This window comes from Artibeus jamaicensis, unplaced genomic scaffold (assembly GCF_021234435.1).
Source record: "Artibeus jamaicensis isolate MK-2021 breed Jamaican fruit bat unplaced genomic scaffold, CSHL_Jam_final contig_1998, whole genome shotgun sequence".
Classification (NCBI taxonomy): Eukaryota; Metazoa; Chordata; class Mammalia; order Chiroptera; family Phyllostomidae; genus Artibeus; species Artibeus jamaicensis.
In genome coordinates this window covers 347,020-598,845 of record NW_026521407.1, presented here as the reverse complement: position 1 = coordinate 598,845, position 251,826 = coordinate 347,020, and the positions used below count along the sequence as shown (strand labels likewise).

Sequence of the window (251,826 nt, the reverse complement as noted above, 5' to 3'; positions counted from 1 at the left end):
GGGCACTGGGACAGATGGCCTTTAGGCTGCAGCCCACTAGGTAAGAAAACCCATCCTCACCTCTTCACTCCAAAGAAGCTGGGTGCATCAGGGTTTCCCCACACCACCCCCACCTCCTGGGAAAATGGGGGCAAGTTGGGGAGTTGGGGGAAGGAGGCTGGAAGGGAAGCTGGCGGCTCTGAGCTTCTCCATGCAGCCCTCAGGGCCGGGTGCCTGGGCAGGAGGAGGGGGCAGAGCAGCTGCTGGCGATTTATTAAGCAGTCACGGAAAAATTGGTTTATAAATTAACAGCTGTTTTAACTTTAGGGCCTCTTCTTCAGGGAATGGAAGCAGCCGACTGGACCGGGATTGGAGTGCGTGTGAGGCTGGTGGAGGGGGTGGGAGGCGGCAGGCTCCGGCAGCTGGCATTCTTCGGGGGGCAGCCTCAGCTGGCACCTCGGGGGGCACCAGGCAGTGGCCAGAGCAGGGGGTCTCCAGGTGCCCGGGGCTGAGGCTGCCCCCCTCCGGGCTTCTGGCTTGGTTGCTCTTCTCAACAACTTCCCACCTGGGGGCGCCAAAGGACGCGGATGCCGCTGTACTCATGTCTGCCACCAGAGGGCAGCCTCGGCACATCGATTTCTCCTCCCCTCACCCTTCTATGAACCCCAGATGGATGCAAACTAAACTGGGTGAGAGAGAAACCTGGTCCAGTGCTGAGCAAAGGAGGTCGGTTCAGTATATGGAAGCGACCTTCCACTTCCCTCTCCCAAATGTATTAAAGGCAACCGCAGAGTGACAGGTCTGGGGTCAGACTGTCTGCGATTGAACCCAAGCCCTGGTCAAAAAAGTTCTGAGCTTCACTTGCCTCACCTGTAAACTGGGGTGATATTAATGAGGATTGCATGAGGTGAAGGTTTTGTCCAGAAAGCATCCAGTCACGTACTATGAAAAATAGCCAGTTATTGAAGAAGATACAAGATGCAAGAAACACTGTATCTAGGACAATGACGCCTCAGTCCCCTTCAACATAGGCACCTTGGGACTTCACAGTTTTCCCAGTAATGTTTGGAATCTTCAGATCAGCCTCTAGTTCTCACACTGCCAGTCCCTGGTCTTTGTGGATGGCATTCAACACGTTCAACATTCTCAGGAGTTCTGCTTGTGGCAGGCCTTCCAGAATGTGGATCGCTTTCAACAAATTCTCCACCATCTTTGAAGTATTTGCTCCACACTTTTGTTTGTGCTGCAGTCATTGCATCGTCCCCAGAAGCCTTCTGAATCATCCAAATAGTTTCCACAGAGGAGTGCTCAAGCTTAATGCAAAATCTGATGCAGATTTGTTGTTCTACTCGCTCCATCGTTTTGAATGCGACGGCCACACAGTACACATGTCACTCAGCATCTACCACATCCACTGATTAGTACAGTGAAGTCCTCATTGTTCACACATGCACATTCCAGCACATTCTCCTTGGCTGTCAGGTCACACTGATGTCACGTAAAACTGTTCTCATTATATTAACAATAGATGGACTTTTTCTGGATAGACCTCATATATAAAAAGGTCCCAGCCCAGTGCCCAGCAGAGTAAATGCTCCGAATTATCTCATCCTTAGTCAATTTCTCGGACTTATGTATTCGTCCATTTATTCATTTCTCAATCCATCCCCTCTAGTCTAGTCTCCTGTATTCGGGACACTATGGGATGCCAGCGATGATGCAGAGACAAGTGGTAGGAAGGCTACGTCTCAAAATCGTGTGCTAAAACTAAGGATACACCCAGTGAGGGGCAAGGGGAGGCTGATTTGCATGGGGCAAAAGAGCACATTTTTGTGTGATGGACGTGGTCTATGCTCAATTGTGGTGGTGCTCTCTCACATGCTACACAATTTTCATGAACTCATAGCAATGTGTATTTAAAATCTCATTGCGTGTAAATTCTAATTCAATAAAGTTGATTTTTTTTTAAAGCACCCAATGGGAATTTACTGAATGAGCAAAGGGCTGCACAGTGGATGAATGGATGAGTGTGTGAATGAACGTCGCAGATGATTGCCCTCCTGTCCTGGTGCCGCCACTGTCCCTGCTGAGAGTGCCCCCACCCACTTCTCCCCAGAGGCGGGACTTGGAATGCTCCCCTCACCACCCCTGTCCCCATCACCACCACCAGGGCCAGGGAAAGGCGCCCCAGTGTGACCAGCTAGGGCTCCCCAGCTTCTCTAAGTTTGCTTCCTGGGCTTCCTGCTACCAACCCGGCCAGCTCAGCTCTACTCAGTGGTGCCAAGGTCATGGATGCGATGCCTGACTACGGACGTCCAGTGCCAGCCATGCGGCCGCCCAAACCCTAGCCGACTCCGCCACCTGCTGGCCCTTTGTGAGCTGTGCCCCTGGAGCACTGAGTAGCCAGAACTTTCCTTGAAGCTTGCCAAGAGTCTTGCAGTCCACCGGGGCTTTCGTGTGTATGTGTTTGTGCAATCAAGTTGGCTCTGACTCCTGGTGACCCTGTGCATGAGTGACGTCCACAATGTACTGTTTTCGACAGCCCCGCTCTTCCCCCGTACACTCACATCTGTGGGGTTGTTTTTTATGGAGTCAATACATCTCATATTTGGTCTTCCTCTTTTCCTGCTGCACTCTGTTAATTTCCTATTGAATTGTCACAGCTACATATGAGGTGGGCTGCAAAACGCAGGGCAGCTGAGGCCCAGAGAGGCTAAGAAATTAATCTAAAGTCAAACAGTAAGTTACAGACCTAAGATTCTTCCCCAGGTCAGCCCAGCTCCCCAGTTTATATTCTCTCCATGAAACCGTATCTTGCTTCGGGGGAAGGATGGAATATTCCCAATCATCTACTCTCCCCACCTCCCAGAGAGAGAGAGGGCAAAGGCCTCACTTCACCCTCCCTAATTCACCTTCCAGATGCAGGAATGCAGTTCCTCTTGTATGCCGGGCACTGTGGCAAGCACTGGTCAGTGATGTGAGGAGAAATTGTGTGCTCAAAATAGTGTGCTCAGACCTACGGTACATGAATAGACACCCTGTGATAAACATTTTTTTGTCAGTCCAAGTAGAAAGACCCATAGTTCAATTGGAGTTATGTCAAACAAGGTCTTGAATTTGTTCCTTGGACCCAATCGCTGTGCTGCTAACTCAAGAATAATACCGGAAGAGTGGCATATTATTTTTACATCTCATTTGCATATGATTAATTCTAAGTCAAAGAACATGGAGGTCACCCTGGCCCCTTGCTTCCGGGGCCCCTCTGGGATGTGCCTGACCCCGACTGCCTCCCCTGCTGGCCCCCCATCCTCGCCAGCCCCTCCCCACTCCTTGCCCCTGCCCACACTCCCTCCACTCACAGGAGTCCTGTTCCCTTCCTCCTCTGTCACCCACACAGCCCCCGCCACTTAGCCGCCCACTCGAAAAACTTTTCCCTAAGTTCCTGAGAAGTTGCGTAGGATCCAGGAGAGAAAAATCAAAGTAATAAAACCTCGTTTAATTCCTAACGGAGGGCAGAGCTGTGAGCTGCAATTATCTTAATGCTGAGCTATTTTTATTCTCTCTCCATCTCCGTCTCCTGCCTCTTAGCCGGTCGTGACGCTGTCTTTCTCCCTTTGTCTCTCCGTCTCTCACACGTGTGTTCTCTCTCTTTGGTTTTCCCTACCTCCCCCCTTCCTCTCTCTCTCACCTCCTGTCCCTGTCGTCTTCCTTCCCTTCCACCTCCTTCCTGTCCGTCCCTTGTATCTGTACCTCTGCTGGTCAGTTTTGCCCACCCCTCCTAACCTCAGGATTTAGCAGTCAGAGCTGGGGGTGCCAGAGAGGCTGAGGGAAGAGGGTGAAGACCTCACCCTCCACCCCAAATAGTCCATCTTCCAGGCCTGGCTGCAGGGGAAGAGTCTCCCTTCCCAGCTGCCCCAGCCTGGTCAGGGGCAGCTTCCCAGATTCAGGGCTTCCCAGCGCTCCAACCCATTGGGCAGAACCTCCGTAAACAAGTCCTCCCTGGCCAAATGAGCCCCAACCATTGTGGTCCCAGGGCCATCTCATCTCCCAGGGGCTCCACTCTGCACCTGGTGGTGATGCTGCCTTGTCCCTGACCTCTGGTTACCCGCCCAGCTGTCCGCTGTCCCCTTCATCCCACCCCAGGACCCTCCCGCCCTGCAGCACCGGAAGCTACACCCTCACCTCAGCCCAGGGGCCGCTCAGATGACAGACTGGGCAGCGCCTCTCCCCTGCTCCTTTTGACTTTCAGAACCTCCTTATTTACCCTCCTGAGGCACCGCCAGACTGGTCTTTGCCACTCCCTACCACACCCCATCTGGAAGAGGGGTCTGGGCCAAGTAAGGGGCTGCCCACACCGTGGGCCAGCAGCCTGGCACCCAGCTATTTCCTGACAAGCATATAAGTCAACAAACATTGCGGGACTTGAGCCAGGCCCGGGGTTGGGGGGCGTGGAGCTGAGAAGCCAGGGCTTTGGGCTGCAGTGAGCACAGCTCTGCCCTCCTGCCACCCTCTTCCTCACCCCAGAGCGAACACAGACTCTGGGACCCGGCATTGTGGCCCTGACCCCATTTCCACGGGACTCCTCTGTCCTTCTGCTGCCTCCCCCTGCTCTGCCAAGGACCCGGCATGCTGGGGCCGGAGTGGAAAAGTTGTTGGAGGTCGGGGAGAGCTCCTGGCTGATCCAGGCCTGAGCGTGACCAGGAGAGAATACAGCCAACACACACAGAGCCCCGGGAAGACACACACACACACACACACACACACACACACACACATGCACTCGCACCCGGTCACTGCCACAGAGAAGGATCCAGACCCTTTCCTACAGCCCCCAGAGGGCAATGTGGGCTCCTGTGAAGAGACCCAGGGCCTGGGCAGATACACGGGGACAAGCCAATCCACAGGGCCAAGCCAACCCACAGGGCCAGAGCCCCTCCTTTTGCCCCTCCATAGAGGCACAAACACCTCTGCAGAGAGAGAGGCTCACACCTTATCGAGGAGCACACTCTGCTCCCCTCAGCCCTGCTCCTGAATGTGGATGCGCCAAACCCACACCTGTGATGGTACGTGTACTGGGACAGGCAGCCCCCCCCCCGCCCCCCGAACCCGTCTGCCCCGCGGGGTTCTGTCTCCCTCCCCTCAGATCCGGGGAGAAAGGCAAGGGACACGGGAGTCCAGGGCACATGTTCCTGTGCACCTTGCCCAGGACTACGACCTTCTCCCCCTCCGCTGCACAGGCTGGAGCTGTGGGTGCAGCATTCCTGCCCCCCCCCCCCCGCGAGCTGGCACACCCATGCCCATCACCTTGACAGCCTCTGACAGCCTCCCCCACACCCACACCCTCCCTCATACACACACAGTCCTCCCACACCCTGCCACTCACGCTGCATCCGTGACACTGACACACTTACTCACAGACTAACATGCACTCTTACCACACCGACGCCCCCCCCCAACTCCCCAGCCATAGGCACCGCAGGGCCGCTGGCACTCACACTCACACACACACACACACACACACACACCCCGCCTTGATGACTGACACGTGTCCTCCCACGCGCAGCCCGCTCTCTCGCACGCACTCGCTTTCCAGGACACCCCCATTCACAGCGTGACATGCTGGTGGCACTCTCTTCACGACCTCATAGGTCTCCCCGTGATATTTCGAGTACCCGGCCGGGAAGGGGTTAACGCCAGAGTCCCTCGGCCCCTCGCCCCCGCCCCCGGAGCCTCCCCACGTCGTCCCCCCGCTGGACTCTATCAATAATGCAGCTTCAAGTTCTGGGGCGTCGGTAGGGGGCCCCCAGCCCGCTCCCCGGGCCCGGCTCACACTCCCACCCTTCGCCCCGCCCCCGGGAGAACGCGTTTCTCGGTGCTCATTGGCCGCCTGCCCCCTGAGCCCGCCCACCCGGCCCCCGGGCGCCAGTCCCAGGTGAGGGGCCGGGCTGGGGACCCCGCGGCCGGGGCCAGAGGGCTGAGTGCAGGCGGCCGGGAGACAGTCCGAGACGGAGAGCGACGCGAAGGGGCCGAGGAGCGGCTCGCAGAGCGAGGGGAGGACGCGGCGGCAGGAACACGCCGACCAGCGAGCCGGGGAGCCCACGGGTGGGAACGCGAGGGGACCGAGGCGCGGACCGCGCGCGGCGGGCGGGCCCGGGGGCGGGCCGGGCGGCGGCGACCCCATCCTCCCGCGTGTCCCCCTCCCCGCGCGCGGTATTTTTACCGGCGCGCGCGCAGCCCTCGCGCTCCTCGCCTCTCGCACCCGCGGCGCCCGGAGCAGCGCGGGCGAGCTGAGCCGGGAGCGCAGCCCGGGACCCCGAGTCGCGCGGCCCAGCCCCACCGACCACCCCGCCCGCCATGGACCCCAAGGATCGCAAGAAGATCCAGTTCTCCGTGCCCGCGCCCCCCAGCCAGCTGGACCCCCGCCAGGTGGAGATGGTAAGGGGGCCGCGTCCCACCCCCCGCAGCTCCGCACGCGCCCGGTGCTCCCGGCGCCGCGGGGTCGGCGCTGGCCTGCGGGACGCGGCCGACGGGGAGTCCCGGGCTGTCTGACCCGGCAGCGCCTGAAGTTCGCTGGAGACTTGCGCAACTTTTTCCCGGGGCCTCGGTCCTGATCGCCGCGGCGGAGCGTCGGGGCGGGCCAGTCCGGGCCGCACGGGGAGGGCGAACTACCCTCCGGACCCAGCACGTGTCCTTCCCTCGGCTGCCACCGGGACCGCTGTGCCCCGGGCCGGGCGGCGCCGGTCAGATGTGAGAAACCCCATCCCCTGACCCGCTGTATAGAGCGGGGACCCCCGGCTCCTCCGCCCCACGACCCCATCCCTCTAATGCCGCCCCGGGCGGGGGTCGCCACAACCTTGTTCTGACCTCCTCCTGATGAGGCCCCAGGCCGAGCCACAACATCACAGGACCGGGTCGGGGGTGACCCGTCATCGCAGAGGCCAGACCTGCTCACGGGGGCGACTGAGGTCTCTGGGGGAGCCTTCCTGGTGGCTGAGAGGCCCCGAAAGTTGGGGAGGAGGTGGACGGAGGGAAGAGGGCCCCGCCCCCCACAACCTAGACCCATCCACTTGTTGCTGCGTCTCAGTGGACTCCCAGCTGAGCGATGAGAGCGCGGCCAAGTCTTTGGGGTGGCGCTGGGGTCCACGGCCGGAGCCGCCTCTGGTCTGACCCGCTGTGTCGGAGCCTGCCAGGGGGAGGTGGCAGTTTCAGCTGAAATCACCTGGTTCTCTTGGTGCATTTCCCTGGAGCTCAGAGGGGACCTAATTAACCGACAGCTGGTTTGATTGCTGAGCTTGGGGGGGGGGGTAGTGACTGGGAGTGCTCTGTGCCCCCTCCACCCCACACCCTTACTATTCAGCTTGGCTTGCACACCAAGCAGGGCAACTTGGCATTTTTTTTAAAATGAGGGCTGGGCTTAGAGTTCCACAGCCTGAGAGAGACTGCTAGGGGGGCCCAGACCCAGGCCCCCAGAGATGCCCTCCTGGGCCCTTTGTGGGCCTGCTGCTCGGGGCCCACGGCTCAGCCGCACCTGAGCACCAGTGCGAGGCTGGAGGTGGCTGCAGTGCCCCCGCTCGGCCTCTGCAGCTGGATCCAGTTTCTTTGGAGCCCTTGAGCTGACCTTAGGTGGGCAGGGCCACGTGGGCACCGTGGCCCATGGGAACCTTCCACAGTCAGCTTCAGCTCTCGAGGTCTGATGTCTTCAAAAACCAGGAGAGGAAGGGCCTTGGTAGGGGACGACAGAAAGGGAGGTGCTGGCTGTGGATTAGCCATGGAGTAGGATGGGCGTGGGCTGGAGCGAGGTGGCCTTCAGCACCTTGCTGAAACTCTCTGAGCCTTGGGGGCTCACCTGAGTGAAGTGAGGGTATTGGGAGAGCTACCGAGTTCCTTTGAGCTCCGACAGTCTTTGATTCACAGGTTCCCTGGAGACTCTAGAGCACTGTGTGTTCCCTGCTGCCTGGGGGGGGGGTACTGCTGTGGGGGGCTGCAGGTGTCTGGCCCCCCTCCCACCTCTCCACCTTGTTCTTCATCCCCTTAGATCCGGCGCAGGAGACCAACCCCTGCTATGCTGTTCCGGCTCTCTGAGCACTCCTCACCAGGTGGGCCCTTCCCTGCCCCTGCCCCTGCCCAGCCCCAGCCCCACCCTAACTGCGATGGCTTCATGGGGCGCTTGCCAAAGTCCCCTGAGTAGAAGATGGAGCAGAAGGGGGGCAGGGAGCGGGTAAAGTCTGGGAGCCCAATGCTCCCTGAGTACATTATTAATGGGCACCTCCCAACACTAGGAAGGAAGGAAGGAAGGAAGGGGCACACTTTCCCTTTTCCTGGAGGTTGACCATCTGGGGAAAGTAATTCGGACTCTCTTTCTCCCTCCCCCCTCTCTCTCCCTCCTTTCCGTTCCTCCTCCCTTGGATTCGCTGACGGCCTTCCTCAGAGGAAGAGGCCTCCCCCCACCAGGTGAGTTTCCAGGGGCAACTGGAAGGAGGAATGCGGTGGGTTGTCTGGGATTACTTCCCAACCAACACAGGGTGCCACCCAGGAGGACACATTAGCATATCAATCGCACCTCTGGGGAGAGTGCCTGGTGTCAGGATGTCACAGGCAGATCCTTCTCTGCTCTTGTCTTTGCCCAGACCGGGGTGAGGCCTCTAGGACCTTGGGCCCCTGCCCTGTGCCAGGCCACAGTAACGGGGTGGCTTGGGGCCAAGGGGCGGCCACACCCAGCCCGGTCTGCCCAGGCTGCTCCGGTGGGATGGGGGGGGCCTGCAGTGAGCCCATTTAACCTGGCGTCTTCCCTGGCAGAGAGCCTCAGGAGAGGGGCACCACCTCAAGTCGAAGAGACCCAACCCCTGTGCCTACACACCCCCCTCGCTGAAAGGTACTATCCCTCACCCAACAGTCTGGCTGTCCCTCTGACCCCTGGCCCTGGGCTGACATTGGGGGAGGGAGGTGAAGTCTTGAGCTTTTGTCAGTGGGCAGGCTTGTCCTGTACCCCCTAACCCCTGCTTAGAGGCCGGTTGGGTCCTCCTGAGACCTTGCGAAAACGGAGGTGTCTGGAGGCTGGGGAGGGTGACCGGCCTGAGCCGGCAAGTGGGCATCGACTCGAGAGACTAGCTCTGCATGGCCCCTGCAAGTACAGCCAGAACACCTCCCACTCCCCAAAAGGCACCTTCTTAGGCTGCACCCCTTCCTCCCCTCTCCCACTGGCATAACACTTGCACAGGTCTGCACGCCGGGCGCTTCTTCCTGCTTTTCCTTTCTGTGCGCCATGCCTCACTGGTGGGCACTGGGCAAGGTAAGGGAGTGAGATTTGGTCCCTCCCATCTCGGGGCCCTTGCCTCGAAGGGTCAGGGAGAGTTACAGAAGAGAGGATGTTTAAGTCTGGATTTGAACGATGCAGGTGAGGCCTGGACAGAGCATTCCAGGGAGAGGGAAGAAGGTGTGCAGGGGGAGGAAGTACGGAATCACAGGGTCTTTAGGGCCAGCCTGCAGACTTGGCTGGAAGCGGGGCGCTGCGGAGGTGCACTTGGCAGAGGAGATGGCTGAGTGGAGGACGGAGTGGGTCTCTTCCTGACTAAGCCTTAGGAAGCCTTTCCACGCTTACTGCAACATCCTCACCTTGACATCCTCACCTTGACATCCTCACCTTGATATCGCCTGAGGCTCTTCCTGCCTGGCCAGCCCCCCCTTCCCACAGAGAGAGGGCGGGAGACCAGAAGGGTGTGCTGAGAGCTCCTTCCTGGTGGGTTTAATGAGTTCCCAGCTCCAGCCAAAATCAACAGGTGCACCTGGCAGCCTGCTTGCCAGGGTTGGGAGCAGAGAGGACAGGCTGGGAGGAGAGGAGAGATGGGAAGGGGCCCTTCCTCTGCTCCCAGGACAGGACGGTGAAGGGACAGCAAACAGGCCGTGTGGTTCAGCACCTGGAAGGGCTTCCCACCTGCAGGGATGTGGGGAAGGCCCAGCCCTGAAGCAGGCATGGGGCGGGATAGGAATGGCATCCTCTCTAAAGGGAATATAAGAAATCCCTCCTTATCCTGGGTTGTGGGGGCACAAGTGGACGTGAGGAAAAACCATCTCTTGGGCTCTCGACTGTGAGCATGGGGCAGAGGCCAGGTGAGGAGCACAGGGCCAAGGCTTTCTGGGCACCCTGCAGTGGCCAGAAATGTGCCCCACCCCTACTGCCCCTTTGAGCTGAGCATTAGCAGAGTCTGAGTGGGGAGAAGCAGGTGGGGGGGCTGGGACAGGTGTGGCAATTGGGTTGGGGCTGTGCTGGGGGGGACCTTTGAGTTTAACAAGGGAGAGGGGGGTTGGAGGAGTTTAGTTGGAGGGAGAGAAAGGAGACAGCAGGGAGGGGGAGGGGGAGACCCCGAAGAGCCCTGAGAGAGAGGCACGCGGCACTGCGCACGCACGCAGGAGCTCAGGCAGGAGCTCACGGGCGCCAGCACAGGCCCTGTGCACCCCTATTGTTGTCACTGTGGCTCACGAACTGAGCTGAGCGCTCCTCCTCCAGCTGGGGGAGAAGGAGGCTGCTGGAGCTGCCGCCCCCTCTCCTCCCTTCTCCCCTCCCTCCAACCCTCAGAGGACCTTTCTGTACCTGAAGGGCACAACTTTGTAGGCTTTGACCCCTTTCTGGGCAAGGGAAGGCACCTGGCAGGATCAAGGTCTGCAGGGGAGAAACCGAGGGCCCCTGGGGGAAGGCGGATGACATTGAGTCTTGGCTGAGGGGTCTCTCCAAGGCAGAGCTCTCATACTTGGCTCAAGGTGAAGTTTCGCAGTGTCCCCAAGGCCAGGGCAGGGCCATTTATTGTGCTTTTATTGCCTGGGTAGCTTGCCCAGAGCCAGCGGGAGGCACTGGGCTGGGAGCTCAGGGCGGGGCGGGGCAGCGGGCACAAACAATGCACCCTCTGTGCCTGTCCCCGAGTTGGCAGGAGCTCGGTTCCCTGCTCTCTGCACCGGAGGTTTCCAGCCTGGATCTACCTCTCTGGGCTTTCTGAGAGGTGGGGCTGCCTGCAGACCACGATGGAGCTACAGAAACCCCAGCCCTAAGCTTGCCAGCATCTTGTCTGTGGGCTGTGAGTTTTGTGACCCAAATGCTCTAAAATCCCGCCAGCTCCTAGCTCTTCTGCTGCCTCTGCCTCAGCCACTCCTCACAGTGTCCCCTCAGCCCCTGCCATTCTCCCACAATCCCCCAGCCCTGGCCCCTTTCTCCAAACCACCTGGTCCTTTCCATCTTTTGGAAATTTCTCTCCAGCTGCCCACACAGTTCCCTTCCTAGGCCCTATCCCAGCAGGCCTTGGTGGTGTTGGGGGGGTGGGTGGTGTTTGCTGCTTTCTAGGTCACCACAGAGGGAGCTGGAAGCTTGGGGATGTGGGTCAAGATTGTGGGGGCCGTGTTGAGCATGCCACATCCCTAGGCACAGACTTCACTGGCTGCAGACTATTACGTCCTCCATCTCAGAACTGTTCCAACCTCCTAGAGACTGGGGCAGAGGTGCATGGGGTGGCATCAGTGACGGGGCAGTGCCAGGAGGTGTCAACCAAGCCCAGCAATAGGGGTGGGCAGGATTGGGGTGAGCAGTGAGCCCTAAACAGGCTGGGTACTCCCCCAGAAATTGACAGGCACAGAGCCCCTGGGCTCTGGCCTAGGGGCTCTGTGCCTTCTGTCCGGGGCTGTAGCTGGTGGACACTATGTCCAGTACCAGGTCCTTGGAGAAGCAGGCTTCCCAGCCATGGAATGTTAAGCTGCTGTTGTGCTCGCCTGGTCTTGTCCGGCTTGGTGCCCTAGGGCCTGCTGCCAGCCTCTGGGGGGCCAGCATCTCTGGACAGATTAGGAGCCAAATATGATCAAGAGTCTACCTCCCACTGCTTCAGCCCTGGTCTGGCCTGTAGCCTTCAGCTCTTGAACTAGATGCCTGAGAAGATTAACTCTGCCTTCAGCCCAAGGAAGGAGGCTGGGGCCTGGGCCACAGGCCTCTCCAGCTACAGGGGCTGCTTCTTGGGCCTGGCTGACCCCGTCTTGGGTGCTCCTTTGGCAGCTGTGCAGCGCATTGCCGAGTCTCACCTGCAGTCCATCGGCAACCTGAGCGAGAACCAGGGCTCAGAGGAGGAGGATGAGCTTGGGGAGCTTCGGGAGCTGGGCTACCCAAGAGAGGAAGAAGAGGAGGATGATGACGACGAAGAGGAGGAGGAGGAGGAGGAGGACAGCCAGGCTGAGATCCTGAAGGGCAGCAGGGGGTCTGGTAAGCTGAAGGGGCTTTTATGAAGCCTGGGTCCAGCCACCATGGGTCAAGTAGAGTCCTCCTCAAGTGTCCTGGGACGTCCCCTCCCAGTTCAGTTTCTCACACATGTGAACTGTGATCATAGTACGAAGACCCCCCCATCCTCTCATGCCAGGGGATGCCTCACAGCTTTATCTAACACTGGGGCTGCTCCCATCCCTGACTCATTGCCTCCCCCAATTAGGTTTCTCCTAATAATTCCTCTCTTCCCTAAGAATTTTGTGTCAGGACCCAAGAAAGGACTCCCATTCATGGCGGTGAGAGGGTGCAAGGAGATGCAGGGGTAGAGGACCAAGAGTGTCTAATGTCCTCGTCACCTGCATTTCTGAACCTAGGATATGGTCTCTGTTGGGAGGCTGAGGCTGATAAGTCCTCTCTCCAGGACCCTTGGGCCTGTTTCCCCTATTTCCTAGGCTGAGGTGAGAGGGTGCCCTCTAGCGTCTAGACGGAGAATCTAGGATTCAAGAACCAATCTGGTCCTCAGCACCTCCAACCCCACCTACCTGGGAAGGGCCTGGGAGGGAGGACCTCAGAGCCAGAGGCTCCAGGTCCAACAATCTCCACGAAGGGTCCCAAGGCCCAGAGGATTTCTAGGCAGGAAGATCTCAGACCCTCGTGGCTGTGGGTCCCATGCCTAGCCATGGAAGGCCGCACCACATCTATTCCTCCTAACTTTAGGAGGAATACAAAACTTTATGGTCCCACTATTTAAGGGATTGAAACCAGTTGACTGACCCTGCTTGATGCATCAGTCTTTACACCCAAACAGAATGGCTTGGGCCTCCTCACTGCCTCTCTGGCCATCAGGGCATCAGCCGTGGGAGCAAAAGCTCTCACTGGAGGAGTTGTCAATGCCCACTAAGACCCCCCCAGAACAGGTGGAGAGGAGATGACAGGAGACTGTTCCCTTGGGGTGGGGGTGGAGCAGCGGGGCAGTGAGTGGATTAAATGGCAAGACTACCAAAGAGCTATATCTATTGCCACTACTCCCAGAGTGGCTCCTGGGTGCCCGAGCTGGGCTTGGGAGGGTGCTAACTATTATCTTACTTAAGGTAACCTACACAGTTTCCCTCTTACTACCCCCTTCGGAAGAAGTTACAAACTGAATTATCTAAGTCACATGGCTAGTCATTGGCAGAGCTGTCCTAGTCCAGCGCTCTCTCCACTGGAGATGGATGGAGTATACCATGATGGATGGATACTCAGAGTCTGTGGCTTCATCTTTTTTTCCCCTGTCCCAAGCTGGGCAGAAGACAACTTGCGGCCAGGGTCTGGAGGGGCCCTGGGAGCGCCCACCCCCTCTGGATGAGCCCCAGAAAGATGGAAGCTCTGAGGACCAAGTGGAAGACCCCACACTAAGTGGTGAGGCTTGGGGGTGGGGTACAGGGAGATGGAGCTGAGATCTTGGGAGGGATACTCAGGCCCTGGATCCCTCTGCTTGTTTTGCAGAGCCCGAGAAGGACCCACAGCACCCTGCACACACTGTGCCTGGCACATAGGCACTCAGCCCTGTATCTCCCATAAGGAAGTGGAGGGGACATCGTTGTTTCCCAGAAACCCACTCAGTCCCCATCCTAATTTTCTACCCTTCCCCTCACTTGCTAGAGCTGTGGCTTTTGACTTCTAGACAACTAAAACTGGTCTTTGCTTGTTTGCCCACCTTTGGCTGATGCCCAGAGTCCTGGGCACTTGCTGCCTGATACCTACCTCTGCCCGTCGTTCCCCTATTCACCCAGTGGGAGGCAGGACATGAGAGAGCTTGCTTGGAAAATCTAGTACTCAAAGGACAAAGATTCGTTCTTCACAATTCTACTCCCAGACCCCCTCCCTTGGGCACAGGAAAGCCCCAGGGCAGGCCCCTAAGAGGAGGAAAGCGGGTACAGAGAACCTGTAGGTGCCCTAGATCCTTCTCCATCCCCCACCTCCTAGGGGGGATTCCCAGTCTCTACCCGTCCTACTGGCTTCTACTAGGGCTGAGGATTCAGGTGTCCCTCTCTGCAGTTTTTACACTTTGGGAATCTTCCCCTATCACCCCTGCTCCCCAACCTGGGTGCCTAGAAGATGGACTGGCAGAGGATGCTTCATTGCATTTTGTTTGTGCTTTGGTGCCAGGAATGCCACCTAGTATACATCCTTAGAGGGGTTACATGTTGAGGGGAGCCAGGTCCTTCCTGTCCTCCAGCTGCTCTGCTACCTTCCCCTTTTCCTTGACTCGACCTGAACTGCTCCTGTGCTGTAATAAATCTTTGTAAATAACTGTGCTGAGACTCCTTTTTTCAGGGAAAATGAAAGGGAGGAGGAAGTAACAGGTTCCTCCTTCCCAACCCCCATGTTGAATGAAGGCCTGGTTGGTGGTCATTCAAGGGTCAAGGCCTCCACTCTAGGGTCCGATTCTCTGGTCCAGGAGTCTTTCCTGCAGAAAACAAGCTCGGGATACCCTTGGGAAGGACCGTGAAAGTCCTAGATCCTGCTGGGGAGAGCTGAAAGCAGCTGGGAGGAAAGAGAATAGAAGTGCTTCCAGAGTAATCATGGATTCCTCCAAATCCTGTCCTTCCCATCCCACCCCCCCGCCCGGCCACCACAGGCCTCCTCTCACGAAGTTCCCTTTTGATCCCCTATGCCAGGCTTATGTGGCCCAATAAAGTCGAAGCCCCGGAGCTTCTTTCCCATTCCCCCCACGCTTACGAAGCCTGCCTGGAAGTCTAACTTAAGCGGGAGCCCCCATTTCCGGCCTTCGGGGCTGTAGGGCTTGGGGGCGGGGGCGGAGGCTGAGGCGAAGGGGTGGGGCTTACTTCCCAAAGCACGTCCCCGTTCGCTTTCTGGGGCGGACTCAGCGGCGGAAGTGGGGCCGCCGTAAGATCCCCTTCCGCTCGGAGGCGCTGCCAGGGCCCCGGAGCAGACTGCGGCTGGGGCAGAAGACTCCGGCCCGTGGGTGACATGCAGCAGGTGGGTCCAGCAGAGGTCACCAGGACCGGGTAGTGCTACGAGGGTTGTGTTTTGCTAGCGGACCCCGCCTTCTCGGCCGGTGTCCGTACTTGGTTCCGTCCGACCCTTCCCACACCCACCGCGTCCCAGGTTCCGCCCCCTTCTTCTGCTCCGCTTCTCTCTTTTACGCTCGGAATAGGGGGGTCTCTGACCCTCCGCGGCCCGCCCACCCGGGAGGGCGTCCCGAGTTGCCTTCTTGAGCCTGCACGTTCACTGTGAGGGGACAGGCGAGGGGGACGATATCTGGGTATTAAGGGACAGGAGTTGGGCGTAGGGAAAGGTCAGGGTTTCCTAATGAGGAAAATACGAGTTTCGGTAGGTCTGCGTCTCATTGACATCCGGTCTCCCTCAACTTCCTTTAGAATGACTTTCTAGTTGACATAAAAAGGGCCCTTTAAAGAAGTTCTTAGAGGTGCATAACACCAGCGACACTCATTCCTAACTGACATAATTGACATCTGCCCTCCTATTTTTTTTTGGGGGGGGGAGGTCCTCCGCGTCAGCTTCTTCTTATTTTCTATCTACTGCTCTAACAGTAGAAGTATTGTTTCACGTTTTATTCTGCTCCAGCCCCTCACTCTGTACACTGGATGGTCTCATCTACTCCCTGGGCTTCAGCTTTACATCATTTAAATACCCAAAATGCGTCCAGCTCCACAACTTAAGCGCAGCCCCTGCCTGGAGCCCCAGACTTGCCTATCCAGCTACCTACCAATTGGACAGGTCCACTTCCACTGGAGTTCTCCGTGTTTGAACTTGAATAGGTCTTTTCCCCTATAGACTCATTCTGTCCTTGCCACGCCCCATCCCAGAGAAGAACCTGGGCATTATCTCAGTTTCTCTTCTCCCTCAATTCCCACATCGAAAGGAAGACCTAGCCCAACTAACTTCCTTCTTTTCTATTACCACCACCTTAGTTGTGTTTCTCACCAGATGATTGCAGATGCTTCCCGCAACTTCTGATCCTGGCTGCCTGCACTCAGTCTCCAAACTGTAACTCTTGTGCCTGCACTCAGTCTCCAAACTGTAACTCTTGTGATCCTTTTATTTTTTTTTAAGATTTCATTTATTTTTCTTTAGAGCAGAAGGGAAGGAGGAGAGAGGGAGAGAAATGCCAATGTATGATTGCCTCTCGTGTATCCCCTGCTGGGAAATGGCCTGCAACCGAGGCATGTGCCCTGACTGGGAATCAAACCCCGATGGTGTGGTTCACAGGCCCGTGCTCAATCCACTGAGCTATACCAGCCAGGGCTCTTGTGATCCTTTTAAAACTCAAGTCTCATAGTGTTGCTGCCTTGCTTAAAACACTTTGATGGCTTTCCATGACCTGTGGGAAAGGCTGAGTTCTAGCGCAGTTTACAGAGCTCTCTCTGATCCGAGTCTCCCATGGGCACCCTAAGGTGCAGTCCTATGGCACAGTAGGAAGCACTTGCCCACGCTTCACTATTTTGTTTCTATACCTTTGCACACACCAGCTCCTCTACCTAGAAAGGCCCTTCTCTTATCTGCCAGGCTACCTTCCACTTGTCCTTCAGAGTGCTCTGCTCAGGTTGTACTGGCTCTGGATCACCTTTCCCCCAACCCCCAAGGCTAACTATTACTCTTCTATGTCCCTGTGGCACCCTGTCCATAATAACACAGTGGTTGAAAATGCAGACTCCTGAATCAGGCTTTCTGGGTTCTGACACTGTTTTGTGACCTTGATGAAGTCAGCGCCTCAGTTTCCTAATTCGTCAAACAAAGATAGTCATGTGCTACCTTATAGAATTATTGTGAGGGTTAAGTGAAATAATGTGTACGTAGGGCTTAAAACAGTGAGCACATGAGTGCTCAATAAATAAATGTTATTTATTCTTGTCCATATAAGAACAATATAGAGCAGTGGTTTTAACTTTTAATTTCATGAGCTGCTTAAGGACGGCTGAGGTGGTTTACTTATTCTGTCCCAGACAGAGCCTTAAAGCCTGGCTTTTTGTCAGCAAGTAAAATCCTGTGGTGGGGGGCACCGGCTGCAGGATCTGGATTTATTGAGTGAGAATTTAAAAATGAAAAAGAGCCCTGGCTTGTTTGGATTGAGTACTGGCCTATGAACCAAAAGGCCCTTGGTTTGATTCCCAGTCAGGGTATATGCCTGGGTTGCAGGCCAGGTCCCCAGTTGGGAATGCATAGAGGTAACCACACATTGATGTTTCTCTCCCTCTCTCCCTCCCTTCCCCTCTCTCTAAAAATAAATAAATAAGATCTTAAAAAAAAAGAGTGAAAAAGACCCAGACAGACCTGATGTCTGCTCAGTAAATGAATTTGGGAATGGATAAATGTTACATGACAAGCATTAATTCTGGAGAACTCTGGGCACCCAAGGCAGAGGAAGCCTGAGGATGGCTTCCCAGAATTGCTGACAATTAATGAGGGGCCTTAGTGCAAGAGGATGAGTTTGCCAGAGGGAGGTGGAAACCGGTGGACTTAGAGAATGGAGAGCTAGATTCTCAGAACTGAGCTCTTGTTGGGGGGAGGGGCCTGAGGTGGGCAGGAGGGCAGAGGCAGCCTCCACTGCTGAGATTGGGGATTCCTTTCCTCACTTGGCTGAGAAAGTGCCCCTTGGCTTAGGATCCTGCAGGGACCATGCCCTGGGGTGGTCCAGAAGCCCGGTACCAGGTGTTTAGGGGCAAGCCCCCTTGGGTGGGGTCAGCCTGTGGACTGAGTATGTGCAGAGGCTGGGCATTTGCTCATGCTGTTTTGTCTGTCTGGAATGCTCCTCCTCCTCCTTCCTCCAGGGATCCATGCATAGAATCTTCGAAGCCTAAGTCAGATGGCTCCTCCTCTGCGCGGCTTCCCCAGCCTCATGTACTCCATCCTGGGTCTGATGCTCCTTTCTCTCGGAGCCCACAGTCCTTTTTGTTCGCTCCTCACTGACAGCATTGCTAGCACCGTTTATTGTTTATCTGTCAGCCTCCCTTACCAGACCGGGAGCTGCGGAGTGTCACCAGGGACTAGCACAGTGTTTGGCCCATTGTAGGCTCCAGCATATGGGTGCTGCATTGAACTGGGCTCTCTTCTAGGGGAGGAAGTTACATGAGGGGGGACCCAAAGAAAAACAGGAATTATCTTCTGGAGGGCAGGCTCCTTGTAGTACAGATTTCCCCCATTAGGTGAGTGTTCTAGGAACCCATCTATAGCAATGTACCAGCTGGTGGTGTTGTGAGAGGCTGCATTCAGCCTCAGTGAATTTTTTAAAATACTCTCTCAGTGCATTTGCCTGTTTCACGATGGGTGATTTACAAGTGCACCTGCCCATACTGCAGTGAGTGTTCAGCAGTTTTTTGTTGTTATTTTTTAAGATTTTATTTATTTATCTTTAGAGGGGAAGGGAAGGAGAGAGGGAGACAAATACCAATGTCTGGTTGCCTCTTGTGTATCCCCCACTGGGAACTGGCCTGCAGCACAGGCATGTGCCCTGACTGGGAATCGGACCACAATCCTTTGGTTCTCAGGCCCGTGTTCAGTCCACTGAGCCACACCAGCCAGGGCTGTTCAGCAGTTTTTTTACCAAAAACGGCATGACCCTGGTGCTTTACCCTCTTTATTCACCTGATCTCAACCCAAGCAACTTTTTATTTTCTTTCCCCGTATGAAAAAAGTCCTTAAAGGGATATGTTTTGCTGATGTGGAAGAGATTTAAAAAAAACAACAACAACAGCAGAAGCACTAAAAGGCATCAAAATTGATGAGTTCAAAAACTGTTTTGAGCAGTGGGAAAAATGTCTCAATAAGTGTTTTATATCAAATGGAGAGTAATTTGAAGGTGACTGAAGTTTAAACATGTTAGGATACACAATTTTTTATAAATAAATTTTGTTTGTGGGGATCCCCCCCTCATAAGGGCAATAAATGGTATTGGAAAAAATACAATAACCCCGGCTGGTGTAGCTCAGTGGATTGAGTGCAGGCCTGTGAACCAGATGATCGCGGTTTGCTTCCCAGTCAGGGCACATTCATGGGTTGCAGGCCAGTTTCCAGCAGGGGATGCATGAAAGGCAACCATACATTGATGTTTCTCTCCCTCTCTCCTTCCCTTCCCCTCTAAAGATAAATAAATAAAATCTTAAAAAAAACAATAAAAATAAATTAAAAAATAGAAATAGATTGAGGTCTCCCACATCTAGACTTGTGCAGCTGAAACCAAAAATCCTGTACGTTTGACAGCTTATATTTGTTCGTTCCACTGAGTGGCAGAGAGTATTGGCTCCATTTTACAGATGAAGAAGCTGAGATTTGACAGGTAAGGTCAAAGTCACTTAGCATCCACTTCAGAATTGTCTCCTGACTGCAGGTCCATAGCTGTGCCCTGAAACCGCCTCAGAGTCCTAGTCCCCAAGGGGCAGCTGCCACGTCAGTGGGATAAGGGACAAGGAGCCCATCCCAGCTGACCAATTGTGTGTGCCAGTCGTGCACTTTTTCTGGCTGGGAAGTGGCAGATCCTGGCTTTCGTCCTGTGGGGGCTGGTGCTGGGAGGAGTCTGAGCGGAACCACCCCTAAAGCTACAGGGGACCTTCCCTTGAGTGGGCTGATGGGACTGAGATCTTTCCAGGAAGATGACTGGCCCTTTCCAGACTGACCTTGAGAACGTGATTTCATCAGCCCCAGGTTTTACTCAACAGCACGAAGGGGCGGGGCAGGGCCTGACTCACCAGCCCCTGAGTAGGCCAGGGCCATAAAATCACCGAGCTGGGGGCATCCTGACATTTAACAGGGCCTGGCGTGTGGAGTGGGTAGGAGGGCCGAGTGGATCTCGGTCTGTTAGGGTTTTCCAGTGACCTGTACCATCAGGACTCCCAGGCTGGGGAGGGGAGGGCGTGCTGATGAATGTAGTTTCTGTTTTGGCTTGACTCTTCTCTTTCCATTTCCCCAAAGGGAAGGAGAAGTGGAGCGTGGCCTCGGCCTCGCAGTCCTACTTGTCACTGCTGCCATGTCTTCTCTTTGAACTCCTACTTGTCCAGGAAACTTCCCGAACCCTCTGTGAGTGGGGCAGAGTAGGGCCAGTCAGCCGACTGTGGCAAGGCTGCTGGCGTGGGCCGCTGAGCCTGGAATTACAGGAGAACCTTGTATGTGCCATCCTGGGTCAGCTGCCTGAGACCAGAGCCCATCCTTCCATCCAGCAGCCCGATGGCACACTCAGTTCGGGCAAAGTGCCGTGTACTGGACTTGCTTGGCCTAGGGCCCTGCCTCTAACACTGTAGCCATGGCCCCTGACAGTAGTAATAGCTACTGTTAATCAGGCATAGGTATTTGTGTGTTATTTCTAATCCTTTTAATAGCTCTGTGCAGTGGGCACTGTACCGTTCCCATTGTATAGATGAGAAGACTGAGGTTCAGAGAGTGATTTGGTCAAGAGCACACAGCCTGCTAAAGAATGGCCTTGGGTCTTTGACTTGTGTCCTTTCCCCTGTTCCAGGGTGGGCATTATGGATCCATAGACCAATAAACTTCCTGGACATGTACATGGCCAGGCAGTGTGACCTGGGTCTCGGGCTCCAAGAGAGATGACTTGGAGGCTCTAAGCTACGTGTAAAGGAAGTGCTGAGCTGGAGTACTGAGATCTGGGGTTGGGGAAGCCTGGAGGGCAAGGGAGAACATTGCCCAGGAGGCAACATCTGAACTGTTCTTTTGGGTCAGAATTATTCCCCAGGGGGAGGAGGTCGGTCCAGAATGAGGGAGTGGGGGCGGGGTGGGGGGAGGAGTAGAGGTGCAGAAGGAAGACCAGCCATGCAGTGTCTTGGGAGCATTCAGTGGTCAGGAACGTTCTGGGGGAGGGACGGACTCCCCCCTAGCAAGAGAGGAGTACTGGGGTCTTGCTGAATCCTTCCTCCTTGACCTTTGCCCTCCAAGGAGTCTGACCTCCACTCCTCTCCCTGCAAGTCCAGGCTCGGGGGAGGGGAGGGAACAGCCAGCCTGCCAGGTAGTGGAGGGCAGGGCAAGACGCCATCAGAGGGCAGAATCCAGCTCCAGGTGAGGTGGTCTGGACCTGGCAGGGTGTGGCAGAGTGTGCGTGTGCGTGTGCCCAGGTAGGGAAGGGTGTAAGCGGTCCTTCAGCACGTTTCCTGAAAACCTGCCATGAGCCTGGTGCCGTTCTGCGTGGTGGGCACGCAGCCGTGGGCAGAGCTCTGGGATTCCCTGCTCTCGTGACGTTTGTGTTCCAGTGGGAGAAGACAGTCAATAAGCACAGACCGCTAGTCACACGTGTCTGGGGTGGTACATGCTGTGGAGAGAGAATAAGCAGGGTAAGTGGTTGAAGGGCGGGGCTAAGTAGGGAGTTCAGGGAAGGCCTCTCCGAGGGACATTTACAGAGACCTGAATGGGGGAAGGCAACTTTGCAGGGTCCTGGGGGAGGAGCTCTAGACAGAGGGCAGTAGATACAAGGTCCCTGGGGTGGGAGCTTGATGTGGCCAAGGAGCCAAGGTGGACTCGTGTGGCTGCAGCAGGAGGTTCAAAGATAAGAGGGGCGTGGAGGCCAGGGTGGGTGCGCTGGCCTTTCCACTGGGTGAGCTGGAAGCCATGGGAGGCTTGGGGCACTGGGGAGGTACGGTCTGCCTTTTCCCAGATTTCTCTGGTTGCCTCGTTCAGAATAGACTCCGGACGGGGGCAGGAGGTAGGGAGCCGTGGAGGGTGAGAGAGGAGGCCTCAGGCAGGGCGTGGTGGTGGTGATGGTGATCAGGGGCAGGTGCTGGCTGGGTTTTGAAAGAAGAGCCAACAGGATTTGCTGACGGTTTGGATGTGGAGGATAGGACCCTGGGCTCTTCACGGGCTCTGGCTGGGTTCCCATTAGCCTCTTCGGGGTCTTAACACCCGCTCCCTCCCTGGCCAGCAGATGCTCTGCAGGCAGCAGCTACACTTGGGTTTGGGGGTCGCAGTCCAGCCCAGAGGGAAGCCTGCGTACTGCTGGGGTCAGCTCTGCCCCATCCTGGCTGGGAGAGTGGCGGGCCCCTCCTCGTCTGCACGGCCCCTGGTTGGGGGTGTGGGGGGTGTAAAGCAGCGGGTGTCTGCAGGCCGCCGCACAGGCCGGGCCCGTGCGTTTGTTTCTTCTACGTGGACCTCTGCTCCCTCCCTGAACCAGCGCCTCCTCGGGCAGGACCCAGCCACCACTGACCTCTTCCACACCCAGAGCCTCTGCCCATCCGTGGCTTCGCCCTTACCCTGGGCACAGGGGCAGCTGGACCCAGAAAGCTCCAGCGCAGGCCTGAGGCCGTCACTCAGAGACAGCCAGAGCTCAAGACTGTCTTCCTCCCCCAGAGAAGAGGCAGGGATGTCACGCCAGCTACCCCTTCCTCGGCGATCACCCTGGGTCGGGGACTGTGCTCGGCCATTGTGTTGAAGCCATCGGTCCTTCTGATACCTGTAAGGAGTCAGTGCTGCTGCCACCCCCAGTTTACAGGGGAGAAGACGGAGGCACAAGAAATTCAGTTGCTAGTAAGATGGGAGTCCAGGGTTTGAACGTTCTGGCTTGGAGTCTAATTTTTTCTCGGCCTCACCAATTCCCCCTGATTTGTGCTGAGTTGGGGGCCTCAGGAGGAAGCCCCTGAGGCAGTTTGGGGTGCAGAGCAGGGAGGTGGGAGGTGTCGAGGGCCTGTGTGCACTGTCCCCTCACTCCAGGAGAAGGTTTGAAGGAGCCGTACTGCCCCAGTGTGGGTTGTTTCTGGACAGAGATGAGACTTGTGCCCTGCCCCAGGGCCATGGAGCACGGCTTCGGGGCCCGGCCCTGCGGAGGAGGCTGGGGTGCGAAGGGCGAGGAGACTCAGAGGAGACTCGGTGGCCCGTGTCCGATAACCGCTCACTCGCGTGCCAGGCACTGTGTGCTTCCCGTGCGTTGCTCTCTCTTCCGACGGCCCAGACAGCACGGGGTCCAGACAGGTGTCCCCAGCTTCCTGATGTAGCTTCTGAGGCTCGCACAGTGAGTAAGAGGCATTGTTCAGATTGTTGACCTTGGCCAGTTCCTGGCCAAGAGCTACAGGCGACTGGGTGTCATGCTACAGAGCGGTGACTCGAGCTTGTAGCCTGGGGGTGACCGAGGCCTGGCACGGACCCCTTCTGTGCCCCTGACACATAAGAGCTGTGGAAATTGAGACCTGGGGGGTTGGGCAGGAGCTGGGAACTAAGTGGGGCCAGGCACCAGTGGTCACGGATCAGTCCTGGCACTTCCTGAGAGCCTGTGCGGGGGGCCAGGACAGCCCCCCACTTCCTGCCCCCACCCACCACGTGGGGATTCACCTTTGCCTCCTAGACTTTGGCCTCTTTTTTTTTTTTTTTTTGAGATTTTATTTATTCATTTTTAGAGGGAGGGGAAGAGAAGAAGAGAAACATCAATGTGTGGTTGCTTCCCACGTGTCCCGTACTAGGGACCTGACCCACAACCCAGGCATGCGCCCTGACTGGGTATCGAACCGGCGACCCCATGGTTCGCATCCCGTGCTCAATCCACTGAGCCACACCAGTGTCTTGGCCCTATTGATACAGAGGTGAGGGAGCCCGACCTGAAGGCACAGAGAGCTCGCTCTGGGCCGCCCAGCAGCTGAGTTACAGAGCTCAGGTTTTGCTTTTTGGCGTGATTTTTATCACACGTCACTATAGTGTAATAAGCCCCCCCCCCACATTTAATGTCCCTTTTACCTAAACAGCCTTGCCAGCCACATGTGCTGTCTCAAAGCACCTGCTGTTTTAGATGCCAGCCCTGGAGGGAGCAATTATTGTTGCTTTTTTTATTGGGGTAAAATAAACATTTACTATTTTAACCATCTCGAAACGTACAGTTCTGTGGCATTGAGTACAGCAGATCCTCAAATAAACATTGTGGTTCAGCGTCGTTTCATTGCGACGTGGCCGTAGGAACTTAACTCTTGTTTGTGTCAGTTAGCCTGCAGTAAAGTGAGTTTCATTATGCTCAGTTTCGCTTAAAGCACAGAACCCGTCAAGGATGCTAAGTGGGGACTTAGTGTATTTTGTTGTTGCCTTTATTATTTTTTATTATCATTTTATTTGTTTTTTTAAGATTTTATTTTTTTATTTTTTAGAGAGGGTGAGGGAGGGAGAGAAACATCAACGTGCGGCTGCCTCTTGTGCGCCCCCTACTGGTTACCTGGCCCACAACCCAGGCATGTGCCCTGACTGGGAATTGAACCGGAGACCCTTTGATTCACAGGCCAGCGCTCAACCATTGAGCCACATCGGCCATGGCAATTGTTGCGTTTATTTAATGTGACTGTAGAAATTAAATCTCAAGAGTAGTGATACTTGCCCCAGATCACACAGCTGTTAAGGGCTGACTGAGACTTGAACCCTGATTCAGAGTCTAGTTCTCTTCCCGGGGTAGCAGCTGCCTGCTGCTGTGAATCCTGGACCCCGCCCGAAGCTCCCACTGCAGCTGGCGGTGCGTGAGGTTCCTGGGGGCTGGGAGAGGGTGTCGGGCCCTTTGCTTAGCTTCCCGCTGTTCCCAGACCTGATTCGCCTCTTCCTCCCCACTCCGCTTTCCCTTTCAGTCTAGGATGATAAAACCTCCAATTTATTTCCTGCTCCCTCCTTCCTCCTCTCCCTAAGCCTTAGCAGCGTAGCTTCTGCAAACACGTCAAGTCTGCCCCCAGCCCGGATGGACTGCTTCACGACACACATTCCATCCCCCTCCCAACACCTCTGAAGGCACACCTGGCCGGCCGGTGCAGCAGGCAGTGGGCTGGAGGGAGGTGTGCTCTCGGGGCCGGGGGAGGGGGGTGGCCCCGCTGTCTCCAGCCTCACAGCACTCGGGCCTGCCTTATCAGGAGGGTGGGCAGGGTGGCCCGGGGCCAGGCCTAGCTGTTCTGAAGTGCTTTCGGGAACTGCTAAGGGCAGTTCCAGGCCAAAACAGCTTTCACCTCTCAGACCGACAGGTGGTCTAAGGGCGCCGGGAGGCCTTTTGATGTCATCTAAGTGAGCGTGCGACCCCAGTGTTTACGGAAAGTCTGAAAGTCTGAGCGGCTGGGCTCTCTGTGACCACCTGCTGGGCCAGGCCCGGAATGGTCCTGTTTTTATCTGGTTTATATAGTGAGGTTACAAGTAATGTTTTCTTTTCATTCTTAGTTTCTCTTGCTTAAAAAAAGGGGGTTTTAAAAAACCACTGACTATTTTCCTTGGTGAGAAGGACTTGCCCCGAAGTCACCCGAGATCAGTGGCTGCCCGGACACGAGGGCTGAGGCCTTAGCTCCCGACTGGTGCTCATTTGCTACCAGCTCTGGCTTGTTTGGACTCTGAGCTGCTTTCCTGGGGGAAGGAGATACAGAAAGCCCTCCCCCGACTCTGGCCGGCCCCTCCGCCTCTGTGTTTGGCTCCCGCTCCCCCTGGCGGCTGCAGCTCCCAGGCTTCCCAACACCTCTGCTCTCAGCCCCTGTCTGTGTCTCTCGCTCCATCAGGGATGTCTGGGTGTGAGTGTCAGTGCTGTTGCCACTCTGAGTGTGTTTCACACCCGAGCTGCTGCCACCCAAGTCCTGTCCCCAGGGAGAGAGGGAGAGAGCCAGTGGGAAAGAGAGACAGACACAGGAGCAGACTGGGAGTAGGGAAGCTGGAGAGCTCTGCAGTGAGACGGGCGAGCGGGGGAGAGAGGCAGGACGAGGCGGACAGAGAGGACAAGGAGAGAGGAACACGAGAGAAACTGGAGGAAGGGGAGAGGCTGGTCTGATGGGGGTGGAGAAGACTGAGAGGCGAGAGAGAGATGGGGAGGAGCACGCAGAGGGACGACAGCACGTGGGCAAGGAGGGGGCGACAAAGACACAGGAAAGATAGAGAGGTGGTTTTCGAGAAACACAGGAAGGGGGAGAGTTGGAGACAGGTCTGGCAGAAGACAAGAGGGCTATTAGAGACCAGGAAATGTCGCCTGCCCTTGAGCTGCAGCCCTGTCACAGAGAGCGATGTGCCGAGCCTGCAGTCTGGCGCCAGGTTCAGCTGATGGATGGGGGGGGTCCCGTTGCCAGCGGCCTGTCACGTCCCTCCTCTGACGGCCTCCTTCAGAGTTGGGCTCAGCTTTTCTTCAGTGCCCTCCAGATGAGCTAGTGATGGGGACCCCGGGAGTGTGGCATTGGGGGGCAGCCTTGGACCGGTGCCTGTGCAGAGGCAGAGGGCTGGGTGAGCTGCCTTGCTGGCCACAAACTAGGGGCCTGTTGTGGACCCAGTAGGTGGAAGGGACTGTGGCAGGTGGTAGACACTGCAGAGTTTGGAGGAGACAGCAAACCAGGGGCAGACTGGGTGGATCTCGCCTTCCCAGGGTCAGGGACAAACATCGAGGGCTCCTCTTCCGCTGCCCCCAAAACTGTCTCCTGGTGCTGGCTGGCGAGAGGACTCAGGGAGACCCTTGATCGTGTCCTGGAAGTTGAGGCCCCACCACACTGAGTCCGCCCCTCTCTGGCTCTGGGCTGAACCTTTCCCCCACCCAGGAGACAGGGCCTGTTGGGGCGCCTTGCAGCAAATCAGTGGAGCCAAAATCTTAGGCCTGGGGACCACAAGGGCTGTGCCCCAGGGAGGGAGTGCCCCGGGGCCCCTTTGCTCTCTGGCATTCACGAGAATTTTAGCTTCATAGTTACTCAGGCGGTTAAGTCCATCCAGCTCTCTCAGCCTCAGGAGTCTTACCCTGTGGAATAGGAAGAACCATGCTGCCCTGTGTGGGCATGAGTCAAGGCCATGGCCACAGTATCCTATGGGCAGTGGAGCTCTGGGCCAGCCTTGGGTAGTGGCCGGTTCCTACTCTCTTTAGGGTGCCCTGGTCCTCTCTGCTGCGTGGCATGTTGCTGAGGGCCAAGAGACCCTCTGGATCATCCATTTATTCAGTAATCAATTATTAAGCACTTAACTAGGAGTCAGGCATGGTGCTAGGCCCTCGAGACAGCAGCGCCCAAGTCAGGTAAGGGCCCTGCACCCATGGAGTTTGCAGAACAATAAATAAGATCATTTCATAGTGAAGAGTCTGCTGAAGAACATGTATACATGACACTGAGACTGGGGACTGGTGGGTCGGAGGCTCTGAGGAGAGGGCTTTTTTTTTTTTTTTTTTTTAATTGATTTTAGAGGATGGAAGGGACAGAGAGAAAGAGAGAAAAACTTTGATTCGTTCCACTTTTATGTGCAGTCATTGGTTGCCGCTTGTAGGTACCCCGACCAGGGATGGAACCTGCAACCTTGGCATTGAAGCTCTAACCAACTGAGCTACCCAGTCAGGGTGGGAGGGCTTTTCAGTTGTTATTTGGAGGGGCTGGGAACAACATTCCACGCAGCAGCAGGAGCTGCAGGAAAGAGCTGTGTCCAAGGTCCCCGAGGTAGGACCAGGCTGCTGCATAAGGGACCTGGAAGAAGGCCAGGGTGGCGGTGAGATGGGGAGGCCCCTGAAATGAGCCTGGCAGAACTGCACCCCCAGGGCCTGGGCCGCAAGGGCCCGTGAGGTGGGCACTGTTATTCCAGGACTGGCCGGAGCCTCGGGCGGGCTGTCGGTGGGGAATGCTCGCTCTGGCAGTTGTGTGGGGCAGGGGCCGTCGCGGGGTGAGAGAGGCCACCTGGGGACGCCCGCTAGGAGCACGTTGTTGGAGTGTCCAGTTGAGGGACATGGCTGTCGGGCCTCAGGAGGATGGTGGGAGTGGAGCTAGAGAGAAGGGACCAAGATGTCCACCCACTGTCCCAGCTGTCCCAGCACAGGGCACTGGGAGACTCTGCTCCAGGAAGTCCCTCCCAGTTGCCATGGATGGGGGGGAGTGGTGGGTAGGGCTGGCTACAGGGAGGGAATGTGGCTTTGTGCTGGGAAAACAAAGAACAGAGCTGGGGGCCGTCTTCTCCTGGGGGTGGGGGCAGGCAAGAGGCTGCTGACCAGAGCAGAGGCTGAACCACAGGGCTGGGCTTGGCAGGAGCGGGCTGCGCGTCCAGGCACTGGGGAGGACCCCAGGGCCCCCCAAACTGGGCTTTGCAGGGGATGGTGAGGAAAGAAGACAGTGGGAGGGATGCTCAGAACCCTCCAGCCGGGCACTCCGGCCACTGGAGGGAACTGGGCTGTGAGGTTGGGAGGGGTGGGGCAGATGCATTTGGCAGTGAATGGGGTCTCGGGGAGGAGGGGCGCTGTGTGTGGAGGAACGAAGGGGGTTAACCGGACCTTTAGGACCCTCACATGCTTGAGGTGACCCAGCCACCCCGCCTCTGCCCCCAGCTGTGCCGCTGAGGCCCCGCCCTCCCCGCCTTGAGGTGGGGGCCCACCAGGATGAACAAGGCGTCCAGGGATCTGGCCTGTGACTTGGAGCGCAGCCTGCCGGCCGTGGCCTCCCTCAGCTCCTCGCTGTCCCACAAGCAGAGCCTCTCGTCACACTTCCTCCTGCCACCTCCCGAGAAGCGCCAGGCCATCTCCGATGTCCGCCGTACCTTCTGTCTCTTTGTCACCTTCGACCTGCTGTTCGTCTCCCTGCTCTGGATCATTGAGCTGAACGTGAGTGGGCTCAGGGAGGCCATGGGCCAAGCTGTATCGAGGGGGACACCTGGGCCTCAGTCACTCCATCTGCCACGTGGGAGGGTAACAGGAAGCCAGGGCAAAATGGCTCAGAGGGGTTGAGCCACTTGTCTCAGGTCTCTCAGCAGGGTTGGAGGCAGGCTATGAACCTGCTTCTGGATCCAGAGTTTACACTCGATTTCTGTGAAAGGGGGAGAGGCCCAACCAGCTCTGGCTGAACTGTTGAAATCCTTGTCTTCTTTCTGCCCTACATTGTTCTCTGGCTTCATTCATTCATTCAGCTGACATTTTTTTGAGCCACTACTATATCCCAGGTTCTGTGCTAAAAGCAGAGGGCACAGTGGAAAAACTTCCAGTTCTCAGTGTCCCCCAGCTCTCCCTGTCCGTTTTGGGCACTCCTCCAGTGGATGCGCCCCTCCCAGTGCGGCCTCAGGGGCTGGGGAGATGACCTGCCTCCAGCGCAGGGCTGGCAGCCCTCTCCCGTGCGGCACTGGGCCAGCTGGTGGTAGGGCTCCGTCTCCGGGTGCTGCCGGGGCAGAGTGGGACCTGACCACCAGGGCAGGAGCCAGGGGAGCAGGGCAGCCACACTCGGCGCCATCCCAGCCCCTCCTTTGCGTCAGCTGCGACCTCAGCAAGGGACTCGGCCTTTCCAAGCCTCCCTTCGTTTTCCTTCTATGAAGCGGGTCAGCGATCTGGAGGGCAGACGCCCTTCCTCCAGATCTCAAGCTCAGGTGACAGGAAAACGATGACTCTGTTGAAAGAAGCGAGGAGGTTAGAGGAGGGGCAGGCCTAGGGGTGAAGAGGTAAGTCTGATTCTGGACACGCTGAGCTGGAGGGCAGCTGGGGTCCCGCAGGCCACTGTCTTTTGTGCGCAGCAATGGGTCAGCACCTTCCTCGAGGTACAGAGAGCCACAGCCATGGGGGACTTCAGGGACCATCTCACCGATGAAAACGCTGGGGCCCGAGAGGTTCGGAGCAGTCCAGAGAGCTTCCAGAGTCTTAGGCTTCTTCCTTGGAAGGGTCCTAGCCAGCGTCAAAGGAAGCGCCCACTCTTACCAACATTGTTCATTCAGTGCGTATTTCCTTGCAGAAGAGAATTGAAAATATTTTGATAATTTTATTTTTGAAATTATCTGGCTGCGTTGGCTGTGATAACTCCGAAGTCACCCTGCATATTTGGGAATTCTTGCAAAGTGAGAAAACCTAACCTCCAAATTGTCTTTAGATGTAATGAAAATCTTCAGAATGTTGGACTTGGCACTTAGTAGAGATAATGTAATGTTTCACTTGGTAGACACTTAAAGTTGTATCAGCGTTCAGTTTCTGTAGCTTTATTTCCGTAGTTTGGAGCCCACATGGTTTTAGTTCTCTTGACAGCCTGGGCGTGGCCTGGTGGCTGCGAGGGCCCCCTCGGGTTGTAAGGCCTCGCCGCCGGTGCACTGGCAGCTCGGGGACTGGAGCCCGGCTGTGGTGAGTCCTGGCGCAGTCGCTGCAGGCAGGTGCCTGGGCAGAGGGCGAGTGCTCTGTGAAGAGGAGGGTGGAGGAAGGCCGTCAGGGACAGTGACTGGTAGGGGTGGGAGGAGCTGGGGTGCCCAAGAAGAAGTGTCTGAGGAGGGAGGGGTGGGCCTGCGTGGGGTTGGTGTCAGGCCAGGGTGGGGGGGCGCAGAACTTTGCGGGGCTCAGGATGGTCTTAAGGCTTAGGCACGTGGCTGGGATGTGCCGGGGGTCCTAGCATCAGTGGCCAGAGAGGGTGCAGCGGGGCGGGGGGGGGGGGGAGCCGTCCAGACTCCTAGCTCCCTGTCTCAGCATCAGAAGCACCAGGATGCTTTGTAAAGACGCCTGATGCTCAGCTTGCCCTAAGACTCATGAGACTCAGTGGTCTGAATATCTGTATCTTTAACCAGCCCCCCCCCACCTCTGATCATCTGCCAGAGATTATAAGCCCCAGTCTGGGTAGTTGTGAAGGGTCTTCCCCCTCAGGCTGTCGCCTTGCTGTCGGCCTCCACCCGGGTACCCTCTCTACCTAGCCAGGGTCTCCAGGGTCCCACTGAAAGTGCATGGGCCCTGGCAGAGCCCTGGCAGGGACAGGTCATGAAGAGCCTGCCTGCTCTCCTCGCCATCCTCTCCAGCAGCGTGATGGATTTTGCCCATTAAACACAAACCTAATCAATTGATTTGCCACCTGGGGCTCCGTCTGACACCACTGCCTACCCCGGGCCCTCATCACCCCAGATGGCTGGTTGACTGGGAAGATGGAGCACGGAAGTGTGGGGGGAGATGAGATTATGTGAGGCAGGCTCCCAGCACCCTGTCTGCCAGCCCTACCTGCTGGCGTAGGGCCCGGTCCCCGCCCTGCACGGCCCTGAGGCCCTGCCAGCGCGGCCCTGCCTGTGGTCATCGATGCTGGAGCCCTGCTTGCCTGGGCTGCTTGGATCCTGGGAGGGTGGTGTTGGTGCTGGGGTCCCAGGCCTCTGGCTGAACTCCCCTGGTGCCCCGAGACCCCCTTTGGGTGGTGGCTTAGCGTCCACAGCCTCTCTGCCAGGCCCCACCCTGCCTCTGCCTCCTCCCTGTTCCGGGAGGTGAGGGGCAGTCCAGGGACTGGGCTCTGCCTGTAGAGCCGATCGTATCCTCCTCTTCCAGACGAACACGGGTATTCGGAAGAACTTGGAGCAGGAGATCATCCACTACAACTTCAAAACTTCCTTCTTTGACATCTTTGTGAGTGACCGTGGGGTCCTGGGAGCAGAGGGAGCAGGACGTGACCCTGGCCAGACTGCCTTCGGCAGCACATGTCTCCACCTGGCCGGGCAGCCCTCGGTTTTGAAACAGGTTCCTAAGTGAGGTCCCACCAGCAGAGAGCCCCCAGTGGGAGGGGGGAGACAAAGCCCGGGTCCCAGATGGTCACATCCAAACCGTCCCCAAACTCAGCTGCTCTCTCTCGGGACAGGCACACCCGCATGGAGGGAGCCTGGGGTAGCAGGTCTGGAGGGGGAGGGGAGCCTTCCGCAGGGGTGGGGACCGTGGCTTGCCCGTGACAGCCTCCCCACCGCCCCCAGGCCCTGGCCTTCTTCCGCTTCTCTGGGCTGCTCCTGGGCTACGCGGTGCTGCGGCTCCAGCACTGGTGGGTGATTGCGGTAAGACGCCACGCGCCTGGCAGCCGGGGACCCTGGTGGGGCTGGTGCAAGGGGTCGGCTGTAGGAGGACTCACTCCCCAGCGTCTGTTTTCCCTTTCTCCTTCCTCCCTTCTCCTGGGCAGGTCACCACGCTGGTGTCCAGTGCCTTCCTCATTGTCAAGGTCATCCTCTCTGAGGTCAGTAGCTCAGGGACTGGGTGGTCCGGTGGGCATCTGGCCTGAGGGATGGGCTTCTCCTAAGAAGGGACCGTTGCTCTGATTCTGGGTGTCTGGGTTGGGGGAGGGGCATCCTCTCCTTTGATATTCCAAGTAGTCTTCTTCACTGGTTCCCCCTACGAGCCCCTCTGCGAGTCCAAGGACAGGACGTCCCTCCTCCAGCCTCACCTCAGTTTGTCCTGCCGCAGGACTCATTCATTCCTCTCAGCGGCGTGTGCTGCAGAGGGTCCTCGGGCTGCTAGTGCCTGAGCGGGGTCCATGCCAGAGTTGGTAGCCCCAGGCCGGGGCTCTGCTTTAGTTTGGGGTGCCCCCCTGCCGTGGAGCTCAGCCCCCTCTCTCCACAGCTGCTCAACAAAGGGGCATTTGGCTACTTGCTCCCCATCGTCTCCTTCGTCCTCGCCTGGTTGGAGACCTGGTTCCTTGACTTCAAAGTCCTGCCCCAGGAGGCCGAGGAGGAGCGATGTGAGTGTGTGTGTGGGGGGGGGGCAGGGGGCAGCGAGGGGCACCCCAGCCCGGAGGGAGGACGATTCTGGGCATGAGAGCCAGTTCTCAGCTGCCTTGCCAACCTGAGTAGCTTCCAGGAGCCCAAGAGTGAGCCGGGCGGGGGTGGGGGGGTGGGGGCGCCACAGGCTGCCTGACTGTCCTTGGTCTGGAACAACGGCTGCCCGTGTCTCCTCTCCCAGGGCGTCTTGCTGCCCAGGCCGCTGTCGCCCAAGGGCCCCTACTGTTCTCTGGAGCTCTGTCCGAGGGCCAGTTCTATTCACCCCCAGAATCCTTTGCAGGTGAGGGCTGGTGTTTGGGGGAAGTTCCTTCAGGGAGGGAGGGGCTTTGTGAGACGCAGGGTCTGTTCCCTCTGTTCCTTCCGCGGTCTCCCTGGGGAAAGCCAGCAGTCCCCGCACACACTCCTCTCCCCACGTCCCGCGTTTGTGTCGGACCCGTGACCTCCCCACGCTCTCCCCCCACCTCTTTCCACTGTCACCTCGTGTGTTCTCTGCAGGGTCTGACAATGAATCGGATGAAGAACTTGTTGGGAAGAAAAGCTTCTCTGCCCAGGTACTGGGCCGCCCGCCCCACCCTACCTTTGGAGCGGCCCCCCCCCCCCCGCAAGGGCCAGTGCTGAGAGGGTGGGCCCCAGCAGCTGGAATGCCTGTCAGTGCCATTTTGAGTGTCAGCCCCTGGTCTGCTGGGCCCACTGTCCTGCCTCTGGCCGGGGAACCTGTGCGGGGTCGCTGCAGCCGCAGCGCCCGGCTTCAGCGCCCCTGAGGGCACGACCGGGTGGGGCTTCCATGAGAGCTGTGCCGAGTGTCTAGAGAAAGGACAGCCAGGAGCACAGTGCGGTGCCAGCCCCGGGCCGACCCCTCACTGCCTCCGTCCCCGGCCAGGAGCGGGAGTATATCCGCCAGGGGAGGGAGGCCATGGCCGTGGTGGACCAGATCTTGGCCCAGGAGGAGAACTGGAAATTCGAGAAGAATAATGTAAGAAACCTCTCTCTCACCTGACCCGCCCACGTGTGTTGGGAGTTTTGACTCCTTTTCTGAGGCCAGAGAAATAAGCCTGAGGATTACAGGGCTTGGAACCATATCCCTGCCCCAGGAGAGGGGGCTGGGCCCTGGGGGAGGCCTCTCGGCAGGAGGTCAGGCTGGACTGGATCTTTCCACGGCCCCTCCTCCTTGCTCCCCCCCAGCCCCCACCACCCTCATCTCCCTGCTGCTCTGCTTCCTAGGCTTTGCTTTGAAGGGAAAGCCAGGCATCTACCCTGTGTTTGGTGTTTCGTTTCATTAAGATCAAAACAACATTATCTGAAAAGATGGCAGAGAGCTCGGAAAACAGGGAACCGTTCCCGGCCCTTTCTCTGGCCAGTTCCCCCGACAGCCCTTGTCGGCCTGCAGACACGGCCCTTCGTGGTTGTAGCCACAGCTGCGCGCCTCTGTACTTTAACTTGATAGCAAAAGCCTTTCTCTCCTGGTTGTTGGACATTTGTCAGAACCAGTGTTTTTAACAGCTGCTCCAGTGCCCCCAGACTCCTTCATTTTTCTGCCCCGAGCTGTTTAAAAACCTAAAGTACCTGTGACCCATTCCTGAGCTACCAGCCCACGCCCCATGCCCTCCCCCCCGCCCACCTCCCTGCCACCCTCTGTCCCTCCCACAGGAATATGGGGACACTGTGTATACCATTGAGGTTCCCTTTCACGGCAAGACATTCATCCTGAAGGTGAGTGAGGGGAGTGGGTGTCCTGGAGCCTCCTGCCCCATCTGGGACTTAACATAGGGGCCGAGGGGTCCTCTGTCAGGATTCTCCCCGCCAAGAGGGACAGGCGGTGGGCCGGAGCACAGTGGGCCCCCCAGCGCTCTGCCTGCCCTGCCCCAGGCCTTCCTGCCGTGTCCTGCGGAGCTGGTGTACCAGGAAGTGATCCTGCAGCCCGAGAGGATGGTGCTGTGGAACAAGACAGTGACCGCCTGCCAGGTGAGCCTAGCCAGGGGACCGGGCCATCTCTCAGGACAGAGACCGAGTGACGTGGCAGGTCAGGGCAGTGATGCCCTAGCATGACCACTTACCCCAGGGGACCTGAGTCACATCACTGAGGTCTTCTGTGCCTCAGGTTCCCCATCTGTAAAATGGGGTGACGGCACCAGTGTCTCCCAGAGGGGTAGGGAAAATGGACAGGGCACCTGGCTGGGGCCCCACGAATGGGAGTGGCTGTTAGTGAAGGGACCCGAGCATAGCGCAGGCTGGGCTGCGGGTTTCCCGGGGGCTCGGTTCTCCCGGGGTAGGCTGCGCTCACGTCTGCGCTAACGGCCCGCAGATCCTGCATCGGGTGGAAGACAACACCCTCGTTTCCTACGATGTGTCTGCAGGGGCTGCGGGCGGTGTGGTCTCCCCACGGTGAGTAGCACCGTACCCTTCTCTCAGGCAGCCTTCCTGCCCCCTCGTCTTGGGCCTGGCACCCCCTGGACCTAACCCTCCCCCCTCCCAGGGACTTTGTGAATGTCCGGCGCATCGAGCGACGCAAAGACAAATACCTGTCATCGGGCATCGCCACCACCCACTGTGCCAAGCCCCCAACGCACAAATACGTCAGGTGAGCCTGGCCTTGCCCAGGGTCATCCCAGCCAGCCCTTCCCCAGGTGGTGCTGAGGACAGGGCAGGGTACAGTATGTGCAGCTGAGGCCCTTCTCCTGCTGAGGCCACCTTCCTGTCCCCTGTCCCACTGGGCTTTGCCCTTCCCGCCCCCTAATCCTGCTAATCGGCTGCTCTGTGTGCCGAAGGCTGGGGGAATAATGTCTGGACCCATGCCACCCACTCTGGAGGGCAGCCCCAGGGGTAGACTGGGGGTAGAGCCAGCCCCCAGTGACCCGATCAGGAGACTCGAGTCCCTTGCCCCTCCTCCCCCCGCCCTGTCCCGCTACCTTGCCTTTCTCCTGGAGCGCTCGAAAGTCCTGCCAGAGGAAGAGGAATTATATTCTTCCTGCCGCCTTTTCCAGGCTCCCTGCCGTTCTCCATCTGTCTGATCCTAGGCTTCAGTGCCGCAGGCGGCCTCCTCCCAGATACCCCGCCCTTTCCCTTCCTTCCTGGGGTTTGCAGAGAGCTCTGTTCTTTGGGTATCAGGCTGGGGTTCTGGTCTCGGCACCATCACACTTGCTGGGTGACAGACAAGCTCATTTCTGCTCCAGGTGCCAACTTCCTTATCTACAGAGTGGGCTTCAGAATGCCCAGCGAAGTTGTGGGCAGTTAAATGAGTCAGGATGTGAACCACACAGCCTCCCGAAAGCTCCCGAGAGGCCGCCCCCTCCTGGAGGCCGCCAGCACTGCACTGCCCCCTGAGCTGGGCAGGCGGGAGAAGTGCCTGCCGGCCCTGCCCCTCTCAGCTGGAGTTGACCTAGACTCTCTGGACAGAGGAGTTGAGGGCTGGGAGGGTGGTGAGCCCCGGGTGTGTGTGCAAGTGCTGCACAGGTGTCAACTCCCCAGGGAGTATTTGAGCCTCCGTGGTGGGGGTGGGGGTGCGGGTGCAAACTGCAGCCACAGGCCCTGCTCAGGCAGGGGGCAGTCACTAGACCAGTAGCTCCCTTCTCTTTCCCACCATATCCAAGATGGACCAGGAGTGCGGGGCGGGGGGGGGGGGGGCGCGAGTCAGGCTCCAGCGTCACTCCAGCGGTGCCCCTCTCTCTGCAGGGGAGAGAACGGTCCTGGGGGCTTCATAGTGCTCAAGTCAGCCAGTAGCCCCCGCGTCTGCACCTTCATCTGGATCCTTAATACAGATCTCAAGGTGAGGGTGCTGAGGCCGCAGGGCAGGCTCGGGGTGGTGTTGGGGGCCCCCACCCTGTGCAGAGCCTCCCCTACTCTCCACCTCCTTTCTCGCCCTCAAATTTGGGGCAGGATCCACATGGTCTTGGTGCCCTCAGTTACCAGAGGGCTTGTGCCTCTCCTTTCATACCTCTGATGCCTGAGGCCCTGAGGAGGGGCAGCCAGCTGCCAGCCCAGCCCCTCCCGGGTCTGTTTGTGTGGCCGATGCCAAGGCCTGGGCACAGCATGTTCCTTCTGCCAGAGGTGGGGGAGAGGGTGTCCCCGGCTGCACTGCAGAGCTGCACCTGCACCGTGGCCCGGTGTGCTCCCGTCGGGCACCCCTTGTTGAGGGAGGAGCCCCTGCTGAGGGCAAGCCCTCCTGGAGCTAACTGCCGCCTCCCCCAGGGCCGCCTGCCCCGGTACCTCATCCACCAGAGCCTCGCGGCCACCATGTTCGAGTTTGCCTTCCACCTTCGGCAGCGCGTCGGAGAAATGGGAGCCCGAGCATGAAGATGCCCCCTCGCCACCCTGCAGGCCAGGGTTCTGGTGCCACAGCCACCAGAGCCAGAGGAGGGGGGGGGCTGCCCACAGAGGACCTGCCTCCCGCAGCAGGAGGAAGAAGTTTCCCCCCACGGCAGCCCCCTGGCCGCAGGCTGCCAGGCTGCACTGTGTCCGGAGCGACGGCCCTGAGCAGGTTGTGGGCTCTGCTGCTGGGGCAAGTGGGGTCCGCCCTGCGTGTGTGCAGCGCGTCCCCGCCTCCTGGGAGAGGAGACCCGCTGGCCCCTGCTGAGCCAGGGGCGGGGTCTGGAACTCGAACCTCAGACTTGATGAGGGAGGCCAGGGCCCTGGGCAGGACAGAGGCCAGACAGCCTGTCACCGGTGTTCCGGTGCAGGAGCCCCTTCGTTTGCCTGCTCACTGGTCATGGTTTTTGGGGATTATTTAAAGGGTCTGGGACCGTTGTCCACGTGTACTTGTCGGGGAGCGGGCGGCAGGTGGGCATGGAGGATGCTGGCCGCGAACCTCTGCCTCTCCCAGCTTCTCTGCCTCCCCTTGGGGCCTCCTTGGGCACTTTTGTAATTTGAGCCAATTAATAACATGAACTCAAAAGAAAAAAAGCAACTCCTCCAGCCTGGCCTCTTGAGGGAAGGAGCCGGAGCATCTCACAGGTGGGGCAGGAGTGAGCCACCACCCTCCACCGAGGCCAAGTACCTGACCTGTCCTCACACCCCAGAGCCAGTGGGGACTCGGTTCCTGCCCCCACCCACCCTCCCAGCACACACACACTTTCCTGAATGGTTCCACCGGGCAGATGACTGGTTAGAGAGAAATGCTCCACCCTGCACCCGGCTTCTTGTGAGGGAGGGCCAGGTCAAGGTCTCCGGGCCAGGATCTGGGAGGAGGTAGGGGAGACCCAGCAGAGCCCACAGCAGGCCTGGGCTGTTCCTGGGGTGCCGGGTCCGACCCGGGGCCTGAAGGTGGGGTCTCAGCTTCCTGGTCACTGAGGCTTCCCGGGGATCTGCCCCACGCACATAGCCCCGCTGCCCTGCCGCGCTCACTGGGGGCAGCATGGAGTCTGGCGAGGCCAGGGCTCCCAGAGGAGCCGGCTTGCCTGGGTTGGGGGATGCATCGTGCTCCTGGCTGGCCTGTGACCCTGGGCAAATCTGTGTCTCAGCCCCCAATTCTTAACTTTTTGTGAAAATGGGACTCATTATGTCACAGGGCTGTTACAAGGTTAAAAGGTAATCAAGACTCAGGTGTAGAGCCTTAGTACTCAAGAGTGTGCAGTTCTGCCCCAGGCGGGTGCCAGCTGTCTCCACAAGGTCCCCATCTCAGCCCCTGTCACTGCCTCTCCTGGCGCCCTTTGCTTCTCCACTCAGCATTTCACATTCCTTCTCCCCTCTGCCCACCTCACTGTGTCAGCTTCTTGCACCAAAATTGCTGCTCTTAGGTGCTGGGCTGTCCCGGCAGCCGCCCTGCTCCCCGTGTACCAGGGCCAGGCCCCGCCCAGGCCAGTCGGAGCTGCCGGGCCCCAGAGCTCTGGTCAGGCCATCATGACCGGAAAGTGGGGAAATGAAGCCCATGCCTACTTCACAGCTGGTATGGGCCAGGGCCAGATCTGCTGCTGACTGTCACTCATCAGAGCCCCCAGGTTGTCACCTCACCCCACTTGGGGTGTCGGGAGCAGAGCTGGAGGCCACTCCCACACGTACTGGCTGGACTCGGAAGACCACTTCTCTGACCACTGGCCCCAGGGAAGGGAACAGCCAACAAAGGTCCGCACCGGGCTCCCAGGTGTGGGATGAAGTCCAGGATCCCTGCTTGAGTGGGGGTGGCCATGGAGAGCCAGGCCTTTCTATGCAAGTACCTGAGAATGTTGTGCTGTCCCTTCCTGCAGAGGGGACAGTCCAGGGGTGTGCCCTTGAATCCGGGCAGAGGAGAGCAGTGGGATGGGGGGAACTGACCGCCTGGTGCAGAGCCCAGAGGGGCCTCAGATCCTACACTTCCCTGCTCGGTTTACAGACAAGCCACTGTCCTCCCTGGGGGCTGGGCGGGGGGGACGGAGAACAGGTGGCAGGGTGGCAGGAGGCTGGGCATGTGCCTGGTCTCGGACAGTGTCTGAGGAGTGTCAGATGCTCGGAGGTGTCGCTCTGAAGCCCCCAGCCCCCAGCAGAGGGTCTGGATCTCTTCAGAAGCTGGCCACCTACTCGGGGCCGGCAGGAGTCCAGGTATCCCAGCCCCCACCCTGGGCCCAAAGGCCCCCATCAGAGCCTTGGCCCTGCTTATAGCATCTGACGCCAGAGGGGCTGAAAATAGCCCCTGGGGGAGGGGGTGGGGGCTATTTAAAGGGCTCCAGGAGGAGCAAGCGCCGAGGGAGCGAGGCTGACCATGGCCACTTCAGAGCTGAGCTGCCAGGTGTCTGAGGAGAACCGTGAGCGCCGAGAGGCCTTCTGGGCCGAGTGGAAGGATCTGACGCTGTCCACGAGGCCCGAGGAGGGGTGAGTGTGGCCAGCCGGGGGGCGCTGCTCCCCTCCTTTACAGCACCCTCCCTGAGCCTGGGGAGGCCAGAGCACAAGGTTTCTGGGAGTGGGGGGGTGAGGCGGGGTCACCCCTCCTGCACCCGGGGGGTCCCCTGCCTAGCCAGTGACCTGAGGGCAGCGGCTCTCAGGAGCTCAGTGTCCCCTCCCCTGTCCCCCCAGTTGCTCCCTGCATGAGGAGGATGCCTGGCGGCATGAGACCTACCACCAGCAGGGGCAGTGCCAGGCGCTGGTGCAGCGCTCCCCCTGGCTGCTGATGCGCATGGGCATCCTGGGCCGAGGGCTGCAGGAGTACCTGCTGCCTTACCAGAGGGTGCTGCCGCTGCCCATCTTCACCCCCACGAAGGTGGGCGCCGCCAAGGAAGAGCGCGAGGATACCCCCGTCCAGCTGCGGGAGCTGCTGGCGCTGGAGACAGCCCTGGGCGGCCAGTGTGTGGAACGCCAGGACGTGGCGGAGATCACCAAGCAGCTGCCCCCTGTGGTGTCAGTCAGCAAGCCTGGCACCCTTCGTCGTACTCTGTCCCGCTCCATGTCGCAGGAAGCACAGAGAGGCTGAGAGGGACGGACTCGGGCTCCACTGTGCCCACGCCGGGCCGGGCCCTTCCTGGCTAGGACCATGCAGGGGAGCTGCTGGCCCTGGATGCTTTGTAGTTTGCCCAGAGTTGGGGGCTAGGCACAGAGGGAGCCGGAGGCCAGGATGCCTGGGTCCCCCGAGTTCCTAAAGGAAGAGGAGCGGAGACAGTGGGCACTAAGTGTGGAGAGCTAGGGGCCAGCACTGCTGAACACCCCCAGCCTGTGGAGAAGGGTCAGAGGGTGCTGGTGAGAGAGAGGTGCCTGAGAGGGGTGACGCAGCTTGGAGGAGGCCAAGAGAAGGTGTCAGGAGGTCTGGATGCTTTGGGAAGAGGGAGGGGAACATGCAGAGGCAGGTGGGGCCCCCAGCACCCTGTTAGCGCTGCAATAAATGCTCAATGGCCTTCCGGTTTCCTGTCTCCTTGTGGTTGGGGGGGGGCCTGTGCACTGGGGTCACCCCCTCCCTGTGCCTGCTTCTGGGAACAGGCCCTGCTTCTGGGTTAAATATGGCAGAGCAAGTGGGCGCACTCCACGTTTGGGGGGAACAGAGCTGCAAACAGGGCGGTCTGTCCAGTTCCCCTTGGGCAGCCTGACTCAGCGTGCAGGCCTGCCCTCCGGGCCCAGGCCCCTGGCGCTGGGCAGTGCCCAGGAGGCCAGCTGGCGCCCAGGGTTTGTTTAGATGGTCCCTGGGAGAACATGGAGGGAGCTGGCGCTAAGACTGTCCTTGGCGGTGCCTCTGTGTGCGATGGGGTGGGTGACCCCAGGGCCGACCTGCCTCTCAGGTCCAAATCCAGACAAAAGCCTTCCTTGGCTGCTGCAGGTGCCCCACCCTTCCCTCCCCCGGAGCAGAGGGTGGGTCCCCAGGGTGGGGCGGGGGCCAGGTTCCTGTCCGTGACCCCTGCAGCTGTCATGGTGACTCAGGTCCCAACCTGGCTGCCTAGCCCGACAGGGAGACACTTAGGACAAGGTGGGTGGGTGGCGGGCAGAGGTGCCGGGGCCCATCTCGGCGGGGGACCCGTAGCACGAGAGCCCCAAACCAGGGAGCCGCATGAATGTTCACGAGGTTCCGACAAAAACCTCCCAGAGGACCAGCAGACGGGGCCCTGCCCTTTATCGCTCGCGTTCCGGGCGGGGTGGGGGGGACCCACGGCCAAGTCAGTGCGGGGGAGCGTGCGCCCGCCCCAGTCCCAGGCCTCGCCGTCCGGAGGGTCCCAGACAAAGGCAGCAGCGGTCCAGGGCGCACGAACCCGCGCCGGCCCGAGGCTCCGTGACATCAGTGCGCACCGCGTAGAAGGAAAAGGTCGCGAAGCAGTCACGGGGCCCGCAGCAGCTCCCGAAGGGAGATAAGGAGGGAGCTCCCGTCAGCCGATTCCCAAAACAACTCGCATTCCTTCTGGCCGCGCGGCCAGCCCCCGTCACGGGGGTGGGGGCGGGAGAGCCGCGCCGACCCGCAGTAGCCTGCCCGGGGCGCAGGGGCACTGGGCTGACCCGAGGGGTCCCACTCGGGAGGACCAAAGAACCCGCCCTGCAACACCCCCTCCCGCTGGGAGGAGGGGCGGGGACGTGGCATCTCCACAGCCCGGGATCTGGAAGCCAAGCCGGACCCGCAGGCCCGGCCCGCGCCCCGCCCCCAGGGGGCTGAAGTGGGGTCAGAAACCCAAGGCCGCTCGGCCCCCAAGTCCCTGGGCGCCCGAAAACTGAGGCCGCAACCCCTCGGGCCCTGGCAGCCGGGAGGATGGCCCTGCGTTCTCCGGTCCTCACCTGGGACCCGTGTCCCCGACGTGGCCGGGAAGTCCCCAGCCTTCCGCCCCCGCGGGCCCCAGATAAGCGCCTGGAAGCCCTCAGGGCGGGCAGGGAAGGTCCCGCTGTCCACCCACTAAGTGCATTAGCCCCGCGCACGTTCCCTATCGTCGCAGCCATCGGACGGGTGTGGCGAGATCCGCTCTGGAGCCTCAGGGCGAAAGTGGCCAGAACGCGCTGTCCTCTCCGCAGCGGGGCGGGCGGGGGGCGCTGGGAGACGCAAGCGGGGCAGGAGAGCACGAGAAAAGAAGCTCGGGGAGGGCGGAGAAGGGGCGTCGGGGGGACCCCACTGAGGGAAGGGGTGGATGCTGGACAGCGTGTCCCGGAGAAGAGGAGCCGGGCGTGGGCGCCGGGCCGTGGGCACCGGGAACGGACGGTGCTGGTTCGAACCCGGGCACAGAGAAGGGACGGCAGGCGGGCGACAGGGGCGCACGGCCGCGGGAGCTGGAGCAGAACCGTGCGGGGGCCGCGGGCTGGCGGGGTCGGGGATCTAAGGGCTGTGCGGGCCGGAGGCTCAGGTGCAGGACCTGGAACGGGCGGCGAGAGGCACAGGCTGGAGGGGGCAGCAGGAGCAAAGGCGAGCGGGGGTGGGGGCGGATGTTCCAGCGGCGGCCGCCGCCCACACCCCGTGCGTCGCGGCGGGGACGGTGAAGCAGATGGATGGGGCGGGGGCCACGCGGCGCGCGTGGCCCGGGGCGGCTCTGCGCCGAGGCGCCGCCCCCGCAGCGGAGGAGCCGGGGGCGGGGGTCCAGCCGCAGATAAACGGGCGGGGAGGCCGGCGGGGCACAGGCTGGGTAGCGGCGGCGTCATGAGCACCTGGGGCCCGAGTCCCGCGGCGGCGGCGGCCCAGGACGCGCACCCGGACCTGGCGGCGATCGCCTCGGCCTACCAGCGGTTCGAGCCCCGCGCCTACCTGCTCAACAACTACGCGCCCCCGCGGGGGGACCTGAGCGACCCTGACGGCGTCGGGCCTTGGAAGCTGCGCTGCCTGGCGCAGACCTTCGCCACCGGTGAGTGCGGGGAAACTGAGGCACAGGCGACAAGAAGTCATCGGGGAGCCGAAGGGGCGCATGAGGAAGCCAGACGGGGACCGAGGAGCAGGTGGTTAAGAGGTAGAACTGGAGGCCGGAGAGGCGCCATGTCCCTCCGACGAGGGGAGAAGGAGAGAGACCCGCGGACGGGGCTGGGAGGGGCGGGCGCTCGGAACCGGGGGCCCGGAGCGCAGGGCTGGAATCCAGAGAGACGCGGAGGAGGAACCGCTGGCGGGGATCGGAGATGCGGGGCTGGGCGAGGCAGCTGGGGCTCCCCGACGTGGCCCTCACGGGCGGGCGGTTTTACGGGAAGTGGGACCTGGGTCTCAAAGGGTTACATTCCTTTCCCGAGGTGTTTGCAGATGTTGAAACCGGGACTCCAGACCCAGTGCTTTTCCAGACGGAGACGCGGGGGGTGGGGTGGGGGGGGGTGATGGAGGCCAGGGGCCGCCGGGACAGGCCTGGCACTGGGGCCCTCCTCTCTGCCCGGCCCAGGAGAGGTGTCTGGACGCAGCCTCATCGACATCGGCTCAGGCCCCACCGTATACCAGCTGCTCAGCGCCTGCGCCCACTTCGAGGACATCACCATGACCGACTTCCTGGAGGTGAACCGCCAGGAGCTGGGGCTCTGGCTGCGGGGAGAGCCTGGGAGTTTCGACTGGAGCGTGTACAGCCGGCACGTCTGCCTCATTGAGGGCAAGGGGTACGGCTAGGGGGTGAGGGCCTGGCGGGGGTCTTCCCGTGCTGTGGCTGATGGGGGAGGCAGCAGGGGACTGAGCCTGGGGCAGTCTGAGCCCTGGCCCCGACGCCCCTTCTGTCGCTGCACAGTGAGTCCTGGCAGGAGAAGGAGAACCAGCTGCGAGCCAAGGTGAAGCGGGTCCTGCCCATCGACGTCCACCAGCCCCAGCCCCTGGGCGTTGGGGGCCTGGCGCCCCTGCCCGCCGATGCCCTGGTCTCTACCTTCTGCCTGGAGGCAGTGAGCCCTGACTTTGCCAGCTTCCAGCGGGCTCTGGACCACATCACCACACTGCTGAGGCCTGGGGGGCACCTCCTCCTCATCGGGGCCCTGGAGGAGTCGTGGTACCTGGCCGGAGAGGCCAGGCTGCTGGTGGTGCCCGTGCATGAGGAGGAGGTGAGGAAGGCCCTGGTGTGCAGCGGCTATGAGGTGCGGGACCTGCGCACCTACACCATGCCCGCCCGACTCCGAACGGGCGTGGATGACGTCAGAGGCATCTTCTTTGCCTGGGCTCAGAAGAAGGTCGGGGTGTGAGGCCCTCGGCCGCCCAGATTCTCTGTGACCCGAGGTGGTGTCTAATAAAGAAATGTCGCAGCTGCTGCGTGTCTGTGCTGTCTAGGGCTCTACTGGGAAGCAACAAGGGCCCAGAGCTCTCCCTGGTGTTGCAGGGGTGCGGGAGGCACCAACCCTAGCGCCCCCTTTTTTTCCAGAAGCTTCCTTGAAGATAGGTTTCTGTATGAGTCCTTTTCTCCAAACTAAGGACGCCCAAATCAGAGAGACGTCAGTTAGCACCTGCTGTGGGCCAGGCACCTACTAGGTCCACCTGTCCGAATACTCAGCAGCAGGTCCTGTTTTCCTGTTTGCAGGTGAAGCTCAGAAAGGTTCAGAGTGGTGGGGGCCGGGGCTGGTGAGGAACGCTGAGGTGGAAATGGCAGGGGCGGGGCTACAGTCCAGGCTCAAAGGGAGTTCTGGGCAGTGAGGGAGGAAGAACAAGAACCACCTCCCCCCAAACTGGACTGGAGCTGCGCCCAGCTCTGTTGTGGCTCCGTATCTGGTCCTTGCCCCCCCCCACACACACCTACGGAGAGATCCCCGCCTGTCTGCCCTTCCCAGCGTCCCCCAGCCCCCCTTACTCACACAAATGAGATGTGCACGAGGGTAGGTGATGCTGAAAACTGGTTTATTAAGAATGTCCTTTGCTACCCTCCAACCTTAAAATAGTTCTCAGGATCAAAACGGATTAACATGGGCCACCCCAGTCCCTGCCACTGGAATCCTAGCATAGTGTCCCTGCTCTCAGCGAGGGACGAGGTGGCAGGGAAAGGAGCGAGAAGTCTGACCAACCCCCTGCCCCAAGCAGAGGCTGCCTTTGGATGGAGTTTCCAGAGCTCCATATTCTGTCCTTGTGTGGCAGGAATGGGCAGAGACTGCCAGTAGTGAGCAGAGGTCACCTTTACTGGGGTGCGGGCACAGCGTGGCCCCTGCCAGCTACAGCTGTTTCCCCTCCTCTCTCAGGCTCCCTGTCCCCTCCCCAAGGTCCAGGCTGGGCACTGGGGGCGGGGAGGAGACAGGGAGACTGGAGGGGCCAGAGGATCCCCACTTCTTTCCTCCTTCTGCCTCCCCGAGGGCTGGCTCTGGAGGGTGATCTTGAGTTGTGTGTGGGGGCCCTGTGTGGTTTGGAAGGGGGGGGACAACAGACAAGCACACAGACACGCATCCAGCCCAGACGCCCAGATCCCCAGCCAGATGTCGGGGGCATCCTGGCTCCTGCCTGCCCGGGGTTCTGTGCAGCGTTGGTGCTCAGTATCCAGTTGTTGACAGTGACTTGATTCCCTTATCCTGCTCCGACCTCCTCTCACAGTGGGGCACACTCACCTGCACTCACACTCATCTCATACTTACCCTACGTATATTCCCCTAACCCCCACTAAGCGTCTGCCCCCCGCCCCCGCATGCACTTTAACAACACTCACACTCTCCCCCCACGCTCCACACCACACCAGGCCAGGGCTCACTCGCTCTGTCTCACTCAGCACCCCACACGCCCCTGGCCTGTGCCCACCACCACGTCTCCTGCAAACTCAGTCTGGCCCACACCCCCTCACACATTGTGTGCAGGCTCCCAGCTAGGTTCTGGCCCCAAAGGGGGAGTGTGTGAGGCTTTCCTGGGGGTCTGGTCACAGCACCAGTCAGGGTGACACTGCTCCGCAATCCCAACAGCTTGGTCCCTTCAGATCCCATGGGAGGAATGAGATCTGCCTTAAAACAGGGCAGCCAAGGAGCAAGAGTCTAGTGCCACCTAGTGGTCCCTGGAGGAGGGCATGGGGTTAACAGGAGGGACCCCACTATACCCAGGAAGGCCTGGTACTTGGTCGGTCTCCCAGCTACATGGAGGGCTCTGGCAACCACCCAGGCAGTGGGTGGGGGGCGGGTGAGGAGGTGACTGACAGAGAAGAGGGGGCAGTGATCCTCTCTGTGGACCTAACACAGCTCCAGCCCAGTTCAGTCCAGGAGCCAGAGGGACTGCCCATCCTCTAGCCCCAGAACCCCAGAGGCCAGGCCCGAACAGATGCAAGGCCTGTGAGGGCCACGTGGGGGTGAGCAAGGTGGTGGGCAAAGTACATGATTCTGGGCCCACACCTGTTGTGTCTAAGTTCAGAAAATAAATCCTCTCGAGGACTGAGGAGAAGAGGAGCCTGCAGGGAGGGTGCAGAATCGCCAGCAGGGCAGACCCACTGCCAGGGCCTTCAGTCCAACTTGAATATGGCCTTTGACTGCTTCAGCAGATACAAGCTGTCCTCTTCCAGGAAGCTGCAAGTGAAAAAGAAGCGGGCTGAAGCCTAGCTGTGAGCGCGCCCCCTGGTGGCAGGGTGGGGTGAGTGCAGGCGAGCCGGCAGCGGGCGGGACAGCGGAGAGCGCAGTCTCCCCTATAGATGGGTTGAGGAAGGGCACAAGGAAGGTGAGCCCTGGGCAGGGAGTAGCACCCACCTGAAAAAGAGGACGTGGACGGGGATGGTGCTGATGTGCCAGATGGCGTGGGCATCCAGGACCCAGAAGAGAGGCGGGAAGTCCAGCAGTTCGAGCAGGGACAGCCCCTGCAGCAGCAGGACCACCACCATGCACTTGCGCACGTGAGGCAGCCGCTGCTGGTTCCACAGGCACCAGGCCAGCCACCACACCAAGTTCACCAGGCCTGGGTGGGCGGGGCGGGGCGGGGCGAGCTCACTCCCTGCCCCTCCGTCTCCCCCACCCCACCCTGCCCCTATGCCCAGGCTCTTTGACCCCTGGGCCACCTCAGACTTCCCCTCCAGCCTCCCCCCACCTCCTACCCCAAATCTTTCCCTTTCCCCACCCAAGGACCTTTCCAGAACCTCCTTCTCCAGAAACAGCACCAACAGCCTCCCACCTCCACCCCAAACCAGCGGCTCTTCAGCTATTCCAGCCCGCCGGGATCCCGGTCCTGCCTCACCAATTGCCACATTGGCAGCCAGGTTGTAGCCATAGTCAAAGCGGACGAGGCCCAGGTAGGAGACATGCGCGGTCAGCAGGAGCAGCAGGAGAGCCCCGAAGGCACTGGCCACAGCCGGGTGCTGCAGCCCCACAGTCCTGCCCGGCCGTGCAGAGCTGCTCAGGTTGGGGTGGCCCATCCCCAACAGCATCCCCTGGGGCACCCCCTCACCCAGACATCAGTGCTTGGAGGCCACTGCCCTCTCCCCCCCCACAACGGGCGGCTGGGCAGGCCTCCAACCCCACCCCCTCCACCTCAGGCCTGGGGTCAAGCACTACAGCTCCTTGGGAAGAACCAGGGCCCCAAGTTCTACCCCAGGTGGCTGGGCAACCCCTTTCTGCCCCGGGGCTGACTGGGCCCCTGCAGCCGCCGAGGCTGCTCACCTGACGCAGCACAGGTAGACGGAGTGTAGGATGACGGTGGAAGCACAGAAGTAGTCCATTTTCTGAGGACAGGGAGAGTCGGATGAGGGGCCAGCGAGAGGGCAGCAGGAGGTGGGCGAGCATTCGTGGGGGGCAGGACCCAGAGAGGACCCACCAGGGACGGGGACCCGCTGGGGATGAGGGGCTGGGCAGAGGCTCAGCCCGAGTCCGAGGCCTGTGGTCAGTGGGATCGGTGTCTCCTGCTTCTTCTGCCTATTGCTGTTTCGCTTCTAAATTTAACGGGCTGAACCCTGTATTCACATAACACAGTTTTTTACAAACTGTGCCCAAGGAGCGAAGCGTTCGAGTGATGGGGAGGACGCCTGCCAAGAGTCCTGTGCACCCAAACCTGCCCCAGAGCTCAGAGCGCAGCCTGGAGCCCCGCGGCTGTGGCTCCGGTCCTGACCCCGCCCCTTCCGTGGCTGCGGGAGCCTGAGCAAGTGATTTCACCTTCCCAGGGCTCAGCGGCCTCATCTGTTAGGAGAGCCAACCGCCCTGGCAGGTACCTCCCCTGGTTCCAATACACCACAGCTGCGGGTTTGATCCCTGGTCAAGGCATGTACAAAAAACAACCAATGAATGTAGAAGTGGGACAACAAATAGGTCTTTCTATCTCACCCCTCTCTAAAATCAATTTAAAAATTAAAATAAAATCTTAAGAAAAAGAAAGCTCTGGCTGGTGTGGCTCAGTTGGCTGGAGTCCCGCTCCGTGGACCAAAAGGTTTCAGATTCGATTCCGGTCGGGGTGCACACCCAGGCTGTGGGCTCTCTCCCCTGTTGGGGTGCGTGTGAGAAGGCAACCAAGTAATGTTTCTCTCGCATCTAAGTTTCAGTCTCTCTCTCTCTTCCCGCCCCCTACACCACCCTTCCTCTCTTTAAAAGCAATGAAAAATGTCCTTGGATGAGGATTAAAAAAAGAAGAAGAGCCAATAACCACCACACCCACCTCACAAGGGTGAGGCGAGGCTCAAGGGCACTAACAGGGTCACAAGGCCCAGAGCAGAGTGGGTGCTCCCGGACGGGGTCAGCAGGGGACCCGAGAGCAGGCTCCGCCCCTCCCCTCTGCGGGGCCGGGCGCTGGGGGGGCGGGGCGCGCTCACCTCGGTGAGGTCCGTGTCCCTGGTGTGGAAGACCGTGGACCAGAACCAAGCATTGAGGGAGACCTGAGGAGGAAGGCAGCTGGTGAGTGAGGCGCCCCAAGGCGAGAAAGACCCCCCCAGAGGCCTCACACCTGCTCACTTTTGGGAAGGGGCAGAGAAACGAGCTTCCCCTCCCTCCTGGAGCCCACTAAACAAACCCGTGTGTGCCACCCCCACCTGGCCCAGCTCCCTCAGGCCCAACTTCCCACTCCCCACCCCCAAGGGGGTGGGGGTCTTAAAGCCGCCACAGGTTTCTGGCCTGGGAACCAGTTCTGGCAAAGTGGAGCTCTCCCAGGTTACTCAACCCTAAGACAACAGCCCCTGGGGGGCCTCGCCTCCTTCCCCAACTGGCAGGTGAGGACAGCTCCACCCGGCCAGGGGAGCCAGTGACCTCAGCCTCTGGGGGCGGGAATGAAGTGGGTGGGGTGGAGGGGCTCGAGCCAGCTTGGGGTGTGTCTAGAGCAAGCAAGAGAGGGAGTTGAAGCAGATCCCACGGGGGCCAAGTCTCAGAGGAGGAGGAGGCTTGCCAGCCGAGCCCTGCTTCCTCCTGGCTGGGCCGGCCCAACCCGCTGGGCCAGTGGCTGCTACGTGGAGCAGGGCTGGAGGGGGCTGTGGTGGGCACGAACCCAGGGGAGTAGCTGCTGCCTTCTCCCTGGAAACTAACTGCAAGGAGAGAGCACACCCTGTCTTATAAATGAGCCTGGATCTTGTGGGAGTCGGTGCTGGCACTTGTTTCAGGGACTGCCCTTATCCACACAGAGTCCCCAGTTACTGAAAGAAGGGTGGGCTGGGGCAGAGATACTCCCAGGGGCCGGGAGGAAGGCCCGGGAGCCGGAGACAACCACTTAAAGGAAGAAAGAGTCAGCCCAAGTGCCCTGGGGGTAGGGAGGGATGCGCTAGGGTAGGACTACCCCACCAGAGATTGGGAAGGCCAGGAGAGGCTCACTGGAGTCCAGTACACCAGGAGCGCTGGCCAGGCAGAGGACCGAGGGCGCAGGGTAAGAAGCCGCACTCCACCAGGTGCTGCAGCAGGAAGCCCAGCCAGCAGGATGCGTTCCCTCACGCGGGCGCTCCTGAGACATCGGGGAGGGGGCGGCAGGGCTCTCCTCGCAAAGCCAGTCAGCCCTGAAGAGTCTCTGGAGCCCCCTCCTACCAGCCTGTCTGGCCTGAGTCTCGCTGTCTCTGAGCTCCCCCCCCCACCCCCCGCCCCGCCGAGACAAACCGGGGACCAGCCCAGATGCTCCTTCATCCCTTTCCAGCCCTGACGGCAGGTGGTTATTCTGGGTCAGCCGGTCCCATCCCGCCCCATCCCTTGTGCTCCCAGAGTTGGGAACGGAGGCTTGGTCTGGAAGCTAAGAAATGGAACAGAACTGGGAGGCTCCCTGGACGGTGCCCCCAGAGTCAGCGCGGGAAGAGCGGCGGGCTCAGGGATGGAGACCCCCGTGGGCCAGTGGGCCAGGTCTCCTAGGCAGGCCAGGGCCAGGGCCACCCTCGTGGAGAATGGCCCTGAAGTCAGCATGAGTGCGAGGGGGGTGGAGGGGCAGGCAGAGGGGTGGATGCCAGCCAGGCCTCCTTGTCATCAGGCAGGGAGGGGGAGGTGACACAAAGACCGAGCTAAGTGGCGGCTGGAGCCCTGGAAGCAGGGTGGTTGTACAGGGCCAGGGCTTAGCTGTAGGGCACAGGGGCGGGGGCTGCTTGGTGTCCGGTTCAACGGCCTCTGCACCCCAAAAAGTCCCCTCTCCACTGGGCAGTATCCCATTATTGGGGGACTCCTCTTCTGACCCTCTCCTCAGGCCCTGGAGACAGGAGAATGTAGCCCTGGCTGGTGTGGTTCAGTGGATTGGGTACCAGCCTGCAGGCCAAAGGGTCGCTGGTTGGATTCCCAGTCAGGGCACCGGCCTGGGTTGCAAGCCAGGTCCTAGTTGGAGAGGATGCAAGAGGCAACTGATCGATGTATCTCACACATCTGTGTTTCTCTGCCTCTCTTCCCCCCCTTCACCTCTCTCTACATAAATAAATAAAACCTTAAGTTTAAAAAAAAGAACATAGGCCCAGGGCCAGACTGCCAGCGCTCACAGTCCAGCTCTGCATGCCCTGTGTGTCCCTGGGCAGGTTATTTAGCCTCGCTGCGCCTCGGTTTTCTCATCTGTGAAATGTAAATAATCATGGTGTTGCTGAGGACGTCAGGAGAAATACAGGTACAGCCTGTGCCCAGGACACGGTGAAAGAGTAGGTGGCGTTTTTCCCCACCTTGCTGACCGGCATGGGACCCTCCCGCCTCTCCACAGACCAGAGAGGCCAAGTCTGACGCCCTCTCTCCCTAAGGGCCAGGGAAGCCTGTGGGGGGAAGAGGTGGTCTCCCCACAGCTGCCCAGGCCCATCCCACAGTCCTGGGCTGGGGACAGAATGTCCAGAGCCTTTACGAAGAGAGGGACCCTTGGCCGAAGTCCTGACTTAGCCCCTGATTAGCTGTTTGCTTTTCGGCAAATAACAGCACCTCTGCGCCTCATCCGCACACCTGCTGCTCCTATAAAACAGGGTCATAGCAGAGCTCACTGCTCCCTGTGCAGGCACCTGGTGGGTGGAGCCAGATGTGGGCTCCGCCCCCACCCCTCCCACCATCACACTGGTAAATATTCCTGTTTTGTTGAAGCTGCCACTGGGCCCCTTATCCTGACGACTTGCTCCCCCCTCCCCCCCAGGGCAGAGGAGCCCCCTGTTTACATTTGTTAGGCAATAGCGAGTTAAGAGAACTGTTTCTATGTACTGTATATTTTACGCTTGTTTACACCTCTAAGTGTTATAACTGATATTTTGAAAAACAAATGAAGAGGAAATGCCCTGTTAAATAAAATTAACTGGCACCAAGAAAAAGAAAATAGCAGTCGCTGGCGGAGAGGGTGGTGAGGACGGGACCTGCGGAAGGCCTGGCACAAAGAAGCCACTCGACGGAGGCTTGCAGTGACTGCCACCTGCTGTGCAGTAGGTGCCACCCACGTCATTTTCCTTCATCATGTCCAACAGGCCGACCCCACACCACTTCCCTTTACCTGGCCCCACCTTCCCCTTCCTCAGGGGTCCCAATGTTACAGGTCAAACTGTGGGTCTCTCAACCCCAGAACACAGAGGCCTAGGCTGTAGGAAGAGCCCCCTGCTCCGCCCCCCCGCTCCTGAGCTACCATCCAGCAGGGTGCACTGAAGAGAGGCTGGTTCCCTTGGCTCCATTTGGGATCAAGACTCAAGTGAAGTGGACAGAGGGACATGGAAGGAAGGGAAAGCCCCTCAAATGCAAATGTCTGGCAGCTCCTGGGCTCCTTGGCCAAGCGGGAGCAGAATGGGGAGGCAGATGGGGTAAGTGGCCAATCACACGGACCAGGAGGACCTTGGGCTTGCCCAGCAGGCGCCAAGAATGTCTTGTAAACACTGAAGACAGGGGGGCCACGGGCAGGGTGCCAGTGAGGGTGGAAATGCAGGGGACAGGGGAGGCGGGTGGAGGGAGAGCAGGAGGCTGCTTGTGTGTTGGAAAATAAGAAAATTGAGACAAAAATATCACAGCCGTGAAACTCATTGGATGCCAAGTGAGCCCGATCTGTCAGGAATCCGACCCCTGTGCTAAGCCCCAGTGCTCGGGGCTGTCACTGACACCGTGGCGGTGGGGACAAGTGGGTCTTTAAATAGCTCAGTGTCTCAGAAGTGGGGGAGGCAGAATGTTAAATATGACGCCTGCTGCCATGCTGGCCCCCCCCCCCCAGGCCATGGTGTCTCACCCCCTGCCTCACGCAGGGCAGGCCCGCCCGGGCTCGCTGCTGAGAGGGATGGGGGAAGAGCCCGCCCGGTGCAGATGGGAGGCGGTGGGCTTTCTACACCCTCCCAAAGGATTCTTGGGTTCCCTGCCTTTGCCTGCTTCACTGGCTCTTGTCTAAATACTGGGAAGTCCTACCTGCAGTCTAACCATCATCCTGCTGCAGCTTTAAATGATCTCTTCTTGAAGTGTCCTCAGCAGAGGAAGAGGACAGTCAGCCCCCACCCCCACAAATCACCTGGCTGAGACAGTTGGGGCTTTTCTGGCACCCCCAGGCTCTCCCCTCATCCTGAGGGTCTTTCCTTGCTGGATGAGCAGGCAGGGAACTGGTGCGGCCTCCTAGCTTTGGCAGAGAGTGGGGGCCCCCAGTTCCATGGTGTACAGCACTTTGGCAGGGTCCCCCAAAGCCTGGCTGTGGCCCTGCCTGAGCTCAGGCCTAAAGGTCGAAGTTCTATCAGTCCTGCTGGGAGTAGGGTCTTTTCATTTCCCAAAAAGAAAGAGGGAGACAACCACTCCACCTCAGACCTAACCTGGAGCAGGTGAGAGGCCTCCCTACCCCACCCCAACAGAAATCAGGAGCCCTGCCACCTCAGAAGACGCAGCCTGGCACAAAGTCCACTGCCCCACCCTCCATACAGACGGAATCCCTCCCTTCTGCAGACACACAGGACAAAAGGTCAAGTGTAAAATCCAAACATGATCCTCAAAGGCAGTGTGGATGCCGATACTCTGTCCCTCAAGGGCCTAGGGGTGGCAAGAGGGGGTTCCTTGTCCCAGAATGTCACACCCTGTAGGGGCCCTAAAGACACAGGCCCCAGATATCTGCCTCTCCCAACCTGACAGCTACCGCTCTGTCCCCGAGGGTGCGAGGATGCCTCTGGGAAGTGTGACACCCCACCAGGAAGGAAGCTGTGTGGCTGATGGCAGTGAGATGCCAGGATCAGGGTGATGCAGACGGGAGCCATGAAGTGACCACTGGCTGCTGGCATGTGGCAGGGAGACAAAGGCTGGGACCCTCGGAGGCCCCTCAGACCCTTGGGTCTGTCCCGGGAGGCTCCAAGCCGAGTTCAGGCCACGCTGTCCTGTGCTCTCAGTTAGGGACGAGGGCCAGGGGCAGTGACAGCGTTGGGCCTGGACAAAGAGTGTCCCTGAAGGAGCCCCAAGGAAAAGAGGACCGCTGTACCCTCCTCAATTTCCCTGCCTGTCCTGCCTTCTCAGCCAGGACCGTAACTCTTTTTCTGCGAGAGGCCTACACAGGAAGTGGTGGCTCCAGCCCACTCAGGCCTGGGACAGCCTCCTGTGTGCTGATGCCAGGCCCTGCCCGTACAACAGTCCCCGTCCCTCAGCCTGGCCCCCGGGCTCCTCTCTGCTCCGTCTTCCCACCCCTGCTCCCATTCACACGGCCACACAGTGGCCGGGCTGGCCATCAAGGTTCTACACTCTCCAGCGCCCGTACCTTTGTACCTTTTTCCCACTGCACCCCCAGCTTGGAATGCTGGGGCCAAATGTCCTCCCCCACATGTGCACCTGTCTAAGGCGGCCCAGGCCTGCAGGCCTCTGCTCCTCCGTGGGTGTCCCTGACAGGCTTCTCCACGTGGTCTCCCCAGGCTGTCTACCCAAGCCCTCCTCGGCTCTGCCTGCCCTCTGCCTCCCAGCCTGTGCCTCCCACTGGACTCAGCCAACATTTGTCCCGGCCCGGGAGACAGCCTGGGAGAGGGGCTTAGTGCTGGGGCCCCGGAGTCAGACAACCCTGAAGCTAACCTGTCTCCACTGTTCGCGAACTGGATGGCTGTTGACTTTGGCCAAAGTTTTTCCTTACAGCGTTAGGAGGGTTAAGTGAGAAAATGTGGGTAGAAGTACTTAGGGCAATGCTCATCACGTGACTTTCCTTCCATAATTCCTGACAATTATTATTAATCTTGGTTGAATGGACAGTGTTGAGGAGGATCAGCGTCTCCCAGAGGCTGCACGGCCTCCTTCCCGCCCTCCTCCTGGGGCTCAGCCTGGGCTTCCCAGTGTCCCCACGCCATCAGCCCTAACGTCCTCAGCCCTCATCTTCCTTGACTGTCCGGGAGAATTCAGAAGAACGGCCCACTCTCTCCTTCCTGTCCTCGTCCTGGGACCCCCCATCACACGACGTGCTAGTTCTCTGCCTGCCCTCTCCTGTCTCCATTGCCGGCTCATCCCCCTCTATTTAGCCGTTATGTTTTGGGGTTCCTCAGGCCTCTGTCCTGGTCCCTTCCCTTCTCGCTGGTGGTCTCACCCACACACATCGATTCTAGCACTGTCTCATAAGCGAAAACACAGGAGGCACCCCTGATTCCTGCCCTCATCTAACTCACCACTGACGCTGGTCAGCACAGCCAGGGTAACGGGAGTGTGGATCCCAGAGCCCCTCCCAAGACCCCTGCCACCTCTCTAGCTACCGTGCCCTGTGCTAAAGCTGCTGGCTAGCTCCTGCATCCTCTCCCGACCCTTCGATCTGTTCTCTGCACAGCAGCCAGAATGAGCTTCCCAAATAACATATTCATGAAACTCCTTCTCTCCGACCCTCTTCGCTTCCTGATACTTTGTAAGTCAAGACCGGAAGTGCCTCAGTGTATCCCCAGGCTCTCCATGGGCTGGCCCTGGCCACTGTCCACCTGCCTGGCAGTCTCACACCCCGTTCCCTGGCTTCCTGCATGGCAGGCCTCCTGGCCATCTAGGTCCTCATATAACCTGAGCTCACTCCTGCCTGTTCAGACATTCTGAGTCTCGATAGATGACTCCTCCCATTCTCCCCGAATTTACCTAGTGAACATTCACCCCCCACTCTGACCTTCCCTTGCATGCCCCTCTTCCTCAGGGAAGCCTTCCCTGATTGCCTGCACTGGTCTGGTCCCCCGTCCCACCTACAACACCTTTCTTCCACTGTACTTTTACATTCAATTGTATGATTAGGCCCATCTGTTTTTATATACTTTTGGATCTCCAGCAACCAACTAAGTACCTGGCACACAGTAGGTGCTCAGGACATGAAAGAATGTCTGCTTTGATGTCAGGAAGGTGAGTGCGACTTGTTTCCCTAAGGCTTACAGAGGTAGCTCCAATCTAAAGATCTCCATAGCGACCCTTTCCTCTCACACCCTCCCCAGGGTTATTACAGTGCAGATCTGTACTCAGTGCCTAGCCCGGGATGCTGGCTCTTCCAACCAGCCACACTGTGAAGCTCAGACCCCTCTCTGGTTACTCAGATGGAACGTATTTCTGCCCCCCTGGACGGTCTGAGACCAGGCTGAACTCCAGGTGGAGTGCGGTGGATGCTACTGCTTCCCGGCCTGGGCTGTGGTTGAGATTGCTTCACAGTCTCCAATCCAACAGGGGCCTTGGAAAGACCCGTGGTTTCAGCACGCTGCCTACCACCCACCGCCCTTCTGTCTGTAACTTCCCCTGTCAGGGCTTTCAGTGACTTCCTCCTTGAGGACGAGAACAGCGTTTCTTTCCTCTCTTCCTCCCTCCCAAACAGCCTGGCCTAGGACTCTGCTAGGGAGGGAAGGTCCCATTCGGCACCTTCCCTTTTGTCTTCCCAGGCCCAACCACCCTGCAACTGCCACTTTAGCCCCGGGAAACAGAGGGGAAGCTCAGCGGGTGGAAGCCCTGTAGGGTGAGAGTGGCGACCTAAGAGTTCCTCTGTCCTAGACGAGGAGTGGAGCAGGAATCCTGCCAGGTTACCTACCCAGGCGAAGGCCACGCAGGTGGGGTACATGGGAGAGGAGGCCGGCACGAAGGCGCGGTAGCGGCAGAGCATCACCAGGCTGGCCAGGCCATTGAGGAAAGAGGCCGCGGCAGAAGCCGGCTCTTGGAAGAACAGGAACCGGGAGAAGGGCCACTGGAAAAGGAACACATCATGGGGGGCCTGAGGGGTAAGCAACCCCCAGCTAGCCCAACCTATCTTTCCTTGACTTGCTGCATCAATAGGTCCTCAGCATGTTCCTCCGCTTGGGACCTGGCCAAGCTCTGGTTCAGACCCTCTTTGAGTCAGTGAGCTCCTGGTCCAGGCACTGGCTGAGGGTCACCCCTCTATCCTGGCCAGCACTCACCCCTGTGAGACTGGTCTCTGGGAAGGCCAGGGCGGCCAGTGTAGATGGCTCAGAACGGCCTGGTGGAAACAGTGCTACCATCTGGAAGATGGAGGCCTTATTTCCTCTCTACCACTGACCGCAGCCCTCTGAGCGAGCCTCAGCTTACTCTGTGATACATACATTGTGGAGAATAATTCTTGCCGACAGGGGGCTGGAACAAGATCATTATTGGATCCAAAGGCACCAGCAACCTGTGTCTCGCTAGTCAATCGGAAGGGTATTACTATTTTAACCCAGACTCCTACTGAAGCAGCATCTTCCCCGATGCTGTGGTGGGCCGGGGAATTTCTCCTTGTGGCAAGGTGGGCATGCAACACCCCTGAGAAGCCCAGCGCCACTCCCGAGGAGACCCTAGATCCTGCTCCAAATCCAGAGGCAGGACGCATTGGTCTCATCTGATTCCCATAAGAAAACGAGCAGATTTTGAGAAGAGCAGGCACCCCAATACAGCCGCATTACTCCACACTTCAGACTGTGGGTCCAACTAGGACATACCTTACTCCCACCACACCGCCACTGTCCGCCTGCCCTGACCCTCCAACTCACCTTGCCATGGAACTGAGGCACTTCATGACCTTCCTGGAGGTAGATGCCGACGGTGACCCACATACACTCATACTTACAGTCATCCTGACAGGTCCAGCCTGAAACAGATAAAGTGGCCTAGTGACCTGCCCAGGAGGGAGGCACAGAGAGAGCTTGAATGGGGCCCAAACTCGAGTGCAGGCCAAGAGGGCCTGCAGGTCGAAGAGAACCAGAAGAAATCTCAAAAGTCTAGTTTCCCACTTGGATGGGTAAAAGATGGTGGGATGTACACACATGAGAAAGGGGTGTGTGTGTGTTCTAAGGGGTGGAGGTGTACGGTGAACAAATCTGAGATGTTTCTTCTCTTCTCCTTTCACCCAAGAGGAGGGTCTTGGCAGCTGATGGCCTCATTTATGGACACATGGGTTTATATTTGTCCTTCCTGACACGGGATTTGTCCTCCCTCACCAGGGAGGGACACTGCTGCCTTACCCCCCTCCTATAAAAATAAAGTCTGCATTCTTCAGTCTGACTTTTAAGGCCCCAAATCGTCTTTCCAATTTTATTTCCCCAAATCGTCTTTCCAATTTTATTTCCCAATACTCCTTTTCATGCACGCTGCTCCCCGGGGAAACCAAGCCTCTGGATCTGCCCGCAGCTGCCCAGGGCCTCCACTCTGTCCCATCTGTCTAGATGGGAAAGGGGTGGTTCGGCTTGCAGTCATAGAGGCCAGAACTGGAAGCTCTACAATACTACTTTCTGGCTCTGTGATTTTGGGCAGGCCGAGTTTTGCATCTGTAAAATCGAAATCTACCGCAAAGTGACACCGGTCACACAGAAGGTAACCACTAGGACACAGGTCCAAATTGAACGTATCTATCCAGAAGCTCTTCTCAAAATGTTCTAAGGTGATTGCTGTCCCCAAGCCCACAAAGCTATAAACGATTCCTTTCTCCCCTACATGATCCCATGGCCTAATCTACGGATCCTTTAGGGCTCGAATCATTCTCCACCTTGAACTAGAGAAGGTTCGTGCACCCATGGGAACTGTGAGCCCCGAAGGGCAGGACCCTGGGACCCTGCTCTGATTTCAGTGTCATTCCACGAAACCGTACCCGGAAATAGTAAATGAATAACCGTTTGAATGAATAAATAAAAAGTAAATGAAAGTCTCTGGGAAACTAACACTGGCTGATGGCCTTTCATTTCCCTGGGGCTCCACTCACACTCACAATGGATCCTGGGTAAGAAACTAAGTAAGATTTAGAGACTGACAGCAGAGGGGTATTTGGGGGCGAAAGAGGAGGGGTAAAGATCAGGGGGCGTGGTTCAAAGGGCGGGACTTACCTGCTAAACTCATGTAGATTGGCTGGCGGGACCGGAAGTGCTTCAGAGCGTCCCCCGAGCAGTTCCGCTTCTCGCAGCGGAGTACGCAGTCGCGGTAGACCGGCTCGCGGTCGCCCTGGGAACCGCTGGCCAGTGCTGCAGCTCCGGCCAGAAGCACGAGCCGCGCCGTCTGCCCGGCCATCCTTTCCCTTTACCCTCCGCCGGCGGAGAAGCTTGGGAGTCTTCACATCCGGAGTAACCGGAAGTGTCTTGGTTTTCTACCTTCTCCGCTGACGTCTACTTAGTTTAAATAAAAAGTGCCCGGATTTTCCTGGGCGTCTGCCCCGCCCCTTGTTTTACTGTCATCCCCAGATAGAGAGGCGACAGGGTTAAGGGAAAGAGGACGCCAGGTGGATTAAGGCGCAAAGTAAAGTGGTCTTTTTAACAGCCGTCTTGTGTCTTCCCCAGGGTCTCTGTTTGAGGTAGGGCTATTTTTCTGTCACTGGCCCTGTTAGATATGCACCTGGAACTGTCAACTCCTCTCCATCTCCTCTGCCACCACCACCCTGGTTAAAGGCATCATCTGTCGCCGAGACAGCCACAGCAGCCTCTTAACGAGTCTCCCTGCCTTTTCTTTCACTCCCTCCAGTCTGCGCTCCATTTCCCAAAATTCAGATTTGACCATGTCACTTTCCTTGTTAAAATTCATTTCCGGGTCTCCATACCTCAGGATAAAATAATTCCGCAAGCCTTGCACGATTTGGCCCTGCTCACTAGTCTGTGTCACTCTCCTGCCCAGACCTACCTGGAGGGGCCATGTCTCTCTGGCCTTCTGGCTTTGTCCCATCTGTATCACTCTTACTGTCACCCTGTCTCATTCTTCCAGTCTCGGTTTAAACATCACTTTGGAGGGCGGTAACACCTGGAGAGTGATATAACACACAGTGGTCTGTTTTTCCCCAGTGGGGTGGGGACCCCTGCTCTCATGTTTACCACTCTGCTTCTAACACTAATACATGATTTGGCTCCTGGTAGGCACTAAGAATTTTTTTTTTAATGAATGCCAAGTTTTTAAACTGGGTGCCAAGTCCTGGGTTGTCCAATCAACCCTGCATCTGAATCAAACCAGCATGATTCAGACCGTGCTGAAAATAGGAGACGTGTAATATTTTCAGGAAAATTAAGAGGATGACCTTTAGGAATGGGGTGCTGGCTTTAGCATTCCCCCTGTACCACCAGCACACACATGCACATCTCGCTGAAGCGTGGAAGCCTTGTAGTTAGATGTGTAATTAGAGTGTGTGGATTAATGACTGTCTTGCCTCCTCCCCCACTCTCTTCACTCCTGGTCAACATTTTCTTTTTATCAACTTCTCTTTTTCTTTTCTTTTCTTTTATTTATTTATCTTTAGAGGGGAAGGGAAGGAGAGAGGGAGAGAAAAATCAATGTATGGTTGCTTCTCGTGCATCCCCTGCTGAGAACTGGCCTGCAACCTAGGCATGTGCCCTGACTGGGAATTGAACCTCGTGATCTTTTGGTTCACAGGCCCATGCTCAATCCACTGAGCTACACCAACCAGGGCTAAACTTTTTATTTTTATTTATTTTGTTCGAGTACAGTTGTCTTCTCAACTTTTTCTTTTAATAGGGAGGCGAAATGAGCAGGAAGTAAAATTGGATTCCGTTCATTTACACGTTAGGCAACATTTCCTGGGCCCTTAGCTCTAGCTCCATTCCAGGCAAGGCACAACTCCAGGCGGCACCGTCCATATCGTATTTTCTGTGACTTGTTCCTCTTCCAGTTGAGCATCAGATTAACAGTGTCCCCTGGTTGTCAGCGATGGGGAAGCTGAAAGAAAACATCCTCCCAGACCCTCCAGGAGCTGATCAGAAACAATCAGGTACTAACACAACTTTGCAACTGCTAGATCGGTCTGTGTATAATGCATTATTCCACTTTGTCTTTATTATAGCTCTGGGGTGAATATTTGTTTGAGGAAATACAGGATTAAAGAGAATGAGATCCTCACAAAGCAGGGTGCTCCCTTTGAGAGAATTCCAAGTGAGCTACAAGGCTCTCTTAAAACACTTTTAAGTTTCCAATTTCGGAGACCTCATTCTATATTATATAAAATACACTAATATAACATGGCAACACCCCACATTAAATAAACCTTATTGCCCTGGCCAGGTAGTTCAGTTGGTTGGAACATCAACCCAACAGGCCAAGGTCTCAGGTTGTCGGGGCACATGAAAGAGACAACCAGTGGATGCACGAATGGGGGCATCAGCAAGCAGACGTTCCTCTCTCTCTGTCTAAAAGTCAGTGAATGAAAATAAATAAATAAATAAATAAATAAATAAATAAAATTGATAAATAACTGCGTAGAGTTGGGTTGCTGTTAATAGTTGGCCAGATGGCCCAGTTGGTTGGAGCGTTGTCCCGTCCACCAAGAGGCTGCAGGTGTGGCCCCGGTCGGGGAACATATGGCAGGCAAGCAATCAGTGTTTCTCCCTCCCCCCGCCCCACTGCCTCTCATCCTAAAATCAATAAGCGTGTCCTCGGGTGAGGGTTAAAAAAACCTGTTAACTGCTATATTTTATGTACATTTAATAAAATACGAATATTCACATTTTAAAAATATTTTGGAGCTAACATTAAAAATTAGTTGAGGTCTCAAACATTTCATAGATCCTTGGAAATTCATGCCTGTGTGGCTGATGGAGAAAATCCAAGGGTCAGGTGGAGGGAGAGAGAGGAGGCTTCTGTCCTATTGTCCTGGTGGGGAATGGGGTGTTGTTTTTCTAGGACATCTCTTGCGGTTTTTCCATCTCAACACATCGTCTCTAGGCAATTACTTGGGGCCTCTCCCTCCCCCAACGTCTCAATCTAGGACCCTCTTCTTTACTGAGCACCCGCTTTGCTTAATCTGCTTCCTAACTTGTATTTGGTCTCCTCCGTGAGTCAGTCTGCAAAGGTATCGATTGATTCCTTCAGCTCCGGTTTTTTGAGCCCTATTGGGTGCGAGCCACTGCGCTAGGAAAAAGGACAATGAATCAGAAATGGTTCACCACGTGCAAGGCTCTGGTGCGAGATGGAGATGAACGAGGCACCATCCTTCTCATCGTCGGAGAAGGGAGACGGGCCACAAACAAGCATCAGACAAAAGACTAAGATAATTTCACTGCTAATGTAGGATAATTTAGCACTATCAGACTATAAATTATACACACCCCTTAATCCAGCAATTTGCACAAACCCTCTACCCAGCAATTTTTCTCCTAGGTGTACCTATGCAAGTACGAAATGGTGTAAGCACAAAGCTAGGTATGGCAACGTTGTTGTTTTCTTTTATTTTTTTCCCAGCACTTTTTTATTTTACTTATTTTTCAAGTACAGTTTTCTATTTCTCCCATCCCAGCCCAACCCGCCCTGTGCTCCCCACCTCCCTCCCATTTCCACCCCCCTTAGTTTTGGTCCATGTGTCCTTCATACTTGTTCCTCCAAATCCCTCCCCCTTTTTCCCCTTAAATTCCCTCCCCTCTCCCCTCTAGTTACTGTCCCCCTATTCTCTATTTCAGTGTCTTTTGTTTTTATTCTGCTTGCTTGTTTGTTTTGTTGTTTAGCTTCCTGTTAAAGGTGAGATCATATGGTATTTGTCTTTCAACACCTGGCCTATTTCACTCAGCATAGTGCTTTCCAGTTCCATCCATGTTGTTGCAAAGGGTAGTAGCTCCTTCTTTCTCTCTGCTGCATAGTATTCCATTGTGTATATGTACCACAATTTTTTGATCCATTCATTTACTGACGGGCACCTAGGTTGCTTCCAACTCTTGGCTATTGTAAATTGTGCTGCTATGAACATTGTGGTGCATAGGTTCTTTGAAATTGATGTTTTGGGATTCTTAGGATATAATCCTAGCAGTGGAATTGCTGGGTCAAAAGGCAGGTTGATTTTTATTTTTCTGAGAAAATTCCATACTGTTTTCCATAGTGGTTGCACCAGTCTGCAATCCCACCAACAGTGAACTAAGGACCCCTTTTCCCCACACCCTCTCCAACATTTGTTGTTTGTTGCTTTGTTTATGATAGCCATCCTGACCGGTGTAAAGTGGTATCTCATTGTGGTTTTAATTTGCATCTCTCTGATGGCTAGCGATATTGAGCATCTTTTCATGTGTCTCTGAACATTGTTATTTTCAATAGAAAAAGAAAAGCAAACAAGTAAATGTACACTGATAGGGAATGAATTGCATTCATTGAGAAAGATCGATACAATTACAATGCAAGGCTGAACAGAAGGTAGTAGGAATGGGCAGACTGATAATGTACTGACATGGAAAACCCTTCACATTCTTGGTAAGGGCGAAAAGTGAGGTGTAGAACAGTGTGCGTGCATGTTACTTAATGTGAAGAAAATAAAAGTGTTTAGTATGTTTGCTATTTTAGAGAATAGATCTAGATAGATACACAAGAAAGTGGAAATACTTGTTGCCTCTGTGGAGAAGTGAAGGATACTTTTTATTCTTGTACCTTTTAAATGTTGTACCCTCTGTATATATCATCAACTAAAAACAAAGAAAATTGTTAAAAGAACAAGTGTTGAGTTGTATAATTGGGTAATGTAACAGTGAGGGAGAGAGAGTAGGGGATAGGGAGGGAGGGAGAGGCTACTGTTGGTGGTCAGAGCACGCCTTTTGGAGAAAGTAACATTAGAGCTGAAGGAACCTGCTCTCCTCACATCTCCAGGCCCATTGTTCTAGGCAGAGAGTGCAAAGGCCCTACAGCAGGAACCCGCTTAATGTCTTTGAAAAACACAAAAAGAAGGTTAAGGTGAAAGGTTTGGGCAAATGGAAGCTATGGAGAGGTGTTTTAGCACTGGAGTTAATTAGATGATCTGACTTTCATTTAAAACCTTTACTTTGGCTACTGTGGGGAAGGAGGAGTGGTCTGGGGGGATTGAAAGGGGGCCCAGCAGCACTGGGAGGCCAAAGGCTACTAGTGCTTCCACCCAAGGGCAGCTGGAGGCTGCTGCTACCTGGTGGTGGCAGTGGAAAAAAGGGTAGATGTATTGGGAGAGGAATTGATAGCTCTTACAGAAAGATTGGCTATCAAGGGCAAGGAAAAAAGAGGAATCAACAATGTAGATTCAGTGAATGAAATCATTTGAAATTAGAACTGCCTTTCTGGGCCAGGTCTTCATGATCGCCCTAGTTTAATGCTTCTGGAAGCTCACTAGTGTTGGGGCCCAGGAAGCTTTTCCCTTATGCCTTTTCATTCTTCTGGTTGGTCAAATAATTCAAAAGACGTGGAGCGGACGAACAAGAGAAAAACCAAATTCCAATATGTGCTCCCAGGGAACTCACATAAGCATGGAAATTCCAAACACAGCGGGCAAAATGAGGTGTGTATGTCATTCTGGGCTAAGGAAGAGGAGGTAGGCGATTCAGAGGCAGACGAAAGAGAGCGAGCAGCTGGTCAACAAGTTCTTGCAGGGCCACCTAGAAGCAATGGGACGCAGAGGGTGACCTAGCAAACAGATTTTGCTCGGATCCTCCCTTGTCTGCCACACTTAGTCCCTATCCGCTCGGGTGCTTAGGCTGGGCTTTCCCTCCTGAAGCAGGGTTGTCTACCTGGATCTGGAGGCAAGTAAGAGGGAGGTCAAAACCAAAAACACAAACAAATCAGCAAACAACAGAACTCTTCCTGAGTGTGTTGGGCTTCCACTGTTGTCAGCTCAAAATAATCTGCATTTCGGGGTGGCACGTGGCGGGGAAATTTGCTCCGGACCCCCGGCTAGTACGCCCTTTCTCAAGCCAAAAGCCAGAGAGGCCAGCAAGTCCTCATTCACAACCCCACTGCTCTGTATCTTCAGCAGAAGGGGAGTGAATGAGTTGGGGCTCTGAAGGGCATAACGGAGCAGGAAGAAGCAAAGTTTGTGAAGCAAGGACTTTGAAATTGGGCAGAGCGATGGTTCAACAGGGCTTGTGAGGGGTAAGCATGGAGTTTTGAAGAGGTCACCGCCCCCCACTCCAAGTCATAAAACACTGTGATCAGGGACTATTGAATCCAACTCTCTCTTTGTTCCGACAGCAAAGTGAAGCCTTGTTTCGGCCACATGGTCCAGTGACTGTTTTAGGAAAGGACCCCAGCACATGTTAAGTGGCACAAACACGCTGATGGCACAGGAGATAGGAACGCAAACCCTACAGCCTCCTATGCGCAGGCCAGGATGGAAGCCACGTGCACTTCTGCACAGGCGTCAACGCCGGGTGAGGCTGAGAGCGCAAGAGTAGGTTTGGTCTCCGCAAAGCAGCGTGGGGAGAGAGCCGGGAGAGGGGCTGAGGGAGGCGACCAGCATGTCCAGGGTCATCTTGTCTGCGTGCCCCTTTGTTACACCTGGGACTGGGGTTCACCCTGGACTCAGGGAGCAGCCTCCCGGCAGTTAGATCGCAAGCATTCTTGAAAGGCCATCTTTAGGAAGTACAGATTTTCTTATCAAAATCTTCCAAATGACTCTCCCGTGGCCCCTGGGGGGACTGGCGTCTACTCTCCGAGGACGCCTTCCAAGCAGCTAATTCACGCAGACTCTCCCCCTGCAATCGGAGCCCCGACTCGAGGCCCCGGGGGGTAGGCCCCAGTTTGCAGCCTGGACCTCGGACTGTGGACCGGCTCCCTTCTGTTTGTTTTCAGTCTCCTGACCAGACGGGCTGGTGAAGTAGGCAGAGGGAGGGGACTCTGGTGCCAACGCGCACGCGCGCGCACGAGCACTCCCCCTGTGCGCCCCCCCCCCCCCTCAGCGGGCTGGTCAATGATTGATTGGCATTTCACAGGCGGCTGGCTCCAGAGCCCACTCTGTTGACCCTTGGAGGTCACCTTCCCTAAGCCAGAGCCCCCTCCTGCCTCTCCAGTGCCAGCGGTCACCTCCGCTGCCCACAGGCCGGGTACCTGTTGCCCAAAGGCCTGCCCTGCAGACCTCTCCCGCATCTGTCCCCTGCCCCTTGGTTGGCCCCCCTCTGTCCCGCAGCCACCCCTCTCCTCTATAGCTGTCTCCTTCCCCAGGGTCCTTGTTGGACGCTGCTAGCAAACCCTCTGGCTCCTCCAGCAACCATGTGGGCCCTCCAGCCCCCTTCCTCCCCGCCCCCAGTACCCACCCCCTCCAGCCTTTGTCCCGCAGACATCCTCTTTCCTTGGCTCTCCAGCCAGGCCCTGCTGGAGGGGCAGTGGAGGGGAGACTCGAATCAGCAGTACCACCCCTGCCCCCCCCTTCCTCTCCCCTTGTCAAACACCAGACCAGGTCTTTCCCCTTCCTTCCCTGCTCTGAATGGGCTCATTCTCTCGAGAGCCTCGGCCCTTCTCGAGCCTCCTCCCCGGGGCGTGAGTTCTGACCCCCGCTCCTCCCCCATCCCACTCAGGCCCGCGGGCTCCGCCCCGTCTTGGCAGCCCACTGGGACTGACCATTGTCTCCAGTTCGGGTTTCCTCCTGGGATCTGGGATGCAGAGAGGGTGGGCTTGGCTTGGCAAGGCTGGAGAGGGTGGCTGGGACGGGTAGTTAGTTAGTTACCCGGATTTCTTGGAGGATCCCGCTCTGGCTCCCGCGCAGGGGCCAGGGTGAAGGCCGGTCATGGCACCCTTGATTCAAGGCTCTGGAGCGGACTGGATGAAGCCAGAGCCTCATGCCTCGTTCCTATTACCTGGGAACCCCAGGTTTCCACTTCTGCAAACTCACACAGATCACACCCGCCTCCTCTGGTGCCCTAGGACTCAGGGGGTTGAGGCGTGGGGCTCTCGGATAGAGAGGCACCGCGTAGGGGGTCCTGTAAAGGGGCCACAGCAGCCTTCCTGCCTGGGCCAGCCCTCCTAACTCAGTGTTGGGGGAGGGTGGGCCTGGGAGAAAAGGGAAATCTCTGACCGGAACCCTAATACCCTGACGGTCTCTTCAAGGCTGAGTAGGCACCTGTCCAGGTACAGCCCTCCAACATGTGAGCAGCAAGTGACTCTTGGAGTCAGGCCACTGTCTCCTCACCTGAAAGGGCTAAGAGGCACCTGGACCAGGTCTTGGACGGTGTGGTGGGGAAGGGGGAGGGGTGATTTTGCTGGCTGCTCAGCTTTTTCCTCACTAGCTCTGACAGGGTCCTGGGCAACTTGGTTAGTTCATTTGAGCCTCTGTTTCTTTGACCCTCGCCCTCTCTCTAGAGAAACGAGGGGTGCCAATGCCCATCCCAAAGGGCGGCTGTGTCCCCAGACACAGCAGTATTTCTTGGCCGGTTGTGACTGTCGTCCCCAGAATAGGTCCGTTGGACTTGGTCCCCAGGACACACCTGCCGTCACCCACACTTACCCTTAATACGTGATGTTCACAAATCTTTCCTATTCCATTCTATTTCTTAACAAACACTTTGTCTTGATTGTCTAAATTGGATTCGTGACTTGGTATTCCTCTCCTAAAGTCCTCCAAACCGCACAAGCCCTAGAGCCCCACGAAACCAGCATCTGCCACAGCACAAACCAGACCTGAGGCCCCTGACCAAGGTGCTCAGTACCGTGCTGGGGGCCTTGGGCATTTATCGCCTTGGACCCCTAGCCCGGAATGCCGGATGCTATTTTACAAGTGATTGAACAGACCAAGAAAGACTCAGCCACTTGCCCAAGGTCACACAGCCAACGTGCGGGGGGCGAGGAGATTCGAACCAGGTCTTCCTCATCCCAGAGCACCCCTTTCCCAACCTTTCCTCCCCCCTCCTCTGTGAATGTGCCCGTATGGAAGCAGCTTAAGAAATGCCGGTGTCCATTCTTTTTCTTTTCTTTTTTTTCAGAGAGAGAAGAGGGGAGGGGGAGAGAGAGGGAGAGATCTGGGGAGACAAGAAACATCCATGTGAGAGAAACGTCAATCTGACCGGTTGATCCGTTGCCTCTGCTAGGTGCCCAGACCAAAGGATATGTGCCTTGACCCGGGATCAAACCTGCAGCCTCGCGGTGACCTGGACAACACGCTCTGACCAGCTGGCGTCCCTGCTTCCGTCCCCAGCAGGCGCCTCCGACCCCCTCCCCAGCAGCACGAGCCTGCTCTGCGCCGCGGCGTTCCAACCAGAGTAGCCAGATGTAACAAATAAAAATACGGACGCCCAGTTAAATTTGAATTTCAGATAAACAAGGACTAATTTGTTAGTGTAAGTTGCATATCCCATGAAATATTTTGTTGCATTTTCAACAGAAACATGCCTTTCTTTCCACCCCACGCCCACTTCCACCACCCACTGGGCCTTAAGTGCGGGGCCGGGGGCCCAGCTGGAGTGCTGTGCGGGGAGGTGGACCCGAGCAGGCCGGCGGAAGAAGGGCGAGGGACAGGGAAGCCACTTTGGGTAAACTGGCGCCCAGTGCCCCGTGGTACGTGAATAAGGGGGATGTTCTTCCAACTGGCGGCCCCTCCCATTTGACCCTCTTTCCCCAGACCTGTAGACTCTCTTAAAACCATGCTTTTCACGATGGATCAGACGCCTCAAAGACTCGAGAAGGCGTGCCAGGGAGTCCTGGAAGCCCCGAGTTCAACACGACGCACGCCCCTCCTTGCCTATCAATTTTACTTGGGGATGCGGTGGGAGAGCCATTATCTGATATTAAGACCAACTGGCACTTGATGGAGTAGGACGCAAACTCTTCGGGAATGTTTACGATAAAACCTGCGACTTGAAAGAAGTTGGCATTTGCCCCCCGCCCCCACCCCGCGGCCCCCGGGGGAGGGGCGCCCCCGCCCGCCCCGCTTCTAGGCGCCCCGCGCGCGGAAACGGGTGGCCGCGGCGGCGGCGGCGGGCACCCCGGGGCGGGCGCGCGCGGGGCGGGACGCACCCCAGGCCTGCGCGGACAGAGCGAGAAAGTGAAGCCGGGCCGCCACTCCCAGGGACTCGCTGGAATGCGGTTGGAGGGGGTGGGGGCGGGGGGCGAGCCGCGAGCGCGCTGGCTCCCGTCACAGGAGGAGGCGGAGGCGGCGGCCTGCCTCGAGGAAGTGCAGGAATGAAGTTGCGGCGCTGAGGTTCCCCCGTCGCGCGCCGCGCCCGCAGGAGCCCCCGAGGCGGCCGCCCGCCCCTTCGCGGGCAGCCCTTCCGGCGCCCCGCGCTCGCCCCCCCGGCCCGCCGCCCCTCCAGCCTGGTCCCGCCGGAGCCATGGGGCCGGGGCCGCGGTGAGGACAATGGAGCTGGCGGCCTGGTACCGCTGGGGGCTCCTCCTCGCCCTCCTGCCCCCCGGAGCCGCAGACACCCAAGGTGAGCCTGGGGCGGGCAGGGCGGGGAGCCGCGACGCGCCCCCGCAGCCTGGGACCCCCGGCGACACCCCCGGGCCGGCGGGGCGCAGGGGGCCGCGCGGGCTTCCCGACCCGGAGTTTCGGGCAGTCCGGGCGCTCGGAGCCGGCGGGGAGGGGGCAGGAGAAGGCGGGGCGGGGGCCGGGCAGCGGCGCCCCAGCGCCTCTCGGCGTCCCATTCAAGGGACCGGCGCTTTCCGGGCTCCGCGACGGCCGCGGGGACTTGTCAGAGGGGTTCTCCGAGACTGCGGAGAAAGTTTCCCTCAGAGGGTTCCCTGCGCGGCGCGCGCGCGTCCCCCCTTCCTGAGCCCCCTGGAGCTCCTGCAGGCCTTTCCAGTTGGCAGCCTCCGCCTCCGGACTGGACTGGGCTGGGTTCCTTGGGGGTCCCTCCAGCTCCGGCCTCCCCCCTCCCCGCTCCCGCCCCTCCTCGGCCGTTTGGGTTCAGTTACTCCTGTTTCGGGCAAGATCGGGTGTGGAGGGGGTGGGGGGGGAGCCACCTGCCCAGCGGGAGCCGGGAGGCGAGGGTGACCAGTCGGACCGCGGGGCCGCCTCCCGCGGGAGTCTGGGCTGCGGGAGTGGGGTGGGGAGGCGTTTGTTTTGAACAACTTTCTGGAGGGCCCAGTGGGGACGGCGTGCTTTGTGGCTCCGGGAGAGCATGGGCGGCGCGGTGGGCTTCCCGGTCTGGGGCCCGAAGTGGGAGGGTTCTGCAGGAGGGGCTCCGGGGGCAGTTGCGGGCTGGGGTGGGGGCGAAGGATCGGGGACCGCATGCCCTGATCTGTACGCAGAGGGCCGGGTTGTCCCGGCTTTTGCCGCACCCTGCGTTCGGGGAAGAGTGAAAGGGGAGGGCAGCGTGCTGCTCCATCCGTCCGTCTGTCTCCGCGATAATGACGAAACCTGGAAATGTACTCCGTGCCAGGCGCTGCACATGGTGTTTTGCATGCGCGCCCCCTTTAACCCTCAGAACCACCCCGTGAGAGGAGTCCCACCCGTGTTCCCAGGCCCCGGGTGAAAACCTGGGCTTGAAGCGGTCAGTTAAGTAGCAGCAAGTAAGTGGTGGATCCAGACCCAGATCGGACCCCAGGCAGTGCGACCCCCAACTGCACACTTGAAACCACTGTTAATCTGCCTGGAACAGTGGGAGACACAGCTTCCCCCCCCCTCCCCGTCACCAGGTCGTGGGGAGGACACAGGGAGAGAGTTGTGGGGGACGTGGGTGGTCTCCGTAGGTCCCGGAGTCTGGAGAAGGGGTGCCTGTCATCTGGTCTGGTGCCAGAGGGCCCTTCTGTCACCGTGTTGCTGGGCCGAGAGGGGCCTGTCTGCCGGGGTGCTCTTGAGCTGTGTGGTCTGTGTGTCTGGGCTTTGTGTTGCTAAGCAGTCTCTCTTTGCTGACTTGGGGACTCAGCTGAACTCTGCCCTCTGAAGGAACTCCCTCAAGGTGTCGGGCCAGCTCCCCTGTAAACAGGGGGAGGTGGCCCCAGCCTGCCTTCTATCTGAGGAAGGAGGCTCCCGTCCTTTGAGCTTATCCTTTCCCTCCCTGTTACCCAGGCCGGCATCTTTGCCCCTGACCTTGTGCTGAGAAGGGTGAGGCTAGGCTGGGCCGAGCTGCCGTCCTCCGCACCTGGGCCTGAGAGTTGAGCAGGTGGGGAGGGGCTGGGTGCTGCTGTGCTGGGGCTGAGGGGTCGGTCCCCAGGTCTTCCTCATTTCTCAACCTGCACTGCTGGGTGCAGAGAAATGCGGGGCGTGTCATGCAGGGAACACGGTTAAAATGGCAGCACACGGCCCAGCTGCCTCCAGCCACCCCATTACATTGCAGGACTGAACGCTGGGGGAGGAAGGGGGGCAGGGGAGGTGGGAGAAGCCCCAGGATTTTGCTGAGACCCTCCGTTAGAGGTCCAGGTTTGAAGTGCAGCGAACACGTCCTTTTTGTCTCGCAGAGCTCATGTTTAACTCGTGTATGGTTCTCCCAACACTCTCTTCCCTTCTTTTTACTGTACTTAGGGGAAGTAACCTCATATTAATATTCCCAAGAAAACCTTTGGAAAGACAGGGTCCAATGCAAAAAGAGAAAGCACATGGCATTCCAAACAGAAAGCCCTCTTTCTTTTCTCTTGGTTGGGAATTACCCGTACTCCCGCTGTGCGAACTTCTCTCAACTTTTAAAAAATGTGCAGCCTGCTTCCCATATGCCAGGTTCTTGTCCACGGGCAATTTCATGTAATCTGTGCAACAATCCTGAGACATGACTGCACCGAGGGGAAGACTGAAGTTCAAAGAAATGAAGTGACTTATCGAAGGCTTCCCAACCACCCAGGAGTAGTCGGGGGCATTTTTTTGAACTCCAATGAGGAGTTACTGAGAGTTGATCAGTCTGACTCTATTGAACAGAAATGGGTTGAGCAAAGCCTCAGGGGCAGCCAGGTACTCAGACTGGGGTAGAGGTACTACTCTCTGATTCAGGTGAATGAGTGACCTTCCTCATCTAGGCTATAGGAAGTGGGGCTGAGAGGGACACTCCCAGGTCGCCTCTTGGCTTTGGAGTTATCTCTCCCTGTCCACCTGGTGTCTGCCTTCTTCCTTGGGGCCTCCTGGAACGGCAGGGGACTGAGGGGAGGTGTGGGGTCGAGGCCATGGGACCTGCAGGGATGTAGGGAAGGACACAGCTGGATTAGAAGCAGGAGGGACCAGTGTGGGACTGGGGCTGGGACTGGGGCTGGGGAAGCTGATATAGGACACAGGTAGTTATGCCTGCCCCTGGCTGTTGAAATGATCTAGAAAGAGACCCTGCCCTCTGCCTGTGGGAAGCTCCTCTGGGGTGACATGTCCATCTTTTGCTAGGCCACCTTTCCCGTCTACCCCTGGGCAGAGAGTGGAAGTAGGGGGAGGGGTGTGCTCTTTCCCAAGGAGGAGAGTCATAGCCAATGTTTGTGTTGCCCGAGCTCTGTTTACAAAGCCTAGTCATGTTTACAGACTGCGTTTGGATTCATTATCTCATTTAACTTCTCTGCAGAAAGGAAGAGTTATTATTGTTTTATTATTTTCTCCTATAGCCAAGTTCAGGTCAGTCAATGTTCACCGAGTGCCTATTAGGTCACAGGCACTGCTGTGCATAGAGGTGAACCTGATTTGGCCCCCACCCTGGAGGTCCAGGACTTGCTGAAGGTCACAGAGTGAGTGGCCCAGCTGTGTCCTGGTCTGATGACTTTGAGTCCAGGCCCCCATCTGCCTGATAACCCCAGGTATGTGGTGGGTGGGCGAGCTTTGGGGTTGCAGGTAGTGTTCATGGAAACCAAAAGAAGGATGGGCTTTCGTGCTGGTGAGCGAGAGAAGCAGCTGCTGGGCCTGGAGGCTGGTGGGGGTTAGAGAACCCTGTTGAGAGCACCCCGAGTTGGAGGGACCTGAGCGAGGGACTGTGGCCAGTCTCTCAGCTGTGGGATGGACACTGTGATCTCAGCTGGTTCCTTTTGGTGTGAAGACTCTTTTATTTTTATTTTTAATAATTTATTTATTTTTAGGAGGGGGCGAGGAGAAAGAGGGAAAGAAACATTGACTGTGTTTGCCTCTCACACGCTCCCAATTCAGAACATGGCCAAAACCCAAGTGTGTGTGCCCTGACTGGGAATTGAACTGGCAACCATTTGAGTTCACAGGCTGGTGCTTAGTCCACTGAGCCATAGCAGCCAGGGCTGGAGACTCTTGATTGGACTTCATTCATTCATCCGTCCTTCCATCCACCCACCCACCCATCCAGCAAACACCCAAGTGCTCACGGGGTGCCCTGCCCTAACTGTGGCTCCTAAGGAGGAGCAGGTGTCCTGGAAACACAGAGCTTAACTCTCCTGCGTAGAACGAGACCTCCTGCCCACCCCCACCCAAGAAAATCAATGGGGCAGGGCAGATATGGGGACCAAAGGCAGGGACTGCGGAGGGGGGAACTGGCGAGGAGATGGGAGGTAGGAGGAGGTAGAAGGGGAAGGGGAGAGAGGGGGAGGTCGGGGAGGCCCCAAGAAGGCCTTCTTGGCTTCCTGTTGTGTTGGTTTGGTTCGGGGATTAACGCCCAAGCCTCCTGCTCCTGGGGAGTGGGTCTCCGGCCACCAATTTTACCACCTGTTGCAAACACTTAAAAAGTCTTAATCAAACTCAAATGGGCCACAAACAAATTCTCTCGTGGGGCGGGGCTACCACTCTTGCTGCTCCTCCTGCCCGGCCGGCCCAGCGCCTGTGATGTTGTTCTGTGGCATCGTAGAGTTGGTGTGTGTTTACGTTTGTGTGGGGTGTGGGGTGAGTCTGTGCGTGCGGTTAGGACCAGTGGAAGAAATGTGGAATCTAAAGTCAGACAGACGTGAGTTCAAAGCCTGCTCCTCACAGGCTTTATCACCTGGGGAGACGAACCCCTGTCAGCCTCAGTTCCCTTTTTTGCAAAGTAGAGGTCTCAGCCGCAGCCTCTGCAGGATGTGGCTCCCAGAGTGCCTGCTGGGCGCACAGTAGGCCCTCACTTAATTCAGCTGCCGCCAGTGTTCCATTGTTGTTGTTTTCCTATTGCCTGGCTGCCGCAGCTGGTGTCCTTTGGAAGCTCACAGGGCCGCAGGGGGTGGAGACAGCCCCTGCCCCGGCTCCACTGGTCCCTTTCCCGGGCTTGGGCCAGGGCCTTGGGGTCTGGGCCTGGAGACAGCTGTGCCTACAAAGCAGCTGAAGCTGCGGAGGGGGAGGTCCTGGCAGCGGGTGGACGTTATTTTGGGCTTGGCCTGCCACCCCCAGCTCCTGTTTCTTTTGGGAGTCTGGGGTAGTGGGGGGAGGAATGGACCCTTGCTTCTATTTCTGGGCCCTCCCCTTCCTCCCTGTTTGCTTCCTTCCCTATCTGTCCAGACTGGTGGGGACAGAGACCCACTGCGTGTGTCACTAGGAGCTCCAGGACACAACTCTGGCTGGGCTGGCTCCACAAGCTTTTCCCCAGCCATGAGGGGGGAGCTTTTATTTCCCACCCCCTCAGGATCTGACCTCCAGTCCTACTGAGAGAGCAGGAGGTCAGCTCCCTGAATCTACGCGCAGTCCGTGGGAGGCGGAGGGGGGGGCCAGCAGGCGTCGGGCGGCTCAGGCACCTGTGTGCCTGTGTACCTGGGGGTGCCCTCCGCCCACCTCCTCCATGGCACACCCTCCTGGGCAAGACACACCAGGTGATTCATCTTCTCACTGGAGCAGAAAAACAAGTTCAACTGGACACTTTAATCTCCCCCCTGCTGGCCGGCATTGTGCCAGTTGCTGCCCCCAGCGCCCCTCACCAGGGGGGGTTACCCATCCTATATTTTGGGGCTTCGTGGGTACTCGTGGTCTCAGGGGCACCCACCGGGGTCTAGGTGGGCCTGGGGGCCGTCCACCTTGGGGTCCCTTGGCTGATAGTTGGCTCTGGGCAGGTGTACAGGGTTGACGCAGTGCTCCTGTGGCAGGAGTTTCGTGGCACAGATTCTGCCAGCTGCTTCTGGAGTCTTGCCCTGAGGAGGTGGCAGGGGTGAGGTGCCAGAGTAGGAGCCTTTGGAGGAGGCGTCAGTACGGCCCGGAATCTGCAGCCTGGACCCAGATGCCCGTAACTGGGGTCTGATGCTCCGTGTCTGTGCCTGGGGGAATTCCGGAGGTCCCTGCAGTGGCCAGGTCTCTGGTGGTCTCCATGCCCCCGCTATGACTCTAGCTGACCCTCCTTCCCCCACATCCTGGGTGGCATTGTGAGGGTGGATGTTTCTTGCCGGGAGGTTGGCATGTGGGTGGTATTGGAATGGGGTGGGGAGAATACCCCAAGTTTGTTTGCTTGGGAGAGGGCAAGGGGATATCCAGAGGGTTCATGATTCGTCATCACCTCTCTTGGGGGATTTTTTACCCGTTGGCCCTGAGTCGTGGCTTTGGGACAAAGAGAGCCTTTCTTTGCAGGCCAACCCCCTGAACTGGGCGGGCAGGCTCCCTGGGGCTGGCACCCCGAGGCCCCCGCTGGGTGCTCAGGGTGGGCTGAGTCGGAAGGAGCCTCTCCCCTGATCTGCCTCCTCTTCCCAAACTCACAAACCTTCTTTTGCTGTTGCACCTTCTGCGGGTGCATGGGACATGGGGGAGGGGGCCCTTGCTGTCCAAGACAGCCTGACTCTGGGGAGCGAGCGTGGGGGAGGCAGCCAGGTCGGAGCCGCCCCTGACCTGCCCCCTCCCTCCTGCCAGTGTGCACGGGCACGGACATGAAGCTGCGCCTCCCGGCCAGTCCCGAGACCCACCTGGACATGCTCCGCCACCTCTACCAGGGCTGTCAGGTGGTGCAGGGCAACCTGGAGCTCACCTACCTGCCTGCCAATGCCAGCCTCCACTTCCTCCAGGTGAGATCCGTGGGCACCCCACCCCAGCCAGTCCCTGCCTGCGGCTGGGCTGACCCCTGTGCTTACAGGTGGCTGGTGGAAGACGCCTGTGTCTCCCCTTGTGGGTCCTCAACCAGAAGTCCTCTCTGCTGTCTAACCCCTGCCTGTCCCAGTGCAAGACCTGGTGATTCCCTCTCTAGTGTGGCTGGCTGTGGACCTCTCTAGGTGGAATCTGTCCGTTCTCTTGCTAAATTTTTGCTGTCTTGCCAACCCGACCACTTTCCCCTGTCCAGCGGCTCAGCCACTGTCCCTCTCCCACCTGGAGTCACGAAAGGCCTGCCGGGAGATGTGGGTTCCAGAGCCAGTTCTGCCACAACACACCCTGTGAATGTGGCCTAGCATCTCGGCTTCTCTGGGCCTGGGTTTCCTTATCTGCATTTTGGGAGAAATAGGCATGTTTGACTTCCCGGGGAGGCCCATTTCGAAGCTAAAATGGGAAATGTATGTGAAAGGGCCCTGAGAGAGTGGACACCAGCCCGCAGGGCTCTTTCCCTGATGCCCTGGAGGGGAGTCGTGCATGCAGTGCTCAGATGCAATCTTGTCCAGTTACCGATGGAGAAACTCACAGGTGCAGAGGGCTCCCCCCACCATTATCTTTCTTGATCATGCAGGAATCTGGTGGGGGAGGGGAGGAGCCTTCATTTCCATTTCACGCAGGAAGCAAGCAGGGCTGCTCAGTGCATGGGGCCTTGCCCAGGATCCTCAAGTACTGGGTAACCCCAGGGAGCCTTGGAGGGTGGCAGTGTCCCAGGGCCCAGGCCTCCTCAGCCCCACCCCACCTGTGCGCCCCCAGGATGTCCAGGAGGTGCAGGGCTACGTGCTCATCGCTCACAACCAGGTGAGACAAGTCCCACTGCAGAGGCTGAGGATCATACGGGGCACCCAGCTCTTCGAGGACAAGTATGCCCTGGCCGTGCTGGACAATGGAGACCTGCCACACAGCGCCACCCCTGCTACAGGGGCTGCCCCAGGGGGGCTGCGGGAGCTGCAGCTGCGAAGCCTCACAGGTGGTCGTCATTATCTTTGAAACCTGGTTACTGAGAGCGGACCAGGGCCATGCTTCACAAGGATCCGAACCCGCATCCCTTCTGGTTGGATGCAGGTGGCACCAGGGCGGGTGCCCTTGTGAAGATTTTAAAAAGATTTCCCTTCTTCCCAGGGAGTCGCAGCTTGTTCCAGCCCACAGAGTGGGGTAGTTAGGATGGTGGGGGGGGGTTTGCCCACCTCGAGGCTGAGCGCACACACGCAGCGAACAACCGTGTGCCTGTACATGGTGGCCCTGGCGCGGGTGGGGGTCCTGGACCCCGTGCGCCCTGGACCCCGTGCGCCCTGGGCTTTGCATGTGTGGTTCTGTTTAGGTCGTGCTGTAACCTGGAAGGGGAAGTAGGGACGTTGTTCTTGTTTCACAGACAAGGAAACAGGTTCACAGGGGTCAGTGACTAGCTGAAGGTCCCACAGCCTGGTAGCGCCGAGGCTGGGCTTCACACTGCAGAGTCTGTCCTGTAACCAACAAGCGGAGTGTGCTGAATAGAGGGGGGAGGGCAGGAGAGGGCGACCTGGGCCTCTGGGCCCTGACAGGGACAAGCCGCTCCTCCCTGTTCGTGTGTGCGTGGGGTGGGGGTGGTGTAGGTAGAGCTAAAGATGCTGAAGGTGCCTTTCTGTTCCCTGGGGCCCCAGGGTGTGTTTAAGAAGGTGGTGGGGGTGTAGAAACCAACAGGGGAGAACGCCTCTGTTTGCTGCCCATCCCACAGAGATCCTGAAAGGAGGGGTCCTGATCCAGCGGAACCCCCAGCTCTGCCACCAGGACACGATTTTGTGGACGGACATCTTCCACAAGAACAACCAGCTGGCCCTCACGGTGATGGACACCAACCACTCCCGGGCCTGTAAGCCACCCTCTTCCCTGCCTGCAGCCTCTTCTTCCTCAGACCCGCCCCCCTCCACAGCTCCTGGTCACACCCCCAACCCTTGCACTAACACCACCTGGTTCCTTTTTCTTGGTCCTTTCTTCTGTCTCTTTATCTCTCTGGCCCTCTGTCTTTTCTTTAAAAAAAAAAAAAAAAAGATTTTATTTATTTTTAGCGAGAGGGGAAGGGAAGGAGAGAGAAACATCAGTGTGTGGTTGCCTCTGGTGCGCCCCCTCCTGGGGACCTGGCCTGCAACGGGCCTGGTTGGGAATCGAACCAATTTGACCCTTTGGTTCACAGGTCTGCACCCAATCCACTGAGCCACACCAGCCCGGGCCCCTTGTTTCTTGACTGCATCTGTTTTTGGAGCTCCCCTTGCTTGCCTGGGTCTCTCCCTCACTGCGCAGTCTGCCTCCTGGACTCCGTCTTTCTCACTGTCTCTCTGTGCTGTCCCCAGGCCCGCCCTGCTCTCCACCCTGTGAATACTGCTGGGGAGAAAGCTCCAGGGACTGTCAGAGCCGTGAGTCTGCAGGAGGCACAGGGCCTGGGGCCCGGCTGGGTGGAATAAAAGTGACGTGGGAGGGGGGGTTCCAGTCCCCAGTGTGTTTTCCAGAGAGTCTCCCCCCGGAGGGTGATGCTGGGGGAGGCCCAGTGCCCGGGCGCCATCCAGCCCTCACCCTGCCCTTTGCCCGACAGTGACCCGGACTGTGTGTGCCGGTGGCTGTGCCCGCTGTAAGGGCCGGCGGGCCACCGACTGCTGCCACGAGCAGTGTGCTGCCGGCTGCACGGGCCCCAAACACTCTGACTGCCTGGTGCGTGCTCGCTGGGCCCACCCTCTGGGGAGCAAGGGAGGGGGCATCCCACCCCGTACTACCCCATCGCCCCTGGCGCAGCAGGAGAAAACAGCCCCGTAACCCCCAACTGCCTGTCCCCCCCCAGGCCTGCCTCCACTTCAACCACAGTGGCATCTGTGAGTTGCACTGCCCAGCCCTGGTCACCTACAACACGGACACCTTTGAGTCCATGCCCAACCCCGAGGGCCGTTACACCTTCGGTGCCAGCTGTGTGACCACCTGTCCCTGTGAGTGCCAGGGAGAAACACGGTTTTTGTCATTTTGCTGGGGAGGTTGGTTCATGGAAATGGGAGCCTGTTGAGAGTGTTGGCCGCCCCTTGCTGTGGAGAGCTGGTCGTGGTGGTTCTGGTCAAGCTGCCTCGTTCTCTTAACAGCCGTGGAGCAGGTGGCAGCAGCAGAGTTAGGAGTAAGAGCTTGGGCTTGGGAGCCAAACCACCGGGGTTTGAAACCTGGCTCCCCCACTACTGGTCATGTGACCCTACTACGTCTCAGTTCCCTCGTCTCTAAAAAGGGTACAATCAGTCCCAATCTCATGAGGTGGTTAGAAAGTTTGAATGAGCTCACATCCTGGCTCCTCCCCTCACTAGCACAGTGACCTTGGCTGGTTTACATGAAACTGTGCTTTGGTTCCCCTGTCGGCACAATGGGAATCGCACAGTGTCTTCTATTGTGTAGGTTCGTTGTGCAGAGTGAATGAAGGTTAAATGCGCAGACCTAGTGCAGGGGCGTTTCGGTGCTGGCTGGTGTCACTCTTACTGTGCACTGCCTGGGCACTCGACCCTGCTCGTGGTGGTGTGGGGGGGGCTGGGGCCCGTGGACACAATCCTGGTCTCCTCAGACAACTATCTGTCAACGGACGTGGGATCCTGCACCCTGGTCTGTCCCGTGAACAACCAAGAGGTGACAGCTGAGGACGGAACACAGCGGTGTGAGAAATGCAGCAAGCCCTGTGCTCGAGGTACCCACTGCCACTGACCCCCCTGCACACCCAGCCTGGCCTCGCCCCCTGTCCCACTCTTCCTCAGAGGCCCCTGAAACTCAGTCCTGGTCTCTCACTGTCTGCACCCCCAGATCAGCCCCACAAGCTCCTCATTATCTTGCCAGTGTGGGGAAGGGGCATGTGGCCCTAGGAAGGGACTGTGGACAGGACCCAGGAGTTTGAGTCCCCGGTGCTCCGTGGAGGGCTGATCAGTGCTTGGTGTGGGGCCGAGACGGCCCTTCACTCCCTGCCCCCACCCCGCCCCTCCCCACAGTGTGCTACGGTCTGGGCGTGGAGCACCTGCGAGAGGTGCGGGCGGTCACCAGTGCCAACATCCAGGAGTTTGCTGGCTGCAAGAAGATCTTTGGGAGCCTGGCGTTTCTGCCAGAGAGCTTTGAGGGGTAAGGGTGCTCAGAGGTCAGGGTGGACATGAGGGCCTGAGGCGGTATCAGGGTGTCACTGGTTCCTGAACACCCAGAAGTGGCAGCCCTGGGGCGGGGATGGCGGGAGACCAGAGGGGCCAGGGTCTTCTGGGAGGGGTGTTATTTGCATAGATGACACACCGGCCGTCAACAGGCACTTGTGTGGTGGTCAAGCCATCCAGCTAAAGTTGCATTCTCCTTGAGTTCATACTGGTAGCTTCATTGGTAATGGTCCCAAACTGGAAATAACACAAATGTCTATCGAGAGGGGAATGAAAGGATAGATGACGGTCGACCTGTACAGTGACATTCTCAGCAACAGAAAGAAAGAAAGAAACTGGTGTGCACACCATGAGTCTGCAGAACAGGCCAAGCAAAATCAGCCGGACAGGGGCCCACACTGTGGGACGCCCTGTGTGCGAGGCTGCAGAAACCGCCCTGGTGACAGGGTTCGGAATGGTGGTTGCCCTTGGCGGGAGGACTGGACAGCGACACAGGGGACACTTCTGGGGTGATGGCAATGTTCTGTATATCCACTGGGGTGGCGGAAGCATCCATGAGTGGGTGCATTTGCCAAAGCTCATCCAACTGCGTCATAAAAATCGATGCGATGTATTGTGTGTGAGTTGAATTTCAAAAGGAAGGAGGAAATTCCTCTCAGGACTTCTCCCACCTCTGTTATTCCCCTTTCCGAAGGAGGCCCCTGTTCACAGGTGCGTCTTCTTCCAGACCATCTATACGCACACAGACACGCACAGAGGAACACAGTAGCTCTGCTGGGGGGGTTGGTTTTCGGAAACAGGAGCCTGTTGTGAGTGTCGCCGGCTTCTTGCTTTGGGGAGCTGGTTGTGACGGTTTGTCCTCCTTTCAACAGCTGTGGGGCAGGTGGCAGCAGCAAAGAGGAGCAGCCCTGGGCCCAGGCCTGGGAGCCAGATGGTCTGGGTTTGAAACCCAGCTCTCCCACTTAGTGGTCACGGGACCTTACTGTGCCTTAGTTTCCTTATGTTTTAAATGGGGGCAAATGTAGTCCCAGCCTCATGAAGTGTTGCGAAGGTTGAATGAGCCCATGTGCACAAGCTCTTGGAACAGCGCCTGGCACATACTAGGCACTGCTGGATGTTAGGTTTTTGCCTGTAGTCCGCAGAGGTCGGAGCCCACTCAGGAGCTCCCCTACGTGCTGGCAGGTGTTTAGGTCGTTTCCAGTTTTCACTCTTTCTAACGGTTCTGCCTTGTACGTGCCTCAGGGTCCCAGAAGTAGAATTCCTAGATGAGAGGATATATAAACACTGTTTCAATGGACTTACCAAAACAGGGCATGGGCTCTGTAGCTTGGGATGGGAACAGCCAGGCTTGAGCAAAGGGTTTAGGTGAAGCTACTGATAGAAAAGATGGTGGGGAGGGAGGGCCAGCCCTGGGGGTCGGGCTCACCCACTTCCTGGCCATGCTGACTCCTCAATTCATCCTCCTTCTAGGGACCCCGCCTCCAACACCGCCCCCCTCCAGCCGGAGCAGCTCAGAGTGTTTGAGACCCTGGAGGAGATCACAGGTGGGCTGTGCCTCCGCGTTCTGCTCCGAAGGGGCTGGGGGTTCTCGCCCTGCCCCCACACCCTAGCCTCACCCTGTGCCTGCAGGTTACCTGTACATCTCAGCCTGGCCAGACACCCTGCGTGACCTCAGTGTCTTCCAGAACCTGCGAGTCATCCGGGGACGAGTTCTGCATGAGTGAGCACCTGGATTGGGGTGCCCGGCCTGAGTCGGGGGGGGACACTGGGAGAAGCATGGGGCATGGTGGGTCCTCCTGTTCCCCAGGGGCTCCTGTGGCAGCCTTCCTATGGGAGTTTGCGTGCTGGGGACCGGGAAGGTGAGAGCAGCGCTTGGCTGACCAAGCAAGGGTCAGTGATGTGCTGTCCACCTGCTCCCACAGTGGTGCCTACTCGCTGACCCTGCAAGGGCTGGGCATCGAATGGCTGGGGCTGCGCTCGCTGCGGGAGCTGGGCAGTGGGCTGGCCCTCGTCCACCGCAACGCCCACCTTTGCTTCGTACACACGGTGCCGTGGGACCAGCTCTTTCGGAACCCGCACCAGGCCCTGCTCCACAGTGCTAACCGGCCAGAGGACGAGTGTGGTAAGGTGGGGAGCCCAGGGCTGCCCGCCCCTGCCTGCCAGTGCGCAGCAGTGCCCGCGGGCCCCTGCTAGCAGCAGTCTGGGACTCGTGCAGGCCGCCTGTCTGGTGCGCCATTGTTGACACAACTCTGGCTGGCCTGCCCTCTTGGCGTGGCTCCTAGCTGAGTCCTTTCTCACCGCGTTGGCATCCCTCCCCCATCCTCTCTGTTCCTGGAGCCTCAGAGCCCTTTTCTTTCCCTGCATCGCCCAGGCCCTACACCCACCCCTCCAACCCAGAGCCACCGCCCAGCCTCTCCCCCTGGTTCTCTCGGACCTGAGCTTCCCTTAAGAGTCCCCTCTGATGCCTTCTTCCTCACTTCAGTGGCTGATGGTCTAGGCTGCTACCATCTCTGTGCCCATGGGCGCTGCTGGGGGCCAGGGCCCACACAGTGTGTCAACTGCAGCCAGTTCCTGCGGGGCCAGGAGTGCGTGGAGGAGTGCCGAGTCCAGCAGGGGTATGCGGGGCGGAGCAGGGGGCAGCTGGGGGGGTGCACGGGGTCTCCTTCCTGACTCCCTCACCGGCCATGCCTTCTCTCAGGCTCCCCCGCGAGTACGTGAAGGGCAGGTACTGTCTGCCGTGCCACCCCGAGTGTCAGCCCCAGAATGGCTCGGCGACCTGTTCAGGATCGGTGAGGTGCCGGTGGGCTCAGAGCCGGGTGCAGGGAAGCAGCGGTGGGTTGGGGCAGATTGCCAGCGACCTGGCTGAGTGTTTCTGGTGGGACACCTGTGCAGAGCGCCCTGCACTCAGACCCGGGCAGCAGGAGGGCGGAAGGAGGCCCCGCTGCTGGGGACTGTGAGTTGTGTCGTGGATCCTGAGACCCTTAAAAGCACACAGAGGTCTCAGGGAGGCCTGTGCTGGTGGCTGTGGCTGTGCCAAGGTGGTTAGACTTGTGGGCTTCGGCGTCAGACTGCTTGGATTCAAACGTAGCTCCTACTTCCAGCCTCATTTGTAAAATGAATTGCACGCCTGCCTCATTAGGTCGCAGTAAAGATTACGGTAGAATAGGGTTGGTCTGGCACAGTGTCTGAGCAGGGAAAGGCTTGCTACGTGTTTGGTGCCTTTATTACCTGCTGTTGTGCCTTCAGTGATGAGTCCCTTTCCTAGGCTTCCGGTTCGTCGCTGAAGCCCCCAGCCCAGGGTCCGAGCTGTGCAGCAGGGTTGAGGGGGGTGGGAGGATGGACCCGACTGAAGAGCAGCAGCAGTAGACACAGCGGGTCTAGGCTGTCTCAGGAGCAGGGGGAAGCCCGAAGGGGACCCAGAGGCCTGACCCTGCCGCCAGCCCCTCACGAACCCTCCCTCCCTCTCCCTCCAGGAGGCTGACCAGTGTGTGGCCTGCGCCCACTACAAAGACCCTCCCTTCTGTGTGGCCCGCTGCCCCAGTGGCGTGAAACCTGACCTCTCCTTCATGCCCATCTGGAAGTTCCCAGATGAGGAGGGCACCTGCCAGCTGTGCCCCATCAACTGCACCCACTCGTGAGTCTGAGGGCTTCCCTGCGAGGAGGAGGGCTGTGCGCCGGGAGCCTCCGTAGAAGGCGCTCAGCAGCACCACGGAAGGGGACCCTCTCCCTTTCCTTGCCCCGTGCCTTGGTTTTTCATCTTCCTTTTCCGATCACAACACGACATGCTAAAAAATGCGTATTAAAATAGAAATTAAATTTTTATATTAAAATAGAAATTAATGTTGCCAGCAGTTCTGCCCCTACTGTTAATAATTTGTAATATTTTCCTCTCATTCTTATCTGTGCACACGCTTACATATGTACATTATTGTAACACATTATACTCTATCGTTTTTACCTGTGCATTCTAACATGGAATATATATGTTAATATATATTATTTTCCAGTTGTTTCTGCCTGTATTCTAACTTTTTTTTATCAAAATGGAATCATACACCATACATATGTTTGCAAATGTTTTTTTTTTTCTTCACTGAACAGAATCTTGCAACATTTCTTTATGCCTTAACCTGGTGATCTATGCTATTCTTTTTTTCTCTTACAGAGTTGCCCTTAGTTATACATGAAATACATGAGTACATCCTTGCGATAAACATTTTCAGCAATATGAGTGTAAACGTTACAAAGCAACTGTGCCCTTTCATCCCCTGCCCCTTCCCTGGGGAGAACCCGCAGATTCACTCTGGTCTGTGCATCCTTCTAGGCTTTTCTCTTCACAGTCACATAAATGTGTTCATTCATATCAGGTCTAGTCACGTAAGATTGCTGTTTTTCTAGGTCAAAAATGGCCAAGAAACAGCAAGTCCATATAATTCAGCTCACATACAGTCAGTTTTATTTTAATGTGTGTGTGTGCATCTTTTTATTGTAAACGGGATCACTCTTGGGCTCCTGTTCTGCACTCGGTCCCCGCCCCCCACACTCTGGGGGCTGTGGACCCCCCGCCCCGTGTTCCGCGCTGCCCACACTGCAGCATGGATGTGGTGGTGTTCGACCCTGTCCCTGTTCGCAGGGAAGTGGTCGAGCTTGTTTCTTTTCCTTTCTCTCTCTCTCTCTTTTTTTTTTTTTTGCAGTTTGTGGTACTTGAGCTCCATGTCCATCTTGTACGTGACCCCTGGTGTGGGCATTTTTAGGGCATGTCTGAGGGGGGACTGCTGGGTCACCGACATTTAATAGGTGTTGCCAGCTGTCCTCTGCGGAAGCTGTGCCAGTTTACTCCCCTGGCCTCCATTCACGGAGGGGATGGCTGAGCTTTTGGATTTGGTGCTTCTCTGGGTGCCCCCACAAGGAGGTGCAGGGGAGCAGGGGGAGTGCGGTCACAGACGAGAAGGGGGCCCCCTTGTGGGGTGATAGAAAGATCACTGGTAACCTTGAGTCCAGTTTCTGCTTTTGTTTCAAACGGGGACCATGAGGCAGCCACACCCACCTCTGGGGTGCTGTGAGGCTGGAGTGGCCCAGAAGCAGCTCCCAGCCGTGTTGACGGCACTCTCTCCCACAGCTGTGTGGACCTGGATGACAAGGGCTGCCCCGCCGAGCAGAGAGCCAGGTCAGCTTGGTCCCTGGGGCACGCCCCACATTGCCCCTGCGCCCCTCCACTGGCCCCTGGGTGGACACTGCTGGGGGGCGGCCCTCCTACCACGACACCTGTCCCTTCCCTGCCTGCCCTTCCACTGTTGCTCCTCCTTCCCATTCACTTCAACAAGTGGCTGGAGGACCTGCTCAGGATGCTTGTGGGGTGGGCGACCGGAAAAGATGGCAAAGGCACCAGGACCTTCCCACCCTGGGGTAGCTGGACGCCTCCTGAGGGACAAGGCAGTGTGCAACTCCCTGGGACTCGAGGCAGATTGAGAAGAGAGTGCGGCGGCAACCCTATGGGAGGGGATGGTGAATTCTTAATGGGGGGGCAGGGAGGCTTCATGGAGGAGGTGGCATTTCAGCCAGGCGTTGAGAGGGGTAGGTATAGCTCTTGTGTTAGGGAGGAGGCAACCAAGTGGCTTCATTGGGGAAGGGTTGGAAAAATCTAGGATGTATTTACTTGAAGGTTCTGGTGTGGTACGCCGTTAAGTCTGCACAGGGGAGGGAGGAGAAAGAGAAGTCCCGGTCAGGGCTGGACCTGGAGGGCACAGGCCCTCTCCCCACCGGGCCACAGGGCCGGACTTGGTTTCTGGGCGGTGGGGAGTGCAGGGAAGGGCTCTGGGAGGAAAGGACTGGAGTGTGCCCTAGGCGATCACTCGTTTGTCCATGAAACAAGCATTTGTTAGAGGTGTGCAATGTGCCGGCCCTTGGCAAAGCAAGGGAGGGGGGCAAGGAGGACAGCGCTGTAGGGCCAGCACCCAGTGGTGCCATCTGTCCGGGATGAGTCTTGAAAGGTGATCCCGTGGAGTAGTGGGGGCCCAGACACAAGTAGCAGTATGCACCGTGGTTGGGAGGTGTGGAAAATCATGCCCCACGGGTGACAAATTTGGCTAGAACGTCAGGATCAGTGGGTGCGCATTCCTGGGCCCCACCTATCACCACGATCAGAGCCTCTGGGGGCGGGGCTGCGGTGAGCGAGCTCCATTGGTGAGTTTTGTCAGGAAGTTGGAGAATCCTGGGTAAAGGCAAAGAAGATTTGGAGATGTGGGCAGAGAGCTCTGAATGCCCAGCAAGGAGACTACCCTGGGGGCAGTAGGGAGCCAAGGGAGGTGTTTTAAAGTGTAGACGAGAGGCTAGAAGCCAGTGGGGGGCCCTTCTAAATTCCCTGTCCAAACACCAGTGACCTTCGTGCGGCTCCATGGGGCCCCTTCCTCCCTTCTGCCCAAGCCTGCGCCCTAGTCCCTGACCTTGGCTCCTGTCTGCAGCCCCGTGACGTCTATCATTGCCGCTGTGGTGGGCATTCTGCTGTTCATGCTCGTGGGGACAATCACCGGCATCCTGATCAGGAGAAGGCGGCAAAAGATCCGCAAGTACACGATGCGGAGGCTGCTGCAGGAAACGGAGGTGAGGTGGCCCGAGGGCCTCCCTGCCTGCCTGGGGTCTGCAGCCCAGCCCCCCCAAGGCACTGATGCAGAGTCACCCCCTCACCCCAGCTGGTGGAGCCGCTGACACCTAGTGGAGCTATGCCCAACCAGGCCCAGATGCGGATCCTCAAAGAGACAGAGCTGAGGAAGGTGAAGGTGCTTGGATCCGGAGCTTTCGGCACGGTCTACAAGGTCAGGGGCGGGGCCAAAGTCAGGGGGGTGGTCCCATAGGATACCGTGGTGTCATGTGACCCATGGTTCTGTTGCGGGAGCCCAGAGATGGGGCAGTCACAGAGGCTGGAACAAGGGGAAAGGGAGTGGAAGGCGGGGCTGAATGGTGAGGCTGTGGCTAAACTGCAGTCGGGCCCAAGGGTGGGGAACGCAACCACTGACTTTCTGGAAGGCCACGGGTGGATCTAGCGGGCCGTCCCCTACTCACACCCTCTTCTTCTGCCCAGGGCATCTGGATCCCCGACGGGGAGAACGTGAAAATCCCAGTGGCCATCAAAGTGTTGAGGGAAAACACATCTCCCAAAGCCAACAAAGAAATCTTGGATGTAAGCCCCTCCGCCCTGCCCGGCTGAGCATACAGGAGGGACCCCCTGGTTGCAGGTCTGGGCTCTGGGCTCCCTTTTCCCCGGGATTTGAGGAGACACTTCCTGCCATCCCTACACCTCGACCCTTGACCTCCCCAGCCCGTGGTGCCCGTTTGCCCTGGGTGGGGTCAGATCCACTGGAGGGTCCTCCTGCGTCTGGCAGGTGGGGCTTGTGGTGGTCGTTCACACCCTCTCAGTGTGCGCCTTTGCCCCCAGGAAGCGTATGTGATGGCTGGTGTGGGCTCCCCGTATGTGTCACGCCTCCTGGGCATCTGCTTGACCTCCACGGTGCAGCTGGTGACACAGCTCATGCCCTACGGCTGCCTCCTGGACCACGTCCGGGAACACCGAGGGCGCCTGGGCTCCCAGGACCTGCTGAACTGGTGTGTGCAGATTGCCAAGGTAGGTACCTGGGGGCCTGCGCTCCGTGGGTGTCCCGTCCCCCTGCAGGGCTAGGATGGGGAGGTTCCCAGGAAAGGGAGGCCAGAGCACATTTCACCGGGATGCCTCCAACCCCAGGGAATGAGCTATTTGGAGGAGGTGCGGCTTGTGCACAGGGACCTGGCTGCCCGGAATGTGTTGGTCAAGAGTCCCAACCACGTCAAGATCACAGACTTTGGGCTGGCCCGGCTGCTGGACATTGACGAGACGGAGTACCATGCAGATGGGGGCAAGGTTGGAGGGGGCAGCAGGGTGCGGCAAGGTGGAGTGGGGTCTGAGCCCTGGGAGAACCCTGAGAAGGGCCACCCCCCACACCCATAGTTTAGATATATTTCCTCTGCCCCGCCAGGTGCCCATCAAGTGGATGGCATTGGAGTCCATTCTCCGCCGACGGTTCACCCACCAGAGTGATGTGTGGAGCTATGGTGCGTGGTGGGGAGGGTTGAGAAGGGTAGGGAAGGAGCCACGGTCCTGTCCGTGGCGGGTCCTGTCCACGGCGGGGATGTTGGTGAAAGGATGAGAACTGATGGAGACACCTCGGCTACAATGTGGGGCCGAAGGGAGGGGCTGCAGTGCCTCAGTCTGCCGGGGTCTGTCCGCATCCCAGGGACCTGGGAAAGGCTAGAGGTAGCTCCTGCATGTTAGCAACGCATCCCTCCCCTCCTCCCCTCCTCGGTACCAGGATCCTGGCAAGTCCCTGGGCCTCCTACATTGACACTCCCTCTGTTGCCACCTCTGCCCCAGGTGTGACTGTGTGGGAGCTGATGACTTTTGGGGCCAAACCTTACGATGGGATCCCGGCCCGGGAGATCCCCGACCTGCTGGAGAAGGGGGAACGGCTGCCCCAGCCCCCCATCTGCACCATCGATGTCTACATGATCATGGTCAAATGTGCGTGGTGGAGCTGTGCCGGCTGTTGGCGGGGGGCGGTCCTGGTAGCTTTCGAAGGAACCTCAAAAGAGTCTGGCTTCCCTTTCATGGTACCAGTCCAGGGAAACTCCAGACAACCGGCTAGAAAGAGACTTACTTATATGGGAAATACAAAGGGCAAACACTGGGGTTCTCAAAAGTTCCTGGTAGCTGGTCTCAACCCCTAAGGGCTTTGGACTCTAGTCACTGGAGCTAGTTGGAGGGGGAGGGGGCAGGGCAGCACACAGGCTGCCCCCCCCCACCCCCGGGACGTTGAGCTTTCTCCTGCCCCAGGTTGGATGATTGATTCTGAATGTCGGCCTCGGTTCCGGGAGCTGGTGGCCGAATTCTCCCGCATGGCCAGGGACCCCCAGCGCTTTGTGGTCATCCAGGTACTGATCTCCCGGCCACATCTCTGCCTATGACTAAGCACTGGCCTGCAGAGGGTGGGAAGGGGGTTGACTCCTGGGTCCCAGGCCTCCAGGCCCAGACCTTGCCTCTTTCATCGAATCTCGTCCTGAGCCTCCCCGAGCCTTCCTGAGCACTGGGCTGGGGCGGGGCTGCGACACTCTGTCTCCTCCTCCCCAGAATGAGGACTTGGGCCCTGCCAGCCCCTTGGACAGTACCTTCTACCGGTCGCTGCTGGAGGATGACGACATGGGGGACCTGGTGGACGCGGAGGAGTACCTGGTGCCGCAGCAAGGATTCTTCTGCCCGGACCCCGCCCTGGGTGCTGGGAGCACGGCCCACCGCAGGCACCGCAGCTCGTCCACCAGGGTTGGTGCCTGTGGTCATGCCGCGGTGGGGGTGGTTGCCCCTCCGGACCCCAGTGGACTAGGGTCCCTTTGTCCCATGCCCCACCCCAACCACCACATCTCATGGAGATGCTATTTTCCTGAAGGATTCCTACTGCCTTCCAACCCACGCCCCCCCTCCCCCCACAGTGACTGTGCTGTACCCCAAAGGTGACCTGTTTATCTCCTGTGACCTGTCACCTCAGTCTCCATCTCAAATCCATGAGTGACCCCCATCACGACCTTCTCTGTCACCTCCAGAGTGGCGGCGGCGAGCTGACGCTGGGGCTTGAGCCCTCCGAGGAGGAGCCCCCCAGATCTCCACTGGCACCCTCAGAAGGGGCAGGCTCTGATGTGTTTGACGGCGACTTGGGAATGGGGACAGCCAAGGGGATGCAGAGCCTCCCCGTGCTTGACTCCAGCCCTCTACAGCGGTACAGTGAGGACCCCACAGTACCCCTGCCCCCTGACACTGATGGCTATGTTGCCCCCCTGACCTGCAGCCCCCAACCAGGTATGGATTCTAGGCCTGAGCTGAGGGCCCACTGTGGGGGCCGTGGTAGGTAGTAGCTGGGACACATGAGTTTCTTTCCCTAACGAGCCCCCTTCTCTTGCTCTTTCAGAGTACGTGAATCAGACGGAGGTTCGCCCGAAGCCCCCCTCACCCCTAGAGGGACCCCTGCCTCCTCCTCGACCTGCAGGTGCCACTCTGGAAAGGCCTAAGACTCTCTCCCCGGGGAAGAATGGGATTGTCAAAGACATTTTCACCTTTGGGGGTGCTGTGGAGAACCCCGAGTACTTGGCGCCACGCAGCAGGGCTGCCCCACAGCCCCACCCTCCTCCAGCCTTCAGCCCAGCCTTTGACAACCTCTATTACTGGGACCAGGACCCATCAGAGAGGGGCTCTCCACCCAGCACCTTTGAAGGGACCCCTACGGCAGAGAACCCCGAGTACCTGGGCCTGAACGTGCCCGTGTGAGCCAAAAGGCCTAGTCCGCTTAGGCCTTGCTGAACCGCGGGGAGTGCGGAGGGCCTGACTTCGGGCCTGTGTCAGGACAACGCAGGGAGAGGGCCCTTGGACCACATCCGGTGGAGCCCGCCATGCCAGGAGCCTTCCTTCCTATTCCAGTTCCCAGGTAGCTGAGAAGGACCCAGCCTGGCAGGGAGAGGAGGGAGCAGTGGGAAGTCTTCACTGCTGCCCTGCCCAGCAGACTCTAGGGTCCAGTGGATGCCGCAGCCTCCTGTGCTGAGGGAGCAGCCCAGTCTGGCTCTCTTTCCAGATCCCTGGCACGGAAGGACTCAGGGAAGCTGGGCCTAGGAGGGGAAGAGACCCAAAGGGAGCGTCTAGGACAAAAGCAATCCATTCAGAGACCGACTGAGTCCTAGCTCTGCCCCCAGGAAGAAGGGAGCAGCGGTGTCCAGGTCTAGTCCTTGTACAGAGTGCTTTTTTTGTTTTGTTTTTACTTATGTTTTTTTTTTTTAAGATGAAATAAGCTCCTCTTCCCTAAAGTGACCGGAGGTGACCTCTGAAAATGGTTTGCTATGCACTTGACCCAGAAAACCCCACAAAATCATGTAAATCAAGAGGTTCAAATTTTTGTGTTCACTTTTAAGAACGCTCGTGAAACTTCCCAGGCCATCAAGAGTATGCATATTCAAAAAGTCTCCACGTATCTGAAAGATGTCACTTTACAGAAGCAATGTGTCCCACTCCTTCAATACAAAAGTAGAGTTGGTGGGCGTGCTCAGCTCAAAAAGGGCCGGACACAGGCCTAGTGACCCAAAGAAGAGTGCTGAGTTTTGCTGTATATGCTTAAAAACACAGAGGGTGGTGCTGAACATTGAGGGTTTAGATGTAGGCTCTCTAGTCAATTGAGCACATCCCGGCAAACAAAGCTCCAGAGACGCAGCGTAGACCTTACAGAGCTCGTGAGCGGACTAACCCACACAGGAGCCCTCCCGGCCACATTCTTTTGTACTGAAAAATAGCAGACTGTCCCTAAACCAGAAGAAGTTGCACAGAAGAAAAAGATTACAGAAGAAACAACACCTTATGGTCCAGGGGTAAATTCAGCATAAAGTAAATACTAATAAAAGTTTAAAAAAAAAGATGAAATAAGGACTCGGGGAGAATGGGTATTGTGGAAGGGGGTGTTGGTCCCTGGGGTTACAAGAGGGATGTCCTGCTTCACACTCACTTTCTCCATCTCCAAATTTATTTCATAAAACAGCCAGGCACCAGGCCTATGTCTGGGGGCAGCCCTGTGCCACCCCTCACAGTGTACTTCCTAACATACGGACACCATCTTTTCCTTCAGGGAGTAAGTAGGAATCTTTAGGAAGCTTGAATGAGAAGCCTATCTTCTAACTTCCTGGCTTTGGGGTCACTGAGGGTGGGAGTGGGGTCTGGGAGTTGGGATTCTGATCTGAGAGATGTCTGCCAACCAAATCATACTTGCTAGAAAAAACAAATTCCTAAGGCTACCCACCCACAATAATGGGGTAAATTCTTCCCTATGGATAAAGGGTGGAAGACAGAAAAGGCAATGTTGACTCTTTTCCTTGCCTATGAGAGGAGACCATGTAACTACAAGTAGCTAACCAGGAACAGCCCAGCCACCCCGGTGGTATGAAGGCTGGGCTGGCTCCTGAGCTCCCCGAGGCTCCCCCACACTCCCAGACTGGACGTAATGCACACGAGTTGGCACAGGTGTTTGTAGTGCCACTTTATTGCCAATAGCTGACATCACCCGGGGCTAGTAGAAAATAAATTAGAACTCCAGTGGCCTCTGACAGGCACGGCTGAGCTGGAGAGGGGAGCGGGCTTCTGTGGACGATAATCCCGGGAAGGGGTACAAGGTGGCTGTGGTTATGTCAGTGGAGGGCCTCTTCTACCCTCCAGATCAACAGAAACGTCCATTCTCTCCTGGCACCCAAAGGGGCAAAGTGGAGACCAGGGTCCCTTAACCACCAGGGCTAAGTGAGGGGTAAGAGGCAGTGGGGAACCCTCAGCAGGACCAAATGGGAGACCAAGGCTTGGATCCCAGAACAGAGCAGGAACTCAAAATCCCATGTGGTCACAGGATGACGCAGGGAGGGCGGCTGTTGGTGATCTTTTCTAGGGGTTCTCCGTTAATGGCTCTTCGGATGGCCTCAATGAGCTACAGGGCAGAGATAGGGAATGGGATGATGTGCTACTTTAGAGCCATGGTGAACCAGCGGTACTCCCGACATTGCAGATACTCACGTCTTTCTCATAAGGGAAGCCCCCATTCTCCAGCTTGGAGAACACCAGCTGTCCATTGATCTGGATCTCAAAGGCCCCTGGGATTAAATAAACCAACGAATGAACTGTAAACTGAGAAAAGGCAAACCAACCGGGAAGCCCTCCATACTCAGACTTCGCACAGACTCCTTCCTGTCCTCCACCGGCCTCAGTAGAGACTTGCAGTTCTTTAAGCCACTTCCCAACTCTGGGTCAAGCCAAAGGCACCTACGGGAGGCGCCAAATGTGTCCTTTCTTTGAATTCAGTGAAAGGCTCCCTCCCTTCCAGATCTATACTTCCACAGTCTCTCCGGTTTTCCCCTGAAGGATTCACCTGTGATCCCCGCGCCCACCTTTGGGAGGGGAGTCAAGTTGTCTGGACATTTTACTCTGTGCCGGACGGATACTGCAGGACACTAAAACAGACAATGCCAGAGACATAAAGCGTGGAGCTGAGATACAGAACACTGACTCAGCAGGTGTTCTCCGGGCCTCACCTGGGCCTCCCGTGCGCGACTCGACCTCGATTCCGGGATACTGCTCCTTCACGGCACTCTCCAGCTCCAGGTAGGCCGCCTCAAAGCCGCAGGGTTCACTAGGGCGAAGATAACTGGGGTCCGCTTGGGTTCCGGGGGGAGGGACCTCCCGTGGACCCACCCCCATCCGGACCGGAACCCCACGGCTGGAGCCGCTCACCAGAACTCCACTACGAGGTGGACCCCACTGCCAGGTTGCACCTCCTCGGGATGGGGGTCCGCGGACGGCGATCCTACATCCCCGCTCATTGTGGCCGGCTCCGCTCCAGCCGCTGCTTCCGGGTGTGACGCGACGCAGCGGACTAGTGAAGGGGCGGAGCCGTGCGTTCCGTCCGGGCGCCCCCTGCAGGCCGCTTCTGTGTTTTGACTCGACCCTTAGCCTGAGGGCTCCCAGCTGGGTGGACCAGTCTAGACCACATTCCGGGCTCTCGGGCTTGTCCTGTACCTGGTATCCCCTGGACTTTTTCGGCCTTATTTAATCTAATGAAATATCTGAAACTGCAAAGCGCTTTCCAGCAAGAGAATGTGGTGGAGCAAGGAGTCGCAAGGCCTGGAGTAGGCTGATGGTATGGAATAGTTTCTATTTCTCACTGACGTGTGGATGACATTTTAACCACCCTGTAGTCACACACTCAGGTATTTGTGACTCTCCTTTTTTTTTACTCCTCATCTGAGAATATGTTTATTAATTTTAGAGATGAAGGGAGAGAGAGAGATACATCGATATAAGAGAGAAACATCCATCAGTTGCCTCCTGTCTGGGGTACGTGCCCTGACTGAGGATGGAACCTGCAAATTTTGGTGTGTGGGTCAATGCTCCAACCAACTGAACCACCAGGGCAAGGCAAGTATTTTTGACTCTTAAACTCTAAACTGTTGATACAGCTGCCTCTCCTCCTGCATTTGGGAACCATAGGCTTTGGGGCTCCCAGTCCTTAGGCTCTGTGCTCCCATCAATGCACCCACTTCCTGCACCTCCCTGTCACCCCAGCCTCACAGGCTGGCATCATCATTCTCATTTTGCAACTCTAGAAATGGAGGTCGTCTCACTGCTTCTTCCCTTCCTGAGCCCCCCACCACCCACACTGGCGTCTCTTTAAACCATTCATTTTTAAACGATTTCTAGATCCGCGCAACCGTCACTACAATCCGGTTACAGAACATTTCCATCAACCTCACAGTGTCTTTCTTCCCTGTTGACAGTCAATCCTGCTCTCAGCTCCAGTCCTAGGCAACCACTGACCTGCTTTCTGTCTATAAATTTGCCTTTTCTGGACATTGCATGTAAATAAAGTGATATAATATGCAATCTTTTACTTCTGGCTTCTTTTATTCAGTATAAAGTTTTGAGGTTCATCCGTGCTGTGGCATGTACCAGTAGTTTTTTCCTTTTTGTAGTTTAGCATTTCATTGTATGGATATGCCACCTTTTTTTTAATCTATTCAATACCAATTGATGGACACTTAAGTTTCCAGTTTTTGGTGGCGGCAGCTTCTTCTTATGCTTCTTCTTCTTCTTCTTCTCCTCACCTGAGGACATGCTCCTTCATTTTAGAGAGAGAGAAGGGGTGTGAAAGAGAGAGAGAGAAACATCCAAGTGAGAAACGCCGATTGGTCGGTTGCCTCCCATATGCAGCCCAGACAAGGGATTCGATGGCAGCCTAGGTGTGTGCCCTGACTGTGGATCCACCCGGAATCTTTTGGTGCACATTGATGTTCAACCAACTGAACTACCTGTCCAGGGCCATATTTTGGCTATTTTGGATAACGCTGCTATGGAGGTTCATGTAACTGTCTTTGTATGTATGTGCGTTTTCATTTCTCTTGAGTAGATTCCTGAGACTGGAATTGCTGGGCTGTATGGTAAGTTTAACTGTTTCAGAAACTGCCAAACTGTTTTTCAAAGTGGCTGTACCATTTTACGTTACACCAGCAATATATAAGGGTTTGTTTCCCCACATCTTTTGTCACTTGTCTGTCCCTTTGATTGTAGCCATCCTGGTGGATGGATGTGAGGTGGTATATCATTGTGGTTTGTTTTAGATTTTACTTATTTATTTTTAGAGAGAGGGGAAGGAAAGGAGAGAGAGAGACAGACAGAAACATCAGTGTGGGGTTGCTTCTCTACACCCCTAACTGGGGACCTGGCCTGCAACCCAGGCATGTGCCCTGATTGGGAATCAAACCAGCAACCCTTTGGTTCGCAGGTGGACACTCAGTCCACTGAGCCATACCAGCCAGAGCTCACTGTGTTTTTAATTCACAGTTATCTGATAAACAGTGATGTTGAGCACCTTTTCTTGTGAAAAACATCTAGTTGGGAAAAACTATTTTGCCCATTTTTAATTGGGTTGTTTGTCTCATTGATTTGTTAGAGTTCTTTATATATTCTGGATACAAAGTCCCAAATCAGATATATGATTTGCAAATATTTACTCCAGTGTTTGGCAATTAAGAAAAAAAGTCTCGGTGGTGTCTTTGGAAGGGTGAAACATTTTCACTTTGCTGAAGTCTAATTTACCAATTGTTTCACTTGTCACTTGTGCTTTTGCTGTTGTAGCTGAGACACAAAGTCATAAAGATTTTTTCTCCCATGGTTTCTTCAAGAAGCTTTCCCATTTTAGTTCTTACATTTGGGTCGATGATCTGTTTTGAATTACTTTTTGTACATTGTGTGAGGTAAGACTCTAAATTCATCTTCTTGCATGCGGGTATTCGGTTGCCCCAGAACCGCTTATTGAAGACCGTCCTTTCCCACAATGAATGGTCTTGGCACTTTGTCAAAAATCAATTGACCAGAAATGTAAGGGTTTATATTGGGACTCTTGATTCTGTTTCACTGATCTACAAATCCATTTGTTGTTGTTTCTTTTTTATTTAAACAGTTCAGATATAACTTGTGCCCAGTAAAATTTGTCCTCCTGTGTGTACCTTTCGGTGAGTCCTGGCACACATGGCTGTACATCCACCATCGGGGCCAAGACACGACAGTCCCTTACCTCCCACAAGCCCCTACTGGCAGCCCCTCACCCCCCTCCCTGCCCCCAGCTCTGCTTTCTGTCCTTACAGTTCCACCCTCTCCAGAAATCCATATAAATGGAATCCTACAGCGCTCAGCCCTCTGAGCCTGGACTCCGTTCCCAACCTATCCTTCAAACTGGCGTGACTTTCCAAAAATATGAATCTGCCTGCTCCTCTGTGCCTCTGCTTAAGCCCAGATAGGCCCTGCAGGGTCTGGCCTCTGCCCATAGTTCCTGCTGGTCTGGACAGACAGGATGGATGGCTCTTCAGCACTGTTTGCGGAACAACCACCTGAGGGCCGGTCAGTACCGTACATTCCTGGGACTTGCCCCCAGAGGCAGATTCGGCGGGTGGGAAGGAGCACAGGGATCTGTTTTTTAATACAAGCCGCAGGAGATTTGGAGGCAGGTGGTCACAAGCCAAATGGGAGAAACACAGCTGAGCCCGAAGCACTTCCACACCCATTTCCTTGCCCCAGACAGCTTCCCCTCTGCTCAATTGTAACTTGCAGGGAGAAGTCTTCCCTACACCCCTAGGTGAGTCATTCTCCCAGCAGAGCTGTCACCTGTCACTCCATATTGTTTGTATGATTCGTTGATTAATAACAACCTCCCTGACTGGGTTGCATGAGGACAAGGGAGGGGTTTGTTTTTGTTGTTCACCACTGGATTCCTAGGACCCAGCATGGGATTGGCGTATGGTAGAGACTTGACAAATATTAGCTGAACGAATGAAGGAATGACTGAGTGAGCTGTCTACTGTACTTTGCATAAGCTGCTCCATGGCCCAGGTGGCCGCCCCCTCTCCCACTTCTTTGCTTAGGCCACTCATACTGGTTTTTCCTAGGAAAACCCAGTTTGGAGAGAACTGAGGCTGAAGGCACTTCTCATGGTCTCCCAAGGCAGACCTCTTATCAACCTATGGATTGTTTATTTACCAACCAGTACTCACTTCAGGCTGCGAGGTGGCCTCTGCCTTTGATCTCAGCTTTCCAGGCCCTCCCCCAGCCCTAGTGTTTGCCTAATGCTGAAGGACAGAGCTGCTCTCGGGAGCCCCCTGGCGCCTGGCCAGGGCTCTGCCTGCATGACTCCTTCCATCCGGAGACCCTGAGTTACCCCTTCAATTTCAGAAGAAGCTGGGCCCCTGGACTTTGCTCAAAAAGGGAGGACATTCCCTGGGTCCTTTGCGGGGCTAGGATGCCACCTGGGTGGCCAGATTGGCTGGAGGTCAAGGGGCAGGCTATGTTGTTGGTCTTCCCCCTGGTTAGCTTCTCTCTTTCGCAGAGTGCCCTTTGCCCAGGGGGTGGGACCCAGAACCCTCTAGCTTGGCCAATGAACAGACCGGGTTTGCGGAGGGGGCAACGGGGGAGAGCAGGCGGGGCCCTTTCCCCTTACCTTCCCGCCCCTCGCCTCGCCTCTCCCTCCCAGGCCACGAGGACTCTAAGTCTCCGCTCTCGAGGCTGTTTAGTTCCACTGCCTCCGCCCCTTCCCTGGCACCTGCTGCCGGGCGAAGAAGGGCAAAAACAATCCCAGCCGGTGTAGAGTTTCGGGGAGTCCCCGCCCCTCTGGTGCTGCCTCCGTCTGTGCTCCTCCCCCAGGCCCCGCCCCCACCTGCACGGGATAATTTTAGTTTCCTTGGGCCAGGAGCCTGTACACACACAAGGCTCACCCTCCACCCAATTCCACGTCGGAAGTCGGAACAGCCTCCCACCACCTGTAGAGAAGAGGGGGTGGGTTTGAAGTCAAGCCCAGGTGTCTGGGGTCTCTAGACTGAGCTGGACTTCTGACCCTGTGTCCTGCTACTCCCATTCAGGCTTCTCCAGGTAAGGGGACCGAGATCGGTCCCAGACGACAACCTACTCTCACCCCCCGCCCCCCCCCCCCCCCCCGCCGCACTAGGGCCCCAGGCGGTGCCCGCCGCAGGGCCAGGGGCTGGCTGGCTGCCCAGGTGAGCGGCTGGGCGGCCGACTGGCTCCCTCCTCCCCTTCCCCTCTCAGTGATGTCAGGCCAAGGGCGGGGGCAGGAGGGGGACAGGTAGTTAAGGGCCTGGCGTCTCCCTCCCAAACCCGCGGCCCCAGCCAGGTGTACCAAACGCCCAGGGTCCAGGTAAGGACCAAAGCGTGCATTTTATCCGGGAGGTGGGGAGTGCTGGCAGGTGCGAGACCGACGTGGGAAGGTTCGGCCTCCTGCTGTGTTACTCCGCGGCCTCATTTTCTCTTTTCCTCTAGTTTCTCATCCTGCCCACTCCTCACCATCTGCCCTCCGATTTTCCCTCTTCTCATTCCCTGCCCTCTCCATTCCTTCCTTCCCTCTCTGCGCCCACTCCCTCTGCCCCCCGGCAAGCTGGCTGATGGGGACCGGGCAGTCAGATCTCAGGTTCTTTCCGGAGACGCGGCTTTCCCGCTGAAACTAGCTCCTCCCCGTCCTCGGAACGGGGTCCGAGTAACCGAGGGAGCTCCCTCACTCAGCCCGATTTTGCTCCAGTCTGAGGTCCCCCAAGTCTGTACCGAAGACGGACGTCTCTGGCGGGGGAGGGGGCACCCTCCAACTTGTTTGGAGGGCGGTAAAAGAGAGGGATTCTCTATATTGGTGGAGCTCCATTTCTGCGGATTGTATCTCTGCTCACTGGGTCCTGCCCTCGGATGGGAAAGGGGGGCGGAGCGGTCGGGGGGGGGGTTCTCTCCTGGCTTCAGTGGGAGGTGGGCTCCGAAGGTTGGATGCTGCGGGGGTCTGCAGTGCTGGGGGTCAGGGGAGGGAAAGGGGGTGGGAGATGGTCTCGAATGTGTGGATTGGCTGGAGAAAGCCCCCGGTCCGGGGCTGGGTCTCCCAGGCTCACTGGGGTGGAGAGTGCACCTGTCCGCGGGTGGAAGGCGCCCCAAACTCACAGCCACTCAGGATTGCCCCCTCTTGGTCTGCCCATCCTGGACTCCGCTCTCCCCTGGACTCCCTGCTGGGGGGCCCTTCGTCAAAGCTCGCAGCCTGTAATGATTAACTCCACAGACACTGGAGCATTCTTCCCAAATTAAACTTTAAAGGAGCTGCCCCCTCCCATTGGGCGTCTCTTCCTAAGCGAGGGAGTAGGCGGGGCCTCAGGGTCCAGGTCCCTTCCCACAACGGGGTCACAGGGTCACAAAGGGTTTCCCTCCTCTTCACCTGGGCCCTGCACCCCTACAGAACTCCCAAAGGTTCAGCCGTGTCCCCTAAAATCAACCCAGACCGCGGTGAAGAGTGGAATACAGAGCAAGCCCTGGACCTGCCAGTCACGTCCAGACCCCCAGCCCGGGCCTCTGCTCGGCCAGCCCCTCCCCCCACCCTGGGACGCATCCAAGGTGGCCTTGTTTTCTATTGGCCCTACACATCGTGCCCAGCCACCCCTCCTGGGGGCCAGCCAGGTGGGGCAAGATTCAGGAAGTCAACAAGGAGGCACCGAGGGCGGGAAGGAGGGCGGGGCCGGAGAGGCGTTGGGGGAAGCTGCCCGCTTGGACTTGCAACATTGAGGGGTCAGACTGATTTGGGGGTCCGGCTTCTTACACAGAAGAGAATTTCCTAGGGCCCCCGTTTGAAAACTTCAGATATCCTGGCAAGGAGGAGGCCCAGGCTCCACAGCCAGGACCCCAGCTCTCCCATCTTATCTCTGGCCCTGACTGTGCCAATCTGGCCTTACAGGGGCCTGGAGCGCGGGTGGAGGGATCTGAAGAGTGGCCCTCCTGGCCCTCTGAAGCCAAACTCTAATCTGACTTAAAATTTCCCTCTCCCCTTCCACTCAGGGCCCTAATTCCCCTTCTTCCTGTGATGGGGGAGAGGACCCAGACCACCCCACTTCTGGTCTCTGCCTTCCTGGAGGTGGGGGAGCCCCTGCAGCCCCCTCCCTAGTCTTCCCTGGAATGAAGCTACCAGGGTTTGGGAGGGGGGCACTGTGTTTTGGTGTCGGGATACTGGTGTCTGTCTGTGGTCAAAGGTGGGTGTGTCTTCCTCTTCCCAGCAAGGCCCCCAGCCCCCTCCCCGATTGGCTCCTGGGCCTTTCCTTGTCTGGCTGTCTGGCCTTTTAGGTGTCTTGACTTTCCACTCCTGCTCCTGGGGTGCACCTCAGAGGTGTCATTGGTAAGCAAGGGCCAACACTAGGAGGTTGGCTCCATTCCAGATGGGCCTCTGAGTCCATGCTGGGCTTTTCTTCTCTCTTTCCTGGCTGAGGGGGCTCCTGGGCCAGGTGGTGGCTACTGGACAGGGGCTGAATTGCAGGTCCCACCTGGCCTGGAGAGGTGGAGGTAGGCCAAGGGTGGGGAAGGAGGAGATGATGTCAGCCTCAGGCCCTGCATCCTCCTTCCCCCACATCTTGTTCCTGTCCTGTGCCTCCCCATTCCTCCCAGGCTGGTAGGTTGGGGGTAGGAGTGAAGGGGGGTGGGTAGAGGCAGGGTTGTTTGTGTTTCTCCTAAGTCAGGAAGTTGTGCAGATGAGTCAAGTTTGAATGGAGAGCCCCAGGCAGTGCTGTCCCGCCCCGCCCTGACTCATCTGTCCCCCAAATCACCTAATTCTCTCACTTAAGGGTCTGGGGCCTGGCCCATTCTGGGAGTCAATCCCAGGTGCCCAAGGCAGCCTGACAACACTGGTCCAGTATCCAGAGAGTGGACAGGGCCTGGAACTGGCCCTCCCAGGTCCTCCCAGGTCTCAACCCAGCCAAAGGGTCTTGTTCCTGTGCAGGAGGCGCCTGCACACACTTCTACCCGCATGGGCATCTTTGCCCCATTTTTCCTGTTCTTGTCCTGGGTTCCCATGCAGCACCTGTGGGTGCCGAGATGTGGGGAAGACCCCAGCCCTGCCTAGGAGAGCTGCGTGGGTTCAGACCTGTGGGTGGGTGAGGCAGATGTGCAGTAATTGGCACGGAGACCTCAGCACAGCGCCCTGGGAGCCCTTGGGACTGAGCGTGGAGATTTCAGGAAGGCTGGTCAGAGGAGGTGGCTCCAGCATTGGTGCTTCAAGAGAGCTGGGCAGGAGGAAGGGCCGAGGGAGGGCATGTAGTTGTGGGAGCTGCTGGGGCAAGGACCCTGGCCAGCCCTCTCCTCTCACGGCTGAGCCCGCGTCCTGCCCTCCTGGTTCCCGTCCTTCCCCACTCCTTCTCCCCCCTGCATCACTCAGCACTTGGGCATGCGTTGCCACAACAGGTTCTAGCATCAGGTCTGGCAACAAAACTCTGGAAAAACCCGGTGCACAGCCCAGAGGAGTGCCCTGCGCCTGCTCGCTCTCTCGGAGACGGGCGCATGTTCCTTTGCCCCAACACTGAGAGCTTGAGCCCCAGACGACCTGTGGGTCGTGGAGTCTGTTGCTGCTCCCCACCTTGTGGTGGGGTGACCCTCTTAGCTGTCCCCCGGGGCAGCCTCCTGGGGCTAAAGCAAGAGCAACTGGACTAGGGTCCCAACATGGTCCCACTCCCCAGCTCACCTGCCATGAGAGCAACCATGTTTCCTTCTCGGGGACTTGGTGTACCTTTTGGTAAAATGGGCTTACTCCACCCCACCCCCTACGAAGGCTCTGGGTAAACTCCAGTGAGAGGACAAGTGATGAAGTGCTGGGCACCTTCTGAGGGGCACCTGACGGCTGTGTGAAGCCAGGAGGTCGGGCCGCTTGGCCCCTCTCCCCAGCACAAGGGCACCAGAGCGGCAGCACCCAGCCCCCCCTTTTCCCTCAGATGCCATGGAGCTGGGTCTGTCTCCACCTCGTCACAGCAGCCCCCCCGAAGACCCATACCCAGCCCCTGGGACTCCTGGGACCCCTCCTGGGTCTCCTCCTGGGACTCCCCCGCCTCCTGATGCCCCTCTTCCTGGGGAGGCGAAGAGGTCTCAGCCTCTACCCATCCCGGCCAGCAGGTACAGTGGGGCTCAGGAGGGCTTGGGTGGTGCGGTCGGCGCCGGGAAATACGCAGAAGCTCAAAGTCAGCTCCTCATTCCACACAGGAAACTTCGGGAGGAGGAGCTGCGGACAGCCTCTCTACCCTCCATCCCCAACCCTTTCCCCGAGCTCTGCAGTCCTCCTTCACAGAACCCCATTCTTGGGGGACCCTCCAGTGCAAGGGGGCTGCTCCCTCGCAATGCCAGCTGTCCCCACGTGAGTTGCCCTGGGAAAGAGAATGCAGGGTATGGGAGGAGTGCGCTATAGGACTGGGGCGGATACGGCACTGTGTGGAGACGGGAATTTGGCCAGGGGTCCCTAGGGGCATAGCAAGTGGGGGAAGGGGAAGAACCGCTCTTTGCTTTTCCTCAAGTTGTCTGCAATTCCTGGGGTGCAGGTAGTAAAAGTGTATAGCGAGGATGGAGCCTGCCGGTCAGTGGAGGTGGCGGCAGGTGCCACGGCACGCTACGTGTGTGAAATGCTGGTGCAGCGAGCTCACGCCCTCAGTGACGAGAACTGGGGGCTGGTGGAGTGCCACCCCCATCTGGCGCTGGGTGAGTTTTGGGTACAGGGTGCTGCCCTGACCAGGAGGCAATGCTTCCTGCCTTGTGCTGGGCTGGTGGTTCACCCATGAGGCCTGGCTGATCTCTGCTGACCCCTGCTTTTTGGCTCTTGACCCCAGAGCGGGGCTTGGAGGACCATGAATCAGTGGTGGAAGTGCAGGCTGCCTGGCCTATAGGCGGAGACAGCCGCTTTGTCTTTCGGAAAAACTTCGCCAAGTATGAGCTGTTCAAGAGCTCCCCTGTGAGTCTGTGTGTGTGTGTGTGTTTGGTGGGGGTTGGGGGTTCTGGGCAATGGGACGCCCGATCCCCACCCTGGACCCTCAGTCCCTGCTGACTCCAGACCCCTTCCTGCCGCAGCACTCCCTGTTCCCAGAAAAGATGGTCTCCAGCTGTCGGGACGCGCAGACGGACATCTCCCATGACGACCTCATCCAGGTGAGGGACCACCTGCATAGTCACGGTTCCCCAGGACCCCCATGGCTTCTCGGCCCTTAAGCCTTGTGCACCCCTCCTGTGCGGTGGAGAAGACCCAGCACAGTCCTGAGTGACTGTGGACATGTTACTTTCCCTGCCTGAGTGCCAGCTTCTTCGTCCTGTTCCATGGGGAACAGGACAAACGCATGTGGAGCACCTCCTTTCCTAAAGGCGAGCCCTGGGAAGGTTCGCGTGTGCATGTGTGTGTGCATGTGTGTGTGCGGCCTCCTTGAGGCCTCTCACCCTCTTCTTGATCTTCTCTGGCTTCAGAACTTCCTGAACGCAGGCAGCTTCCCAGAGATCCAGGGCTTCCTGCAGCTGCGGGGCTCGGGACGAAAGCTTTGGAAACGTTTCTTCTGCTTCCTGCGCCGGTCTGGCCTCTACTATTCCACCAAGGGCACCTCCAAGGTGAGGTCTGGAGGGTGGTGGCCACTCCGAGACCCCTCTGGTCCTGCTAGGTGTTGTTCCTGCCCTATTGGAACTCCTGGGCCTTTCTCACCTTGGGCCCCGAGACGCTCAGCTGCTCCGATTTCCCGCCCAGCTTCCCTGCCCGGGAGGTAGTAGTGGGAAAGGCAGGCGAAGTGAGCTCAAGTCCTGCTTCTACTCCTATTTGCTCTGTGACCTGGGGCACCTCTATGCCCCTCTCTAGGCCTGATACCTCCTCAGGTGGCTTAAGGGGGCAGCAGTTGGGGGATAGAGTCTGCCTATACCAAATCCTTCTCGCCTCTGCTGAGCAGGATCCGAGGCACCTGCAGTATGTGGCAGATGTGAATGAGTCCAACGTGTATGTCGTGACTCAGGGCCGCAAGCTGTATGGGATGCCCACAGACTTCGGCTTCTGTATCAAGGTGAAGACCCTGGCCTGGCTAGGAGGGAATGGGGGCTGCTCCGTCCCCAGGATCCTACCTGGGGCTTCTGACCTCCATCTGGACACCCAGACTCCTCTCCCTGTCCCCGCTCCCCTGCCCCCTTCCCCACGGAGATGGGAGACACATCTGGTCCTAAAGGCAGATATGGAACCCCAGCCATTTCCTCTCCCTGCAGCCGAATAAACTTCGAAATGGCCACAAGGGGCTTCGCGTCTTCTGCAGTGAGGATGAGCAGAGCCGCACCTGCTGGTTATCTGCCTTCCGCCTCTTTAAGGTAAGGCCCTAGGTGTGGTGTCGGGGGATGGCCTGGCCCTGGGGGTCCTCAGCAGGAGGGAGGCCTGATAGCTCTGCCCTCAGGGGGTCTCCAGAATGAGGGAACAGCACGGCCTCACTCTCCTTGAGTCCCTGGACCAAGGCTGAAGTCACAGCTGTGCTTCGGGAAGTTCTTTATCCTGGGGCAGAGACGCAGGCCTGCTGCTGGGGAGGCCTGGTCTGGGGCGTCACAGCCCCGACCCCGGCACCTGCCTGACCTCAGGCCCTCTTTCTCTCTCCACACCCCAGTATGGGGTGCAGCTGTATAAGAATTATCAGCAGGCACAGTCTCGCCACCTGCGCCCGTCCTGTGTGGGGCCTCCACCCCTGGTGAGTGTCCACAGGGGCGTCAGCTGGAGTGGGTACCCAGACAGCCGAGTGTTCCAGGAACACTCGGGCCCTATTCTCACCTCTTTCCTCCCTGTCCTGTCCCATGTGCAGAGGAGTGTCTCCGATAACACCCTGGTGGCCATGGACTTCTCTGGCCACGCTGGGCGTGTCATTGAGAACCCCCGGGAGGCTCTGAATGCGGCCCTGGAGGAGGCGCATGCCTGGAGGGTGAGCGCCTGCACCCTTCTGCGTGTTCGCTCTGGGGATGTCTCTCCAAATGGGTTTCCATAGAGCGGGAGAAAGATGGGTGAGGGGAGGGCCCCAGGTGCAGAAAGGGGCTTCACAGTCCTTCCCAGCCACACCCTGACACCCTGGCCTCTGTGTCCCCATCTGCTCTGCAGAAGAAGACGAACCATCGTTTCAGCCTGCCTACCCCATCCTCGGGCACGAGCCTCAGTGCAGGTGTGTGAGGGCCCAGCATCCCTGGGGGCAGGGGCTTCTATGAGCATTCATGGTGAGGGTGTTAGTGGGGGGGTCCTCTCCTTGAAGTGACTGCCCATCTGTCACCCCCTCTCCGCAGCCATCCACCGAACCCAACCCTGGTTCCATGGGCGCATTTCCCGAGAGGAGAGTCAGCGGCTCATCACCCAGCAAGGCCTGGTGGACGGGTAAGGGGCAGGTCTGGGCGTCTGGGCGGCGTGGCAGGCCCAGGGGTAAGAGAGACCCTGAGTGGATGCAGCGGCTGTGTGTCCTCAGCTGACGCGGTCTTGTCTCTTGGCAGACTGTTCCTGGTCCGGGAGAGTCAGCGGAACCCACAGGGCTTTGTCCTCTCTCTGTGCCATCTGCAGAAAGTCAAGCATTATCTCATCCTGCCTGTGAGTACTCCCCTCCCTCCCTGAGAGTCCTAGGTTTCCTGCGTGGGGATGCAGGACACTGAGCAGCCTGTCAACCCGCCCTCCTCTCCTGGTCTGCACTGGTCCGGGTCTCCCGCTCTCTCCTTTCTCTCTGAATGAGTGTGAGCACTGGGGACTTCTGTCTGGCCCAGGAGGGAGCCCCTCAAGCTCATACCCCTCCCTGACCGCCCACTCCCTGTGGCCATACCGCAGAGCGAGGAGGCGGGCCGCCTCTACTTCAGCATGGACGAGGGCCAGACCCGCTTTACCGACCTGCTGCAGCTCGTGGAGTTCCACCAGCTGAACCGAGGCATCCTGCCCTGCCTCCTGCGCCACAGCTGTACCAGCGTGGCCCTCTGACCACTGCAGATGCAGGCCCGTGTCTCAACCCTGTGCTGGTCAGGGGGACTCGGAGGGCGCAGAGGGCGGGGACAGGGTCATGAGTTCCTGGAGGGCCCCCCACTCCAGTTTTCTCCTCTGCTCCTTCGTTTCACTGACACAGAAAGTGTTCCCTACCCAGTTTGCCCTCAGCCCGGCTCCTTAAGGGAAGCACTTGGGGGCGGTCCTCTCCCCTTTGTGGAGCTCCTTCCCGGGCCCTGCCCTGGGGCAGGGCATCATGGGAGTAACGGGGGCAGCCCAGGTGGTCTTATGCCCCACACTGTACAGACTGAGAGGCCAGTTGATCTCTGTTTTATACTAGTGACAATAAAAATTATTTTTGGATACACCTATGAGTTCTGTCTGGCAAGCCCTGGCTAGCTGGGGCAGAGAAGGGGAGCAGGAGAGGTGTGCACCAGGCATTGGTGAATGTGTGAGATGGAGAGATGCCACATACTGGCCAGCCTGGGTGTTTCTGAGGGCAGGGGTGGTCTGGGTCCTGTGCCCAGCATGGAGCCTGCCCTATAGAGTGTCCAGTAATTGCATGTGAAATGAATGAATGGACAAGGACTGCCATCCAGGTGAGATTTCCTCATAGGGCCTAAATCTATGGCAGTAACTCTAATAGGGCCCTGGAGATGAGTCAGGCAGCATCCCCATCCTCTGCAAGTCCTGGGCTAATGGGTCCTGACAAAAACACAGGCACCTGTCCACCGCCGCCAAGTCACAGGAAGGCTCAGTTACCTCCCCACACTCCCCACCCCCACCCACTTCCTGTCCTAATAGCTCCACCCCAATCCAGAAATCATATAAATGGACTCCTGCGGTGCTCGGCCCTGAGACTCCCTCTCCAGCCTTCCCTTCAACATCCAGTGACCTTTGCAACACGAATCTGCTCCCTCTTCTCCATCTCCACATAAGCCCAGACGGACCCTGCAGGGTCTGGGCTCTGCCCATCGCCCACGCCAGCCTATGTTTTTGTCTAAAGACTTTTGTCTGAGGGTTTTAATCATTTTAGCTCTTATATGATGGAGGACTTTGTAATCGACATTGCAGATTGGCAACACAGCAACCTGCTGTTGAACCTTCAGCTCACAGAGGACAGACCCTCGAGATGTGAACCTCAATGAGGCATTTTTTGCCAAAAATCAACCTAAACCTCATCCCCTGGGTCCAACAACCAGTTCAGTGATTTTTAACCAGCGCGCTGTGAGAATTTTGAAAATATGCAACACCTGACTGTTTAGTCAGGGGCACTGGCCTCTTTTCCCTTCGATTGTCGGATAAAAAATACAGCACCACCAGTTGTCCAGCGTGAATAAGTCAGAATCATGCCTACTTCTGTCAGATCAGCAAACAGTGCATTGTTGGTGCGCTGCAGAGCCTTGGTGATCAGTCCACGTTCTCCGTGAGGCAAAAAAGGCTGGAGCTCCTGGACTAGCTGCTCGGAACAGGCCAGAGGGACACGTGAAATGACACATGGGGACATGACGACAGGCCACCATGCAGACTACAGAACACATAACCCAGTTTCTTCAACCAAAAAAAGAATTACAGGAAAAGATGGGAAAGCTCTAGATTTCAAGAAATTTAGACACCTATCAACCAAATAGAATGTGTTGACCTTATTTGATTCAAATCCAAACTAGCTAACTGCAAAAAACATGAGCAATTGGGGGAAATTTGAACTCTGATGAGATGTTTGGTGATAATAAGGAATGATGGTTAACTTTTTAAGGTGTGGTAATAGGATTGTGGTTATGTTTTTTTTAAGTGTGAGGTTCATTCTCAAGTATTTATTAGAGAAATGATAAAGTCAGGCAGAGTTCAGGGGAAGGGTGTGAGCAGAGTCACGTTTGAGGTTGGGTTGAAGCTGGATGGTGGCCCAAGGGGGTTCATGAAATTATTCTCTAAGGTTAAAACTTCTTACCCATAGAATGGAGAATCCATTCTATTTAATAGAGAATCTCTCCCCAAGTCTTTGAGATTGTTTGGGCACAAAGTGGTGGGCGGGACCCTCTGTAGGTGAGGAAGCTGATGGCCCAGGGAGGAGACCTGCCCCGAATCACAGTGAGTGGCACAGCCAGGACTTCCACCCTGTGGAAGGGCCAGGTCGGGGCTGCTTCCAGGTGGAATTCCTAAGTGGCCATAAAGGGGATCCTCCCCTTCACAGCCTCTTGCGTCTCTGCAGCTCTGGTCTCCAGTGGGGGTGGGGCCAGAGGGGTGTCGGTTGTTCAGAGGTGACCTTGAGAAGGACCAGCCACCACAGGCAGCCCTCAGGCCAGGTTGGGCAGCCCCAGCAGCTGCCCGTGACTAGGCCTCTCAGTCGGAAGTAGCAGAGAGGCCTCACCCACCCTCTGTCCTGGACCCTGCTAGGGATTCACTGTAAAGAACTTACTGCAGCCCAGATACGAGAGGGGTGCAGAGTTTGTGTCTTCCCTGCAGGACTTGAGGAGGCAGGGACAAGTGCGACCTACCGCCTACTGCCTGCCGCCTGCCGCCTGCCACAGTTCTCAGAACTGCCCCATCATTGGTTTCTCCTCAGGCCCGAGCTAGTTGTGTGGCTGGCCATGGATGCCCATGGCCACTTGCAAGGTATGGGTGTGAGGGTACCAGATGGGGTAAGAGCAAAGGAGTCTGAATGAGTCATCTCTTAAGCATGTCCAGAGATTTAGGCCACATAAAAACAGGACCCAGCCCTGGCTGGTGTGGCTTGGTGGACTGAGTGCCAGCCTGGCAACTAAAGGGTCACCAGTTCAATTCCCTGTCAGGGCACAGGCCTGCTTTGCTGGCCAGGTCTCCAGTAGAGGGCGCTTGAGAGGCAACCACACATTGATGTTTCCTTCTTTTCCTCCCTCCCTGTCCCTCTCTAAAAATAAATAACATCTTTTAAAAATAACAAACAAACAAAAACAGCAGGAACCAGTGTCACTTCACACCCTGCGGCACTGGGCAAGGGACAAAGCCCTTCTACGTCACCCAGATAATCAGAGTATGTGAAACATATCATTTTTACTTCCAAAATGGGAAGCTGAGGCTCAGAGAGTGAGCCACCTGAGGTCATGGAAGGAGTCAGGGACAGAGGTCCGACTCTACCTGTCTTGCAGGGGGTAGAACACAGCCCTTCTCTGCCCTTCCCTTTGTTCTCTGCCCCTTCCCTCCCAGTGCTAACCACTATGAGAGACCTGAGCTGCTACGGGGCCTTATAGGTGGCAGCTGAGCTGGGTGCTTGAAATAGGCAGCTGCTACCCTTGGTGACTGGCTCAGATCTCTGACTTCTCGGAGGACAGGCAGCAGCTGAGAGTGTGGGGGATAAAGGTCCCTCAGGGCCAACTTGCAGAGGGACCCAGGACAAGATTCCCCAGCTCTTTGGATGTGGGAAGGCTGCTGCTGTACCTCTAAAGAGGTACAGAGGCCAGACGGCAGCAGGGACCACCAAGAATAGCTGAAGTGCTAAATAGTGGAAGCTTGTGCTTTTGAGGCAATCTGGGCTGGTGGGAGGGAGGCAGGCAGGCACATTGTGGAGAAGGTAGAAGCTGGAGCCTCAGATACTGCCTGTCCAACACTAAGTTACTGGGTTTGAGTTTAAGAATTACAGGTGCTTATTAAAGAAATCACCTCAGAAATCAGAAAAAGGACTTCTGCCAAGATGGAGGCGTAGGTGGAAACATTGTGCCTTCTCCCACAACCAAGTTTAAAGACAACAAAGTTTTAGTAATAAAAAACACAGCCAAAACACGGAAAATTGAACTACACGGAAGTCCGACAACAATGAACCCTTCAGCCAGATCAGTAAAAGGGGCAGAGCCAGCGACTGGCGGTGTGGGGTTGCACAGGAAAACTCGGTCAGACTGACCCAGGCGCACGGGCAGCAGTTGGCAGATCCCAGGCAGGGGGTTGCAACGGGCGGACCCAGTGAGGGCACAAGGCAGCAGGATGACCGCAATCACACATTCATGCGCAGATAAACCAGCGAAGGAGTGAGCAGGGAGACAGACTGAGAAGGCCCCAGCAGCATGAAGCAGCAGAGGGGACGGCTATTGCCCCTCCCTGACCCCGCCCCCATATATAGCGTCACAACCCAGGGACCTGGATGCCCCGCCCTGGTGAACATCTAAGGCTCCGCTCCTCATATGTAAGGAGTGAAACAGACCAAACATGGCTCAAGAACTCAAATCCCCAGAGCCCATAACTCTAAGTGACCAAGAAATTGCCAACCTATCAGATACACGGTTCAAAACACTAGTGATCAGGATGCTCACAGAACTGGCTGATTTTAGTCACAAATTAGAGGAACAAATGAAGGCTAAAGTAATTGAAATGAAGGGAAATGCACAGGAAACCAATAGTGATGGAAAGGAAACTGGGACTCAAATCAAGGGAGTGGACCAGAAGGAAGAAAAAAATAACCAAACAGAAAAATATGAAGAAACAAGAATTCAAAAAATGAGGAGAGGCTTAGGAACCTCCAGGACATCTTTAAATGCTCCAACATCCAAACTATAGGGGTACCAGAGGGAAAGAGGAACAGCCATGAGTGGAAAACTTATTTGAACAAATAATAAAGGAAAATTTCCCCGATCTGGCAAAGGAAATAGACTTCCAGGAAATCCAGGAAGCTCAGAGAGTCCCAAAGAAGGTGGACCTAAGAAGGAACATACCAAGGCACATCATAATTACATTACCCTAGATTAAAATGGAGAGAATCCTAGAAGCAGCAAGAGATAAGGGGACAGTCACCTACAAAGGAGGTGGGGACAGTCACCTACAAATCAGACTGTCAACTGATTTCTCAAAAGAGACCTTACAGGCAAGAAGGGGCTGGAAAGAGGTATTCCAAGTCATGAAATCCAAAGACCTACAACCAAGATTGCTCTATCCAGCAAAACTTTCATTTAGAATGGAAGGGCAGATAAAGTGCTTCTCAGATAAGATCAAATTCAAGGAGTTCATCATCACCAAGCCCTTATTATATGAAATGTTAAAGGGACTTGTCTAAGAAACAGAAGATAAAAATATGAACAGTGAAAGGACAACAAACTCACAGTTTTTAAGAACCACACCTAAAACAAAAGCAAACTAAGAGGACAGCTAGATCAGGAGCAGAACCATAGAAATGGAGATCACATGGAGGGTTAGCAATAGGGGAGTGGGAGAAGGAGAAGGGGGGAGAAGGTACAGAAAATAAGTAGCATAGACGGTAGGTAGAAAATAGGTAGGGGGGAGGGCAAGAATAGTATGAGAAATATAGAATCTAAAGAACTTGAGACAGGTGGTAATAAACTAGGGGGGGGAATGGTGGGGGAGGGGTGTGCAGGGTGGAGGGGAATGAAGGGGGGAATAGAACAACTGTAATGGCATAATTAATAAAATTTAAAAAAATTAAAAACAAAAACAAAACAAAAAAATCAGAAAAAGACTTTGGGAAAGGAAATTCCCCATAGTCTCTCCATGCTGAAGAGGACCCAGGCCTTGAGAAAAGGAGATGCAGGGCCCACATCCAGGGCCCTGACCCTAAATAGCTTGCAGTGCATGGAGACCCCTGGGCTGGTGTGGCTGGTGTGGCTGGTGTGAGCCTGGAGCCAGGGTACATTAACCATCCTTGGCAGCCCCCTGGCCTGTAGGGGGTGTGGCTACAGAGCTGGCCTCCCTGCCTGTTTATGTGTGGAGGGCAGGGAGAGATGGTGTCAGTTTTCTGGACTCTGGGAATAGGTGAGCATGACTGTAGGGATCCCACCTCCCCAGGATGTCCTGGGCGGGGCATCCGGACAGACAGAACTCTGGCCAGGTCACGCTCTCCTTGTTCCTCCGACATCCTATTCAATGAAATTTGTGCAGCCTCCAAGTTCACAGGTGAAGGGCCTCCTGGTGCAGGTTTGAAGGTTCAACATTAGGTCAGTGACCTTGCCTCACTCCTTCCTGGTGGCCCAGTGCCTCTGGAGGGAGAAGGGAGGAGGGAGGAGGGGAAGGAGAGAGAGATACCAAGGCCACTCAGGCAGCGATCCTTTCTTCTGAACTGTCTACTTAAGCAAGCAGTTTTTTTAACGGCTTCCTGGACTCCAAGAGTTACAGCAGGGGTTGGGGGGCAGGTTGGGGTGAGATCAGGGCCACGCACTGCATTCATATCTGGGAGTTTGTCTTCCTGATATATTTGGGGAAAAGGCCTCCTCCAGTACTGAAACGCAGATCTGGTCCAGCAGACAGTGATGGGAACTTACAGAGCTCGGGGGTTGTTCCAGCTTGCACGGCAGTGGAGTCTGTGCCATTGGCTTTCCTGTCGGAACGTCAGCTTTGGGGCCTGAGAGTGAGGTGCACAGTGGCCTCTGAAGACAGCAGACTCTGAGCTTCCAGCAGGGGTGGGGTCTTGGGAGAGGGGGGAAAAGAGGGAGTTGGATCTTGCAGACTGGAGTCTAGAGCCGCAGGGGAGCTGACAATCCTAGGGATTGCCCATGATCTCCATACAGGAAGGGGTGTTGGGAGGTGGGGGTGCTAGCTGGGCTGAGAAGGGGTGTCTGCTACTTGGCCCTAATGAGGCCTGCCAGTGAACCCCATGTGCTTTGAACTATGTGGCCTCTGGTGCTTTGTTGCAAGGTTGCATCTGCCCCGACAAAGGGGCAGGTATTTCTTTGCTGGATATGGGGGGGGGGGGCTGTTTAGCTGTAGCTGCATTTTCATGGTAAACAGTTTATTATACTTGGATTGGATTCATCTTGGGGTAGTTTTCAAAAGACTGAGGGGAACTGGGGGGCCAATGTCACTCTTCTAGAGCCACCATGTGGATACTACTAGAGTATCCGAAAAGCAGCTGGGCCCTTTGGCCTCGGAGTTGGAGACACAGCCATCCAAGCATGTTCCTCTGCATCTACCTGCCCAACCTGCACCCTGAGTTGGATCCAGGGTAGTAGAAGTGGGCACTTCTAGCAGATACTACCCCAGTTTCCCAAAGCATTCCAGGGTATTTCCTTTCTCCCAGCTTTGGCTCACCCAGAGCCTTCTTAAGCCCATCAGTTCCCATACAGGTTTCCACCTTTTGATTCCTTACTTCCAAGCTGAGCCACCCCGTCCCACACATCTAAGGGGAGAGCTGGGGGGTGGGGAGAGCCACCTGGGTGAATAGGGCATGACCTGAGTCAGGTGAGCCTGGAATGGGAGTGAGGATGGACCGGGGGACCCACCCCACAGTCACTCTGGCATCAAAACGCGTGCGGAAGGTGATCTGCACCCGCTGCCCGCCTTTCCATCCTCCTCTCCCTCTGGAACAACCCGACCTGCCAGTGGTTGCTGCTACCAAGGGGCACTGGGCTGTCGGGGGGGGGTGGGGGCTGCGTGCGTCCGCCCAGCAGAGCCACCCACCTCGGTCTCTGCTACTGGAAGGCCATCCCCTTCTCCAGGAGGCGCGCTTGCCGGGGTGGGGGGTGAAGCGCCAGGACAGGGCAAGGGGCCCATCGGGTCTTAGGGCTAGGGGTTTAGTTTGTCCATTGAGAGTCGATTGGCTGGGGAACGGCCTTTAGAGACCAGGAGTGTGGAAAGGGGTCTGAGCGCCGCATCCAAGCATCGTGGGGCGTCCGGGGTGGGAGTTGGGGGTTGCGTGGGGAGGCCGAAGTCCAGGCAAAAGTTCCCAGAGACCCGCGCCCGCGCCTCCCCACCGCTCCCGGGCCGGCTCAGCTGCGCGGCGGCAGTGACACCCAGCGGCGGCGACGGGAAGTGCAGGCGCCTCTGCCTCTCTTGGTGAAAGGTCGGCGCCTCTCGAGGTTCCCGCTAGTGGTTACCGGCGGGCACCCCCAGGCGCGAAGGCCGCGCCGTGCAGACGATCCCGCGGGGCGCCTCCTCTTCCCCTCCCCGGCTTCCTCCCTGCCGTCGCCCGAGCGCTGGGAGATCCTGCGGGGCTGCAGTGCCCGGAAGGGCGGGGCGGGGCGCTGGGCTGTGACCCCGCGCGGTTTCACTTCTGGATCCCGCCCCGGGGGTTCTGGGAGAGGACCGGGTGGGGGTGGAGGGGGTCCCGAGGAAGGGCCGGGGTCCGGCGCCCGCGGCCCCGAGCGGGCGGCGGGTTTTCACTCCTGGGGTCACGCGCCCCACGCCCCCCCCCATTTTCCACCTCCCCCCGTGGGCTCCAGTCCGCCGTCCCCCGAGCCGCCGCTCCTCCCTGCCACCACCGCCTCCGCAGGGGCTGCCGACCCCCGGAGAGGCCCCGAGCGGCGTGGGCGGCAGGAGGAGCGAGCTGTGAAGCCGCAGGCGGGGGGTTAGGCTGCGGGCTGCCGAGGCGCCCGAGCTGTTTCTCAGAAGTGCAGCTGCCCCTCCCCTCACACCCCCCTCGGCTCCCACCTCGCGCCGCCTCCCCCCCTCGCGCGGCCTCAGCTCTGCTCTCTCAGGCGCCCCCACCCCCACCCCGGGAATCTGGAGACCGGGTTCGCGGAGAAGGAGGAGATCCCGAGAGAGGACGGGGGCCCAGCGTTCAGACTCGGGTTCAGAGCCTCCCGCTCTCACCTCCCTGTCCCCTGCACCGCTGTGGGCCCGGGCTGGGATGTCATAGGACGGCTAAACAAGTGACCACTTGGCAAGGTCACAGGCCGCCATCACCCTTAGCTCCAGCTACTCCGAGTTGGTGGGCAGAGACATAAGAGGGAGGGGGCCTCCCCGGCTGTTCTTGTTTCTGGAGTTAGAGGAGAGGCCCGGCTGGAGCAGTGGGGCTGATACCAGGCTGTGTCCCAGCTGCAAGGGACTTCGGAGACCCGACTCCGGGGGGAAGTCAAGGCCCAGACAGGGAAAGCAAGGAGCCCAGGGTCCTCCCTCCCCAGAGTGGCAGGGCTGGAACAGGAACCCAGGGGTCCTCGTGCCCAGTGGAGTCTGCATCAGGCAGACGTCGGCTTTACTGAGGCTTCAGAGCTTTTCTGGGGTCGCTGGCTGCCTGCTTTCCGCCAACACGAACATCCTGGGAGGGCAGTGAGGGTCTGCAAGTGAGAGGGAGGAGGAGTGCTGAGAATGTAATTCCAGTGGGGGTGGCATGGGGATTGGGCGGTGGAAGGATGAGCCTGGGGGAGGAGGTGACACCTGCCCCCCCCCCCCCCCCCAGTTCCCATCCATCAGCCGCCCCCAGGGCTGTGGTTTATCTGACTGGGTAGCTCTTTGGGGCTAGGGGGCCAGAGGGCTGAGGGGGGAAGGGAGGTGATGGGAAAAGCTGCTCTGGGGCTTCCTGCCCCCTCAGTCCCGGGGAAGGGGGGCACTTGACATCACCCACAGGCCCTCTAACCTCCATTCTTTCCACTGCAGCGCTCTTTCCTTGGGTCTGTTCATGTTATTCTGGGGGAAGGTCTGTTATTTGGGGGGAAGGGAGGCAGCTGCCTACTTCACAGGTCAAGACGGAGTTAAAAACAAAACCGCAGCAAATTCAACACCCCGTGTCCTTCAGGGACTTTCCATGACACCTTCCTTCCCCCCTCTCCCCCAAGCCAGGGAGTACCTCCCCAGAGGGCCTCCCCACCCCAGGTGCAGTGGCTTTTGGCTTTTATGCAAACAACTGTCTGACCCTGGAATGCTCTGCAGCCCAAACTTGTGTCCTGGGCGGCAAGTACCCCTCCACCACCCCTCAGCCTTCCCAGAGCTCCCCGCTCCACTCTGCCTCAAACTCTGGGTGTGGGGAGGTGGGAGGCAGGGAAGACGGATAAATCCATGTCCCGCTGCCTGCCCTTGGGTGGCAGTTGCCTGCAGGTGGAGGTTTGGGCACCACAGCCTCTGTGAATGGCCTGGTTGCATTGAGTGATGGGGGAGGAGGAGGGTGCAGGTGTGGGGCAGCCCTCTAAAGCATCAAACTAGTTCCTAAGAATTAGAAAAGGATCCATCCTCAGGCTGGAAGTTCATTCAGCTGCAGCGGGAGCCCCAGCCGCCTGTGGATCTCTCTCCACTGCTCATTGGCCAAGGAGATCCGAGTGTCCCTGTCTCCCCTTTCTCCCTGAGCTTTGAGAGGGGCATGGGGTTGGAGACGGCCACCTACTATTCTCTCCAAAGCTGAGAAGCAGCTACCTCGAGGCCATTTTGAAATCTATTCAATGTTACAATACAAAGACCGGCCCAGTCTGCTCTCTCTGCCCTTAGTGCTGAGACTGGAGAAACCTGCTGGAGGGCATCCAACCTGTCTGGTGGTGCTGAAGGTAAAGCCAGTGAGCGCTGCCATCCACCGGCCTCCCCGAGTTCGCTAATCCTGAACCCCAGAAATGTCTTCCTCCTGCCTCTTCCCCACAGGAGGGGAGAGGGAAGGCGATTTTCAAGAGGCCGAGCAGAAGCCCAGACCACCTGTTGGATTCTCTTCTGCTATTTTCTAAGAGAAAACTTCCAGGCAGGAAGGAAACTGTGCAGTCCCCATGCCGTTCTCCTGGGAGTTTTGCCAGCACCGTAGGGATGGGCCTCCAGGGGTCTAAAGACGATGAGTCAACTGTGACTCCAGTTCCCCAACGTGGATGGATGTTCCTGAGACCCCGGGGATGGGGATGAAAAAGTCAGGACCTGCCTATCTTTTAGGAAGAATCCCTGCTGGGAGGGAGGGCGGAGGAGTGTCCTGGAACTAACTGGAAGACACTGTGTTCAATGTATTGATCTACTGATCCTGTCCCACCCGGGCCCCAAACTCCTCAAGTTGCCTTCACGACTAAGGAGCAGGGGAACGAGAACCTCACTGTGGGAACACGGGCCAGCAGCAGCGTATCACTGGCAGGCTCAGCAAGGTCTCTGGTGAGATGCTTTATTTTGGTGACAATTCCGTTCATCTTGGTACTTGGACTTTAAGCCATAGCCCGGGAGAAGGGGCTAAACTGGGAAGTGCTCCAAGAGGCAGAATGAGGCCCTTCCATTTTCTGACAGCAGCAGCTACAAATGATGGTCAGGCACAAGGCCGAATTTTAAACACACCCGTATTTAAAAAAAATTTTTCACTGTGAAAATCAAATGTGATAAAGACACCTTGAAAACTATCAGCAGGGTTGGTTTTGGTACGGGAAGGCACTCAGGATGGTTCCAGCAAGGTCAGCATGGCTGCCTTTCAGAAGCTGGCTCTGCCCACTCTTTCTGGACAGTAGGGCACCCAACAGAGCTCCAAAGGTGGCCCTCTGGGGAAAACTCCAGAGGGGGCCAGAGGGAAGGCCACTGCTGGGCAGGGAGGGCATTTCCGAGAAACCCAGACGAGAACGCTGTGAGCACAGGCTGTGTCTACACAGCTCAGCAAGGCCTCCCTCCCTCGTTCCTGGTGGAAAGGCTGCCGAGAGCCCCAAACCACGTCCCCTCCCTCCCCTGTCATTTTGCAGACAGGGGTCATCCACAGACCACACATGAGGTGTCTTTGGCAACCAGAAATTAAAAATACGCCCTGGTTTTTCCAGTAGCCAAAATGATCCCTCACCAAAGCTCACAGACTGAGAACCTGAGCATGTAAAACCACAGTCTGGGTGAAGGGATGTCTGCTTTTCAAATGACCTGCTAATTCTTTGCAACCCACAGTAATTTGGTTTCTGTGAACCCACAGGAGCAGGCCCACCGAAAAGGGCCTCGTCTGCTAACCTGGAAAAGTCCTTGCCTGCATGAGTCACGCTGACAATGGGATCAGTCATCTTGAAGGCTGCCCCGTTTTCCAGACATGTCCAAATGCCCTCAGCCCTCCTAAGAGAGGAAGAAGCACATGCTGCACTTAGGTTGAGAATATGAAATAGGGCCTTATGGGCAGCTCACCGGGCTTCCTGGAGTGGGGCAATGGGGAGAGGGACAGAGAGGACCGTTTGGAGAAACTTGAAGTTGCCTGGACAACTAATGGCCGAGGCTCACAGGACAGCGAGGGAGCGAAGCTAGCCTACCTCCCTGGCTGTCATGCGGTGAAGTACTTGAAGTACGTGGTTAATGCACATTGCTTCTGCATAGTCTTTACTCCTATGCACTAAAGCAACATGAAGGAAGCTGCGTGTTAGAGATCAGTTGCCTCCATTAGCAACTGAATTACTATGATGGCCCGAGTATGGCCTTTGAATGCTTTCCATGTCTTTAAATACAGATGCGGTACATAGAGTGGAAAAGGTGCAACCCTCCAGCATAGACCCCTTGCCCCTCGGGGGAAAAAAAAGCAACATAAACACCCCATAGACAAAATTAGATAAAACCGCATAACATCCTTTTATTTATTAATCAAATATTTAAAAAAACATTTTAATTAATTATTTATTTATCTTTAAAGGGGAAGGGAAGGAGAGAGGGAGAGAAATATCAATGTGTGGTTGCCTCTCGTGCATCCCCTGCTGGGAGCTGGCCTGCAACCCAGGCATGGGCCCTGACTGGGAATCGAACTGCAACCCTCTGGTTTGCAGGACCTATTAATCAAATATTTTAAATCAAAATATTAACATTCCAAGGTCAAATAACTCAATAGCAACGTATAAGACAGCCCAATATAATGTACTTATAGGAAACTTGTATTCAGCCCAGTATCATGTGCTTAGAAGAAACTTGTATTCAGTTTCTTCTGAGCACAAACCATTGTTTAGCAGATTGATGGTACGTGAGGTACAGACTATATACAGCTCGGATAAACAGTCTCGGGCTATGAGCTCACACATGTTATACCTACAACTCCCTCCGGGTCCACAGTCCTTAGAGGCAGCAGCCCCCAACTCTGAGTTCACTGATCACAGTGTGGTCCTTTTGCTTTAGAAAACAGAGTCCCTCCCCTGGGCTGGCCCAAGTCTAGCCTGTGGTGTCAGGTCATAATGGTCCTCTTTATAGGCACTTAAATCTCTAAGCATTGTTTTTTCTGAATTCTGAATATAGATGCTGAACTATGCTTTCTGTCTGAGCACAAAAATAGCTCCCAATTCTTTAAGAGAGAAGAGCTATCACCGTATCATAGATGCGGACAAACGTACAGCGATTGGCAGAGGGCAAGGCGGGTGGGCAGGGGGAGGTCGGAGAGGGCAAAGGGGGTGGGGTGGGGATGACTTTGGGTGGTGAACACTCAGTACAACATACAGATGGTGTATTATAGAACTGTACACCTAAAACCTATATAATTTTATTAACAAATGCAACCCGAGTAAATTCAATAAAAATTTTTAAAAAGATGTATCATCGTATGCCTCTTATCTGCTTCACAGCCTGATGCTGTGTGAAGGGCCATGATTTTCATCCCCCGACTTGTTTACTCTTCTAGAGCTCACGAGTCCTGATTCTGAGTCTTTGTGAAGGAGATTAGCCTCGTCTGTCCGAGGGCTCGACTCCTGAGCTTCCCTGAGTTTTCAAATCTCCACTAGAGATCGAGACACCTGCTCCCAGTGGGACAGTCTGTAAAAGTTAAGGACTTTTTAAAAGATTGAACGTTTGACGGCCTTACTGCCCAGCCTGGCATATGTATCAAAAGTACTGCCTTCCCCTCTTAAAACATTCTAAAGCTCACATTTAGCAGAGAAGAATAAGGATAGTGATACAGAGGCTAATGGGGGAAACTATGCTTTGTTAATAATACAGTATTTCAACTCAGTACCATTTTGTTTATAAGAATTTCTCTTTGCAACACCCCCCCCAAAAAAACCCCTGAGGTCATTTTATATCTGGGCCAAACTGAGCTTGGGCCTCCTAGCAAAATGTTAAGTTCAGTATTTGTTTATTTACTTAAAACTTAAAAAAAAATAAAGTTTATAAAAATTTTAAAAATCTTGCCCAGAGGACACTTTGTTTTTCATTGCTTTTAGAGAGAAAGGGAGAGAGAGAGAGAGCAACATCGATTCGAGAGAGAAAATATTGACTGGCTACCTCCCACACACGCCCTGACTGGGAACAGAACGCCTAACGTAGGTATGGGCCCTGGCCGGGAATCGAACCTGAAAACTGTCAGTGCACTGATGATGCTCCAACCAACCAAGCCACACCAGCCAGGGGCTATTTTTTATTTAAAAAAAGTATTGATTGATTTGAGAGCGAGAGGAAGGGGGGTAGGATGGGAGGGGAGAGAGAGAGAGAGGAGGGAGGGGGAGGAACATCAATTTGTTGTTCCACTTACTTATGCGTTCAGGGGTTCTTTCAAGTGCCCCGACCAGGGATTGAACCCTGTCCAACAGGGTCAGATGGGAGTCCTGAACCAGCCTTGCCCTTTTCTCTGAGCATCTGCTAAGATTCTCCCTTACCCTCTTCCCCCGGCCCCAGAAGAGGAGGGTGGGGGTCATTAGTTGGTATAAGCAGTGCCTACAGAAGGCAGTGTTTACCTGCGTGGTGGTAACCACTAGGTACCGTCTAGTTTAGCTTGAAGATTGAAGAATGTGGAGTTTCCACACACGAATTTTCTCTTGACTGGATGCGCCCCCCACTAGGCTCAGAATCCTGCAGTGAAAGTGCAGCCTTTGTAAATCATTCAGAAAACCCATTAGTCACAGGAAAAATAAGGGTCATATCGACAAAACAACATCTCCAGGTGGGTGGGATGGGCCTTAGTTTCATTACCTTCAGGTTCAAAAGTTGATGCCTTCAGTGAAGCCTTGCCCGCTAATTGGGCGGAAACGCTCACTTTCCCTGGCTTTCTTTCCTGCTAATCCTTGCTTCCCAACCCTCATTCTTTTGTCCCCTGAAGAGTCAACAGGATGCATGATATTTCCAGAATATAATAAGCAGCTCCTCTTTCACAGTGGGTTATAAGGAACCTGGCTGCAGCCTGGAGTCTAGGATTATGGAAACACAGTGATACATTGAAGACTACACCCGAAATACATCTAGTCTTTCAGCTGAAATCTCCAGCCTGTTGGGACTGTTGCCATGGAATTTCACACAATCTTTTTTTCCTGAGACAGACGCCATGCTACAAAGAGGGATAAGCCATTTGTGCAGTCTGAGGTGGAACATTTTAATTACATAAACGAGTTGGAGCCTAGTGCATAAACCCTTTCGAAACATCAAGGCAAACACATAAAACGCTGATCTAGCAAGGAATTAGGGATTCTGGGCTCCCCGGTAGAAATGCTCACGAAGCTGACCCTTAATTTGTAAATAGGCTCCATGAAGCTGCCCCTGGAAGCAGAACTTATTTTCCAGAACACTCGCTCTCACGGAGCAGGGGTGGGGTGGGGGGGGTGGGGGGGTGGGGGGAGGCGTTGGCAAGCAGCTGCAGGTGCTGGTTTGTATATACACTTTGGGGAAGATCAAAATACCTTCCTGTTTTTTGTTCCTCTCCACCGTCCTCTTCACATTCACAACTCGGTGGTTAAAGGAAAAACTTAACACTACTATTTTCACACCAAAGATATGTGAAACACATATTCATATACAGAGTCTTCTGCTTAGTACTTAATGCTGCATAAATGCTTACTTTTTCAAATGTTCATGGGTATTTAATACCCATACCTCAAGAGCTTTAAGAAACAGCTAGCTACTGCATAATTACATACATTTAGAGTTGGAAGGGACCTTAGAGCATGTCTAAATCCAACTCTTATTCAAAGGTTAAGGAGACTTAGTTTTAAGGGTTAAGTGATTTGCCCAAAGTCCTACAGCTAATGAGGAGCAAACATGGAATTAACAAAAGGATTTTGTGACCCCTATTCATTCCAGTGCTCACTTTACAGTTAATCACAGAGTTGTTTTTTTTTTTTTGAGAGCATGCCTCCCATAATTAAGGATAAAGATGGCCAGAACCATCTGCAGAACCAAGATCATAACCAAACACAGGTCAGGTTAATACTAGACAGACAGGTGCTGATGTAAAGGAAAGTGGCTCATTTTCAGGTGCTGGCAGGCACCCTGGAAGATGGGGGACTCTTGTCTCAAAGCCCATGTCAACCTCTCGGCACAGGCAGAGGTTTTTATAAGGAGGGTGAGGGGAAGCAGGACAAGGAGATCAAGGGAGGGGGTTGCGAAGTTCTCTGTGTGCAGATGAGCAGGGGCCATTGAGATAAGGCAAGTGAAGGTCTAGGCTGTGTCATCCTGGCTCCATGGTTGAAGGTCAGCACGTCTGGCAGAACTGGGATGCCTGAAGGCTGGAGGCTGTATCTATTGAAGTTAGTTCCTAGGATTCCTATACAAACATACTATTTATCTACAAGCTATGTATTAGTCAGAGTCAGCGTTTACAGAAACAACGTTGAAAGACTGGTGGGGTGGGTTATGATTCCCCACTATCCCATCTCCCCACTGTCCCAAGCAGACCTCCAGGTATCTTGGTGCAACACCGCAGCATCATTTAAAACGTGGAGAAAGGCCCCTCCACCTCCCGCCGGATGAAGGACCTGCCAGCAGAGGTGCCCCTCTTCACCCCGTGGTGAAGCTTGGCTCTGAGCTATCGCTCATGCTGTCTATTCCTGAGTCCTCCCCTCTGGAGTCTTTTTTTTTTTAATGGTTGCCAAGTGTGCTTTGGATCTGCACACTTCATGAAGGAGCCCAGGAGCTTCAGGAGGCGTTTGGCTTTCTCTCCACTGGTGGTGCTGCTGAGCCGTCTTCCTCCTCAGGGCCCAGCACTGCCGGTCTGATGACAGGAAACAGATGCCATGGCTCACGGTGGGCAACTCCCTCGAGTTTCGAGGGCGGTCTGTCTGTACTGCAAACCATCAGTGTTTCTGGTACAGAGTTTCTCCCCTAGAAGACTGCCTTGCCCCAAAGCAGCTTTCAATGGGAGATGCAAGAGTGAAGAGTAGAGGCAGATGATGACCAGATGATTTGTTTTTGTTTTTTGTTTTTTTGCTTATGTGATAAAGAAATCAATGTGGTGCTCCAAGATTGAATCTTCAGTTATTGATAACAGATTTATTTTATGGCCAGTCTTTTCCTTGCTATCAAACTCTAATTGGGACAGAAAGGTTAGATCCTAACCCTTCAGCCCTGTGTTAAGTGCAGAAGGACAGGGCTTTCGGGCAAGGCTGGTGGTCAACTCCTCTGTGTGGCTCGGGACCAAAAGGCTTTTTGCATGTATGGCTGACATAGCTCAGAAAGAGTGTCTCAGGCAGCACCACGGGAGGACTCTTTGGGACTAGCAACAAACTCCAAGGCAAGCTTGCTCTATCGATGCAGAAAACAGTGACCAAATACTTCATTGGCTTTTAAATGGCATTGAGTTTAAGGCACTAATGGGAAAACAAGAGTTTCACAAAAGTAGTAACATGGTATTATCTACAAACAACTTTTGAATGGAGACATTCCTCTCTGGCCATCGTGAACCATTTGGATACTAAAAGTGGTGTAAAAAGGAGGCTGGAAATGGCCTGGTTTTGATAGTGATTCGCTAGGCGGGCGGACCATTTTTTAAAGATGGTGTTGAACGCGCAGGCGCACACCTCCGGCGGCAGGCCCGCTCTCACTTGAGCGCAGCCCTGTGCTCCCCCCTGGCTATGTGCGACGAGAACTCGTACCGGTCGTGGCTTCGGTGCCCGCACATGTTACACTCGAAAGGGTCGCGGAAGCCGTGGCAGCCCATGTGGATGGTGAACATCACGTAATCCAGGAAGAGGACGCGACAGTGGTCACACCGGTACACGTCCATCACCTCCCCTTCCTTGTTGATCACTTTGATGGAGTCTCGCGGGCAGATGGGCGGGGGCTTGAGGAGTTCGTAGGGGCGTGGCACCTCCTTCAGCAGCGGCATCCCGTTGCGAGCCCTTGGGGGGACCAGGTGGTTTTGCTGGTAGATGTGGTTCTGGCGTTCCTCGTGGTTGCTGTCAGTGTCCGTGGAGTCGTGGCCACTGTTGTTGGGGGAGAGGCCTCGCTCGGAGGGCAGGCTCTTTTCCGGCAGGAGCACGTTCTTCTTCTCCAGGTCCTGGGGGGCACCATTGGGCATCTCGGCGCGGGTGAGGGCTATGGGGTACATGCTGCTGATGACTGGAACCATCTCCGAGGTGGGAGCGGGCGGCGTCTGGACCAAGGGGCGCAGGGCCTCGGCGCCGAGATAGCTGATGGCGTTATTGATGGCCTGGTCCATCATCCGCGTCTGGATTATCTCACTCTCTTTCTCGTACATATAGCTGGGATTATAGCCGACGTCAAAGCAGTGGCGCTTCTCACCTAGAACAAGAGAAAAAGGGTGGGTCACCGAAGGAAAAACACAAAGGCAGAGGATGGATACAATCACCTTTCAGAGTCTTGGGGAGGTGAGAAAGGACACGTTTTCTGCTCAGGAACACCCAGCCCCGGCAGAAGGGCTCCAAAGGGCGCTGGAGTCTCAGGGATCAGAGGTCGGCTGCACACATTTGGGCAGACTGAATTAGGCCAGCAGAAGGGGCGAGTCAGAGACGCCGTTCAGCTCAAACGCCAATGCGCGCTGTTCCCACTGCTCACCTCAGAGGGGAACTGTGGAGGAAACAGGCACGAGAGCTTGGGGACGGGCTTCAGAGGGGCTCCCCGTGCAGGAGCTGGGGGGGCGGTCTGCACTGCCGTGCGTGAACTGCGAAGACACCACAGTCCTCCAACTCCTATTTTGCTTGTTATTTTCTGCTGGTAACACTAGGGAGCCAGGGGCACGGAAGTACTGCCCAAAGTGGGGTGCTCTGTGACTGGCCTGCAGCTTTTAAAATGGTACAGGGGTAGGAAAAATAGCCTCAGAAACTCCCTCCACTTGCCACGCCCCAAACACATCAGTCACCAGACTGACTGAGATTTAAGCCAAAGAGCTTCAAATAGAGAAAGCTTTAGAAGAGCTTTCTTGATGAGAGAGCATGATCTTTGTCCCCTTCATAAAGTGGGCGACTCCTTTGCTCGAAAAAAACGTGTACCATTGATAACGTATGTGATTATTAGGAGCTCTCTCACACTTAACTGAAACAATTATTTGTGGTCACCCTCTCCTCCTTCTCATGTCAAACTGCTGAGAAATTTTGAAAATAGTTTAGCCACCTTCAGGGTGTGTGGGTGTTGTGTGTTACAAAACAGAGAGGCTCTCTGGCCACAGGGAAGGCAAGAGCAGGGTCTGCAGCGACGGCAGATGTGCTGAGCGGTGAGCGACTCGTGGAAGGAAGAGAAAGTGGGAAAAGTGTTGTCAAGGGCTAGAAGGGGGCCTAAGGTTATTGCTGATGCTTTCATTGTTCTGGAGACCATATCCTCTCTTCTGTAGCATTTCCTAGGCGTGTGTTACCCCTGTACAGTGCAGGGTTTAGTAATGAGAAAAACATAAGCAAGCCAAAGGACTGGAAGAACCAATTCCTTTTTCTTGAGGTCTCTGTGATCTATCGGGAGAGAAATAAGACCCGTATATATGCAACTGGAGAAGAAGAAATGCGGAAAGTTGTGAAAGGGATGCTCCCTGTGGAGGCTTTTGATTTTATTCCAAGGGCCGTGTTTGAGGCATTTAAGCAGGAGAGTAATACATCTTCTATAAAAAAAGGATTATAAAGGCAAGAACAAGGTGGTTTGGCACAAAGTGTTTACTTAATTGTTAAAGGAATGCAAAAATTTAGGAGCACTCGGGAAGAGAAATCATGCTCAGAAAACCTAAATTTTGAGAAGAGTCTTGAAATGGTAGGATTTAGATTTTCAGAGAAGCAGACAAGACAGCTTCATTGAGGAAGGAGCGTGAATGAAGGCAGAGAAGTGGGCCTTGAGCAGGGAGAATAAAAACATCTGGCTATAGCTAATATCAACAAATATGAAATAAAGTGGGTTTTTTTTACCCTGGTTGGTGTGGCTCAGTGGATTGAGCACGGGCCTGTGAAGCAAAGGGTCGCTGGTTCGACTCTCAGTCAGGGCACATGCCTGGGTTGCAGGCCAGGTCCCCAGTAGGGGACACATGAGAGGCAACCACACAGTGATGTTTCTCTCCCTCTCTTTCTCCTTCCCTTCCCCTCTCTCTAAAAATAAATAAATAAAATATTTAAAAGAAGGAAAGTGTTTTTCAAACTTCACATATCTCTTCACATTCTGCAACATTCACACACTAGGGCAGGGCGGATGGTTGGTGGCGCGGGCACCAGGTCACACACACTCGGTTCAATGCTCGCGCATCGATTACCAGTGGCATGACCTTGAGCAAGTTATTGAAACTGTCCGCAGCTCTGTGTCCTCCTGTCACACGGGGGTGGTGACCGCAAGTGCCTCACAGGGTCACTGGTGAGCACCTAGACCAGTGCCTGGCACACAGAAAACGCTTGGTAAACGCCAGCGTTTTTTGTTTTGTTTGTATCAGTCTGAATTTTCTTCCTCCCTTCCCGCTCCCTTCTTCCCTCCCCTCCCTCCTTTCTCCCTTCCTTCCTTTTATTTTTGTTAAAATAAATCTGGTTTTAAAAGGAAACTTTGCATCACTGACATAAACAGAAAAGCAGAATCACTTGCCACAAATAGAAAGTAGCTGTGAAAAATAAAGCCGATGAAATAGAGCAACTGATCCGATTTTGATCAGCCACCACTGTGAGCACTTAAGACAAAGATCCCCCTTCTCTTTGTCCAACACAGAGATCACCAAATATGGGGCGAGAGTTAAACAACTAGCCTCAAAATTAGCTTCAGTCTTTCTCCTTGATATAATCAGGGAGATTGAAAGAGACCTAAAAACGTGGGCCTTTGGGAGACGCTGAAAAAGATAACACATAGTGGGACCACACCATGGCATTTGGAACAGTCGACCATAAGGTTCGTGTTTGAACAAACAGCAAACCACTGCATACCCTTGAGCAAGAAAGGCTTGTGGTCGAAATATTAGTCTCAGGCCCTGACCGCTGTGGCTCAGTTGGTTGGGCATCATCCCACAGGGCAAAGGTCGCCCATTCAATTCCTGGCTGGGGCACGTGCCTGGGTTGCAGGTTTGATGCCCGGTCTGGTACCTACGAGAGGTACCCAATCAATGTTTCTCTCTCACATCGATGTTTTTCTCCCTCTCTTTCTCCTTCCTTTCCCCTCTCTCCAAAAATAAATTAAATCTTAAGATAAATTATTTTCAGGATATTAATGTAACAGCCATGTGTAAGATGAACCAGAACTGTGAGAAACTGGAGCCAGAAAGACCAGCTAAAAGATTTAATGTAATCAAATGAACTTGGCCTGCACCCTCACTACCTTAAGGCCAACCTGATAGTTTCTAGACAAATACCTGGGAGAGAAAACATGCAAAGAAAACACCTTGCCTTGGCTACTCAACAAAAAGCCATTGACAAAGTGACCAATGGTTCTTCCTTATTTTCAGCTTCCAGATTGGACATCACTTTTTAAAATATATTTTTTATTTATTTTTTGAGAGATAGGAAGGGAGGGAGAAAACCAGGGAGAGAAACACTGGTGTGAGACAGAAACATCTATCAGTTGCCTCTTGCATGCACTCTGACCGGGGACCAAACCTGCAATCCAGTCACGTGCCTTGACCAGAGCTCAAACCAGTGACCTTTTGCTTTGTAGAAGGACACCCAACCAACTGAACCACCAGTCAGGGGTTGGACGTGTCTTTGATTAAGGCTGTTTGGAGGAATGAGACTGAGGACAGGAAAACCAGCTAAGATCACAGATGTTCATTCCCCTGAAGGTTGACCCAGAAATGATGAACTTTGGTTTCTTGGCCTTTTCATGGTAATTGATGATTTTCCAGTGTGTCCGGCCCTACTCAACTCTCTCAATACCAAAGGTCACTGAGCATTTTTTTTTCATCTGTTCACCCAGCAGAGAGGCTCCGGAAAGTTTCTGGGGCGGGACAGGTACAACACAAGCTCGGCTTTTACCCTTTCTCTCAAAAGAGTTGGCTTTACTTAATCAGGCCTACAGTTGAACAACTTGGACCACCTGCAGCACCTCTCAGAAAACAGCTGAGTGCTAAAGTTGTAAGAGGCAAAACATGAAGAGGAAAATGAACTTCTGGATGAGTGGAAATAGGTGACCGAGTTCTGCGGTTAGCACAGACCATGGTTCACTGTGAAGGAGATGGGAGAGCCTCAGATCTTCACGTGCACACACCCCGAAGTCATCAGATCCCCTCGGCTCCGAGTTACGGTAACTTGAATTGTGCAGATGATTATCAGTCACCTGTAGACTCGATGACTCAATGTGTATGAAACTCAGGAGGGGTGAGCTACAGTAATTGAAAAGCCAACAGCTCACGTTTCTTTAGTAACACACTCATAAAAAGGGCTAGGCAAACCACAACAGTGTAACTGCTCTTAAACCTGCACGGAGCCTCTAGTCCAGCTTCTAGTCAAAATCATACCACACCTTTGAATGACTAATGATAGCAGCTTCAGGCTGAATTAGAGGTTTTTCTTCCAATGAAAATACAGATGGCAACCGAAACTCCTAAGTTTAGAAACCAAGGCTGCCTGTTCAGGCCATTCCCTACCTGCGATTCTTTTTAAAGGTGTTGACCCCTACCATTTAGGGTTTGGTAACTCTAAACTGGGCCACCGTCCATCCTGACTTGCTGCATGTGGCCGGGGCATGTGGTTGTTGGCTTCTGAGTGCCAACTTCAAAGCGCAGAATCACAGCCTAGAGCTCAAAGGGACCTTCCCTGAGCATGTGCAGTCAGGCCTCTGCCTTCAGGCTGGAGGGACGAGATCCACCATCCTGATCTGTTTACTTCTGGTCTTTATACTTCATAGTACCTAGCACTGTGCCTTATATGGAATACTAATATAAATAGCTACTATTTATTGAGCCTTTACTATATACCCATCGCTGTCCTAGGTACTTTGCATATTGTCCCATTTTTACCTGAGATGAATTATCCTCTCTTAGTCACATGAAGAACCTAAACTGCAAACAGGTTGACTTCCCAAGGTTGCTCAGTTGGTAAATGCAGAAGCAGGATGTAATCCAAGGGCCCTTGTAGCTACTGTGTATTTTGAGCATTAACTGCTGTTTCCCGGCTGCTAGCTTGCCCTTGACTCACAGTTCTGCCACTGGCAGTGACTTGCTGTGCTTAGCTCCATATGGACCGGCACCATGCACTTGAGAAATATGTACGATGTGAAGAGTTGTGACTTCTATAAGGTGCTTAACGGGGTGCCTGGCATAGGTAAGCCATAGGGATAATAAGCGATAGATCTATCATCATCATCATCACCCTGTGTGAGGTGCTTTGAGGACTACAAACAATTGCAATCCAATAGGAGATGCAGCATTTACACAGTTTTCTCACAAATCACTGTCCTATGTACAATGTGGGAAAACCGAGTACAGAGTAGCCAAGAGAGTGAAAAATGCAGACCACTTAGCAAATATGCTACATGTGATATGGGACAAATGTCAATGTATTCTTTAAAGTCTCCTTGTAATCTGAGGGGGTGGTAGCGATGGCGGTGGAGACAGCCACGTGTATCACAACAAGCAGACAAACGTGCCCAAGTGCGGAGGGACAGCAGAGCCGAGCAAGAGCTCAGGAGAGCAGGGGCGTGCAGACTGCCTGTGCCTTTAAGGGCAGATGTGAGGGGGGCCATTTGAGACAGAGGGCCTGGGGAGAACAATGACATGGAAGGGGAAAAGTATCACATAGAAGTGGGAGCATCCTGTGGCTGAACTGATAATACAAAAAAGGTAAATTGGAGAAAAGTATGGAAGGCTCTGACTGCCTGTATGGTGTGATTTCATTTTAATGGGGAGCCTTCAAAAGGTTTTTTTTTTTTTGTGGGAAAGAAATGGTTTGAACATTGAAAACATAACAGTTCCACTACTACCATCATCATGATGGGTAATGTGAAATACCCAGGTTTGCTTTGTGTTAATGTTCCTCCAGGTCAACTGGATGTATTTGCTGCTTCCTTCCTACAATTTCCCACGTGTATTACTGCTGACTGCAAACACGTATCCAAAAAAAGACAGGCAGGTAAGTAGGGTAAATGGAATATCTGATGATGCTTATGGCTCTGATCTCAATCTAACTGTGACTGAAGTGACTAACCCTTCTTCCAGGAGGAGGAAAGCGGAGGGGAGCCACAGAACAAGAAGCAGGAAGGAGAGCGAGCTGTGGGGGTGGGGGTGAGGAAAACGGAGCTGGAGACCACATTTTTTTTAAATGCTGCAGAAGCCTTTCTCTTCGGTGAGACACTGAGGTGAAGTGCACTTCGGATGCCGTCTGTCCTGATGGAGTCACCAGCAGAAGGCACTTCTTTTCTCAAGAAAACACACGTGGGGAGGATGAAGAGGGTGAAAGGGCTTAATACTCGGTGAGGAAGGAGACTAGACTTTGGGTGGTGAGCGCACACGGCAGTATAGAGATGACGTGTTATAGGGCCGTCCACTCGAAACTCACATACTGTATTGAGCAATGTCACCCCAATAGGTTTAATTTAATAATAAAAGAATGAATAGACTCTTGAGAGAATGACTGCCTTCTTTAGAGCTTTTCTCCCACCAGCTTTCAACAACTAGCCTCTTCCCTGTCCAAAGCCTCTGAGTCAAGCACATGACATGCACTGCTCCGGGTGACCTCTCTTCAACTGCAGCCCTTTTCAACCCGAGGTTCTGACCCTCCTAGCCCTGTGTCTCCAACCCTCTGATCCCCTTTCCATCCTTGGTAAAAGGTCTTCACTTGGTGGTCCCTAATACCCCTTCAAGCTCTAAAATGCCGTGACTCTGTAATGCATGTAGGATTATGGATTTCAGCCTTTTGGGAAGGGGTGGGAGAAGAGACTTTGTGCTCTTAGAAGCAGGTATTAAAACTGCTTCCTGTCACTCTGTTAACCAAAGCAGCCAATTTCTCTTCAGTTACTTCACAGGGGGAATTGATGGTGTTTGTTGAAGTGTCAAAACCTCACTTATATGTTTACCACGGGTGAGTGAGATCTTTTTTCGTGTTCATTTAGAAATGAAAATTTCCTTTAATAAAGTAATACATAACATTTAAAAAATGAGATGCTATGGTAACCACTTTGGTCTAAAGAACACATATGTTTTTGGAAGAAGGAGAAAAAGCAATATGCAGAATGTAGTCATTTTCCTCTTCCCCCCAGGAGAGAAATCTGGCCTCTATTTTGAGCCAAGTATTTGGAATGGCCTAGTTAGAAGTATAGTCCAGCAAGTTTATAGCAGGAGAATAAGATTCAAAGAGAGGGCAGCTCCTGGGGGCTGGGCATTAACAGTAAGGTCTTCTTGTCTTTTGAAAAGAGCGACTAAGAATTATTTTGATGATGGAAAGATGCTGCTTTCTGATGACTGCGTGTCAATTTATTTCCCATCTTAGAAAAACTGATACGAAATTTCTTGGTGAGTTAGGGAAGAAATGATTTTATTTTTCTCCCTACTTGGGCAGTTTAATTGCACTCTTACTCTTCGTTAGAGGCAGGTTCGTGTAGGTTTCTACATGCATTTAGACTTCATCTAACTGAGCCCTCTTCCTCACTTCGATTCCAGTGGATGAGAGATGTTATCTGATGATAATTTTCGCTAGCCTGCCGGGAAAGCATTGGGTTGACCCGATGGTATAATTTCACCTTTACCCTCACAGTTCAAGAGGTCAGGGAAGCCAAGGCTGGTCTCAGTGCTGTGCAACTGTCAGCAAGGATTAAAGGGAGTGACTCATTCTTCCTTCACACTTCACCCATTGCCATTTCTCTGGCAGCTGATCTTTTTTTTTTTTAAAGATAATAATGGTGCCTTGCAGAAGAAATATAGGAGAGAGAAGGGAGAAGAGATGAGGGGAAGCAGAAGGCATTAACTCCCTGTTTGTTTGTTTTTAAGATTTTATTTATTTATCTTTAGAGGGGAAGGGAAGGAGAGAGGGAGAGAAACATCAATGTCTGGTTGCCTCTCATGCGTCCCCTGCTGGGAACTGGCCTGCAACTCGGGCATGTGCCCTGACTGGGAATCGAACCTCAATCCTCTGGTTCTCAGGCCTGCGCTCAGTCCACTGAGCTACACCAACCAGGGCTTAACCCTCTGTTTTACATCACCTCACGTCACACTGTCATCATGTTCCTTTCCCTGCCCCCCTTGATATTACCATTTCCTATCTAAAAGATTGCTTCAAGAGCTTTATGTATTTTTAAAAAGGTCCCTACAACAAAGGTGTAGGACATAAGCTAGTGCTGGAAGATGAGAACAGTGCTCAGGAACAGCGCATGCGTGGCAGGAGCTCTCTAACCATCCCGTGATGAACAAATGCACAAAAAGGTGAGTGAGCAAGAGGTGATGCCCTCGGTCAAATATATGGCTGTGGAGCTAACACAGCTTCGTCTTTCTAAAAAAAAAAACCAACCCTGAAATGCATGATATGGTTCCTAACATAAGCATCATGGCCGCACACGCTCGAGTAAAGAATTACCTGAAATCACACAGTGGGCTTGGTAGACACAAAGGAGAGTTATAATTGCTGTCTCTTCTAAATTGTCTCACCGACTCGGAGAGCGACAGGGCAGGGAGGGGCCTCCCTGATCACTTTGCCACCTACTCAGTCTCCTCACTTCACAGGTGAGTAAACAGAGGCCCAGAAAAGTTATGTGATTTGTCTAAACGCACACACAGTTCAGAAATGACTGAGCTGCAATCGGAACCGGGCTGTTTTGGCTTCTAATCCAGGGTTCATCCTACTGCACTGTACCACAATTTACCCCCCCAAAAAATTCCCCCCGGTTATTCTGGGCCCTGAAGCCCTGAAGTTGCTACCTCAGCTCAAATCAAGCGCTAATGATACCGGGCTTCCTGATGCCACACCGAGAGAATGTGATGGTTCAGAAGATGAAAGAAATCAACGTACAAGATCAGCATCTCTTGTGAGTCTGGAAATGGAGGCACGAAAATCCTCTGGTCACAGTGGTCACTGACCAATGGAACATGAATCCCTGATGCTATGAGCAACATGGCATGGACTTGGGTCTGTGCAACACGGGGTTGTAAATCCACGAAAATGCCCGTGAAACTTTTATTATATTAAGTAAGGCTTGAGGTCAACAATAGGCCTTGGGCAGCTATAAGAACTGGGTCTTAGATCAAAATGCATTGACCATAATTGTATTGAAATTAACTCTACATTTTTTTCTTGCCCATTTCCCCCCAAGTCCCTCCCCACCTCAGCTGCAGCCATTTCTAGGGTAAAAACTTTCCCCGAATGAAGCTACACTCACGGCATAAAGCAACAACAGAAGCTTTCTTTTGGACTCCAGGACTTCACATAAGTAAAGCTCAGAAGAGCTACAAGCAATGTCTTAATATAATGTCTTGAACTGACGACTGATTCGCTGTGCCTAACTCCGTATGGAAGTCACAACATGCTCCCTGCTATTTCTCACCAAGGACAGGGAAGATGGGGCGGGGTGGCCTTTCTGAGCTGAAATGCAACAACTTGATTTATTCAAGGGGCTAAAAGGGGGCGATCACTTCTCAGCTGATCAAGGTAAACAAGCATCAGTACCAAGGTAGCTCATTTTGAACTAATGGGTTCTTTCAATATATCTCTATAACGCACACAAAATGTCAGCCGGTAAAAAAAGTGATCGAGACCAGAATAAAATGTAAATGGATTTAAGAAACCGGATAGACCCTTCATAGCTGTAAAAGCTACTGAAAAGAATAAACACAAAGGACTGGAATCAGAAAGCAGCAGCAACAAGTAGTTTTGGAAAACCAGACCGACGGATTTCTAAAACAGCAGTTAAGGGAGGTTATTTTCACGTGAGAACTGTTTTTGTTCAATAGCACTGACTTTCAGTTTACAGCAAATCTGATCCGTTCAATTCAGTTGCCTACTGCACAAATACAAATCTAGTTCAAATATCATGGTCGTATTTGTGTAAGCATCTGGGAGAGTTCAGCAAAATGCCTCTGCCCTTTGGCAGTCCTAGTACACAGTTACTTCTTAGCCATCTCCTTATGTTGCTTTTTTTTTTGACATTGTGAAAACCAGGGGCCTAAAAATGAACTCCAGAGAAAGAAATGCCTAGACCAAATCTTATTATTTAAATCTATGTTTCCCCACCCATTTTCTCTTAAAGTCAGTTCCGAATCAAATTCAAAAGAAGATGGCACTACATTGTGGAGCATGAAGAAAAGTTTAAGCATGATAACGGAACCAACTTGTAAAATATAATTACAAAAGATTACAACAATGTTATCTTGAACATCTTACTGGTGTAAATTGCCTAAACTCATGCAACATATTGTCATTCAGAATAAAGAGGAAGGAACAGCATTTTTAACGCTAACTCCATGTAGGAAACTGGATACCAAATACTCCCATCTTCAGTCACAAAGCTTCTTTAGTTAAAGTATTTTTATTCTATTTGCTCTAGCTATCAAAATGAATCCCGAAGAATAAACATGTACAAAGGAAAACCAATTAACCTTATTTTAACAGAGATTAAGCTAGGGCCTGTGTAGTAAGCATCCTATGTTATCTCATTCAAACTATCTGCTAACAACAGCAGGAAAAAGGGTTTTATTCTTACCAATGAATTTCTGAGGCATTGAGCTTTTTCGTTTTGCCACATTGCTTGCTAATCTGTCCAGAACGAGGGCTCTTTCACTTCCCATCTCTGCTTTGATGTGTCTTGCCTCCGCACTTGCTGGTTTGGGAAAATGTAAAAAGAAGAGGGGAAAAAAATAACATTGGTAAATGGGGGAAAAGAAGAAAGAAACTGGAGGGAAAAAGTGTCAGAGGGTGCACACTCTTTTGTTACCGGTTATTACTGCTCAGGTTCTGCTGGGGGGACCTGCTGTGGTCAGTGAAGCCAGCACCAGGGCACATTCAAATCTTGCAGTCCCGATGCTGAGGTGGGAAAGCCCGACCCATCCCCCCCCCCAGTACCTTCATTAGCAAGAGGAAGTATTAAATAAACAGCCTGGACGTGGTTGGTTGCAAAAAGATAGATAGATGGAGATCTTCTAACCTCCAATCAGCCTTCTTTCTGATTCTGAGTAACTGCGTGTGACACCTGCAGACTGATATAATTCTTCTTAACAACTTTGAGAAAAAAAAAAAAGCCTGGTGCCCCAGATTTACTGCCCTGTTTATGTTAATAGCACTTTTGAAAATAGATACATTTACCCAGACAGCAAGAAATCTACTCAGTGATTTGTGTATTGAAATTCTGAGTGGTTTCTTTTTCTTTCTTTTTTTTCCCCCCAGCAGCATGCTCCTTTCAGTGCCTGTCTTTTAAAATTCTATCTCTCTGGGCTCTGCATGATCTGTTTCCTATGCTCTTCACATTTAAAAATGGTCTCAGTTAAAATTTCCCTGAGCAACACTTCTGTCTTGAAATTAAAGAGCAATTTGTATGATGCATCTTTATTACATTTCTAATGAAAAATGTGAATAAAAACTGCCTAAGAATGTGGTCTAATTGTCAGTCCATGAGCAAACCTTCCAGGGGTGTAGGCCTGTGGCTCTCAGATGTGCCTGAACAATTAGAACCACCTACAGAACATGTAAGACACACGTAAGCCCAGGCTCCCCTTTCAGATCAGTGAAGTCGGGACCTTTGATGCAGGGCCTAGGCTGCAGTCTTTTTTAAAGCTCTCCGGATGATTTAAAAATGCAGCCAGAACTGAGAATCACTAGAAAAAGATCTAATCAACTAAATACTTAATGGGAATAAATTACAGTATAATTCACCCTTGAACAGCAAGCAGTCCCCATTAAGAGTTCATGTTTAAAGTTCAAAGAGGTACAAGCTGCTCCAGATACAAGGCTTTACACTTTAGCATATGATTCTAACCCAAGCTAGATATCAGCAAACTCTTTTTGTAAAGGGCCAGATAGTAGATATTGTAAAATTTAATGGGACACATCATCTGTATTTCATAAACTCTGTTTGTTAGTTTTTTTAAGATTAAAAAAAAGTCTTTATTTTTTAGAGAGAGGGTAAGGGAGAGAGAAAGGGGAGGGGAGAAACACAAACATGACAGAGAAACAGCTCGACCAGGGATTAAATCCGCAGTTGAGGTGTGTGCCCTGACCTGGAATCGAACCAGTGACCTTTCACTTGGTGGGGTGACACCCCACCAACGGAGCCACATGGGTCAGGACAGACTGTTTTTTCAACCCAACCCACTAACCTTTAAAAATGTAGAACCCTCTGTACACAAAGAGGCCACTGGCTGCATTTGGCCTGAGGGCTGTCGTTGCTCTCTCCTGCCTTAGGCAAGCGTATTGCAATACTAAAAACATTTCTCACTGTTTTATTCTAAGCATTTTGATAGGTCCTAACTAAAACGAAGGATCCATACATGGCTAACATCTCTAAGGAAAAAGGAATTGAAATTAGTTCAGTTTACAAGAGTAAAAAGTAAGGGATGATTGCAGAATAGACTTCCCCCCCAACTATATACACGGATTCAGGAACTGTTGGTGCCCATTCTGGAGCTGGAGTTTGCTTCGTGAAGGGTTCTAATATGTGGAAATGATGTCACCAATTCCATGGTCTCTCAGACGCTCAGCACCACAAACGGACATGCCCGGAGACCAGTGGCCACCTCTGCAGTAAATGAGACAGAAAGAGGTCTCCAAGGCAAGACGGTCAAGTATGGGCAGGGCAAGAGAACCAAAGCCAAATTAGAAAAAGAGAGTTTGAGCCCTGGCTGGTGTAGCTCAGTGGATTGAGCTCAGGCCTGCGAACCAGACAATCGCGGTTTGATTCCCAGTCAGGGCACATGCCTGGGTTGCAGGCCAGTTCCCTGCAGGCCAGTTCCCAGCAGGGGATGCGCAAAGGGCAACCATACATTGATGTTTCTCTCCCTCTGTCTTTCCCTTCCCCTCTAAAGATAAATAAGTAAATTTTTAAAAAATTAAAAAAAAATATTAAAGAGAAAGAAAAAGAGAGTTTGAAGTATTAAATGTTTTTCATTTTATTATTGGCATGTTTTTGGTTTTGTCTTTTTTAAACACCATGCCAGTCATTATACAATAAATGATAATATACAGGATTTTTAAAAATCAGCAGTAAAGTGAAAGCTGGCTCCAAAAATGATTGAGAGGATGATAATGATGACCACATTTACGAGACTTTGTGAGTTTCTGATAAAAAATAATTCTATGCTCTGAAGAAATAAACCCCAGCCTCCAGTTTGAGGTATTAACAACACTACCTGTGCCATGAGCACAGTGAGGGTCAGAATGAGGGGCCGGTGGTGAAGAACCGCGAGACTGTGGCCGGCCAATTGTTGTAAATAACGGGCACTTCAGTGACAGGACACCACCACTGAGCGGAGTGGATCAGATTCTGTCTGGCACAGGCATACGTTTAAATGGCCAAACAGGAAACTATCATACATGTTATTTTCTTTTTTAAAAAAGATTTTATTTATTTATTTTTAGAGACAGGGGAAGAGAAGGAGAAAGAGTGGAAGAGAAACATCAATGTGTGGTTGCCTCTCATGTGCCCCCAATGGGGGACCTGGTCTGCAACCCAGGCATGTGCCCTGACTGGGAATCAAACCTGAAACCCTTTGCTTCACAGGCCTGTGCTCAATCTCCACTGAGCTACACCAGCCAGGGCTGCACAAACCACCACCAGACACAGCACTACCCAGATCCCTAAGAGCAGAGAGATGAAAGACAGAGGCCTGGGATTTGAAGTAAGTTCCTGAAGCTGTTAGAAGGAGGCGTTTCCTTAGAAGCATCAGAGAGGCAGCTAAGTTCGTGTTTTGACTGTGAACGTTCATTCTGGCGCGAGCACCTTTGAGAGGATTCAGTCCAGGCAAGACTCCCCTCACTGCCCTGTATTTACTATCAAAAAGATTTATAGTGAAATGAGAATGCAACAGGGACTTGGGGAATTTTTACCTTTGTCCCCACTTACTGCTATTATTAGTCTCTCAGTCACTCCTCGCGTGGCCCTGGCCTCACCTAGAGTTGTGTGTGTTCGGCCCCAGGACTTTCCCCAAGCTTTGTGCTGCCAGTCGAGTTTCCTCCTCCTCCTCCTCTCGGTAGTCACTGTCTAAAGCCACTATCAGTTACCGCAGCGGCTGTCTGGGGACCCATACTCAATATCCTCTGTGTTTGGGAGATGCTAACGCGGGGCTGCGTTGACCTAAATAACGTAATTAGGGCATGCCACTAAAAGGCAACCCTCCGAGATAACATCGCCTTTTATCCCTGGTTACTCACCAAGTTTGTCTTGACAGTTATTTCTAGACAAACTTTACCCTGTAAACCAGTGACCAAATGACTCACATTTAAAACACGAAATTCTGGAGGTTATGGATAGACAGACAATTGGAGGTACGAGTGGAGACCTTCCCATTTCCACAGCTCCCTGGTTAGAGGGAAAGACATCCTCTGAAACTAAACTGGAGGCTTCATCCACCCACACCCTCACCCCAGACCTCAACACCAAGAGCCCAGCGCTCTGTACAGGTGAATATACTAGTGATTGCTAATGGTGACAAAGATTGAGTTCACTGGGTTTGGTGACTGGCCAGTTAGGCAAAGGCGGGACGTTCCATTGAATATGGCACATTTTCTTTCCCAAACTGCTGGTCTTTTGCCCCGCAGTTCTTGGACAGCTGCTGCGCAATGCCACTAAATGGGTGCCCTTTAAAACACCGAGAAACGCTTTGGAGTTTGACAAGCTGTTGACGATTCCAAAGAGTTTAGGCAATACACGGAAAAGGAAAATAAAACTTTAAAAAGGAGACTATTGGCTTTTGGTCCTCTGCTTCAACTTTGAGACCCAACTGTCTGTTTATTCCAAGAGTCTAGACTTGCTATCTTGCTGCATCGAGTCTCAGAAGTGTATGCGGAGGGAAACCAGTTTGGCAAGATAGCACGGGAACAAGATAATGGCTTTGAATGACGAAATAGGAAATCCGTTCCTGGGTGGTGTTTGGCAGTTTAATGTTGCAAGGGGTGGGTGTGGAGAATACGGGATGGTGGAAAGGACCTATCTGCACACTTGGTCCATGAGCGAGCCCAGAAGGAGTAGAACTGTAATTCTGGACTCATTCCCCTTCATGTCATGTGCTTACTCTGCAGTGGATACATCAGTTTTTAAAAGGCGATTTTAAAGACACGTCGAAAAATAATAATAAAATGAATACGAAATCTTACTTTCGGCACGGATTTCTACCTTTGATCTCTGCGCAAGTCTGAAATAATGTGTTTGGTGTTTGGTTCATTGTTCCCATGATACCGTTTCTATCTCAAAGTGATTGCAGATTCAAGTAGGTAATTCATTGTATTTTTGTTTTTGTTCCAAGTCCTTCATCAGACCTTGAAGAGTTAAATGGAGCTCAGACAAGAGGCTTCCTGTGTCTTCTATGGTCTCAGTAGCTAATGGGGAGGGGAGCCAAGGGGAGTCTTGTGCAACCGGAGTTGTCTAACAAGAGATTGCTATCAGAGACTGAGGCACGTTCTAACAAAAAGTTACATAAAACTGTTGCCCTTTGGAGCAAGTAGAAGGCATATCACCTGTGAGATAGTATTGATTTTTAAGTACAATAATCAGTTGGGAAAATAGGCTTTTAAGACATTTTAAACTTTTTTCTGTGGTCTGCTATGTGGTAAAAATATGTTTGTTCTGAAACTCGCACGCTTGTATTAGCTCAAATGAAAACAATGAAAATGAAGATAAGAGGTTTTAGCTCCTAGATTCATAAATAAATATAATTATTCAATTGCTTTAAAAATATTCCCATTGCTGGAACTCATCATACAAAAATATGCCCCGCTCCAAGTATTCATAATTTGCGTGAAATGAAGCTAAATGAATCTTTGTACCAGCTGTTAGCCCCTTTCTGGAATAAGGATCAAACTAATGAGAAAATGAGATCTGTGGTCCTCTGTATCCATTCTTCTTTTCATACGTACTCCATCAAGACAGCAGAACTGGAGTATCTTGGTGATGTCACTTGTGATGTGTGGGGAGGAACTGCACCCTGAAGCAGCAATAACACACGTCTCATTAGACCTCTGCATTATACTGATAGATCAAGTGTCCATTCCCTTGTTGCACTGTGAAGTTTTCAAGGGTATGGCTTTGACCTTCACTTATCTTTACAAACAGCTCCGACCTAGGGCCTGACACACAGAGTATCACAAATGCTATCTGAATAAAAGAAAGATGATCGGGAAGGCCGGAAGTCCTCTCACCCAGCACGGCTTTCTTTGGCAGACTGGACTCCAGGCCAGTCTGTTCTGCTTCCATAAAAGTCTCCAAGACTTTTATCTGTTCTGCTTCCCTAAAGGCTTGGGACCAACCTGCTTCCTGATGGAGTGCTAGGCTGCACTTCAATTCACAAGTACTTGATGCGTGTGTTGCATCCACAGTAGCAATGGAGCATTATCACTTTGAAAAGCTAGGGCTGAAGGGATAAGAGGCACCACTGGTGATGCTCAAGCCATCAGGCTCAGAAGGGAACGCTGGGTCCAGACTGGGACTCCCAGTTTTAAGAGTGAAACCATAGAGAGAGCGGTGGCAATAAGCCCCAAACCAGCTTGTGTTGGATTAAACATTCTTTACATATTGGATTTCAGGAGAAATCATGGCAAATGGTTGAAATATAGTAGAGAAAAGTATATTTACTGACTTGCAGGGTTGTTTATACTTGATTAAGCTGTGACTTTATATGCTTTGTAACCTGAAACCACCATTACAACATTTTTGTTAAAAAAAATCAAAACTTGCTGACTTAGTTAACCCTTTATTTTTATTTTTTTTGCTGAGACCTAAAGAATGTTGCACACATCCATCAAATCACCTTCTGACATGCAAATTAACTCAACCTCTGTGTTTCAGCATTTCCTGAATCACCTTGTACCACTAAAGATAACTAAAATACTTCTTTTGAGACCTTCCTGATTCTAAATTCCTAAAAAAATGTTATGGGGGTGGGAAGTAAGGTGGTAACCTTACTTCAAAATCAAAAATTTTGAGCTTAGTGTTCATGGAGGGCAGGGTACTGATCCCCCCACCCCAACTTCCAGGAGACTCAAGACACGCACGCATGCATATGTATATGTGTATTAGCACATGTGTTACTATACTCTTTTGCTAACCAGATAATTTACAACCTTTAAAAAATATAGCCATATTTTCTAAAAGTGAAAGAAGTAGAAAAAAACCAACTGTCCATTAACTGATGAATGGATAAATAGCATATAGTAAGTCCATAGAATGGAGTATTATTCCGTCATAACAAGAAATGAAGTGTCGACACGTGCCAGAACATGGGTGATCCCCCAACACATTACGCTCAGTGAAGGAAGCGAGGTATCAAGGGCCACGTATTGTATGGTTGCATCTATGTGCAGTGTTCAGAATAGGCAAATCCAGAGACAGAAGGCGGATCAATGGATGCCAGGGGCTGGAGGGAGGGAAGATGAGGTGGGTGTGGTCGCTAATGGGGACAGGGTTTCTTCTGAGGGTGACGAAATGTTATGGAATTGGAGAGTGGTGATGGCTGTATAACCTGGTGAATATATTAAAAATGACTAAAGCCCTGGCTGGTGTAGCTCAGTGGATTGAGTGTGGGCCTGCGAAACAAAAGATCGAGGTTTAATTCCCAGTCCGGGCACATGCCTGGGTTGCAGGCCAGTTCCCAGCAGGAGACGCACGAGAGGCAACCATACATTGATGTTTCTCTCCCTCTCTCTTTCCCTTCCCCTCTAAAGATAAATAAATAAAATCTTTTTTAAAAAGTTTCCGTTTTAAAGAAATTAATAAATAAACTGACTAAATTGGACACTTTAAAAATATAAATTTTATAGTATGAATTGTTTCTTCCATACAGTTTTGAAAATAAGAAATATAGCTGATCATGAAAACAATGAAAGTTCTAGTGATTTTTAAGTCAGTCACTGAATTTTTGGCAAGTCTCATTTTCTTGATCTCTAAAATGAGGAGGTAGGATTACTCTGTTTAATCTTTCTAGCTTTAAATATTAATGCTCTATTTGTAATATAATAGATTTTCATAACTTGGAATTTCTTGCAGTAAGAGCTTTGTCCGTTGTCTGAAATATGATGCTACAGGTAAAGATACTCAGGTATTGCCTGACTAATCTTAGCACGTTGCTTAAGATACCAAAACCCACATTTGGGGCGGGTTTCTTTTAAAGAGAGTAAACATTTCTCTTTAGAAATAAGGAGGAACTCCAACTCCTTGATAAAACCAAAGATGCCATCAGGATAAAAAGCAGAAGCAGCATAAACCAACGGAATTCAGTTGGCCAGCTCCTAACACCATAAAATAGGCTTTATCTACAACAAAAGTTTCCTTTCACTCAAAACCGGTACAGTTAAGCTACTCATGACTTCCACTCCATTTTCCCTGAGTTTCATGTTATTTATGTCATATTTTTGCAGTTTTTCTGCTTTAGAATGTTCAAACTATTCAGCAGCAACTACAGCTGTCAGACACCAGATCTCATGAGGACTTGTACCTAAGCAAGTGGTGCGAGTGACCAAAAAAAATGTCAGACAATCCAAGCTACAGGGCCAGGCTGACGGTCAATGGGCTGAGACAAAGGACAGTGACAGGGATGTGACACAGCAAAGTTTCAGGCTGTTTGGACTAAAGAATGAGAAGGAAATAAAACCCCGATTGATATACGGCAAGGATCTAGTATTTCTTATTTTCTTCTTTTAGGATTTTATTTATTGATTTTCAGAGAGAGGGGAAGAGAGGGAGAGAAACATACACCAGTTGCCTTTCGCACACCCCCAACTGGGTACCTGGCCTGCAGTCCAGGCATGTGCCCTGACTGGGGATCAAACCAGTGACCTTTCAGTTCACAGGCTGGCACTCGACCCACTGAACCACACCAGCCAGGGCTGAATCTAGTGTTTCAACCAATCGGTATTAGCCATATAGTTCAAAACACTGAATAAAATGTGAACTTCCCAAAGCCACACATAAGCATCACAACAAATCTTATGACTAGACAGGTATATGACTTTGGGGCCTTGTGCAAAGAAAACCCTTGCAGGTTTAGTCAGCTGTGCCCTAGACACCCTCAAGCTGCTCTGCTCTCAGTCTTTGCTATTTCAGTTCATGGCAACATCATTTTTCCTCACACGCCACATCAATCTGTTAGAAAGGCCCATTGGTGCTACGTGTACATACATTTAAGAATTGGAACACGTCTCAGTGCTCCTACTACAACCGAGACACAATTTTCTCTAGCTTGAATGATGGCAATGGCCTCCTAACTACACTCTAATTTCCCTTCTCGCCCCCAAAACAATCCATTCTTAATAGCAAGTGGAGTGATTCTTTTCAAAGGAGACGTCCAATCGTGTTACTTCTGTTCAAAATCCTCTGAAGATTTTCGATTTCACTTAAAGTAAAAGTGGAAGTTTTTCCAATGGCCCATGAGGCCCTATAAGATCTGCTCTCCCACTTCCTCTCTGGCCTCCTGTCCACTCCAATCACACAGGACTATTTCTGCTTCTTCAAACTCAACCCCCAGGGCCTTTGCACTGGCTGTTTCCTAGTTATCTTCAAGGCTCTCTCCGCATCCCTTTTGAAGCCTTCCCAATACTGACTTCGTTTTTTAAATTCATTTATTTTTTATTAAATCTATTGGAGTAACATTCGTTAATAACATTCTATAAATTTCAGGTGTATGATTTTATTTTTCTGTTATTTATTTATTTTTTAAACTACATGTTATTGATTATGTTGTTGCAGTAGCCCCAAGTTTCCCCCTCTGCCCCTCGCCCCCCTCCCCCCCCGCAACCCCCACTCCCTCAGGCAGTTCCCACATCAGGTGTACAGTTTTGTAAGGTGACACACACTCTACTGTGTGCTCACCACCTGAAGCCCAGTCTCTTTCTGTGACCGTATATTTGGTCCTTTTTGACCCTCTTCATCTTCCCCGCGCCCAGCATTTTTCTTGATAATGTTGACTACCTTCTAGTGTAGTGTACTAGTTACTCATTTACTTTGTGTGTGGTCTGTCTTTGCCCATGGAAACGTGACTCCACGAGGGCAGGATTTTCCCGTGTTCTTATTGACCGTTGCGTCCCGCCACCCAGAGAAGCAGCTGCTCACTGAGGGTGCGCAGCAGGCTACATGGACTCACCGGTCTCGCCCAGGTCAGCGCTCTGTAGAAATGTCCGGCAGCGCTCCTTGTGCTCCTCAAGGGAACTTCTCTGCTTATAACTCCTTCCGCAAAACTCGCATTTATAGGGTTTCTCAACTATAAGGAGAGCACAGGGGGGCACTCAGTGACCCTCAGGGGGTCACAGAACCGGTGGTGAGTTGGGAAGGAGGCGGCAGAGCGCAGCCGGAGAACTGGGGTAGTTCTGCAGCTGCGTTCCTTTTAAGTTTGGTAAAGTGAAGCAAGGTTACCGTCTACGGTGGATTATTATGTTCGACTATTCTTCGAAAGGAGAGCCTCCTTTCACCGATGAAAGAATGTGGATTTAATGATGAGCAGTGAACGGGGTGGTTTGGCTCCAGATCCAAGCTTGATTCTTTAGGAAACAATGTGGGACCTTTTTATTCTTCAAGGAAGTTGGTGTGGTTTAAGAATGAAATAGGAAGAGATCACTTATGGTGTGACATCCATCACGTTGTACGTGAAGCGTGCTCTACTCTGCGGGAGTGAGCCATTCGGCTAGAAACTGCTGGCCTTTTTAGAGCATCGACGTATTTAGATAAATGCAGCTCATCCTTGCCAAGTGGCTATGCCCAAGTCTAGGCTAAATCAATAAAAACGGAGTGATGAACTGAGGGTATTTTTGAATAGTAGAAATAAGAATTGCAAAAATGACTTCATCTTAATTTCTAAGATTAAAAAAGCCCCACAAAGGTTTCCACAAAAGTTCATCCATATAATTCAGGCCCTTTATTGTCCCAACTCTTCCAAAAGCGCCATTGTTTAAAATGTGTGAATAATAACTTCAACTCCATGTGTAGGGCTGGCCTTTCTGATCTGTTGATAAAATGTGCTTCTATAAATTTGTCAGAGTTTTAGAAACTGAGATTTTAAAGTTTTCTAATGCTCTTGCTCCGTGTAAAGCAGAGACTTTGGGACTGAAAGCACTCAAAGATCCTTACAGAATTCCAAATGAAAAGAAAGGTAGGTTTGCTAGGGCTAAAAATGTTCAGTTTCCACATAAATTGGTGTCTGGTAAAATCTTCCTTAAAAATGACTGCTACTCTTGGCCCTTCCTTGAAAAAGGCAGCAGAAGAGAACTGTCCTCATTTTGGGGACCAAACTCAGCCTCAGTTCACTACTCTAAACACTGGGCTGTAAACAAAAACCCTTCTTTTGCTGTTTATCTATTTATGGTGTCTCACAGTGCATTTGTTGAAGTTGACTTGATTAATCCTTAGTCTCTGAACTGCGGCCAGCTGAGGATCAGGGGTTGGGTTTTAGTCAGAGTATGTGGACTGACTTAAAAACAAAACTTTTTTTTCTTCAATTAAAATTTTGTCAGATAACATCAAGAACATGAGGTCCCAAATTTGAAAAATAGAGTCAGTTTTATTTTTTCTAGGAGGGAAAGTCTAGATGTTAAAAACAAATTTATTATCTTGTTTGGTTAAAATTAGAAGTAAAATATACCAAGAGAAGACATTGTTTTTTAATCATTCGTACTGCTGTTTCTCTTTTAGATATTAAAGATAAACAGGCCAATTAAGAAGAAAGCTGGCTTTAAGAAATTTAGCTCATGTACACCAAAACTAATACAATGATACTTACATTTCAATAAAAAAAAATTAGCCCAGAATGTCCCCCCCCAAAAAGCAACCCTCCAAATTTAGCCCAGAATAGCCAAAATAACCACCTACCAATGATTTATACCCAGTTTACAGTTGAACATATTGTATAAACTATACAACATTGGTTTGTCCAGACTTTTGAATAAAAGTGTATGTGTGTGTGTTTTAAGGAAAATAATCTTTTAATAGAGTTTCCCATAAGAAGTCAGTATAAGAATACTGATGGCTATCATTTTTTTAAACAAGAACTAAAAGGGCAAAAACGAAAAATGAAAAAGGAGCTTTTATAGGGCAGGCTCTTCCTGCCTCGGTTGTTCTCTAGGGGAGCAAGGATGGCGGGGAGATGATCCTCCCCAGTGAGCCAGACGGAGAGCAATTAATGCCTTAATGGAAGTGTAATTAGCCCTAGAGGTCTCTGCTGTTGTAACCCTTCAGAACAGGGATGACGGATGCATACCTCCCTGCTTAACTCCTTCTAGTTTCCACAGTGGGCACTGAGGAACACTCGGGGACCAGACAGGGAATGCTCATCGCGCTCACTTACCAGAATGTGTTCTAAGATGACCTGTGAGTGCATCCCTTCTCTGGCATGCGTAGTTGCAGAGATGACACTTAAAAGGTTTTTCCCCTGTGTGCAGTTTAATGTGGCGGAGGAGGTTACCTTTCTGAGTAAAAGATGCCCCACACTGATTACACTGGAATGGGCGTTCACCTTTAAAAACGACAAAAAGGAGATTTCTGATCACTGGCAAGTGGTGAAGCCTATATGCACAGACGAGACAGACACCTTGGGCAAAAGCTCATCTTAGACGGCTCTGTTTTTATTGGGACCGGATGGGAGCTGTAGTTCAAGGCAAACATATGACTTTCTTGGGGAAACTTCCCTCTAGAAGAGAAGGAACACTCCCCTATTGCCTACCAAGGCTATTTGAGGTTTCATCTTGTCTTGAATCAGATCGAAAAATAAAATAAAACAAAAACAAGAGTAGCTCTAGGTGTACATTTTCACATTACTTAGCAACCCTTTTAAATATAATCTCAATCTGAAAAAAAAAAAAAAGAGCTACAGACTCAAGTCCTAATAAGCTCTTGGGGGCTGGAAGTGCTTCTTTTAAAAGGATTCATAACAGATGGAATCTGTTGGACTCAGTGGGACTCATATTTTTATACATTTCTATAGACTGTTTATTGTCTGAACATAAATTTTTAAAACTGGTAATAAAAACTATATCCTTCCATCTACCAAATTTGAACCCAATATAATGAGATCTGTTTTTTATAAAAGTTATGCAAAAATATAACAAAGATGCTTGAGAAGCATATCACACAGTTCAACTCCTACCTATTAACCAAAGGAAAAAATATTTGGCTGACCCAGAACACTGCTCTCTACAGTTTTTTTAATTCATAACATTTGCAATGTTTGCCAAATGCATTGTGAAGCAGGAATAAAAATTACTGGGTAGATGAAAATGCAGAGACAGAGAGAAATACATCGGAATTATAGCAAAAAATCAATGAAAAAATCAAAAGTCAGCCTACATTCCAACGTTTCATTTCTCACATGACTGCATTAGGACAGTTTTCAGAAAAATGGATAAAGGAGGCTGTTTACCAGTATGGCTCCGCTTATGGACCATTAAGACATTGAAGCTAATGCAGGATAATCCACACACATCGCAGTTCATCTTGCCACTGGTCGGCCTGTTACTCTCGTATGAGACGACATGTCTCTCCAACTTAATGTTTTCATATTCATTATACTCTCTTGAATAGCTGTAAGGAATTTCAGGCTCTTCTGCATTTCCCATGGGCTCTGGTTTCAAAACATTCTCATCCCTTTCACTGTATTCATCTTTCACTTTCATTGAATCGTCTGTGGGGAGGAAAATGCAAGAAATGAACAATGATTGTATTTGGATCTCTCCGACCAGCTCAAAGAGCAGACCCACAACTGCCAAATAGGGAAGCTAACATAATATTATACATATAAGAAAACGCCATGAAGATGATCACTAATCACTGGAATTCAGAACCATAGTCAGGGACACACATACACACACACACACACACACACACACACACAAATGACAGCATTTTAGGCCATCCAGGAAAGTAGAGATAATAGACTTTAGCTCTGCCTTCTCAAAGCAACTATAAAAAAGAAGCATTTTGAGCAACTCTCGTCCCATCCTGGGGGAGGAGAAAGGTTTTTCAGATCTAGTACCTTTTTTGGTGGCTTCAATGAAAAGCCAAGGCGATGTGCTCTTTGGCTGCAAGAAGAGAATACTGTTTTAATTCGTCCAACGGGTCCAATTTAAGCCACTAAGACTGGCAGTTGAATAGTCACTATTGTTTCTCTGACTTGAAGCCATGCTCTGCCTCTTCCCCTTCCATGCTGATGAACTGCTAACATGAGTCTTATCTATCTCTCTTGAAACTGATAAAGAGACATTGAAAGTAGAGGAAGCTGGCAGTACTAGTGAAATACTGTTGAGAAAGATAAAAGGAGAAGTAATTCTTTAACACAACCTTCTCAAGAGTCACTTTCATTGACAGGTAAATGGAGCTCAACCCAAGCAAGGAGAAGGGCCCCTATACCCAAGTCAGGGAGGGCTGAGCTCAAGATCCCAGAACTGGAGGACCAGACAGGGAGAAGGGTCTGGTCCAAGCCAGTTGGCTGACCAAGTACCATCTTAAAAACAGTTGCCACGCTCTTAAACTGAAGAACATAAGGAACGAAGCAGGCAAATGTATGTACCAACACTCACCAAACCTAAATAGTTGCCTGATGTGATAATAATAAACATTTATAAGGGATTTTCATATATAAAACATGCTGCATAAATGCTTTTTCTTTTTTTTAATAGATTTTATTTATTTATCTTTAGAAGGGAAGGGAAGGAGAGAGGGAGAGAAACATCAATGTATGGTTGCCTTTCATGCGTCCCCTGCTGGGAATTGGCCTGCAGGGAACTGGTCTGCAACCCAGGCATGTGCCCTGACTGGGAATCGAACTGCGATTGTCTGGTTCGCAGGCTCGTGCTCAATCCACTGAGCTACACCAGCCAGGTCATAAATGCTTTTTCAAACATTCATTCTTAGAAATTGGAAGTCGTACTTCCCCATGAGGAATCATAAATCAATGGAATATTAGGGCTGGAAGGAAATTTAGAGATCATCTAGTCCAACGCCCTTGTTTTTCAACTAAGGCAACTTGGGAACAGAGATGTTTCTGGTGATCTGTTTAAGGTTACACAGCCAGTTAGTGACAGATAGGATTAGAATGCTGAACTTGGATCTGACCTCTCACAGAAGCCATGTGAAGTCTAAGTGGCTTATTACTAACATATTACACATTCTCCCATCAGTGGAGTAGATGTAAGAAACCAAAACACTCTGAAGAAAAGATATCTAAAAAAAAGCGACATCCCTTCAAAAACACCAGCGAGTGCAGCCCCTGTTGCCACACAGGAGGAAGTACAACTGCAGCTGTGCCTGGCTTGCTACCTTCAACCAAGTTTCAGTTTTCACTTCTATCAAGGTTACCTTTCATCTATATTAACTGTGTTTGCTTAATAGAGCACGACAGGGCCTAACCACCAACAGAGGAGCCATCGCTGCAGCCCCGCTCCACCCCTCCTCACCACGCTTCATGGTTCACAACCTCCCACTCTGGCTCAAAGAGATGCAGGGCCATAGGATAAGTCCTACATGATTTGCCCATCTTATGCATCCGAGTTATTATAGCCATTGATATCCATTTCCCAGATGGAAAGAGGTCCAATCCTTTCTTTAGACAGGTCTCACCTGCTTTCAGATGGAATTTATTTGCTTAAGTGATTTTTGTTTAAAAACAAATTTTTTTTTAGAGAAGGATGCACCTGAGGTGCGTACTGTCCTCTCTTCCTCCATCACTCCAGCTGCGGGTGATATCCCACCAAAGCTCGAGTGCTCTTCAGTTTGCATGTAGGCGTTTAAAAGAACCTCAACGGAAAACTTCAGCTTCTGAAAACCCAAACAGCAGATAGAAAAGGACCAGCAGAAAAAAATCCTTTTAATTTTGGTTATAAAATGCTAATGTGAACAGACTCAGGGCTTTCCGTGGTCAGTGACAATTAAAAATGAGTAAGGACAATGTGTTGGGTCTTTCTGGAAACATGGGACAGAACAGCGTTAGTTGCTCCTTCCCTCAGGATTTTGGCTTTAGTAAACTTGACTTAGAACTCAAGATACACCTACCAGGCTCAAGACAAAATCTTGGCGCTTGTCCTTAGGACTTACTATAGAACAAGGAAGGCAGTACTTGAGACCAAGGGCCCCAGGGAAGGCATGAGAGCCATGGACAGGCATCAGGAAAGTTTCTTGGACTTACTGGACCCAAAGAGTTCCTGATATAGTTGTTGGTTTGCCCTTAGCGTCTTACCAGTTTTATTCTTTTAAAAAATATTTTATTTATTTATTTTTAGGGAGAGGAGTAGAAAGAGAGAAAGAGAGGGAGAGAAACATCAGTGTGTGGTTGCCTCTCACACATGTCCTACTGGGGACCTGGCCTGCAACCCAGGCATGTGCCCTGACTGGAAATGGAACCGGTGACCCTTTCATTTGCAGGCCTGCACTCAACCCACTGAGCCATGACAGCCAGGGCACAGCTTACCAGTTTTAGATAAAAGATCTGCATGGCTTCTCCACATAGTGACAGATCAACACTTCCTTATGGTTTACCATGTGAAGGTTAACAGAGTTAAATATTAGAATACATTTAGTATCTAAGACACAAATGAGAGATTATTGGGTTTAGCACCCAAGTCCCCAAATATAGTTTCACCGAAACTACCGGGGAAGACACGAGTCTGCTGTAATGAAGAGATTCATTCTCTCCCTTGGGAGGAAAGGAGGGCGTTCTACTTAGTACCTATCTCTTGAAAATATCAATAAACACGTCTAAAATCAAACTTGTCCTCTTTGAACCCAAACCTGCTTCTAATGCACGACTTTTTAATATTTAAAAATGGCATCTTCCTTTTTCCAGTCTCCGAGTCTGGAAGCCAGAATTCTTTTCCTTTCGACCTGCATGCCCAGTCAGCCCCAAGGACCTGCGGATTCTCGGTCCTCAGGCTGTCTCATGGCAACTCCCCTTTTCCATTCCCTTTGCAGTTTAGTTTGGCCTCTCATTTCATCACATCTACACTCCTCCTCTGTCGGCATTCTTTTCTTGATTCACTGCATAAGTCGTCTATGCCTACTTCCTCTATGGCCTCAAAACTGATGTAAAAGTCCCTTCATCTGGCTTCGGCCTGAAGACTTTCCTGGATCTGCTCCCCTGAAAATCAGTCATCCCGATTCCTAAATCCAGAGGCCTTTTTTGTGCTCTTCTCCCTGGCTTCTCTGTAGGCCCTGCCGTAGGTCACTGCTCCTTGTTCTATTCTTCTTCCTCGCCGAAACTTCCTTGTTTCCTTACCTTCATTGGGGGATTCTTTTGGGGACTGCCTCTTTCTAGCTCTTTTTTCTCCCTCTACTTCCCAAATACAGTCCCTAACTCTTTTTTCTTCCCACTATCCATTTCCCTTGTGGCAACTTCATCTACTCGTAAGGTTTCAACTAGCATTTTGTATGACGAATCCCCAAATATATATCTCCAGGTGTAAGCTCTCTCCCCTTTCCCAGATGTCTCTCCCCAAAGGCCTCCTAAGCGACTTCTCAATTCCTCAGGCCAGAATCTTTACAGCTGTCTTCCCTTCCTCTTGATTTGCTCCACATTCAATCAATCGCCTGTTTGGTTCTGTTTTTGTTCTCTCTCTCCAATCGCTTCTCCTCTCCGCTGTGTTGCACGCCCATTATCCTAAATCTCAGACCTGATTGTCCTTTCCAAGAGCTACTGTGGTGGCCTCCACATTGTTCTTCCTGACTCCTTTCTCTCTTCTTTCCAGCTCGCCCTATGCATTACCACCATATCGTCCTTCCTAAATGATAGCTCCTGGCCTGTCATGGCCCTGTCAAAATTGTTCAATATTCTACATCACCAACTAAATTAAATCCAGACTGAGAAACAAAGACTTTAAAAGAGACTTTCAACATCTGGCCGCAACCTATCTTTGTAATATTGGTTTTGATTACTCAGATATCTTTAACCAAACTAAACAACTTCTAAGTATTCTTGATGTTATTACTTCCACTGCCGAAAAGGTCTTTCCCAACACTGCCTCAGGTCCAAATCCTACACGCCTTTTTTGTTTTCCTACACATCTTTTATGATCAAACTGATAGGCCATTCTCCACCCCCCCAAAGCCTTCCCTTGTTCCTCCACCTGCAAAATAATCTATTTCTTCTTTCTCTGAGTTACTGATAAACTCGCCTCATCTCTCAGATGGACACGAAAACTATCTGAGGTCAGAAGATACACAGGGTTTTTGTTTGTTTGCGATTGTTTCGTTTTAACTTAGTGCCCCCTATAACACTACTTAACCTATATACATGAGACCAAAGATTGTGTAGTTTTAAAACAGAAATTTGGGGGCGTCTCAGCAGAGATTTACTAATTGGGAACATGCATTAAAAACATGCTCTCTAGGTAAATCTTATGCACAGTGGAGTTTGAGAACCACTGCTCTAGAGATTGACAGTGTTCTACATAGAGTCCATACAGAATAAATACTTAGTATATGAATATTTCACTGCATTAACCTCCTAATTGGTCCACAGAGTATCTGACCTCTATTTATACTATATCCTATTACCAAGTGAACCATCATATTGCACTAAAACCCTAGTTCAGATATGTGCAACGATTTTATTTTGCAATGATTCCAGGGTAAGGTCCAAACTCCTTAGGGAGACACTCAAGGGCCTGTCCAGGACCAGCCCCGACCCTACCTGAGCATCTCTCCCCTTCCTCAGACCATTGCGGTTCTCACTAGTCTCCTGGAATCATCCTTTCCCCTGGACTAGGATTTGCTCCTCAAAGTGAGGTCCTTGGATCAGAAGTGCCAGCATCCCCGGGGAGCTTGTTAGATGTGCAGCCTCTCAGGCCCCACCCCAGGCCCAGCGGGTCTGTGTCAGCATTTCATTAAGATCCTCAAGCCCCTCAAGGATTCTTCTGCGCACTGAAGTTCGAGGAGCACAGCAGCAATATGACTAATCACAGTTTTCCAAGCCTCTTCTCCAGTCTTTCCCCCATATCAACATTATAGTCAAACTTCAAGATGCTCTTTAAATGCCTTTTCTTCCATGCAGTCTTCCTTGATACCCTAAACTAGAAAAAAATGCTCTGTTTCTATGCTTTGTCCTATATCTACTTCATTCTAATTTATATTTAGCATGATGTTATTCAATTCTAACAGATTCACTTTATATAGTCCCTGTGTTCATAAAATGTTACATGTAAAACCAGTAATGTTGTTCCCCGGATTTCCATTATACATTCAGAGATGTTTATTTTCATGCTTCATTGATTTTCAGTTGTCAGTGACAGGCAACTCCTGAATGTAGAACATCTTTCAAATCTGGCAAGAAATACTTGAGTATACTTGAGGAACTGTCCCACAGTATCCCGAAGTCTTTTGTAAAGTGAAAGAAACACCTTTTGTAACGTGAACAATCTCCTGTTTTCATTTTGTAAGTTCCAGTCTCTTGTAACACATGCCAGGTTTCTTAGACGCTCAACTAAAATTGCCACTTGAAAGACTATCAAGAATCTTCATAGGCCTTAGCAATATTTTACTTCTTAAGCCAAGTAGTGGGTCCACTCATGCTTATTTTGTTATTCTTTAAACTACCCACAAAATTATATTTGTCTTCTTGTATGTATGATAGATACCATAATAAAAAATGTTTAAGGCTTCCTGAGTAAATTTTTTTATAATTGAACTTGTGGAGAAAAGGGCATACCAAACCACAAATTGCTGATAAAGGTAACTGCTAAACATTCCTGGGGGCGGGGGCCGCGTAGAGGGGGAGAAGATGTCTAAATTGAATCTAACCCACAGAACATTAGATTCAACTGAACTTCTTTCTGAAGGAGCTCCTCTGGGGTGCAGTTGCTCCCATCTTCGTCTGTGTTCTGGAGCCTCTCAGGGAGACGACATACATTGACACACACACACCCCAGAGAGAATTTTGTAGGCTGGAGAGAACAAAGGCCTGGCTCACTGGGGCTGATGCACATGGTTTCATTTCCTGGGGTGATGTTATCGCATGAAAGGCTTGCACTCCAGAGTAGACATTTTTGGTTTCACCTGAGACATTGCAAAAACAATGGGTCTTGGAAAGGATCCAACATCTAAATCCTTCAGGGGCAATAGCAGTCTCAGCCAACTGTGCCTCCGTGTGTTTTTACAGGCACATAAAATGCTCGGTTGGAGAGGAGAACCTATCAGAGACAGCAAACAGACCAGGCAACTTGGGTGTCTTGCACAGCATGTTGTCAGTAGGAATTTCCCAGTGTAAAAAGGGGGTTCTGAAGTTCCGCTCTGAACCACGAGATCTCGGGATCCAACTCCAAGAAGGACAAAGTTTGGAGTAAGTTCGGAGTAGCCTTAAGTTTGCCAGAGACAGGGTGAGGAGGGAGGAAACAAGACAGAGGCTGTCAGACGGGGAAGACACAAAAGGGAGGTGCTGTGGAAGTGTTTTACAAGGAGTGGGGGTCATAACCGTGAAATCCTCAGCTCGTGCAAAAGTCAACTGGATAACAAAGAAGCTTAATCATCTTAATGTGGCATTTTAATGATGCCACTGATTTGCTATGCCAATTCAGAGATAATGAGGCCCTAATGCTACAGATGTTCAGCCAGGCTAAAAGAAAGGGAGGGGGCGAGTTGCTAGCATGCCATTTTCTAACTATCCAATTAAACAAATTGTGAAAGCATCTAAATAGTTTACCAGGTTTTGACAGCTGTTAATAGGATTTAGAAGCTCGAAGCACTAAAGAGCAAAATGGGAGATATATGGATTGTAGGCATTTAATCTACAGAGTTGGTTGCTGTGACCCAGTACAGCACAAATAGATGAATTAGAACAGTTTTCCTTATAAAATTAATGTCTGTACTCCTTTCCCACAATGGCCTCTTTGTATCATGAACAAGAACACTGAAATTAAGGGTCATTTTCATTTTCTAATTTACATTTTTATGTGTAAAGTGAGGAGGGGGAAATGACAATGATATTTAGAGAACTAAAGAATAAGAAGTTTTAGTGTTTGCTAACCAGTAAAATTATAAAGCTTCAAAGAAAATGAAACATTTGGTCATTGATGTATATAATCCATTATGTTTTCATTTTTCTCTTCTTTAAAATTTAAAATGACATATAGAAATTTTTAAAACACTTAAAGTTGGGAAAAACAACTGTGAGAGGTTAATCAGATCAGTAAGAAATAAAATATTAATATGTCAATAGCAGCGAAATAAGAGATGGTAATATAATACTTGGTTTGGTTCAAGTTATCATCAAAACATAGGCTTTTAAATTTGCCCTTAAAGAATCTAAACTGGTAATTAGTAAATCATACTACTTCAAGTTCAAGAGCACTAGCATGAAAACATGAAGAAAGTCTTCAGGTGGTTGCAAAGGAACCACCCTCGATTTTACTAATGGCATTCATCTTTGTCTTATTATCCGACTATCAAATAACTCATTTGTTGCCATAATAAAAAAAAACTTTGCTCAATAATTTCAGTGCAATTTTTTGCTCCTCCCATTAGAACAAGAGGAGATTCATCCCTTTCAACAGCGGGAACGCACTACCCATCAGCAGTAGATAAAGTCTGAGCAGCTCAGCTGGGCCAATCTCTTCAGATATCAAGGGACCAGGTGGATTCTTTGTCCTGAGTTGCGTGGACTGGAAACCACAACATGTGAAAGTTCCTTCTAAGCTTTAAAGAAGTACGCAGATGTACTTTTTCATTTTTCTCCATTCTAACTCTAAACTTTGTATTGCTTATTTAACCTACATATTATTCTGAAAATAACTCTTATCCACTGAAAATGAATGAGGGACAATACATTGCATGAGGTCAAGGTTTTCGCTGTTGCCTCGACGTAATGGAGGATCGACTAAAGTGTGTACCCAGTACACATGTCGTTTGTAAATCCAGAGGGGAAAGTCTTTCTCTTCATTATCATATTCTTGTATAGAATATTCACTTTCTCTGAACAGAATTTAACTTAAAAATTTAAAGCATATTCAAATATAATTCCCAGAAAAATTCAAAAATTGCCATCCAAATGTCATTAAATTGACTAAAAACATTCTGTCACAACACCGAACCCAGGACCCTGGGTAAGGGGAGGAACGAAAACGTCTTTTCCCTCCAGCGCATTAAGAAGTTCGTGGTACACACAGTATGTGTAGTGTTACGTGACAGTCAACAGCTTTATTCCCCAAACAGACAAGAAGGGTCTTCAAGGCAGGTTTTAACAATACCTGTGACCCCAGAACCTTTCAGAAGGCCCAGTTACTATAGGTATTGAGTGAATAAATAAATGAATGAGCTCTGAGGGCAAGCCGAACCAATTTAATGATAGTGAGGTCAGGCAGGGAAGAAGTAAAGTCAGTTTGGCACAGCACTCCCTAACTTGTCCACAACATTCTCCAGGTGAGCTGTGGTGTGCAGTTTCCCTTCACGGCACTTCAGAAAAAGGCCCAAGCACCACGGTGACACCCAGCCCTCCTGCTGCCTTCTGTGCCGGTGGTGGTGGTCTGGCTCCTGCCTCTCTTATTGCAGAACATTGCCCCCGACTCACCCCCACTTCTTGAACCTCTTCCCTGGTTCTATTCCTACCTCATCTATTTACTTCCTACATTCGCTCCTCTTTTGCCTCAGGTGTGAATGATTTCCAGGGGTCTTTTTCTTGAAACTTTTGGTTTTTTACTCTACGTAGCACCCTAATCCAACTTTTTGTTACTGACAACTCTCAAATCTGTATCTCCAGCCTGGTCTTTCCTGTGGAGCCCAACAGACACTTCCAGTCATTTCTTGGATTTCTTACACTTGTTTCACACTCAGCTAGTTGCAACATTGCTCATTTGTTCTCTCCTTTTACTTCCTTTCTAAATCTGCCCCTCCTATGATATTCCTCATTTCCCCTCCACATAGTGGCTACTTCATGTCAACATGACCCCACTTGCACCCTTAACCTGAGCACCGTGGTTGGCATACAGCCCAGTGAGTGACTGCTCACCAAATGAATGGAAGGAAGGAAAGGAAGAAAAGATGGCGAGAAGGAAGGAGGGAGCAAATAATTATTCTGTTCTGTACTCCAAGTACAAAACTAAGGTTGGAAGTGTTTAAAAAATTGCACAGGTTATAATTTTGCCTGAGGCTGGCATGTTAGGCCACAGCAGAGGAAAAACACTAAATAGCGTTTCTAACTTAAGGTTGCCAACCAGACCCAAAGGGTATAAAAGGTTTTTGGAAGAGAAGGAAATAAGTATAATAATTAATAATTAAAAGCTTCTCATTCTTTTTTAAAAAAAACATTCAATTAATTAAAACAAAATATGCACAGGAGACTGTGGGGTGGGGGCAGGCAGCTGAGACAGGAGCTAAAAATAATTTTAAAGGGCTCTGTGGACAAAGGGAAATAATGTCCCTTATGAAATCTTTAAGGAGCTGCCTCCAAGGAGACATGGGTTACCCTTCCCAAACCACGAAAGCTGACATTCGTACTAAATCCGAAAGCATATCAGACAACACTTTGTGAGAGAAGCTGCACTTTAAAAGGCAGCAGCAGAACAGTCCATGCGTGGCTCTCTAGTGACGGACGACGCTAACATGCTCAGTCCGCAGCAACGCTCAGTACTCGGACACATCCAAGATACTTCAGTGGCCACACTGGAGCCAGTGGACGCCCAAGGACTTTGTCATTTATAACAAATCTTTTTGATTTGCAACATGGCTTAACATCTTTTCTAATAAACAGAATGTTTTAGGTTCTGGAAAGAAAAACCCAAAACATGTACAAAATAATATAAAATTTACTATTTTCTACATATTATTTAGACTTTTCTTCCTCTCTGCTTCTTCCTTCTCTCTCTGGTTTTCAAATAATGGAACAGAGCACTAGGAAACGTGGAAGGAACTCAGCACCCACTTGTCCTGGGCGAATGTGCGGTGTTAAAAGCACCTGAGGGTGTAAGCTCTCTTGGCACTGAAACATGCTGGTCCCTGGGGGTAAAGTATAACAACTGTTTAACAGCTGCGCAGTAACACTTCAGGGCTGCAAGCAAAGAGGCGTCCCAGCTCCACCAGAAACTGTGGAGAAAATTTTGTCTGGCAGAACAAAGCTAGAATGAAATCTAACCAACACACTAGAGCGCACACCACTTTCTATTTCAAAGGCAACTTTTAAGATCACAGATAGAGAGGTTTCTGCAAACAGTATTCAAATAGCATCAGAAAGGGTACTGGTAGTCACAAGGAAGGGACAATATGTATTTCTCTCTTATTTTGCCCACTGGAAACAGATTTGAATGCCTTTTTTTTTTAAGTTCTGAAGAAACATCCTGGGCTTTGGAGTAAAACAGAATGTAGGTCCAAATTGTACTAACTGGTTGTCTGATCTCAGTGAGTCTTTTGACTTCTGTGAATTTTCTTATTTCTTCAATGATAGTATTGACACATAACAGGGTTGTTACAGTAACTAAAAAAATAATGTGTATAAAAGCCTGGGGTAGTAGCTGACACATGAATATCTTTGTGACCATGGGCTAGGCAAAGATTTCTTAGATTGGATACCAGAAGCATGATTCATAAGTGAAAATACCTTACAGCTCAAGACGAATAACCAACTTGAAACTGTGAAAATGATTTGAATTGACATTTCACCGAAGATATTATACAAATGAACAATAGGCAAATGAAAAGCTGTTCAACATCAATAGTTATTAGAGAAATGCAAATGAAAACCACAATGAGTTATCACTTCATACTCACTAGAATGGCTACCATCAAAAAGACAATCATTTTGGTGAAGATGCGGAGGAAATGGAACCTCGGTGTGTTGCTGGCGGGGATGCAAAATGCTTCAGCCACTTGGAAAAAAGTTTGGTGGTAGAGTAGACACCCTTTTCAAGTGGTTCCGATGGTCCCTGACTCTTAGACTCCACGTCCTGTGTAATCTCCCCTTTAACGTGGGTTGGACCTGGTGATGTCTTTCTGAATGATAGGACATGGCAAAAGTGATGGGCAACCACTCCTGTTACTAGATTATAAAAGATGTAATTTCCACTCGTTCTCTTTCTCTCTGTTACCTCTCTGAAGAAGAAAGCCAGAGGGCGCACCTGGCAAGAACTGAAGGCAGTTACTGGCCAATCTCCAGTGAGGAAAGGGGGCCCTCAGTCCAACACCCTCAAGGAGTAAGATGACCAGATTAAAGCTGAATCCTGACCCAATCGTGTGAGCGGGTCTGGAAGTCTATCCTTCCCCTCTCAAGCCTTCGGGTGAGACCGCAGTCCAGCCCAGTACCTTGATGCCGGCCTTGTGCGGCACTGTGAAGCAGAGGACCCAGAGGAGCTGGGCCTGTATTCCTGAGACCATAAATTTGGATTGTTTTAGGCTTTGGGGTCATTTGTTGTTAGGAATGGATAACCAATATAGACAGTTTCTTATCAAATTAAACATAAATTGACTGTACATCCAAGCTATTCCACTCTTAGGTATCTACTGGAAAGAAATGAAAACTACGTCCACACAAAGACTTGTACACATGTTTACAGTCAAAAAGTGTAAACAACGAGAGTGTTGGTGAGTTGGTAAACGTGTTACATCAATACAGTGGAGTACTACTCAGAAGTAAAGAAAAACAAAATACTGATACAGGCAACAATTTGAATAAACTTAAAAAATACCATTATGCTAAATAAAAGAAGCCAGAAGCAAAAGACTACCTATTGTTCTTATTCCTTCTATAAGAGATGGCCGGAAATGATAATTCTATAGAGACATAAATCTGCCTGGGGCAGAAGGATATGAAGAGGGATTGACTGCAACTAGGTGAACGAAAGGTTTTAGAACAAGGTGCTGGTTGCACAATTCTATAAATTTACTAAAAATCATCGAACACTTAAAGGTATAACTCACTTACATGTCTTTAAGTATGGTAAGTTATAACCAGACTAAAGCTGTTTAAAAAAAACAAAACAAGCCCTGGCTGGTATAGCTCAGTGGATTGAGCAGGGGTGTGCGAACCACACAATCGCGGTTTGATTCCCAGTCAGGGCACATGCCTGGGTTGCAGGCCAGTTCCCAGCAGGGGATGCACAAGAGGTAACCATACATTGATATTTCTCTCCCTCTCTTTCCCTTCCCCTCTAAAGATAAATAAATAAAATCTTTAAAAAACGAAAGAGGATTTTAAAAATCACACTGATAGCTAGCTACACTGATAGTGACTCCGTGTCCAGAGGGGAAAGTCCGGTTGCTCATTCACCAACTCCTACAAGGAACTTCATGACGAGTTTAGCCTATTGAGCTACTTCCATATGACAAATCCTTGTGAGGCTATCTTTACTCCTTTTGTTGCTAAACAACTGAGTTCATGCCCTTTTCAAAGAAACTAGTTAAGTGTTATGTTAAAAAACACAAGCTACACCTACTACTTGGCACAGGAAAGGAGGCCGAAACCATCAACTATAAAGGACTGGGCCTCAGGACCTCTCCCAGGCTGAATTATTTTGTTGTCAAGTTCAGGGGATGCCTAAGTAACCACTGATCTCTGCTCTCTTCTAAATTGTACTAAAACCCATAAAGATCCATGTTTTCTAGTTATATTACTTCTTTGGAACATTTTGGGCTTTTTTATGTGCTTTTATGCCTCACTTTCAGTTCTGTTAATAATTTAGTGTGCTTTACTAGGCTTTGATTATTATTTAATTAATGAACATTATCCCTGACCAACAAGTCAGCAGTAGTATAAAGCCCATGGGGAAGCTCTCTGAAGTTCAGTCCAGGATACAAGAGTTTAGTTTCTACCATAAGAAAAGAAGAAAATAATTATTTTTTCTATACAGTCTCAGAGAGAGAACTAGTACAACCTGAAGGATGAGAACCAGAAAATCAGGATGATGGAGAGTAAGGAACAGTTCACATAAAAATGCCAGAAATAGTTCTGGGCCCCAAGCAATGAAGAGAGGTAACAAAGGTCCATTAAGTTGTGTCCAAATTTTGGTGACGGAGAATCATGGCCACAAGCCTAGACTGACTTAAGAGAAGCTAATTAAGAGCCTTTCCTATTTTCTCCAGGGCTGCTTTGAACCTCCTTGAGGTTCACAGAGGGTAACAAAGGCATGGCGGGGATTTCTTGCTTCTGTAGACGCAGGTGCAGAACAGGCTGGTTCCAACAAATCTTGTCAATGTTTTTAATGCCACCAGACTGACTAATCTAGTGAAATATCGACCATGATCCCATTTTTACATACTCAGTTGACATAATTAACAAATCTTTTCAGGGGAAGGTTGCAAATGCTCTTTAATGATTACATCCTGGGTCTCCATATGCTGCTGTAGAGACAGCACCAGGCATGGCAGCATCTAGTTTTTAAGACCGTCATCCCTGCAACCTCAATTCTAGACCCAACGGCAACTGTCGGCTAAACAGCAGATTTCAAGCAGGCAGCTGAATGAGAAAACATCTGGACCCCTCAGTCAGAACGAGAAAGGTCACATGTTAAATCCAGATAATCTTGTTTATTGGTGTTTGAAGGTTATACACCGAGGGGTGGATTACCAGGGTCCTCCTTGAGGCCTGGCTCCGACATCTTCATTCATCTGTTATGTGTGTGACACTTTAAAATTCAAAGCTTTACTGCTCCTGTGTTCTCTCGCTCACTTCCGAATGCAACCTCGTTCATTCTAAGCCCGAACACTAGGCCAGCCTATGACTAGACTGTTGAGTGTCAGATGCTGGAAGAAACTGCGTAACAGACTTGTCAGGGGCAGGTGATGTTTGTTGTTGTAAAAGCTGTTTTCCAAATTTCCATCCAGCGTTTTACTATGGATGAAGAGTCTGCGACTTTCCCCAGCAAAATTAGAAAAAAGAAAAGGCTTTTGAGTCAGCAAGGGACAAAATCAAAAGCTTGCTCTGAGCCAGGCTGCAGCTCGGTGACGAAGAAAGAGGGGTTGTGCCCACTGCATGATTTTTTCACAGTTAGTGTATATTATTATATATCCATATAGAACTGGACTGAAATCGTTTATATTGGAAGCAGTTCTATAGTCCATTACATATGAAACCATTACAAAAACAGCAGAGTCAGGAAGCCTTAAGACCTTACACACTTTGGGGAGGGCTTTTAAATCTTTTCTGGGTTAAGACCTCTTTTGAGAGCTGTACTCTTTGCCCAGAAAAAAATGTATACATGCCCATAAGCAAATATTTTCCATAGTTTTAATAGGTTTTTCAAAGCATGAGGTACCAGGTTCAGAATCTTTGTGTTAGGCCTTTAAATAGACTCAGGCTTAAATCACAAACTCCTCTGTGCTATCCTTTATACACTTTATATGACAATGGTTAGCTTTAAAATTTTTTGTTCAGGTACCCTCAACAGAATTTTGAAACATTATGTTTCTCCCTCATACAGAGTGAACATTAAGTGGATAATTAAGTTGACATCTAAATTTTTCATCGCAACTTAAATATTATAAAACAAAACAATTTTTGTTTATTGTAAATAAGGATGGGTTAAACTGTTATTGTGCCCTTTCAAATGTAGCTAATGGAATATAAATATTAGTGATTTGATCTACTCCATCATAAATTAAGAAATACATAAATAAGTTTTTAAATAAAATCAGTTTTCTCCTTGAATTTCTATTTTCATTTCACTTTCCTTGTAGAGTTTTATCCTGATGAACTATTCTTTTATGCTTAAGTCTTCTATTGCTCATCCTATCACGTGTTTCTATGACAACATAGATAAATAAAAAAACTCGGTCACCATAAACTGTTCTGTTAAAAATTTCGTCTGAAATGAGCCCTGGTTGGTGTGGCTCAGTGGATTGAGTGCTGGCCTGTGAATCAAAGGGTCTCCAGTTCAATTCCCATTCGGAGCACATGCCTGGGTTGCAGGCCAGGTACCCAATAGGGCATGTGTGAGAGGCAACCACATACTGATGTTTCTCTCCCTCTCTTTCTTCCTCCATTCCCCTCTCTCTTAAAAATAAGTGAATAAAATAAAAAAGTTTCTTCTGGATTGAGTTATTATAATTTTAGCATGCAACTGATAAAAATAATAGAGGTGTATTATAAATCCTGATCAATAATTATTAAATATAAAAAGTAAAAATTTGGGGACTGTATCTCTTAATGAGATGGATGAAGGGGGATGCATTTATGAAAGTTTTTTTGATTTAGAAAATTCCACTTGACCCTTTGTTTGGCTTCCTGGAAGTATTTACCCTTTAGAGCAAAGAAGACAGATTTGGGGTGGGGGAGGGGTATGCCCCCTTTTACAGAGTGGAGAAGAATCATTGTGCGAAGGGACGAGGGAAAGGAGAGCTTCACCTACAGCTGCCTTAGAGGGCAGATAATTTTAGAAAAGGGAACATATTGAAATTGAAGACCTGGCAGTCGATTTTGCTAAAATTATACACACTCACGTAACCCCTGGAAAGTCTTCCCTTTATCCCAGTTTGAACAACACGGCTACAAAGGACCCACTGCAAGATGTACACAGACACTTTCCTTCACTTTAGGAAACCGCTGATGATTTGGCAAGCACTCAGAACAATGCAGGGGATAAATGGACGGATGGAAAGGCAGAAAAAATTAAATAAACACTGAGCATTTATTGTATACCACAAACTCTAGCATAAAAAAAAGAATAAGACTAAAGAAGACTCTGCTCTTGTCATCTCATCAACTCTTTGGGAGACAAGAAAGTTCCGCGAGACCCTGTCACGAGGCAACGTGTATGAATTTGGATCTCACAGGCTCAGTGACCACCTCCTGCTGTCCACCCGCCATCCCTGCTGTGACAGGAGCAAGCTGCTAAAACTCTTGTGCTGTGGGATTCAGTTGGAAGTAACTGCCTTATGATCACTTTGGACTTTAACATTTTTAATGTGTGGTTCGTTGTATTTAGTCTGAACTTCACTGTGGTGCTTTATGCCTTTTAAACAGTATCTCTAGCCCCAACACCTGTACTGCATGAACTTAGCAAAGATGTGGCGCCTGTATTTTAATTTCTGAGTCCTACCCACCATGTTGTAGAGAGATCTCACATACTCATCTCATCTCCAAAACTATTCTCCTTTGTGCACATTACAAAATAAAAAACCCCTCTGACAAATTATGAAAAATGATGACCTAGTGAGCCAGAACAGGATTTTATTCCTCAGTCCAGTGGTGTGCTGGTAAATGCTGAAAAACCAACTCAGAATGGAGAAAGGGATTTTTTTTCTGTAGCATTTGCTGATGTCAGTGGTATAAATGCCATGGCCCATTTCAAGCTACCAACGTGGAGTCAGCCAGCTCACAAAATTCCTGAAAGTTTAACAACCGGTTATGATCTGACCCTGGCACACCACTGGAGCTCCTCGCTTATGCCCCAGCAGAGCGACTTCCTGCAGCTGGCAGGCTGCACCAGGGCACACAGTGGGCTCACCATGGTACCCTGCTGTGGGTATCATGGCTGTGTCAAGCTTTAAGCAGATAAAAACTCACTTGGCAGGAGCTGATGCTCTGAGAACTAGCAGACGCATATGGGTGTTTCACATACTGCTAACCAACTGCACTGGAATCCATCTCATTTCACACTCATCTTGCTCCTGCTGCAACGAGGCACCAGTACTGCAGCTCCGCCGCAGTTAAAGAAAAGCAAGAGGAAAGGGAAGAGTCCCGGAGGGCCCACTGAGGACGGTGGGAAGACCCATTTTCCTGTCAAGCATTATGACAGCTGCCAAATACGTTCCTATAAGTTCCTTTTAGGTCACTGTGCTACACAGCTGGGGTAAAAAAAAATCCAGAGATTTTTGTTGTTGTTGTTGTTAAAAAGATTCAAGGAGAGGTGTCTGGGTTGTATCACCAACAGAACTTACCCGTTTGACACAGGAGAAGCCCTCAAGTGTCTCTGACCATTGTGAGCACTTACAGAAATCCCCGTGAGTGAACCTTGGCAGTAAAGCGCTGCTGATTTTGTAAGATAACCCTTGCATCCCATGAGCGACAGGTCTTGATCTGGGCTTGAGAGATGTAATATTTTGATAAAAAAAAAGGCACTTCCTTTTGAAGCCCGTCTTTGCGTGTATGAGCAGTACCGCTGGAACCTCAGTGAGCGCCTAGGCGAGGCTGACTTGGTCTCTCCCAGCTTGCTCCCGCCATAGGCCCCTCCTTCGCACGTCTGAATGCAGCAGTAATTAGCATCCATAAACCACAAATGTGGCTTGCTTTATTTTTCCCCCTTTCAAAAGCATCAAAGTAGTCTGTATTTCTCATGGGCGCAAACAAGTTGTAGACCTCAAAAGAGGCTGAGACTCTGACATGGAAAGCTACTGCAGACAGGAGCTCTATCTCCTATGAGGAAAAAATTATTTTTTCAGGAGACTTCCTAATGATCATTCTTATCTTTGACTTAAGCGTCACACAAGTTATCACAAAGAGAAAATGTAAGGCCTTTCAAAAAATGATCAAACTCAACTTTTCTGATGGAATTGGGTACAATCCTAACTCTTACATGACAGAAGTACTTAAATAAATACACTAATTGAATGCTACTGTGCAATTAATTAAAAGGTAATCTATTTCATGATGAGTACCAGGTATGTTTTTATTTAGCTGTAAAGGTTTGGGAGATGAAGAGTATAGTGCATGCAACAGCCTCCTAAAAATTCAGGTCTGTCAGGAACCTCAAAATGCGACTTTATTTGGAAATAGGGTCACTGTAGATGCCATCGATGAAGACGAGGTCACAGTGGATCAGGATGGGGCCTTAACCCAGTGAAAGGTTTCCTTACAAGGAGAGAAGTCAGGGATACACACGGGGAAGCGGAAGCCTGAGTCACGACAGGGGCAGAGCTGAGAGTTATGCCGCCGTAAACCGAGGAACACCAAGGACTGCCAGTAGCCACCAGGAGCTAGGAGAAGACAGAGAAGGATTCCTCCCTGGAGCTTGCAGAGGGAGAATGACTGTGCCGACACCTTGACTTGGGACTCCTCCTTCCCAGGGCTGTCAGAGAGCACATTTCTGTTGTTTAAAGCTGCTGTGGTGATTTGTTAGGGGTGATTTGTTGTAGAAGCCCTGAGAAACGAAGGGTTAATGTGTAACTGAAGCGGGGCAAACCGCTGATGCTGATGGATACGGAGGTACATTGTGTACTTTTTGCCCCACAGCATCGCTAGAACAAACTGCTGGTGTAAGTGGAAAAGGATGGTGGTTGGGAGGAGGCCCTGAAAATGGGGCCAGGAGAGTGTTCAACGCAGGGAGCTGGTAGCCAAACAGGGAACAGGTATCCCCCCAGCTGTTCAAAGAGAGAAGAGTAATGTAGCACACGCATGTAGAATCCCAGCCTCGAACGAAACATACGTGCCCGGGATGGAATCATTCTTTCCATATTCTAAGCAGGAAATTGCAAAGATGAGGATCCAATTTCAGAGAAAAATAAGGACTAAAACAAAAAGCTGAGGTCCTACCATAGTAAGTCAGTCCCTTACTGCATTTTACAGGGCGTTGCTGCGATGCTGTTCCACTGTCTTGTGTCTCGTCTCTGCTTTGTTATGCTCCTGGGTACCTACCGTTAAACACATCTTACCCCTCACTCTAATATCCAGAGGCTTTTATTTTATTGTGTTCCTCTGGGAACACAGGCCAGATAGAGCAGTAGGAATATTCTTTTTCATGATAGGTTATAAATCTTGCTTTGACTTCTGCTTTTGACATTATAGTATCTCAAAGACATGTTGGATCCAACAGGAAGGTCCCAGTGTCCTTCGCATTCAGTGAGGTGTCTATGACACCCCAGCATCCATCCAACGCCAGGGAAAAACAAAGACTTGGGCATCTGTGGCCTGTTTCCAACTGCTCGAGACCAGGCTGACAACAGTTACAGCTGGTCACAACTAAGAAGAAGAGAAATAATAATCCTTCACGGGAATCAATGAACAGACTGGAAAATGAACTCGGAACCTCTTCATTTCTCATGCTTTTCAAGCCAGGTGGATTGTATCACTTCAGAGACAGGTGTTTTAGAAAGATATAAATGTGGGCCTACTAGAACTTGTGTTTCTCGGAAAAGTTTGTAAGGGGTGAAAGTTTGTCATGCACAAATAATTCAAGATAGAATATAATTAGGTGCTCAAAGACGCACCCATTAAACGCACTCCAAAAACTCAGCTCTAACGCAACACTTGGGGAAGCTGGGGAAGTACAAGGAGTCCTCACGGAGAAAATCAGCTTGAGTGGACGTAAATATCTTCAGTGTGTTAGTCTATTAGACCTAAATTTTCATGAAGACAGGAGGAGGCAACTTGGTGGTGAAACATTTAATCCACATATGATTTTATTTGTGGCCAATTAATTTGTGCAACTTGTAATGGCGCACAGTTATACCCACTCTCTTTGAGCTAAACCCAGCTCTATAAACAGAGCTGTTAATGACATACACTTTTCTAATTTTAAAAATAATAGTGTTAGACTCCCCGTTGCTGCCCTTTTGGACTGTTTATTTGAACATTGTTCCTTTCAAGAATCCAAAGCTTTCTTAACTCGTCATACAGTAAATGTATGTCCTAGGCTAGGAGTGAGCAGCCTATGGCCTGCAAGCCAAGGGGGACCTACTGCCTGTTTTTATAAATACAGCTACTGACACGCAGCCACCTGCGTTCATTTACGCATCTTCTATGGCTGCTTTACTCTACAACAGCAGAGTTGAGACACTGCAACAGAGACCATATGGACCACAAAGCCTAAAGGTATTTACTATCTGGTGCTTTACAGAAAAAATGTGCTAACTCCTGTACGAGGACCCTAGGACTGTATTAAAATATACACACACCTGCAGAGTGGGCAACGAGTGAATTTATGTTAAATATTAATACCTTTTAAAAGTTTTTTCCCAAGCTTTTATTTCATTTATCTGGTTTCTCAAACAACAATTCTAGTTAGGTAGACTTTTTCCACCTAAAAATTTAGTCTGTCTTTCCACAAATAAATAAATAAATAAATAAAGTGACGATTTCTCTTGGAGCCTGAAATTTTCTGTAAAATGTTTTCCTAAGAGCTGGAAACTAATAAAAGTGCACATGATAGTTCATCTACTTGACATATAAATTAAACATGATTATAATTACACTGAATTTAAAACATTCTAAGGCAGGTCTTAATTTCTAAAACTTTTTAGAGGATATTAAAAATGCTTCCATTAAACTTAGAATAAAATGCTCTAAAGCATGTTTTAAAGTTATTTATAATCATTATTGTATTATAGCTAATTTTCTCCAATTACCTTTTTATTAAATATTTTATTTATTTATTTATTTATTTATTTATTTATTTATAGAGAAAGGGGAAAGGAGAGAGAAAGGGGGAGAGAGAGAAACATCATGTGTGAGAGATATATCAATTGGCCTGCAACCCAGGCATGTGCCCTGACCAGGAATCAAACTAGTGACTTTTTGGTTTGCAGGCTGACACTCAATCCACTCAGCCACACCAACCCGGGCTCTCCAATTACCTTCAAAAGTGTAATTCTAACCTTAATCTTAATATTTCCCTATGCTGCATGTTGCAGAGGTAACTATTATGCAATAGGTATATCTTCTATCAGGTCATGCTACTTTTCAATTCTATGACTTTATAATTAAGCATGCATGATTTGAATATATTGTTCATATTATAATTTTTTTAAGGCAGGGGCTGGTTTACAAACTTTTCCAAATGTATATGACCCAGATTAAGTGTCAACATCAATAGTACAGTAATCAGTTTGGATTTTAATCATTTAAATAATGGATTAATTTTTCAACACTGAAGTTAGCCTATCATTTCTTTCTAAGTCAGTCTTACAGAAAAGAACCATTTCTCTTCTCTTTCTCAAATTATTTAGAATGATTGATTATATTTTCTAGTTTATACCAAGAACTGCATGACATTTCCAGACCCCTAACAACGGAGAAAAATATCCCATCAATCCACTGACATGTATTAGAAGTAAGGTGATATAAATGGCATAAGTCGCTATTTACAATAGCCAAGTGCTGGAAATATCCCAAGTGCCCATCAGTAAATGAGTGGATCAAAAAACTGAGGTACCTTTACACAATGGAATACTACGCAGCAGAAAGAAAGAAGGAACTCCTACCTTTTGCAACAGCATGGATGGAACTGGAGACTATTATGCTAAGTAAAATAAGCCAGTAGGTGACAGACAAGTACCATATGATATCACCTATAAGAGGACTGTAATCAACAAAATAAACTAATGAGAAAAATAGAACCAGAGACATGGAAACATGGAACAGACTGACAGCAACCAGAGGGGAGGTGGGTGGGGGATAGTGGTGGAAAGAAGGGAAGGGACTAGTCGAAGAACATGTATTAATGGCCCATGGACATGGACAAAGGTGTGGGAACTGACTATGGGGACTGGGGTGGGCTGGGTAGAGGAGAGCAAAGGGGGAAAAATTGGGACAACTGTAACATAATAATAAAAAATTAAAAAATAAGTAAAACAATTCAAAATTTTAAAAAGAGATGGAAATATCTCATTAATAATTTAGTATTAATTATATGTTGAAGCAGTATTTTGGATATATTGGAATAAACATACTATATTTTTTTTTAAAGAAAGAAATGACACAGGCAGCTACAGCAGTTGAAGATGACCCAAAACAAGTGAACCACAGGGGCCGAATCTCTCTCTTTTCTCCTTGGAAGCATTTCTGGTGCAGAGTCAAATTCAGAGGCCGGCAAATATGGATTCCTAGAGAAGTGCTGAACCTCATGGGTTTTTATGTCACTCGTTTTAAATTCCTACTATTGTACAGAAATTATTTAGTTTCCTTTTATTCTGGGTATTTAATCTGTTTTTCCCCTCCACTACCTGAACACACAGAACTCATAGATACTTCCGAACCCGGAGCAAATGGTAACATCAATGATAAATTCCTAGACCAAAAGTTGGGTAGGGACCATCGCTTCAAACAGGCACCTAACGGCATCACCTACCAGAACTCAAAAACCTTAACTCCGGAAAACGCCAGCTGAAGGCACAGTTGCCATTTGCCTTCTTCTGAGTGTGACTCCAGGGATGTCACCTTCAAGAAGTAGTATGAAGCTAGAAGAACACCATGTGCCTTTCCTCAGCACAAGTGACCACATCCTGTGCCAGGCGGCATTTTTCAGTCTCTGTGGTTAAGAACCGGTACAAGTTAAAGCATAGCTAGGCAGAGCTGGAATGTTTAGTTGAAGCTGTGATTTGAATCTCAGAGGGTTTAGACATAGAGCTCTTTTTCCTCATCCCTCAAGAATTTAAGACAAAAGAAGAAGCTGCAAGAAATAATGTCTCTTCTCTTCCTTTAATAAACACATGTAAACTCATATAATTAACCTAAATAATTTATTTAGTCATACACTCAGCACATACTTACTGCACACCAACTATAGTCCAAGTACTGTTCTAGCTGTTGCAAACACTTAGCATGAGAAAGACAGCTGAAGAGCCTATCTAATGAAGGGCGGGGGGTGAGAGACTACAATAAACAAGCAAATAAATCAAACTCTAAAATTGTCCATGCAGAGAATTAAAATAGAGTGCGGTGCTAAGATACTGATTGGGTTATCAGGGAACATCTCTCTGAAGAAATGACACCTAAGAGGGGATCTGAGTGACATTCATAAAGCAACAGTGAACAGATTTACCAACATAAATATTAGCATGAAATGTGTGCAATATGGACACGGGTATCATGCTTAAATTCACCGAAAAGCCTGGGAGTAATCCATAATGTCAACAGGAACAATTTTTGGATGGCAGGACAGAGGTGGGTTTTTCTTTTGTCTTTCCACTTCTCTGAACTACCAAACTGTGGTGTAAAACAAAAATATATAGGGTCTGGTACAAATAACACCCTTTTTTATTACAAAATCATAAGCCTGCAATTCTGTAACATCACAATATCACACTCAAGCACGCCATATGCCATTTTTGATGAAATGATCAAATGAAAACTGTTAATTAGTATACCCATATTATTAGCCCACCAACCACACTCAAGCAGGCCTTACTTCTGCTGAACGTGTATTGAGTCTTTGTCCCTAGTTCCTGGCACAGAGTTCCTCAAACTCTTGAAACTTCCTGAGTTATAGGACTATCCTTTGTTATTCACAAGCCCCTTTAAATCATACCTGGGTTTATGCTACAGAAATGACTTAGGGTGAGGACCCTAAGTAGCCTCAGGATGGGTTGATCACAAGAAAGACTAAGTGACTTAGGGGGTTGGAACTTTCAGCCCTGTCCACTAACCCCCAGGAAGGGGAAGAGACTGTAGATTGAGCTCTATGAAAACTCTTGAACAGTGAGAGTTAGAAAGCTTCCAGGTTAGTGAACACATGGAGGTGTGCCCAGAAAGGGCATGGAAGCTCCCCTACCCCAAACCTTGCCTTATGGATCTCCTTCCCTTGGCTGTTCCTGAGTTCTATCCTTTATAATAAACTGGCAATAGTAAGTAAAGCTCTTTCCTAAGTTCTGTGGGTCATTCTAGCAAATTATCAAACCTGAGGTAGGTTTGTGGAAAACCTTGAACTTGTAACCACGTTGGACAGAGTGTGTCCAACGTGTCTTCACTTCAGACATTTCTGATATTAACTCCAGGAGCCAGTATGAGAATTGAATTGAATGTCGAATTTCCAGGTTTTTCCTGGAATACTAGAGAATTGGTGGTCGATGTCGGGAATATTCTAGAATTGGTGTCAGAAGTAGGACTTTTTGGATGAGTGGCTAATGAAAACATGTGGTTTAGGAAGAAAAAGGAGGAGAGCGTGGGAGATGAGAAACCTCTGATTCCTAGCCACGTGGTTGCCCATGTTACGGAGCAGCAGCTGTGCGGTGATCAGTTCCTGGAGGGAAAATTACCAAGGGCATTCAGAGATGGATCCAGCTCCTGAGGAGCTGGTTCATTGGATGCATGAGGAACTGCAAACTAATGAGTAAGAGATGAAATATACAGTCCGTTGGTTATCTGTGATAACTAAAATGAACTGAAAAGAGAGTCCTGGGTCAGACCTCAGTGCTGGACCAAGCTCAGATTTAGGTTGGTTTAAGCTTTGGTTGCTGGGTTCAAAGCTGCCCCAAGGGAAAAATGATGCAGTGACAACGGAGAGTACCTCGAAGAGAAGGTCATCGAGAAGGTGATTCACATGGGGTCTATGCAAAACCAAGAAACTACTGAAACCGGGGAGTGGAGTGTGAAGTTGTCTCATTTTACAAATCAGTACCATCGGCTTCTGAAGAATCTTTACTAAATGGATTGTGAGGATGACTCCATTAAGGGGAATGCCTTTGGTTTTGAATGCTACAGAGTGGAAGAGCATGTACGTGTTGACACTAGATCCACAGCTCAGTATAAAACTAAAACTATAAAGCTCACTAAAATCCCAGATGGTTATGCATGACCCAGACCCAGAGCATGCTTTTCCCATGGGAACAGTCAGCTGGTTGGACTGGCTAAAAGCTACTGTAAGGTCTCTACCCCGAGAAAGGACCATCCAGCTCCCTCTATAAATGCCAAGTGGAACACCCCAGATGAAGCAGTTGATATGCTTCATCTGTAAGCCATACAGGACTGACTTTATGATAATCAAGATGTTCACCCACTGAATATGCCTGTTACCGAATATGGTTAGGTGTTGTAGCTTAAGGAGGTGTTCTAAAAATGTACATGTTGGATAGGGTATGGTAAAGTCAGTGCAGCGATAGGAGGAGATGAGAGTGAGGCTTGGAAAGGAGAAGTTTATTATACTCAGAGGTCCGAGGGAGGGGCACCACATGCCATGCAGGGCCATGTGCGAAAGCTATTGGTCCAAAGGCAGAAAAGAAGAGGGGCAATCCAAGGCCAGAGTCGTTGCTGGAATTTCTGAGAGAAGGCGCAGCAGGACAGGAAAAAGAGTTTGAACAATACCGGCAGGCGTTGGGACATTAAATGTGGTCTCTAGTTGTCCGGTACTTAGCCCTGGGATTCCCTTGGACTTGGGGCTGGCTGGGGGCAGAATATTAGCTTACTGTATGAGAGTTAGGTAAGAAGATGGTTGGGGGATAGAGAATCTGGACTGTTTGGTTTGTCTATGAAAAATAGTCTCCTGGCCAAGTGCTTTGCTATCTCTAAGAATTGACTATCCCTGGAAAGGATAGTCTTTGCCCAGGTCTGTGAGGTCCCCAAATCTAAAAGTGTCAAAAATACAGCAAATAAGAAAATACAGTTAATATAATTGCCCTTGTGATAAATGGATGCTGAAGGGACAGACACAGATTCTAAGAAAACACAGAGCAAGGGTCCCCGTTTGCAAGCCACCCCGTTTAACCTTTACTGCTGCAAAATCAAGCAACATTTTGAGAAGCTTTATTGAATTTGCTCTCTCAGCTTCCCCCTCGTGGGTCTTACAGATGCTAATAAAAGCATTAGATTAATTAAAAAGAAAATGAGGAGAAGCAGAAGGGAGAGTCAAGGGACTTGTTCCAGCAAGGTGGAAAATTGTAAATGGTTATTAAGAAATTAGGTGAGCCCTGGCCAGGTGGCTCAGTTGATTGGAGCACCATCCTGGACACCAAAAGATCACAGGTTTGATCCCAGTCAGGGCACCTACCTAGGTTGTGGGTTTGATCCTTTCCTCTTTCTCTAAAAATCAAAAAGGTTTCCTCCGATGAAGATTTTTTAAAAAAGAAAGAAAGAAGGTGAATGAAGGAAACATTGATATGGCCAAAAGAAAGAAAAAAAAAAAAGAAAGGGGGAGAGTTAAGAGACTCGTCTCAGTAGGGTAAACATTTGTAAATGTTTATGGGGCTTATGGCAAGGCCTTTCCAACAGTGACTATTGGGGGTTTGGACTAGAGAATTTACATTTAGCCTGTTATTGGACATTAATCAAAACTCCCCCATGATTGCATGACAAAAAACCATCTTAATATCTGAAACACCCATATCTTAGGTGATGTCAGAAAAATGCTGTATTGGGGAGGGCAATGCCCAGGAGAGTTCCATAATAAAGTGAAAATGGTTTATACAGGATTTTGCTACCTGGGGGGTGCAAAAAGAGATATTAGTAGAGATCTTTTTTATTCTTGAGACTGACTTGGAACTGTGTGAGGGGCTGCCAGATTCTATCATTATTTGGACCATGTCCTATAAACACCCTTGACTGACTAACAAGAGCTGCTTGGTTATGGACGGCAATTCCAAGGTGAATGGACAATATCCTGTTTGTAAGACTACCACTCAGGTCGAAGAAGGTAAAAACACACCAGCTCAGTGAGGCGAGTTCCATGCTGTTTTCCTAGCTGTGATGGAAGAATTGAACAAGGATAAAAGCCTCTGTTTGTGTTTTCACCCAACTGGTGGTTCATGACCGTGCCCTGGCCGTATGGGTACGCAGAAGGACAGTGAAAACCTGGTCTATTAAAGGATGCCCATATCGGGCATTGCCCTGTGGAGATCACTATGGAAACTTGAGCGGTACATTAAAATGGGACTTGTTGATACCCATCAGAAGAACCCCCTTCCAAGTGTGGAAGGTGACCAGAGCCAATGAGTGAATATTGCCGTGTACTGGCTTGGAATGGCCACCTGGGTCCATGAAATGAGTAGACATTTGGGGACCTCAGCAATGTAGAGGGGTGAATCTGCATATGTTCCTTTATCACCCTTTGAGGCTCAGAATGCTAACAAGAACTGTTCTGTCTATTACTAAGACACATAATGGCTGCAGATGACTATGGGTTAGAGTCTTCAGGGGGGAGGCCCCACCCAGAGTTCACAAGTGGGTTATGTTGAACCAATGCCAGTAACCCCAGAAGGGCTACAAAGGAGTTTTGACAGAATAGACACTGACTCTGGACCAGACTTCACTTACCGGGTGGTAGATGCAAAAGGTCAGAATACTAAAAAAGAACTGGAATGGAAGACATAGCACCAATTTGGACTACAAGGAATACACTGTACAACCCGTAATGTCAAGCAAAGGGCCGCGAGATAGCTTCTTCATAATACTGTTTTTGTAGAGAACTGGAACACACAACTGAAACGCTAGTTGTTTAAGACTCTCTGAAGCCCCAAGGTGCCTCACCTCATCCTTACCTCAGAATGTCATGTACACCTCATTTTCCCCCCTCTCTCTCTGAGCCTCGCATGTATGTGGGGTGTCTGACTCTCACATATGGGAGTTTCCACTATGTATATAGGTCGTTACATTGGGTTCTTTTTCTCTTGTTACTCTGCCTCATGTAGACTTATTAGACCAAATGAGAGAACCCTGAAGACTAGAGGAAAGTTTCTTCCTCTCCCATACCAGTGACTGTAGATTTTTATGGTTCTTTTGCTGTAAGAGGCTCATGGTCAAAGACCAGAGGGTGGCCTGTGGTATATACAAAAATAGACTTGGGCCTTAACCCCAGATTCCTGGCACAGAGTTTCTAAAACTCTTGGAATTTCCTGAGTGATAAGAGTATATTTTGTTATTAAAAACAAGCCCCCTTTCCAATCACACCTGAATGGTTTATGCTACAGAGGTGACTGACTGACTTAGGGTGGGGACCCTAAGTTGCCTCAGGATGAGTTGGTCACCAAAAAGACCAAGTGATTAGAGGGTTGGAACTTTCAGCCCCATCCGCTAACCTCCAGGAAGGGGAAAAGCGACTATTGATTGAGCTCTTCTATAAAAACTTTTGAACAACGGGACTCAGAGGGCTTCTGGGTCGCTGACCACTGCGAAGTGATGGGATTGCGGTGTGCCCGGAAAGGACACGGAGGCTCTCCCACACCATATTCTGCTCTATGCACTTCTTCCACTTTGCTCTTCCTGAGTTGTATCCTTTATAACACGCCGGCAATCGTAAGTAAAGTGCTGTCCTAAGTTCTATAGGCCATTCCAGCAAATTATTAAACCTGAGGGAGGTTTGTGGGAAACCCTGAATTTGTAGCCAAGCCAGAAGAAGTGCAGGTAACCTGGGGGTCTGGCACTTATAATTGGTGTCTGAAGCGAGGGCAGTCTTGTGAAACTGACCCCTTAACCTGTGGGTGCAGCTTAACTCTGGGAGTTCGTGTGAGAATTGAAATGCTGGATGCCCAGTTGGTGTCTGAAGCTTTGGAGAATTAGTTGTTGGTGTTGGAAAACACCTCAGATGAACCTTTCTATAGTGAGCATGTATTATTTTCACAATGAAAAAATAAAAATAACATTTAAACAATAAAGTTAGTATATCTTGAACACTGAATAAGCACCTTAAATTTTCAAAATTTGTTGATATTGATAGCAAATTATTCAATGGAATGCTTATAACGTGAATAAAACTGAATTACTCTCGACTCGCTCCACAAACACAAGCTTTCCTTGGAGAGTCCCTGATTTCTTCTTCCTATTAAGTCTTGACCACATTTATAACCATCAGTTATTAGTCTGAATGCTATGGCTCACCTCCTGTATCTTCATCTTCATTGGCTGGGCATTCTGCACTGTCCACAGTTTCTGTTTCATGAGGTTTGGTTAAACTGTAGTCATTTAAAATCACTGGACCTTCTAGGAGTTAAGAAGAATTTTAACTATGCAGTCAACTTTCAACATTTTTTAATAAACACGTATTAAGTCCATTCCCAGTTTGGCTTCACACAAACCCTTAGTGATAGACAGCCCAAGTGAGATATATGTGAAAACTCTAGAGGTTAAGAAATACATCCGGGGTTCATGCACCTTTCCATTAGACATGAGTTTCTTGAATATTTCTTTTCACTGGAGTTATAATGCACTCAGGTTGCTTCTGGACAGAAATTCTCTCTCCTTTGGGATGTCTCATCATATTCAGTAGGATGTTATTACTTTGTATGACCAAGAAGTATTAATATGTAGCCATGAAAAATACCTAGCTTGAAAATACTGTTGTTGGGGAAAGTTGGGGAAAGATGCTTTTCTTAGAGGAAGCCTGAAAGCTTCCTGTTTTCCTTTTCTGTTCACATTGTAAATGTGATTCTCTGGAAAACACATTGGTCCTCCAGTTCCTCTATTTCCTCAAACATGTACTAAATGTTGACAAGGCTACAGGTATGAATAAGTCAAATTCCTGTCCCCGAGGAGCTTATACAAATGTAGATAAGACAAGCCCTCAACTGCAATGCAGGACTCAAACAGGAGATAGTACAAGTCTGCCAGGTAGACTCGGACAAAAGACTAAGGGAAATACAAAGTGTTATGGGAGCTCGTAAGTACGAGGGAGTGTATATAACAAAAGCATGCTAAAAAAACAAGCAAACTTGTTAAAAATCAAGCTTTGTGGAAATATAATTTTGTACAATAAATGATAATATTAGAAGAAAAGGGAATCGTAGAATTATTTCACAAGTAAAGCGTGAACAAAAAGATGAGAACAAAAGAACTGAAAAGTGAACTGCTTTATGTTAGACTCCTTCCAGATTCAATAAAGTATTTACATGCAACATTTAGTCAAAGACACTGAATCCATGGTATTCAAATGAGGTTGAAGTAGAAGTAACCGGAACCTCTGCATGGCGGTCCTCACGGCTGCGGCCAGGACACCACACGTGAAGCAGGGCTTTTACTGGAATGTGGGAGTAAAATGGAAACAGGCTTCATAAAACCCATGACTGAGAGGTCCTGAAAAATGTCTGTCTATCCAGGACTCATGTTTTGCTGTATAAAGAGGTGAAGTTTCTAATTTCTGCCTATCATGACATACACCCTGTGAACTCTGAGAATCTGTTATAAACAGTGGTTCACTTTTCTCAAGCCTGAAATAACTAACTCATAATGTGCACGCCTGAACAACTCATATGGGGTATAGGTTCAATGAAAATATAAGGCTACGACTCACAGTAATGCAAAAAGACACATATGTGATAACTTTTGTAATACAACATAATAAGATTTGATTCAAAAAGCGAGTTAATCAATAGAGAAAACATGGAAATTGTTTTTAGGAAATAAATTATTTTAAATGTTAATAGTTTATTTTGAAGCAGGGGTCCGCAAACAATGGCCCAAGGGTCAAATCTAACCACGGCCTGTTTCTGTATGGGCCCTGGAGGTGGAATGGTTTTTACGGTTTTTAAGGGTTGTAAAAAATATGAAGAGGTATATGCAACAGAGGCCAATGTGGCTCAGAAAGTCTAAAATATTTACTATCTGGCCCTTTACAAAAACAGTTTGCTGATCGCTGTTCTCGAGTGAAAAACACAAGCCTACTGTATTATTGAACAAAACCTGTCTCTATTTAAACCGATCAGCTGGAAAAATAACAGTGATGAACATCTCGTGGGGTGTGGTTTGGGCCTATGATCCCAACAAACTTATACGATCCAAATGGATGAGTTATTTTTGCATCGGGAAGAGATAAACACATTTATTGTCCCCAACACATTTCCATAGTGTTTTTGCTGCAACCAGAAAGTCCTCCTTTCTTCGGTAATTTCGGTAAAGTTATATTTCTAGACAGGAAAGACCTGATGTTACCTGTGGGCACAGACTGCTCCTGACTGCTTTTCAGTTCCACATTAGGTTTTATATCTGAAAGAAAAAAGATCATAATTAGCATTGCTTAGAGTCAATCGTATTTTTTTCAGATTTGAGGATGGTCCATTTAATAAGGATGCCATTTTGGAAGCTTCAGCAGCAGATGCCCTCTTCAGAGCAGAACTATCCTTTCTCCTTAGCCTCCCTTAATTCTCGAAGAGAATAAAAAGTATTAACTACACAGCAATTGTGTTTTAAAGAGATTAAGAAGAAAAATTAGTACTTTGCATTTACCCATATATTTAATATTTCTGGTGCTTTTGATTTTTTTATGAAGACCTGAGTCCCCCTCTGGTATCATCTCTGTTCGGTCTAAGGAGCCTCCTTTGGCGTTTTCAGCAATGCCACAGCACGAGTGACAACTTAGTTTTCATTTACTTGGAAATGTCTTTATGTTGCCTTTAATTTTAGAGAATATTTTTACTTGATATAGAATTCTGGGCTGACAGTTTACTTCTAGCACTTTAAAAATGGCACTCCACTGTCTTCTAGCCTCTGCTGCTCCTAAGTTAGTGATAATATTTACATATTATGCTTTTTCTCTGAATGCTTTCAAGATCTTCTCTTTACCGTGGTTTTCAGTAGTTTGACTATCATATGCTTAGGTGTGATTTTATGTGAATTTATCCCACTTGGGTTAATTGAACTTCTTATCTGTAAAATTATGTTTTTCACCAAACTAGCTACATTTTTAGCCATTATTTCTTCAAATTTTTTTCTCCTCCATTCTCTTGCTCTTTTCCTTTTAGGACTTCAATTGCCTATGAATGTTAGACTTTTCATATTTTCCCTCAGTTCCCTGAGGTCTGTTCTTTTTCCCCTTAATTTTTTTCCTTGCTGTTGTTCAAATTGAATACTTTCATTAATATATCTTCAAATCTTCTTAATTTCTTCTGTTATCTTCATTTGCTGTTAAGTCAGTCCAATGAACTTCTTATTTCATATATTATAATTTTTAGTTGTAGAACTTTCCATTTTGTTCTTTTTTTTTTGTAGTTTCTTTGCTGAGATTTCCTGTTTGTTAATTCACTGTAAGCATATATCCCTCTACATCTTTGAGTATAATTATTACGGCTGTTTCAGATCCTTGTCTTCCAGTTCCGATATCTATGCCACCTTGAGCTCAGTCACCACGGATTTCCTTTCCTCTTGAGTGTGGGTAACATTTTCCTTCTTCATGTGAGCTACTCATTTTGGAAAATACCCAGGATATTGTAAATGATGTTACAGAATTAATAAATTCTGTTATGTTCCTTTGAAGACTAAGAGACTTTATTTTACTCTTAAAATTTTTTAAAATAAATTTTTAGAAGATTTTTAGAGAGAGGAGAAAGGAAGAAGAAAGAGAGGGAGAGAAACATCAATGTGTGATTGCTTCTGCGCACTCCTTACTGGGGACTTGGTCTGCAACCTAGGCTTGTGCCCTGACTGGAAATCGAACCTGCAACCCTTTGGTTGGCAGGCCTGTGCTCAATCCACTGAGAGCATGTAGTTAACTTGCCTGGACTCTAACCCAAATTTTGTCTTACTGGTGATGGGCAGCAGCTAGGGTACCCAGACCTCCCAGTGTGCCTGGTATTGAGGGTTTCCCAGAGACCCTTCCAGATGCACAAATTTCTGTTTAGATGGACTGCTCAGAGTATGACCCGTGTAAGGGTAGTTCAAGGATCAGCTACAGATTTGGATCAACCAGAGGATTTATACAAAAAAAAAAAAAAGCTTTCCCTATTCTAGACTTCTCCTCCTTACTTCTTAGCTGCTGTGCTTGCTATGTTTTATTTTGAAGAGTTTTTCATTGTTTGTGCTATTACCACTGTCCAGATTTTCCCCCTTTGTCCCCCTCTCCGCAACCCCTTTCCCACAGTCAATCCCCGTACAGTTGTTCGTGTCCATTGGTGACTCATACAGGTTCCTCGTCCAATCCCTTCACCTTCTAGCCAGTCCCACCTTTGCTATGGCTTTTTAAGCCAGTAAAACTACAGATTATGTTCCCAAGTTTTGGTCATCCTGAGGCAAAAACTGGGGCCTGAACTTGGACAAAAACACATATAACAAGTTGATTTTGTCATTTTTCAATGCCTTCATTTTTTTCAGATTTTATCCAGAACCAGTCATTGTTATTTGTTAGAAGCCTGGTTCAATAAAATGTACTCCTCCGTTACCAGAAATTGAAAATCATGGTGGGGGAGGCAGAAGAGAGAATAGGAGAGAATAAATGGTGATGGAAGGAGACTTGACTTGAGGTGGTGAACATGCAACACAACATACAAATGATGTGTTATAGAATTGTACACCTGAGACCGATACAATTTTATTAACCAATGTCACCCCAATGAATTGAATTTTAAAAAATGAAAATATCCTCTGTTCTTTATTTTAATAGTAGTCATATCCACAAAACTGTTCAAGATAGTACTGATTTTAAATACTGTATGGTAAAATGTTGTTGTACTCCAACTTTTTGCAAAAATATAGTCACTATATTTATATTCTAATTTTTAAAAATCAACGCATCATCATTAGATATTAGCAGCCAAACATAAAGGCTAGGAATATACACATATGTTAAAAATTAGCAAAAAGGTAGCCTGGCATGGGTGTCAAAACTCAAGAGAGGTGAAGGGACTGTCCATACAAAGAACGGGGCAGGTGAGGGCAGCGTCCTGGAGACAGAGCAGCATGAAGAGTGTGCCCGTGTGGGGTGAGCAGGAGGTCAGGAGGGACTCCATAATACACGGAGGGCAGGCAGCATGGAAAGTCAGATCCTGAGAAAGGTAAGGAGGGCATTCAGGCAGGAAAATCGCCTGACTTGGAGTATTCGAGTTTGAGACAGATGAAGAAGGTAGCCACACGAAAGAACAAATGACCATGAGTCAGTGGTTGAGTACAATGAAGAAGACATCTATGCACGGGGTTGGTCTGGTGTACAGTTTCAGAGCCAACACGGGGTGAGCAAGGCACCCACACATGGGACAGTGGGGGCTGGCATCATGGAACCAAAGTGGGGCCAGGAAAGCTTCTCTGCACGGGAGTAGAGCAGCGCACAGCGTCAGAACTCGAGTCGGGTGAAGGGGGCATCCTCATATTAGAGGCAACCTTGCAAGTAGTTGAGAAGTGTGCCCACACAGAGCAGGAGGCGTGGTGCAGGGTGTCAGGGACAGCATCTGCACTGAGAAGGATGCAGCAGTGGCAGTGGATGATTGGTTCTCTAAAGGAGGATTGCTACAATAAGTATCAAAAATAAGGAGAGCAAGACACATTTTTCTCTGTCAGAGGAGTTACAAATATGAAAATGTGTGGTACTGCATTGGAATGGAGGTAGGGGCATACACGCGTGACTTCTACACAGAAATATAAAATATGGGTGTAAATGTGTGCGCATGTGTACCTGTGGGTGAACACACGGATAGTCCCCAGCCCTGCCTACTGAGAGCACCTGGGAGCAGTGACATACAACAGCTTCTAGGATTCAGAGACTAAGTTCTAAATGTCATTCTCCACTGAAAGGAGCCAGGCTCATTGGAGAAATGGCTGGTTCTAGGGTTGGAGTGGGGAAAGTACAAGATGAGTCTGGAACTTTTTGTGTGTCAGAAAGCAAAGAAGTGTTCACAGAATGAAGAGGATGTGTTAAAAAAAAAAACACAGAAATCCTCTTGAATAGGTTTCTACTGGCCAAATGTGGAACAAGGGAGCACATCAAAATAATGATAGTATTGGATTGTAACCCACTGAAACAAACAGAAATTCACTGAGTCCATATTGACAGTAAGTGAATAAATTGAAAGTCTGAAGACAAATGGAATATTTACATAGCTTCAATGGGCTTCTCCCCATAATACTTATTACAAAGATGAAAAGAATAACCGTATGATGGAGAAGTGACCAACTCCACTGTAACCGAGCAGCGTGACCATCATCAGTAATGAGACAGATGAAAATTATGTGCCACCTGATCACGAAGAGAACACAGCATCATTTCTGGGATACTCCTGCCAAATCAGCATCATGTAGATCTAACCATGAGAAAACAAACAAACTCTGACGGAGGGGACAGTTTACAAAATAACTGGTTTGTAATCCTCAAAATTGTCAAGGTCATGAAAGACTGAGGACCTCTTCCACAGTGAAAGAGAGGGAAGAGCTGCGACAGATAAATACAATGTATGGTTCTCAGCTGAACCCTCCCTCAGTAAAGAACATCAGACACACAATTGGAGAAATCTGAATGAGGTCCAAGGATTAAATGGCAGTACCGTAGCAATGCTAGTTTCCTGATTTTGATGGTTGTTTTGTAGCAGAAGGTAGAACGCACACACTAGAGTATTCAAGGGTGATAGGATATCATGTCAGCAACTTTCTCTCAAAATTTCCGGGAAAGAAATTGTTTTTTGGTTACTGTATTGTAACTTTTCTGTAAGTTTGATAATTTTTTTTAAGTTAAAAAAAAGTTACCCATGAAACTTATAATTGCATACTAAAGGGATTCTTAACAGGAAAAAAAGCAAGAAAGAAACCTCGCTCAAAGGTTTCACATGAGCAACCTTCACGTGAAACATCTTGTAGTTACTACCAAGCAAGATGACTTTTGATTTGGTGACCCAAAGGGGAAAGGTCCTGGTCTCCTGAACCTTCTAAACCCTCTGCCAACAACATTTACATCGCTCTCAATATTTTTTCAAGAGGCCTTGTGTGCTAAAGTTAACAACAGAAATAACTGAGTATAGTTTCTGAGAGAGGGTTCTGACTACCTTAGTACTCAGAACTTAAAGGAGACATTAAAAGCCATCTATAATCAGGCTACATGGATGATGTTCTTGGGTACTAAGAAAAATACTTAAATCACAAGGACAGAATAAATGGAGGTACATTTCCTTCCCTGAACTTAAGGTCTTTATAAAACAGGAAGCCCAGGATGGATAGACAGTAAAGGAATTCCCAACTGAAGACCAGAAACCTGTTCGATATCTCTAAGTGCAGCAAAAACTCTTCAGTTTTCAATGGACTGTTGTGTAATTTCTTATACTTCAGTCCAAAAAACGTTGATGGGATCCATCCATTTGATGGGATCTATGGGGGTCTTTTAATGTGTTGGCAATTGACATAGCTTTAAAATATATTTTTTAAAAGAACATTCTAGAACTCAAAGAAGAAAGGGTCCATATAGCGCTTTTGCTGGCTACCAGGCCCGTGGCCTCTCTCCTTTCAGGCATGTGCTCAAAAGTCACCTGACCGAACAAGCCTTACCGAGCTACCCTATATAAAATGCCACCCTTCACTGTCACTTTCTCTTATCTCGCTTTATTTTTCTTCATAAAATTTCTACATTGTCACCACCTGACATATTTACGGTCATTTCTGTTTTTATCTGTCTCCTGCCACCAGAATGTGAGGTCCAGAAGAACCTTCTGGGATACTATATGTATTTTTAATGCTATTTTGCTGTATATTTAGCTCCCAAAATAGTGCCTACTCCTGATGGGCACTCAGTAAATACTTGTTAAGCGAACACATGAATTTTGACATCTCTACGGTTGACAGGAGCACTCTGGATCGAGGTTCTGCAGACAATGGCTTCACCACCTGCTTCTGTGTGGCCGGCAAACCAAGAATGGTTTTTTATATTCGTAAGTAGTTAGAAAATAATCAGATGAATATTGTTTTGTGCCACTTGAAAACTAAATGCAGTTCTGCTTCAGTGTCCATAAATAAAGTTGTACCGTGAACATGGACAAGCCCGTTCACTTAGGTGTTGTCCGTGGTGGCTTTCCTGCACCGATGGCAGGGCTGAAAGTAGCTGAGACAGAGACTCTTTGACTTGCAAAACCTGACACATTCAGTATCTGGTGCTTTACGGAAAAAGTCTGCTCTAGACCTATTACTAATACTAATACTGTGCTGTCTAATAGAGTAGTCCCTAGTTTAAGTTTATTAAAATTGAAAATGTAGTTTCTCAGTCACACCAGCCACACTGCAGGTACTCAAAGAACGTGTAGCTAGTGGCTACTCTGTTGGACAACACAAATCATCTCAGAAAGTTCCAAACGACGCTGTTTTCGATTTTAGAATATCGCACTGTTGCCTGGGATACCACTGCAAAGCTATCACTTTAAAACAAACATGAAAAGTCTGGCTCAGGAAAAAAAAAAAGGTAAGTGAATCAAACTATGTAGAAATTCAATATCAACCAAAATCTTAAAGATATTATACTAAGAAACAGCTTAACAATGACCATCTTCTATCAATATTTCCAAAATTCTTTTTTTTTAATATTTTATTATTTATTTATCTTTAGAGGGGAAGGGGGGGAAGGAGAGAGGGAGAGAAACATCAATGTATGGTTGCCTTTTGTGCATCCCCTGCTGGGAACTGGCCTGCAGGGAACCGGCCTGCAACCCAGGCATGTGCCCTGACTGGGAATCGAACCGCGATCGTGTGGTTCGCAGGCCCGCGCTCAATCCACTGAGCTACACCAGCCAGGGCTCCAAAATTCTTTTAAGTGGAATTTCAGGGAAAAGCGGTGACTTCCACGAATGCAGTTATCAAAGCCATAAAGCATCCAGGCAGCACCTTTCATACAAAATATTTCACAAATGTGACTGATTGAAAATCTAATGTGACTTTTCTGAGAATGAAAAAACCCCTCCACATGAGGCCAAGCATCCAGACAAAATGGTTTGTACTTACATGTGTATCCACAAATATGTTTGTGGTATCGTGTTTCTATTAAGGTTTTTTGGTACTACTGGATAAATCCATTTTTCTTATCTTATTTAAAAGCCAAAATTATAACCTAGCAGAAAACCCTAGTTAACACTCATTCATAACAGATACCCTCTTTCTCTTCCCACAGCGAAGCACCCGATCTCCTAATATTTTTTTTCAGGTTTAACTAAATCATTAGTGTTTTCCATCAACACCTGACCTCTTAAATAACAAGTCTTTTTTTTTTTTTTTCAAATGCTGGGTTTTTTTTTAGATTTTATTTATTTGTTTTTAGAGAGAGGAGAAGGGAGAGAGAAAGAGAGGGAGAGAAATATCAATGTGCTGTTGCCTCTCACACACGCCCAACTGGGTGGGGACCTGGTCTGCAACCCAGGCATGTGCCTTGATTGGGAATCGAACCAGCAACCCTCCATTTCACAGGCGGGTGTTCAATTCACTGAGCCATACCAGCTAAGGCCCTAAATAACAAGGCCCTTATAAGATTTAGATCTCTGACAAATATATTGGACTGTAAGAGTTAAAGGCTATTTTTTTTGTAGCCTCCCAAAGCACCTGACAAATTCAATTTTTTTCCTACCAGCACTGAAAGCAAGCCTTCATCACATGCTCACTGAGAAATGACAATTTCAATTTTGTTTTTATTCCTTGGATCCTCTTTTCATTGACAAAGACCACTATTTAAATTTTTTTTCGCTGTTTAGAATTTTTGTTATGGTACCGATATTTTTCTCAGAGATTCTGGCATTCTATGTGCTGCAAAATTAAAGGGAGTGGGTGACAAATAAAATTTAAATTTGGAAATGGCAGGAGTCTAGTTCATTGAGATTTCATCAAAGTTCATGTGTGAATGTTTTTACCTTTTGTTCTAATATAATCCATGAACAAAATCATTAGCAACCAAATTTATAACCATATTTTTAACTTGAATCATTCTGAACTTGCCTTCATTTTGATACTATTAAGTAATTATTATTCAGTTGAGAATACCAGCTAACCAAATTATGCTCTTCAGATTCAGAGATCGGGTTTCCAAGGGCTGTTCTGCTCCCGGCAGGAGGTGTAGCTGCTAAAGGACAACCAAGTGCCTCAGAAAGACACTTGGCCACTGAGGGCTGCCGGAAGCTGTCTCTGAATGCTGGCGTTCCTTTTTATCTTCCTAACAGAAAAATGACTCTCCTACACCCATGCCTCTTCAAAAAAGTGGTTTCTTTTATCTAAAATGTCCACTTTTACTTTTTAACCCAAAGCTTGGGAAACTGTGTCACTCACTACAAAAATATTCACAATTGCAACATTAACACTCGGGGCAGAAGTGTTAGCTACTCTTTCTAAAAGGTCCTTCACCATTCCCTTTAATCACTACGACATATAATCAGTTCCTAGAACCTTGGCATCACAAGGTCAGTTCTGTAAAATGAAACATTATCCCAGTAACTAATGAAATTAGGATATTAGAAATGAAGTGTGAGAGCCGGTTCGATTCCCAGCGGGGCACATGCCTGGGTTGCAGGCCAGGCCCCCAGTAGGGGCCATGGCAGAGGCAACCACAGACTGATGTTTCTCTCCTTCTCTTTCTCCTTCCCTTCCCTGTCTCTAAATATAAATAGATAAAATCTTAAAAAGAAAAGAAATGGAGTGGGTATCTTAACTACCTTAAGTGACCTTCCTCTGCCACATGATGCTTTCTTCTAATTTTTCACTATTTGGGTTGTATAGCCTCCACTTAGACACTACCAGTGATATAGAAGTTATTCCTGTCCATCTCAGAATAAGCTCTAATGGTTAAAAAATTCTGCCCTGACCAGTGTGGCTCAGTTGGTTGGAGTGTCATCCGTAACCAAAAGGTTAGTGGGTTCCATTCCCAGTCAGGTCACATAACTAGCTCTCAGGTTTGATCCTCGATCCTGGTGTGTAAGACAACCAACTGATGGATGCTTATCTCTTGGGTGAGGATTTAAAAAAGGAAAAAAGATCTTTCTTAAATGTAGCTGAATTCAAACTTCCTGAAATGTTCATTTCAAGTCCTAGTTCAGCTTCCTGGCAACATACAAGATAAGTTATCACTCAGACGCTACCACTCAGTTCCCTGGCTTCTGAACCTGGCTTTGTTTGGGTCGGTCCTGCAAAAGGGCAGCGTCTAGCCCTTAGCTCAGCAGTGCCAACGAGATTTCATAGCATCTCATACACTTCTGGAATGTAAACAGGTACGATGGCATTTATTATTCACCCCGTTTCACAGACAAAATTCAAGACACAAAAAATAAAGTCACTTAATTGTCCAAGGTACAATGTCTGTGACATATTAAAGAGAGAAGCAGGATCAGTTTCTGGAGCTTCACCTTCGTTTCAAAGAATGTACATGTTTTAAAGTGCTTTCCTATATAGATTATAAACTTAGAAGAATGGCAGAAATAGAAGATATTTTAGACTCAATTAATTTCAAAGACCTCAAATGACTCTGACTGAGGAGAAAGGAAGACATAAAAGCAAAGAGCATGCTTTAAAATGAGAGTGATCCCTCCAACCATGAAACACTTCCTTTTTTCCTCAAATCAAGGTAAAGGTTAACACCAGACCAAATACAGCCCATGCTACAATTCCAGTCCTCACTTCCTTGCCCTTTTTTATAAAGTATTCCATTTTCTCCTGGATTAAGTGTCTAATAGAGAAATTATAGACTGTGGAGGACAGGTTTAAAACAACAAATTTAACATATAGTGTTTTATTTGAAAGGTCAGTTACTCTGAAGTTGTAGACAGATATATTTCAGATAGATTTTACTATGGATATCACACGCCACTAATGAACATGTAGAAAGAAAAGGAAGAATGTACATTTCAGGTCATTGCTACTTTTTAAAAATGTTTGTGCTAAGGTGACTAAATCCAACATATTCCTAGTAATATTTTCACTTTATAAAAGTAAAATGCCTAGTTTTGTTATAAAATAACTGGGGTCAAAACCAAAATCATTAATTTGAAATTGGTAATATACCTAAATGTAAAAATTTTTTAAGTCAAATTTCTGCATAGAAGAATAGTTTCATAGTCTTGGAGTGGCAAAGATTTCTTAAATAGGACATAAGAGGCACTTAATCCCCAAAGAAAAAAACTGATAAATTAGTCTTCATTAAAATTAGGAATTCTAGGTATCAGATTAAGAAAATAAATAAGCAAGTTACAGACTATGAGAAAAAATTTATAATACACTTGTGACAAAGTACACATTTCCAAAATATTTTTTAAATGCCTACAAAACCAATTTAAAATGCAAACAGCCCAACATTTTTAAAAATCCTCACTTGAGGATATGACTTTTAGAAAGAGAAGAAAGGAGGGAAAGAGAGAGAGAAAGAGAAACATTGATGTGAGGGAGAAACATCGATCGGTTGCCTCCCATACTTGCCCCTACCAGGAATCAAACCCACAACCTAGGTATGGGCCCTGATGGGGAAACAAACTCACAATCTTTTGGTATATGGGACAATGCTCCAACTGAGCCACCTGGCCAGGGTCAAACGACCCAACATTTTTAAAGTATATTTTATTGATTATACCATTACAGTTGTCCCATTTTATTCCCTTCATTCCCCTCCACCCTGCACACCCCCTCCCACCCACATTTCCTCCCTTTAGTTCATGTGCATGTGTCATAAGTTCTTTATCTTCTGCATTTCCCATACTATTCTTGCCCTCCCCCCAGTCTATTTTTTACCTACCATTTATGCTACTTATTCTCTGTACCTTTTCCCCCTCTCTCCTCCTCCCACTCTCCTGTTGATAACCCTCCATGTGATCTCCATTTCTGTGGTTCTGTTCCTGTTCTAGATGTTTGCTTAGTTTGTCCAAACAACCCAGCTTTTAAAAGATGCACAAATAACTTATTCAGGCACTTCAGGAAAGAGGTATCCAAATGGCCAATAAACACATGAAAATATATTGAACATCAATACTCCTCGGAAAAATGTAAATGAAAGCCACAGTGAAATACCATTACACACCCACCAAAATGCTAAAATTAAAATGACTGACTGATTATAGCAAATGTTGGCAAGATGAGGAACTACAACTCTCAGACATTGCTAATGGGAAAGGGTAAACTAGCCCAACCACTGTGGAAACTGTTTGGCAATAAGTATTAAAGCAAAATATACACCTACTCTGTGACCCAGAAATACTAGTCTATATACCCGAGAGAAAGGAATGTATATGTCCACCAAAAGACACACATACAAATGTTCATAATACAAACACTGGAAGCAATCAAATGTTCACCAACGGTACAATGAATAAACAAACTATGGCATACTCATATTCATATTACTCAACAGTAAGTGAGAATGAACTACTAATAAATGTTACAGTATAGATGGATCTCAAAAGTATGTTGAGCAAAAAGAAGCCAGACATTAAAAGAAAGCTCATACTGTATGATTTTATTTATATGGAATTCAAGAACAGGAAAACTGATCTATGATCATGCAAGTCCAAATGGTGGTTAACTTGGAGCAAAGAGGGTGTATTAATTATAAATGGGCACAAGGGGAAGTTCCAGGGTGACTCGAATGTTCCAGATCTTGATCTGGAAGGTGTGTATACAGGTAAAAAGTAATCAAACTATATACATAAGATGTGTACTTTTTGTGTAAGTTGTTCCTTAACTTTTAAAGAATCTGTTAAACAGTCGAACATCCTCACATATCTAAAAATCCAAACTTTAGGAATGCAATTAGAGAGGTATTTTCCCACTTCTGCAAAAAGTTTGAATTTCAAGGGTTTTTCATGATTCTTCTATAATCTTTATAGATTATATCTATACTAACCACCCACTGAAGAGATACCATGTATCTTTAAAAATTCTCATCGTTAGGAAATTCATTGACATGTCATGTGACAACTGAATACGAAGGTATTTCCAGTGATACCTAATTCCCCAAACGTCCCTGAGAGTTGAGATTTCAAGGTGTTTTGTCCTGCGGTGTATTTGGCCTCTAATTTTTTTTTCAGTAAACTTAGGCTACAGGGTAGGTTGTCATTCATCTTTGGAAAACAAAAACAAAATCTCTCGGTTCACATTTCTCTCCAGTACCGACCCCACTTATATCTCTGCTTCTCACCTTCTAGCTAAACTTCTTGGCGGGAGGGATGGTCTGTATCAATGTTTCTGCTTCCTATTATCCCCATTCCTGCTGTATTCACTTCAATTCGATTTCCATCCCTATCCCCCCACAAAAACCGATTTTGTTAAGGTTGGTGGCAGGTTTTATGTTGTCAAAACCAACCCCCACTTTTTGTCTTCACTTGACTTGATTTTTCAGCAACATTCAACGTAACTGACAACCTACTCCCTCAGGAAACACTCCACTCTTGAATTCCATCAAACCCTGCTCTGATGATTTCCCTCCTGTCTTGCCTTGCTGCTTTCTTCTACCGCCACCTCCTCCTCTATCTGAGCACCCAAATAAGACGTTTTTCAGAGATCGATCCCGAGTCCCCTTCTCCCCTGCTCTCATTAGGTGGTACCATTTACTAACGTGGCATTGAGAATCATTTATGTGCTGAGAATAACCAAATTTCTAGCCAGCCCTCTCACTTAGAGGAGAGGTCCACCCATCCTGCCCCTGACTATTATTCTCCACATTAGCTCTTGTAGCACACGCCATAGTTTTAATTATTTCTTTTGTCATTTGAAGATTTTATTTATTTCTAGAAAGAGGGGATGGGAGGGAGAAAGAGAGGGAGAGAAACATCGATGTGAGAAACATCGGTAGGTTGCAACCCAGCCGTGTGCCCTGACCCGGAATCAAACTGGTGACCTTTCTCTGCATGATCCCAACCAACTTAGCCACACTGGTCAGGGCTGGGGGCCTGTTTTTCTCAGCCGACCCTAAATGCCATGAGGGCAAAAGCATTGTCTGTCTTATTCACCACTGGGTTTCCAATATTTTTGCCTACATGGCATGTATCAGGCATTCAATAAATATTCTTTAAATATTTTATTTATTTTATTTTTAGAGAGAGGGGAAGGGAGAAACAGAGGGAAAGATACATCAAATGGTTGCCCCTCACATGCCCCCAACTCGGGACCTGGCCCATGCAACTCAGGCATGTGCCCTGACTGGGAATCCAACTGGCGACCCTTCGGTTCGCAAGCTGATGCTCAATCCACTGAGCCACACCAGCCACAGCTAACATAACAAGTGTGTTCTGTTGACAGAAAGTTTTGTCTTGTTTTGATGTCTCCTATAACTCTTGTTAGACTGACCACGGAATACCTCAAGGTGCCATCATCCAATCATCAGGCACCACTGCACAGACTAAGAGCTCCATGATTTATAAGCACTGTATTAAAATTTAGTATCACTTTGTTTAATTATTATTTGTCCTATTACACAGGGGTAAGCAAAAAGTAGGTTAATAATAAAATTAATATAATAATAAACAAGATAAACTCTGTGCTCAAAAGTAGGTTTACAGTTGTACCCGAAACAGTCTATCCTTGTATTATTTATTATATAATATTACTTATTATTATTATTAACCTACTTTTGCCCATCCCTGTATAGAATGTGCAAATTAGATTATCTGAAACAATTGTCTAGTTGTTTAGGTTTGAGGCAAGCAGGATCACATTAGGTCACTCATGTTTGTAACAGGTAACTGTAGGGTCCTTTGACTTAATAAATTCCTTTTATTAAGATATGCACAGATGCTGTTGGCTTGGCTAACTTAGAAGCTATATACTTGTTTATGTACTCTAGTCTCTCGGTCCCACTAATTCAAATTTGAGCTAGGACTTTTATATCCATTGTCTTCTTTAAATCTTTATAAAAGCCACAACATTTACACATTACCATGTATTGTTGTATTCCTTCCAAGTCATTCACAAAGAGTCAAAACAACAGTTTATAAAGGTTGAGGGTCTATTTTACTGTTTACCTAACAAGTTCATAATTTCATTTCTAGGATGCATGCAAAATATTAAAATGGTCTCATTCTAATTATTCTGTCCACTTACAAAAGTATTCCTGTTAATTATGGGAAATTTTGTTTTTATGGTGGCAAGCAGAAGTGTGTTGGTTAGGACGGACCATAAACTCCTTTGTCCTGCTGAAACAACTCAATAACCAAGAGAGTTTGAGAACATATGGTTTGCATGAGTTACAAGTAATTTCTCTCACTGGCCTCCTGAACCCACCGGCATGTGGTTATTTTAGACAAATTTTCTTGTAGTCCGATGGGCCATCTATTTCCCAAAGTCTGAGTGGTACGCCATAACATCCACAGTAATAAATCAAAATTAGGAAGCTGTGTCTCACAAGGAAGTGATATAGCTGAAGGGACCGGGGTTTAACTTCTGAGTCATAATTTCCACAGAACTTACTGAATGAATCTTAGACAATACTGGCTTCCAGAGACTACTTAAAAGGAAAGTGTCCGTTTGTATAGCAGTTTTCTTGTTTTGTTTATATCTTTATTGAGGCACAATTGGTATATAACATGATAGAAATTTCAGGTGTACCTTATAATTTGACATCTGTATATCCTACAAAGGGATCACCACCCAAAGTCCAGTTACCGTCCATCAGCATACCCTGCACCCATTTTGCTCACACCCCAACCGCCTTCTGCTCTGGTAACCACCAATCTGTCCGTTGTATCTATGAGCTTGTTTTTGTTTTGTTTTGTTCATATGTTCATATATATATATATATATATATATATATATATCTCACATCTTTTTTGCCCATTCATCCATAGATGAACACTTAGGTTGTTTCCATATCTTGGCTATTATAAAAAACACTGCAATGAACCTAGGGGTGCATATATCTTTACAAATTAGTGTTTTTGTATTCTTCAAGTACCCAGAAGTAGAATAACTGGGTCATATGGTAATTCTACTATTTTTTTAGGAATCTCTATAATCTTTTTTTAAAGATTTTTAAAATTTATTTATCTTTAAAGGGGAAGGGAAGGAGAGAGAGAGAGAAACATCAATGTCTGGTTGCCTCTCGTGCATCCCCTGCTGGGAACTGGCACCTGCTGGGAACTGGCCCCTGCTGGGAACTGGCCTGCAACCCAGGCATGTGCCCTGACTGGGAATCGAACCGCGGTCCTCTGGTTCACAGGCCCACGCTCAGTCCACTGAGCTACACCAGCCAGGGCTCTATACCCTTTTCCATAGTGGCTACAATATACCAATAGTTTCTAAACTTTTTTAAAGAAGCATTTCATTTTTTACAATTTATGAGTTACTATACATAAAACATAATAAAAAGGGATATCTTAGTACACAATTACATTAAGTTTAAATAATAATTATTAAAAAGTCAAACAATAAGAATAATATAGCTGCTTTAATAAACAAACACTGAAAATCTTTAATTATTGATGAAAGTTATAACTTTACGTTGGCTTCAACATGTGAGGATGGAAAATAATCTTTGCTTCAAAGTTGCATTACTAAATATCTAATAATTGTACAAATGCTTTAATTCTGACCCTAAAAATCAGACAAGAAGTACACCAACCTTACAATAAGTATTTTAAACATTTATAATATATGATCATGATGTATCATGACCTAAATTTTTGTTATTGAGCAGTTACTATCCTCACTGTGACAAAAGCACCTTAACCTGAGCTTTTATAGGCACTTAATTAAGTACATGGAATAGGAGAGTTAGTGATAGCCTTAAATAATTTTATGTGAACAAACGTGCACAGAAAAAAAATTCCAGTGCAGAACCATAATCTTACTCATCACATTTATAAAATTTTAATATTTTCAAAGAGTTGATTTAAAATGTTTTATTTTGATCCCTGGCTGGTGTGGCTAAGTGGATTCAGTTCTGGCCTGAGAACCAAAAGATTGCTGGTTCGATTCCCAGTCAGGGCATGTGTCTGGGTTGTGGGCCAGGTGCCCAGCAGGGGGCATGTGAGAGGCAACCACACATTTATGCTTCTCTTTCTCTCTTTTTCCCTCTATTCCCTTCTCTCTTAATAATAAATAAAATTTTTAAGTTTTATTTTGAGGTTACAGTATAAATGTATACATTGATAATTTTCAATGAATTTAAATTTGGTAAATGATACACATGAAAGTCAAATAAAATTTAAATCACGCCAACCCCTGATGCACATTCCACACTCTTCTACCAAACCTTTAACAGTACCTCTGACAAAGTAACCAGCAGAAGTAACTAGTTCCCATGTCACTAGTTTCCTTATTCTCTTTTCCACAAAAGTCAAACAAATAGTCAAATGACCAAACACACAGGCAATTTATTCATTAATTGATTCAGTAAATATTACTGCACTCCTACTATATGCTGGGGACTGGGCTGGGGACTGGTTATCACTGATGATTTAAAAAGTGCCTACACCCAGGAACTTGACTATCTTAGAAGGGGTTATAGTTGTGTTGACGACCAAAATAAGCAAGAAATCTAGTTAAATAATCTTTAGATAATTAAGAGTCAAGAGTAGAAAATATAGTTTTGTATTGTGATGCTACTGAAATGTTTTTTATTTCTCTTATTTTAAAAAAAGTTTCCTTTATAAACCCACAAATAACCTGATGTGCCAAAAATTTCATTTCTAAAAACACTCAATAAATACAACTTGTGATATATTTCTCTGTGTCACCAATTTCATGGATATAAAATGTCAGGAGGTGAGCTGATTTAGGTTATTGTCAATTAGTAAAGAATACTGTTCCATAAATGCATTTTATTCTGTTTCATACCCATTAATAAACACTTTTAAAAAATCTCTCCTAGCCTGGCTGGTGTAGCTCAGTGGACTGAGCACGAGCCTGTGAAGCAAAGGGTCGCTGGTTCGATTCCCAGTCAGGGCACATACCTGGGTTGCAGGCCAGGTCCCCAGTAGGGGACAAACGAGAGGCAACCACACATTGATGTTTCTCTTTCTCCTTCCTGTCTCCTCTCTCTAAAAATAAAAAAATAAAATATTTTTTAAAAAATCTCTCCTAGATGGGATACATATCCAATATAATATGGTATCAACTCCATATCATTTAAATTTACTCAACACCATTTTAGACTATAGAAACCAGATGCAAAAAGCAGATTTCAATTAAGGCTGGAAAAACTATCTCCTTTATAACCTGGGGATTACAGTATTTTGAAATACTACATTCTAGTAATTAATAGAATTATACATAGATCACATTTCAAATAACTACATATTACATAAATTTATTATAATTACTATTATATTATTTCACTTGTTTTTAGTGATTTAAAAGGTCTTAGGGTCATCCTTATGATTTTTAATTATTCTAAATGTACCACTTCATGGAGAGAGAGTTGTATTTTTAAAAGGCTAGACAGAAGAGTGCACTATATGCCCTTGTGATGTTTGAAGGTCTCTTTTCACAATAATTAATCCTTAGCACAAGAAAAGATCTACTGAGCACTTACTACATATAGGTCTCTGTGTTAATCACTCAGTTCTCTACATGGTCCAGGAACTCTATCCTGAATCAGGAGCCAATTAATATTGGGTATCTGATAGAAGATCTACTAATAATCTCTTAGTCCTAAATAAGTGTAGGTATACATACATTTATATATTAATGACTAGTTTATAATAAGGTATTTAAAAGGTACCACTGGAAATTTTTATGCTAATTTTATGGTATCATCTATATCTTACCAATTGAGAAAAAAATTCCTGCTCATATTTGATCTGTATTTCAATGGACTAATATGTGATCCTGAAATCTGCTGAGGTAAACAGATTAAGATTTGGCTCTAAGTGATAGTCTAGGCAAAAGTGAATAGATAAATAGTAACATTTTTGTTTTCTAAGCTTCCTTTTTCTATTAAGCCATTTAATAAAGTACTTTATAAGAATTTTCTGAGTTCTATCAAAGAATTGCTAGCACCAATCCCCTACTCACAAAATTATGGAGAACAGTGTGTTGATGGGGGGAGGGATGTGGGTAGAGGTGGAAAAGGGTATAAGGGGGATAAATGGTGATGGAGAAAAATAAAATAAAAACAAATAAATATATAAAAGGCACCATAATAAACATAATGAAAATTACTTTACAGCATTATTTTCTTAACTGAATGCAACAAACTCCAAGGGTTTTTTATGAGCCAGGAACTGTTCCTGGCACTGAGCATGCAAAAATAAGCTTAAAGACCAGCGGAGAAATAAACACTTAAACCAGTAAGTAATCGTGGTACAACTGGCAGAAGTACGTGCAGAAAGGAAAGACTTCCACCTAGCTAAGGGAGGTGAAGAACTGGGTAGGGCAACTACCAGAGGCACTAGACAAGGCCATCAGAAGGAGATCATGGTGATGATGCCTGAGCAGAGTCTTGACACATGAGTAGGCATAACCAGGTGAACAATGGGGTGGGAATTTTAGCAGGCATAGAAGTATGAAATAGTATATTTATTGGACTATAGGAAATTTTCTAAAATTACATTCTACCAGGACTCCATGGCCTTTTTGTGGCTTTTGTTCCTTTGAACTTCACCATTTCATCCTTCATCCACTCATAATGGAGGACTAGGAAACTCCACCATTCAAAAGCTATATGTGTAAATCTCAGTCATCCAGAGCATAGAAAGGGATCTTGAAATGAAGAATGGCTTCCACAAAAGCAATGTGGTAAAAAGTAGAAGATGACATTAAGAAGGAGACAAAGTTGCACAACAACCTGGGAATATTTAGTGTAGGGGATTTAGCTCTGCACAGCTCAAAATTCCCGTGAGAATATACTATAGAACAGTACATTACCTGAGGGTCAATGACCGGGGGTCACCAAGATACAGTTATCTCCTGTGTACATGTTTATAGAGCAGGGGGGCTATATAATAACACACTTAGAAAGGTCTCTATCCAATAATGTTTAAATAGAAAGGTTTTATGTTAAATGAAAACATGCCATACCTGTGGAATTCATATTTGTGAAAAATCTCATTTCTCAACCGTGCCAGATAGAAGGAATGTTATTGCAGCACAAATAACAAAATTTAGCAACGTAAATTTTCTATCTTTGGATAGAAAATATTTAGGATTACAGATTGTGAGGAGAAGTTCATAGCTTCTGATTTATTACATGCATTAACTTTTTATTTTTACATGATGATTTCTACTTCAAAAGCTTATTTCACCTGCCATTTTCACACATGGAAAGTCTCAATGAATGTCTGTTGAATGAAAAGATGAATGAATTTTAAAAGATTTTATATGCTAAAGGAATGACTGACTGTATGGCTTCACATTACACAATTAAACTGTAGCACATTCATTTGGCCAACAAATTAGGCAAAAAAAAAGGTATTCCATGAAGTATTCCACTTTCTCACATTGTCAAGAAATGAAAGACATCCAACATAGGTCAGATCTCTATGCTAGATTGAAACCAAAATATCAAAATAATATAAAAATACTGTATTTGAAATATCAAACACATAAGCCATATTAGTCAATCTTGGATGGCTATAAATGAACAAGATATTTTACTACATAAACTACTCTGTCCTCAAGGACCTGATGTTAGAATAGCCCAATTCACATCATTAACTTTTTTAACTTTTTATTTTTTAGGTGTTGAAGTTTTTGCATTAAGCTTACTATATACCATCTATCTCCACTGACCTGTGAATTTAGTCTTCTAAGCTTACAACTGATCACTGATCTACATTTTTTATTGTGTATCTTTCCCCACACACTCTGTACATTTTTAAATTCTGCATAAGTTTTTATTTCTTCCTTATTCAGACCATCTTCACCCAGTCTTGCCTAGAAATCTTTATGACATTAATATCCTAAATTATGCTATTTATTTAATCATTTATGTCACATTAAATTAATAAATTTGGTAGTATTAACGTGTACAGAAAAATGCTCCAGTTTCCATGGATTTGCGGTCTGCTATGTTATTCTTGAAAAGTAAAATGGTTAGGACTAGGGAAAAATAGTGTTGGAGTACTAATTTGTAATTTAACAAAAACACATCCAGCAATTCACTTATAATAAACCAGGAAAGCTTTAAGACTGGTTTTCATAGTGTCCAGCAGTTTAATCTTTTCCTGTCCTTGGACAGTGAAACCTTTACATGTTACAAATTACACTCCATAAACCACTTTTAAAATACTCAAAGTTCTAATTTTTGAGTTTTTTAAAAAACCCTGATAATTTAAAATTTCAAAAGCATGAAGAGTTTTTCATACAACACTTGAGGCATTATTTAATAATGGCCACTTTAAAGTTTCTACTCACACACTAAATACACAATGTTCACTGACTTATTATTTGGCATTTTAGAGAAAAAATATGTACCCGGGCCAAGGCAACTGTTAAAAACATTGTTAGCACATCCATACACAAACTGAGGATTTAGGACCACACTATTGCCCTCCAATTTATTGTGAAACAAAAGCTTTATCATATTTATTTTCATGTCCCAAAGTGTTTACTCTAATAACTTCATATAGTCTAGATCTAAAGCTGCCAAAATCCAAGTTCATTGGCAATAAGAGAACCTTTGATTTTTATGAAGAAAATATCCATGCTACTCATATTAACAAATTACCATTTTAATCTGGTGTCATTACCTCATTTATTAATTGATTAATGCTGATCTTGTCTCATAAATTTTGATTTTCTAAATATTACTACCTCCCCCAATTTGAGATGTATCTGCCATTCTCAAGGTTTTAGAAGCACTTGCTGGAAAAACTACTGAAAAGTTTACAATAGTACTGTGAAAATTTAGTCATCCCAAGGAAGTACATACTAAAATTATTTTAAGAAGCGAAGATAATTTTATAACTTTCCCAATTAATTCGTGGAATTCAATGTGAGCCTGATTTTTGCTTTGCGTAGAGAAGGATCATTAGAAGTTCGATTTCCAAGGGACCAGCAAGTGCCCGCCACTTTAATGTACCTTTCCCATATGACAGTGATTATTCTTAGAAGAAAAAGAGTCACCCTTCTTTCTAAACAAGTTACTTAAATTAGCCTAATTCCAATGGACATTGAGGCTATAGATGGGGAAAAAAATCCAAGAGGATTATTTATTCCAAACCAGGTTTGCTGCCTTTTCAGGGCCGCCCCATTGATACGTTTCCTTCGTAGACTTAGAAGAATTGACCCCTCCTGTTTGGCACCCCCTAAGAAATAAAATTTCAGAGAAGTTACCCCTTTCCAAAGTTGGTGGCGGGGAGGCAAATGCGAGATGTATGAGAACCGACGCGCTTTGCCCTCTGAAATGCCTCCTGTTTACTTTTGCACAAGAAACAAATAGAAGCAAAACTGAGATTCAGAAGGAACTCTCTCTGCTGCGTGCCCTGGCCGAGCATTTCAAAGACCCTTTAGAAAAAGAAGCCGGGCTGGAGGCTCACCTTCCATCTCGCCGCCGGCTGGGCTGGAGCAGCAGCTCTCGCCACCCTGCTACTCCACGTGCTCCTGCCTTCGCCAGGACCCAGCGCGCAGCTGGCGGGAGATTCCCGGCGCGGGGAGTCCCCGGGATCCGCTGCGGCGTCGGCGCAGATCTGAAAGGGCAGGAGCCAGCGACCCGCCGGTGCACGGGGTTACAGCGGCGCTGGCTGGTGGTGACTTTAAAAGACGCTCGCCGAGGAGCGCAAGAGGTTCCGCTCCTCCATCCCCTTTTTGAATGTCAAACCGGAGAACCCTCATAGGATGGAAACAGCGCATCACTAAATTGTCTCAAAACGTCTATTTTAGATGGATAGGGATGGCAGGGTACTATCACATTGGGCGAGGGGTGAGGGGGTCAGGATGGCTTTCTTGCGAGTGTAAGTTCAAAGGGGCTTGTCTTAAATTGGGCAAGATCTAGAACTTTTGGTCTAGATTCAGGGATAACAGCCATAAATATCAAGGAGAACGTTTATCAATCATATGACTTGATCAAAGTTCTTGGTCCAAATTTGCAGGAAGTGCTATGACAGTTCAAAAGGATTTTGGCACTTTTATCAACTTTTTCATTTTTGGAAGCAACTCTCTCACTTTAGTTTTCCCTTCTAGGAACTGCTGCTTACTGTAGTTTACTAGCCACCACTCACAAAATACTACACATGCTGTCTGTGAATGTTCCACTACCCTGTCTTCTGCCAAATAGGACCTGAGACAGCTTACAAAAACACATACATAATGTATCAGAAAAGTAAGTTTGAAAACGTAGAGTTAAGGGTGACGTTTGGGGGGTAGGGTGGTAAGACTGTAAAATTAACTCAGAGATGTTGGTACACAGAGATGTATCGGTAAACATCTTTTTCCAATACCCTTCCCAATTTGTAAAAGCAAAGCACACATTTGAGTTTAGGGGAGGAAAGGGAAGTAACCAGTTTTTCAAAAGCAGCGCTGTGTTCTTCATACTGAAGGCTAAGGGACATTGTTCAGGTGAGTCCTTCTAAAAATACCCTGTGTGTTGAATTGAACATGTAAATGATTCTCAAAAAAGCCACTTCCACTTTTAGTATAAATTTATATTGGTGTATATAGATACATGAGACTTAAGGTTGGAGGTTTGTGCATCAGCAGACCATATCAGAAGAAACCCACCACTACAAGTTAAAGTATGCTTGCAATTAAAAAAAATATATTTTATTTATTTTAGAGGAGAAAGGAGAGAGGAAGAGGGGGAGAGAAACATCAATGTGTGGTTGCCTCTCTGGCACCACCAACTGGGGACCTGGTCTGCAACCCAGGCATGTACCTGACTGGGAATCGAACCAGCCACCCCTTGGTTCACAGGCAGGCACTCAATCCACTGAGCCACACGAGTCAGGGCAGTATGCTTGCAATTTAATGAACTTCAGTTTATTTTAAATATGCCTTGCTATAGGAGGTCAACATATATATACATATGCATATGTGTGCACATATCTGTGTATGTGTAGGTGGGTTTTTTTTTTAAGTGAATGAATGCCGCAGATTGACTTTAAGATCTCAGTACCTTGGCAGTATCTCTATAGCTTGCATGGGTTGGATTTCTACAGGATAATGTCTATTTCAGAGACATACTCTAAACACCAGGTCTAATTTTAGTATTGAAAGGGGAAATTTGTTGTTTGTTAGTTTCTAAAAACAAAAATAGCTCATCAAAAGCAGCAGAAGAGGAACTGTAAAATTGCACAGGGATGGTGTCAGGATGAATAGTTACTTGGTTATTAAAAAGTCATAAAAAACGCTTTTATCTTCCATGGCAATGTTTTTTATACTCAACATTGGAATGTTACTACTCTCTAAAAAGTTCAGAATCCAGTGTGTCAGACTCCAGAGAGTGATACCTAAGAGGACTGATAAAAAGTAAATGGGTAAAATAACTTCTGTAGCCACTCCAAACACCTTATGAGTGGGCTCCACAGATCGAGTGACTTCCTTCCAAAAAGTGCAGTGGACAGAGGTGATTTCATAGCAGAGAAACCCAACAAACGCTACCTCGGCAGGGCTGTTGAGGCAACATCAACAGTAATAAGGCACGGTAACAGAATGTGCATCTGATATGAGGTGATGGCAATGGCATTCTACCTCTGTAGAATCGTCCACACCAAAACCCACGACCCCAGGAGAAACCCCAGATTCCAAGGAAGAGGCATTCTGCACTTTTCCAAGGAAAACTTCAGTTCAGGTCAGTGTCATCAAAACTCATTAACTGTCAAGGTCACAGAAAACAAAAAACGTCTGAAAAACTGCAGAGCCGACAGGAACCTATGGACATGTGGTCACTAAACGTAATGTGGGTTCCCAGATGGGATCCTGGAGCAGGAAAAAGACGCTGGCTAAAAATGAAGGAAATCTGAGTCAAGGGTGGACTTGTAAAAAATAGTAATGTGTCAGTATTAGTTGGCTAACTGTGGGAAATGTACCCGACCAGGTGGGATACTGACAGCAGGAAAAACCTGGTGGGAGCACAGGTACGAGAACCTTCTGTACTGTCTCTGCATTTCTCTAAATGAAACACTCCTAAAACGAAAACCATACTTTAGAAGTGGATGGGGCACTTTCAACAAGCAGCCCCTCTTCACTGGGCTGAGTCCCTTCTGATAGTCTTCAAATCGATCCCTGCAAGATGGGCGGGGATCGACGACTCACAACGGGGAAGCTAACAGGGCACCCCACTTCTGACAACACCCTTTGACTAAAACTGGAAGGAGAAACTTCTAGAAAATCACACACAACGCCCGAACGTGTCTTCCTGATCCGCCCTTCAAGGAGTCGTGGAGGCCGCGCAGGAGCCCAGACGTGGTAACTGCCATGGGTGGATCTGACTCACTGCGTCGCCTTTCACGGCTTCTGCTCTGTGGGTAAAATTAACAGTGACTAAAAATGAAATCACTGACGGAGGTGGCTCCCGGACCATCTGAGAGAGTCCAAGTACTGACTCGGCTGGAAGGAAATAAAACCGAAAAAAGAAAAAAAACCTTCTTGATCTCACCCCAAATGATCATTCTGCACCCTGTCTGAACTTGGGCTCCCTACCCGCCGGCCTACTCAAAACCACGGCGGAGGGTGCCCCTCTGCTGCTAAGTGACAGAAGACACGCAGGCGCAGTCGGGCCGCTGCGCCAACAACCCGGAAGGAGCGGCGGCACGGCTCGGGCGTGGCCTCCCTCGGAGCTCCCAGACCTTGACCTTCCCCCCCACCCACACAGGACAGGCAGATGTAGTGTATCGCCTTTCCACAGGGCGAGGTCACTACTCGACCCGGTACGCACCTGCACGCGGGGCCTCGCCTGTCTCTGGAGGAACCGAAAAGGAAGGTTACTTGTTCTGCCGGACCGGGAAGGCCTGGAGACGACGCCTGGTCGGCTTGCACAGCAGTGGGATTCTTCGGGTTCTTTTTGTGGGTAGAAGAAAAGACCGTTCAGTAAAAAACAAAACAAAAAAACAAACAAAAAAAACACAACTGGGTGTAAGAGTTTGAAAAACGCTGTGCACACGCTTTCAGACTGGGTTCACGAGTAAAAAGAGCCCACGCGGGGCTCTGGGCTTTGGGTGAGGAAGAAGTTCTCATGCGCTTTCTTCCTGCCCGGGTCCTAATATAATCGCACCCCCAGCCCACCCCCCCGGGAGTTCAAAAAGTTATGTAAAGTCTTCTCGTCGACCTCCTCAGCCCCTAGACTAAGAACGTGACCGCAGCGCCAAGCCTCGGGTGCTTTTCCTCTCCTCTCCTTGCTTCTCTTCTAGCAGGGACCGTTCAGAGATCCGAGAGCGCAGGAAAATGGCGCCAGACGGGAGCCTCGAATCACCCACACGACGGCGACCGCGTGCGCACGAGGGGGCGGGGCGCCGTTCTCCCGCGCTCCCGCCCCCTGCCCCTTAGCCCCGCCCCGGGGCGTGACCTCCGGCGGTTTGCTCCGCTCAGTGGAGCAAACTGGGGGAGGCGTTTGGGTGGGGCTGAGATAGGAAGAAAGAACCCTGCCCCTCGACGGTTCCTGCTCCACTAGCCCGTGAGCCGCGATGCGAGCGTGGGTCTTAGTTGCCGCAGTGTTCTGGTACCTCCCCCGAAGTGGGTATCCTCCTGCCCGGCCTCCAGGCCTCTCCCTTCTTGCCGGTCCTAAATCCTTCCCTTCGCCCCGCCCCGCCCTACTCTGAGTCCCAGGCTCCTCTTCTGCCTACAATGTCAGTGGTTTCTTTCCTCCGCAGCTGGATGGCAGCGTTTTTCCGAAGTCACTAAAAAAGGCTTCATTTATGGCAAGCCAGCGTACACAGGTACTAAGGACCTCTGCACCCGCACAATCTATCAGAAGAGCCGGGGTGCGGTGGTCCTGCTAAGGTTCTTCCGGTGGAGAGAAAGCCGGCGAAAGCTTACTGACCGTCTACCTCGTGCTCAGCACTTCCTGAAGGTTGCCTCGTTTCATCCTTATAGTCACCTCTCTGCACCTTAGTTGTGATATCACAGCTTGTAGGAAGCTAGGATTCAATCCAGATCTCTTTCTCTGATGTCACCTCACTTCCAGGGGCCTCTGCTGCTGTGCAACGTGCCAGGCCCACCCAGAGAAGTAATTTCCAGGACTGGAAGTTTCTCTGTTTGGAACGCCCCTTCCTCCCCCCTCATTAACTAAAAGAACTCCTACACATCTTTTAAGGTTCAGCTCAAATGCCCTTTATCACTGTAATGAAACTTGCCCACCCTACCCAAGGAAAATTAGTCACATTGCTAACTTTACATAACTTTGGGCTGGTTCATAGTATTTGTCAGGTTTGGAATCCCTCAATTTTTGGAGCCCTGCCCTTCCCCGCCACCACCAAATTTTAGGACAGTATCTTCTTTATATGTTCAGAACATAGCATTCAATAGGCTTTAAAATTAGTATCTTGGGCTGCACTGGTTCCAAGCAGATTATTGTTGCTTCCATCAAATCTGAAACAGAATAAGGTAATTGCAGAAAAACGCCCTAGTATGCTCTACATAGGCTTAATTATTGTTCCCCACCGAGGACATTTATAGTTAAATATCAAGTTTCACTTAAGGGTGACAATGATCATCTTTAAAATAGTTTTCAACCAAGTCCTTTTCTGATCTTTAAATTGATTTTGCTATCCCTTCAAAAAGTTATGATTGCAGTGGGTTCTGAATTTGTACATTGTATTGTGTACATTTTTATTAACAAAACTATAATATCCTAGAAAAATGAAAAAATTTATTAGAAGCCTAGAATTTTAAAAACTAGGAGAAGCAAAAAGGACTTGCATTCTAAATGTCATAATGAGTGATATTTGCTGTTTTTTAAAATAGCGAACTCCAAAAATAATTTGTCTTTTGGGACAAATGGTAGTAAGTGCATTTATTAATGTTTCTATATAATGTAGCTATATATTATTTTATTTTGTCACAGTGAAGGTATATGTAGAATTACATCACAATAGCCCATTCCTTGTCTGTATGGATATAAAACATGCTAAAAAAGAAACAGTGGACCCCACCTACTCATGGATTGGGCCTAATGAAAAACCATTAAAAGGTAAATCACCTGATTTTAATGCCTTCTTCTTTAAATGAAGTGAACATTTTTTTTATCCTCACCTGAGGACAGGTTTTCCATGGCTTTTTAAAAGAGAGAGGAAGGACCAGAGGAAGGGAGAAAAAAAAATCCACGTGAAGGGAGAAAAAAAATAACCGATTGATTCCTCATCCATTGGTTGAGGAATCAAATCCACAGGCTAGATATTCTCAGCCTAGATACTGGGAATTGGACCTGCAACCTTTCAGTTACCAGATGATGCCCCCACCAGCAGAACCACACTGGCCAGGGCTGATGTGAACCTTTTTTTTAGAAAAGCACTGTCATTTATTGGAAAGCGCAAATTAAAATTTGATTTTAATCGCAGTTTCGCTTGCTCCATGCTTAGGCAAATCATGTTATATCTTGGTCTGTGCCTTATTTTGTTCCTTATGTAAAAACTGAAGCAGTAATTTTTGCACCCTTCCTCTCAAAGCTGTATTAGTTCAAAACAATTTTGTAAGGTCCTAGCTGGACAGCTCCTTTGGGTAGGGCATCATCCTGGTGCATCAAAGCTGCAGATTCAATCCTCAGTCAGGGTGCATTCAAGAACCAACCAATGAATGCGTAAATAAGTGGAACAACAAATGGATCTCTCTCTCTCTCCCCCTCCCCCCTCCTCCTTCCCCTCCTCTCTCTAAAATCAATCAATATATATTTTTAAATGTTATAAAACCTAAAACTTATCCTTATAGCACCTGTAATAAGAGATGAAGTATATAATATGTAATTGTTAATGATATTAGAAATTGGATTATAAACATAAATTTCTGTTTTATATGAAGAAATTTTATAGTATTACAGGGCAGTATAATTTTATTTACTGAGTTACTGGCATAAACTAATTGAAATTAGATGCAAAGAAATGAATAAAAGAAAACCAGAATCTGTTTTGAAAGTGTACTGTTCTCATGTGGTTCTCCATAGAGTAATATGACAGAATTACAATTTTGTGAAATTCTTATTGTTAAAATAGTCCATTAATTTATTAAATTTTTATATTTATTTGTAACCCCAAGTTTACCAAATAAATGTTTGAATTGTTATATTTTAAATAACCAAGTAATGTACTATTTCTGTTTAGGAAATAATCAAATAAATATAACTCAAACAGGAAAGCTGATGGTGAAAGATTTTCCAGAGTCTTTGTCTGGACTCTACACGTGTACTTTTTCTTATAAGATCATCAAAGCACAAACCCAAGTAGAAAAGACGGTAAAGCAGAGATACGAGTTCATGATGTTTGGTAAGAATATAGGCACGTTTTGATTTACTTGGTTTAGATCAGAATTAAGTGTATGGTTTCTCTCGTGAAAATGAGTCTGTTATATATAATCATTATGACTTACCAAGTATTTTGGGTGTATTTGGCCAGGCAAACTCTTAAATTAATGCCAAGATGGGGTATTTGAAATAATCCCCTTTCAGCCTCCCACTTCCCACTGTTTAGGTTTGCATTCTGCTTTATCACAGTTTTGCCAGGTATCTTCAAAACAGATATTTAATCCTATAAAAGCAAATTAATGATCCTTTTTACTGGACTGTTCTGACAACAATGATACTCTGCCAATTAAGACCCTACCCCCTCCAGAAAATCTTACTTTTCCTTGATACTGTTAACTTATCTTTATACCCAGCCCACAGAAGCCATGTCCTTACTTGAACTGAGTAGATAATATATATCAGATGAAAATGACCTTTTTTCATTAAAGTTATTCATTTTGTATATTTTTGTGAGACCACCCTGCTAAAACATTTTATTGGATAAGTTAAGTTTCTGTGCTGATTTGAAAATTGTTGAAAAAAATTAATACTAGGCACAATTTTATTCTCATGTTTTTTAAAGCCTATCGGGAACCTGATTATTCATATCAGATGGCTGTACGTTATACCACAAAATCTTGTGTAGGAAGTTATAACGACCTGTTTTTTAGAGAGCTGAAGAAGGTCCTGGATAACTTAATCTTTGATTTGTCCTGCCATGTCATCGAATCATCATATAAATGCCATTTTGTGAAAGTTCCAGAACACGGCCTCATATATGAGCTATTTATCGCTTTTCAAGGTAAGAAACTTTTTTTTAACTTTGATTTTATGAATTTAATCTTGAACCATGACAGATTACAAACCTAATTACCAGGTTAATGTGAGCTATCTTACAAATAGTGGGACTTAAATGTTTGCTAAGCACTGAAGTATATTTTGGTCTAAGCCTGGTTATAGATTTAAAGACGAGGACATCACCCTGACCTGTGTGGTTGGGCTTGGTCCCTCAAGACTACAGAACACCAGTTTGGTTCTCACTCAGAGCAACTATCTGGGTTTTGGTTCTGCCCCATTCAGGGCGTGTAGGAGAGGCAACTGACTGATGTTTCTTTCTCACATCAATGTTTCTCTCCCTCCCTTCCCATATCTCTAAAAACAAATACAAAAAATCTTTTAAGAAAATGAATACATTATTTACCTTCAACTGTGACATACTGTTGCTTATTTCCTAGATGTCAGTGTTATTTTATAAATATGGCCTTTAACTAGGCAGCTAATATTTAACATAGTTTTTCAAATAGAATTTTAAATTGTATTTTGGAGAACTTAATAAAAGAGAGGAACCAAACCAAACTCCTTTCTATTTATTTTCTTTATATTTTAAAGCCTTGTAGTTACTTCCGTTAGCCCCCAGATGGAGTAAAATTATAATGTATAAATTATTTAAATCGTGCAACTTTATTACTGGGGTTAGATAGGTTAACACATGCACCCATTCATACTGAATTCAGCATTTAGAGCTTTGTTGGAATGTTTGGAACTTTTCAGAACCCTTTTGTGAGGATCTCGTTTTTTCCTCTCCAGTTAACCCTTTTGCATCACAGTGGAAAAGTGCATGCCATGGCACTGCTGATTGCGAAGAAGTGACTAATCCTAATATCCTCCAGGTGAGAATTTCATTGTCAGGGAAAATATTCGAATAGTCAATGAAGCTATTCAATTTTTTTAATTATTTCATTTTCTTTGTTATTTTATTATTTAAAACTTTTGGTAACTGCTTCAAAAAGATTTCTCCATGCTGTGAATATGTATCAGTAATAAAGAGTTGCTGTTATTTTAAAAACCTAAATATAAAGCATTACTGATTTTTGGTTCTGGTTATTTAAGAACCAAATAACCAGAAAGTCTTAGTCTTGAAACTAAGACTGTGGGAATCTTGGCCGTTTCAAGATGCTTTGTTTTGGAATAATACATGTGGAATATTACATAGCTTCCCAGGTTAATGTTATAGATGTCATATATATATATATATATATATATATATATATATATATATATATGATAATGTCATAGAAACCTATGACAGAGGGTAGGATCCCTGGGTTTCATTCCCCAAATGTTAACTAAGCAACAGCTTGAAGAACAGCTCACAGTCAGGTCATCCTAAGTTGAACCAGTGGTTCTTTCACAACTGTATCTATGATAATCATAGTAGTTGGTATCTCCTCCGCTGTCCTCAGAAGCTAAGGACATAGCCTTAAAAAGCCCCTTCAGCCCTGGCTAGTGTGACTCAGTGGATTGAGTGCTGGCCTTCGAATCAAATGATCGCCTGTTCGATACTGTCTAGGGCACATTCCTGCATTGTAGGCCAGGTCCCCAGTAGAGGGCGTATGAGAGGCAACCACATATTGATGTTTCTCTCCCTCTCTTTCTCCCTCCCTTACCCTCTCTAAAAGATAAATAAAATCTTTTTTAAAAAATCCCTTCCCTCTCCTGGTCTAGTCCCTGAGCCCATACCCTTTATGTTGTGCCTGGCAATGGGAAGCACTGAGTTTATATTAGCCATTATTGAACTCTGCGTTTGAAAAACTGAAATAAAATCTATATCATTAGTTTGTAATGCTGATTAAAAAGAAGTTTTAGTTTCCATTTTCTTGGCTCTTTGGAATTAGAAATAATAAATATCTATATATGGTATAGCTGTGCTGCAAATCATTCAAAACAAGTGTTTATTAACCTTACTTTAATTTTTCTTAACCATTGTACATATGAATTGACAATCATTGTCAAGGCTAGACTAATTTTAGTATTAATACACAACTTTTCAGGAACTCATCTGTTGTGTAAAACCTGGATGGAGTGGGTGTGTTTATAGTTCATTTCAGAGGCATGAACTATGAAATGTCTCATTCAGAGACATCTCATTGCCTCTGATGCTGGAGGAGAAATTGGTTCACAGTTCAGTCACTGTCCTTCTCACTGGTGTTTTATAATCCAGGCAAGAGACCGAATAGCAGAATTTTTCCGGAGGCAAGCATATCTTTTCTACCATGATCCTAATAAAATTCTCCCACTTATACATTTTGTGGACCACAGTTTTGAAATGGCACGTATAGACACCTGTCGTCCAGGCTTTGGGAAAAGCGAAGGTCTACATAGTAACTGTGCTACGTGTTGCGGTAATTATGAAATATAAATACCCACAGATGATGCGTTGTAGCTTTGTGCACCTGAAATCTGCATAATGTCATTAACCAATGTCACCCCAGGAAATCCAATAAAAATTTAAAAATATACATACAGATATACAAGTATTAGGGTACATAGTCAGAAGAATACCAGTAGATGAATAGTTCTCTTAGGATAATTGAACTGGATCTGTTTAGCAAGCCTCTTTAAAAATGTTATATTCAGCTAAAGGGGAGTAAAAACTCAGAGAACACATTTCCGAATGTAATCATCTTCATGTGTATTACCTCTTCCGAATGTACTCTTTTATATTACGAAACATTTCTGCAGTCTTCTGACTTAAGCTGCCGTACTGTGAAGGAGAACAGAATGGCACTGCTTCGAAAACAGACTTGGAAACAGAACTAGAAAAGCAGAAGCAGAAACTCATCAACCAGGCACTGCAGAAGCTCCTATAAAATCCTGATCTTAATGAAAAAAAAACCAAAACAAAATGAGATTCTCTCTCCTGCCTTTAACATCATTAATCACAATGTCCAAAACTCAAAGATAATGTCCACAACTTAACTGACTGAACACCCCTCAGGAAGTATATCATAGGTATAGAAAAGGTGTGAGATTGAAGGCAGATTTATATTATTGGTATGAAATCCCTCTAACTGAAACTATAATCATTTCCTCAATGGGTTTCCCTCTGCAGTGGTGTGTAGTCCTGGGACTTTCAGTCCTGATGCTAATGTCACGTGTCAGACCTGCGCTTCCGCCTATGCCTATGGAGCTAAATTGTGTCCGCAAACATAAAGTGCAGCATGAAGACCGGAGGTAACAATGTTGTTACTTGCTCGTGGCAGTGGGGGACGTGGGACATGTGCACACATCCCAGAGCACCATAGTTCCGTTAAGTGAGACCCATCAGACCCAAACACTGGAAAACACACATTCTAGAAGCTTTGAAAAGATGGTTGCTGTGGCATTTCTTAGAGGGCATTGAATATCACCCGTGTACAATGGGAACTGTATTAGTGGATGGTTTTTAATGAGATATTTGTTGTTTACAAATGGAACCTGTTGCTCTGTACCTAAGGCTATATTAAGATCCAAAAGAGCAGCAAAGTCTAATACAATAAAAACTTTATACTTTCCATATATTAATTTGTTTTAAATCACTCTTATATGATATAAAGTCATATATATTACCTTTGTGTTTAGAGGCAAAAAGAAGTTCTTCCTTTTGGTCTCTTTGCTTTTAATTTGTTTTTTATATAATTAATAGCCTTTATTTTCCAGTGCAGTTTTATATTCACAAAATAATTGAACATACATTACATAGAGTTCCACACCCCCTCTCTATCCCCCACACCCTCACCCCTCCCATTTCCTGTTACTAACATCTTGCATTAGTGTGATACTTTACAATTAGGAAAACAATGCTGATAGTTTACATCAAGGTTTGTACAGTTCTGTGGGTTTTGACAAATGCATAATGACATGTATCCACTATTATAGTTTTGTACAGAATAGTGTCACCACCCTCAAAATCCCCTGTGCTTCACATGTTCATCTAACCCCCACACCCTAGAAACCTCCACAACCACTGATCCTTTCACTGTCTCTATAACCTTGACCTTCCCAAACTGTCATTTCCTTGGAGTTTACAGTATGTAAATTTTTCAAACTGGCTTCTTTCACTTAGCAATATGTATTTAAGGTTCCTCCATGTCTTTTTGTAACTTGATAATCTTTTTATTGCTGAATATTATTCTACTGTATGGATCTATGAAGACCACCTTGGTTATTTCCAGTCTTTGGTGATTATGAATAAAGCTACTATAAACATTTGTGTGGAGATTTTTGTGTGGACATATGTTTTCTTTTTTTAATATATTTTATTGATTATGCCATTACAGTTGTCCCATTCCCCCCTTCATTCCCCTCCACCCTGCACACCCCCTCCCACCTACATTTCCCCCCTTTAGTTCATATCCATGTGTCATAAGTTCTTTAGCTTCTACATTTCCCATACTATTCTTGCCCTCCCCCTGTCTATTTTCTACCTACCATCTATGCTACTTATTCTCTGTACCTTTTCCCCCACTCTCCTCCTCCCACTCCCCTGTTGCTAACCCTCCATGTAATCTCCATTTCTGTGGTTCTGTTCCTGTTCTAGTTGTCTGCTTAGTTTGCTTTTGATTTAGGTGTGGTTGTTAATAACTGTGAGTTTGCTGGTTTTTTACTATTCATATTTTTATCTTCTTTTTCTTAGATAAGTCCCTTTAACATTTCATATAATAAGGGCTCTGTGATGATGAATTCCTTTAACTTGACCTTGTCTGAGAAGCACTTTATCTGCCCTTCCATTCTAAATGAAAGCTTTGCTGGATAGAGCAATCTTGGATGTAGGTCCTTGCCTTTCATGACTTGGAATACTTCTTTCCAGCCCCTTCTTTCCTGTAAGGTCTCTTTTGAGAAATTAGCTGACAGTCTGATGGGAACTCCTTTGTAGGAGACTGTCCCCTTATCTCTTGCTGCTTCTAGAATTTTTTCCTTCATTTTAATCTTGGGTAATGTAATTATGATGTGCCTTGGTGTGTTCCTCCTTGGGTCCAATTTCTTTGAGACTCTCTGAGCTTTCTGGACTTCCTAGAAGTCTATTTCCTTTGCCAGATTGGGGAAGTTCTCCTTTATTATTTGGTCAAATAAGTTTTCCACTTGTTGCTCTTCCTCTTCCCCTTCTGGTACCCCTATAATTCAGATGTTGGAACATTTAAAGATGTCCTGGAGGTTCCTAAGCCTCTCCTCATTTTTTTCTTTTTGAATTCTTGTTTCTTCATTCTTTTCTGTTTGGTTGTTTCTTTCTTCCTTCTGGTCCGCTCCATTGATTTGAGTCCCAGTTTTCTTCCCATCACTATTGGTTCCCCGTGCATTTTGCTTCATTTCACTTAGTTTAGCCTTCATTTTTTCATCTAATTTGTGACCAAAATCAACTAATTCTGTAAGCACCCTGATCACCAGTGCTTTGAACTGTGCATCTGATAGGTTGGCCATCTCTTGATCTCTTAGATGTATTGGCTCTGGGGCTTTGATCTATTCTTCTGTTTGAGTCAATTTCTTTTTTTGGTCTGGTCGTGCCTGTTACGTATGAGGGGCGGAGGCTTAGGTGTTCACCAGGGCTGGTCAACTCAGTTGCTGGGTTGTGACGCTGTATGTGGGGGCGGGGTCAGAGAGGGAACAGTGGCACTTGTTCCACTCTCTCTCGGATTTCGGTCCCTTCTGCCACTTCCCACAAGCAAACTGGGCCCGTTCTGGTGCTGATTCCCGGGTGGGTGGGCTTGTGTTTGTTCTAGGACCCTGTGGGTCTCTCTAATGAACTCTCCTGTGAGGCTGGGAGTCTCTCCCCACACCTCAACCCTCACAAGTGTTTTCAGTCGGTGCTTTTAGGCTTTATTTCCTGGCACTGGAATCCTGGGTTGTGTGGTCTGTCTCACTGCCCGTTTTTGTCTGGTTTATCTGAATACGAATGTGTGTCCGAGGTCAGCCAGCTGCCTTTCACGCCTCACTGGGTCTGCTTGTTGCCACCCCGTGCCCAGGGTCTGCTGGACACCTGCATGCCCAGGTTGCCAGCCAAAACTTTTTTCTGCCACGATCCCTCTCTGCCAGCCGCCAACTCTGCCCCTCTTACCTGTCTGGATGAATGGTTGTTGGACTTCCGTACAGTTCTGTCGTTCTGGGTGCTTTTTTGTTTCTAAATTTTTGTTGTCCTTAATTTTGGTTGTGCGAGGAGGTGCAGTGTGTCTACCTACACCTCCATCTTGGCTGGAAGTCTGGACATATGTTTTCAAATTAATTACATAAATACCTAGGATCATGATTGCTGGGTTTATGGTAAGATTATGTTTAGTTTTGTAAGAAACTGCTGAACTGTCTCCCAAATTGGTTTACCATTTTGCATTCCTATCAGCAATGAATGTGTTCTTATTGCTCCTCATCCTCATCAGCTTTTGGGATTTTCAACTTTGGGATTTTAGCCATTCCAGGTCAACTGACAGATTAGTATGATTACCTTCACCTGTAGGAGTGGAACTAATTTTCACAGTCATCAGTAAAACCCGATCTCGAAAAAAAAATAATTTTTAAGTCACAATGATGGGGATAATGTTTGTATCACTGCCCAATTTGTGTACATGTCTGTGGACTAGAGTGCAAATTGTTTTGTTGTTTTTTTTTTACCATAGCGGGCTTATTGTTTCACCAGTAGCTCATTCCTCAGAACTGCAGATTAATAGCCAAAGAAGTAACTTTCCTGTTTCTCCCTGAGTCAGAGACTGTAGCTGTCAAAAAGCAACATAACTTCAGAGTGCTGTGGTACAACCGTGAATTATGTGGGTCTGAAAGACACTGGGGTTGCAGAAGCATGGCTGATGCCAAAGTATAGTTCCCACGTGGCAATGTTTATTATGAAGACTCCTAAATATGTGAGGTGGAGTTGGATAAACAGAGGCAGTGCTATCACTTTGGATCATCTCGGGCTAATATATTGATATCCTAGTATCAGAATCTGGAAACTAATAGCAGTGGAGGTGTTTGGAAAACGAAGAAGATAAGGAAACAGGAAGGAAAAAAAAAAGAGGAAAAGGTGGTTTTAACCACCAACCATTGAATAGAAATGGTTGCATGCAATTCAGAGGGTAGAGGAAGCAGACCTCAGTCCAAATGAACTTATAAACTTGTAGTTCTTTTTGTTCTTTTTTTTTTTTTTTCAGATGTAGGTCACACAGTTTTGACTGAAGAGCTCTAATTTAGGCTCCCGGAGCCTACCTAATTTTTGTGGAAGATTTCTGGAACAAGACTCACACAGAAGGAAATCAATCAACTTTCAAATGCAGAGGAGAGACTAAATTGAGGGTGAAAATGTGTATATGCCTCCTTCTCCTTTCCCTGTGGCCCAGCTCTGTTTGAGCCTAATATTCGATGGTTTTGAAAGCATCTCCCAAGATATGTCTGCCCCAAATGATCGAAAACAAGTGAAGAGCGCATCTGCGGTCTCCACGGAAAGACTCTCACCTTCTGATTCCTGTCCTGGCTCCATCGTTTTCCAATATGTCTTTGGCAAAGACCATTTTCTCATCCCTGCTGTGGGGAAACTAATACCAGTCTCCACCTCTCTCAAAATGTAATTTTATGTAATATAATTTATACGAAAGAATTTTGTAAATCATAAAGCACCAACAATTTCAAGACTCTGCATTAGCTTGTATGTCCTGTGATAGGTAAGGAGGTGATTCTGCACAGAGAGAACCCACAGTTGTCACCAGAGTTCATACATTCAGTCAGTAGGTTTCTACTTAATGTTACTTTTATGTACTATGCTCAGTACCTCATCATATCATCCATCCTCCGAAAAGGAGGATCTCTAAACACTGTAGTTCCTCTGTTTTTGAACATTATGTGGAGAGAATCATATTGAATATATTCTTTTCTGCCTTGATTCTTAAGATTGATCTCATGGAGGATTAGTTCATTTATATTTATTGCTGTATAGTATTCCATTATAGAAATATATCACAGTTTATTTATCCATTCATTCATTGGAGAACATTCAAGGCATTTCTAATTTTTTGTCATTTCTAGTTTTTTTGTTGATTTTTAAGAATCTTTTAAAAAACGTTTTATTTATTTTATTTTTTTAGAGAGAGGGAAAGGGAAGGAGAAAGAGAGGGAGAGAAACATTAATGTGTGGTTGCCTCTCATGTGGCCCCCACTGGGGACCTGGCCTGCAACCCATTCATGTGCCCTGACTGGGAATTGAACTGGCAACCCTTTGGCTCGTAGCCCATGCTCAATCCACTGAGCTACACCAGCCAGGGCTAGTTGTTTCTAGTTTTTGATGACTACAACATCCTACTAAAAATTCTTAAGAGGATATCCTATGTGATACACACGTGCACAAGTTACTCTAGGTTAGCAGTCAAACATCTGGGTCATAAGGTGGGTAAATCTTCCATTTGTAACGTCAAACCGTTATTCAAAGTGGTTGTACTAATTTATCTTCCCAGTGGTCGTGTATGAAAGTTTTCATGGTTTCAGGTACTTAAAGGTTGTCTCTTTGTTTTTACAGTGTAAAATTTTTGTATTTAGAATTAGCCAGATGGACTGTTAGATGATCCCAATTTTCTTGGCAACATCCAAAGCTCAAAGCTGGGATCCAAAGATACATCTTCTTTTCTCCCTCAGGCTTGATCAGGGTGTTGACCTTGGCCGTATCAATATCATAGAGCTTCTTCACAGCCTGTCTGACTTGGTGCTTGTTGGCCTTGACACCCACAATGAACACCAGTGTGCCGTTGTCTTCTGTGTTTTCATGCCTGACTCGGTGGTCAGGGGGCACCAATGATGGCATGGTGGTCAAGCTTGCTTCTCCTGGGGGCGCTCTTCTGAGGATATGGAGGCGTCCTTCAGAGCCGCAGGGTCTTCAGCCATTGGAAGGTGGGTGACATGTGGCCCTTCTTATTTTGTGGCTGTGGACACCTTTCAGCACTGCTTTCTTTGCCCTCAAAGCTTTGGCTTTGGCTTTGGCTTTGGGAGGGACAGGGGCTTCTTTCTTTGCTTTCAGCACCATCTTCGTGAAAAGTGAAACTGTCTTTCAACCTTTTGCCAATGTGGTGAATAAGTATTGGTATCACATAGCAGTTTTCATTTTATTTCCCTGATTACTAATGAGGTTTATCATCCTTTCATATGTTTGTTAGCCATTAGGATTTTCTTTTATTTTTAAAGATTTTAATTTATTTTTAGAAAGAGGGGAAGGGAGGGAGAAAGGAGAGAAACCTCGATGCGCAAGAGATACGCCGATCAGTTGCCTCTCGCACACCCCCAAGTAAGGGACCTGGCCTGCAACCCAAGCATGTACCATGACTGGGAATTGAACCAGCGACCTTTTGGTTCTCAGGCCAGAACCCAATCTAGTGAGCCATGCCAGCCAGGGCAGGATTTTCTTTTTTAAAAATATTCTGTGTAAGACTTTTGTCTATTCTTCTATTGGGTCATCTTTTTCTAATTGATTCACACAAGCTCCCTATACACTGGATAGTATTGCTTTGTAAGTTACATGGGTTTGAAATATTTTCTCCCACTCTGCAGTTGGATTTTGCACTTCTTTGTCTTTTGATGAGCAAAAGTCCTTAATGTTAGTGTAGTTATAGTCTTGCCTTTCCCATTTAGATCTAAAATCCACCTGGAATTTTTACATGTGCCCTGTGGTAGGGATCGAATTTCATTTTTCAATCCATGTGGTTACCCAATTGTCCTGGACCATTTACTGAAAAACCTGGCCCTTCCCCACTAATCTGCAGTGATATTGTTCCCATATATCAAATGTCTGTTCATGCACGAGAAGCGATGTCTGGGTCATTTGTCATATCTGCTGAATTCTTGTTCACGGTGTCATTTCCTTGTGGGCTTTATTTATTTATTTTTAACCAGGAATCATTCTTGTTGTTTAAAAACATTTTGTGGAAATGAAAACAGCTTTCTCCAGAAAGGCTCTGGGTTGGGTTTGGACAGGTATTTGGGTACACAGCCAATCCTCTTCCCTCACAAGCTAAGTTTGCAATTTGAAATACTCTGAAACACCCAGATGAAGCAAATCCAGGCTAAATTCTGTGAAAAAGACTAGTCCATGGCCACAGTATTCCGTAACTTTTTTCCTCTCCTTTTTAAAAACCTCTCCTTCACTCAGTACCAGAAGTCTTGCCCTGACCGGAGGGCGCGGTTAGTTGGAGCACCATCCGCGTGCACACACGCACAGAAGGGTGCGGGTTCGAGTGTGGTTTCCAAAGGTGTGTTGACATCTCTTATCTGCTGCCACAGTCTCTTCATTCTTGTGGGTTTCTGTCTTTTCTGTGGCTTTACTGTCATTTAGTGAAGTTTCAAGGAGAGGAAATAAATATGATCAATTTTCCACTTTTAATCAGAAGTCTGTGCATACAGTCCAGCGTGGGTTTTGTATATTATCGCAGAGGGAGTGGGGTGCATCATCGATGAGCTAGCTGCTTATTTTAAAGATTATCGTTTTGGCAACTGGGAGAATGGGGTGTGGGGTGAGGATGGACTGGGGGAGGGGGCCCGGGGAGGTTTGTGGGGAGACTGGTTGAGGAACTAGCAGGAAGACACAGGGCAGGCTTCTCGCTCAGCTGCAGCAGGACGGAGACAACGAGGTAGAGGGCGCGGACAGTCTGAGCCTCAGGGTCACGGCCCACATCCTGGGGCTGCTGACCCTGCTCCTGCTCCAGGACAGACTTCACTCCAGTGGACTGTAAAAGCTAGAAACATAGAAATGTGTATAAGAAATGGCTAATGCTTGGTCCCACACCCTAATCCTGGGGCCATGGCAGACACAGTAATCCGTCCCATTGCTCTTCCCTGCAGAGCCTGGAGAGCCCAATACTCCCTCTGCAGAGTGACAGGTACTGCAGACCACTGAGTGTTGTTGCTTACGTTGGTGCCACCTGCCATCCTGGGACTAACAGGTTTACCACCCCCTCTCTGGCCCATCCCTAATTGTCCTGGACACTGTATGTGCAGGAAGCTACAAACCAGCTGGCTGGACATGAGCTGACAGCACTATGAAGTCAGAAGGGCCAGAATCCTGGGACTTCCGGGCCCCTTGAGAGCACAGTCATTCACTTCAACCACCAGCCTGGCCCTCAGCCCAGGCTCTCTTACCTGGTCCTTCAGCAAGGGTAGGGTCCCCTTCTTCAGGGTCTCAGCCACGAGCTCCTTCTCCTCGGACAGCTCTGAGAGTGAGTTAAGAGGGCGGTTGGCAGGAAGGAGGGGCAGAGAGCAAGCCGGGCTTCAGTGTCTGATCAGACCCGAGACAGCATCACGGGAGGTTCCAGAGAGCTCCTGGGAGTGCTACACAGGAGTTACTCCAAACGGGCTCCGCTGGGGCTCCCGCCTCCTTCCCTCATAGCCCACAGGCGGTGGGAGACTGTGCCAAGGGGCAAGAGGAGGCGGTCCCTCAATCCTGGCCTGGGGAAGATGGCTAGTTTCTGAAATGTGATGGTTTACTCCTCCCAAAAGGTTGAGGCAATGTGCACCACCTTCCTCCTGAGGTGTGGTGCCCCGCAGGCTCCCCTGCGCGGCGTTTCCTCCACATGGCACCCATCCAGACCCCTCCTCACCCTTCAAGGCATCCAGGAAATCCAGAATGGCTTCTCTGCGCGCCTCTACCAAGATCCCAGCAGCATTAAACAGGCTGCTGATGAGAGGCTCTGCTGGGCCCTCCATCTGCACCTCCTCGGAGCCCAGGACCTCAGACACCTACAGCCAGGGGCCAGGAGATGGGAGGTGAGCACGTGTCCCATTGGCACAGGTTGTCTGCGGTGTGTCGGCTGCCCCACCCCCTGCCCCCCCACTGGCTCCTTCCTCTCTGCCCCAGTGCTTTCTTGGGTCTCTTACTCTTTCATCCAGAGCCTGCAGCTCCTCGTCTGAGGTGAGGCACTTAGTGAGGCAGCTTAGCACATCTTCTCGTTCCTTTGCCGTGAGATCCTGGAGGCCGCCCACTGCGTCCTGCACCTTCTCCTCCATGTTTCTGAAATCCTCCAGCCTCAAGGACTTCCCTGTAGAGGCAGCAAGTAAGAACCCAACCAACCCCACCCTTGGTCCCCATTACCAAGGACCCCCAAGACCCCATTCTCTGTCTGTTTTTCTTCAGGGGACCAATTCTGCATCTTCCCCTCTTCTAATCTTCTTCCCAGACACCCACCATCATTGCTTCCTGCTGACCCCACTTCCATCTCCCGAGCTCACTCCCAGCCTAGTCCCAACCCCAGATTCTTCTCCACCGTCGGGAAATCAGAACTTATTAAGTCCTTGCCACTCGAAGTGCAGTCTTCAGACCACACCGATTGGAGAGAGGATTTAGATGAGGTTAGAGCAGTGTTTCTGGGCCTCGACTGTGCATGAGAGTCATCTGGGGAGCGATTTTTAAAATCCTGATGAGCAGGCCCCGCCCCCAGATCAATTATATCAGAATTCCTGGAGGTAGGACTCAGGTATCACTAGTTTTTTGAGATTTGGGGGGGGGGGGGGAGTTTGTATAGTCCATAATCTGTTTATTCATTCACCTGTTGATGGATATTTGGCTAGTACAAATAAAGCTGCTACAGCATCGGTGTACGAGTCTTTGTATGGATAGATGTTTCCTACTAGTTTCCTAGAGTTGCTGTACCAAATTACCACCAGTGCCGTGGATTAAAGCAACACAGATTATTTTATAGTCCTTGGGGCCAGAAGTCCCCAGATGGTTTCTGCTGGGCTGGAATCAGGGTGTCAGCACATTTGCATTCTTTCAGATGTCACTAGTTTCAAGGTCCCCCCAAGTGATGTCTGTCCAGCCAGCAAGAACCACTGTGTTTAGAGGAGACAGTTGCAACCTCCAGGCTGAATGTGAAAACTGCTTTGCACCCTGCCCTCCCTTTCTACCCTCAACTGCCCCCCCCGCCGCCACACACACACACACACACACACACACACACACACACACACTCCTTGAGGCCAGAGGGCTCCAAGGTAAGGGGGTGCAGGCACCCTGAACACAGCTGGCTGCCGTCCTTACCTAAGCAAGATGAATCACCATCTTCCTCTGCAAAGAAAGGGAAAACATCTCAGAGAGTTTTTAGGTCACCTCCAGCCCCCGGTGGACATGCTCTTCCCAGGAATGAAAGATTTTGTTCCTGGACTCAGAGCCCTCACTGCCCACGCCAAGAAGCCTGTGTCCTTATCACTGTGTGAAGATGACAAAGCACTGTATTCACAGACCCATCCCCCCATCCTCAGAGATAGGCAGCCGTAGATTATTCCCTGATGATTGAAAGCAGCAGAAGCCCAGAGAGGGCGGAGCGGGCCCCAGTCCTCAGCAAGTTCGTGTCGGAGCAGCAAGCGGAGTCCCTCTCCTGACTCCTCCCTTATGGCACTTAAGAATGACAGAGACTCACTCTTCTGAGCTAGCGGGACCTTGCCCAGACTGAACCTGTAACTGCTACAACTTCTAGGAGTTTCTTGAATTTTCATCCACATCTAGACCTCTTTCTACCCTTTCCCAAGGCCTCTTAGGCAGTGCAACTCCTCTGGGACCAGGGAAAGACACTGAACTTCCAGAGGCAGCCACATTTGGAATCACAGGGACCTCCTAGTCTAACCCATTCATTTTAAAGTCGGGAAGACCATGGCTCAGGAGGCTACGGAGCTAACGAGTGGGAGAGTCGGGACTGGAGCCTGAGGCTGGGTGACTCCCCAGTACAGTGCCCCTCTGACAGCCAGTGCTGTCTGGTGGGAACGGGTCACATAATTCAACTGTGCCTCCTGGGCCAATAAGGTTTCAGTGAGGGCTGTGACCCCGCAATCCGGCACACTGACCCACACAGAGTAGCTCCAAGTCAGAGCCTGGAAACGCTAGGCCAGCATGCAACCCAACCTGCTTCTCCAACAGGCACGTCATTCTCCAGCCCTGACCGCAGTTCCTACTGCCACCGCATCCTATTACATTCCCAGCCTTAATATCCTGTATCTCCAAGCCACTTGTAATTCATAATCCTCTTTTTAAAAATCGTATCCTTGCTTATTCTGGAATGATGAACAGGAAGTACAGCTCACTCACCTTCTGGAAAGGATTTTGTTTTTCCAGTGAAACAAATATCTAAACCAATGCAAGAGGGTGGGGGGAGAAAAAAGACCAATTATCAGAAAGACTGGTTTTCTCTAAGACCCTCCTGCTAGTCTCTCCCCAATCCTCATGCCCTGCCCTCCACCAAATAAATAAATAAATAAATAAATAAATAAATACCAGGAGGGAGATGGGAGTTAACATCTCTAGGAAAGGATCGGTGTCATGTGTCATGATGAAAGGGACCCTTGGTCCAGCAGAGTCTGAGCTAGGAGCCTCAGTCCTTCCCAGTCCTGAACCCTCCCTCCTTCTCCTCCTCCGCTTCACGAAGCCTGGCTGAATCAATCCCCACTCCACTTGCGTGTCAGAGCCCCTCCCCCACCTTGCCCCCACCAGGCCGTGCTTACTCATCCTTTCCAAGCTGGGGAAGACGAGTTGCTTTACTCGATAGCCCAGGACCAGATTTGGGGGGATGGTTACTGCCCTTTGGTGCTAGGAAAAAGGAGCTCGCGTTAATAGATTCCATTAATTGTTTCACAGGTGCTTTACATAGCTATCTTGCCTGCCTGATCTCCCAAACAACCCTAGGAGGGAGAGATTTCATGCCCATTTTACAGATGCGAGAACTGAGTCTCAGCATCAGTAGGTGAGGCAGTTTCACAACTAGAAACTAGCAGAGCTGAAATTTGAACCCACATCTGAGCTCAAAACACATGTTGCTTCCACTCTACACTCAACAAATGTTCACTGAGGACATATGTCCTTCCAGGCTCTCTGGCTCCTGCCCTCCTACCTCTTGGAAAGGGAGGCAGACGATGAATAAGCAAACAACCCAATGTACTGATGAACTATGGGAAGCACTAAGAAGCAGATGAACACAGGGCATCACCAGAGGGTACCAGGGAGAAACTTAGCGATGCTACACACACCTTCTTGAGCAAGAAGAGAAGCATAAGAAGGCCAAGGAGCAGGCAGGTCTGCTCTGGGAGGCCTGGAGGAAGAGCTAAGGAGCCTGGCGTCTGGTCCGGCACTCCTCCGGCCTGTGGCAGGCGGGCCAGGCTGGCTCTCTCCCCAGTCCCTGTTTCCCAGGACCCTGACCTTGCGTTCACATTTCAGACCACAAAAATCCAACTGGCTCAAAAACGTGTGTTGCCGTGCGCTCTTCAGGGTTTCCGCCCTGGCTGTCTGCAGAGTTTCCGTCACCAGATACAGGTCCTCTCTCCTTGTTTGCGCTGACAGCAACAAGGCGGGTAGTTTTCTCTTCAGCTTCCTGCAGGGAGTGTGGGGGGTGAGAGGTCAGGATTTAGGGGCCCCCTTCTCAGTGACATTTTCCCCTCCCCATCAGCTAGTTCCTATTTGAGATCAAGTGCTTCTGAGGCTGGAAAACCAAGGCTCACAGCACCCCCATTGTAGTGCACTTTACCCGCTGTGGGGGCAAGAGGGTGCAAAGTGGAAGGGGAGCTCACTGACATTTTTGGAAGAAGGCGCTGCACTGCAAGGTCCTTCCCACCCATTGCATTGCACCCTCACCACGACCCTATGATATAGGCAGAATCGCACCCATTTTCCACATGAGGAAATTGGGGCTTAGAGGTGGGTTCCAAAGGGTCCAAGGTTGCACAGAGAGTAAGTGTAGATAGAGCTGGGATTCAAAAGCTGCTCTGTATGAGTGCAAAGCATGTGCCCTTCCCGCTGCACCGAGATAGGCACCCGCCCGGCCCACAACACCCTCTTTTCTGAGAAGGGGCTCCAGCTCCTCGATCTGGCCCCTGGGGCCTGGACATAATTTCCACCTGTGGGCTCCAGGCGGCATCTCTGATTCCATTAGGAGATTCATTTTGTGACTAAAAACAGCCTGAAAGAGCTTCTTATTTGCAGCCAGACCCTCAAAGAGGACCTACTACATACAGCCGTGCCCCTGCTGACCTTCCTCCACCCGCCTGGCACCCCGCCCCCAACCCCACTGCACACCCCACTCAGCCTCACCCTGGAAGCAACAGGCCTTCTAGAAAAAAAAAAATCGGGCTCCCTTGGAAAAGGTCCAGAGACTCCTTCCCAGCAATATTACAGTGGGAAGAGGTAGTTCAGAAGACCAGTAAAATTTCACTGTCTTTCCTTTTTTCCTTAAAAAGGAAAAACAAAGGCGTCCACCTCTTCAGGGAGGGCTAACCCAGGAGAAGCCTGGGGCCCCTTTCCCTAAGCTGCTCCACACTTGCCAACGATTCCGGCTATGGGAGAAAACACCAACACCTGCAACAGGACAGTTGCTGGGCGGAAGGCCGGTGACGCCCTGTTAAGTCCCTTCAAAGCACCTCAACTATCAGAACCTTGATCGATGCCACCCAGGTGGGGAGGGGTGGTGGCACCTTCTGTGCAGGAAATGCTCTGCAGGGGCCCTTTGAGTTCACTGTGCTTCCCTTCATCTCTCTTACTGAGCACCCGCTGGGGATAAACACAGGGTTAGTAACGTCAGCTCCACGGAAGCAGAGGGGGGTGCAAACCTTTGCCTTGCCACAAAGCAGAGCGGAATAAGCACAAAATGCAGATTTGGGCAACTCAGTATGGAAAAATAGACGGGACTGGCACCTTGAAACCAGGAGGTTTTGGTCCAAGCCAGAGAACTCAGTCACCCTGGAAGGCAGCAGGGATGTGAGTGAATTGGGGGCATCAGAAGAAGGTTTCCCGGAGGCTGATCCTGGACGAATGAGAGGCTTCCTGACAGTGGACAAGAGGAAGGCGGCATGCTGGAGTGAAAGACTGGGTTGAGGCTGGGCGGGCGGCAGGGCGGGTGCTGGGAGCAGGCAGGGAGGCTGCCCCCACCTCAGGTGCCCTTGGTTCCCCAAATGGGCTTCTCCTTCTCAGTCTCCCCACTGCTGCCTACCTCCAGCCTCACCTGTTCTCAAGGAACTCCAGATATTGCTGGGGTATCCTGGACCCCAACATTGTGATGCTTTGCTCATGAGACCCATGCAAGCCCCCTTCGATTGTTATTTGTTTGGGCAATTTCACTGTCAATGTCCCAACGCAGTCCACCATATCCACAACTTGGAACTTGGCCTTTTGACCTGGAGGGAGAAGGAGGAAGATCATGCCGATCTATGAATTTCCGGAGGAAAATGCATTTTGGAACCGATGAGACATGACAGAACCGGAAATAGTGCCTGAAATCCATCCTGGCGTGTGACACTAATGTCTCAGGATGCGTGTGTTTCTTGAGCAATGTAAAAGTTTGCATGTACTTTGTCAGACAGAAAAGACAAATCAGACCTTATGTACACAGCCCTGGCTGGTGTGCTGAGTGGATCGAGCACTGGCCTGGGAACCAAAGGTTGCTGGTTAGGTACCCAGTCAGGGCACATGCTGGGTTGCAGGCTGGGTCCCCAGGAGAGGGCATGTGAAAGGCAAACACACATTGATGTTTCTCTCCCTCTTTCTCCCTCCCTCCCCCTCTCTCTAAAAATAAAGAAATAAAATCTTAAAAAAAAAAACAACCTTATGCACACAAAGCATACAGCATGGAAGCGGATGAAAGACTAATTTTATAGCAGAGAAACATGATGAACACTGCCTCAACCAGGTGAGCATGATAAACATCAGCAGTGAAAGTCACGTTGACAGTACGTACCCCTGATAGGCTGCAATGGGAATGGTACTTCACCTCCCTGGTTTCCATCAGACCCATGGTTACCTCGGTCTAACCATCAGACAAATTCCAATGGAGAGGCACCCTACAATTACGCCTGACCAGTACTCCTGGGGACGGTCAAGGTCCTCAAACACAAGAGCAGTCTGAGAAATTATCACAGCCAAGAGGAGCCTAAGGAGATAGGAGGACCAAAGATAATGTGGTCCCTTGGATGAGGTCCTGGGCCAGGAAAGGGACATTAGGTCAACTAAAAGAGCCCCAGTGAAGAATGGACTTTAGACAGTAAAAAGAAACGCACAAAAAAAGCCCTCCGTGTACTTTAACAACAACGCCAGCACCCTGAAGTTAAATAAGTAACTCGTTTGGAAAGGGAGCCAGCCAGGTTGCTAAAAACCAATCCAAATTACCAACTCACTCCCTCTGCCTCTGAACGTTCAATGCAAACAGATAGACTTTCCCTTAAAGGGAGTTAAACTGACTTAGTCAAGTTTTTATGGTCACGGCAACATGCCCTAGTCCTGTTTTAAAGTGTTTTCTTGTTTTCGGTGGATGGTCCTTTGGCAAACTGATTGAGAACCACCTTTCGGTAAATCAGCTCTTGGCAACTGGCTTTTCAGAGAGTTGACTGAGAGCCTTTGAAAAAGACGAAACTGAAAATGTCCTAAAGCCCCGTGCTTGCTTAATTAATTTCTGATATGAAAACCCGTGCCCCCTTTGAGGCACCCGAGCCCTGTTCTTGGTTGCAGAACAGCAGGGCCTGGCACATGGCGGGCACTCTAAAACCGCTCGGGGGGCACCGGCAGAATTCTTCTCCATCTCTCGATGGGCCCCGGGTGGGCTGTAGCCGGATGTTGGAGCTGTGAAACTCCTCTGCGTGCAGTGTGAGACGCGGGCTTGATAACACTTACCCTGGGACCTCTCAAACCCCCTCCCCCAAACCAAGAATAGCTAAGCCTGGAAGCAGGAGATGCAGCAGACTCCTCCGTGAGTCCCCACAAGGCCTCGGGGAGTTCTGCTCACCAGCCACTTGGTCACGATCTCCGGGGAACATGAAGGGACAATACTAGCTGCCACAGCAGAATGACGGGGGCGAACTTCTATTGAGTGTTCCTGTGCAGGCACTGTGGTAAGTGATTTACGTAATTGGTCCCATTCGATTCTTACGACAGTCTGCTTGAGTTGGCAGAAGAGAAAACTTGTTCAGAGGTCGCCCAGCTGGTCAGCGGCAGAGCCAGGCTTAGGAACCAGAAGCCCCCAGCCCGAAAGCCTGCGTCTTAACTGGTAAGAAAAGACCTCCATTTATTCAGTCCCTTTAATAATAAACATAAACACAGGAAAAGACATCGGCTAATTCTAAAACAAATTATTTACAAAGGGAAAAAATGGGAAAGGAAACCCTGACCAGTGTGGCTCGGTTGGTTGGATGCTGTCCTGCAAAGTGAAAGGTCACGGGTTCGATTCCCATCGAAGCACATACCTGGCCACATGTGAGAGGCAATGGATCGAAGTTTCTCTCCCTCTCTTTCTCCCTCCCTTCCCCTCTCTCTAAAAAATAAATACATAAAATATATTTTTTAAATGCTGGTACTAAGTTATCTTTTCAAAAAGTGGGGGGCAGGCAAGGAAAACTATTTAGGAATAGTTTCCAAACAAAATAAATGTCCATATCCCTCCTTCTCCCATGCAGCTCCTCTGGGCATTTCTTAAATTGAGGTGTGCGGACGTGTTTGTACAAATTCCACGGTTGGTCGACTTGATTGCTGGCAATGGGGAGTGGAGGGAAGGGTGGGGTAGGAGGGAGCGAAATCTCCTTGGCTGGCCATCTCTCACGTACCTCTTACTGACCTGGGAGCCCCAAATCCAGCCTATCGAACCCCTCCTCGCCGTCCTCTGTCTCCAGTATGTCCTCCAGGGTGAGGTCCGTACTGCGGTAGCGGCGTCTGAACAAACCTCCCTTCCCCCTCACCAGACGTAAGCAGCGAAACCTGTCGGCATCGACGATGCTTCTGACTTCAATCAAGTCACCTCCAGCATCCATCTCATGGACCACCGCCTTGGTGATTGTCTCAAATAAGCTGGGCATGGTGCCTGGAGCAGCTGGAAGAAGGAAGCCGACTTCAGTTTGGGGGATCTGGGTTCAGGTTTTTAAATCTACCTTTGGCGGCCTGGGGTCAAGGAAGACGCAAAGTTCTAGGACAACCAGGATTTGGGGTTATTTGCCTTCCCTGTTTCTAGAAAGTGAGGTGGTCTCTACACACTAAGGGGGGGTGAGCACCACACATGCCTGGTTCTCCTCTGCCCCCCACGGAGCACTTCTGCAGGAAGGACGGAGCAGGGATTGTCCCACATGGAAAGTGAGGCCTGTTTTCTGCACCTCCCACAGCGGAGTTGTCCCCTCGCCCAGAGGGACAGCGAGGGGAGGGAAGGCAGGCCCGCCATCCCCTGGCCAGACTCTCACCAGTGCTGATGAAGACAGGACCCAGGAGGGGATGGGGGGCATGGTAGCCAGGCCTCGCGGTACCAACCCCAACTGATTACTTCGTCCTTCGGCTCCTGGGCCTCCCCCCCTTGCTGTATCCCACGAGGCAGTCGCGTGGGTGCCCCTACCAACCATCTCCCAACAACATGGTGGTAAGTCGGCCTCAGAAGGAAACAAAAGACTAAGGATGGAGTGCCAGAGTGGCCGGGAGCTGGCACCTCCGGGTCCTCTCTCCTCAGTTTCTGGTCATCTTCTGAAGGGCCCCCTTATGCTTGGTAAAATAAAATGAACCCCCAAATGCTAGCTGGAGCCTCTCCTCCCACCCACTTTCCCCTTCACCCCCACCCAGTCTGCAGCTGGCCCCTGTCCCGCTCTGTCTCGCTGCCCGGTGGGAGCTCCATAGACCCACGGCCAGTCTGGTCCGACCCAGCTGTTCCTTCCCTGCGCCCTTTCAGCAGTAGCTCTGTCCCCACTGAGTCAGATCTTTCCTTCTCTCTTACCTCCACATGCTCCTTACTCTGTTCCCTTCCCACCAGCCACCTGGCAGTTCCTTTCTTCTGAGATCTCTTTCCCTTTCCTCAGGCTCCTCTGCTCCCCTCCTGGCACTGGGCCTCCCCCCACAAGCTCCCTTGTGTCCCGGACACCCATGCTCCCTTTTCTGTCCCTGCCCCCATTATGGTGTCCAACTCCCGACTCACGCCCAACTCAGAAACCCTTCTGGACGTCCGGAAAGGCCCACAGGCCCACCCACCTCTTCTTTGTCCTCAGCTGCTCACGGGAAGCGCAGGTTAGGAAAATCCCCTCTGTGAGATCTCTGCACAATTCCTGGCCACCGTGACTCAGGAAGCCATAGCAAGGGAATCGAAAAGAACTGGAATATTGGGCAGGGCCAGGTGCCCCACCTCCCAGACCTTCAGATAAGCTATGTTATGGCTGGGCTGGAGGCAGATAAGGCCAGAGGTAATAAACCCTTCCCTCCCTCGGAGCCCAGGGAGCAACTGGCATATCTGTATCTACACCTGATATATATTCTAGGTGAGTGGGTGAGTTGGGGCCAGGGAATGGTGCAGAACCAGGCACATGAGGCCATGCAATCCAGCTCGGAATAGAGAAACAGAACATGAGTGGGTACCAACCCTGAGCCAGCAGGTAGTGGCCATGGCTGTGTTAGGGATGGGAGAGCGATGTGGTGAGAACCAGCTACCCGAACGCCGTGCCGCGGTGGACAACGCTGAAGACAGAGAGCACCAGCCGTAGGGACGGCTGAGTCGGTGTGGAGGACCCTCAGAAGGTGCCGCCACCTGTCTTCTTCACCCACCTCCTTTGCCAGGGCGAGACCTCGGGCTCCACCCAAGTCAGAAATGGCCACCCAAGGGAGCCCCACTTATCTTCCGGCCCCTGCCTCCCCCAGTTCCGACAGAACATTTCAGCAGATGGTGATGGTAGTGGGGACAGGAGTAATGCTAATATGCCTACGGAGTACTGAGTGTTTACTACACGCCATGATCAGGCTAATCCTCACAATCACCCTGAGGGATTATCTTTACACAACAGAGGAAGAAACTGAAGCTCAGGGAAGTAACTGGACAAGGCCGCGAAGCCAGTAAGTGGCAGAGCTGGGATTTGAACCCAGAGCATTGTGGATGTGTCCCAGGCCCTCCCGACTGCACTTACAGGTCGGCGGAAGGCCCCAGGGCACCCCCACCACTAGGACCGGACCCAAGGGGCTGCATTTCTCCTCTCGAGGCTGTGTGGGCCTCACTCAGAGGCGGGCAGAGGGTGGAGGGGGTAAGGGACATGGGCAAAGACCCCTGCACAACTCCAGGGACGTTGCGATGCTGGACTAGGGCCAGAGGAACCCAGGCTGCCGCGGGCAGCTCCTCCCTCCCACCCGGACTTTGTACCTGGCCTGGGAAGAGCAGCTGACTGCTACGTGCGGACACAGTGAAAGGCTGGGAACCTGGAGGTGAGCTCAGGGAGATTAAGGAGTCCTTCACTGAAGGACTCCACCCTCTCTAGCCAGGGAAGCCTGAGTGAGCCCTGGGGGTACCTCTGCCCCTCCCACTCACACGGGGAGAAAGAAGCATAAAGATTTCTCAAAGAAAGGCCAGGAGGAGATGCAGCCCTCCCAGGGTGGGAGAACTGGGGAAAGGCATTCAGAGAGGACCGGGCACCCCTAGGGCCTCCAGCTTCATTTGTGAGGCCACTGCTGGACTGACCTCCCTGGCCATGACACAAGCCATCTGTCTACCAGCCCAGCCCATGGAGCCCAGAGGTGGAAGCTCTTTCAGAGGTCCCAACAGCCAGAAGTCACAGGGCAGAGTCCTGCTCTCCGCCCGTGGCTGCTTCTGTCCCTCAGAGCTGCTTGCTCTGCTGGGGGCAGTAGGAAGAGCAGCAGTCCCAGCGTCCCTGTCACGCTCCAGGCAGAGGGTCCGACTGCCGCTGCCCCCCCCCGCCCTCAGCAGCAGTGGTGGCCCACCCCCTGCCCCTTGCCCAGGGCCCTGCAGGGAGCAGACGCCAGACTCGGGGGGAAACAGAACACGCTGTCCTTTATTTGTGTTTCTCAGAATACTGTACAAAGGGAGTAAAAATCCTATTCACACTTTGCTTAGAAAGATTTTGAGGTGAAAGTTCCCTATGATACATGGGGTGGGGGTGGGGGGCCGAGAGGCAGAAACCAGAGCCAGTGACCTCCCATGTCCCTCAGGGCCCTGGGAGGGGGCAGAGGCAGGCCTGCCTTTGCAGAACACAGGCCCTCGTCAGACCGGGGAGGGAGAAGGCGGCCCCTCTCCAGCGAGCTCAGGCTCCTGCCCCACCGCTTCCCCTCAGTGTAAGGAGACAGCACCTGCAGGCCACTCCTTGCTCTGTCCACCACCCTGCCCCAGCCAGCAGGGCCATGCAGGACTCCACAGTCGGGGGCAGCCTGAATGGCCCCATGGATGCAAGCCCCACGAGAGGCCCTGCCCCAACGCCTGCCTACAGGGTGAAGAGCTGCGAAAGGTGACCCCGTGCCTTGTTTCTGTCCCAGTTTCCCCCCACCCCTCACACCACTGCAGAAGGCAGTGTCAAACTGGACCTGGGCTCGGAGTGCCTAACAGGCCTCCTGCACCCAACCCCACCCTGCACACCGACCCAGGAGCTTCAAAGCCACAGCGGGCTCCCCCCTATTACCACCACCATGCTGGGGGTAAATTAACTCTCAGAGCGTGGCTATTCCCTCGACTATTTCCCAAAGGATGAGGCTGGGTCTAGCTTGTGCCCCCACCCGCCCGCCTGCTCTCACACCAATCTCTGCTGCCCCGTGACTCCCTTTTTCTGAGTCTCAACTCGCTGTTCCCACCCCTTCTCCACCCTCCTTCCACCTCCACCAGGGCAGGATGGCAGCAGCCCTGGCCCCTCACCTCGGGAACCACCCTCCACAAGCAGCCCCACCACCCTCTGTTTACCCTCCCCCACCCCACTCCCCATGCGGGAGGGCGGGGGGTCGTAGGGGAGCTGCCAAAAGCATGAGGCTTTTACTACACAGTTCTCCACCCAGAGGGACACGGCGCCGCCGTGCACTGCCTGTCACACGTACGAGCACACGCTGAGGACTGTCCTCACACTTCAGACCAAAGTGACACGACAGAGAAGCTGTACCGCCCCTCGAGGGGGTTAAAGTGCTTCAGTGGTCCGAGGCCGCCTGTCCCAACCTCAAAGGTCTGTGTTCAGCCTGGGAGCCCAGCCCATCCATGACCACCCCACGGAGTCTCTATCCCAAAGGCAAAAGAAACAAGATAAAAAAACCAGAAGGGTCCGCGCCCAGGGGGAAGGGGCTGGGGTGGGCAGTTTCCACCCTAACCCCACTACAAGCTACTTCGAGTCAGCTACCAGGAGGACGCGAGGGGGACATGGGGCCCAGAGGCCCAACCCCGCCTCTGGCAGTCTCCAGAGGCTCCTCTGCTTTCAGCAACACAGCGCAGGTTTCTGTCCCTCTCCTGCCATCTGCGCAGGCAAGGGGCTCCACCCTCAATATTTATTGATCCCAAAGATCCGGACTCCGTGGAGCTGGGGCAGCTTGGGGATGAGCACGCTCATCAAAGACACAGTGTTGAGGATGAAATGGATCTGGTCGTACTTGGTGTAGAAGCTGGTGAGAAAGTACCTGGTGGAAAAGGTCAGGGAGAGAGAGGTGTGAGACTCTGTCTGGAGGATCCCTTCCTCCTCTCTCCCTGGGTGGAAGTTCCCTATGATACATGGGGTGGGGGTGGGGGGACCCATGTATCTCAGCAAATTCTTCACAGCTGAGAATTTATGGGGAAGGCCCCCAGAGCAGATATCGATGGCAATATCTCCCCAGAAAGAGAGACCCCTCCCAGCCCAGTCCCCTTGCTTTACCTCCCGCCTGTAGGCCCCCCTCCACCGGCAGGAAGGAAGCCCCGGATGAAGACAACAGGGCCAGGGAGGCACAAGGCCTGCGCCCAGCACACGACCAGAGGTGCTCCAGCTTCCCTTCCTTTCCCCGCTCCCATGCCCAGAGCCAGACTGGGGAGGCAGGCCTGGTGGGGCCTCAGGGTGCCCCGGGCCTTGGCCTGCCTGCCAGCATCCTCCCTCCACCCAAGGCACTCACAGCACGATGGGTGTGATGGTCAAGAACTTCCGAGACGCTGTGAACTGAACCCCATAGTCCATCTGCTCCCAGTGGGTCAGCAACCTGGCCTTGCCCTGGTCCGGGGTCTCGAACGGTGTGCCCTTCACTGTGTGTAGGAAGATGTACATGCCCTGGAAGGAGGGGCCTTCATTAGCAGACACAAAAGGCAAAAGGCCCGCCAGCTCAGCAACTCCGCCTGGTCACAGAAGTGGGCTCCGGGTGGTGCGGAGCCTCCCTCTGGCTGGCAGAGGCACGTGGGCTGGAGGCCAGGCCTGACTGAGGAGACACACGGGAGCCGGCAATGGAGAACCGCCCTCCAGCCCCACAGTAGCCTCCTTGCGCCAGCTGGGAGGGGGCAGGCTGATGGGAGGGAATCAGGCCCCTGCCTGCCCAGCGAGAGAGCACAGGTAGCAAGCAGGTGGTGAAGGAGCAGAGAGGCCAGAGTCAAAGATGGTCTGAGATCCTAATTTGGGAAAGGGGCATTTCTGTACCAGGCTATGCACCTGGGTCCTAGCGACTCTTTGGGACCCTTAGTTCAGCTCTCAATGGCTCATCTTCCAGGTGCATAAGCTACCCCACCCTGCATAGATGAGGGCAAATCTGCTGATCTGAGTCCTCTTACTGGAGGGCACAGAGCTGGACCCCAGAAGGGGGAGCAGGGCAGAGATGAGAGCTGAGTCTGGGCCCTGGTGACAGATGCTGTCAGCACGTCACCCTGACTTCCGGCCCATGCCTGGGGGCTCCTTCTACTCCTCAGTCCCACCAGAGCAGCCCACACCGTCAGGGCGGGCAACAGACAGGCCCTCACCATGTTGTGGATGAGGTTGGTGAGGGTCCAGACCACAGGGACGCTCACGAAGGGGATGCTGAGCAACACGACGTGGAGAAGCCCGATGGCCAGCACGTAGGAGAGCCAGATGCCCCGGCTGTTCATCACCCGCGTGTTAGGGTTCACCTCGCTGTGCGCCGTGCCCACGTTCATCCTGCTGCCCCTTGCCTGCCACTGCTCTGCAAACAAGCAGCACAGGTGAGACAGGTCACACCACTTTCCCTGCCCCCTCACACCCTCCACGTCCCGCGGGAGGGAGGCTCTGCTCACCCCAAGAACTCCAGGCGGTTCTACTGTTTTGATTCACACACAAAGAGGCCAGAGAATGTCCACGTGGACTGAACTCTGTTCACTTCCCAATGCTGGGCTGGGAGAAACACCATACATCATCCAATCAGAACAGTGCCCTTCTAGGCTGACTGCCTGGGTGTATAGATCATCAAGAAGCTTCTAGCCCCAGAGCAAAGAAACCACTGCCCCTCCTCCAGTCTCACCCTCCGGGGCATTCCCAGGAGGGCCCTCTTCCCAGAAAGCCCAGGGAAGAGGAGAAGAGGCCTGTCCCCTAAGAAACACTCATAACTCCTGCTGGACTGTCTCATTGAGGACTGATACGAGGCATCTACCCCTTCCCTACCTTCCCCACCAGAAGGAATAAAAGGAGGTGGAGCCTGATAAAGAGCAGCGGATGAAATATTTGGGGGGGGGGCATTGATTCTATCCATCTCCCCTAATTCTCCAGTCCTGGGTCTGCACAAATCCAGGCCCAGGAGGACTGAGGATAGAAAGAGGGAGGGAGGGATAGAGGGAGGGAAGAAAAGAGAAAACAATACTAGGACAACCTTTGCTCAGACCTGGAAGCCTCCCTCTTAGTGACAAAAAACAACCACTCCAGATGTTCCATCCAATTGGCAGCAACTCTGGCGAAGCCTCATGATGCCGCCTACTCTGCTGCCAAACCACCAGGGCCCTTTCCCCACCAGAGGAGAGGTGAGGACAGAGAACATGGCCAACATCTACAGCTCCCACAGCAGCTGGAACCCAAATCAACATACCCCTCCTGAGGTCACAAAACCACACCCGTGGCCTCCGTGCTGCCCCTTCCCCTCTGCCCGACTCATCCTCACCTCCGCCTCCTTTCCCAGCACCCGTTTCCAGGGGTTAGTAGCACCATGCCTTCCCTTGCCCATCTCCAATGGCGGAAACATGCAGCATGAGGAACGAGAACTGCCCTTCATGCCCAGGAAACAATGCAACCCAGTTGCATTCCTGGATGCAGGCAAGGAAGGGTTGTGCAGTCCCTTGTCCAGAGCTTGGCTGTCCCCAGATCCCCAAGGGCCCTGTGACCAGCAGGAAGTGGGAACAGATGGTGCCTTTGTACTGGTTCACCTCCTGAGCTGAGGGAAGGTCTTCCCTGATAAAGACCCTAAGGTCGTCACCATGGTAACAACCCCATCTTTCCTGGGAACACAGAAAGGGGTCCCAGATGGAGGTATCCCAGAAGTGCCCAGAAGGCCACCTCCCTCACCCTGCTGCGATGAACCCCTTCAGACCCAGTTGCTATTTATCTCTGACTAGGATCACAGCCAAACCTGTGCAGGCGCCAGAATTCTTGAGAATCAGTTCCTCAGTTCCAGGATAATGGGAACAAGTTTGCTCTTTTCCCACAGCTCGAAGCTCAGAGACCTCAGAGGAAACGTGGCACACACACCTCCCCAACGTGCAAACACGCATGAGATGGCCCAGGGTGTACCCTAGAAGGGATGCTCTTGGGGCCAATCAGCTCAGCCCATTAGGCTGGATAATTGGGCCCAACGGAAACCCAGGGAACTAGAACACCGGGACTGGCTCCGTTGTTTACCTTCCCAGAGGCTTCAGTTACTCTAACACAGCTCCTGGGAACCTACTATGCAAAAGCCTCCACCTTGGGGTGGGGGCGCTGGCTAGGAACTGAGGGCAGGACTTACTACTGAGTAAGGGTAGAGAAACTGTTCCCCAAGTCTACCAGCAGCTGCTGCCCCTCCCCACTTCTCCCTAACCTCACCGTACAGGGGGTACAAGTAGAGACCTCTAGTGCTCCCTGATATTTTGTCCAGGAGTCTTGCTGAATCCCAGATCATTCCACCCTCCTTTCTGACTGAAACAGGCATCCAAGGAAGCCCGATGAGTCCAGGAGGGGCCCACATTTAGGATCTGCCACCCCGCAGCAAAGTTCCTTCCTGAGCCTGAACACTAATTGACCTGAGAGCAGAAATCCCAAGAGACACCTCCCTCCAGCCCCCCAAAAATAGACCAGATCAATAAACTAAGAACAAGATTGGCATCCGGGAAGCACTCTTGAGCCTTTTGTGTGACTAAGGGTACATTTCTCTTCCATTAGTAAACTGACCCACTGCCCCTCACTCAGGAGAGACCTGGGCAGAAGCTGGCAGAGGTGAAGCAAGTCTACAGCAGCCGAGGCTGAAAAGTTCTGAGGCCATAAGCTGGCAGGCAGCTGCCTGTGCCAGTCCCTAATGTGGTTTCATAACCTGCCTCAAACCAGAGCCTGCAGCAACTCTGTTCTGTTAACTACTTTCTCGCTGGTAGCTCTTTCCTACTCCTACCCTCCCTTTCCCCCTGACTCTATGCACAAATATCCCTGCCCAGCGTGTCTGTAAGACACCTAAGCCAAGGCCACAGTGCGTCCCAGGCCACATTGGTCCCAGGGCAGCAGCCAGGTAAGCGATTATCATACTCTCCCCCAAACAGAGGCAGCCCTTTAAGTAATGCACCTTTTCCCTTCTGGGTGACGAGCACGAAACAGCCAAGCCTGCAACTGGACCCCAACGGGGAGTCCCTGGCAGCACGCCACAATGCCATTTTCATTCCGTCCACCTCTCTGAGCTGCTGGGCCACAGTAGCTGACCTCTTAGCTCTGGCCCTGCCTCCTGGACTCTAGAAAGCAGTGGAAAGGGAAAGAAGGCCAGGTCTGGAGAGAACCCCACTAGCCCGGAGAGAAGGTGAATCGAAGAGGCCGAGTCCTCACTGCTGTTGGGGTTTTCTGAGTGAGACCTCAAGCCAAAGTGGAGGCTCTCCCTCCGCTCCCCAGCCTAGGACCTCGCACTCGGAGACTGGCTAGGTCCGGAGCCTCACCTCCACCTCCATGCGTTCACCCAGCCCTGGAACCGGCCAAACCTTCCCCCAACCCCCAAAGCCAAGCCGCTCCAGGCTCTTCACCCCTAGCCCGAGCTCCTGCTGTCCCCGCCACGCTCCACCTCCCGCCTCCGACCCCATTTTCCCCTTCGGGTATTCCTCCGACTGACGCACTCCCCCACCTCCTCTCACCATGCCCTCCAGCCCGGGGCACCCCCCCACCTGCAGCTCCCATCTCCATTCTCGCCCCACCTCTAGCCCTAGGAACCTCCCGGTTCGCCCAACAAGAGCCCGCTCGTTCGGACTCACCGTACGGTGCCGGAGGTCTAGGGCCCTCGAGGGCCCGGGAGAGGTGCCCGGAGGCGGGGGCCGCTGCAGCTAAAGCAGCTGTAACAACGCGCGTCCGTAGCCACCCCGCTGGCAGCTCCGGCCGAATCAGCGCCCCGCGCCGCCCCCCCTTGACGTCACCTCCCAGCGCCAGTCTGCCCGATGCCTCCTGGGAATAGTAGTTTCCCCTCCACCCACTGTCTGGCCCGTCCGCCTGCCGCCTCCTGGGACTCGACGGTGCCCTCCTCCTCTCCCGGACCCCGCTACTCCACGCACTCACATCGCACCCTGCGCCCTACTCCACCCCAGGCCTCGCTGGGCCACTCAGAAATTTCAATAGGACCTGTTACTGTCAGATAGTATTGCTTTGGTGCGTAGCAACTAGTTTGGCGTCTGCGTGCCCTACAAGTACAGTGTACATTTGCCCCATTTTGCTGATGAGGAAACTCGGAGTTTTAATGAACTTGCCAAAGGTCCCTGCTGTGTCCCAACTTGGACCGGAACCCAGAATTTGACCTCAGGTCAGAGTTTTTCAATTTCACCTTGCTGCCTCCACCCTGGTCCCAGAGTGGCCCTTGAATCGGACTAGCCCAACCCTTTGTCCTGGAAGCGGGCTTTCACGAAGATGGTAAAAATGGGAGTTTGGAGAACAGAGAAAGTGGCCTGTGGGCAGCATTTGTCTAGAGCCTGTTTACTCAGTTACACCTGAGTCAGGCTGGCCTAAGCCAGGCCACATCCTTGGCATTCCCACATGAAACGTTAGAAGAGGACGCATGTCTTCCGAAGATCCCTTGAAGAATAGTCAGGACCCTGAATTCCAGTCCTAGGTCGGCATGTGGTGGCTTTGGTGGGAAGCTCCACCTCTCTGGTGTGCAGCTTTCAAGCCGCATTCTCTAAGGCAAGGGCACAGATTTTACTGACAGGTAGATGTAGCAGACACTTCTTTACCAGCAAATAACTCGACTCCATGTCTAACTCCACACTTGTGAAACCCTGCCTCCAAGGTAGTGCGAATTCAGAAGAATGTGTATAAAGCACCTGTATTATCGTAGGAAGCTATTTCTGTAGGAAGCTGAACTAAATGGCTCTTGAGTTCTCCTGAGTCACCAAGAGGGCCTCATCTGAGTAGTTTCCACTAGACCCACCCAGTTTCTTTCTAAGTCCACTTTGTGCGTGGCAGGGCTGGAATAGCAGGATTAGATGACATCGTGACATGCCAAACTGGGTGGCTGTAAACACACACAGAAATGAATGTGAGGGGACAGAAGGGAGAAGGCTGGCCCGGGAAGCCTGGGGAGCACCCCTTTCAGGCCTGGCCCATGCCTTCCCAGAGGGCTGCCAGGAAACAGATGTCTCAAACCTAGAGTGGCGCCCCAGGAGGCATCTAGTGGGCACCAAGCAAGTGGATATCTGAACCACTCAAAGCAGAACAGGCAGCTTCTCAAATATGTCCAGCGTCAGTGGCCCAAGACTAAATAATCACCCCAGAATCTGAAAAAGTCCTTCCTGGTGTCCTACAGAAGTTTCTCCTGGTTTGAAGAGGCCCCTTAGAGTCAGCCTTGTGAAGACATAAGCAGACAGCTGAGTGTTGTCCTTCCCACAGAAAGCTCCACAGCACTGAAGCGGGCGGGGGGAGGGGGGTCTCTCTTTTTTCCAAAGGGAGCCTGCTGAGTCCTTTGACTTCTCTCTGGGATCCTTCCATCCTCCATCAAGTTGATGGAGCTGTCTGGATCCTTCCCAGTGTCCTCACATCTCTGTGAAGTTCACTGATCCAGACTGGGTCCACATCTCAAATAAGGTTCTGACTAATGCACAGTCTTAACGGAAAGAGCACTGGCCATTCCATGCCCTATTAATAACTCTTGTTATCGAGGGTTTGTTTCTTTTTTCACAGTTGGGAATGAACGGAGTTCTGACTCACTGGAGGTTTGTGGTAAATTGAAGATCACTTTCTGCTTAATGAAGCCTGAGTCCCTGCCATCATCCTTCTCTTTCTCTAGCTCCCTGACCTCATAATTACCATGTCTTCCCCAAACATCCTTGAGCCATGAACAGGCCTAAGTACAGTCCAGAATGAGTGATAGCAGCCTGATGCGGTGCTGGGGTATGCACAGCCCCGTGGACAAGCCATTGGGAATATGTGCCAAGAGGCTGAAAGTCATTAGGGCCCCAGATCCATGACTGCATTTCTGGCTTCGTAGTTTCAGGAAGTGCATCCCGTGTACTTAACTATTTGTGAGGGTGTTCGTTCCAGCATGAATTATGATAGTGGAAAACCAAAAGCAACCTAAACGCCCAAGAAAAAATATTATACCCATCAGATGGAATAGTATGAAGCCCTATAGTAAATGGTTGTGGAAATGCGGCAGTGTGGGAAAATGCTAGGTTACATGAAAAAAGCAGGGCTGAAAATAGCATGAGCATTCCCCAGGGCTGCAGTCAACAGAATCTAGAAAAAGGGAGACTGGAATAAACACCCAAGTCCTTTAACCTAAATTAGAAGAAAAAAAGGACAGGGAGGCTTATAGATTAAAATTAATTCAGCAATATACTTGGGGTTTCTTTAAATAATAATCTTGCCCTGGCTGGCATAGCTCAGTGGATTGAGCACGGGCCTGTGAACCAGAGTATCACGGTTCGATTCCCAGTCAGGGCACATGCCTGGGTTGCAGGCCAGTTCCCAGCAGGGGGCGCATAAAAGGCAACCATACATTGATATTTCTCTCCCACTCTTTCTCCTTCCCTTCCCCTCTCTCGAAAAATAAATAAATAAAATATTTAAAAATAAATAAATAATAATCTTATTTATTTATTTTTAGGGAGAGAGGAAAGGAGGGAGAAAGAGGAGAGAAACATCCATGCGTGTTTGCCTCTCACACGCCCCCTACTGGGGACCTAGCCAGCAACCCAGGCATGTGCCCTGACTGGGAATCGAACCAGCAGTCTTTTGGTTCACAGGCTGGCCCTCAATTCGCTGAGTCACACCAGCCAGGGCGGTGTTGCCTTTTATAAACTCATTGCACGTGTAAATGATATTTGAGCATCTACTTTATTAGGATGTGGAAATTCAACAAAACAAAACCAGATCTTGTGTTAGGATAGAGGGATTTGGGGTGATTTTTTTCATTCTCTAGTTTCAAACTCTGCGTACTATGAGATTGTTTTACATGTTTTGTGAAATGTATTTGTGTTTTGAAAACACAGTGAGCCGTTTTCACAGGCTCTCCTTGCCCTCTGCACGTGCCTTAGTCCACTGTGGCAGCTGCACTGCCCAGCCTCGGGGTGTTTCCATCCGGCAGGGCAGCAGGGCCTCTGCTTGCCACAGATACACCCGTGTGGGCAGAGATAGCAAACATGGGTGGGGATAAACTGGGAACACATTCCAGGGTGATGGCAGTGGTGAGAAGTGAGGAGGTGGGGTGTAAGGGAAGGGGTATAAGAGCCCCTTCCCCCCAACCTCTGAGAGGGAAAATGGCACCCTCCACTCTCACTACCTGCTACCTGCCTTCAGTTCATTCCGGCTCCCTCTCTGCCCCCTGCCCCTTCCTGGGGGGAGATGCTGAGCTGACTCCCAGAGCAAATGCAAGGAAGAGAAAAACTTTGTTGGCAGTTGTGTTTTGGTCTGGGTCGGGGCACCCAGGCGTGTGGTTGCGGTGGGGAGGGATCATGATGCTAAGCGCATGAGCACTGAGCGAGATCTCCTGAGCCGGTGGGAGATGGGGGAGGTGCAGAGCATTGCCCGTGGGCACTCCATCTCCTCCCCTCGCCCAGCCCTGTCTGTGGTTGGCTATTTTGGGCTGCAGAGGAAAAGGGCCGAGCCGGCCAGGGTCTCCAGGGCTGGAGCCAAGGCCTGGGAGCCAGATCCTCCCTCTGGGAACCAAGATGAGGTTGTTCTTTAGGGACCCCTGAAACTGCATTTTTTAAAAATCTGGATATTTGATATTTTCTCCCATGGGGCCGGGGTGGGGGGAAGCAGTTTAGAAAACTTAATATTACAGCCCTGACCTGTGTGGCTCAGTTGGTTGGGCGTCATTTCGAAAAGAAAAATGTTGCTGGTTGGGTTCCCAGTCAGGGCACAGGCCTAGGTTGTGGATTTGGTCCCAGCTGCGGGCCGTGGTGAAGGGTGCACACAGGAGACAACCGGCAGACGCTTCCTTCCCACGTCAGTGTTTCTCTCCCTCCCTTTCTCCCTCCCTTCCTCTCTCTCTAAAAACAAATAAATAAATTTTTTAAAAACGTAGTATTCCAGATCAAAGAGATCATGTGTATGAAAACGGTAGCTTTCAGAAAAGGTCCCCAGCCGCCCGTCCCGTTGCGTGAGCGCCCCTAGCAGAGCCTGCCTCTCTGGAAGTTCTGGGCGCCCTGCCAGGACCGCCTTCTCCCCTGGCCTGACACCAGCTCCTCCCCCAGTAACAACCACAGTGGCCGAGATTTAGCACTTGCTGTGTGCCAGGTAGTGGGAAAAGGCTTCCCATGCATAAACTCTATTCATCTTTACAACAGCCCTGTGAAGTAGGCATTTTTATTATCCCCACTTTACAAATGAGAAACTGCAGTACGGAGAGTTTAAATATATTGCTCAAGGTCACACAGCTGGGAAATGGCATTTCTCCCAAAAAAGTCATTCCTGGATACCCCCTCTCCTGTGTGTCCCTTATATTTCCATAGATGCCTTGTAAAGACTTCTCCCCTGCCCTGAGGGCGCCATGTTTGTTACCCGCTACGCATCCGCTTCCCCTAACAGGGTGCTTGCTCCACCGTCTTACTCATACTTGTGTTTCCTGCACATGGTGGGTTCTCAGAAATGTTAGCTGAAAGCGGTAACTCACCCAGACACCCAGATGGTAGCCACACTGTGCTCCACTCCCAGAACACACCTTGCTCTTTCTTGTTCTTGTCTCAGCCTGTAATGAGTTTACTCTGATCCTTTTCCACCTGGTAGACTCCTATTCATCCCTCAAGGCCTAGCTCACCTGTCACTTTCTCTGTGAAGCTTTCCCCAGCTGTCCAGCCAGAGTCCACTGCTTTGTCCTCAGGGCTCCTCCGATCCCTGCTGACCCCTCAGCTAGAGCCCTTCCCTATCGGGTGGCCATATTTCTGCACATGTCCATCTTCCCCCATTGTCTGGGGATGTTTCACTTCTCTTTGCATCCCCAATGCCTGAGAGGCCCAGGAGGTGGACATTGAACAAGGGAGAGAGTACATCCAAGGATGGAAGCATGAGGTGTACACGCTTTGCCATTTTCCATAAGGAACAAGAATAGCAGAGGCCTTTTCTGGCCCTCCTGCCTAAACTGCCCAGGACACTGGCATTAAATGCATCCCCAGCTGACATGATAGGGAAAGTGGCCAGCCCTTCTCCTTTCCTTTCATCTACCCCCTCTATCCAGGACAGCCCCGGGGGACCTGGAGGCTTGCTGAATTTCTTTCCTTCAGGTCACACCTTTGGGGCATGGAGTTACTGCCCTCAAAGGGAGAAGCTACCATTCAGCCCGCCCAGAGTGGGGACCTGATAGGCCCACCTTCCTGGGTCCTGAACTTGAGAGGCAGACCCTGCATGCCTCAGCCTCTTCCCCACCTACACATTGAATGTCAGGCTTTAAGGGATCTCAGAGAGAGTAAGATCCAGAGAACCAAGGGCCCAAGGGGATTTGGGGAAAGCTGTATACCCAGTCATCCAATGTCTGATGACCTTGAGCCTGGCCCATGAGTTTTCCTATGCGCCTCACAGCCATGGCAAAGAAAGGAACACCCGGTTCACGGCTCCTTCAGTCCCACACTATGGCTTCCGCCCTTAGCGTCTCCCTGCTGGACTGTTGTTGCAACTGGTCTTTCTTCCACCAATACACTCTCCACACAGCCCATCAAGTGCCCCAAATATCAAAGCTAATTAAAAAACCCTTCTGTCCATCAGCTACTAAACCAAGTCCCAATTCTTACATGGTATACAAGGCTGCAAGGACCTGGTCCCTCCCCACGTTAACCATAACCTTTGCCACCGTCCCCTCCATCCCTGTTTCCTACTGTCTAGGAGAAGCCAAGCCTTCTCGTGCTCCCTTGCACGTACTCTGCTGTTCCAGCTGATGAACTCAGCCTTCAGGGTCACCCAGCTCAGATGTCACTCCTTGGTGAAGCCTTCCCTGTTATCATGGAAAAGTTAGTCTTATCAGATAAGAATGATCTCATCTCAAAGCAACCAAAAACACTAGGAAAAAAATGGTTCTGACCCCAGAGTGCTCTTAGTCACACCTAAGGAGGTTTTAAAAGTCCATCCCCAGAAATATGCCAAGTGAAATTAGTCACGATCTCTGTGGCAGACCCGGTAGACCCAGACAACAGGGGTTTTCAAAACCTCCCATCTTCCACTGTGCAGCCAAGTTGAGAAGCACCGAAGCAGGGGGTTATTTTTAATGAGTCCAGAGGTAGGCGGTTGCTGGGGTTGGCTGAGTGGTTCAGTGAAACTGACGCCAATGTCTCCATGATGCTGTTAACTTTTCCTTTCTGCTTGGTTGCCCCAGGGTCACAGATGGCCATAGTTGGCCCTCCATGTCCAAAGCAGGGAGAAACCTATAGGGAGAAAGGGAGGGCCCAGCCCATTCTTTCTCGTGAATGAATCAAAGACTGTCCCAGAAACCCCTTCAGCTGACTTAGATATCATTGATCAGAATTGGGTCAGCCTCAGCTGCAGCAGAGGCTGGGAAAAGCGGGCAACAGGATTTCTAATAAATGGAAAGGACCAGTCAGGCTCTGTCATGAGGGACTGAGGGCATTGCTACCCCCAGTTCCATGTGTGTGTGTGATCAAGGACAGAGGTAAGGAAGGGATACTGAAAGGTGACAGAATAGGCCACCCCAAAATATGCCATTTAGACATAAGGATTGAGCTAACGGCACATTTAAAAAAAAAAACAAAACAGACACCAGAAGGGCATTCCAAACTCCTATGTTCTTCCAGAAAACAGGAGACAGAAACTGCCCCATGAAAGATGCTCTCTCTGTACAGGAGACAAGACACATCCTTCACTGGGGAGTCAAAGCGAGAGAACTCTGGACAAACAGACCTTGTTAAAGTAACTCTAATCTTCGTTTGGCCTCCTTGTATATTTTAGTTGCTTTTCCACAATTGCCTCTCTTTATTCAATCTAGGACAAAAGTACTCATGTTTTGCCACTTTTCGGGGTCTTCACTTCCTTATGAAAGCTCCCATGGCATGTAAAACATACAAATGTGTATGCTTTTTGCCTGTGAATCTATCATATGTCAAGTTTAATTCTCAGACCTGGCTGGGAGGGACTAAGAGGGTAGAGGTATGAAGTACCCTGTACGCAGCCAGCAGATCCTGCCACAGCTACTGATTCTCTCTGGGCTTCAAAGTTTCTGTGCGCACAGCCACAGTAGAAATCACAGGAAGGCCTTGTGGAGACATGTGTCGACATGTCGTGTCTCTCCGGCACTTCTCGACTCGGGCCGCACATGAGAAATACCTGGGGAGCTTTTGAAAAACACCAGTGCCTAGACCCCATTCATAGAGAGTTTAATTTAGTTGCTGAAATTGGTGAAACTCAGCCATAATTCATTTTTTTTAAGATTTATTTATTTTTAGAGAGGGGAAGGGAGGGAGGAAGACAAACATCAATGTGTGGTTTCCTCTTGTGCGCCCCCTACTGGGGACCCGGCCTGAAACCCAGGCATGTGCCCCGGCTGGGAATCGAACCAGCCCTTTGCTTCGCAGGCCGGCGCTCAATCCACTGAACCCCACCAGCCAAGGCACCATAACTGATGTTTGAAAGCTCCCCCAAGTGATTCTCATGTGCAGGCTGGGTTAACCGCAGCTACACATCTAGGACCTTGAGAACAGTGTCTGTATCCCCTTCGACAGGCACAGTGCTTGGAATACGGGGCTACCAGGAAATCCTCACTGAATGAATGACTGAATGAACGAACGAACGGCGAAGAAGAATTTCTGTCCCAGCATTGCCAGCTCTCAGCCTGTACTGCGCAGCACCCCGAGTGCGGTTCTCCCTTCCTCTCCAGTTTTCCTTTCCTACGGAGCACTGTACTTAGCCGCCCTCAGTTAACCACATCCATGCATGGGACGGCCTCTCCTGTGTGCACGGACTGCCGCTTCTCCTACAGCTGCTGTGCTGCGTACCCCAGCCCCACTCCATCCTGGCAGCTGCCTCAATCTGAAAAGGAGGCAACTCGCTCCAACAACAGCCAGGCTCAACTCTTGTGCCTTCAGGAAGCCTCCTGCCCCACGTGAGGGAAGAGCAATGGAGGGGAGGGAGAGGGCAGCCTTCCACATGCTTTCTAGTCCACGCGCAGCTACAATCCCCAAATGGACATTGAAGTTTTAATCAGTGGCACAGGGCCTGGTCTGACTAACAAGCAACCCACAGACACGTGTTTTGCTTCTCCTGCCCAAGTGTAGAAAATGCGTCTTACCTGATTCCTCGGACAAATGCGAGTGTGAGAAACGCCCTGTCAATGTCATGAGAATGGGTCAGCAGTCAGCACATCCCAGGTGACGTCATCTGGCATCCTAACAGCTGATTCTGGGCCCCATTATGCTGCCGAAACTGCTGGTTCAAAGGTCACCTCCGCAAAGCCAGTTTCAAGGGCACGTGACCCGTGCAGTTTGCTCAGGGCGCCACGTCCTGTGCTCAGCAGGGCCCTACACTTGGTTTTGCCATCTGCTGTCACCATCTTGACATTCATACCGGTCTTGGAACGAGGGGGCCCCACATTTTCATTTTGCACTGGGCCCGCGATTGTGTCCAATCTGGTCACCCATAGTCTCTTACAAAACCCAGCAAGATCTCTGGCTGGTATAGCTCAGTGGATTGAACACCGGCCTGGGAACCAAAGGATCGTGGTTCCCTTCCCAGTCAGGGCACATGCCTGGGTTGCAGGCCAAGTCCCGGCAAGGGATGCATGCAACGCAACCATACATTGGTATTTCTCTCCCTCTCTCTTTCCCTTCCCATCTGAAGATAAATAAATCAAATCTTTTTTAAAAATTAAAAAAGTGTAGCCCTGGCTGGCGTAGCTCAGTGGATTGAGCGCGGGCCTGCGGACCAGAGTATCGAGGTTCGATTCCCAGTCAGGGCACATGCCTGGGTTGCGGGCCAGTTCCCAGCAGGGGACTCAGGAGAGGCAACCACACATTGATGTTTCTCTCCCACTCTTTCTCCTTTCCTTCCCCTCTCTCAAAAAATAAATAAAAAAATATTTTTAAAAAAAATTTAAAAAAAAATTAAAAAGTGTAAATTAAATATAGACATATAAACATGCACTAGTATCCATCATATATTATTTTTTAAAAAAACCAGCGAGGACCTGGCTGGTGTAGCTCAGTGGATTGAGCACGGGCCTGTGAAGCAGACAATCACAGTTCGATTCCCAGTCAGGGCACATTCCTGGGTTGCTGGCCAGTTTCCAGCAGGGGATACACCAAAAGCAACCATACGTTGATGTTTCTCTCCCTCTCTTTCCCTTCCCCCTAAAAATAAGTGAATAAAATCTTTAAAAAAAAACCAGTGAGGTTCTCCTTCTCAGAGAGGTCTCCACAGCATGAGACCCCAGCCTCTTCTGTGCAAGTCTCCGTGACACCCCTCTCTTCCAGTACCTGGCGACTATTAGAAGAGGGTGATATAACTCGGTGGCTTGGGCTGCAAATGATGTGTGAGATTCAGAGACCCCGAGGAGCCCTGGCCAGTGTGCTTCAGTTGGTTGGAGCATCGTCCCACACACCACAAATTGAGAGTTCGATTCCCAGTCGGGGCACATGTCTGGGTTGTGGGCTCAGTCCTCAGTCGGGGCATGTACTGGAGGCAGCCAGTTGGCGTTTCTCTCTCTCTCTCTTTCTCTCTAATAAAATGAAAAAATGTCCTTGGATGAGGACAAAAAAATAAGCCCCAGGGAATATCATCCCAGCACGCCCTGGCTGTTGGGCAGGAAGGAGAGTTAAAGTTCCAACTGGGGAGCCCAGGGCCCCAGCAAACTGAGGGAACCCGAGTCAGCTCCAATCCAGAACATGAAATCAGCAGGAAAACTGGTAGGCGGCCATATCAGGCGTTAGGCACCTTGAAGAACCCCTTCTGGCTCCTAGAGGGGCCGTCTGCCAAGAGCAGAGAACAAACTAAAACCGAACCACCACGCTCCCTGCCAAGCAAGTGGGCTGGGCACCGGGTGCGGAGCCAAGAGATGGTGTGGTCCAGAGAGAGACGAGTTTTCCAAGGAAAAGGCTGAGACAAGTTTGCTCACCAGGGAAGAAGGCGCCACGGGGTGTGGTAGAGGGCAGAGGAGAGCGGGGAAGGATGAGTTGAGGGGAGAGGGCTTGCTCGAGGCAGTGAATGTGAGATCGCACCCACCCAGCTCTGACCCCCCCACCCCCACCGCAGGGCTGCCAAGCAGGGATCCTTCTACTCGGCCAGGCCCTGGGCAAGGGACCGAAGTCCCGGAAGGAAGAGCCTCCTCCCCAGCTGAGAGACGGGAATGGAAGATGACAACAGCAGGCCTTGGGAGGGGAGCCCAAGGCAGGGAATGGAACTGGCGCCTGGTCTCCCAGGCCGAGTTCATCAGGGTCCAGCATCTGCCCTGTCTTGGCATCGTCTGGCCAGGCCATGGCTCAGGTGTCTGATACCCGGGGACCGGAGTCACATGCCAGGAAACCCAATACTCTTGGGCCCCAGTCCCCAGCTTCCAGCAGCTCCGAGCAAGCAGGGCTTCTGGGGGAGGAAGCGAGTCTCCAGAGCGGAGCAGCAGGGAGGCTACTTCTGGGGAGAGGGCAGCCCAGGAGAAGGCTCTCCCACCTACAGGGGTGAGATGCTGAGAGGCGGAGGGAGGGGACAAGGGAGGAAGGAGCTGGGCGGAGAAGACAAAACTGGGGCAGGCAGAGGGGCGGATGCTGCAGGAAAGGGGTGGATGGGCACAGAGGCGGGGCCTTAGTCGCCTCGCCTGGCTGGACATCCTGAAGTCCTGTTACTGACCTGTCCTCTTTGTCTCCTTCACACTAGTGCCAGCTGGCCCTCTGGGGCCTCCCTGGTCCACCTGGCAGCCACCCAGGTAGGTTGATGGGAAAAGACTTTATTCCAGTGAGGAAAATCAATACATGGGCAGAAGCAGGAACGTAGAGCCCCCAGACCCAGAATGACAACAGGGTCTTGGCCCAAGAGACTTCACAGATTAGCCCTCCAGACTCAAAGACACCCTAGAAGAGTCTCAGGCCCAGGGGAATCCTTTAACTAAAGGGCCTGATGAGGAGCCCTAAACCCCAAAGAGGAAGCAAAAAAGTCACCCAGGCCTGAGACATCCCCCGAAGGAGGGTCCTCCATCCAAAGAGACCCCACAGGAAGACCTTAGGGAGAGAGAGCTGGCAGTGGGGAGTAGAGCTCTCTTGACTCATTCATTCTTTCTTTATGGGTCTTTCTCTTGCCCAGATCCTACTCTATTCCAGGGCTATGCCAGTCTGTGGCCATGCTCCCACCATCCAGACACCTCCTGTCCCTGTTGCTGGTGATGGGCACAGGGGGCACCATGCCCAGCCCCCGGGTACCTCCCCAGGGCTGCTACGTGGCAGAGGAAGCTGGTGAGAGGACGTTCCGCTGCAGCCAGGCAGGCCTGAGTGCCGTGCCCCCTGGCATCCCCAACGACACCCGCAAGCTCTACCTGGATGCCAATCGGCTGGCATCAGTGCCAGCTGGTGCCTTCCAGCACCTGCCTTTTCTGGAGGAGCTGGATCTGTCCCATAATGTCCTTGCCCACCTCTCAGGGGCTGCTTTCCAGGGTCTGGCAGGCGTGCTGCGGCAGCTCGACCTCTCTGCCAACCAGCTGGCTTCGGTGCCCGTGGAGGCCTTCCTGGGGCTGCAGGTCCAAGTGAACCTGTCTGCCAACCCGTGGCACTGCGACTGTGCCCTCCAGGAGGTTCTCCGACAGGTGAGGCTGGCACCGGGCACTGGCACGGGCATCGTGTGTGGCCCGGGAGCCCGACCAGACCTCGTGGGCCAGGAGTTTCTGCCGCTGGCAGGGCAGGAAGAGCTGTGTGGGACAGGGCGGGGCGGGGCGCGGCGGAGCACAGACGCGGCTCTGCTGGTCACCATGGGGGGCTGGCTGGCACTGGTGGTGGCCTATCTGGTCCATTATGTGTGGCAGAATCGGGACGAGAGCCGGCGTCCCCGAAAGAGGCCCCCCCTGCTGCCCGTGCATTCCGAGGACTCCTCCACCCTCAGCACCAGGGTCTGATGGCCATGCCCACACTCTCCCCCCTGGTGCTCTCTCTCCTCCTCCGACCTCTCGGCCTCCTCTGAAGCCCCAGCCCACCCCACCCCCACCCCCTTCCTCCTCTGTCTCCCCTAAACTCCTGCCCTCTCTCAACCAACACTATTACTGGTGCTCGGAGTATTTGGGGTGCCTATTTTTGGTGCCTACTTTGGGCGCACATTGTGCAGGGCTCAGAGCTCCTGGGTCCACAGTAGTGGGGGCACAGAACAGAGGAGGTAGGTGGCTTGTGTGCCGACTTGGAAGTCGGAGCACATGTGGGTGCATCTGTGGGTGGGAGCCCCAGCCTGGCTGAGCTGATCTTTAAGGCTTCACTGGACAGATGTTTGAACTGACCCTTCAGGAGCGAGAAGGGCTTTGGGCAGAAGAGGGAGACCCTGGCTGAAAGGTGGTGGACAGAGGCAAAGAAGATGCAAAACAACTTGGAGCGTCTGGGCGGCAGCAAGACCTTCCTTGGGGCTGAAATGGAGGTGCTAAGAGGGACCAGGGGTGGTGGTGGGACCGAGCCCGCGATGACATCAGAAGGTTGGGATGCAGTTAAATCGAGAAGGTCCCAGGGGACTCCTCCTCTCTTCTCTGTCACCTCTACCAAGAAGCTCCCCCTCTCTCTTGGCCACAGGCGCCTCTCCCTAAGCCCTCTTTTGGGGGAACCCCCGCTTCCTTTTCCAGAGACTCTCCATCTCTTTGCTCTCTCCTCTGCTTACTGAAGGGTTTCCTGAATACTTTCCCTTGGGGGTAAAGGGGTCTCCTCATGCCTGAGCTGGGGGTGGGTCACTCATTGGAGAGTGGGGGGCAGAGGGAGGGGAAGGATCAGGTTTCCCTTCCCCAGCATATTACCCCGGGACAACTCAATAAATTCACTTTTTTAAATGCCCTTGATCTCTTTCTTATTATTCATTTTCTCTCCTTTTCTTTTTTAAGATTTTACTTATTTATTTTTAGAGAGAGAGAAAAAGAGGGAGAGAAAGATGAGTGAGAGAAACATTGATCAGTTGCCCCAGGCATGTGCCCGGACTGGGAATAGAACCAGAGACCTTTCAGTTTGCAAAAGGTCAGAAACCCAACCCACTGAGCCGCCCCAGTCAGGGCTTGTTCATTTTCTTGATCGTGTGTGGCCGAGCAGTGAGGAGGGGGCGGGTGCTGAGACCTTCATCAGCACCTCCATCACCCCTTGGGTGGGGGGTGCTCCAGCTGGGCTGGCTGCCCACTCCTCTCTCTCCTCCTACCGGGTACTAGACACTCAGCTCCCGACACTAGAGTCTGCCTGCTAGGGATGCCAGGGCATATGAATTAATGATGACGAACTGCAAGGATGGGGAATGGGGGGGCCCGGAGGGAGGAGGGCAATGTCTGGGCATCAGTCCTGAGCCAGCAGTCTCCAGCCTGCGGGCGGAGGAGGCACAGGAGGCAAAGGGCGAGGGAGCTGTCAGTGTCTTGCATTCTTCTTTTCTCTCAGGGGGAGACCAAGCAGGAGGTAAGCGAAACTAGATGTTCAAAGTTACTGAAAAATTCCTGGGGGAGGGGTAAAAGGGCAGAGACCAAGTTGGCTGAAGCAGGGGGCTAGATGAGATGTTCGTATCAGCCAACAGGTTTCTCAAGGGACCCAAAGGGGTGAACACACCGTCTCTCGCCCCCGTGCAGAGTGACCTGCCTATGTGGCCTCCGAGGAGGAAACAGCTGCTTCGGGAAAGTTTGTAGGAGCCCCAGTAGAAACCGAGAATAAGAACCAGTGAACCAGCAATCTACCCAGCACAGGGCAGAGCCTGGGGCACCCTGAGTGGCCCCCCAAGGAGCAGCAAAGAGGAATCCATCGCCTCTCCCGGTCCCTCTGACTCATCCTGACGTCCGTCTCCTCTCCAGCCCCCTTTCCACCGCTGCTCTGTCCATCCCTGAGGCCCCCCCCACCAGTCCAAGGCTGAGCTCTCATGTCACCCAGGAAGGCTCAGTTTGACTCCTGGGACACCCCACCCATCCTCTTTTCTCGGGAGACATGGGCCTCTCTGCTTCCAAGGACGCTCAGGGAGAACAAACTAGGGTGTGGGAATGTTCAGGCTGCAGCATGGACCATCCACCCCGGCCACACCCTGGCCTGGGCCTTAGAATCCTGGCCCAGCACTGTCAAATCCAAGGCCCTCCATGGGCCCTTCCCTGCCACTCTGCTCACCCGCCCCTACAGGAACCAGGCTGTGCTCTGGGAAACAGACTGTGAGACCCATGGAGGTGGAGGGGTGGGGAACAGGAGTGGCCTCGAGCCTCTACCACTGGTGCCCATTCCTGGAATCTCATCTGATTCCCTGTCATTCTGAGCAGCAGAGACCAAGCCTTCAAGGTCTGCAGGGTGGTCATTCCCCTACCCTGACATTTATGCCCAAATCTCCAAGCTGCGCTCAGGATGGGGCAGGATCCAGGGAGGGAAGCCCTGCCTGGAGCCCCGATCAGGAGGGGTTCTGGGGCACTGGGTAATACACACCACTTACCCCCAGGCCCCCCTCTGGCTCAAGTTCCTTTCCCTCTCTGGAACAGGGGCAGGAGAGGAAGAGGGCAAACAAGTATCAGGGGAGATGCTTCATGGGCTCCCATCTCCAAGGAGAGATCCCTTTACCCCAGGCAGTCGGGGTCCCTGAGTCAGAACTTGGTGGGAGGGGGGGCTCAGAAGCTGTAGCTCCAACACAGCCCAGCACAGCAGACTGGACAGAGCAGGGCCTCCACAGACTCGGAGACACTCCTGCCTAGAACAGGCCGCGGAGCCCCTGAGCCCTTCCCTCAGCGCCCCGGCCTGGGGGTTGTACATGTCCACTGGGCAGGCAGGAAGGGGTGGCGTAACTGGTTTCACCCCTTATCTCTGCCAGGGGCCAGGGACCGTAGGACCCATGTCCCCAGATGCCTCTTGGGCCTTGTCGAGGCAGCCGGCCGGCCTGGTTTTTGCTGCCTGCTATGGCCCGTCTGTGGTGTATACTGACTGTGACAGTGAGCTGCATGCATCACCATCAGCCTCTCCCACCAGGATGCGCTGGAGCTGGGAACAAAGCTGCCGATGCCAAGAGAGCCCGCTGCACACTTGGTCCAGCTCTGAGGCGAGAGCCCAGGAGGCTTGAGGCAGGCCCCACCCGTCCACCCCCGCAGCATCCTGGAGCCGGTAGTCTGGGCGGAAAGGTGGGGAGAAAGAAGCCCCTCACTCAGCCCTTTCACCACCGGTTTCCTCCTGCCCTGTGAGAGAGCGGAAAGCAGACACTGCCCTCAGGGAGCCCCCAAGTCACAGGGGGAGCAATATGAACCTAACTCTCAGGACTCCCAAAGTAATGAAAGAAAGCAGGTTTTCTTTCTCTTTGAAGAACTCTGGACTTAGTGAGACCGACACGCACCTCCCACACAGAAACTGCAAAGCACCTACAAAGCCTCATTCTCTACAAAAGGAAGTGAATAGAGAGTAAACCGATTACTGGGGAACCGAAGGAGGCAGCTGAGGAGCCACAGGTGGGGCACAGCCCCACCCTTCCTGTCTGGGGTTCACGTGCAGGCATTTCAAGTGCAGTGCTGAGCCCTGCCCCAGAGTGAGGGATGTCAGCATCAGAACCAGAAGCAACCCAGGCAGCTCATCCCAAGGACAGGGACCGTGCCTTCCCATTAGACGAAGGGGAGTTCCGACTAGAAAGGGGTCCACGTCACCCGTCTGGGACTCTATCCCCAGCAGCCCCGCCTGCCTAGGAGGAATGTTGCCCCAAACCAGGAATGAAACAAACGAAGCAGAAGAAGGGCCCCAGCTGCCAAAACAAATGCTGCCACAGTCCGCTCGTTCTTTCAACAAACATTTACTGAGTTACTAGTCCATGGCAGGCACTGCAGACACGAAGATGAGGAGGCCACGGTGCCCATCCTTGGGGACCTGACAGGGTGGTGTCCCAGTGATGACAGCCGGGGTGACAAAGTGTGCACAGCGGCCATGTGAGTCCAGAAGGGTCATGTGAACACCAGTTCAGGTTCACGCACTTTGTTCACAGGAGCACGCTCTCAGCACCCATTTATTTAATTTATTTTTTAAATCTTACTTTGATAGTTCTAGTAATTTTGCAACTATGGTTTCCTGCAGACAACGAGATCTGAAGCAGCAAAAAAACACATCACAGACGGTCAGAATAACAGCAGCGGGAAATGCCAACCAAGGAACATGATAAAAGTACTTATGAGAACTCAAAAAGCATTGCAGTCGGGCTTTGGCGTCTTCTAAATGGCCCTGCGTGGACAAGTGGTTCTCCCTACAATTGCCTTTGGGCACTGGCATGATGTTAATCACATGGACTTCGAGTTGCCCACAAAAAAGGTTACATC

The 251,826-nt window shown here is 50.6% G+C and overlaps 13 protein-coding genes and 2 long non-coding RNA genes across 35 annotated transcripts; 10 read left to right on the top strand and 5 right to left on the bottom strand.

The window, feature by feature from the left end:
• Positions 1-5,937: 5,937 nt before the first annotated feature.
• Positions 5,938-14,507, top strand: PPP1R1B (protein phosphatase 1 regulatory inhibitor subunit 1B). The gene is made up of 7 exons (XM_037140588.2): positions 5,938-6,414; positions 8,015-8,075; positions 8,408-8,430; positions 8,776-8,851; positions 12,008-12,211; positions 13,493-13,612; positions 13,700-14,507. The coding sequence occupies exons 1-7, from the start codon at positions 6,334-6,336 to the stop codon at positions 13,747-13,749; spliced, it is 615 nt and encodes a 204-aa protein (XP_036996483.2). The 5' UTR covers positions 5,938-6,333; the 3' UTR covers positions 13,750-14,507.
• Positions 14,508-15,080: 573 nt separating this feature from the next.
• Positions 15,081-39,103, top strand: STARD3 (StAR related lipid transfer domain containing 3). 3 transcript variants are annotated; one of them, XM_037140586.2, is made up of 16 exons: positions 15,081-15,196; positions 19,439-19,514; positions 28,434-28,706; positions 31,368-31,445; positions 31,784-31,861; positions 31,984-32,037; positions 32,421-32,538; positions 32,760-32,858; positions 33,074-33,129; positions 33,459-33,551; positions 34,226-34,288; positions 34,445-34,540; positions 34,881-34,960; positions 35,052-35,156; positions 36,248-36,341; positions 36,764-39,103. In XM_037140586.2, the coding sequence occupies exons 3-16, from the start codon at positions 28,485-28,487 to the stop codon at positions 36,866-36,868; spliced, it is 1,341 nt and encodes a 446-aa protein (XP_036996481.1). In that variant the 5' UTR covers positions 15,081-15,196; positions 19,439-19,514; positions 28,434-28,484; the 3' UTR covers positions 36,869-39,103. The 3 variants fall into 3 exon arrangements, with proteins under 3 accessions (XP_036996481.1, XP_053512578.1, XP_053512586.1); XM_053656603.1 differs by lacking the exon at positions 19,439-19,514; XM_053656611.1 differs by lacking the exons at positions 19,439-19,514; positions 28,434-28,706.
• Positions 39,104-39,204: 101 nt separating this feature from the next.
• On the top strand, positions 39,205-40,368 carry TCAP (titin-cap). The gene is made up of 2 exons (XM_037140587.2): positions 39,205-39,355; positions 39,557-40,368. Exons 1-2 carry the CDS (start codon positions 39,246-39,248, stop codon positions 39,948-39,950), a joined length of 504 nt encoding a protein of 167 aa, XP_036996482.1. The 5' UTR covers positions 39,205-39,245; the 3' UTR covers positions 39,951-40,368.
• Positions 40,369-42,485: 2,117 nt separating this feature from the next.
• Positions 42,486-44,118, top strand: PNMT (phenylethanolamine N-methyltransferase). Its single transcript, XM_037140547.2, has 3 exons — positions 42,486-42,774; positions 43,291-43,498; positions 43,624-44,118. The coding sequence occupies exons 1-3, from the start codon at positions 42,573-42,575 to the stop codon at positions 44,063-44,065; spliced, it is 852 nt and encodes a 283-aa protein (XP_036996442.2). The 5' UTR covers positions 42,486-42,572; the 3' UTR covers positions 44,066-44,118.
• Positions 44,119-44,690: 572 nt separating this feature from the next.
• PGAP3 (post-GPI attachment to proteins phospholipase 3) lies at positions 44,691-58,660 on the bottom strand. Its single transcript, XM_037140585.2, has 8 exons — positions 58,396-58,660; positions 57,070-57,167; positions 56,118-56,270; positions 48,562-48,624; positions 47,423-47,484; positions 47,001-47,137; positions 46,520-46,724; positions 44,691-46,342 (listed from the first exon to the last, which is right to left on the bottom strand). Exons 1-8 carry the CDS (start codon positions 58,574-58,576, stop codon positions 46,279-46,281), a joined length of 963 nt encoding a protein of 320 aa, XP_036996480.2. The 5' UTR covers positions 58,577-58,660; the 3' UTR covers positions 44,691-46,278.
• A 24-nt stretch (positions 58,661-58,684) lies between these two features.
• On the top strand, positions 58,685-67,569 carry LOC119045763 (uncharacterized). The gene is made up of 3 exons (XR_005081851.2): positions 58,685-58,856; positions 60,177-60,275; positions 67,297-67,569. It is a non-coding gene; the product is annotated as an uncharacterized LOC119045763 (long non-coding RNA).
• Positions 67,570-68,237: 668 nt separating this feature from the next.
• ERBB2 (erb-b2 receptor tyrosine kinase 2) lies at positions 68,238-90,207 on the top strand. Of its 2 annotated transcripts, none has more exons than XM_037140579.2 (27): positions 68,238-68,634; positions 74,862-75,013; positions 75,846-76,059; positions 76,804-76,938; positions 77,417-77,479; positions 77,656-77,771; positions 77,899-78,040; positions 78,652-78,771; positions 79,067-79,193; positions 80,687-80,760; positions 80,846-80,936; positions 81,139-81,338; positions 81,699-81,831; positions 81,915-82,005; positions 82,690-82,850; positions 84,336-84,383; positions 85,678-85,816; positions 85,906-86,028; positions 86,295-86,393; positions 86,649-86,834; positions 86,952-87,107; positions 87,223-87,298; positions 87,618-87,764; positions 88,077-88,174; positions 88,371-88,559; positions 88,838-89,090; positions 89,200-90,207. In XM_037140579.2, exons 1-27 carry the CDS (start codon positions 68,562-68,564, stop codon positions 89,553-89,555), a joined length of 3,762 nt encoding a protein of 1,253 aa, XP_036996474.2. In that variant the 5' UTR covers positions 68,238-68,561; the 3' UTR covers positions 89,556-90,207. The 2 variants fall into 2 exon arrangements, with proteins under 2 accessions (XP_036996474.2, XP_036996473.2); XM_037140578.2 differs by lacking the exon at positions 68,238-68,634 and adding an exon at positions 74,158-74,312.
• Positions 90,208-91,287: 1,080 nt separating this feature from the next.
• Positions 91,288-92,685, bottom strand: MIEN1 (migration and invasion enhancer 1). Of its 2 annotated transcripts, XM_053654788.1 has the most exons (5): positions 92,538-92,685; positions 92,339-92,436; positions 92,195-92,257; positions 91,824-91,900; positions 91,288-91,737 (listed from the first exon to the last, which is right to left on the bottom strand). In XM_053654788.1, exons 1-5 carry the CDS (start codon positions 92,624-92,626, stop codon positions 91,654-91,656), a joined length of 411 nt encoding a protein of 136 aa, XP_053510763.1. In that variant the 5' UTR covers positions 92,627-92,685; the 3' UTR covers positions 91,288-91,653. The 2 variants fall into 2 exon arrangements, with proteins under 2 accessions (XP_053510763.1, XP_036996478.1); XM_037140583.2 differs by lacking the exon at positions 92,195-92,257 and having other exon boundaries at positions 92,538-92,682.
• A 4,328-nt stretch (positions 92,686-97,013) lies between these two features.
• On the top strand, positions 97,014-106,829 carry GRB7 (growth factor receptor bound protein 7). 3 transcript variants are annotated; one of them, XM_053654787.1, is made up of 15 exons: positions 97,014-97,220; positions 101,081-101,258; positions 101,346-101,496; positions 101,678-101,834; positions 101,963-102,084; positions 102,201-102,278; positions 102,588-102,725; positions 103,055-103,165; positions 103,362-103,460; positions 103,748-103,828; positions 103,940-104,056; positions 104,230-104,290; positions 104,409-104,496; positions 104,610-104,703; positions 106,156-106,829. In XM_053654787.1, exons 2-15 carry the CDS (start codon positions 101,086-101,088, stop codon positions 106,180-106,182), a joined length of 1,497 nt encoding a protein of 498 aa, XP_053510762.1. In that variant the 5' UTR covers positions 97,014-97,220; positions 101,081-101,085; the 3' UTR covers positions 106,183-106,829. The 3 variants fall into 3 exon arrangements, with proteins under 3 accessions (XP_053510762.1, XP_036996476.1, XP_036996475.1); XM_037140581.2 differs by lacking the exon at positions 106,156-106,829 and adding an exon at positions 104,935-105,446; XM_037140580.2 differs by lacking the exons at positions 97,014-97,220; positions 106,156-106,829 and adding exons at positions 97,307-97,503; positions 104,935-105,446.
• A 10,393-nt stretch (positions 106,830-117,222) lies between these two features.
• Positions 117,223-198,702, bottom strand: IKZF3 (IKAROS family zinc finger 3). 7 transcript variants are annotated; one of them, XM_053656184.1, is made up of 9 exons: positions 198,442-198,702; positions 193,915-194,001; positions 177,266-177,319; positions 175,220-175,318; positions 146,222-146,482; positions 145,151-145,318; positions 142,958-143,074; positions 133,381-133,497; positions 117,223-123,099 (listed from the first exon to the last, which is right to left on the bottom strand). In XM_053656184.1, the coding sequence occupies exons 1-9, from the start codon at positions 198,446-198,448 to the stop codon at positions 122,396-122,398; spliced, it is 1,614 nt and encodes a 537-aa protein (XP_053512159.1). In that variant the 5' UTR covers positions 198,449-198,702; the 3' UTR covers positions 117,223-122,395. The 7 variants fall into 7 exon arrangements, with proteins under 7 accessions (XP_053512159.1, XP_053512158.1, XP_036996469.1 ...); XM_053656183.1 differs by having other exon boundaries at positions 175,220-175,321; positions 198,442-198,701; XM_037140574.2 differs by lacking the exon at positions 193,915-194,001 and having other exon boundaries at positions 198,442-198,698.
• On the top strand, positions 126,422-129,341 carry LOC119045757 (uncharacterized). The gene is made up of 3 exons (XR_005081850.2): positions 126,422-126,999; positions 128,736-128,825; positions 128,912-129,341. It is a non-coding gene; the product is annotated as an uncharacterized LOC119045757 (long non-coding RNA).
• Positions 198,703-202,521: 3,819 nt separating the features above from the next.
• Positions 202,522-213,700, top strand: ZPBP2 (zona pellucida binding protein 2). The gene is made up of 9 exons (XM_037140546.2): positions 202,522-202,570; positions 202,708-202,773; positions 203,901-204,026; positions 205,150-205,311; positions 205,912-206,130; positions 206,916-206,998; positions 208,330-208,510; positions 209,221-209,342; positions 213,281-213,700. The coding sequence occupies exons 1-8, from the start codon at positions 202,522-202,524 to the stop codon at positions 209,319-209,321; spliced, it is 987 nt and encodes a 328-aa protein (XP_036996441.2). The 3' UTR covers positions 209,322-209,342; positions 213,281-213,700.
• Positions 213,701-214,126: 426 nt separating this feature from the next.
• GSDMB (gasdermin B) lies at positions 214,127-225,911 on the bottom strand. Of its 5 annotated transcripts, none has more exons than XM_053657484.1 (11): positions 225,674-225,911; positions 223,076-223,247; positions 222,769-222,897; positions 221,281-221,452; positions 220,590-220,674; positions 220,177-220,215; positions 219,136-219,162; positions 217,977-218,137; positions 217,700-217,838; positions 217,242-217,312; positions 214,127-216,838 (listed from the first exon to the last, which is right to left on the bottom strand). In XM_053657484.1, exons 1-11 carry the CDS (start codon positions 225,909-225,911, stop codon positions 216,575-216,577), a joined length of 1,497 nt encoding a protein of 498 aa, XP_053513459.1. In that variant the 3' UTR covers positions 214,127-216,574. The 5 variants fall into 5 exon arrangements, with proteins under 5 accessions (XP_053513459.1, XP_036996466.2, XP_053513462.1 ...); XM_037140571.2 differs by lacking the exon at positions 225,674-225,911 and adding an exon at positions 224,849-224,923; XM_053657506.1 differs by lacking the exon at positions 225,674-225,911 and adding an exon at positions 223,808-224,830 and having other exon boundaries at positions 214,974-216,838.
• A 2,926-nt stretch (positions 225,912-228,837) lies between these two features.
• On the bottom strand, positions 228,838-235,339 carry ORMDL3 (ORMDL sphingolipid biosynthesis regulator 3). 5 transcript variants are annotated; one of them, XM_037140564.2, is made up of 5 exons: positions 235,205-235,295; positions 232,037-232,133; positions 231,746-231,945; positions 230,917-231,068; positions 228,838-230,451 (listed from the first exon to the last, which is right to left on the bottom strand). In XM_037140564.2, exons 3-5 carry the CDS (start codon positions 231,917-231,919, stop codon positions 230,316-230,318), a joined length of 462 nt encoding a protein of 153 aa, XP_036996459.1. In that variant the 5' UTR covers positions 231,920-231,945; positions 232,037-232,133; positions 235,205-235,295; the 3' UTR covers positions 228,838-230,315. The 5 variants fall into 5 exon arrangements, with proteins under 5 accessions (XP_036996459.1, XP_036996461.1, XP_036996460.1 ...); XM_037140566.2 differs by having other exon boundaries at positions 231,746-231,940; XM_037140565.2 differs by having other exon boundaries at positions 232,037-232,128; positions 235,205-235,274.
• A 10,475-nt stretch (positions 235,340-245,814) lies between these two features.
• LRRC3C (leucine rich repeat containing 3C) lies at positions 245,815-248,248 on the top strand. The gene is made up of 3 exons (XM_037140632.2): positions 245,815-246,043; positions 246,240-246,288; positions 246,663-248,248. The coding sequence occupies exons 1-3, from the start codon at positions 245,884-245,886 to the stop codon at positions 247,462-247,464; spliced, it is 1,011 nt and encodes a 336-aa protein (XP_036996527.2). The 5' UTR covers positions 245,815-245,883; the 3' UTR covers positions 247,465-248,248.
• The last annotated feature ends 3,578 nt before the right edge of the window (positions 248,249-251,826 follow it).

Excerpts from the sequence above, each read along its gene's own strand:
- MIEN1 (XM_053654788.1), bottom strand. The coding sequence starts at position 92,626 with ATGAGCGGGGATGTAGGATCGCCGTCCGCGGACCCCCATCCCGAGGAG. Across the intron at positions 92,258-92,338 it reads GTCGCGCACGGGAGGCCCAG|TGTCCTGCAGTATCCGTCCG; the intron begins GTGAGGCCCGGA and ends TGTCTGTTTTAG. Across the intron at positions 91,901-92,194 it reads ACTTGACTCCCCTCCCAAAG|GGGCCTTTGAGATCCAGATC; the intron begins GTGGGCGCGGGG and ends ATTTAATCCCAG.
- PNMT (XM_037140547.2), top strand. The coding sequence starts at position 42,573 with ATGAGCACCTGGGGCCCGAGTCCCGCGGCGGCGGCGGCCCAGGACGCG. Across the intron at positions 42,775-43,290 it reads GGCGCAGACCTTCGCCACCG|GAGAGGTGTCTGGACGCAGC; the intron begins GTGAGTGCGGGG and ends TGCCCGGCCCAG. Across the intron at positions 43,499-43,623 it reads TGCCTCATTGAGGGCAAGGG|TGAGTCCTGGCAGGAGAAGG; the intron begins GTACGGCTAGGG and ends GTCGCTGCACAG.
- PPP1R1B (XM_037140588.2), top strand. The coding sequence starts at position 6,334 with ATGGACCCCAAGGATCGCAAGAAGATCCAGTTCTCCGTGCCCGCGCCC. Across the intron at positions 8,076-8,407 it reads CTCTGAGCACTCCTCACCAG|AGGAAGAGGCCTCCCCCCAC; the intron begins GTGGGCCCTTCC and ends GGCCTTCCTCAG. Across the intron at positions 13,613-13,699 it reads GGAAGACCCCACACTAAGTG|AGCCCGAGAAGGACCCACAG; the intron begins GTGAGGCTTGGG and ends CTTGTTTTGCAG.
- LRRC3C (XM_037140632.2), top strand. The coding sequence starts at position 245,884 with ATGCCAGGAAACCCAATACTCTTGGGCCCCAGTCCCCAGCTTCCAGCA. Across the intron at positions 246,044-246,239 it reads AGGCTCTCCCACCTACAGGG|TGCCAGCTGGCCCTCTGGGG; the intron begins GTGAGATGCTGA and ends CCTTCACACTAG. Across the intron at positions 246,289-246,662 it reads TCCACCTGGCAGCCACCCAG|ATCCTACTCTATTCCAGGGC; the intron begins GTAGGTTGATGG and ends TCTCTTGCCCAG.
- ERBB2 (XM_037140579.2), top strand. The coding sequence starts at position 68,562 with ATGGAGCTGGCGGCCTGGTACCGCTGGGGGCTCCTCCTCGCCCTCCTG. Across the intron at positions 76,060-76,803 it reads GCAGCTGCGAAGCCTCACAG|AGATCCTGAAAGGAGGGGTC; the intron begins GTGGTCGTCATT and ends CCCATCCCACAG. Across the intron at positions 88,560-88,837 it reads ACCGCAGCTCGTCCACCAGG|AGTGGCGGCGGCGAGCTGAC; the intron begins GTTGGTGCCTGT and ends TGTCACCTCCAG.
- GRB7 (XM_037140581.2), top strand. The coding sequence starts at position 101,086 with ATGGAGCTGGGTCTGTCTCCACCTCGTCACAGCAGCCCCCCCGAAGAC. Across the intron at positions 103,166-103,361 it reads ACTTCGGCTTCTGTATCAAG|CCGAATAAACTTCGAAATGG; the intron begins GTGAAGACCCTG and ends CTCTCCCTGCAG. Across the intron at positions 103,461-103,747 it reads CTGCCTTCCGCCTCTTTAAG|TATGGGGTGCAGCTGTATAA; the intron begins GTAAGGCCCTAG and ends TCCACACCCCAG.
- ZPBP2 (XM_037140546.2), top strand. The coding sequence starts at position 202,522 with ATGCGAGCGTGGGTCTTAGTTGCCGCAGTGTTCTGGTACCTCCCCCGA. Across the intron at positions 202,571-202,707 it reads GTTCTGGTACCTCCCCCGAA|CTGGATGGCAGCGTTTTTCC; the intron begins GTGGGTATCCTC and ends TTTCCTCCGCAG. Across the intron at positions 208,511-209,220 it reads TAACTGTGCTACGTGTTGCG|TGGTGTGTAGTCCTGGGACT; the intron begins GTAATTATGAAA and ends TTCCCTCTGCAG.
- PGAP3 (XM_037140585.2), bottom strand. The coding sequence starts at position 58,576 with ATGGCCGGGCAGACGGCGCGGCTCGTGCTTCTGGCCGGAGCTGCAGCA. Across the intron at positions 57,168-58,395 it reads AATCTACATGAGTTTAGCAG|GCTGGACCTGTCAGGATGAC; the intron begins GTAAGTCCCGCC and ends TATCTGTTTCAG. Across the intron at positions 56,271-57,069 it reads TGCCTCAGTTCCATGGCAAG|TGGCCCTTCTCCCGGTTCCT; the intron begins GTGAGTTGGAGG and ends TTCCTTTTCCAG.
- IKZF3 (XM_053656183.1), bottom strand. Across the intron at positions 146,483-175,219 it reads TGAAGATGAAGATACAGGAG|ACGATTCAATGAAAGTGAAA; the intron begins GTGAGCCATAGC and ends TCCTCCCCACAG. Across the intron at positions 143,075-145,150 it reads TCATCTTAGAACACATTCTG|TTGAGAAACCCTATAAATGC; the intron begins GTAAGTGAGCGC and ends CTCTCCTTATAG.
- STARD3 (XM_053656603.1), top strand. The coding sequence starts at position 28,485 with ATGAACAAGGCGTCCAGGGATCTGGCCTGTGACTTGGAGCGCAGCCTG. Across the intron at positions 28,707-31,367 it reads TCTGGATCATTGAGCTGAAC|ACGAACACGGGTATTCGGAA; the intron begins GTGAGTGGGCTC and ends CTCCTCTTCCAG. Across the intron at positions 32,539-32,759 it reads GGAGGCCGAGGAGGAGCGAT|GGCGTCTTGCTGCCCAGGCC; the intron begins GTGAGTGTGTGT and ends CTCCTCTCCCAG.
- TCAP (XM_037140587.2), top strand. The coding sequence starts at position 39,246 with ATGGCCACTTCAGAGCTGAGCTGCCAGGTGTCTGAGGAGAACCGTGAG. Across the intron at positions 39,356-39,556 it reads TCCACGAGGCCCGAGGAGGG|TTGCTCCCTGCATGAGGAGG; the intron begins GTGAGTGTGGCC and ends CTGTCCCCCCAG.
- GSDMB (XM_053657484.1), bottom strand. The coding sequence starts at position 225,911 with ATGCCCAGCTTATTTGAGACAATCACCAAGGCGGTGGTCCATGAGATG. Across the intron at positions 221,453-222,768 it reads CAAAACCTCCTGGTTTCAAG|GAAGCTGAAGAGAAAACTAC; the intron begins GTGCCAGTCCCG and ends CACTCCCTGCAG. Across the intron at positions 216,839-217,241 it reads TACCCTTGCTGAAGGACCAG|CTTTTACAGTCCACTGGAGT; the intron begins GTAAGAGAGCCT and ends CTATGTTTCTAG.
- ORMDL3 (XM_037140568.2), bottom strand. The coding sequence starts at position 231,919 with ATGAACGTGGGCACGGCGCACAGCGAGGTGAACCCTAACACGCGGGTG. Across the intron at positions 231,069-231,745 it reads CCAACCTCATCCACAACATG|GGCATGTACATCTTCCTACA; the intron begins GTGAGGGCCTGT and ends CCCTCCTTCCAG. Across the intron at positions 230,452-230,916 it reads ACCATCACACCCATCGTGCT|GTACTTTCTCACCAGCTTCT; the intron begins GTGAGTGCCTTG and ends CTTTTCCACCAG.